The sequence below is a fragment of the Aquarana catesbeiana genome, linkage group LG12 (assembly GCF_042186555.1).
Source record: "Aquarana catesbeiana isolate 2022-GZ linkage group LG12, ASM4218655v1, whole genome shotgun sequence".
In the NCBI taxonomy this organism is placed as follows: domain Eukaryota; kingdom Metazoa; phylum Chordata; class Amphibia; order Anura; family Ranidae; genus Aquarana; species Aquarana catesbeiana.
In genome coordinates this window covers 188,197,235-188,485,592 of record NC_133335.1, presented here as the reverse complement: position 1 = coordinate 188,485,592, position 288,358 = coordinate 188,197,235, and the positions used below count along the sequence as shown (strand labels likewise).

At 43.8% G+C, this 288,358-nt stretch overlaps 1 protein-coding gene and 1 pseudogene across 4 annotated transcripts; one reads left to right on the top strand and one right to left on the bottom strand.

The window, feature by feature from the left end:
- The first annotated feature begins 58,920 nt into the window (after positions 1-58,920).
- Positions 58,921-277,520, top strand: CHD6 (chromodomain helicase DNA binding protein 6). Of its 4 annotated transcripts, XM_073606327.1 has the most exons (40): positions 58,937-59,066; positions 64,870-64,984; positions 67,901-68,028; positions 117,432-117,482; positions 119,846-120,327; positions 131,128-131,275; positions 142,442-142,591; positions 145,912-145,977; positions 150,829-150,887; positions 152,132-152,249; positions 154,002-154,088; positions 156,549-156,683; positions 165,188-165,309; positions 166,978-167,221; positions 169,966-170,142; positions 170,640-170,783; positions 175,822-176,077; positions 185,657-185,867; positions 186,122-186,317; positions 196,105-196,269; positions 196,699-196,878; positions 209,600-209,710; positions 209,794-209,996; positions 210,898-211,100; positions 212,669-212,828; positions 213,013-213,102; positions 215,047-215,150; positions 218,938-219,064; positions 219,223-219,277; positions 227,143-227,200; positions 227,355-227,568; positions 236,902-237,110; positions 237,357-238,814; positions 241,734-241,784; positions 247,358-247,509; positions 247,839-248,036; positions 250,472-250,915; positions 256,600-256,776; positions 261,031-261,150; positions 268,875-277,520. In XM_073606327.1, exons 4-40 carry the CDS (start codon positions 117,450-117,452, stop codon positions 269,757-269,759), a joined length of 7,992 nt encoding a protein of 2,663 aa, XP_073462428.1. In that variant the 5' UTR covers positions 58,937-59,066; positions 64,870-64,984; positions 67,901-68,028; positions 117,432-117,449; the 3' UTR covers positions 269,760-277,520. The 4 variants fall into 4 exon arrangements, with proteins under 4 accessions (XP_073462425.1, XP_073462429.1, XP_073462428.1 ...); XM_073606325.1 differs by lacking the exon at positions 67,901-68,028; XM_073606324.1 differs by lacking the exons at positions 64,870-64,984; positions 67,901-68,028 and having other exon boundaries at positions 58,921-59,066.
- LOC141114621 (5S ribosomal RNA) lies at positions 138,093-138,208 on the bottom strand (annotated as a pseudogene).
- Positions 277,521-288,358: the final 10,838 nt, after the last annotated feature.

Below are 288,358 nucleotides of genomic sequence, written 5' to 3'. Positions count from 1 at the left end.
GGGTGGCACAGGGCAAGTTGGGGTGGCACATGGCAGGCTGGCATGGCACAGGGCAGGTTGGGGTGGCACAGGGCAGGCTGGCATGGCACAGGGCAAGTTGGGGTGGTACATAGCAGGCTGGGGTGGCACAGGGCAGGTTGAGGTGGCACATGGCAGGCTGGCATGGCACAGGGCAGGCTGGGGTGGCACATGGCCAGGAGGGGAGGGGGTGCTGCTGGACACAGCTATATTATATTAGATATAGGCACAGTAGCTGAGTGAGCTGGTCTGGTGGGGGGGGGCGGCTGGACACAGCTATTATATATATATATATATTATAAAGCTGTGTCTAGCAGAACACCTTGCACCCCCCCCCCCCCATATCAGACCTAGCACAGCACAGAGGGCGCCAGACACTGAATCCTCCCACTGTTCCACACCAGCTCTCAGGTGGTGTGAAGGTACCATGGCAAGGGCAACCCTCACCTATCACACCTTACCTCTGGCTCGGGGCGGCGGTGGACACCCCCCTCGCATGCGATCAGGAACACCAGGCGCGGCCGCGGCGCTGGAAGTGTTGTTCCAGCAGGGTTAGCTGCAAAAAAAAATGCCAGGGATTTCCTCACCCTTGGGAGAGTCGGGATGGTGTCACCCCTCTAGCGGGTGTCACCTGGGTGCAGACCCCCCGCAACCCCCCTAGCAACGCCACTGGAAGATGGAGATCTTGTGTTTCTGCTAACCAGGAAAACAGATCGCTGTCTTCCCCCAGTCAATGCCATACAGTTAGAAAGGACTCCCAAGGAACACATTTAACCCTTTGATCGCCCCTGATGTTAACCCCTTCCCTGCCAATGTCATTAGTACAGTGACAGTGCATTTTTTTGGCAGTGATCACTGTAATGTTGTCACTGGTCCCCAAAAAGTGTCACTTAGTGTAAGATTTGTCCGCCACAATGTCACAGTCCTGCTAAAAATCGCTGATCACCACTATTACTAGTAAAAACAATAAAATAAAAAAAATTCCATAAATACTGTATATCCCATAGTTTTTTAGGCGTGTATAACTTTTGCGCAAACCAATTAATATACGCTTTTTGGGATTTTTTTTACCAAAAACATGGCAAAATACATATTGGCCTAAATTGATGAATACATTCGATTTTTTACATTTTTTTATTGGGAATGTTTTATAGCATAACGTAAAAATGTTTTTTTTCAAAATTGTCTTTTTTTTTGTTTATAGTGCAAAACATAAAAAACGCAGAGGTGATCATATACCACCAAAAGAAAGCTCTATTTTTGGACGCAATTGTCAGTTAAAGTAACACAGTGCCATATTGCAAAAAAATGGCCTGGTCATGAAGGGGGGTAAACCTTCCGGGGATGAAGAAAATAGAAGAGCACAGAGACTGAAAGACGTGTAACGTGTACAGTGCCTTGAAAAAGTATTCATACCCCTTGACATTTTCCACATTTTGTCATGTTGCAACCCAAAACATAAATGTAGTTTATTGGGATTTTATGTGATAGACCAACACAAAGTGGCACATACTTGTTAAGTGGAAGGAAAATGATAAATGATTTTTAATTTTTTTTACAAATAAATATGTGACGAGTGTGCCATGCATTTGTATTGAGCCCCCTTTACTCTGATAACCCTAACTAAAATCTAGTGGAACCAATTGCCTCCAGAAGTCACTTAATTAGTAAATAGAGTCCACCCGTGTGTAATTTATTCTCACCAAGGAACACACCAGACAGATCAGGGAAGTTGTGGAGAATTTTAAAGCAGGGTTGGTTATAAAACCTACCAAGACATGGCCGTCCACCTAAACTGACAGGACGGGCAAGGAGAGCATTAATCAGAGAAGCAACCAAGAGGCCCATGGTAACTGTGTAGGAGCTGCAGAGATCCACAGCTCAGGTGGGAGAATCTGTCCAAAGGACAACTATTAGTTATGCACCCCACAAATCTGGCGTTTACATAGTTGCCAACATTGTAAAAAAAATTTTCGGGACACTTTTTTGTCTGTAGGTGGAGTCAGCCTATAATTGGGGGCGGGGTATACATTAGTGGGCATGGCATAGGGAAACGGAATAATGTGGTGCACAAAAGGGGCGTGGTTTGCGTGACATAATGGGCGTGGCTTACATGGGGTGTGGTTAGAGTCTGAGATGAATGAGGGATGCAGAGGGTAAGGGGGAAAGGGGGGTAGAGGGAGAGGGATGGAGGGACAGCAGACCCAGATCCTACACCACAATAGCAATGTGTATTCCAGAGTTTAACCATCAGCAGATAAAGATACTCCAAACACCTGGTGTTGGCGCTTCAATCACCCCGGCACCATGGTTGTTATGGTGTCAGGATGATTGAAGCACATTATTTCTATTATTACATTGTAATATAAAATGATATCATTCAATTCACCATAATGCAGAATCAGTGGGACCACTGAGCGTGTCACCTGCTACGTCGCCTGCCACCAGATGCCATCAGGTGCCCCCAGCAGAGTCTGTCCTTACATCAGGTGCCCCCAGCAGAGTTCATCCTTACATCAGGTGCCCCCAGCAGAGTCCGTCCTTGCATCAGGTGCCCCAGCAGAGTGCCTCCTTCCATCAGGCATTCCCAGCGGAGTGCCTCCTTACATCATGTGTCCCCAGTGGAGTGCCTTTTACATCAGGTGTCCCCAGTACAGTACCTCTTAAATCAGGTGTCCCCAGCGGAGTGCCTCTTACATCAGGTGTCCTCAGCGTAGTGCCTCAAATCAGTGCCCCCAGCGGAGTGCTGGCTGCAGATGGAGTGTTGGCTACAGTCTAGCTACATCTCCTCAAGAGTGGTGACAAGGGGAGAGAGGTGTGTGGGTGGAGGCATGGTGACTTGGGGTGTTACAGGCTGACTTGGGGAAGGGTGGAGACAGGGTGGTGATTTGGGGGTGCAGGCATGATGGTAACCTGGGGGGGTGCAGGCATGGTGGTGACTAGGCCGGAGGGGGTGCAGGCATGGTGGTGACTTGGGGGAGGGGGTGCAGGCATGGGGGAGGGGGATGTAGGCATGGTGTTGTCATGGGGGGGAGACGGGTGCAGGCGTGGTGTTGACATAGGGGAGGGGGTACAGGTATGGTGGTGACATGAGGGGGAACAGGTATGGTGATGACATGGGGGAGGGAGGCAGGTATAGTGGTGACATGGGGGGAGGGGGCTGCAGGTATGGTGGTGATATGGGGGGAGGGGGTGCAGGTATAGTGGTGACTTAGGGGGGAACAGGTATGTTGATGACATGGGGGAGGGGGGGCAGGTATGGTGGTGATATGGGGGGAGGGGGTGCAGGTATAGTGGCGACATGAGGGGAACAGGTATGGTGATGACATGGGGGAGGGGGGGCAGGTATGGTGGTGATATGGGGGGAGGGGGCTGCAGGTATGGTGGTGATATGGGGGGGAGGGGGTTGTAGGTTATGGTGGTGACACGGAGGGAGGGGGAAGCAGGTATGATGGTGAAACGGGGGGAGGGGGGAAGCAGGTATGGTGGTGAAACGGGGGGGGGGGGAGCAGGTATGTGGTGACACGGGGGGAGGGGGAAGCAGGTATGGTGGTGACATGGGGGGAGGGGGGAAGCAGGTATGGTGGTGACATGGGGGAGGGGGGAAGCAGGTATGGTGGTGATATGGGGGGAGGGGGGTGCAGGTATAGTGGCGACATGAGGGGAACAGGTATGGTGATGACATGGGGGAGGGGGGGCAGGTATGGTGGTGATATGGGGTGAGGGGGCTGCAGGTATGGTGGTGATATGGGGGGAGGGGGTTGTAGGTTATGGTGGTGACACGGAGGGAGGGGGAAGCAGGTATGATGGTGAAACGGGGGGAGGGGGGAAGCAAGTATGGTGGTGAAACGGGGTGGGGGGAGCAGGTATGGTGGTGTCACGGGGGAGGGCAAGCAGGTATGGTGGTGACACGGGGGGAAGCAGGTATGGTGGTGACCCGGGGGAGGGGGGAAGCAGGTATGGTGGTGACAAGGGGGAAACAGGTATGGTGGTGACACGGGGGGTGAGGGGGGTGCAGGTATGGTGGGTGACATGGGGGGAGGGGGAAGCAGGTATGGTGGTGACACAGGGGGAGGGGGAATCAGGTATGGTGGTAACATGGGGGGAGGGGGTGCAGGTATGGTGGTGACACAGGGGGAGGGGAGGAATCAGGTATGGTGGTAACATGGGGGGAGGGGGGTGCAGGTATGGTGGTGACAAGAGGGGAGGGGGTGCAGGTATGGTGGTGACATGGGGTGCAAGAGGGGAGCCAGGACCATCAATGTCCCCAGTCAGTGGAGCCCCGGTCCTTCCATGCTGGGCCTCAGCCTATGAGAAGAGTATTGCAGGGAAAGCTCCAAGCCTCCCATGTAAGGAGAACAATATCAGTGCCCCTGCCCATACACTGAGTACACCCCCTCCCCTTATTACTCCTCTCCCCCATTACACTGACAGGCCACAACTACGTCACGGTCAGTCAGAGAACTCCTGAACAGCCAGGTGAAGCCTCCCTTCTTCCCTCCCGTCACTCCCACCATTCCCCAAGCCCCGTCACTCCCACGTTGTCCCCGCTCGGACACACGGGGGCAGAGGGTGACGGCCGGTGGTGGGTGGAGGCAGATCACGTCTTCCTTGTGTTCAGTGGAGAGCGGGAGGGGTTGCCAATCCCTGCAGCCAATAGGCTTCAGTGTACAAAAGAATTTTCTATTTGTACACTGAAGAGAGAAGCCGATTGGCTGCCCCTTTCCCCTGCACTGAACACAAGGGGAAACAACACTGTGACTGACTCGTGGAGGCGACGGCGGCCATTTTTGTGGAGCCGTTGCCGTTTTTTGCCAAAAACATTCACGATTTTCTCGGGACGATCCCAAGATTAGACAAGATTAGACAAGATTAAATCGGACGAGGGTCCCAAAATCGGGATTGTCCCGGGAAAATCGGGACTGTTGGCAACTATGCCTTTATGGAAGAGTGGTGAGAAGAAATCCATCGTTGAAAGAAAGCCATAAGAAGTCCCGTTTGCAGTTTGTGAGAAGCCATGTGGGGGACACGGAAAACATGTGGATGAAGGTGCTCTGGTCAGATGAGACAAAATGTAACTTTTTGCCTAAAAGCAAAACACTATGTATGGCGGAAAACAAAAACTGCACATCACCCTGAACACACCATCATGAAAACATGGTGAAACATGGTGGTGGCAGTATCATGTTGTGGGGATGTTTTTCTTCAGCAGGGACAGAGAAGCTGGTCAGAGTTGATGGGAAGATGGATGGAGCCAAATACAGGGCAATCTTAGAAAAAAACCTGTTATGCACACGATGGGACATTGATCGGACATCCCGACAACAAAATCCATGGATTTTTTCCAACAGATGTTGGCTCAAACTTGTCTTGCATTCACATGGTCACACAAATCTTGTCGGAAATTCCGAACGTGGAGAACGCGGTGACGTACAACACGTACGACAAGCTGAGAAAAATGAAGTTCAATAGCCAGTGCAGCTCTTCTGCTAGATTCCGAGCATGCATGGAACTTTGTGCGTCGGAATTGTGTACACATGATCAGAATTTACGACAACGGATTTTGTTGTGGATCCAGATCTCAAATTTTGTGTGACGGAAATTCCAGTGGAGCCTACACACGGTCAGAATTTCCGACAACAAGCTCCCATCGAACATTTTTCACCGGAAAATCTGACCACGTGTACGGGGCATAAGTCTGCAAAAGACTTGAGACTGGGGTGGAGGTTCACCTTCCAGCAGGACAACGACCCTAAACATAAAGCCAGAGCTACAATAGAATGGTTTAGATCAAAGAATATTAATGTGTAGGGATCGGCCGAACACAGTTCGGTTCGCACCAGAACATGTGAACAGGCAAAAAATTTGTCCAAACATGCAAACCCTACCAAAGTCAATGGGACACGAAAATGAAAGATCAAAAGTTCCCATTTTAAATGCTTATATACAATCAAATACAATCCCTGCATACAATCTGGTGCACTCTAAGGGTTGGGGAGCAGTCTTGCAATTAGCACACGCTTCTAGGGTTCCTCCAGCTATCCTGCAAGCTTGAACCCCGGTGTTAATCACTCTTCCCACTGTACCCACTCCACTAACTAACCTGCCTCTAGCTAAAGTTCTCTCAATCATAAGCATAACACTATATACGGCCGCTGTGTAAGCAGCCTTATATAGTGTGGGGCGTGGACTTAGCCCCCTGAGCCATGATTGGCTAAAGCATGCAGGTTAGGTGCAGACGTCAATGCACTGCGATTTCGCAGTGCATTATAGGCGTTCTGCGGCGGTCGAATTTGCCGCTAACGTCCCATAATGTTTGGTATTTGGTGAACGGCCGAACACCCGATGTTCGAGTCGAACTCACGTTCGACTCGAACATCGGGCCCATCCCTTTTCATGTGTTAGAATGGTCCAGTCAAAGTCCAGACCTAAATCCAATTGAGAATCTGTGGCAAGACTTGAAAATTGCTGTTCACGGACACTCTTCATCAATCTGACAGAGCTTGAGCTATTTTGCAAAGAAGAATGGGCAAAAATGTCACTCTCTAGATGTGCAAAGCTGGTAGAGACATCCCCAAAAAGGCTTTCAGCTGTAATTGCAGTGAAAGGCGGTTCTACAAAGAATTGACTCAGGGGGGCTGAATACAAATGCACCCAACACTTTTCACATATTTATTTGTAAAAAAACTAAAAAAAAAACATTTATCATTTTCCTTCCACTTCACAATTATGTGCCACTTTTTGTTCTATCACATAAAATCCCAATAAAATACATTTACGTTTTTGGTTGTAACATGACAAAATGTGAAAAATTTCAAGGGGTATGAATACTTTTTCAAGGCACTGTATATGAGGGGAAAGAATGAATTAGAGAATGGAAGATATAAGCAGGTTAAACTTCAGCTTTAAGAAAATGTAAACCCTATCTGAAACATTATTAGTTTAATCTAGCTGTAAACAGCTTAAATTTTATTTTAATAAAATATTTTTCACCTTTTTTTTATAATCATTTGTTGCTACTGATCTCCTGCAGCCTTTTCCCACTCTTTGCCTGTCTACATACAATATATTACCAAAAGTATTGGGACTAGTGGAGGCCCGTGCATTGAGGGCGCAAAGGCATCGCCCCCACTTTCCCTGCCGCCGCCTCCCTATCCATGCGCCCGGTCCCTTTCAGGACACCGGACACATGGATTCCTATGGCGGGGGTGGGAGGGGGTGTTTTTTTTTAATGCACGTGATTAGAGTCAGAGGCTCTAATCGGCTTCAAAAAAGGGTGGACTCGTGGCGCAGAGAGTGCGTCCTGATCCCACCCAATTGTGTGACCATAGCAAATTAATTTTTGCTATCTTCACACTACAGTGCCTCCCCACCAATCAGGAGGCAGGTCGGTGAGACCTGTTTCCCGATTGATCAAAGCGCCACACAAACCTATTGGATGCCTAGTGGCGCATTGGCATGCTGAGGAAGCATGAGAGGAGCGGACAGCTCCGACACTTACTGCTGCCCGAGTGTGGAGGAGAGGAGACACAGAGGATGCTCTTCAGGTAAGTGCCGGACCTCCCGTGGGGGAGGGGGGTCTAGAGCTGCGAGCCCCGTGCGGGGGGTGCAAGTGCCAGCAGCTGCGAGCCCCGAGCGTGGGGGGAGGTGTGTGCAAGACATTTAGTGCTTTTTCTCTCAAATTTTTTTATTGCCAGGGTAAGTGGCTGCATTTGACAGGCACAAGTAGCTGCATTTGACGGGCACAAGTGGCTACATATGATGGGAACAAGTGGCTGCATATGATGGGCACAAGTGGCTGCATATGATGGGCACAAGTGGCTGCATATGATGGGCACAAGTGGCTGCATATGATGGGCACAAGTGGCTGCATTTGATAGGCACAAGTGGCTGCATTTGATAGGCACAAGTGGTTGCATTTGATGGGCACAAGTGGTTGCATATGATGGGCACAAGTGGCTGCATATGATGGGCACAAGTGGCTGCATATGATGGGCACAAGTGGCTGCATTTGATGGGCACAAATGGCTGCATATGACGGGCACTCTGAGGTCCTCATGGCAGGAAGGAAACTGTGTCCTGTACAGTTTGAGAAAATGCAGCTCTTTCCCCTACTCCTCTTCCCCTACAATCTCCTTCTGTGAAATGCAGTTCAAAAGCTCTTGATTACAGTAGAATCTCTCTCCTTTAGACTACAGTTCCCACAGTGCAGTGCTGCCTAAGTCAGTAGGTTAAACTCTTATGCCGCATACACACGATCGGACTTTCTGGCATACTTGGTCCGGCACACTTTCTGACGGACTTTGTCCGCCAGGTGTGCCGGACTTTAAAACAGGCGGACTTTCCCACACACGACCAGACTTTCCGGGGGGCTAGGTCCGCCCGTCTTTCCGACGGACTTTCGCCAGAGTTACGGCGGACTTTCAGAATGAACGGACTTGCTCACACATGGACAAGTCCGTTCATTTTGAACGTGACTCAGGTACGACGGGACTAGAAAAGGAAGTCAATCTAGCCACTTTTATCGGCGAGATTGACACCTTGCGAGCCCCGTCGCGGGTCATACCAGGCCCTTAGGTCTGGCATGGGTTATAAAGGGAACCCCCTACACCGAAAAAAACGGCGTGGGGTCCCCCCCAAAATCCATACCAGACCCCGATCCGAGCACGCAGCCCGGCCGGTCAGGAAAGGGGGTGGGGACGAGCGAGCGCCCCCCCACCCTCCTGAACCGTACCAGGCCGCATGCCCTCAACATGGGGGGTGGGTGCTTTGGGGGAGTGGGACCCTGCAGGCGCGAGTCACCCTGCGCCTCTGAACTGGTCCCGTTGTGTTCTGGGAACTGTGTGTTTCCCAGAACACAACGGGGGGCGGGCATCTGCGGATATTCTGCGGCTATCTAAGCCCAGAAGTGGCTGCAGATACCTGTATTAGACAGGTATCTGCACCCCCTCCCCCCTGAAAGGTGCCAATTGTGGTACAGGAGGGGGGGAGAAATCCGATGAGCGGAAGTTCCACTTTAGGGTGGAACTCCACTTTATGCAAGCTAACTAAAGTAACAATTCAAGATATGTATTAGTGCAAACTTCTAGATTGTTAAATTTTCACTTTAGAAATGACCAAAGACAAAGCAGATCAGATACATGTAAAAAATCTTACCATCTAAGAATTTTGTTTTTATGTGCATAATTGAATACATACATTAGGCAGCCATATTTGCTTATTACATAAGCATGCATTGCAGTCCTTTTTTACTCATTACATCAGAATGAAAGCAATAGATTTTGCAATTCTGCATGCTAAATATCTACAATGCATGTGGTATCCATGGCATGATGCATTTGATAGCTTTGAAAATATGCCATTGTGTTGGTTTTAGCACTAGGAAACATAATTTGGTAATGCTGATGTCACTTATTGATTCATGTAAGATATAGTCTTAATGATAAGTTAACTTTAACTAGTTTTACATTTTTTATATATCCTATTAGTAATAGGATTGGAGAGATGAGATCCATCTTTGGGTTGAAGCCACAGCATATTGGCCACAGATATTGGGTCGCTGTCAATGTATTCGACAGCTACCCATAAAGGGATTTCCCTGGTAGCATGATACTTCGGGAGCTGTGATAATTGAGCCGTGTAATAGTAGGAAGAAAAGTTTGGTACGCCCAACCCACCTTTATTTTTAGGAAGGTAGAGTGTTGAAAATGGTATACGGGGTTTGGTAGGTCCCCATATAAATGACATAACCCTTATATATTTTTTTTAAATAAAATACTTGTTCTTACCCTTTTTTGTGCACTTCAGTGATGGCTGTATGCCCTGTTAGTGACCACAGTGCACTATAACTGCATCAAATTCAAGTGGCTTATTCACAATACTGGAGCACAACTGGGAGACAGGAATTATTATTACATACTTTTTTATATATAATTTACAGAGCGTTTTTACATACTGAATAGGGATGAGCCGAACACCCCCCTGTTCGGTTCGCACCAGAACATGCGAACAGTAAAAAAGTTCGTTCAAACACGCGAACACCGTTAAAGTTATTGTCATAAAAAGCGTTTGGGGACCTGGGTCCTGCCCCAGGGGACATGGATCAATGCAAAAAAAAGTTTTAAAAACGGCCGTTTTTTCAGGAGCAGTGATTTTAATAATGCTTAAAGTCAAACAATAAAAGTGTAATATCCCTTTAAATTTCGTAGCTGGGGGGTGTCTATAGTATGCCTCTAAAGGGGCGCATGTTTCCCGTGTTTAGAACAGTCTGACAGCAAAATGACATTTCAAAGGAAAAAAGTCATTTAAAACTACTCGCGGCTATTGCATTGCCGGTCCGACAATACACATAAAAGTTCATTGATAAAATCGGCATGGGAATTCCCCACAGGGGAACCCCGAACCAAAATTAAAAAAAAAAAAATGACATGGGGGTCCCCCTAAATTCCATACCAGGCCCTTCAGGTCTGGTATGTATATTAAGGGGAACCCCAGACAAAATTTAAAAAAAAAAAACGGCGTGGGGTCCCCCCAAAAATCCATACCAGAGCCTTATCCGAGCACGCAACCTGGCAGGCCGCAGGAAAAGAGGGGGGGACGAGAGAGTGCCCCCCCTCCTGAACCGTACCAGGCCACATGCCCTCAACATTGGGAGGGTGCTTTGGGGTAGCCCCCCAAAACACCTTGTCCCCATGTTGATGAGGACAAGGGCCTCATCCCCACAACCCTGGCCGGTGGTTGTGGGGGTCTGCCGGCGGGGGGCTTATCGGAATCTGGAAGCCCCCTTTAACAAGGGGACCCCCAGATCCCGGCCCCCCCCCCGTGTGAAATGGTACCATTTCACTAAAAAACTGTCAAAAATGGTAAAAATGACAAGAGACAGTTTTTGACAATTCCTTTATTTAAATGCTTCTTCTTTCTTCTTTCTTCTATCTTCCTTCATCTTCTTCTTCTGGCTCTTCCTCCGGCGTTCTCATCCAGCATCTCCTCCGCGGCGTCTTCTATCTTCTTCTCCTCGGGCTGCTCCGCACCCATGGCATGGGGGGAGGCTCCCGCTCTTCTCTTCATCTTCTTCTCTTCTTCATCTTCTTCTTCCACCCGATCGGACCCCCCCCCAGTGCCTGCGGCAGTCAGATTAGCTCCAGGAGCGATCCGTGCTGGGGGGGAGGCCACTGATTCATGGCCACCCCCTCACGATCGCTCCTGGCAAATGAGGAGCTTCCTCTGCTTCTGAACTGTAAACTGAAGCGGAGGAAGTGATGTCATCACTCCTCGTGAAGCCTTTTCGTTCTGGCTTCCGAGGAGAGAAGACATCAAGTAAGTTTGCACCAACACTACACATTACAGTAGAACACGCAGGCACACTATTCACCCCCTGATCACCCCCCGATCACACCCCTGTCACAGTGACACCAACAGCAGTTATTTTTTTTTTTTTTACTGATTACTGCATTGGTGTCATTTGTGACCATTATAAGTGGTAGGGCAGTTAGTGGTAGGCCCCTTTAAGTCTAGGGTACCCCCCTACCCCCCCCTAATAAAGGTTTAACCCCTTGATCACCGCCCAGTTAACCCCTGTCGCCAGTGTCGCTAAGCGATCTTTTTTCTGATCGCCGTATTAGTGTCACAGGTGATGCTAGTTAGCCAGGTAAGTATTTAGGTTCAGCGTCAGGTTTTTATAGCGTCAGGTACCCCCATATACTACCTAATAAAGGTTTTAACCCCCTGATTGCCCCCTAGTTAACCCTTTCACCAGTGATCACTGTATAACTGTTACGGGTGACGCTGGTTAGTTTGTTTTTTATAGTGTCAGGGCACCCGCCGCTTATTGCCTAATAAAGGTTTAATCCCCTGATCGCCCGGCGGGTGATATAAGTTAGGTTTTAGGGTCAGATAGGGTCTGCGTTGCCCCAGGCAGCGTCAGGTTAGTGCCAGTACCGCTAACACCCACGCACGTAGCATACACCTCCCTTAGTGGTATAGTATCTGAACGGATCAATATCTGATCTGATCAGATCTATACTAGCGTTCCCAGCAGTTTAGGGTTCCCAAAAATGCAGTGTTAGCGGGATCAGCCCAGATACCCGCTAGCACCTGCGTTTTGCCCCTCCGCCCAGCCCAGCCCACCCAAGTGCAGTATTGATCGATCGCTGTCACTTACAAAACACTAAACACATAACTGCAGCGTTCACAGAGTCAGGCCTGATCCCTGCGATCGCTAACAGTTTTTTTGGTAGCGTTTTGATACAGTCGCTGACAGTCAGGAGCTTTTTTACTTGTGAGTCTCACTACTGCACCACTAAATTTAGAGCCCAAAATGGCAAATTGAAGGTACAGTAGTGAAGAGGTCTACACGTTTCTGAGCATGAGAGATAGTGAAGAGGAAGTCACTCATCTGTCAGATTCAGGCTCAGAATACGAACCTGTAGACAACAGCGGCTCCATGACAGATAGCTCTGACGATGGAGTTGTGGTCCCTGCCAAGGTCAGGCGTACCAGACCCCAATCTTCTTCTGCTGTTGAGGTGCAAGAACTGCAGGGCTCTCGTATGGAGCAGAGAAGTACTAGCGCCGCTTTTCCTTCTGGTGAACTGGCAAGCACCAGCGGCCTAGTACACCCTGGTCGTACATCCAGCACTGCAGTAACACTTGGTGACGTCGCGAGTCCCATAAGTGCAGTTCAAGCTGGTGAGGTGGCAAGCACAAGTAGTGTCCCGGTGCCACCAAGAAGACGAACACAGGCCCGTCGTGCCTATAGTGCCCTTCCTTCTGCATTCGCCAATCCTAATTGGGAACCCACCACTTCTGCAGCACCCGTACTTCCCCCATTCACTGGCCAACCCGGCATTCAGGTGGAAACAGTTGATTTTATGTCACTTGATTTTTATTCGCTGTTTTTCACCAAAGATCCTTATAGATCTATTGTGGACCAAAGCAATTTGTACGCTGGTCAACACATCGCCACTATTCCCCAGTCCTCCCTTGCCAGAGATTGGAAACCAATTACGGTTTCTGAATTTAAGATCTTTCTGGGCCTATCCCTCCTCATGGGCATAACCAAAAAGAGTGCGTTGCGGTCATATTGGTCCACTGCCCCAATTCACCATATGCCCGTGTTCTCTGCTTCCATGGCCAGGGCACGATACGAGCAGATTTTGCGGTTCATGCACTTCAACAACAATGAACTCTGTCGTCCTCGTGAAGACCCTGGATACGATCGGCCTCGTAAACCACTTCAACCAACGTTTTGCAGACTTGTTTACTCCCCATCAAGTTGTCTGCGTTGATGAGTCTTCTGGCCGCTTGTCATTCAAACAGTATCTTCCCAGCAAGCGTGCCAGATACGGGGTCAAGATGTATAAGCTGTGTGACAGGGCCACAGGCTATACATGTAGTTTTATGGTTTACGAGGGAAGAGATAGTCACGTAGAGCCAACAAACTGCCCTGACTACATAGTAAGTGCTGGCAAGATTGTGTGGGACTTGGTGTCACCCTTATTCGGAAAGGGGTACCACTTGTACGTGGACAATTATTACACGAGCGTGCCACTTTTTAGTCACTTGTTTGATCATCAGATTGGAGCATGTGGCACTGTGCAATCTAATCGCCGGGGCTTTCCCCAGCGGCTTGTAGATTCCCTTCTTAGGCTGGGGGGAGAGAGCCTGCTTGCAGTGTAATAATTTGCTCGCTATGAAGTGGAGGGATAATAAGAATGTTTTCGTTCTTACCTCCCTTCATGCAGACACGCGTCCAAATTACTACGGCGACTGGTGTTGTGGAGAAACCTCTCTGTGTCCAAGAATTTAACCAAAATATGGGAGGGGTGGACCTCAATGACCAGTTGTTGGCGCCGTACCTAGTTGCCCGTAAGGCCAGACGCTGGTATAAAAAAAGTGTCTGTATACTTATTTCAATTGGCTTTGCTGAACGCTCATGTGCTATACAGAGCTTCAGGACGGACTGGATCCTTCCTTAAATTCCAGGAAGAGATCGTCAGAGCCCTTCTGTTTCCAGACGGTGCTCCACCTCACCTTCCCAATCCAAATGCAGTAAGCTGGTATTTTGCAGACCTCGCTTTTTGTCACAAAGTTTTGAAAATTGAAAAAAAGAAAAACAAAATACATTTTTCTTTTCTTTCTTCATTTTCAAAAACAAATGAGAGCTGCAAAATACTCACCATGCCTCTCAGCAAATAGCTTGGGGTGTTTACTTTCCAAAATGGGGTCATTGGGGGGGGGGGGGGGGTTGTGCCATCTTGGCATTTTATGGCCTTCAAAACTGTGATAGGTAGTGAGGATGAAATCAAAAATTTACGACCTTAGAAATCCTGAAGGCGGTGCTATGTTTTCGGGGGCCCCGTACACGGCTGGGCTCCCAAAAAGTCCAACACATGTGGTATCCCCATACTCAAGAGAAGCAGCTAAATGTATTTTGGGGTGCAACTCCACATATGCCCATGGCCTGTGTGAGCAATATATCATTTAGTGACAACTTTGTGCAAGAAAAAAAAAATTTTTCCCGCAACTTGTGGCGAAATATAAAATATTCCATGGACTCAACATGCCTCTCAGCAAATAGCTTGGGGTGTCTACTTTCCAAAATGGGGTCATTTGGGGGGGTTGTGCCATCTTGGCATTTTATAGCTTTCAAAACGGTGATAGGTAGTGAGGAGTGAAATTAAAGACTTAAGCTCTTAGAAATCCTGAAGGCGGTGATTGGTTTTCGGGGCCCCATACGCGGCTAGGCTCCCAAAAAGTCCCACACACGTGGTATCCCCGTATTCAAGAGAAGCAAAAATGTATTTTGGGGTACAATTCCACATATAACCATGGCATGTGTGAGCAATATATCATTTACTGACAACTTTTTGTAAAATATTTTTTTTTCTTTTTTTGTCATTATTCAGTCACTTGGGACAAAAAAAATTAAATTTTAATGGGCTCAACATGTCTCTCAGCAATTTCCTTGGGGTGTCTACTTTCAAAAATGGGGTGATTGGGGGAGGGGGGTTTGTACTGCCCTGCCATTTTAGCACCCCAAGAAATGAGATAGGCAGTCATAAACTAAAAGCTGTGTAAATTTCAGAAAATGTACCCTAGTTTGTAGACGCTATAACTTTTGCGCAAACCAATAAATATACACTTATTGACTTTTTTTTTTACCAAAGACATGTGGCTGAATACATTTTGGCCTAAACGTATCACTAAAATTGAGTTTATTGGATTATTTTTTAAAACAAAATGTAGAAAATATAATTTTTTTTAGCAGTTAAACCAACGCAGTGCCAAATTGTAAAAAGTGCTCTGATCAGGAAGGGGGTAAAACCTTCCGGGGCTGAAGTGGTTAAATAGTAATGGCAGCGATTAGCGTTTTTTAGCGGGACTGCGACATTGCGGTGGACAAATTGTACACTAAGTGACACTTTTTGTGGAGCAGCGACACCAATACAGTGATCAGTACTAAAAAAAAATTCACTGATCGCTGTATAAATTACACTGGCAGGGAAGGGGTTAACATTAGGGTCAATCAAAGGGTTAAACGTGTTCCCTGGGTGTGTTTACTAACTGTGTGGGGGATGCAGACACTAGACAAAGAGAGATCTGTGTTCTTGATTACTAGGAATCACAGCTCTCTGTTTGTCTGTGACAGAACGACAGTCTGCCTTGTTTACATAGGCAGACCGCCGTTCTGTCATTCCCGAGAATGATCATGGGTGGCTGGGCGCCCCAGACCAGGGAGCACAGACAACGTACAGGTAGGGGTATTGCTAGGTGGTAAAAAGACCAGGGGCTTCAGCCCGCAGTCCAAGCCCAGCACCGGGGGGGACTCACTTGCTGCCTGGCTCACCAGTGCCCATCAATGCTGACCACTAAACTGACCTACTGGACACATACACTAACCCCCGAACACATGCACTTATCTGCCTGACACATGCACTGACCTACCTGACACATGCACTGACCTACCTGACACATGCACTAAATTACCTGACACCTGCACTGACCTTCCTGACACTTGCACTGACCTTCCTGACACCTGCACTGACCTACACTGACCTTCCTGACACCTACACTGACCTACACTGACCTTCCTGACACCTGCACTGACCTACCTAACTTTTCCACGTCAAACTTCAGGTGACCTCTTGACCCTCTGTAGCTCAGCCTTACCTGTAGTGTGCGGCATGCCCATCCCATGCATGACCATTCAGACAGCAGGCTGCATGCACCAGGCAGCCAGGGTCAGGTTAGGAGAGCTGCCCATGGCCCGCCCATATACACAGAGCGAGCGCCGGATTTCATAGTGCTCGGCACGGCCGCAGTGACATTTCCGCCTCTTGGACCCGGCAGCCCTATGATGGATGTCACACATCCCGCGGTCCCGGCATTGGACCGTGGCATATATACTGTATGTTAGCCCCACCCCCCACACACACAACTGTATATATGTCAGCCCCCCACCTGTATCTATGCCAGCCTCCATTACACCTGTATATATGTCAGCCCCACCCCCCACACACAGCTTTATATTTGCCAGTCCTCCACACCTGTATATATGTCAGCCCCCCTTCACACCTGTATATATGTCAGCCCCCCAAACCTGTATATATGTTAGCCCCCCTCACACCTGTATATATGTCAGCCCCCCTTCACACCTGTATATATGTCAGCCCCCCTTCACACCTGTATATATGTCAGCCCCCCTTCACACCTGTATATATGTCAGCCCCCCTCACACCTATATATATGTCAGCCCCCCTCACACCTGTATATATGTCAGCCCCCCTCACACCTGTATATATGTCAGCCCCCCTCACACCTGTATATATGTCAGCCCCACCCCCCACACACACCTGTATATTTGCCAGTCCTCCACACCAGTATATATGTCAGCCCCCCTTCACACCTGTATATATGTCAGCCCCTCTCATACCTGTATATATGCCAGCCCCCCCTCACACCTGTATATATGTCAGCCCCCCACACCTGTATATATGTCAGCCCCCCTCACACCTGTATATATGTCAGCCCCCCCCCCCCCCCCCACACACACCTGTATATTTGCCAGTTCTCCACACCTGTATATATGTCAGCCCCCCTCATACCTGTATATATGCCAGCCCCCCTCACACGGTCACCTGTGTATATACAGTGGGGACGGAAAGTATTCAGACCCCCTTAAATTTTTCACTCTGTGTTATATTGCAGCCATTTGCTAAAATCATTTAAGTTCATTTTATTTCCTCATTAATGTACACACAGCACCCCATATTGACAGAAAAACACAGAATTGTTGACATTTTTGCAGATTTATTAAAAAAGAAAAACTGAAATATCACATGGTCCTAAGTATTCAGACCCTTTGCTCAATATTTAGTAGAAACACACTTTTGATCTAATACAGCCATGAGTCTTTTTGGGAAAGATGCAACAAGTTTTTCACACCTGGATTTGGGGATCCTCTGCCATTCCTCCTTGCAGATCCTCTCCAGTTCTGTCAGGTTGGATGGTAAACGTTGGTGGACAGCCATTTTTAGGTCTCTCCAGAGATGCTCAATTGGGTTTAAGTCAGGGCTCTGGCTGGGCCATTCAAGAACAGTCACAGAGTTGTTGTGAAGCCACTCCTTTGTTATTTTAGCTGTGTGCTTAGGGTCATTGTCTTGTTGGAAGGTAAACCTTCAGCCCAGTCTGAGGTCCTGAGCACTCTGAAGAAGGTTTTCGTCCAGGATATCCCTGCACTTGGCCGCATTCATCTTTCCCTCGATTGCAATCAGTCGTCCTGTCCCTGCAGCTGAAAAACACCCCCACAGCATGATGCTGCCACCACCATGCTTCACTGTTGGGACTGTATTGGACAGGTGATGAGCAGATACCACACATACCATTTAGAATTAAGACCAAAAAGTTCTATCTTGGTCTCATTAGACCAAAGAATCTTATTTCTCACCATCTTGGAGTCCTTCAGGAGTTTTTTTAGCAAAGTCCATGCGGGCTTTCATATGTCTTTGGAAAAAAGGGGGGGGGGGATTTAACTGCGCATAAGTGAAATAGTGTAGTCAATAAAAATCAATGAAAATTAATTAAAAAAAGCTGAAAATTCCTATATGTAACACAAACACGGAAATAAATAATATAAAACGATTGAATAGCGCTATTAGGAAACAGAAGTGCATACAAGTGACAATCAAATCACCATTAGGATAAAATCCAAATGAATATGTGAACATGGAAATCATATATCATATGAATTGACATTAAGTAAATAAATGGCAAATCAATATATCAATCATAAAAAGTGCAATCTTCATGTGCAACAGTGAAAAATAATTAGTGTAAGTCCATATGTGAAAAATAGAACATCCAGGTGTTAAATTAAATTGGAATAAAGGTCATGCTGGATGAGGATAAGGTGCTTGATTCCACCACCACATACAGAGTGACTGACCGCTTACCAGAAACCCATCACCCCCCCCGTTACAGAGGGTCTAAGTAGGTTGTTAGATCTAATTGTTCCGGACCACCAGAAAACCGAGGTTGGCACTGGGATGGAACTTCAGGGACCTTGGTATGGATGGATGGATCAGCGGGAAGTCAGGTTCTCAGCAGAATGATGTAACCATATACAGAAAAAAAGGGGGAGCTCCAATAGTGTAAAATCTTAAGGCTTTTTTTAAGACAAAGTAAAATATACACTCACATGTAAAATCAAAAATGAGCGCCTGTGGAAAGAAGTCTGAAGCACCGGCCTGCTGGTGTAACAACATCGGTGGGAGGTGATGCAAACATGTCGCTCAGCCCTACGCGGCGTTTCATAAACAGATTACGTCTTCCAGCTGCCACCACCATGCTTCACTGTTGGGACTGTATTGGATAGGTGATGAGCAGATACCACACATACCGTTTAGAATTAAGGCCAAAAAGTTCTATCTTGGTCTCATTAGACCAAAGAATCTTATTTCTCACCATCTTGGAGTCCTTCGGGTGTTTTTTAGCAAACTCCATGCGGGCTTTCATGTGTCTTGCACTGAGGAGAGGCTTCCGTTGGGCCACTCTGCCATAAAGCCCCGACTGGTGGAGGGCTGCAGTGATGGTTGACTTTCTACAACTTCCTCCCATCTCCCGACTGCATCTCTGGAGCTCAGCCACAGTGATCTTTGGGTTCTTCTTTACCTCTCTCACCAAGGCTCTTCTCCCCCGATAGCTCAGTTTGGCCGGACAGCCAGCTCTAAGAAGGGTTCTGGTCATCCCAAACGTCTTCCATTTAAGGATTAAGGAGGCCACTGTGCTCTTAGTAACCCTAAGTGCAGCTCCTCCGATGATGTCCGTATGACGAAACGCGTAAGGCGGGACTATCTTGACACGCACAACGTCACATCCGGGTATCGTGGTTCCGGAAAGTCGACCGGTGGAACGCAAACGGCGATCCTAGGCAGCATTGCTTCCCGTGTCGTTTGGAGAGATAGAGAGTCTGCGAGCTCCCTCTCCGATTTTTTTTAACTTTTATTTTACTAAGTCTACTTCCTTGGATACATTAATATATATTTTTTACAATAAATGAATTAAACGGAGTCACGCTATGTGGACTATTTTTATCTTCGTTTTATGAAATATATCATGTGGATGTCCGGCCGGGATCTCCATTGAAATAGGAGCCAGTGAAGTTCCTTTCCTCCCTCCCTCCTTCCTGTGGGTGGATGACCCTAGATCGGGCTACTGTGAACCGGAAGGATATCGACACCCGGGGAATAACATCTTACGCTCGCACCCCTGCAGGGGTAGGGCGCTCCGGTGAGTGTAACCACATAGGGGGATATTGCCATTAATCACTGCACTTCTTCATTTATATACCACTGCAGAGGAGATATTCAGATATATTGGAAGAAACATCACGTCACCTTTATGAACATTTTGTTTTTGCTTTTTCACATTGTATACGTTTCTAACTGATGCACAGCGAGTTGATGAATTGTATTTCTACTTTTTGTTTTTTATTGCATATTGATTTTTATTGCACAGTGTTTCATATACTAAGACATATATTCAGTATATTTTTGCACCTGTCACTTTGGATCTCCAAACCGAAGGACTAATTTATATGAGACGTATAAGCACATGTCACTTTAGTTTTTTATGTTTTTTTCAATTTTTTTCACTTATATGGTATAGTGATTGTGTTGTCATTATTTGCATACTGTTTACAAATTTCTCTTGCACTATTTGGCACTTATCACTTTATATTCACAACTAAAAATTATCACATTGATACACTTGATTAATTTTAACTCTAGCACCTGTCACTTTATAACTTCAAGAAGACTAATCATTACATTGATACACCTGTCACTTTATATTTCTAAGGAGAATAATTATACTCCTTTTTTCCTATAACAGCGCCACTCCCTATCTTTCCAGTTTTTTCACAGAGGAGCACAGTACAGGTAGCTCACATGAGGGGTGCACATGCACATAGTAGCCAGAGGTGGCAGTAAAGAGCTCGATGTCTGAGCTCAATGGCACGGAGAGCAGCAGAAGCTGCGAGATCGTTTCTATAGTGCACAATATGGCTCCCCTTCACCTGCCATACCTTCTTCTGGCACGGGCGGGCCCCTCGGGCCCCTTACAGTTGTATCAGCTGTCCCCCGATGGCGGCCCTAGGCGTGGCTAATAAAGTAGGTGTTGCTTCACGGTTTGTGGACTGCAATGTGGGAGCTGAATAAGCCCCAGCATTCTGCAGACAAATCTTCATGAGAAATGCTTAGTCAGAAAATGAAAAAATGTGATATCTGGTAAGCAACTATGGGGGTGGGTTTGAGAGGAGGAAAGTTTATTTTCAGTATGAAGGACGCTTTAAGTTTCCCTGTGGATTTAAGGTAGGTTTCCTGAGGAGTTGCCCTGGGTATGATGCATTCTCTGTACATGGTAACCCATTACAACCAGATTTCACTTTACTGCAGCAAGCTGCTGAGATTATTTCTGACTGGTTGCTAAGGGATACCACTCCCGGAACAACCATTGCTTCACCCTAGTTACTAAATCTGAATGTTTTGTGATTTCTCATAAATAGGTGTAAATAGTAATAATAATGGTTGAAGTAGAAAGAGGACAGAAGACAGCTATATTATAAGCTGATAGATGCAGGCTCAAACAAAACAAAAATGCAGTAGGTTATTTATTTAAATGTTCTTAGTTACTAAGGCCCCATTCACACTTGTGCAACTTGTCATGCGACTTTGGACCCCAAAAGACACATGACAAGTCGCACCCCATATTTCCTAATGAGTACCGTTCATATAGGTGTAACTTTAACTACTTGCCTACTGGGCACTTTTACCCCCTTCCTGCCCAGGCCAAAATGAAACTTTCAACGTTGTCACACTTTGAATGACAATTACTCAGTCATGCTAAACTGTACTCATATTACATTTTTATCATTTCTTTTCACACAAATAGAGCTTTCTTTTAGTGGTATTAAAGGGGTTGTATGCCCTTTTTTTAACTTTTACCTACAGGTAAGCCTATAATAAGGCTTACCTGTAGGTAAAATTAATATCTCCTAAACCTGTACAGTTTAGGAGATATTTAGTTTGCATGCAGCCACTGACGTCAGCGGCGCATGCACTGTGAAGGCCCGGCTGAAGGTCTGGCAGACGCTGCCGGACCTTGCCGGGAAGAAGACTCCCACGCGCATGCTTCGGCCACTCACAGTGCCTGAGCCGCAATACCCAGAAGAAACGCTGAGGGAACATGTCAGCTCCCTCGGGGTGGACGGGGATCAGATGTCAGGGCCTCGTTCTAAGGTGAGTATTTCTAGCTCATTATCCCTTTGCCTTGCTGTTTTTTTTGTTTAAAAAAAATAAAAAATAAAAATCTGTGCGGGTATACAACCGCTTTAATCACCACTGGGTTTTTTTTTTTTTTTTTTGCTAAATAAACAAATAAAGACCGAGAATTTTGAAAAAAAAACAAAAACTTTTTCATAGTTGAAAATTTCAGTCAGCACTGGTAGGTGACACTGATGAGGAGGCACTGATGGGCACGGATTGGCAGCACTGGTGGGCACTGTTGGGACTGCACTGATAATCAGGACACTAATATTTAGTGTACGTGTCCCTTTTAGAGAAGCCAGTTATCGTCTCTATTCTCCTCTCCTCATGCTGTAACCGGCTTCTGTTTACATCCATGATCAGCTGTGATTGGACATAGCTGATCATGTGGTAAAAAGCCGCTGATTGGCTTTTTACCTCAATCTGTGATCAGCGGTGTCCTCCGGACACTGTGCTCACAGAGCGTGCAACCCATGCCCCATAGCGGTGTGCGATCACGGAATGCCGTCATATGATGCTGAAGCCGTCATTTGGCTATAGCGTAGTCGGCCAGTGGTTAAAGTAATTCCTGCACTACTTTGGTCTAACTTTCATGCAACTTGTATCGAGGGCCACAGACTTCAATGTAAACCTTCAAAAGTTGCACCTACATGATATAGCTGCGACTTGTGTGCGATTTTTGTAGAGCACAAATCATTACATTAGTCTAAGCCAAACTCACACTCATTCACAGCCGTATCAAGGTCGCACTGTAAAGTTGCAATGGAAATCACACGTTCCTGAAGTCACACAAGTGGGAATTGACTCTAAATGCCCCTTGTACTGTCTTATCAGTAGGGCACACATGTAATATTTCTGCCCAAATCCTGGTCAAAGCAAGGTGGCATCCCCTCCATTTCCTCACCTACTGCTCATAAGGCCTCGTTCACACGGGCATACTACAGTGTACACGTGCGAGGGCCCTGTTTGCCTACACAGGTGTTCCATGTATCCCCATTCATATCAATTGGGATGCAGCAGTTGCATGGACACAGGGATAGGTAAAACTCGAAAAAGATAAAGATTTTTGGGCAGTATAGCCATCTTTATTACCTTAATTTTACCTATCCAAGATAATGGTGGAGAGGACCCTTGTGTTAGAAGATTAGATATTTGCCGCAAAATTGGAGGATAATTGGCAGTGAAAATGTCAGAATGATTGGGTGTGGGAGTTATCCCTAGGTAAAGAAGGCGTGAAGTAGACCATGAGACAGGGAGAGATGTTTGCGATTGTTGTAAAAAATGAGGAGGTAACAATATATTTAAGGCTATACATTTTTGAGAGTTAATAATTAGACCAGATACATGGGCAAAGTGATCAAGTTTACTTATAAGTTTAGGAGCTGAAATATGAGGGGACGACATAAAGATTAAGATAGCAACAGCAAATAGGCAAAGTTTATGTAGGTGACCAGCTAAATGTAGACCTTTAATAGATCAGTACGGATTGATTGAGCAAGGGGTTCAGCAAGTAGGGCAAATAAGAGTGGGGAAAGTGGACATCCCTGATGCGTACCCCTACAGATGTCAAATAGGTTTGATTTATATCCAGCACATTTAACATAAGCTTTGGGATTTTTGTATAATGAGGAGACCCAGCTAAGAAAATGAGGACCAAATCCCCAATGCTGCAGGACAAAATGTAGGTAATGCCACGAAACTGTATCAAATGCTTTTTTGATATCTAAAGATAAGAGACAGATGGGTATTTGTCGTGATTTAGCTGCCTGAATTAGTAAACTAGTCCTGCGTACATTATCTGCTGCTTGGCGCTGTGAGATAAAGCCGAACTGGTCTTTATTTATTAAAGGACCTATTACTCTATTTAAGCGGGTCGCTAAGACTTTCGCTAGTAACTTATAATTATAATATAGTAACTGAAATTATAGCCGTTAATATTTCGGGGCAAAAGGATTGATCGTTAAGGAGAGAATTTAATTTGTCTGTTAACGTTGGAGCAAGGATATGAGAAAATTTCTTATAGTATAGAGCAGAGAAGCTATCTGGGCATGGACGTTTATATGGTTTAAGAGAGTTAATTGCTAATTTAGTTTCGATAGCTGTAATGGGGCTTTCAAGACAATCGCATTGGGCTAAAGGAATAGTAGGAAGTTTGATTTGATCAAAAGATCCTTCCTTTTTATATAAAGAGGTAAGATATTTTTGAAAGGTGTGGAGGAGCTTTACTGGATTACTAGTAAATGTATCTTGAGATCATTTCAGTCAAATCGGTTTAAAGGGGCAATTTAGTTTTTTAAATGCTCGAGCTAAAAGAGTGTCTGGTTTATTCACTTTAAGATAAAATTTATGTTTAGACTTAATAACATTTTATCTACAGATTCTGATAAAAAAAAAAGTCAAATTTTAAACGTGCTTTATTAAGCTGTAATTCAATCACAGGGGTAGGGTTTGATTGAAAGATTGTGTGGCATGTATTAAATTCTGCTTCTAATTTTTGTTTTAGTTGTCGTTTTTCTCTTTTAAGAAATGAGGCTTGGCGTATACAAACCCCACGGAGAACAGATCTATGAGCTTCCCATAGGGTCAGTGGGGATATATCAGGGGTCTAATTATTGGCCAGGTAATCTTTTATGGCTATTTCTAGATCAGAGGAGTGTGATGGATGAGATAGGATTGAGTCATTAATATTCCATGTAGAATCTTGTCGTTTGGGTATTAGAGAAGTGAAAGTTGAAAGTACAGCACAGTGGTCAGTCCATTTAAAAGGGATAATAGATGAAGAAAGGAGTTCAGGGGTCATGCCTATTGAGATTAAAATGTGATCAATACGGGAAAATGATTTACGGGGATGAGAGTAAAAAGTAAATTGGTGCCTAGCAGGATTGATTTCACGCCAATAATCTAATAAAGAGTGTTGTTGAAGAAGTTGTTGGAACTTACAAGATTGAGAACTAGATGCAATAGGAGTTGGGGATTTATCTAAAAAAGGATAAAGGACTTGATTAGAATCTCCACAGATTAAAAGTGTGCCTGTTTTATGAGTATCAATTACCTGTAATAAATGGGAGAGGAAAGAGGATGGCATTTTGTTAGGAGCATAGTAGAATACCACTATGATTAGAGAATCGAATAGATATCCCATGAGTATAAGATAGCGACCTTCTGGGTCTTTGATCTCTGTCAGAAGGGAAAAGGGTGTAGTACGAGGAAACTCTATTAGCACCCCTCGTTGTTTCATTTTGGCAGAGGCTGTGAAAACTTGGGTAAGCTGAATAAGCTGAACCAAAATATTTAGGGGATGCCTTATCTGCAAAATGGGTCTCTTGGAAGCATAAAACATGTGCTTTTGAGGAAGCTAAGGAGTGAAAAACTGCAGTTCGCTTTTGCGGGATATTTAGACCTTGTACGTTGAACGTAAGGACATTTAAGAGGGCCATTGGTAAATCTTAAACGGAAATATTTTAGTATACTGCATTCATAGATTGTGAGTCTACAATTATCCCGGGGGGGAGAGGGGTGGGCAAGAACCAAAGAACCAAGAGGGGTGTAGAGACAGAATAAAAAGAGTAAGAAAGAGAGAGTAAGAGTCATATAGTCAAATAATAGTAAGTAAATTGTGCGAATAAGAAAAGTAAAAAGGCAGCGTACTGATTGAGTAAAAAAACGCTAACTCGGAGGCTTAGTATCTATCCGAGGAGGTCCTCCAATAGTAGGTCAGAATGAAGGTTTATCCTAGGACAGAAAGATAGGGGGAGCAGTGACAATCTCTCGAGACCCCAACGGCCTAGATCTATATACAGAAAAAGAGAAATACTTGGACACCCAAGTTCGGTCGTTGAAAAAAAAAATGAGCAAGGGTTAAAAAAATAAAAGGTTAATTAGCTATTGACAACTATACTGTAAAGGTGAGTATAAATACCTACAGGTAACCCTAGGGAAAAATACATTAAAATAAGAAACTGTATAGTTTGCATAGCAATATTAGTTATCACAGGATTGCCAGCAATGAAGAAGGAAAATAGTGATATTGATAAACAGGATAATTAAATATAAAACAATAGAAGTACTTCAATTTGAAAAAATAACTAGATTTTTCTCTAAAGATAAATATAAGTAAATAAAGGTTATAATCAAGACAATAGGTATCTCATTGGCTGGAGGGGGGGGAGAAAGAGGGTAAATAGATAAAATATAAAATATGATTAATTTGAGGTTGTGGGGGTTAAAAGGGGGAAGTTCAAAACTTAATAGAACAGTATTATTTTAAATAAGTTTAGTCAGATTATACTGAAGGTGGTAAATTACTTAGTGACTAAAGAAAGGCAAAGCCTTAGGATTGAATACGCTTCAAGATGAGGAGTGAAAGTCGTCCAGTCCATTATGTCTACAGGATCTATATCAGGAGAATTGAATCGACTTCTCTTAGAGGAATTTTGTCGGCCTCTATCTTTTTCAGATTTGGAAGATTCTTGAGGGGAGCTTGATGTTGTGCGTCGACGAGGGCTAGTTGAAGATCTTTCGATAAGATGTCGTTCTTGTAGAGTGTTTTGTAGTTCATCTGAGGATCTGCAGGAATGTTTAACACCTTGATAGGTAAAGCGCATAGAAAATGGGAATCCACATTGATAAGGGATCTGGCGTTGCTGTAGATTATGAAGTAAGGGTTTCAGTGCACGTCGTTTAGCCACGGTAATTGGGGAAAGATCAGCAAACAGCTGATGAGGATGGTTTTGAAAGACGAGGAAATATTTTCCTCTAGCTGCAGCCATGAGTTGTTCTTTGGTGTGATAGATGTGGAATTAGCAATAATATCAATAGGGGGACCTTCTGGTTTGCGTGGTGTTAAAGCTCTGTGAATCCTATCGATCTCCAAACGATTGACCGGGCTTAACGGTAGTAGTTCTTGGAAAAGTGCGGTCATAGTAGAATGAAGGTCAACAATAGTCTCAGGTATTCCTCGTATACGAAGATTTGATCGACGTGCAGTACATTCGTTTCCATGTCATCCACTCTGATTTCTAGGTGATTTTTGCTGAATACCACTGTGTGTTTGTGTGTGTATGTATATGACCCTTCAAGTGTCCAGGGGGATCTTGTTGCCATCACAACTCACCACTAACTCCTTTTACTGAAACTGTGTTCAGTTATACCAACCCTGATGGGTTAAAACCTTGGCTGTTGCCAAACCTTTGTGCATATAGCTCCATCCTTGGCTAGTGTAGCTACTGTACGAGTCAGGCCTTTAGCATGCTATGGAAGAGATCATAACTTTAAGAGGTTTCAGTGCAGATTAAGCAGACAAAAATAACTTGATTTCAGAATACGGATAAGTGTGATGTCACCAGTTACTTGTGGCTTCAGGAACAATCAAACTAAATTACTCTCAAGTACAATTGTACTATACCCCCTGCTATTTGCCAATTACTATGAGTCTCACAAGACCCAGTAAATCTATATGATATTCAAGCAATGCTCTTTGGTCTTAGTTATGACACAAAAAAGAAAACATATTAGGACTGTAGAGAGGATTGTGTGTCACATATACAAAGAAAATAGTCACATGACTGTTGCTAAACCCTGGTGTTACTGTTACTATTGTCATAGATGTTAATAGCTACAATGACATAAATTTATATAAAACAATTATCCAATGTCGAAAGAGAGAAAAAAAAAAGAAACAGAAATGTTGGAACTTGGCCCAATCCCCAAAATGCTATAGGGAAGCTATAATATTCTATAGCAACATTTTTAACAGTTTGAAATGTTCTCCATATAATGTTCCCCATACTCCCATTTTTTTTTTTCATTTCACCATAGCGAAACAAAACTCAAGATTTACCAAAAAATAAAGGCGATATGGGAAAGATAAAAAAATAGTTAACATTAAAAGAAAACAAAAATTAAACAAAATTAAAAAAGGTACAGATTTAATGCTGCCTCAACCTGAGATTTGTGATACCCCTTTCTCTTTAAATTGTTAAAGAGCATTGAATCTGTATTTTGTTAAACAAAAAAAACAATTGAACCTGTCTTTAAACATTGCAGCTATACAATGCCCTCTCTTGGTAGTGATTAACATATTTATTGATAGACATGTGCATTCGTTTTCGTCCGAATGCATTTTCGTCCGAATTTCAGGTATTTTCGTTATCGTTTTAACAAACGATAACGAAAGTGCAGAGTCTGAAAAACGAAAGATCCGACATAAACAAATGCTTTATTTTCGTTTTCGTTGCTACAACAGTTCGATATAGATAGGAGATTCGACATGATGATGACAATAACAATCTGTCCATCAAACCTGTGGTCGAATGTGCCTAACCTTAGCTCTATTAGTCCAAGATTATTCTACATAGAGAGAAAAGATTCAACGTAGAGAGAAAAGATTCGACGTAGGGGAGGAAAGATTCGACGTAGGGGAGGAAAGATTCGACGTAGGGGAGGAAAGATTCGACGTAGGGGAGGAAAGATAAATAAAAATAATGATGATGATGAATGTTATTGGCTGATTGTAACCAAAGAGGAGGAGCAGTAAAATAGCTAGAACTAAGTACACAGTACTTTGGCTTATGGTGTCTGTTGAAAGTTCTAAGAAGATTCGACGGAGCAGGTAAACTATATGGCGTCGCACAGTTTAGCTGCTCCGTCGAATCTTCTTTGAACATTCGACAGACACCATAAGCATTCAAGGACAGATTCGACCTTAATTAGGATTTTTAGGATTTGCAATTTTTAACGAAAACCGAAATAAATAAAAAACGAATTTCGGGAGTAACTAAATAAATGTATTTTTTGGACGAAAACGAAATTCCGAAACGAAATATTTCAGTGTGCACATGTCTATTTATTGATTCTCAGTGAAGATCAATTTGCAAGTCAAGCAGGCCACAAGAAGTTGTATTAGAGAGGAGGACAGAAACTCTGTTTAACCGCTTGCCACCAAGTTGTACTGCGGCAACATGGCTTGGCTGCCCGAATCGCCGTCATGTTATGTCGCTTCCTTTTTTGGCCACTAGTGCCCCCTACTCGCCCATGGAGCCAATGCGAGTGCCCGGCGGTTGTGATCACCACCGGGCTCCCACGATCGCTCGGGGCACACCGAGAATCGGGATCTGTGTGTGTAAACACACTGTTTCCGGTTCTCTGAGGGGAGAAGAGACAGATCGTCTGTTCATACAAAGTATGAACCGCGATCTGTCATCTCCCCTACACAGTCCCCTCCCCCTTCAGTTAGGATACACACTAGGGAACACAAATAACCCCTTGATTGCCCCCTAGTGTTAATCCCTTCCCTGCCAGTGACATTTTTACAGTAATCAATGCATTATTATAGCACTGATCACTGTATAAATGCCAATGGTCCCAAAAATGTGTCAGATCGCCACCATTACTAGTAGAAAAAAATTAATAATAAAAATGCCATAAAACCATCCCCTATTTTGTAGACTCTATAACTTTTGCGCAAACCAATCAATATATGCAATTTTTTTAACCAAACATATGTAGAAGAATATATATTGTCCTAAAATGAGGAAAAAAGTGTTTCTTTATATATTTTTGGGGGATATTTATTATAGCAAAAAGTTAAAGAATTGTGTTTTTTTCAAAATTGTCGCTATTTATTTGTTTACAGTGCAAAAAATAAAAACCGAACAGGTGATCAAATACCACCAAAAGAAAGCTCTATTTGTGAGGAAAAAAAAGACATCAATTTTGTCTGGGTGCAATGTCGCACGACTGTGCAATTGTCAGTTAAAGCGACGCAGTGCCGAATCGCAAAAAGTGCTTTGGTCAGGAAAGGGGTAAAATCTTCCGGGGCTGAAGCGGTTCATGAAACAGACCACCAAAAAAAAAAGGCTTCTCCTTAAAACAAACATAAAACTATTCTTTAAGGTCCTCTGTATTTCACAGTATTTGCCAAGTCTGGGTCCTCTCTGGATTATTCGGCAATGTTTGTGTATTTGCCTAAAATACAAAACTCCAAAACCATTAATAACACCTCACTCTACCTCAATGACTACACTAGTTGTGGATGCTTGGAACCACCTTCCAGCAGAGATAATGAGTCCATCAACAGTAAGTAGTCAAAAATGTACACACACACCCACATATCTATACTCTGACAGTCAAAAAAAGTTATAGGAAAACTTGGTGGGTTTGTAAGTACTTAAAGTCTAATAAGACAACATGTAGACATATAACCTTCACACATATTAACAGGACATGAGTCAGTTGGGAAGGAAAAACAAAACACAAGACATACTGCATCCATAACATGCCATAAGTTGCAAAATAATGTATTATCATTTACTTTCTCAGTGTCAGAGTGAATGTAACTTCAAGCCAAGCCCCAGGAAAGGAAAAAGAAACAAAACAAAATCCCTACAGTTCCTCAGAGTTATAGGGATTGAGATCTCATATGTGTGCACAGGTTATTTATTTGAGAATAAATTTAAACTTGTAAAAAAGGTATAAATATAAACTGGTACCAGTACTGAGCTCATTATAAACGGAAACAAAATAAAAGCATGCGAGGTTAATGCGATCACATTTCTTATTGATGGCCATCCAACAATGGTGTTTACACACCCCTGAAAAAAAAAAAAATCTTTGTTTACACATAGACAGTTCATACACATCCATTACATCACTCAGACACACACATTCATTTAGATTGAATCCATACATTCTGGGTAGAGAGAGCTTTGGTAATTACAAATTAATTGCTAGGCGTTTCTGGCCACTGGGAGAATACAAAAGAAAGAAAAAAAAACAAAAAAAAACAATGGAATATTATACTTTACCTTCTGTTAGGCGTGTGTATTTATGCATATGTACAGCGATCTACATACAGCTGCTTTATATGTAAATATACTTTCAGGAACTCACTTAACCTGAAAAAGATAACTTGTAGACAAGTTATCACTCTATCCCCCCCTCTTTTTTTCTTTTTTATTATTATTATTATTATAATACAGGATTTATATAGCGCCAACAGTTTGCGCAGCGCTTTACAACGTGAGGGCAGACGGTACACTTACAATACAAATCAATACAGGAGGGATCAGAGGGCCCTGCTTGTTAGAGCTTACAATCTAGAAGGGAGGGTCAAGTGGAAACAAAAGGTAATAACTGTGGGGGATGAGCTGATGGAAAAAATGAAAATACAGTTGTTAAGTGTGGGTAAGATAGGCTTCTCTGAAAAGAAGGGTTTTCAGGGATCGTCTAAAAGCTAAGAGAGTAGGAGATAAGCGGACAGGTTGGGGTAGGGCATTCCAAAGGATTGGAGAGGCTTTCGAAAAGTCCTGGAGGCGAGCATGGGAGGAGGTGACGAGGGAGCTAGAGAGCAGGAGGTCTTGAGAGGAACGAAGAGAACGAGTAGGTTGGTATTTAGAGACTAAGCCAATGAGAAGGGAGTTGCAGTAGTCGAGGCGAGAGATGACCGAGTGAATTAAGAGCTTTGTTGTGTCACTGGTTAGAAAGGGGCATATTTTGGAGATGTTGCGGAGGTTGAGGCGGCAGGATTTGGACAGTGATTGGATGTGTTGCTTGAAGGAGAGTTCAGAGTCTAGGATTACACCTAGAACCTTGGCATGTGGGGACGGGCTTATAGTTGTGCCATCGATTTTGACAGAGAGATCAGGGGAAGGGGCATATGGGGGAGGAAAAATTATAAGTTCGGTTTTGGATAGATTGAGTTTGAGGAAGTGGTGTGACATCCAGACTGATATATCTGATAGTAAATTAGTGATACGTGAGGAGACAGAGGGAGTGAGCGGAGGGGTAGAGAAATAGATTTGGGTGTCGTCAGCGTAGAGGTGGTATTGTATCAGTTGACCCAGGGAGGTGGTGTAGATTCAAAATAGGAGAGGTCCAAGAACAGAACCCTGGGGGACCCAAAAAGAGAAAGGAAGAGAAGAGGAGGAAGTAGAGTTGTAAGAAACACTAAAGGTGCGGTTGGATAAGTAGGAAGAGAACCAGCGAAGTGTACAGTCACGGAGACCAAAGGCGTGTAGTTTTTTGAGGAGAAGGGGGTGGTCAACCGTATCAAAGGCAGCAGAGAGGTCCAGGAGTAGGAGTACAGAATAGTGTCGATTGGTTTTGGCCGTTAGTAGATCATTTGTTAGTTTTAGGAGAGCAGTTTCTGTGGAGTGTTGAGGAGGAAATCCAGACTGAAGGGGGTCAAGAAGGTTATTATCAGCGAGGTGGATGCTCAGTCGGTTGTAGACCAGACGTTCAAGGAGTTTGGATAAGAAGGGGAGCAAGGAGATGGGGCGTAGGTTGTTAAGATTGGATGGGTCCAGTGAGGGCTTTTTAAGTATGGGTCTGACAAGTGCATGTTTTAGAGTGTTGGGGAAGATGCCAGAAGAGAGGGAGAGATTGAAGATGTGGGTTAGAGAGTGTAGCATAGGGCCAGAGGGTGAACGTAGCATTTGTGAGGGAACGGGACCCAGAGGGCAGGTGGTAAGGTGCACATTAGCAAGTAGTTTAGCAACTTCGTCTGTAGTGGTGGAGTTGAAAGAGGGAAGTAATGATTGTGCCTGTGGGCATGAAGTGTAAAGCGTGGAGGGTATCGGAACAGTAGAGATCTCCGCACGAATTGTATCAATCTTCTGTTTGAAGTGATTGGCGATCTCCTGGGCAGTGAGTGAGTTAGCGGGTGGAGGACGAAGTAGAGAGTTGAAGGTGTTGAAGAGTTGATGGGGACGGGATGATAAGTTGCTAATGAGAGTGGTAAAATAGGTCTGCTTGGCAGTAAGGAGGCTGGAATAATATTTTTGGAGGGAAGATTTATATTGGTTGAAATCTCTCTGAGACTTAGTCTTACGCCACAGGCGCTCAAGAGCATGACTACGTTTTTTCAGACTTCTAGTATCATCTGTTTGCCAAGGTTGAAGGGGTCGGGGCTTGATTCTGTGTGTAGTGAGGGGGGGCCAGTAAGTCCAGTGAAGCTAGAAGAGAAGCGTTGTAGACAGAAGTGGCTAGGTTGGTGCAGGATAGGGGTGAGATTTTGTCGTAGAGGTTGTTGATAGCAGAGTAGAGAAGAGAAGTGTTAAGATGACATCGGTTTCTGCGGGTAACTTTAAGGCGGTTGGAGGGAGAGGAGGTGAAGGAAAGGGAGAGAGTGAAACTAATAAGGTGGTGATCAGAGAGAGGCAATAGATTGTTAGAGAGGTTGCATGGAGTGCAATGGTGAGAGAAAATGAGGTCAAGGATATTGCTTTCTGAGTGAGTAAGAGCATGTATCCACTGCTTCAGGTCAAAGGAGGATGTTATGCTGAAAAGTTTGGAAGTGGCAGGAGTGTTAATAGGGATGTTGAAGTCCCCGAGAATGATTGTGGGGATTTCAGAAGAAAGAAAGTAGGGTAGCCAGGCAGAAAAGTCATCAAGAAAGGTTGATACTGGTCCAGGGGGCCTATTTAAAGCAAACAATACAACATTCTTTCGTGTACATTGGTAAATGGTCAATGGCATTCCCACTTTGATCTAGTGAAACTAAAATGCCATAAACCTCTAAAACATAACTTATATCTTGTATTTCATTCCTGGTTTTAGTGTACTGGTTTGGTTCCCGATGGACAAGTTATTCCTTCCATTTTTCCAATTCAAGGATTCAATAACGTTTCTTTTAAAGGATTGGAATTCTTTCACAAACTTATCCCGTTCCTGTTTCATTTGCCTAATCTCATACTGTAAAGCCTCATTTTCGGCCTAATAGTTCAGGAAGGGATGTATGATCTCGTATTTTCATATTTATTACTTCTAGCCCCTTCACCCCAGCGTGGGGAGTACACTTCCATATCATTACAAAATATTTTACAGCGCACACATACAAGAATTACATTTCCTGCAGGGCTAGTTAAAAACACCTGAACATATTCAAAAAATACGGGGGTTTGGTCACACTATATGGTTATATAGTGCTAAGCCCACTTACTGCGACAAAGCTGGAGCACCCCTCCCCCTCTTCATTACCTCCTATTTAGTGGCCACCAGTGTTTAGGATGTATCCCTTTCAGTTCTCCCACATAGAGGAGTTCAGCTCCCATGGTTGAGACAAAGGATCTTCCATTCTATTACTAGTGTAGGACCCACTAATTCGGGGTACTTTGTCGCAGTAAGTGGGCTTAGCACTATATGACCATATAGTGTGACCAAACCCCCGTATTTTTTGAATATGTTCAGGTGTTTTTAACTAGCCCTGCAGGAAATGTCATTCTTGTATGTGTGCGCTGTAAAATATTTTGTACTGTTTGTAGGTCTTATAGCAGCACCATCTTGAATTTAAATGCATTGTATGGTGTGCCCCCCGAATATGTTCTTGCACTTCCATATCATGCCTCTTTGTTGTATATTGATTCTGTTTTAATAACTTTTCACCAGAAGACAAACAAAACCAAGCGATGTGACCAAATAGGTGTAGCATTTTATCTTTTGTAAAGTGTTAAAGCGTCTCCTAACAACCAGTGTGTTTTTAGGCTGAGAATATACAATGGCTAAAACCTCTCTGCATATGAGATATAGGGGCACTTTCAAAAGAGCTCCCACTTTTCAATGAGTTGTTGAAACTAGCACATACTCCACATGGAGATCATTTCCTGTTGCATTTACAAATACTCAAACCAGTTGCCTTACAATCTATGGTGTGTGGAGATTGCACAAGCTGCCCTTGGCTGGAAGATGTAGGCCATTGTTTACATTTACTCTCTGCAGCCTTCAGCCCACGTGCCAGCTGATCAACCTCTCCCTGCTAGTTTTGGTTGTCTATTGTTGGTTGCTGGCAGCTAGCATTCAAATTTGTCATGGAAACTCTTATGCCCTGTACACACGGTCGGATTTTCCGATGGAAAATGTGTGATAGGACCTTGTTGTCGGAAATTCTGACCGTGTGTAGGCTCCATCACACATTTTCCATCGGATTTTCCGACACACAAAGTTTGAGAGCAGGATATAAAATTTTACGACAACAAAATCCGTTGTCGGAAATTCCGATCGTGTGTACACAAATCCGACGGACAAAGTGCCACGCATGCTCAGAATAAATAAAGAGATGAAAGCTATTGGCCACTGCCCCGTTTATAGTCCCGACGTACGTGTTTTACGTCACCGCGTTTAGAACGATCGGATTTTCCAACAACTTTGTGTGACCGTGTGTATGCAAAACAAGTTTGAGCCAATATCCGTCGGAAAAAATCCTAGGATTTCGTTGTCGGAATGTCCGAACAAAGTCCGACCGTGTGTACGGGGCATTAGAGTACTGATATTACTTTTGGCTATTTCTAGATCCTCCTTGAGAGATATGTTTTGCAACAATAACTGTCTGTAATTGTTAGCCAACCAGCAAGCCGCAAAAACTATTGCAGTCTTATCCTCACGTTTGCTGTATTTTTTTTCTGTAAGCTTTATATTTACATACCCTTGTTCCTGGTGCCATGGGCTTTTAGATTCCTCCATTGCTCTTATTGTTTCAGAGCTATTTTTAACTTTAGCAATCCTGGCCATCAATTACTCCATGATGTACAAGTTCAGTGACGATACAACAATACACCACAGAACAGACTTCTGATACAGTAGTCTACCACTTAGAATATGCACAAGAGTGGAGACACAAACATTAAAATAGAACAAAATATTACAGCGTACACATGCAAAAAAGACATTTACCTCCAGCAAGGCTTATTTAAAACACCTAGACATTTTCAAAAAACATTATCAAAAAATATGGGGATTTGGTCACACCATATTGCTATATGGTGCATAAGCCCACTTACTGCGACAAAGTATCCCATGATTAGTGGGTCCTACACTATCCATAGATTGGGAGATCCTGCTTCTCTGAACCATGGGAGCAATACACTTCTCTATATGGGAGAACTTGAGGTCTCCACCCATGACACAGGTGGACACTAATGAGAGGTACTTAACGAGGGAGTGGGGTGCTCCTCACCCAAAAGGATTTGGTCAGAATCCATACAATAGACAAAAAAGATATTTGGGGGGCACACCCTAAAAGATGCATCAAAGATGGTGCAGCCATAAGACCATACAACAGAACAAAATATTACAGCGCACACATGCAAAAAACACCCCCACATTAAGTACCTCTCATTAGTGTCCACCTGTATGGTCTTATGGCTGCACCATCTTTAATGCATCTTTTAGGGTTTGCCCCCAAATATCATCTTTACAAACATTAAAATAACACTAGTATCTTCAGAGAATAGAGTCTACACCCAAGAAACAAAAAGATAGAGGAGACACGCTGAACAAAAGTGCCGAGATCAGCACACAAGGAACAATAGGGTAGCCCTCTAGGTAGACAATAGAAACACAGCCGTGTTTAGACCCATAACTGTTACACCCAATTCAGTTTAACACAAAAAAAAACCAAACAATCTACCACAAACTCAGCTTATCAAATTATTGGTAGGGTTTATCCTTAAAAAAAAATTCAAGGTATAATACAGTATGCTAAATGCACCTTATTTTACACTCTATAATTGCTATCAGATATTAGATTCCATAACCAGACTTCCACAATTTGGTACTTTGTCAACAATGAGAATATTACTGCTTGTAAATTCCCACAGCTAAAAAAAAACAAAAACTAATTAAAACAAACCACTCTCTTGTAGCTGTTTTTGTTTCAATGTCCTACACAAATAACCAAAAATGTATTTTCAAATACTTACCGTAATTTACCATTCCTGATGGACTCCATGGCAGCCTACATGTGGGTTAACCCCGCCTCCTCTCCAATGCTATAGGACCCCATACCCATAAATTTGAACTCACCGCTAGGGACTGCATTCCATAACTAGCCAACTCTTTGACCGAATGGGTGGGAACTCTGTCTGCCATGGAGTCCATCAGGAAAGGAAAATTACGGTAAGTATTTGATAATAAATTTTCAGTTTTCCTGACAGACTCCATGGCAGCCTATGTTTGGGAAATAAGTAGCCAGACCACACGGGGTGGGTATGCTGAACAAAAAATAAAAAGATTTAATTTGCCCCGTCAACCGACAGGATTCTTAAACCAAAATTCACAGAAGATAGAGAAGCAGGCTCTGCAGTAATGCGACATAAAGGTATTAATTGAGGCCCAAGAGGCCACTTTGCAGATGACGTCTGGAGCCACGTGCCAGGCTGCTGCCCATGACGCTGCTATGCCCCTGGTGGAGTGTGCCGTCACCGTCTCCGGAGCAGCTAAGCCCTTAGCTCTATAAGCCTGCTGAATAGACTGGACAATCCAGGCCGCAATCGTTCTGGTTGAAGCTTGCTTCCCTCTGTTACTGCCAGAGTACAGAATGAACAGGTATTCAGAACGTCTAAAGGAGGAAGTAGCTCGCAGGTATGCCTTCAGTATTTCACCAATATCTAGAGGATGAACCTCGGTAGATCCTGAAGACCTGAATGTAGGCTGGACGATTTCCTGGTAATCATGGAACACTGAAGAGACTTTTGGATTTGAGCCGAGCATAGGGATGAGGACCACCCGGTCCAGGAAAAAGGTCAGGAATGGTTCTTCATGACCTAAAGAACCAATCTCAGAGACCCTCTTGGCCGAAGTGATAGCGACCAAAGAGGCGACTTTTGCAGAGAGGTCTTTGATAGAAAGCAGGGTAGACCCCGTGATACTGAGTCCAGACAATGAGTCAAAAACGAGGGGAAGATCCCATTTGGGCAATCTTGGTCTCCTTTGGGGCCTGAGTCTTGATGCCCCACCAAAGAACTGCTGGATTAGTGGGTGAACAGCCCATGATGTTCTGGAGAAGGCCGATAAAGCTGAGACTTGGACTTTAAGAGAGCTAATGGATAGAAACAGATATAGGCCGGATTGAAGAAAACTGAGGATATCTTGGATCTCTGGATCCCTAAATGATCTGCCCGTAGAGGATGAGAATTCGACAAACTTGGCCCATATTCTTTTATATATTTTATTCGTGCTCGCCTTTTTTGAGCTCATGAGGGTAGAAATCACTATTGAAGTGCACCCGAGAGATTCCAGCCTCTCTGTCTCAAGAACCAGATCATCAGTCTCAGTAATGCTGGACACGGGTGCAGGACTGCCCCCTGAGAAAGAAGTTCTGGCCTGAGAGGGAGAGGCACCGGGTCCCGGAAGCTGTGCTGGGTCAGGAGGGGAACCATGGCCTGTTCGGCCAGTAAGGCGCGACTACCACCACCTCGACCGCTTCCACTTGAAGTCTCCGTAAGCACTTGAGGATGATCGGGAGCGGGGGAAAGGCGTATGCCCTGTTGAAATTCCACTGATCTGTCAAGGCATCTATCCCAAAGGCCTGGCTGCAACGGACTAGAGTATAGTACTTCTTGACCTTAAAGTTGCAGGGGGATGTGAACAGATCCTCTTCAGGATCGACTTCCAGGGACAAAATCCACTCAAACATCTGCACATGGAGAGACCACTCATTGTTGTCCAGCTATGTGCGGGATAGGAAGTCCGCCTGGATGTTCTGGGCTCTGGGAATGAAGACTGCCGAAATATTGGTCAGGTTTTTCTGGGCCCAAAACATGATGGGTTTGACTTCTTGAAGAAGGGTGGAGCTCCTAGTGCTCCCTTTTCCCCTCACATAGGAGACCCCTGTAATGTTGTCCATATTTAGAACCAATGACTCCCCTTTCAGGAGATGAGAAAAGGCTTGAAGGGCACACCAGGCTGCCTGAAGTTCCAAGACGTTTGAGCCCAGATTGTGAAGACGAGCATCCCACTTGCCTTGAGCAAGTTCTGACCTGCAGAGGACTCCCCATCGAGCACCATTGGCGTCGGTCGTAACCATGACCAATGAGACGGGGGCGATGGAGTGGCAAGTGAGCAAATTTTTGCTCTGGAGCCACCAGAAGAGGCTGTTCCTCATCGCTAATGTTATACAAATGGACTGATTGATGTCCCTCGAACTCCATTGCTGTCTGAAAGGGGCGTAACATCCACAGACAACTTGACCATGGGGGTTGTAGAGACCATTATGTCGATAATCCGCAGGCACTGTGAGGCCCTCAGGCATGAGGAGCTCAAAGTCCATGAGATGCTCTCTCGAATAACTGGAATTTTCTCCACCGGAAGAGAGATGGTGGTTTCCACCGTGTCGAACTGGGCCCCCAAGTAGATCAGGCGCTGGACTGGTACTAGATGGCTTTAGGAGCCACCCAAAGTCATTCAATGTGGAGATAACCTGCTCCTTGTGGATCAACAATTGCTCCCTGTCCTGAGACAGCAGCAGGTCGTCGAGGTAATGGTACAAGCATAGCCCTCTTGTTCTGATGAGAGCCACCATGGCCAGAAGAACCTTCAAAAAGACCCGGGGTGAAGTTGTCAGCCTGAAAGGGAGGCAGGTAAACTGCAGATGCTCTTGCCCGACTTGGAATCGGAGGTATTTGCAGAATTCTTCTGCCACAGGCACATTGAAGTAAGCATCTTTTCGGTCGAATGAGATCAGCCAATCACCTGGCTACACGGCTTGTTGGATGGTAGACAGGGTCTCCATTTTGAACCTTTCGTAATGTATTAATTTATTGAGGTAAGTTAGATCTATCACTGGACGCCATGAACCGTTTTTCTTCTGGATTAAGAATAGAGGGGAGTACACCCCCTGGAACTTTTCGTCCTGTGGGACTGGCACAACCGCTCCCTGTGTTTTCAGCGAATCCACATAAGAAAGTAACACTTGCTTCTTTTCTTCTGACCGTGGAAGCAGGGTGGAAATTAAATCTGGGGGGTGGAATACTGGTGAAGGACCATGTGTGGCCTGAGGATACCGTCTTGATGACCCAGTAATCCGAGATTGAGGCCACCCAGACGTGCCGGAAAAGAAGCAAACAAGCCCCTACCCAACCTGCCTGGGCGGGCCCAATCTCAAAATGACTTAGCCGACTCACGTCCACTGGACGCCTGGCTTTTAGCGGACTTATGAAAGGGAGCTTGCCCTCTGTTCCAATTACTTCTGAAGTCCCATCCGGGCCTGTAAGAGCGTGCTTTCCTTGAAAGCTCGGTACTGCGTCTTCTAAATTGAGGTCTCGCCTGACTGAACAGATGCCTATCCTGAGGCAGGAAGCCTGACTTCCCACCGGTGGCCCGGGCTATAGCGCTGTCCAGCCTGTTACCAAATAGCGAGGAGCCTTCAAAGGGGATCCTACACCAGGCTTGTTTAGACGCCAGATCTGCGACCCAAGGCTGTAACCACAGGGCCTGCTTAGCCGTGACCGAAGACAGCATAGTCTGGGCCAGCAGGAGGATAAGGTCGATAGAAGCCTCCCCCAGGAAGGCCACTGCCAGCTTCAGTTCCTGGACTGCCGAGCCTGTGGCTAACTCTTCTAAAACCCCTCTGAGTACGGAGTCCACATTCTCTGTCCAGGATTCCATAGCCTTGGACATAGCGGCTAGGGCCAGGGTGGGCTTACAAGCCATACCGGCTAGCCCGCAGATTCTCTTGAGATCTTGGTCTATCCTTCTCTCAAGACCATCCTTAAAGGATACCGCATGCTCCAGGGCAAGAGTGACGTGTTTCGCCAGACGCATTAGTTCTGCATCCACGAGGGGAGCGTTTTCCAGATGTTTCACTTCCTCTGCCTTGAAGGGATATAATCTGGAGGTTTTGCGTGACATAGAAGCTTTCTTGTCTATTTTGCTCCATTTCTCGTCAATGACATCCTTCAATTCTGAAAGGAGCGGAAAGTTAGAACGTTCTTTTCCCAAGTGTTTTAAAGAACTTCCTTTGTTTAGCCAGTGGAGTAGAAGGGTCTTCCCACTTCAGAGTCTCCTTGACCGCTTTGACTAATGGAGAAACAAGAGCAAAGTCGAAACTCCCGGCAAACTCATCTCCTAACTTGCTGTCCGAAGATCCGGAAGAAGCATCGTAAGGCTGGGAGGGGCTTGGATCCTCCTGGGTCTCGTCAGCCAGGGAACCAGATAGTGTGGTAGACTGGGTCCCCATTCTTTTAGGGACTACTGGACCACACACTTGACAAGAGACTCAATCTGCTGGTTTTTCTCCAACTGCCCAGGCAAAACATGGGTCACACAGTGACTTGCCCTGCGGAACTCGTGTTCCACATCTCCAGCAGGCTCTGCGATCAGAGCGGCTGTCCAGGCGGTGGGTGCAGTGACTGGAGGAGGAATGGGAACATCTCCTCTGATGTTGGGTCCTAGACGGATCTCGTCGGGACCTGGATGATGAGTGTTGATGTTGCGGCCTGGCAAGGTCTCTGGACTAGGAATACAGAGATTCGCATCCTGCACACCTGTGGACCCCTGCAAAGGACTCTGGATTCACCACTTTGTCGCTGCAATTGAGGACCTAATATCGTCTAAACAGTGAGTCTCTTTTCAACTGGTATATCCAGCAAGCGATCACAGCCTGAACATTTTTTTTGAGGCTCTGTGTTTTGACTCAGCTGACTATATTTTCCTATCCAACCTATATGCGGTGCTATCTTTAATGTTTCATGGAAACATGGTGGTGAATGACTAACATGCTTGTTGTGGATCTATTGTTTCTCCTTGACTCAAGTCGCATGCTTGCATCACAGCGTGCTGCATTTTTTTTTTTTACTATCTCTATGATTGACAGTGCTACATCCAGAAGTCAAACCTGTCTTGTTCACTAACTAGCAGGGATACTTTCTAGCCAGAATTTCATTTGTCTGTGATGACCAAGGCTTTTTTCAACATTGTAAAGACTTAATGCAGCAGCTCTATAGGCATATAGGGAGTCTGGAGGTCCATGGTTAAGCACAATACGGGTACCGACTTGTGCTACCAAGATTTCCCAGAACTCACCTCGCCTAAACACATGTAAGCATTATTTATTAAGTCACACTTAATAACTTGAGATGATTGACACGTGTGGATGACTGGGATATGGCTGAGCTCATGGGCATGCGTTTTTAAGTGACAACGTTGTCAGTTTTTACCATGTGCAACCTCCTATTGTTTATGCTTTCCTTTCAATGATAAATAATTTTTTCTACTAATTGTTCTAATAAAGTTATATCAGGTTAAACCGCAGTTTGTCCTTTTCCTTCACTGAAGGTAAGGACTAGGGATGAGCCGAACACCCCCCTGTTCGGTTTGCACCAGAACATGCGAACAGGAAAAAAGTTTGTTCGAACACGCGAACACCGTTTAAAGTCTATGGGACACGAACATGAATAATCAAAAGTGCTAATTTTAAAGGCTTATATGCAAGTTATTGTCATAAAAAGTGTTTGGGGACCTGGGTCCTGCCCCAGGGGACATGGATCAATGCAAAAAAAAGTTTTAAAAACGGACGTTTTTTCGGGAGCAGTGATTTTAATAATGCTTAAAGTCAAACAATAAAAGTGTAATATCCCTTTAAATTTCGTAGCTGGGGGGTGTCTATAGTATGCCTGTAAAGGGGCACATGTTTCCCGTGTTTAGAACAGTCTGACAGCAAAATGACATTTCGAAGGAAAAAAGCCATTTAAAACTACTCGCGGCTATTGCATTGCCGGTCCGACAATACACATAGAAGTTCATTGATAAAAACGGCATGGGAATTCCCCACAGGGGAACCCTGAACCAAAATTAAAAAAAAAAAAAAAAAAATGATGTGGGGGTCCCCCTAAATTCCATACCAGGCCCTTCAGGTCTGGTATGGATATTAAGGGGAACCCCGGCCAAAATTTGAAAAAAAAAATGACCTGGGGATCCCCCTAAATTCCATACCAGACCCTTCAGGTCTGGTACGGATTTTAAGGGGAACCCCGCGCCAAAAAAAAAAAAAAAAAACGGCGTGGGGTCCCCCCAAAAATCCATACCAGACCCTTATCCGAGCACGCAACCTGGCAGGCCCCAGGAAAAGAGGGGGGACGAGAGAGCGCCCCCCCCTCCTGAACGTACCAGGCCACATGCCCTCAACATTGGGAGTGTGCTTTGGGGTAGCCCCCCAAAACACCTTGTCCCCATGTGGATGAGGACAAGGGCCTCATCCCCACAACCCTAGCCGGTGGTTGTGGGGGTCTGCGGGCGGGGGGCTTATCGGAATCTGGGAGCCCCCTTTAACAAGTGGACCCCCAGATCCCGGCCCCCCCGTGTGAAATGGTAAGGGGGTACAAAAGTACCCCTACCATTTCACTAAAAAACTGTCAAAAATGTTAAAAATGACAAGAGACAGTTTGACAGTTCCTTTATTTAAATGCTTCTTCTTTCATCTTCTTCTGGCTCTTCTGGTTCTTCCTCCGGCATTCTCGTCCAGCATCTCCTCCATGGCGTCTTCTATCTCCTTCTCCTCAGGCCGCTCCGCACCCATGCCATGGGGGGAGGCTCCCGCTCTTCTCTTCATCTTCTTCACTTCTCCTCTTCTCTTCTTCATTTTCTTCTCCGGGCCTCTCCGCATCCATGCTGGCATGGAGGGAGGCTCCCGCTGTGTGATGGCGTCTCCTCATCTGACGGTTCTTAAATAACGGGGGGCGGGGCCACCCGGTGACCCCGCCCTCCTCTGACGCACGGTGACTTGACGGGACTTCCCTGTGACGTCACGGGGAATGCCACAGGGAAGTCCCGTCATGTCCCGTGCATCAGAGGGGGTGGGGTCACCGGGTGGCCCCGCCCCCATTATTTAAGAACCGTCAGACGAGGAGACGCTGTCACACAGCGGGAGCCTCTCACCATGCCAGCATGGATGCGGAGCGGCCCGGAGAAGAGGATGAAGAAGAGAAGAAAAGAAGATGAAGAAGAAGAAGATGAAGAAGAAGATGAAGAAGAGAAGATGAAGAGAAGAGCGGGAGCCTCCCCCCATGCCATGGGTGCGGAGCGGACCGAGGAGAAGAAGATAGAAGACGCCGCGGAGGAGATGCTGGACGAGAATGCCGGAGGAAGAACCAGAAGAGCCAGAAGAAGAAGAAGAAGATGATGAAGGAAGACAAGAAAGAAGAAGCATTTAAATAAAGGAATTGTCAAAAACTGTCTCGTCATTTTTAACATTTTTGACAGTTTTTTAGTGAAATGGTAGGGGTACTTTTGTACCCCCTTACCATTTCACACGGGGGGGGCGGGATCTGGGGTCCCCTTGTTAAAGGGGGCTTCCAGATTCCGATAAGCCCCCCGCCCGAAGACCCCTACAACCACCGGCCAGGGTTGTGGGGATGAGGCCCTTGTCCTCATCAACATGGGGACAAGGTGTTTTGGGGGGCTACCTCAAAGCACCCTCCCAATGTTGAGGGCATGTGGCCTGGTACGGTTCGGGGGGGCGTTCTCTCGTCCCCCCCTCTTTTCCTGCGGCCTGCCAGGTTGCGTGCTCGGATAAGGGTCTGGTATGTATTCTTGGGGGGACCCCACGCCGTTTTTTTTTTTTTTTGGGGGGGGCGCAGGGTTCCCCTTAAAATCCATACCAGACCTGAAGGGCCTGGTATGGAATTTAGGGGGACCCCCACCTCATTTTTTTTTTCATTTTGGTTCGGGGTTCCCCTGTGGGGAATTCCCATGCCGTTTTTATCAATGAACTTCTATGTGTATTGTCCGACCGGCAATGCAATAGCCGTGAGTACTTTTAAATGGCTTTTTTCCTTCGAAATGTCATTTTGCTGTCAGACTGTTCTAAACATGGGAAACATGTGCCCCTTTACAGGCATACTATAGACACCCCCCAGCTACGAAATTTAAAGGGATATTACACTTTTATTGTTTGACTGTAAGCATTATTAAAATCACTGCTCCTGAAAAAACTGACGTTTTTAAAACTTTTTTTTGCATTGATACATGTCCCCTGGGGCAGGACCCAGGTCCCCAAACACTTTTTATGACAATAACTTGCATATAAGCCTTTAAAATTAGCACTTTTGATTTCTCTCATAGACTTTTAAAGGGTGTTCCGCGGCATTCAAATTTGCCGCGAACACCCCAAATTGTTCGCTGTTTGGCGAACTTGCGACCAGCCAATGTTTGAGTCAAACATGAGTTCGACTCGAACCTCATCCCTAGTAAGGACACCTTGGGTCCTATTCCCACTTCCCTCCTGACGTACTAGAGAGACAGACGAAACATACGTCGGGAGGGTGACACTCCGACGTCAATCGCAACTCAACACGAACGGGCGCTCGCTTGCCGGCCGGCATTTGCTCTTCTTTACAACTGATATTATGTAAGTGTTTTTTACCGTATTTTAAATAAATCTCTTTACCAGATTTACGCTATGGCTGCCCTTCTTCCACTCTTATGTTTATAACTGGGGTTGCTGGTTGGTCGGAGCTACGCTACACGGAGAGTGATCACAGACAGCATACCAGGATCTAGCTCACCCACTCACCATCCACAGGGGTATCCAGAGGATTGTCTCCACTGTCTTGCAGCCCTGTTGTTCTGAGATGTGCTTATTTGCGCTTCCCATCTGGTAAGCGAATATGTTTGGCGGTGGAGGTTCACTGTGCAGGGTGTACTTGTTTTCTATCTTTTCATTGGAATCTCACGGAGAACTACCAGGGGACTCTTCCTGTTTTCTTTCACACTAATGAACTTTGCTATTAATTTACAATACTGATTTGATATCATTGTCTTATATGTGTGTGTTTATTGCATATATCATCTCTTCACATTTTTATATATAGCGCAGTTTTTTTTGTCTTTCTTGTCTGTTGTGATTTTTTTCTATGATAGCGCGGTGATTTTTTTGCTTGTTTTAAATGTTCTTTGACCATGAGTGAAAGCTTTAACACAATAATAAAAAATTATTGGCATATAGTAAAGAGGCCTAGACTAATACACACAATCTATCAATTGTACAGGGAAAGGGTAAAAATCATGGATTACATGAAGGAATACACAGTATATTCCTTAAAACATTAATCTACAAACAGCAGGACATAAAATACATAAGACAAACATATTTAATTACAAGTACAAGGCAGACATTTTCCATTATTACCAGACTGTGACCCACAGAGGTTCCATTCGGGTAACCGCTCTACCAGAGAGTGTGTGTTTCCCTCCATCTAGTCCGTGTATATAATTACAGGCTGATGCCTCATTGGTTGGCACGGCGTGACTCTGATTGGTGTGCTTCCCTATTCCTGGTTCAGGATTGGCTACATCTCCACTCCCTATACTTTGCATAAGTCAGCCCCCTTTAATGCAAAGCTTTGGCAACCGACTATTTTGAGTGGGAGACTTAACTTGTATGCACATGACCTTCAGGAAAGTTAAGTATTGATGACAGTTGACCCTCATTGCATATCCAAACCTTTGAAGTGAGTATGTGTAGAACAATGAGGTTTGGGTCCCATTGTTTGTATACACAAGCTTAGGCACCGAATTATCTGTCTAACAGACACTTCTGTGAAGCTATGTTGCACACCCTCCATAGATACAAGCTAAATATATTCATAATTACAATATTTTACAGCTATTAATGGAAATTTCACATAAACTCATAAAGGCAACAAATCCTTGCTACCCCATCTAGATCAAGTGGACTTCATCCCTACCCGCGAAGCAAGAGACAACGCCATCAAAGTGCTTAATTTGGTTCGCTTCGCCAATCAAAAGGGCTCTCCCTGCATCTTCCTCAGCACCGATGTGGAGAAAGCCTTCAATAAGGTGCACTGGACCTTTATGTTTGCGGTTCTGAGGCACATGGGTTTTGGAGAGCAGATGCTCCGCTGGCTATCTAGCGTATACTCTTCGCCTAGCACTGCGGTCAAGGCGAATGGGGCGTTTTCCTATCTTTAACAGCACCCGTCAGGGATGCCCACTCTCACCCCTCCTATTCGCCCTCTCATTAGAGCCCTTTCTTAACAGGATTAGATTGAATCCAGATGTCTCTGGCATTCAGGTGGGCGACCTTTCCCATAAAGTCTCCGCCTATGCGGACAACCTATTTTCTCTAACCAATCCTCAAACGTCAAAAATCTACTGAAAGAATTTGATCATTACGGAGCACTATCAAATATGAAAATTAATTATTCCAAATCGGAGGCAATGGGAGTCGCCTTGCCCTTCCCTTTGCAACACACCCTCATACTTAACTTTTAACTCAACCATAAATGGACCTCCTCGGCGTTGAAGTATCTGGGCACCCACATCTCACCAAACTTAGCGGACACGTTTAAAGTGAACTTTCCACCCCTGCTCAGTGAAGTCCGCTCCCTTCTAGACAAATGGAATCGAGGAATGCATTCATGGTTTGGATGCTGTAACATCATCAAAATGAACATCCTGCCAAAATTCCTGTTCCTTTTTCAGACTCTACCCATCTCCATCCCTTCATCCTTCTTTCGCCAAATCAATTCCCTCTTTAGTCCACCTGGGCACACAAACGGCATATGGTGTGATAAAGCCGTAATAATGGTCACATAGTAATTGACCTCTTTGGTTCGGCTGCAGGCTGAGCAAAAGAAATCTAACAAAGTCCTCTATCCATGCTATAAAGCACGGATGGATGAAACTCCTCTGCTGGGCTCCTGTATTCTGACAGTCAGCAATAATACAGTACAGGCAGAAAAACATAGTATTAAACAATTTCATGAAAAATAGTTTATAGGGTTATTAAGAAGAGGATGTGCGCAGATTATTTTTGGAGAATAAGGATATCCATTAGTGTCAGTTTAAGTTTTTGGTCTTCAAATCACACAGTCATTCCCTATTTCTTCCACTAATGTAAAAAGAAAAAAAAAAATTCTGTCATGGTTATATTTTCCACCTTACATACAGTGAGGGAAAAAAGTATTTGGTCCCCTGCTGATTTTGTAAGTTTGGCCACTGACAAAAAAATGATCAGTCTATGATTTTATTGGTAGGTTTATTTTAACAGTGAGAGACAGAAGAACAACAAAAATATCCAAAAAAACACATTTCAAAAAAGTTATAAATTGATTTGAAATAAGTATTTGACCCCTTTGCAAAACATGACTTGGTACTTGGTGGTAAAACCCTTGCTGGCAATTACAGAGGACAGATGTTTCTTGTAGTTGGCTACCAGGTTTGCACACATCTCAGGAGAGATTTTGTCCCACTGCTTTTGCAGATCCTTTCCAAGTTATTAATGTTTTGAGGCTGACGTTTGGTAACACGTACCTTCAGCCCCCTTCACATATTTTCTATGGGATGAAGGTCTGGAGACTGGCTAGGCCACTCCAGAACCTTAAGGTGCTTCTTCTTGAGCCACTCCTTTGTTGCCTTGGCCGTGTGTTTTGGGTCCTTGTCATGCTGGAATACCCATCCATGACCTATTTTCAATGCCCTGGCTGAGGGAAGGAGGTTCTCATCTAAGATTTGACGGTACATGGCCCTGTCCATCGTCCCTTTGATGCGCTGAAGTTGACCTGTCCCCTAAGCAGAAAAACATCCCCAAAGCATAATGTTTCCACCATATACAACAGGGAGGGTGTTCTTGGGGTCATAGGCAGCATCCCTTCTCCTCCAAACACGGTGAGTTGAGTTGATGCTAAAGAGCTCGATTTTGGTCTCATCTGACTACAACACTTTCACCCAGTTCTCCTCTGAATCATTCAGATGTTCATTAGCAAACATTAAAGAGGGGTGTACATGTGCTTTCTTGAGTAGGGGGACCTTACAGGCTCTGCAGTATTTCAGTCCTTCACGTCGTAATGCGGTACCAATTGTTTTCTTGGTAAAAGGGAGAACACCAGAAGCGCCACCTAAGTGCAGTATTAAAAACTACTTTAATGAAAAGGTATCAAAACACACTTACAAAAGGTAAGAACATAATAGGCTTATCTGTATTGGTGGGGTCCCTGGGAAGGTCCTTGTGTCCTGATACAGTCTCTGTGCGAGGCTGTATGGTAGTTCTGTCAGTCTGCAGCATGTCCCGTGGCCACCAGGAAGAGGTGGAACCTGCATGGAACGCACAGAAGTGACATCACGGGCTGCAGGAACACATCTGGGGGAGCTTCCACAGAGGGAGAGAAGAGGCTGGCAGGCTACGCGCTCGGAGCTGCAGCTCCTCCTATTGGCATGGGGTGGGAATGTCCAGGTGGTCCTATTTATATGTTGGCGCTGTGGGACAACAGGTCCCAGCTTGGAGAGATATGTAAAAAATTATTTTTGGGGGGGCAGATATATTGGTACTCGCTGGTAGGGTTAAAGGACAAGTAATGCAACATAAATATAGAGCAATAAAAACAATGAATGACATGAAATAAACAAAGCGGCCAAAAATAAAAGAAACAAAAAAATAAAAATACAATTAAAAATAAAAGAGTTTTTCTTTCAGGCATATTCCCAAGGCTCACCAACAAAAGTGAACATAACGATAACACCCATGATTACAACTGCTAAAAATATACACATATATTACATGTAAAAGAACAAACACATATATGCTTAAAAAAGCATTCAAAAATATATTCCTCTAAAATTCATTTAAAAAAAACACGTGTTAATGTTAAAACCAGAAAATATAATCATGCATAGTCTGGCCATACTTGCCCATGCATATACCTCGTGGGTGTGCACACCCATGCATGTAAGTGCATACGAGCACACCCAGCGCATGGACAGGGGGGTGCGAAGCTTATAAATACAACTATAATGATAAGCCATATGGGCCTTGATAGTATTGTATTTACTATGGCTGTGAGTCATAGCTGTAATATGAATTGGATGGATACGCTATAAGAAAAAAAAAGGGGGGGGGGGGGGCATTTGGGTGTTAGTTTAATGTATTGATAAGATTTAAAGCTACAAATAGTAGAATAAATAGTATCTATTCAGAGGGTCTTTGAGGAAAACGGTGCTCACAACACTGTGTGTACCTCAATATCCTTCTTTAACCCTCCTGGTGTTAAAATACCCAAGGAGTAGATCCAGAACGTTTCCTGCTAGCACAAATGTTTATATCGTTCAGCCGCAGGAAACATTGCCAGGATAGACTCAGTGACCCACACCCTGAGACCAACTGTAGATTGGTTGTGATGTGTTAAAAATGCTTTGGGATGCTGTGGTGATCACGGCCTTTCAATAAAGCGCCTGTGTTCACCAAAGCATGCCCTGAGGGCTCTGATGGCTCTTCTGACATAAAACAATCCACACAGACATGTGAGACGATATATGACATAGTTTGTAGAACAGTTATAGAATTCTTTTAGGGTATAACTTTTTCCTTTAACTGAAAAGGTTTTTTGACCGTGGTGAATGAACTGACAAGTCAAACTGAGGGTTTTTTTGCACTGATACATCCCTATTAGTGGGATCAGGACCAGTGATGCTGAGGTTGGTTGAGTAGACTTGATTTTACGAGGGGCAATTTTGCTTTTTAGATTTCTAGATTTCCTGTATGCTATATTAGGTTTTGTATCAACTATGGTCTTTAAATGGGGATCTTCCAGGAGTATGGACCAGTGTCCAGCTAGAATTTTTTCCATTTTTTTGTATTTGGTGTGAAATTGTGTGATGAATCTCGTGGGTTGTTTAGTGGCAGGTGGTGGTCGTGTGCGAGAACCCGTAGGTAAACTACGATAATTCTCAAAGGCCTCATCTACAAGTGAAGTGGGATAGCCTTTATCAAGGAATTTCTGTGAAGTTGGCCATGGAAATCATACTCGGAGTCCCTGGTGCAATTTCCGCAAAGCCAACGAAATTGGCTACGCAGAATATTGCTAACCCATCTAGGAATTGTTTTCTTGGTGACTATGGTCCCAGCTGCCTTGAGATCATTGACAAGATTCTCCCGTGTAGTTCTGGGCGAATTCCTCACGTTTCTCATGATCATTGAAACTCTACAAGGTGAGAGCTAGCATGGAGCCCCAGACTGAGGGAGATTGACAGTTATTTTGTGTTTCTTCCATTTGGGCCAATCGCACCAACTGTTGTCACCCTCTCACCAAGCTGCTTGGTGATGGTCTTGTAGCCCATTCCAGCCTTGTGTAGATCTACAATCTTGTCCCTGGCATCCTTGGACAGCTTTTTGGTCTTGGCTATGATGGAGAGACTGGAATCTGATTGCTTCTGTGGACAGGTGTCTTTTATACAGGTAACAAGTTGAGATTAGGAGCAGACATACCCCTTGTGCCCATTGCCAACCTGGATCAGACATACTCCTTGAGCCCATTGCCACCCAGGAGCAGTCATACTCCTTGTGCCTTCTGCCAACCTGGATCACACATACCCCATGTACCCCAACAAAAAGGGGGACACTCAAAGGAGCAAAGACACAGGAGGCTGCACACCCCAAAATATGTATATGGAAAACGGAAGACCCCCTAACGGGGCTTTACTGCAGCCAATGTTGTAGTATAATCCAATTCCAAATAAAGTAGATAGACAAAGGGTTAAGTTGATATAGAGCGGGTTTTACTTAATACATTCTGACATATACAAGTCAGGACATGAACTAGAATGTAACATGGGTCAAGAGGCAATGTACAGTACAATCAACCATGGGCAACAGAAATATAACAGCATAAATTGTTAAGTCGTGAGATCCTGACGCGTTTCGACCCCAGTGGGTCATCTTCAGAGGATAGGTGGTTTAACAACTGTAGGGATGTAAACATACATCAAAAAATATTTCAAAACAAAACGGAACCAAACAATATATCTGTATTTGCATAAGCAAGTCTATATATTATTAATACATTACCAGTCAAAAATGCTCGTAAATGATTGTAGACGGCCAAAATGTAAGGGAGTTGCCCTCTCACGTGTCTCCAATCTCCCAGGCGGTGGGTCGGTCCCCCCAGAGGGCAGAAATCGCGCACACATACCTTACGAGGGATCACACAATCAATAACCCCCAAAAGGTGGAGGAGAGGAGGGGCATGCACTGCACCTGTACAGGGTAATAAAGTACTAAATATAAATAAGACTTTTGGGTCAGGAAGTTTTAACCCCTCGGGCAATGAGGGGGAGTAGCGTATTACCGTAATTTTATACCATAATTATAATTAATTATAAAGATATTGACAGATACAGGTTGGGGGTAGGCCCATAGATACAGCATGCAACGAACAGGAAAATGGAATAAAAGTGATGTAAGAAAAGAGAGGGGGGGGGGGGGGGGGGAGGGGAAAAGGGCAAGGAGGGGGGGGGGAAAGGAGGAAAAGCCGTGGGGTATGAAGTGTGAATAGGAAAGAAAAAGAAAAAAAAAGGGAGAAGTCCAAGAGGGGACCGTGCAACAAGGGTGACGTTGAGCAGAAACATAGAAAGTGGCAGAAATGCATGCATGTATGTATGGACCAGTACCCGACAACCACGAATAAAGAGACATGAGAAATCGTGGGAAACGTGATGTATGCATGAATGGGGAAAGCCAGGGGATCAAGAAGTGTGAGGAAGACCCGGCCAGCAGGCCGGGAGGGGGGGGGGGGGGGGGAGGGAAAAAGGGAGGGAAAAACAGGTGAAGTGAATGGAAAACGCCAGTCGTGAAGTGCTGGAGTGAGTGCAAAGAAAAACCAAACAACCAACCAAAAAAGTAAATGACAAAGAATGAAAAATCTGTGATGGGTAAAGAGGAGGTGACCACGTGTTGGAAAATGAATAGGTGAATAAGTGAATGAATGGATGAAATAGCCTTACGTGTAGAGCACGATTAATCAAGACAACTTGCAGAGTTCTGAAGAGTTGGAAGTATAAAAGAAATTAATTGTTGATTGATACAGATGTGGCAAAAAAAAAAAAAAAAAAAATTTTTTTAGTGTGAAAGGAGAAGCAGTAAGAAATACATAAGTTCTTACCAGTTGATGTGTAAGGCTGCAGCACGGGGGCATAGGATGGGACCAATGAGTCCCACTAAGCTACCCTTGTAGCCTAGGTATTTTATAAGAATGCTGATTAGGCAAAAATGTTTCAGGTGCGGGCGATTGTCCCCTCCCATGTCCGGTCCTCCAATGGGGGAAATGAGCGCAGCGTCAGCGGCGCTCACTGTGTGGTCCCCCCGGCGTTCCGGAGGAGTGGTCCTCCTGGGTCCACCATCGCCTCCGCCGCAAATGCGCAGGCGCCGTGACATCACGCGCACGCGCTGCAGGTCGCACGCGCGCGAGCACGGCGCCCGGAAGGGATCCGGGATGCCGCTGGCAGGGAAAAAGACAGCGCCCAATACAGGTGCCGCCACCTGGTGGGCGCTTGGGGAGACGCCGGGCCATTGCGTCTCCCCACCCTGCCAGGAAGGCATATGTGACACGGCCCCACCCCCTCAGAAAAAGGGACACGACCGACCAAAGGCGATAACCATCGGGTATCTCAGCCCGGGAAAAAGGAGCAGGAGGAGGGAGGAAAAGTCCGTAATCAGTTAATAAAGGGCCGTAGTTAAAGCTTCTAAAATACAGAGCATCATCAATTGGCCAAGGGATGTATAACCTACACAAAGCCACTGCCACAATACAGTTAGTAGAATTGCTAGTACAACATAACATGGTGAATCTTAATTCAAAGGAAACTGTGAACTGTCTTTCCTGTGGGATGGTGTTTCCATAGGGTCTACATAATTTAAACTGCAAGGGAATGCAAGTTCCTATATGACGTGCTGTTGAGACCAGAAGGTGCAAAGTTGACTGGTTGGAAATGAGGTAATCACAAATAAATAAATTTTATGTTCAAAAAGTTTCCATGTTAGAACTTCAAATTGGCCCAATCTGCACCTATAGGTACACTCATCCTGGGTAGAAGAAAAATCACAGTCTCAATACGATAAAGTGAGTTCAACAGAAGAAAACATACCAAAGTTGTATACAACAGGAGACAGTTCATAGTTCGTGTCGTGGCTCGAGTGTCGAGAACAGCGGGGGAGGGGTGTTTAACCACCCAATAGATACAACAACAAAAAGGGGGACACTCAAAGGAGCAAAGACACAGGAGGCTGCACACCCCAAAATATGTATATGGAAAACGGAAGACCCCCTAACGGGGCTTTACTGCAGCCAATGTTGTAGTATAATCCAATTCCAAATAAAGTAGATAGACAAAGGGTTAAGTTGATATAGAGCGGGTTTTACTTAATACATTCTGACATATACAAGTCAGGACATGAACTAGAATGTAACATGGGTCAAGAGGCAATGTACAGTACAATCAACCATGGGCAACAGAAATATAACAGCATAAATTGTTAAGTCGTGAGATCCTGACGCGTTTCGACCCCAGTGGGTCATCTTCAGAGGATAGGTGGTTTAACAACTGTAGGGATGTAAACATACATCAAAAAATATTTCAAAACAAAACGGAACCAAACAATATATCTGTATTTGCATAAGCAAGTCTATATATTATTAATACATTACCAGTCAAAAATGCTCGTAAATGATTGTAGACGGCCAAAATGTAAGGGAGTTGCCCTCTCACGTGTCTCCAATCTCCCAGGCGGTGGGTCGGTCCCCCCAGAGGGCAGAAATCGCGCACACATACCTTACGAGGGATCACACAATCAATAACCCCCAAAAGGTGGAGGAGAGGAGGGGCATGCACTGCACCTGTACAGGGTAATAAAGTACTAAATATAAATAAGACTTTTGGGTCAGGAAGTTTTAACCCCTCGGGCAATGAGGGGGAGTAGCGTATTACCGTAATTTTATACCATAATTATAATTAATTATAAAGATATTGACAGATACAGGTTGGGGGTAGGCCCATAGATACAGCATGCAACGAACAGGAAAATGGAATAAAAGTGATGTAAGAAAAGAGAGGGGGGGGGGGGGGGGAGGGGAAAAGGGCAAGGAGGGGGGGGGGGAAGGGGGGGGGGAAAGGAGGAAAAGCCGTGGGGTATGAAGTGTGAATAGGAAAGAAAAAGAAAAAAAAAAAAGGGAGAAGTCCAAGAGGGGACCGTGCAACAAGGGTGACGTTGAGCAGAAACATAGAAAGTGGCAGAAATGCATGCATGTATGTATGGACCAGTACCCGACAACCACGAATAAAGAGACATGAGAAATCGTGGGAAACGTGATGTGTGCATGAATGGGGAAAGCCAGGGGATCAAGAAGTGTGAGGAAGACCCGGCCAGCAGGCCGGGAGGGGCGGGGGGAGGGGGGGGGGGGGGAGAGGGAAAAAGGGAGGGAAAAACAGGTGAAGTGAATGGAAAACGCCAGTCGTGAAGTGCTGGAGTGAGTGCAAAGAAAAACCAAACAACCAACCAAAAAAGTAAATGACAAAGAATGAAAAATCTGTGATGGGTAAAGAGGAGGTGACCACGTGTTGGAAAATGAATAGGTGAATAAGTGAATGAATGGATGAAATAGCCTTACGTGTAGAGCACGATTAATCAAGACAACTTGCAGAGTTCTGAAGAGTTGGAAGTATAAAAGAAATTAATTGTTGATTGATACAGATGTGGCAAAAAAAAAAAAAAAAAAAAATTTTTTTAGTGTGAAAGGAGAAGCAGTAAGAAATACATAAGTTCTTACCAGTTGATGTGTAAGGCTGCAGCACGGGGGCATAGGATGGGACCAATGAGTCCCACTAAGCTACCCTTGTAGCCTAGGTATTTTATAAGAATGCTGATTAGGCAAAAATGTTTCAGGTGCGGGCGATTGTCCCCTCCCATGTCCGGTCCTCCAATGGGGGAAATGAGCGCAGCGTCAGCGGCGCTCACTGTGTGGTCCCCCCGGCGTTCCGGAGGAGTGGTCCTCCTGGGTCCACCATCGCCTCCGCCGCAAATGCGCAGGCGCCGTGACATCACGCGCACGCGCTGCAGGTCGCACGCGCGCGAGCACGGCGCCCGGAAGGGATCCGGGATGCCGCTGGCAGGGAAAAAGACAGCGCCCAATACAGGTGCCGCCACCTGGTGGGCGCTTGGGGAGACGCCGGGCCATTGCGTCTCCCCACCCTGCCAGGAAGGCATATGTGACACGGCCCCACCCCCTCAGAAAAAGGGACACGACCGACCAAAGGCGATAACCATCGGGTATCTCAGCCCGGGAAAAAGGAGCAGGAGGAGGGAGGAAAAGTCCGTAATCAGTTAATAAAGGGCCGTAGTTAAAGCCCCATGTACCCATTGCCAATCTTGAACTTGCAAAACCCTTGGCCCAATGCCAACCTGGAGCAGACATGTCCCTTGTGCCCACTGTCAACCTGCAGCAGACTTACCCCTTTTGCCCACTGCTAACCTGCAGCAGACTTACCCCTTGTGCCCATTGCCAACCTGGATCAGACATACTTTTTGAGCCCATTGCCAACCAAAAAGCAGACATATTCCTTGTGCATACTGCCAACCAGGATCACACATACCCCTTGCCGATCAAATTTAAACATACAAATCAAAAAATAAAAACTGCCCTACTTAAATAAATAAAAATATTATTGATGAGTGAAGAAAGTCTATATGCATAGAAACAAGCAAATCCAAATAGTGACGTGAAATCCGAAAGTCTCTTAATCGTGTATACTTTTACAGAAGAATCGTGACAGATCAAAGAGACACCTCCACCTTATAAAATGGCCACTTACCAGCTCCTGAGACCTCCTGTAATGGTAGGTCTGAGACACCTGTGGCTTACACCCAGCCAGGGCCTTTCATCTTCCAGGGAGATCGTGCTGTTAAGCCTCCACTGCCCGAACGGACTCAATCATAGAGGGCCTCCATAGTGTAAAATATTAAGGTTTATTAAGTAAAAAAAAGGGTAATGCACTTACATCAATAAAGTGTGATATACACAGATAAAAAACAAGCCGGCCAGCTCACAATGCATCTTTGATTTATTGTTTATGGTGTGTATATCTCACATGAAAACTGCGGCTTATATGGTCACATTCATTTTTTTATACTAGTCACTTATTGATATTTCGTTTTCTGACAGCGCTGCATATTTTTATTTGATTTCAAATTGAAACACACACCTTTTGTCCTTTCCCAAACTAGACAAGACACAACCCTTGTGCCCATTGCCAACCTGCAGCAGACACAACTTTTGTGTCCAGTGCCAACCTGCAGCAGACACACCCCTTGTGCCCACTTACAACCTACAGCAGACATACCCCTTATGCTCATTGTCAAACTGGAATTACACATACCCCTTGTGCCCGTTGCCAACTTAAATTAGACATACCTCTTGCGCCTCTTTCCAACCTTCAGCAGACATACCTCTTGTGCCTATTACCAGAGTGGAAAAGACATGACCCTTGTGTTCACTTCCAGCCTGGATCAGACATACCCCTTCTGCCCACTGCCAATCTGCAGCAGACAAACCCCTTGTGCCCACTGCTAACCTTAAGCAGACATACCCTTGTTACTATTGGAAACCTGGATTAGACATACCTTTTGTGCCTATTGACAAACCTGGAACAGACATGCCTCTTGTCAACCAGGAACAGACATACCTTTTATGCCTACTGCCAACCACACATACCTCTCACCAACCTTAATTAGGCATACCCCTTGTGTCCATTCCCAAACTGGACAAGACACAACCTTTATGCCCATTGCCAACCTGCAGCAGAAATACCCCTGGTGCCCACTGCCAACCTAAAGCAAATAAATCCCTTGTGCCTACTACCAACCTGTAGCAGACATACCCCTTGTGCCCATGGCCAACCTTGATCAGACATACCCCTTGTGCCCACTGCCAACCTGCAGTAGACATACCCCTTGTGCTCATTGTCAGATTGGATCAGACATACAATCTCATGTGCCTATTGCAAACGGGAATTAGAAACTCCCCTTGTGCCCACTGCCAGGCTGAATTAGATGTATTCCATGCGTCCATTGCCACACTGAATTAGACATACCCCTAAAGCCCACCTGAATTAGGCATACTTCATTTGCCCATTGCCATCCAGTAAGAGACATACCCCTTGTGCCCAATGCCAACCTGGATCAGACAGACCCTTTGTGTACACTGCCAAACTGTGGCAGACATACCCCTTGTGCTCATTGTCAAGTTGGTTCAGACATATCTCATGTGCCCATTGCAAACCTGAATTAGACATACCCCTTGTGCCCACTGCCATCCAGTAAGAGACATGCCCCTTGTGCCCACCAGAATTAGATATACCCCCTTGTTCCCACTGCTATTCCAGTAAGAGACATACCCCTTGTGCCCACTGCCAACCTGCAACAGACATACCCCTTGTGCCCAATACAAACCTGCAGCAGAATTACCCCTTGTGCTCATTGTCAAGTAGGATCAGACATATATCATGTGCCTATTGCCAACCTGAATTAGACACCCACCTTGTGCCCACTGCCAGCCTGCAGCAGACATACCCCTATTGCCAACCTCAATTAGACATACTCCATGTGCCCATTGCCAGCCTGGGCCAGACATACCCCCTGTGCCAATTGCCAGCCTAGTTTAGACATACCCCTTTTCCAGCCTGAATTAGAAACCCCTCTTTCGCCCACTGCCAGCCTGAAGTAGACATACCCCTGTGCCCACTGCCAGTCTGAATTAAACATACCCCATTGCCATCCATTAAGAGACATACCCCTTGTGCCCAATGCCAACCTAGATCAAACATACCCCTTGTGCTCACTGTCAAACTGGATTAGACATATCTCATGTGCCTATTGCCAACCTGAATTAGACCCCTTGTGACCACTGCCAACCTGGGTGAGGCATATCCCATGAGCTCATTGCAAACCTTAAATTAGCTGTATCCCTTGTGCCCATTGGCAGCCTGGAGCAGACAAACCCCTTGTGTCCATTGGCAGCCTGGGGCAGACATACCCCTTGTGCCCATTGGCAGCCTGGGGCAGACATACCCCTTGTGCCCATTGGCACCCTGGGGCAGACATACCCCTTGTGCCCATTGGCAGCCTGGGGCAGACACACTCCTTGTGCCCATAAATTGGGAGGTGTGTTTCCCAGCACATGCCATCTCTATGCAGCACCAGTCTACCCAGCAGCCCTCAGTTCTTCCCCCAGTATACCTGGGGGCTGCATGCTATGAAATGCATGATAGAGATTAGTATGAAGCCAGCAGGAAAAAGCAGCTCAAATATCCAGCAGGACCCCCCCCTGAGTCCCCCCTCCTCCTCCTCCCCCTTGTCTCACACACTGCACCCCCTCCAGTACCCCCCTTTCCCTCCGCTCAGCCAATCACAGAGCACATCTCATCCATGCAAATAGCAGCACAATGGAGCAAAGCAATAACCACGCCGCAACCAGCCTTGAAACGACCACCACTTGTTTGACAAGCCGCCGTCCAATCAGCGGCGAGCCTCGGTGCGGCCTGCCAGACAGGCGACCAATGAGCGCGGAGGGGAGGCGTTCCGCCGTCAGGTTAGGGTGTCCTTGCAGGGTGTCTTGTGCTAAACTTCACCAAATAATAGCTGTTTGTATTTTGGCTGCAGCAGTGGCCATTTTAGGTAAGTTCTCCTCTTAACTTTTAATTTGCGGCGTCTCCGCTAGTTTGTAGGCCGCGGTGGAGCCGTGTCAGCCCTCCGTCCCCTTCCTGGGCATCTCTTATGAATGAAACTGAGATTTTTTTCCCCCTTTGCTTTTTGTGTGTGCTTCCCAGAGAGGGAAGGGGGGTGCCTGTAAACGTGTCCACCTCGGGAGGGGTGCCGGTCCTTATATTCTATCCGGGCTATATGGTATTTAACCCCTCCTCCTCCGTCTCCCTTCCTCTACTTCCCTCGCAGGCTTTTGTATTTGGGGTTTCCAGGATTCGGCCCACCCACCCCCCCTTCATGCCCCTTATGGTTCTGCCCACTGCACTGAAGCGTATGGTGTGGGCAGTACCAAGTGGGGGGGGAGTAGGGGGGGCGAGAGCTGAAAGGGCATGAAAATGCTCAAATAGGAATGGCTTCATAGAGGAAGGCATGCAGCTGCGTGAAGGTGTTGCAGCCGGGGGATTGATCTGTGTATGGGGGGGAGGGGGGTGCAGAATGCAAATGATTATAATCACACGTGTGCTATCCTGCATGTGTACTGCAGATTGTTGTGTGCCACAGACTGTTGTCATCTGCACATACCTGTTCAGGCCTACAGATCCTGCCTCAGGTAGAAACCCAAGCAGCTGCAAGCCTGTGGCTGGATTCATGCTGTGCGCGCCGCGTCTAGCGTGCGTTGAAGTGCGCTTGCATGCTGCATTTTTTGCCCCCCCATACACAGAAGAAGCTAAAATACTTTTCCTTTCCCTTAAATTGTGTTGTACCTCAGCCGCTGGCGTGTGTTGTAAAAGATAAATTGCGCAAGCCTGGGTTCACGCTGTGCGCACTGCGTCTAGCGTGCGTTGACGTGCACTTGCATGTTGTGTTTTTTTTTTTTTTTTTTTTTCCTGCATAGAAGAAGCCGAAATACCTTTCCATTAATGTGCGTTGTACCACTGGCGTGCGTTGTAAACAATAAATGGTGCAAGCCTGTGGCTGGGTTCACGCTGTGCGCTGCGTCTAGCTTGCGTTGATGTGTGCTTGCATGCTGCATTTTTTTCCCGCTGCGCAGAAGTAGCCAAAGTTCCTTTCCCTTAAGGTGTGTTGTACCCTAGCTGCTGGAGTGCGGTGTAAGAGATAAATGCCGCAAGCCAATGGTTGGGTTTACGCTGTGTGCACCGCATCTAGTGTATGTTGATGCGTGCTTGCATGCTGAATCCCCCCCCCCCCCAGTGCAGAACAAGCCAAAATACCTTTCCTTTCCCTTAACGTGCATTGTACCGCTGCAGCCGCTTGCGTGTGTCGAAAAAGATAAATAGCGCAAATCTGTGACTGGGTTCACGTTGACATGCGCTTGCATGTTGTGTTTTTTTTTTTCCCCTGCTCAAAAGAAGCCAAAAAACTTTTTCCTTTCCCTTTAAAGTGCGTTGTAAAAGATCTAAATGGCGTAAGCCTGTGCCTGGGTTCACGCAGTGCGCGCCGCGTCTAGTGTGTGTTGACGTGTGCTTGCATGCTACGTGTTTTTTTTTTTTTTTTTTTCCCCCTTGCGCAGAAGAAGCAAAAAAAATACTTTTCCTTTCCCTTAAAGTGTGTTGTACCACAGCCACTGGCATGTCTTGTAAATGATAAATGGTGCAAGCCTGTGGCTGGATTCACACTGCACTGCGTCTAGCTTGCGTTGACGTGCGCTTGCATGCTGTATTTTTTCCCCCGTGCGCAGAAGAAGCCCAAATTCCTTTCCTTTAAGTTGCGTTGTACTCTAGCTGCTGGAGTGTGTTTTACTTGTAAGGGATAAATGGTAGTGGTTGGGTTCATGCTGTGTGCGCCGCATCTAGTGTACATTGATGCACACTTGCATGCTGCATTCTCCCCACTCCCCCCAATGCAGAACAAGCCAAAATGCCTTTCCTTTCCCTTAACGTCCATTGTACCGCTGCAGCCACTGGCGTGCGTTTGAAAAGGATAAATGGCGTAAGCCTGTGCCTGGGTTCACGCTGTGCACGCCGCGTCTAGTGTGTGTTGATGTGTGCTTGCATGCTGCACTTTTTTTTTTTCTTTTTTTTTTCCCCTGCACAGAAGAAGCAAATACTTTTCCTTTCCCTTTTAAAGTGTGTTGTACCACAGCCACTGGTGTGCATTGTAAAAGATAAACGGCGCAAGCCTGTGGCTGGATTCACGCTGTTGGCACTGTGTCTAGCGAGCGTTGATGTGCACTTGTGTGCTGCATTTTTTTTCCCTGCACAGAAGAAGCCAAAATACCTTTCCTTTCCCTTAAAGTGTGTTGTATCGCAGCCACTGGCGTGTTTTGTAAAAGATAAATGGCGCAAGCCTGTGGCTGGGTTCACGCTGTGTGCACTGCGTCTAGTGTGTGTTGACGTGCGCTTGCATGTTGCGTTATATTTTTTTTTTTTTTTCCCCTGCACGTAAGAAGCCGAAAAACCTTATTCTTCCCCTTCCCTTAAAGTGTGTTGTACCGCATCCGCTGGTGTAGGGCTGAGGAAAAAATCGATTTGAATCGAGTTGAGAGGTCAAATCGATTCAAATTTTCAGCAAATCGTTTTTTTTTTCTCTAGATGGGGGTTTTTTTTTTCCTTTTTTTTTTTTTTTCACCAGGATCAGCGCTGACACCGCGCCAGTCCTGAGGAGTTTTTAGGCGAGGCCGCGGCTTCAGCCTAGTCCGCGAGGCCGGACGCCGCGGACTAGGCTGAAGCCGCGGTCTTGCCTAAAAACTCCTGCACGCAGCTCCACAGGACCGGCACAGTGTCCATCAAAAAAAAAAAAAAAACTGATTCAAATCGTGAATCAAGTAATTTTTTTTTTTTTTTTTTTTTGAGAAAATCGCCCAGCTCTACGCTGGTGTGTGTTGTAAAGGATAAATGGCGCAAGCCTGTGTCTGGGTTCACACTGTGTGCACTACATCTTGCATGTGTTCCCATGAGCTTGCATTTTTTTCCCTTCACAGAAGAAGCCGACATACCTTTCTTTTCCCTTAAGGTGCATTGTAAATGATAAATGGCACAAGCCTATGGCTGGGTTCACGTTCTGTGCGCTGCCTCTAGAGCGCGTTGACGGGAGCTTGCATGTTGCGTTTGTCTTACCTGTGCAGAAGAAGCCGAAATACTTTTTTCCTTTCCCTTAAAGTGGATGTAAATCCTCACATATACCCAGTGAGGTGAACAGCCTCAGATGATACACAGGGATGAAACAAATCTCCCTACATACGTTTTACATGTATATCTGCTGTCTTCAGCTTTATATATTCTTTAGAAAGTGCACATTGTTTTAGAAAATCCTCTTCCTATTTCATCAGTGGGAGGGGAGTTTGGGCATACACTGTGTTTGAGCTGATTGAAGGAGAGGTACCCCCCCTCTACAGAGGAATGAAGGAACTTGCAGAGCTGTGCTGTGATTAGACCAGCTCTCTGCTTATCTCCCTCTAATCACCCTTCAGGACGCAAATTTCCAGCTGCTTATATCTCCTGTGTCAGAACTTGTCAGAAGTTATGCTGATAACAGAGGAATGGAGCAGCAGAAAAACACTATACTTAGAGCTTTGGAGAGAGATAAGTAAACACTACAGATATATGTGCCCAGGTCAGATTTCATGAAAGGAGTTTACATCCACTTTAAAGTGCCTTGTAAAAGATAAATGGCTCAAGCCTGTGGCTGGGTTCACGTGTCTAGCGTGCGTTGAAATGCACTTGCATGCTGCGTTTTTCTTTTCCCTTGAAGTGCGTTGTACTGCTGGCGCATGTTGTAAAAGATAAATGGCGCAAGCCTGTGACTGGGTTAATACTGTGTGTGCTGCGTCTAGCGTGCGTTGATGTGCGCTTGCATGCTGCGTCTGCCGCGCAGAAGAAGCCAAAATACCTTCCCTTTTTAAATTGCGTTGTTCCGCAGTTGCTGGCGTGCCTTGTAAAAGATAAATAGCGCAAGCCTGTGACTGGGTTCATGCTGTGTGTGCTGTCTAGTGTGCGGTGACGTGAGCTTGCATGCTGTGTTTATTTTCCCTGTGCAGAAGAAGCCAAAATTATTTTTTCTTTCCCTTAAAGTGCGTTGTGCCACTGGTGTGCGTTGTAAAAGATAAATGGCGCAAGCCTGTTGTTGGGTTCACGCTGTGTGCGCCATGTCTAGAATGCGTTGATGTGTGCTTGCGTTCTTTTCCCCAGTGCAGAAGAAGCCAAAATACCTTTCCCTTAAAGTATGTTGTACTGCAGCCGCTGACGTGCGTTGTAAAAGATAAATGGTGCAAACCTGTGGTTGGGTTCGCACTGTGTCTAGCATGTGTTGACGCGCGCTTGCATGCTGTTTTTTTTTTTTTTTTTTTTTTCCCCTGCGGAGAAGAAGCCACAATACTTTTCCTTTCCTATAAATTGCATTGTAATGCGTTGGCGTGCATTGTAAAAGTTGTTTACTTTTGCAACATTGCAAAAAAGTTAAAAAATGACATTTGTCTTTATTCAACAACATGGGTTGTGATGTGGTGTAGTGAGTCGCAGCACTGCGCTAAAGTATTGGATGGTAATATGATGTCGCACTGCTGTTTGTGCTCAATAAAGAATTAAGAAGAAACAGTCGAGTTGCCGGCATTCTTTTTGCAATTTTAAAGTATTGCATGCCCTACAATTATTGTATACAATGAACTATGCGTCGCACTGTTTACCTATTTTTCAACTTTGTTGCAAAAGTGACATTCGTCTTTATTCAACAGCATGGGTTGCAATATATTGTAGTGAGTTGCAGCGCTGGGTTTGAAAACAGTAGTGCATGCCCTACATTTATTGTGTATAATCAATGAACTACCGCATCAAACGGTTTACTTTTTTTTAACTTTATTGCAAAGTTGCAAAAATGACATTCAACATCATGGGTTGTGATGCAGTGTAGTGCGTCACAGCACTGCATTGGAAAAAAATTGTGCAAGTAGTAGTGTAGTGCAGTGTAGTGCGGCAGCAGTAAACACTTGGAGACCAGATGCATTAAGAGAACCATATTGTAGGTAAAGTCCGAACACCGTCAACTATCCGGCGGGAGGACAACCCGACCGGGAGCACTCACAGGATGGTGCAGAGAACAGGGTAGCAGCAGGTTTCGGATGCTCTAACAGCGTCTGTCTTGAGGGATAGAATGTGGTCTGGTTGATCTGCATCCAAACTGGGAGGCTTCCAGGAAGAATAGCATGTCCTGCCATTTCCCATCACTAACCTCTCCCTACTGCTACTACTGTCCCCGTCAGACGAGTGGCCTGTCCCTACACTGCCCACACATGAAAAGCCTGGGATCCAGAACCATGTTCCTCTTGACTTCCCCTTCAACTACAATGCCGCTGAGGTTCAGCACCACCTGCAGTGGAGAAAATAGATTGCACCCCCTACACATTGGGACTGCGATGGGCAAGGTTGCGTATAGTTTGAACAGGGCTCCAAGGAGGAGATTTACTGAAACTGGAGCACTCAGAATCTGGGGCAGATGTGCATGGTAGCCAATCGGCTTCTAACTTCAGCTTGTTCAATTTTAAGCTTTGACAATAAAACCTGGAAGCTGATTGGTTTCTATGCTGAACGGCACTAGATTTTGCACTCTCCAGTTTTAGTAAATCTCCCAAACAATGTTGGTTCACCATTTATAGAAAAAAAAAAGTAATGGTGAATTTATTAACACCGGGTAACAACCCCCCCCCCCCCCTCCGCACCCGGTTTGTTCTGTACCTACCACCAGTGATCCTGAGCTGTCAGGGCTCCCGCTGTCTCCAGCAGGCCAGGGTTTAATTCCCACTGTTTTCCCTCTTCTCCATCAGCACTCCCAGGACAATGGATTGATTGGTCAGCGCCATGACGGTATGAAAGAGAACAGTAGGGCGTTCAAAATTGTGGATTGCTTGTGAGAGCCCTGACAGCTCAGGATTGCCGGAGGTAAGTACAGAGGAGAACGGGGGGTGGGGAGGGGGTTCAGCATTGGTTCACCTTTTTTACAATTTTTTTTTTTTTTTTCACCCCCTCTAAAGGTGAACTAATGCTTTAAAGCAGATCTTCTCTCTAAACCTTCCTATTGCCCTGCAACCTTCCCACCTCCCTCTCACAAGTGTGTATGTGTGTGTGTATAATATATATATATATATATATATATATATATATATATATATATATATATATATATATATTGTATGTATGTATGTATGTGCCTTGCAAAAGTATTCACCCCCCCTTGGTACTTTTCGTGTTTTGTTGCCTCACAACCTGGAATTAACATGGATTGTTTGAGGATTTGCATCATTTAATTTACAGAACATGCCCACAACTTTTGAAGATTTTTTTTTATTTTTTTTTTTTTTGTGAAGCAAACAACAAATAGGACAAAATAACAGAAAAAGTCAATGTGCATAACTATTCACCCCCTAAAGTCAATACTTTGTAGAACCACCTTTTGCGGCTATCACAGCTCCAAGTCGCTTTGGATAAGTCTCTACGAGCTTGCCACATCTTGCCACTGAGATTTTTGCCCATTCCTCCTTGCAAAACTGCTCCAGCTTCTTCAAGTTGGATGGTTTGTGCTCATGAACAGCAATCTTTAAGTCTGACCACAGATTTTCTGTTGGATTGAGGTCTGGACTTTGACTAGGCCATTCCAACACATTTACATGTTTCCCCTTAAACCACTCAAGTGTTGCTTTAGCAGTGTGTTTGGGGTCATTGTACTGCTGGAAGGTGAACCTCCGTCCTAGCCTCAAATTACACACAGAGTGGTACAGTGGTACAGGTTTTGCTCAAGAATATCCCTGTATTTAGCACCATCCATCTTTCCCTCAACTCTGACCAGTTTCCCAGTCCTGACTGCTGAAAAACATCCCCACAGCATGATGTTGCCACCATCATGTTTCACTGTGTGGATGGTGTTCTTTGGGTGATGTGTTGGGTTTGCGCCAGACATAACCTTTTCTTTGATGGCCAAAAAGTTAAATTTTAGTCATCAGACCAGAGCACCTTCCTCCATACGTTTTGGGAGACTCCCACATGCCAACTCAAAATGTGTCATTTTGTTTTTTGCTGAAAGTAATGGCTTTCTTCTGGCCACTCTGCCATAAAGCCCAACTCTATGGAGCGTACGGCTTATTGTCGTCCTATCTACAGATACTCCAGTCTCTGCTGTGGAACTCTGCAGCTCCTCCAGGGTTATCTTAGGTCTCTGTGCTGCCTCTCTGATGCCCTCCTTGCCCGGTCTGTGAGTTTTGGTGTGCGGCCGTCTCTTGGCAGGTTTGCTGTTGTGCCATGTTCTTTCCATGTGGTTATGATAGATTTGATGGTGCTCCTAGGGATCATCAAAGACTTGGATATTTTTTATAACCTAACCCTGACTTGTACTTCTCAACAACATTGTCCCTTACTTGTTTGGAGAGTTCCTTGGTCTTCATGGCAGTGTTTGGTTAGTGGTGCCTCTTGCTTAGGTGTTAGGCAGCCTCTGGGGCCTTTCAAAAAGGTGTGTCTATGTAATGACAGATCATGTGACACTTAGACTGAACACAGGTGGACATCATTTCACTAATTATGTGACTTCTGAAGGTAATTGTTTGCACCAGAGCTTTTTATGGGCTTCATAACAAAGGGGGTGAATACATACGCACATGCCAATTATCAGTTTTTTTAATTTCTGAAAATTAGTTATATATAATTTCCAATTTTACTTCACCAGCTTAGACTATTGTGTTCTGATCCATCACATATAATTCAGATTAAAAAAAAAACATTGAACTAAAGGCTGTAATGTAACAAAATAGGTTTAAAGCCAAGGGGGGGGGGGGGCGAATACTTGTGCAAAATATTTATAATTTTATTTTTTTGCACTTCTGCCTTACTCACCTAGGTAAGAATGACTTTTGTGTTCCCTGCCAGCCCTCTTGGATTCTATGTTTTGTGCAGAAGGGCTTCTGACCCAAGTAAGCCCTGTGGCACATATGTGCACTCATAGAATTTCCCCCACGCATGCACAAATAGAGCTATTATGATATTAAGTCCCAAACATTTGCCGTCTTTTTACATGCGCGGGAAATCTTTTTATCGTTTGATCACTTTTATTCCTATCACAAGAAATGTAAACATTCCTTGTGATAGAAATAAGGCATGACAGGTCCTCTTTATGAAAAGACCCCAGATATCTCTTTTACCCTGGAAAGCATAAGATTAAAAAAAAAAATACATTGATCTCTGCTTTCCAAGAAAAAGGCGGCGTTTACATCTGCCAGAGCCGGAAATTGCATCATGACGTCGCTTCTGGCCTCCCAGGATCATAGAGATGGCTGGGGACCATCTGGTCTTCGGCCAGCTTTGTGGTGACTCGGATCCCGGGCTCTCTGATCACACAAGAGGGCCCGAAGAGGCCCTGATGGGTGGCGGGAAAGGGGGGACGTCCCCTTCTACTGCCTATAAAAGCAATCCAGCAGCTAGGATGACTTTTACATTAGAGGGAATCGCCAGCTGAATAAGATATTTGGATGATGCCTGTAGCTGCTGGCATCATTCATAAATCTCTACTTTAAGTCCAGGACGTCATATGACGTCCTATGGGCGACAAGTGGTTAAAGCTAAACTCTGGGAAAAGTAAGTCTTCCCTTGCCAGAACCCAGTCAGCCCTTTCTATATGCAGCTAATGCTATTACAGTATATTAGAGCAGCAGACACATCGTTTAGAAATGGATCTTGGCTTGGCCCAAACAAACTTTTTAAAGTGCTTTTGAAACCTGTAACTTCACTTTAACTGCTCGTTCATGTCTAGGGGGGTGAGGTAACGCAGTTTTACTTACCTGAACCTCCACACTGCTAGACTGTTTTCCGCAGCCTCTTCTCCCCTGCAGTCTGGCAGTCGGATGTCTGTGACGTTATCAAGACCGATGAAGGGACCATAGCACCCTACCTTAGATTTGAGGATACTGAGGCGCAATCCGCTGTTCGTAGCAGACGATTGGGTAAGTAAAACTGCTTTTACCTTTCCCTAGGCTAAATGAGCATTTAACCCCTTCAGTGCAGGAGCAGGCCCACCGCAGGGTACTTTTACTTTCTCACATCTGGGTTTGACATTTTTGGAAAAGAAAAGATGAACTCTGCCTTTAAGGTAAATGCTGTAATGACTTAAACTATGCGTTCACTGAAAATCGACTCTACTTTTCCTTTTAATAAGTTTCTAGTACTTTGCATACGCGGGTAATGTCTGGGTTTCCCCGCAGCTTGCTTCTGTTGTGATTTAGATCTTTTAACTATGCAACAGCAGGGATAGCCAGTCCTTGTGTCAATGCCAAAAGCTTTCACTTTTGTGCATATTGCAGTCATTCATAAAACATTCTTTCTTTTTTTTTAAATTTTTTTATTATTATTGTTATTATTCTGAGGTCTTGGCCAGGGACTGTTCACTTTTGGTACCTATTTCCCATTATTGCAACCCCAACGTTGCGCGATTTTTGCCGCGATTTGAAGCAATGCCTGTGTATTTTTGAGGTCTATGGACCTCAAGTTGCATCAAAGTGGGACCAAAGTAGTGCAGGGACTAAATCACACAGATATGAGCGGTACTCATTGGAAATCATGGGGTACGACTTGTCATGCGACTTTTCAGTGCCAAGTCACATGAAAAGCCACACTAGTGGAAACCGAGCATAAAGAGGTTTAGGGGGGGGGAGGGTTTTTTAATGTCATAATGTCACCAGATACTTTTGGCGTTTTAAGTGTTTGGGTTGGATTGACAACACAATTTCAACGAGGTAAAAAACTAAAGCAAACTACTGACAGGTGTAAAGTGCAAGCGCCTAGGGGTCCCTACACATACTGTACCTGCAAGAACTTTTAGTGCCCATGAAAGCCAAGGAGCAGAGAACAGACAAACTTAAACACTGGTAGTGTCAGAACTTGGTTTTCCCTCCCTCCCATCTATCTATCTATCTATCTTAGCCCTCTACTATAATGGGGTGCCCCACTGGCCAAAAGGAATGCATGGGAGGAGGAATAAACCAGCTATGACATATCCAGGAAATGGTGAGGCCTTGGCCAATCAGAACAGTCCACTATTTGGGACTGCTACAGGTACGTGCAGACATCTTTAGGTTTCCGTGCGCTATACCTGTAAGCAGCTCTTATTTTTCTTAAATTTACAGTCACCCTACTTTTAGTATGTCCCTGTGGAGTACAAACACTCCATAGTAATGAATGGAGATTGTGGTGCACATGTGTGGGAGGAGAAGCATCCCATTGCAAAATTTTTGAAAAGGAGAATGTATTGCCCCAAGCAGGCCGCACAAGTAGGGGGATGAAGGAGATTCTGCAGCTACTGTAGCTGCTGACTTTTATTATTAGGGCAATTGCCTGTCCAGGCATCCAACCGTGTCCTCACCCGAGCCGATTCTTCAATCGGCCCTCAAGTGTTGGCTCCACCATCTTGGATAGGGAACACCAGCAGTGAAGCTTTACGGCTTCACAGCCGGTTGCACTCTGAAAGGCCATCTGCGGATGGAAGGAGGGGGTGCCAAACTTCCAGCTCACTTCGCCACGGTGAACTGAGCCTGAAGTGGGAGTGGGTACCTGTCAAAATTGGGTACCCACTCCCCCCCCCCCCCCACTAAAACATGCCAAATGTGACAGCGGAGGGGGGTGGAGAGGAGGCAGACAAGTAGAGCTTTCGCTTTTGGGTGGAGCTCTGCTTTAAGAGAAACTAAAGACAGGGATACTTACCTCAAATCCAACAGGTTGAGGCCCTACAGCAGCTGCATGTGTGGCTCAGTCAGTGTACATTCAGCAGAGGATTGCAGACGGGCAGGTAACTTTATTTTATTGTATGTCTCTTGAATCACTTCTATAGTAAATAGCCTGCCTGTTTAATTTTTTTTTTTTTTTTTTTTTTTAACTTTTTGCAGCTTCAGTGTAAGGCTGCATTCACACCTGAGCGTTTCGTTTTCAGGCAGAAAGTTGCGCGTTTTACCGCGTCTTTTGCCATGATTTTGTACAGGTCAGCAGGTCGCCAATGTAAAAAACAGAAAAGCGCCTGTAATCTGCCTAGAAAGAAGCTCATGTACTTTTTTGAGCTTCAGGTGTTTTGCTTCAGGTGACAAAACGCTCAGATGTGAACAGGTGCCCTTGAAATGAATGGGATTTTGCTTGTTGGGTGTTTTTTGGGCTGAAACCGCTCGGGTGTGAATGCAGCCTTAGGGTAATTGGCTGCTAAAGCAGAGGGGAAATAAGTAAAGTAACCTCCTTCCCCTATAGAACACTTTAAGACTTTAAGATAAATATATCTTATAATATATATATATATATATATATATATAATTTATATTTTTCTTACATGGTCGAATTTCGAACGAATTTTCTTTTCAAAATCAGAATGTTCGTTTTTTGTTTTTTTTTTTTTTGTTTCTTTTTGTGATCCGATGATGCTACCATTGATTTTCGAAATTCGGCCGACCAAGCCTTCAATTTCACCTCATGTTGCTACAGAATAGAATTTTCGTGGCTGGGAATCTTCTTTTCTCTCCGTAAATTTTCTTTTCTTATTACATTTCTCGCTCGGTTCTCCCATCATTGATTAGAAAATCGTTTGTTTTTCTAAAAAATTTCCAACATGTCCGATTCCTCAAATTTTGATTGCCGCACGAAAATCGGCTGTTGTTGCAGCCCACTAATGGTGCGAAATTCATATGAAAATTCTTTTATACGATTTTCGAAAGAAAATTCTTACGAAATTCAAACCGTGTATGGCCCGCATAAGCCTCAGCAATAAGAGCGCTGTAAATGACCACAGAAGCATTCCTACTGTACATAGGAATGTGCAGTTTTTATCGTTTGCATTATAAACAAAAAAAAAAAAGCGACAATTTTGAAAAAAACATTATTTTTTACTTTTTGCTATAATAAATATCCTCCAAAAATATATAAAATTTAAACCGATACGTATTCTTCTACATATTTTTGGTAAAAAAAATTGCAATAACCGTTTATTGATTGGCTTGTGCAAAAGTTATAGCGTCTACAAAATAGGGGATAGTTTATGGCATTTTTATTGATAATTTTTTTTTTTTTTACTAGTAATGGCGGCGATCAGCGATTTATTTATTTTTTTTATCAGTGCGATTAAAAATGCATTGATTGCTGTGTAAATGTGACTGGCAGTGAAGGGGTTAACCACTAGGTGGCGCTGTAGGGAAGTGTGTCCTAGGGAGTGATTCTAACTGTGGGGGGGAGGGGCTGTGTGTGACACTACACTGATCACCGCTCCCAATTTACAGGAAACTGTGATCAGTGTCATTAGGCAGATCGGGGAGATGCTTGTTTACTTTAGCATCTCCCCTCGTTCTTCCTCACCGTGAGACGATCACGGGTATCCCCACGGACATCGAGTTTGCGGGACTTACGGTCACGGAGCTCCTGGCGCGCGCGCGCCCGCAAGCCACCTCCTTAAAGGGCAATGTACGGGTACGTTAATCTGCCTGTATGTGCCCTTCTGCCGCAGTATATGTGCGTGAGGCGGTCGGGAAGCGGTTAATGATCCTGCAAGTACAGAGTATTTCTTGTTGATCTGCCAGAAATTCAGCTCCTCTTGTGGGCTGACAACATACATTCATTTTATTAATGATTGGTGTCAGCCCTGCTTAATTATCTTTGCTAAACTACTCGACCACTTCCGTTCTCAGATCTCTACAACAGCCAATCATTTTGCAGCCCAACATGAGAATTAGGAGGGCTCTTTGAGCTAACGCAGGAAGTGTATAGATCAGTGGTCCCCAACACCAGTCCTTGCTATGGGGCGCTCGCAACCCGGGCTGTGCGCATCCATAGACGCACACAGCGTGGCTCGGCCCCGACCCCTCCTCACAAGTTTTGACTGACAGCAGCCAAAAACCTTTTGAGGTTTAGTTCCACTTCAAGTGCTTAATGTTTTGTTTTTAAATGGAGTTTCAATTTTAGTCTGACAGTTGCTCCCCACAGCTGCCTGACCTCACATAAGGAGAGTACAGTGTGTCAGGGTGTTGAAAGATTTGCAACTGTCAAGTTTACACAAATTAAATAAAGCAATATTAGAATTTGGGATGAATATACAGTTGTGCTCTTAAGTTTACATACCCTGGCAGAATTTGATTTCTTGGTCATTTTTCAGAGAATATGAATGGTAACACAAAAACATTTTTCACTCATGGTTGGTGTTTGACCGAAGCCTTTTATTATCAGTCAAATGTGTTTACTCTTTTTAAATCATAATGGCAAAAGAAACTACCCAAATGACCCTAATCAAAAGTTTACATACCCTGGTGATTTTGGCTTGATAACATGCACACAAGTTTACGCAAAGGGGGTTGAATGGCAATTAAAGGTAACCATCCTCACCTGTGATCTGTTTGCTTGTAATTTAGTGTGTGTGAGTGTATAAAAGGTCAGTGCATTTCTGGACTCCCGACAGACCCTTGCATCTTTCATCCAGTGCTGCACTGACGTTTCTGGATTCTGAGTCATGGGGAAAGCAAAAGAATTGTCAAAGGATCTGTGGGATAAGATAGTTGAACTGTATAAAACAGAAAAGGGATATAAAAAGATATCCAAGGAATTGAGAACGCTAAACTCTAATCAAGAAGTGGATAGTGAGGGGTTCTGTTGAAAACAATCCACGGTCAGGTAGACCAACTAAAATTTCAGCCACAACTGCCAGGAAAATTGTTCAGGATGCAAAGAAAAGCCCACAAATAACTTCAGACGAAATACAGGACTCTCTGAAAACATGTGGTGTGGCTGTTTCAAGATGCACAATAAGAAGGCACTTGAAGAAAGATGGGCTGCATGGTCGAGTCGCCAGAAGAAATCCATTACTACGCAAATGCCACAAAGTATCCCGCTTACAATATGCCAAACAGCACAGAGACAAGCCTCAAACCTTCTGGCACAAAGGCATTTGGAGCGATGAGACCAAAATTTAGCTTTTTGGCCACAACCATAAACTCTACGTTTGGAGAGGAGTCAACAAGGCCTATGATGAAAGGTACGGAGGTCAATTGCTTATGTTTTGGGGATGTGTGAGCTAAAAAGGCACAGGAAATTTGGCAAGATTATTAGCAAGATGAATGCAGTATGTTATCAAAGAATACTGGAGGAATATTTGTATTCATCAGCCAGGAAGCTGCGCATGGGACGTACTTGGACATTCCAACATGACAATGATCCAAAACACAAGGCCTAGTCGACCTGTCATTGGCTACAGCAGAATAAATTGAAGGTTCTGGAGTGGCCATCTCAGTCTCCTGACCTCAATATCATTGAGCCACTCTGGGAAGATCTCAAACGTGCAGTTCATGCAAGACAGCCCAAGAATTTACAGGAACTGGAGGCTTTTTGCCAAGAGGAATGGGCAGCTTTACCATCTGAGAAGATAAAGAGCCTCATCCAAAAATACCACAAATGACTTCAAGCTGTCATTGATGTTAAAGGGGGCAATACAAGGTATTAAGAACTGGGGTATGTAAACTTTTGATCATGGTAATTTGGGTAGTTTCTGTTGCCATTATGATTTAAAAAGAGTAAATACAGTTGATCATAATTGGCTTCAGCCAAAAACTTACGAGTGAAAAATGTTTTTGTGTTTATCATTCATATTCTCTAAAAAATGTCCAAGAAATCGTAAATTCTGCCAGGGTATGTAAACTTATGAGCACAACTGTAGTCTTTTCCTATGTTGTCTGTTATAATTTGAAAAAAAATATTCAGACCCTTATGCTTCGTACACACTATGAGAAAATTGGAGGAAAAATACCGCTTTTGGAGCGATCGTCCGATAATCTGATCATTCGTACACAGCTTTTGAGAGCTGATCATGACAGTTCATGCAAAATTATCTGAAGGGACAGGCTCGGAAATTTTTTCATACAATAACCGAGCGAACGATTTTCGTTTTAACCAGGCTGGGCGGGAACTGGTTAAACGAAAATCAGGGTAGGTATTTCTTTGTTCTGAGTGGAGTCATATGACCTCCTCCAGAATGGCTGCTTGTGCGTGCAGCGTGACGATCCGTGTTTAGCAAAACATAAAAACCCAGTGGTAATTAAAGTGGAGTTCCACCCAAAAGTGGAACTTCCGCTGATTGTACTCCTTTCCCCCTCTGGTGCTACATTTGACTCTCACCATTTGCAGCTATAACAGCTTCAGCTCTTCTGGGAAGGCTGTCCACAAGGTTTAGGAGTGTGTCTATGGGAGTGTTTTGACCATTCTTCCAGAAGTCCTTTTGTGAGGTCAGGCACTGATGTTGGATGAGAGAGCCTGGCTCGCAGACTCCGCTCTAATTCATCCCAAAGGTGTTCTATCAGGTTGAGGTCAGGACTCAACCCCAGACTCGCTCATCCATCTCTTTATGGACTTTGCTTTGTGTACTGGTGCTCAGTCATGTTGAAACGGGAAGATCCCCAAACTGTTCCCACAAAGTTGGGAGCATGAAATCCTCCAAAAAATGTCTTGGAATTCTGATGCCTTAAGAGTTCCCTTTTTTTTTTTTTTTTGGAGCTACGGGGCCCAGCCCCTGAAAAACAACCCCCACACCTTAATCCCCCCTCCACCAAATGATTTGGGCCAGTGCACAAAACAAGGTCCATAAAGACACGGATGAGCGAGTTTGGGGTGGAGGGACATGGCTGGCCTGCACAGAGACCTGACCTTAACCTGATTAGAACACCTTTGGGATGAATTACAATGGAGACTGCGAGCCAGGCCTTCTTGTCCAACATCAGTGCCTGACCCCACAAATGTACTTCTGGGAGAATGGTCAAACATTCCCATAGACACACTCCTAAACCTTGTGGACAGCCTTCCCAGGAGAGTTGAAGCTGTTATAGCTGCAAAGGGTGGGCCAACTCAATATTGAACCCTACAGGCTAATGCCCTGTACACACGGTCGGATTTTCCGACGGAAAATGTGTGATAGGACCTTGTTGTCGGAAATTCCGACTGTGTGTAGGCTGCATCACACATTTTCCATCGGATTTTCCGACACACAAAGTTTGAGAGCAGGATATAAAATTTTCCGACAACAAAATCCGTTGTCGGAAATTCCGATCGTGTGTACACAAATCTGACGGACAAAGTGCCACACATGCTCAGAATAAATAGAGATGAAAGCTATTGGCCACTGCCCCGTTTATAGTCCCGACGTACGTGTTTTACTTCACCGCATTTAGAACGATCGGACAACTTTGTGTGACCGTGCGTATGCAAGACAAGTTTGAGCCAACATCCGTCTGAAAAAATCCATGGAGTTTGTTGTCGGATTGGCCGAACAAAGTCCGACCGTGTGTACGGGGCATTAGACTGGCATGCCATTAAATTTTATCAGCATGTAAATGCAGGCGTCCCAATACTTTTATAAATATAGTGTATACCTGTAGTGTTTACTTATCTCTCTCCAAAACTCTAAGTGCTATTTCTCTCTGGTGCAGCCACAAGATAAATTTGTGTCGAGAGGGGGAGGGAGAGCTCAGCGCACAACTTGTCTAATATTGAACCCTACGGACTAAGACTGGGATGCCATTAAAGTTTACGTATGTGTAAAGGCAGGCGTCCCGATATTTTTGGCAATATAGTGTCGCTTTAAGATATTTACTTGTGTTGTGTGGTGTGTTTTTTTTTTTTTTTTTTTTATTTTGGAATAGTTTACATAGTTGGTGAGGTTGAAAAAAAGACACAAATCCATCGAGGATGAATGGGGAAAATTGCTTTGCATATTAAAAATTAATTACAGTAAGCTTTTTTTGGTTAGTGGTGTTCAGATGCAGTGTAGTTCCGCTTTAACTGGATATGATTAGAAGTTCACTGAGTGGTTTAGATTGCTCTTTGAAAAGATTAAACCGCTTGACTTGAAATTTCTAACTCTTTTATTTTGAGGTAATAAGAAAGAAACCTGGAATATTTCAAGGACAAATCATGAAAAGATTGGAGTGTCCCTGACAATAGAGCACAGTTGGTAGTTGCATCTGTCTGTACCAGGCTGATAAGACCCTTTTTGCAAGTCATGCTTTTTGGAGTTTAGGAATGTTAAAGTTTTACTCCAGCCAAAACGGAAAGTTAAAGCCCAACTCCAACATTGCTATAACTTTAACCACTTGCCATCCGGGCCAATTTTTAAATTTCGCTCATATATGTAAAAATCTTTTTTTTTTTTTTTATTTGCTAGAAAATTACTTGGAACCCCCAAACATATTATATATATATATATATATATATATATATATATATATATATATATATATATATATATATATATATATATATATATATATATATATATATATAGTATAGTGTGAAAAATGTTACGCCGAGGAAATCTACACCTAACATGTCAAACTTTAAAATTGCGAACACCTGTGGAATGGCACCAAACTGCAGTATTTAAAAATCTCTATAGGCTACACTTTGGGGCCCCGTATCTCAGGGCCACTTGGTGCTAGGAACTCCAAATTTGGTGTGCAAACCCAGTGGAGCTAGTACCACAACATATCCAAAGCTGTGGCCCCCAGATACGGGGCCCCAAAATCTGTTCGGAAAATGTCATTCTCTGCTGCAGAAGTGCTTGACATTTTCTGAACCGACTTTGGGGCCCCATATCTTGGGGCCACCTGGTGCTAGGAACCCCAGCTTTGGATATATTGTAGTGCTAGTTCCATTGGCTTTGTACACCACATTTGGGGTTCCTAGCACTAAATGGCCCCAAGATAGGAGGCCCCTAAGTCGGTCAACTGGGTCCAGCTGCAGCAATGTCATTTTGGGACCCTTTGGGTCCAGAGACCCCAAATTTTGGCTGCAGCTAGGGGGCATCTAGGAACCCTTAACTACCGAGTTTGAAGTTCGGGGGACCTATAGCTGCAAATGGGCATTGTTGACCCTCTTTTCCACTTACAGTAGCTGCACATTTCTCACCCTAGGCTTATACTCGAGTCAATAGGTTTTCCCAGTTTTTTGTGGTAAAATTAGGTGCCTCGGCTTATACTCGAGTATATACGGTACCTGTTTAGAGTTAGAGGAGGTCTTCATCTAAAATTATTACTCTTGTCCTAACATTCACGGCGATACCTCATGTGTGGTTTGAACGCTCTTTACACATGTGGGCACGGCCTACGTATACGTTTGCTTCTGCGTACGTGCACAAGGGGATGGAAGCGCTTTAAATGTGTGGTGTTGTGTGTGTTTTTTTTTTTTTTTTTTTTTTTTAATCTTTTGTTCCTATTACAAGGAATGTAAACATCCCTTGTAATAGGAATAGTGCATGACAGGTCCTCTTTACAGAGCGATCTGGATTCTATAAGTCCCCACATCTCTCCTGTATAATGGAAAGCCTTAGATAAAGAAAAAAACGCGGTGTTTACACCTGCCGGCACAGGAAGTGACGTCATGATGTTGCTTCCGGCCTCTGAGGATCATAGAGATGTATGACCCTCGGTCATGTATGGTAAACTGCCACCATCTGCGGTTTCATTCTCTGGCCCGCCGATTGCACGGGCGGGACTGGAAAAGCGTGGGGGGGGGGGGGGGGAATGTCCCCTCCCGCCCCCGCCTGTAATCAATCAAGCGACTAAACAGCCGCTATGAGGGCTTTTACTTTGCTGAAAGTCGCCTGCTGGCAAAAAAAAAAAAAAAGATATCTGATGCCTGTAGCTGCAGACATCATTCAGATAAATCCACTTAAATTGGTTGTAAACCCTCGTGTCTTTTTTTTTTTTTTTTTTTTTTTTTTTTTTCTGTCTTTTTCTGTCTTTTTTTTTACTCTGTCTTTTTTTACTCACCTGACCCCATTCATTCCCACGCCAGGGACGCGCTCACACTCTTTACCTGTTGTCTCGGCTCTTGATTAGATAGATTTAAAGCAGTGCAGCCATTGGCTCCCACTGCTGTCAATCAAATCTAATGACCCGGGGGGTGGGGCAGAGTCCAGCATTCTGTGTCTATGGACGAAAATACTGCACTTGGGAGCGCGCCCACAAGGCGACCCGACCCGACCCCGGGAGAGCGCTTCTCCTAGGGGGTTTCCAGATGCCAAGAGGAGCCGTGAGCGCCACTGGGGGACCCCAGAAGATGATGATCGGGGCCTCTCTGTGCAAAACAAACTGCACAGTGGAGGTAAGTATGATGGGGATTTTTTTTTTTTTTTTGGTTTAAATGACAGGGTTTAGTAACCCTTTAAAAGCCCAGGACATCATATGACGGCCTCCCGGCAGGAAGTGGTTTAATAGTCTTTAAGGTCCAAGCTGGCAAAACAATAACAATTTCCTTCACTAAGAAATGCAGCTGCTGTCAGGTCTGTATAAGGCCTAGTTCACACCTATGCATTTTTTAGTGTGTTTTGCAGAAGCACACTACAGTCCATTTAACATGGTTTCCTATGAATGTAGTTCACATCAATGCATTTTATGGAAAGGGCCAGGGACTTTTTTCAGTTTTTTATTTATTTTTTGGTTCCATAAACTTCAGTGGACAATGGCGGTACGTCCATTAAGGGCACACGGGCGCCGCCCCCTTTCTCCAGCCACTCCCCTCTATGCATTGTATGAATCTATCCATGGCTCCTGCCGCCACCTCCTATTCAGGTGTCCGTCCCCTTTCCGGATGCCAGGCGCCTGAATTGCAGTGGCGGGGGTGTTTTTGAAGCACCTGATTAGAGCCATAGGCTCTAATAGGCTTCTAAAAAGGTAAACACATAGCGCAAAGCATTGCGCTCGGAGTCCAACACTAAACCTCCTCTCTGCCAATCAGGTGCGTGGGTCTGTTACCCGTCACCTGATTCACTGAAAGGACAGGCGCTGCGATTGGACGACTATCGGGAAGAGGGGAGGAGCTGGATTGAGGACACAGGAGCCGCTGTCTGACCTGCTGCAAAGTCCCACCGCTCGCCCCCATCACCCGCAGGCCTGACCCGCCACTGAGACAGGGTAAGTGTGGGGCAGACAGCGCGCGCGGGGCGTTACGGTGGCAGCGTTTGATGGGACACAGTGGCTGTGTTTGGGCACGGTGGGGCTGCAATTGATGTTTCTTTTTCAGTTTGTTTGCGTCCCCCCATAAATTTTGAGCACCAGCCGCCACTGTCAATGGATCAAAAATGTATATTGAAAAACGCAAAATGCACCTGGAATATGCAAACTGCAACCTGCATAGGTGTGAATTAAGCCTAAAGCCTCGGCTACATACAGTGTACAGAGGTATGTTCTGGCAGGAGTACGGGTGCTTTGCATTTCATTACCGGAACAAAATTGTGTGGGGGTGAGCACTGCTCAGCTATTCACAGGAAGCCTTGTATTTTTATGAATGAATACAAGGCTTCTTCTGATTGGCTGAAGTAGAAATTATGACATCATCCACCCACCTCTCCATTTCAGCTAATCACGAGAAGCCTTGTATTATTGTGACTGGCTGAGCAGCACTCAGCCCAACTCGATTTTATTGCAGGAACATCTTGTGAAGTCCCTGTACCACTGCCGGAACACAGCGATGTCTTCTGTATCTATCTGATGCCACATACAGTTTATACATCGCTGACAGTAGCCGCATTTCTTAGGGAAGGGCCAGCTTGGCTCAAAGAAACTATTTTTAAAGTGATAGCAAAGCTGGAGTTGGGCTTTATGTATTCTTTATTCATTGTATCTTGCACTTACATTAGGGATGCACCAGTATCGGTGCCAATACTGAGTCATTTCCTGAGTACTTGTGAAAATGCTCCCGATACCGAAACAGATACTTTGCAGTGCGATTTGCATCCAAACAAAATGAATGAGCACAAATTGCACTGCAAAAAAATTGCATGCAATTTGAACAGGAATATGGTGCGATTCCTGTGCGGGAAACCTTCCTGCATGACTGGTTCCTCCAGCTCCCATCCGACTGGACATCTTTGGCTGCGGCTCCTCTACCTCTCCCATGGTTTCTCCCCCAAGTCCTCAGCACCCCTCTCCCCCCCCCCCCCCCATTCATTTTGTATGGACGCAAATCGCACCATCAAAGTATCTCGTACTTGCCGATAATTTTTAAAAAATGGTATCGGTTCATCCCTAATTTACATACATCCAGAATGCGAAGACAAGACCAAACCTAGTTCCTGATATTAGCATCTGAACCAACATACAGTAACACAGGTATAGAATAAAAATACCAGAATACAATGAATGGAGTCTGGAGTTGGGCTTTAAACCTAGAGGTGCATAAGGGAACCACTTACCTGCTCAGTATACCGGTTTTTCATCCAGATTACTGTAGTGTCAGTCTGTTTTAGGTACTTTTATCTAATTGTGATTCTGGATAGCTATTCCCAAACGCACCCACTGTAGTCTCCTTGCTGTGTGTCACGTATGGAACAAAGAAAGATGATATTCCCAGCCACCAATCAGATTTAGTCCCACCGTTTTTATATAATTGGTGATACCTGCATGGGGGATGCACAGATGTTCCGTACATCAGATGGCGTGCGCTCGGGGCGTGTACTTACACCCACATCATATCTGGAGTAGTGTCTGTGTGCATGCAGCCGCTGCATTCCATTTGTCATCAGTGGGACTGTCTACATGGGGATTCATGTAACACCTGTGTATCCCCATGCAGGTAAATACAGCTCTTGCACAGGTGTAAGTTTTGTGTGAATGAGGCCTAAAACGTGTTAATACGTGATGTGATGCACAAAACCAAGTGTTTCTCAGTGCAATTTTTAAGGACACCACAACAAGCGTGCAAAACTGCCTATGGGTTGCGGTAAAAAAACACCGTAGGTGGGTAAAACCTGTATTATCGTGAGTTTCCTTATTGCATACAAAATAATGTAAGCTGTAAAGTTCTGCGTTGACCCCCAAAAGCTTGCATGGGAGCATGATTTTTACCCTTTTTTTTTTTTTTCGGTTTGTCATTTTTTGTTTTGCGTGTCAAGCTGGGTATACATACATTATCCTTACACCTTCCAAATATCAGGAAGTATATGAATGTCAATATGTCAGCAAAAAGTGGCAAGTATTTATAGGCTCATAAGCTATAATTAACTTTTTCCTTTTAAGTATTTGTCAGAGTTGACATTCATTGTATCTCCTGGCATGTAACAATTGATAACATGTCATCCATTTGTCGGTTCCTGTTGCCACATGGTTAACCGTGGAATCTGGCATACCAGTTAACGCATCACTGAATACTTGTAGGAAGCTCATTAATGCCACATGGCAGACTTTGGTGCTGAGTTTGCAAACTCATGCTGTTGAGAATTTGGGTCTTTGAATCAAGGAAGAGCTCCAATCGGGATACAAATTGTCATCTGATTTACCATCTCATTTTTTTTTCTTTGACTATGGACTGTAGTAGTAGTACTGAGTGTTCTAGTTTAAAAAGTAACTCCACTTTTTTTGAGAAAAAACATTCCCCTCTGGGAGATCAATGTACATTAAAAGGATTTTGACAAACTTTTATTGCAGATTCCCACCTTTTAAAATACTCCCAATTCTTCTCTTCCCAAGCATACACTATAGCCTCAATGGTTTTTAATTCTAATTATTTCATTGGCCATGTTGCGGCCACACTCATTGTCAGCTGCATTTACGTATTGAAGAAAAAAAACTAAATCCAATCAGGCTTAAGAAAATTTTACAAGCCTGTGAAGTCTCTAGTAGTGGCCAAAATCCCTTGCAATGCAGGGAGCAGGGACTCCTGTGTGTTATGCCAGATGGTAAAGCAAATGAGTGGTGTCACTGCCCCTATATGCCAATGTTACCGGCAGGACTGGACTGTCTGATTTGTACAAACTGCCCATCAAATTAGATGGGCATTAATGGGCAGGAAAAGTCAGCGAGGGATCCGCACAAAGGTTCCACCCACACTGCTCTGTAGTACACACGGGCTGTTATACAACTGGTTGCCCTGTGTAAGGGAGGTGCAGATGGGGGGGGGGGGGGGGGTTGGGTTATGAAATGGAAGGGCCATTTTCTGTGATTATCTGGTCACAAGAGCCACTTTTGTGACTCTTGTCTGAAATCAGACCGCCACCCCCCTATGCACTAGCGTCCTGAAATCCTCAAGACCAGGGCAAGGTCCATAATCTTCCACTGGATGTGATGACAGAGAGGAACAGTCCACTGCTGGAGCATGGAGGAGCACAGTCTGCTGGAGGAGAGCAGGATCTGGAAATTAAAGCGGTTGTATACCCGCACAGATTTTTATTTTTTTTTTTTTTAAACAAAAAAACCTGCAAGGCAAAGGCATAATGAGCTAGTATGCAGCGCATACTAGCTCATTATTAAATACTTACCTTAGAACGAGGCCTCGACATCTGATCCCGGTCCACGCCGAAGGAGCTGACATGTTCCTTCGGTGTTTCTTCCGGGTATCGCAGCTCCGGCGGCTTTGAGTGGCCGAAGCCACGATTACGTTTTCCTGGCAAGGTCCGGCAGCGTCTGCCGGACCTTCACAGTGCATGCGCCGCTGATGTCAGCGGCCGCATGCAAAGTAAATGTCTTCTAAACCATACAGGTTTAGGAGATATTAATTTTACTTACAGGGTAAGCCTTATAGGCCTGTAGGTAAAAGTTAAAAAAAGGGTATACAACCGTTTTAAATGTATGTGTTTAATGTATTCTTCTACATATTTTTGGTAAAAATAAATCACAATAAGCATATATTGATTGGTTTGCGCAAAAGTTATAGCGTCTACAAAATAGGGGATATATTTTTGGCATTTTTATTATTATTATTATTATTATTATTATTTTTTTTACTAGTAATGGTGGTGACATTTATACAGCGATCAGAGCTAAAAATAGCCACTGATTACTGTATAAATGTCATTGGCAATGTCCTGCGTCCCCCCACCCCAAAGCACCTTGTCCCCATGTTGATGAGGACAAGGGCCTCTTCCCCGGCCATTGGTTGTCGGAATCTGCGGGCGAGGGGCTTATCGGAATCCGGGAGCCCCCTTTAATAAGGTGGCCCCCAGATCCCGGCCCCCCACCCTTTGTGAATGAGTATGGGGTACATTGTACCCCTACCCATTCACCTAGGGAAAAAAATGTCAAAAAAACACTACACAGGTTTTTAAAGTAATTTTATTAGGCAGTTCTGGGGGTCTCTCCGGAGTCTTCTGCCGGCTCCTCCGCTATCTTCTGCCGCTCTTTTGCTAGCGGTGGCCCGGACTTCTGGATCGTCTTCTTCCCTCTTCTCTTCTTCCGATGTTGACACGACGCTCTCTCCAGCTGGAATGCTCTCTGAGCGCTCCGAAAAGGATGACCACGCCCCCTTATGAGATCACAGTCCCAGCATGCCCTGGGACTGTGACCTCATAGGGGCGGCGTCACCGCCTATAGAAGTCCATTGCGGAGTGCTCAGAAAGCATTCCAGCTGGAGAGAGCGTTGTGTCAACATCGGAAGAAGACGATCCAGAAGTCCGGGCCACCGCTAGCAAAAGAGCGGCAGAAGATAGACGAGGAGCCAGCAGAAGATCCGGACACCAGGAGAAGACGCCGGAGAGACCCCCGGAGTCGGAAGAAGACCCCCGGAGCTGCCTAATAAATTACTTTAAAAACCTGTGTAGTATGTTTTGACACTTTTTTCCCTATGTGAATGGGTAAGGGTACGATGTACCCCATACTCATTCACAAAGGGTGGGGGGCCGGGATCTGGGGGCCACCTTATTAAAGGGGGCTCCCGGATTCCGATAAGCCCCTCGCCCGCAGAGCCCGACAACCAACGGCCAGGGTTGTCGGTCGGGAAGAGGCCCTTGTCCTCATCAACATGGGGACAAGGTGCTTTGGGGTGGGGGAGCCGCAGGGTTGAGGTTGAGGGCATGCGGCCTGGTATGGCTCAGGAGAGGGGGGGCTAGCTCGTCCCCACCCCCTTTCCTGACCGGCCGGGCTGCGTGCTCGGATAACAGTCTGGTATGGATTTTGGGGGGGACCCCCACACCGTTTTTCGGCGTAGGGGGTTCCCCTTACAATCCATACCAGACCGAAGGGCCTGGTATTCCCCCAGAGGGGAATTCCCTCTCGTGCCCGCCGCAGTAGGAAAATGTGCTTTTCCTATTGCAGCCAGCACGACATCTACAGTTCGCCGAGAACATTCTCGCGGCTGGGTATTGTAGTTTGTACAAAAGTCCGATGCTTTTGTGTACACACGATCGGACTTTGCTCCATCGGACTTTTGTTGCCGGAAGGTTTGTGCATTCGCACAGCCAACAAAAGTCCGATGGAAACAGAAAAAGTTTGTCCGATGGAGCGTACACACGGTCGGTCGGATGTTGCTCCAAAACAGCTAATTTGCATGTTTGTCAAAAAGTCTGATCATGTGTACGGGCCTTTAGACATGCCCTTCAGTGCTGAGCTGTCACTGCTCCTGGTGCTTCCATCTTTACGTGGTCTTCCTACTGTGTTCATGCTCTGCAGCCATTTGAATAGCTGGACGTCACTTACATGCATGGGAATTGCCATCGTGGTACTGCACTCTCTGAATTTGCGGCACACTCTGTGTTCTGTGAACGCAGCAAGTGCAGCACATGCACCTGTGACATCATCAGCTGGAGCCAATGACCATATCTACTAAACGGTGTAAGTTCAGGTTAATTCGAAGTCAACTACAGGTAGGACTTTCAATAAGATTACCTGTAAGGCAGTGTTTAAAAATGTGTCTTAAATACCATTTTAGGGTAAGCCAGAGGATGGCTATTATAAACAAACCTTTTACTACTGTGTGTTGCCTGGAGTCCAACTTCAGAATCCGCTTTTTGCAGTAAGTAACTAACGTTCAATTGCTCCGGAGGAGTTCACTGCTGAGCGGAGCTGCATTATGTGTAATAGCAGTTCAGTTCTTAAAGGGTAACAAAATGTTTGGATCAAACAGGTTTGGTTACAGGCTCAAAAAGATTCAGGATGTTAATTTTTTTTTTTTCCGCTGTCGTCATGGCAGAGGCACTCCTAGATCGCACTGGAGAAAAAAAGACGACAATTTTGAGGAAAATATTTATTACTTTCTGCTATAAAACAAATCCAAAAAAAAAAAAAAATTTTTCTTTATAAATTTAGGCCAATATGTATTCTGCTACATGTTTTTGGTAAAAGAAAATCCCAATAACTGTATATTGATTGGTTTATGCGAACGTTATAGCATCTACAAACTGGAATTTTTATTTTGTTTTTTATACTAGTAATGGCGGTCAGTGACTTATAGCGGGACTGCGATATTGTGGTGGACAGTTGAACACTAACCGACACTTTGTGGGAACCAGTGACACAAATACAGTGATTGGTGCTAAAAATATACACTACAAGTAACTGTACTAATGACACTGGCTTTGGAAGGGGTTAACATCTAGGGGGATCAAGGGGTTAACTGTGTGCCTAGCAAGTGTTTGTGTTTACTATGTGTACTGCTTTTACTAGGGGAAGTAATGGGTTCTAGTCCTTGCAGGAACACAGAATCCATCACCCCCCCCCCCCCTTCAGATTCAGCAGGGATCTGCTTTGTTTACATATCCCCGGTCTGTGTAGTTTCCCAATTATCGGCAGGTGCTGGAGGACATGGAGTGCCCAGCGTCTGCTGTGAATTTTCACAGCAGAAGTGGCCTGCCAGTGGGACATTCACGCCACCTGAAGGGGGAAGTGCAGGATCGCATATATATGTGATCCTGCGCACAGCTGCCTGCCCTGTAGCAGTACCTGGGGCAGACGGCAAGCGCTTAAAGGATAGGTTTACCTTTTGTAACATGTTACAGATAACCCTTGCGCCTGTTTTCACAGCAAGTAGGGAATATACTCTCTACATACCCCCCCCCCCCTCCCCTCGGTGTCGCATTTAAAAAAAAAAAAAAAAAAAAGTAGCTGCACCTGCCCAGCCGTGTCCATTGATTCAGTGTTCTGTAAAGCACTTTGCAGCTGTTAGTTTGTAGTTCTGAAACTACCAGGGCAATGTTGAGTGCTCTAGGTAGTTCATTGAGTCTTCCTGTCAGAGTGCAACTGCCTGCTCATACAAGGTACGAGCAGACCGCTTACACAGACTGCCTGCAAGAACCCTGCATTGCACCTGTGATCAGCTGTTCACAGGTGCAATGTTTTGCAGGCTCATAGTAAAAAAAAAAAAAAAAATATATAATAAAGGCACATCTTTTTTTTCAAATTAAAAAAAAAAAAAAAAGTGCATTTATTATTTAATTTAATTTTTTTTACAAAGGTAAACTCTATCCTTTAGGCCCATTTCAAACAGTGTGGAATCCCTCAAGCCTATCCGCCTGCTCGGCAGAGGATCTCTCCACTGTTCCCCGCTGAGCAGAGGGATGCCAGGTCTGTGTCCACTCGGCAATGCAGATGGATGGGGATACATTCGCCATCCGTCCATTGGATCACATGGCAGTGGACACAGCCCTCTGTTCACTATGGGGCAGTTGGCTGGAAAGGGACTGCCTGTCCGTTTCCATCCGACTGTCATCCGATCCACTGGACGGATGACAGTCGAACGTATCTCCATCTGCCTGTTTTGATTGGATTGATATGATTGACTGACGGGTGTCAGTGGACGCATGTCATCTGTCGCTCCATAGAGAACAATGGGTGGTCCAATCGGGTCTGCCTGAAAAATGGACAGGCAGACCCGATCGGTCCACTGGTGTGAAAGGGGACCCACCTCGGAGCACTGGGAGTATAGTGATAGATATATTCCCGGCACTCAGTAAAGATGTAAATAGTAAATAAAAGAAGTCCATGAGGTAGCGTAAACCTCATCCGTTTACACCTTTGCTGATGTGACAGTTCATGCACGTTTAGCCAATTCGATGCAACGGAATACCGTTCAAGTGAAAATCCCTTACAAGCACTTAATTTTTCCAAAAAAAAAAATATTTTTTTTTTTTTTTTTTTTTATTGCATCGCACGAAAATGCATCACACTTTTGATGCACAATTTCCCATGCATGTTTTAGCAAGGTGTGTTGGGGTGCAATTAATAATTAATGGCATTGCAACACAGATGCACATGTTTGCACACTATGGGAACACGTGTAGTTTTGCTTGCATTCTTGCATCACACAAATGTGAACAGATCCTTGGCTCCATACGAACCAGCGCATATTCTTTATTGAATTTTTTCACAAATGATAGCCAGCACATTTTTAAAAGTGCTGCAATTCCTGGAGTTCTCCTTTTATTTCAGTGTATTCTACTTCACCCAGTTTTTTTTTTTTTTTTCCCACGTTATCTGGTTGGATGTTAACAATCAGAACCTTGGACAAGAATCTATTCACATAACATGCAAACCAGTCGTTTTTTTTAAATTTGAAGTGCCTGTGTAACAAATAAGATAAATAGAATATTGGACTGAAAAATTTCGACATGCCTGATCATTTCCATTTAAAAACACCAGCTGGCTGTCGGTAAAGGATATATAGATAGAAAAAAAAATAAAAATGTGTGTGTGTGTATATGTATGTATGTGTGTGTGTGTGTGTGTATGTATGTGTGTATATATATATATATATATATATATATATATATATATATATATATATATATATATATATATATATATATATATATATATATATATATATATAATTTTATATACTTTTTTTTTTTTTTGCTTATTTTACCAGTAATAGTATGTTCTGATAAATGTACATACTCTTTTTATTAAACATTCAATTAAAGCAGCCAATTTAATATTGGCTTTCTTGTTTCTCAATTTGTGCGGCATAATAGTACACAATAGGAGAACTTTAGCTTACAGTCAGCATAGCTTGCATTTGGGAGTTTTTATAATGTACAGTGAGGGTGCAATCATTTTACAAAGCGCCATTATTGTATCTTACCATCCCTCTGTCTCTGTTATGGGATAAACTGCTAAAAGGTTAATCATAATTTGAAATCCTTTTGTATCTAATGCCAAATATTTTTTATTTATTTATTTTTCATTTTGTAAAGCGCGGCAAAGGGATAGACCAGCGTTTGCGCACCAAAAAGATGTAAAAATGTTTTGTGGCACACCTGAAAAGGTTTACCAATTTTTGTGGCCAACATTAAATATAATATATACAAAAGCAGTAGTCTTATGTGATCCCCAATATTATGTATCACTAATATATAATATTGGGGATCACACAAGACTGCTGCTTTTGTACTGTATATATTATGTTTTCCTGCTGGTATAATATTGGGGAATGGGGATCACACAAGACTGCTGCTTATATTTACTGCTGATATAATCGCACACTGGTCCATCCATCCCCATCTCTTCTCTTGTCTTACCTTCTCAGCTCCACACTGTGTGGGACTGCCAGGGCTCCTCTCCTCTGTTGTGGGTGGCACTGGAGGAGGGACTGACGTCACGTTGCAGCACGCCGTTTTCGGCACCTCGTTGGCTGGAAGCGCCTGGCACGGCACCTGTCCTGGCACACTGTTGGCAGCCAGGCCTCAGCCTATTCGTATTCGCGTTTTGGATTGGCGGGGTCTGGTAGCGGCAAACATCAACCAAATCCCATTCACACACAGGCCAGGCAGCACAGATGTCCGTGTGAGGCCTGCACACTTGCTCAGTGAGTGACAATCAGCACTATGCTGGTGGAGCTGTGGAGTCTCATGGTGTGGTGTCGGTGAAGCCACCGTCGGGCCCGGCGAACAACATGAATGATCCCACAGCACACCTGCAATTCTCCCACCGCACACAGTTTGAGACACACTGGGTTAGACCCACTGTCCCTCACGGGAGTTTCACCTGTAGTCCTGGTGACCACTGTTCCCAGGACAACAAGTAATGGGGCATCCAAAACTTGGAGGGGTAATAATCTGTTTGGGTGACAACTGTCTACATGGATGTTTCCTATTTAGCTTTGGAGAAAATTCCTCTCACTTCCCTTTTGTGTCTTTGGGACAGGGAGGTAAGGGGATATCCATAGGATACAGACAAAAAAAATAAATTACAGAAATTTTAACTATTTCTTACTCTATCCAAAATTTAAAAAATAATCGCTTTGAATACGATTGACTATGTGGAGCCAAGCAACACGCTGTCTTTGCTGATTGTGTTGCAACGCAGTGATATCTAAACCAGTGGAACACATCTCCACACCGGATTGAGAACGTGGAATGTTCCTGGATGAGCTTTCTGCTTTCCACAATAAGAAGTCTAGAATTGAACATAAGTTGCCATCAGTTTGTGATCTCCGTTGATGACATAGGTGCAGTGCAGCATAGTAATCCTTCATTATAAAACCTGCTAGTAAAGCTGAGAATCAGACCGGTATGTAGAACATAAATGGTCCTTGTTGCAGTGCAGACAACCCTGATGTAAACTCATTTTTTATATTATATTATATGCTTGGGCCGTTGATCGTGTTCAAAACACAGGGAAGGGGAGACGTAATAGGTGTATTTTTAATGTAGCTGGTGATCCTGAATTAAAAAAAAAAAAAAAGCTAGAGTCTGGTTCCTTTTTAAAGTGGAGAACAGGAAATGAGCACGGAATTGCGGCCTACAAATGGCAATCTGTTTTAAGCACTTTTTAACCCTAGAACAAAAATGTAATACATTGCATTAAAGTGATATTAAAGGCAAGGTTTAAAAAAAATAAATAAAATAACAAACGTCATACTTACCAGCTCTGTGCAATGCTTTTGCACAGAGCAGCCCTGATCCTCCTCCGCACCTGCAACACGTTGTGCATTGTCACTTGCCTGCTACAATTGTCACTTTCCTGCTAAGGTGGGGATTGTCACTTCCTGTGTCCCAAAGTGAAGTCAGGCAGCAGAGAGATGATGTAACTGGCCCGCCGCTCACCCACAACGGGGGGGGGGGGGGCAGCAATTGCTCCTTGCCCCATTGCCCCCCTTGATCCGCCCCTGGCTCCAACGCTAGCTGGAAGTGCAGTTAACCACCTAAGTTGCATCAAACTGCTTTTGCATAATAAAAAAAAAATTATGCTATAGATGCTTCTCAAAGATCATATTTTATTGTAGAATCTCTTCTGTTTAGCACTTGCTTTTGTCCACACAGAATATTGATGGATTTGTCTGACCCTACATTTAAAGAATTTCATTGAGAAATACTTGGCAATCAATTAGCTTTTAAAGGATGAGTTCACCTTTTTGGAACAGGTTACATATTCCACCTGCATCTTTTCTGGGCGCCCGCTATCGCTGTTTGAAAATAATGTGGCCTTATCTTTTTAAGACCGTGAAGACTTTTTGGTCATTCGTATGTAACATACAGTACAATATAGTATGTGCAGTGTAGCAGTCATGCTGCTGGGAGTGTGTGCAGAACATAGGGCTATCTAACGTCAAGAGTGCAGCAGTTAACACTCTGATGCTTAACATTATGCACACAGTTCTGGGGTCAGAAATACATAATGCACAGCTTGCGTTGTTCAGTGGTTGGGAATAATTGCCCCCTTAACGTGGTGATTAGTGGAGAGCTCCCCTTTAATAGCAATCAATGATGCATGCCCCCTTTTAAGTGTGTGTGTGTGTGTGTGTGTGTGTTTTCAATGGTTTTTCACAATTATGTGTCAATCGTGAGTGCCACATGACTGTTGGTGGTCAGTGCCCAATAACTGTAGGTGGTCATTAGTGTTTTTGAAACTAGGACATTGGTAGCCATTTTTCCCCCTTGGTTTTTCAGTTTCCTGGTCCTTGTTAATGATCAGTGGGGAGCATTGGTACTTACCTGTAAAGTACTGCAGAAGTTCCACGTTGCTGACTCCTGGTCTTCACTCCTACATCGGATCAGAGTTATGTGTCGTGATCGATTTCCCTCTGCCCCGTACTGCCTGCATATGAGCAAGTCACTCTGACAGCCAGAACGACTTGCTTTGTTGGGTATTGCTAGACCCAGAGCACTGAGCAAAACACCCAGGGTACATGCCCCTGCTTTCAGGGTCAAATAAAGCCTATGGTTTTGCTTTAATGGTGTGAGGCTTCTGGATATGGGGGGAGCATATGACATCCCCTATGTGACAGAAGTTGGGCTGCGGCGGCCAGTAGCCAGGCCTGAACACTTCTACTTGGGTGGGAAGACGACATTCTCCTGGGTAAGGTCGACCATATCCAAGGCTGGAAGTTACTTAATTACGGTGAGGCAGCAAGGTATGGGGAGTTTGCTTTTTTTGGGAGGTCAACTATTAGGACTTTGGGGGAGATTTACTAAAACTGGAGCACTCAGAATCTGGTGAAGCTGTGCACGGTAGACAATCAACTTCTAACTTCAGCTTGTTCAATTAAAGCGGTTGTAAACCGCTGCACTTTTATTTTCTGTGTTGCTTACAAGGCAAAGGCATAATGTGCTAATATGCATCACATACTAGCACTTTATGTGAAACTTCCCCCAAAACAAAGCCTTCCAGCGATGCGTTGTCATCGCTGGAGACGGCTTCCATCTATACCCGGTCTTCCTTCCGGATTCTGTGCGCAGGAGCCCACCGGTTACGGCACACCACTCTGAAGAAGCGGCACGGGCGGCTGTTCCTTCAGAGCGCATGCGCCAGTGACATAACTGGCTGCTAGGATTGTAAATATCTTCTAAACTGTGCATGTTTAGGAGATATTTACACTACCTCTAGGTAAGCCTTATAGGCTTACCTAGAGGTAAAACTTAACCACTTCCGGATTGCCGAACGCCGAAATACATCCTCACTTTGAGGACGGATATCGTTGTTATGGCAGCAGCTAGCTGCCATAACCCCGGTACCCTTGTGTTCGGCCGGCAGTCCGCTACAATATAAAAGTGGTCTCTGTGGCGGATTCACCGCGAGATCACTTTTATAGGCGGAAGGGAGAGGGGGACCTCCCCTGTACCCTGTAGTGCACCTGATTAGTGCACTTTTTAAGGGAGTGAGGTTATTTTTAATTCAAAGCAGAGTTCCAGTCAATTTTTTGTTAAATGTCAGCAGCTACAAAAAGTGTATCTTCTGACTTTTTAATAAAGACACTCACCTGTCCCACAATCCAAAACGCCACTTCCGCCCATAGCTCTTAAAGGGCCATTTTTTTTTTTTTTAAATCATTTTTTTAAATGACACTTTTTTTTTTTTTTTTATTGCATTTTAGTGTAAATATGAGATGAGGTCTTTTTGACCCCAGATCTTATATTTAAGAGGTCCTGTCATGCTTTTTTCTATTACAAGGTATGTTTACATTCCTTGTAATAGGAATAGAAGTGACATCATTTTTTTTTTTTTTTAAACCGTGTAAAATAAAAGGTGAATAAGAAAAAAAAAAAAAATTTTAAACGCGCCCGTCCTGCCAAGCTCGCGTGCAGAAGTGAACGCATATGTGAGTAGCGCCCGTATATGTAAATGGTGTTCAAACCACACATGTGCGGTATCACCACAATAAGTAGAGCGAGAGCAATAATTCTAGCCCTAGACCTCCTCTTTAGCTCAAAACCTGCAACCTGTAGAATTTTTTAAACGTTGCCTATGGAGATGTTTAAGGGTAAAAGTTTGTTGCCATTCCACGAGCGGGCGAAATTTAGAAGCGTGACATGTTGGGTATCAATTTACTCAGCATAACATTATCTTTCACAATATAAAAAAAATTGGGCTAACTTTACTGTTGCCTTATTTTTTAATTCAAAAGTGTATTTTTTCCCAAAAAAGTGTGCTTGTAAGACCGCTCCGCAAATACGGTGTTATAAAGTATTGCAACGACCGCCATTTTATTCTCTAGGGTGTTAGAAAAAAAATGTATAATGTTTGGGGGTTCTAAGTAATTTTCTAGCAAAAAAAACTGCTTTTAACTTGTAAACACATCTAAAAAAGAGGCTCAGTCCTTAAGTAAAGATAGAAGTTTACTTCCTCTTTTAGCTTTAACAATATCAGCTGGAAGCTGATTGGTTTTCATGCAGAGCTGCACCAGATTTTGCACACTCCAGTTTTAGTAAATCTCCCCCACGTCACTTCCCTGAAGCGACAAAGTGGTTGCATCTCTTTAAATGTGTATACAGTTAAAAAAAACAAAAGCATATTCTGAGTCTAAAAGCTCATTGCAAAGTAGTATCTATGGATAGTCATGCAAGCTGGCACTTCTGAATCTGGCTGTATACCTTGGTTGTCATATAGGTAGCACAGAAGTGAATTGGCTGAGGTCGTTTTCCCTGTTCATGCACCTTTCCAGATTCAGGTTGGACTGTGAGTACCTGTCTTACCTCGGACACAAGGGAGCAGGGAGCATCCTGCTGGTTGGAAAATGTGTAGCCAGGCTCATAGGTTTCTCTTTCATCAGATGTCCCCTGAGGTCATCCACTGTGCTTCATAGATAATGTTGGTGTCATCTCAACTTATCATGTCTATATTACCATTGCACACTTTATTGGATCACAAGGCTCATCAGTTATTGGTGCTGTAGCAACTACCAGGTGAATACATCACGGATCAATGCATACATTCGCCAGCACACCATAGATCTTCAAACATAGTCCAAAGCTTTTGTTGCAGAAAAATCACATCACTAAAGAACAAATGCAATGTTTGAGCCACACAGGTCACCTTTGTTAGGCATGTGATAAAAAGATCATGTGCTTGATGAAGGGGGTCCTGTGCGGCTCTGAAACGTTGCACTTGTTCTTTCGTTATGTGATCTTTCTGCAGCAAAAGCTTTGGACTATGTTTTGAAGATCCATGGTGTGCTTGTGAATATGTGCATTGATCTCAACGTGTCAGTCTTACAATTATCAGAAAACTGATGTCTGTTGGCACTTTAAAGTACCATCATATCAATTATGGAGAAACTGCGGAATTCGTAATCCTGATCCATATGGCTGTGTGGCATTTCTATGGGTGGATTTCCTTAGGTTGACAACAGTGGACCATGACTGCATCAGCTGTTAAAATGGCCACTTGTAGTCTTCATCAGAGGCTTCTTTGACAGGGTGACAATATAGGTGCACAATTGGGAGCTAAGGACAGTGCTGTCACCCCTTAGCAGGACATATCTGAACTAAGGGTGCTGAAATTAATAGCTGCATCGCAATTCGGGTGTCCCCTGATGCGGTATCGATACATACAACCGGAAAATCGATTGCCGGGTGACGTCATCCCGACTTGCCCCGCCCCTCCCGGGAGAGGGCTCCGAGCGTATTGTTAAAATGACTGCATTTTAATAAATCCCGTGTTACAATCAATGAAGTGCCCCACTGTATGCGCTTTTTAAAAAATATGGAACTTCATACCGAATTTCTCAGTACAATGCATGCCGCTCATGTGACTGCCCGGCCCGCCTCTCTCCTCTCATGTCCCATGTCTCTTCTGATGTCAACGAGGAATTCTCAGCCCCGCCCGCCTCTCTTCTGATCTGATAGCTACAGTCAGCGGGCGGGGCTGAGAATTCCCCGCTGATGTCAGGAGATACCTGAGACGTCAGAGGAGAGAGGCGGGCCGGGCAGTCACATGAGCGGCATGCATTGTACTGAGAAATTCGGTATGAAGTTCCATATTTTTTAAAAAGCGCATACAGTGGGGCACTTCATTGATTGTAACACGGGATTTATTAAAGCACAGTCATTTTAACAACCGTAAGAGTACCAAGGTGTTTGTACTCTACTTACACCTTGTACACGCTTTGCTGACAGTTCCCCGGCTTCCCCTTTGCACATTCCACTGTTAACTCCTAGTGTACTGGAAGGTGCAAACAGGAATGCCAGGGAACTGTCAGCACCAGTGGTGACCCGTGCATTGTGGGGGGGTTAGTGAAGTGATGGCTGCATTTGATGGGCACAGTGAGGCTGCAATTGATGGGGGAGGTTCTGTATTTTTGTTTGTTTGCGCCCCCCCCCCCCAAAAAATTTTGAGCACCATCCACCACTGGTCAGCACAGAGACATTACAGGGCTGTTTGTCAGCTGTGGATTGTAATCCCTCCTGACCTCCCAGCAGTCTGTACCCTGTAGTGCACCGGATTAGTGCTACTTTTTAAGGAAGTGAGGTTATTTTTAATTCAGAGCAGAGTTCCAGTCAATTTTTTTGTTTATTAAAAGTCAGCAGCTACAAAAAAAGTGTGTCTTCTGACTTTTAATAGACACTCACTTGTCCCACAATCCAACGATGTCGGCCACCTAAACCCTCCCTTCTCTCCCCCGCCTGTCCACAGCGCTGGCATTACTAGTGTGGGCATCTGGCTGTGACAGCTTGCAGCTTCACAGCCGGGTGCGCATGTCTCACTGCGCTGTCCTGCATAGCCGGGCAATCTTTTTGGGACCTGTGATGTGTCCCAGAAGATTGCAGGGAGGAAGGGACACCTAGGCGGCCCAAGCGGAAGTGGGAGCTCATCAGTAATCGTGATGCATCATCAAATCGTTGACCAGATAATCGTAATCGAATCGTGAGACCAGTGAAGATGCCCGCTTCTAATCTGAACAAGGACTTTCATGGCAGGATCACTTTTGAAGTTACATTACAATGTTAAAGCTAATATGAGATTTTAGCGATTGGGTTTGGCTACCTTATTTAAGATTTCTCAATTATGAGCACAAAAATTGTATGACTTTTCCAGGAGGAGGATGTTTGACTTTTCCAGGAGGAGGATGTTTGATGATACCAAACAGGAAGATAGGCTCTTGACTCGGAGTTGGCATGTGCCAGCTTAGCAGATGGAGCTCAGTACGTTTTTATAAGTGGGCACTCAAGTATTAGTATGTTAGGATTGAGGCCTTTGAAAAGTCTGGCTGTTGATCCTGCATGCCTTTTATCTGAAGGAGCGTTCCACCTTGCTCGACTACCTCTTCTTTTTTGTAGTCATTTTCCCTCCCTTTGTGATGTCAGACATAATAGGGCAACTTGTAGGTTAAGATGTGCTCCCACCTGCATGTAATGGCACATGTGTTGTACATGTTTCATCAGTCCTTTTTGGGGATATATTACAGTATTGCAAGGTTGTATCCCTGGAGAAAAGCCCTAATGATTTTCTCAGAATAGAAAGACAGGCAGCAGAGTTAATTTACGGAGATTTAATCTTTGTGTAGAAGCTGATTAGCTTGTAATGTAAGGAGATGCTGACCCTTCAGAGATCAGACTATCACAGTGCAAAATAATCTGCGGGATAAGTTAATGTCTTGCCATGACAACATGACCACAAGACAAAGTGGAATTGCAATAAGTGGGTGAAAGCCAGCGGCCACTCAGTTGTTGCACTTCCATTGTGCTACAGGAAATTCCCCATTGACACGGTCTACAAGGAGTTATATTTTTATTGCGACTGACTGCTGGGTTTTCTCCAACTATTCAGACCGATACGTTGATTGGGTCACCACTAAACTTGACCATACAATGTGTGTATATAGGGAATAATAAATTGTAAACTCCATGAAGGGTAGGGTTCTGTGTACTCTGAAGTGCTACCTAATAAGCTGGCATAATATATATCCACAGAATGTAAACAAAAAGAAATACAGTAAAACCTTGGTTTGAGAGCGTTTGAAAGCAGCATTTTTTAATAAATTGTGACTTGATATACAAGTAGTGTCATGTCACAATTGAGTATAAAAGAGAAGAAAGACTCCTCTAAGTGTAGCAACATGGTTACATTTAATGAAGGTATAACATTTGGCAACTCACATGGTTGGTGATTAAGAGGCACATCTAAGTATGCAGGCATCTGGGATAAAGCTGTCCACATAGACCATCCCCCGCACCGCCATCAGTGTCATCCCTTCCGCGCTGCGCTCCACGAGCGTTTTAAGCCTTGCTTTCAGATCGCTCTACTGCAGGGTAGTCTTCCTGGTCACTATTGCAGACTGACAGCGGTGAGACCCGGCAGTGCGATGGTCAACCATGGGAGTTGCTAAATGTTGTACCTTCAATAAATGTAACCATATTGCTACACTTAGAGGAGTCTTTCTTTTCTTTTATACTCAATTGTGACATGACACTGCTTGTATATCAAGTCACAAGTTTATTAAAAAATGCTGCTTTCAAACGCTCTCAAACCAAGTTACTCTCAAACCAAGGTTTTGCTGGATTTTGCTTCTAATCCCCTTGTGGAGGCTTCCATTTGTGGATGGACATTTTATGGTTCCACAACCTATCACATTGCTATAATCTTTTTATATGGACTGTAAAGTGAAGGACTTTGAATAAATGGTTGTGGAACTAATCATCTGAGTTTCCATTATTTCTTTGATATACAAGTGCTTTGGATTGCAAGCATGCTTCTGGAACGAATTATGCTCTCGATCCAAGGTTTTACTGTATGTTGCAATCCATTGGAGAAGTGGCAGATAGAGGAGGAAAAGGGGACTCTGTGATATGTGCTTTTCCTTGTTTCTCAAAATTCTCATCTCTATAGAGTTTGTAGTCATGTCCGCAAACTGGAGCACCAGTAGAAAATGTGAACATGCACTGAGGGGCCAAGTAGTGTAAAGGGGTTGATTGCACTGCATTGAAGGTCTGGTATTTGGAATAATCACTAAGTGGGGAGGGGACCCGTATGGGATTTTCAGAAACAAAGTACACCTGTACTATTGTGGTGTGTGTACGGGGTGTTTTTTTTTTTTTTTTTATTATTTATTTTTTTATATATTAAACTGTATGTATTGCCTGATTTAGATTTTTTTTTTTTTTTTTTTTTTTAAGGCACATTTGCAAACTTTTTTTTTCATCTGCCCAATACCAGTCACCTGGGCTAGATTTAAGAAATAATCTCCCTCAAGGCTACCAAGACTGAATAACTTATTAATATTGGTTATAAACCTTTCTCAGTGTTTTAGAATATGTAGCTTTTACTGTTGCCTGTTGGGTGTATTTCGCTCCTGTGTTTGATACCTGTCCAACAGATTTTGAGATTTTCTATTGGAGACATGGATCATATATCATTTCCTTTGCTCCACAATAAACAGGAGCAGTGAGACACTTTATAAAAGAGATTTACTATGGGTTCAGCTTCGTTCAGAAAGTTCCCCTCTGATACTGTAAAATTGCACTGCAACAAAATAAAACCTGAAAGTGCAAAATCCCCTCCAAAAAAAGAAAATTAAAGTCCAAAATATAATTTATTGAAAGTAGTGCTCAACACGTGTGCATTCTCATTCCTTAGTGCTGCAGGTGATCACCAACAAGTGCTCCACTCTGAGATGAATAAAAAAAAAAAAAATCCTCTTGCCTAATAATGAGACCTTTTTTAGGGTCTAATATCGCTTTAGTGAGCTCACTCCTCACTGTGTGGGTATAAAGTAAATCTGCCTTCAAAAAGGCCCTATACGATATTAATGACTTGGAAACTATCTCCGGGTCACTATTTTCTCCACCCGACGTATGTTTCGTTGTATTAGACGTCAATGGGGGTACAGCTCAGCAGGAACCGGGCAAATTACGACCCATCTATGAGCAGGCTGGTTGTACTGAAGTCGAAGTTGTAGTGAAGTTGATCACTGCTGGTGGGTATAGCCAACAGCAGTGATCATTGTATTCTGACAGCTGAGAAAGCTCTCACTGTCGGAATGTAATAGCGCAGTGGGAAGGATTCCCCCATCAACACTGACTGTGTTGATGAGGGAATCAAGCAATTTTCTTTCCTTCAACCCATAGTTGAAGGAAAGAAAATTGCATAAAGTATGGCATGACTGAAACTCAGCGTTTACCATACAGGCTAGTGCAGTGCTGGCTTCAGCAAGGAGCAGTATGATGCTGATGCTCATTTCAGTGTATTGCACTGCTTGTTTGTTTTTTTTTTTTCCCTCAAATTTATTTGAAATGTCGTCATGTATTGACACTTCATTTGTGTCACTGCACAGCGGCACAATGTGTTCTGCTGCTGTGTGGTCATATGCAGTGTCGTCTAGTGCCGGGGCGGAAAAATGCACACATGCTGCATTTTTTTTTCTGCACTGCAACGCACCATGCACACACCACCCACATTGTGATATGAATGGGGCACATAGAAATGAATTGTTTTCTGTGTGTCCTAGTGGTAACCTGCATTTATCCAATGCTGGAAAAACACAGGTCTCCACACATAGTATGAACAAGCCCTTAAGATGTTTGTAAAGCCTTAAGGTTTTCCACCTTAATGCATTAAGGTGAAAAACCTGTGCTGCAGCACCCCCCCCCCCCCCCTTTCCCTACCTGAGCCTGATCTGATCCAGCGGTGTGCACAAGCGCGGCAGCTCCAGCCGTTGCTGCTCTCCTCATTGGACAGATTGATGGCTCCCGCTGCTGTCAATCAAAAGCTGTGACACAGAAGAGGGGGCGGGGCAGAGTCCCACTGTCTGTGTCAATAGATGCAGCAGCATGACTCTGAAGTGAGCCCGCATGGGGTGCCCCCATAGAAAGCGGCTTTCTGTGGGGGCACCCGATGAAGAGGAGGGGTCAGGGGGGAACCCAGAAGAAAAGGATCAGGGTTGCTCTGTGCAATAGTTTTGTATAACATGTTTGTTATTTAAAAAAAAAAAGGTTTAAATCTTTTGTAGACCTTTTACAGATCTGTCCATTTGCTTCCCAAATTCTATATGCAGAGCCGCAAATGCACAGAAAGACTGTTGCTAAATGGGTAGCAGTCCACTTTGCACAAAAGAGTGCACCAAAAATTGACTGACCTTTCATACTCTTGTTTATTTATAAAAAAAAAATTTAAAATTTAGTTGGGGTGGGTGGACCTAGATGAAAGGTGTAAAAAAACAAACAATTATTATAAATTATCTTAGTATTGTTTGGCATTTTCCCTCCTAATGTATAGCCAGCATCAAGGATCTCATAATAATAATAATTGAACGTCTGCAGGTTTTGAGTTTCCGTTGGGCTTCAGGATGCAGCTATGTTTAGTTATGTTTTGTTGATGGAAAGGAAAGTGAATCATGTTTTATCTCTTTAACCTGTGCAAAAATGAATGTACAGAAGTATACAAAATGTCAATGTCCTGTATTGTCCAACCAGCTATTAATAGGTTCCATTTGTAAAAGAGAAATCAAAATCTTTTTATGTTGCAGAAGAAATGAAAATGCTTATTTAGGGTAATATTACACCACTGGCATTCCTTGGTGTACACAAGCAGCATTCTTTGGTTAGATGCCAACAGGGTGAATTCTACACTATTCTGGACTCCAGCAGAGAGGTATCTACACCTGAGGTACCTGATGTGGCTCTCATGAGGGTTTTGCACTTTGCTGTTGAAGTTTACATTTGTTTTACATTATGCAGAATGCAGCAGCAAGGTTGAGACCCACAAGTACAGAAGGGAGCCAGGTAATCTTGCAAGCTAGAATATATCTTAACCACTTGTCTACTGGACACTTTCACCCCCTTCCTGCCCAACCAATTTTCAGCGTTCAGTGCTGTTGCACTTTGAATGACAATTGCCCGGTCATCCAACACTGTCCCCAAAAGGAAATATTTATAATTTTTTTTGAGACAGATAGAGCTTTCTTTTGGTGGTAGTTAATCACCACTGGGGTTTTTATTTTTTGATAAACAAGCAAAAAATACCAACAATTTTTTGAAAAATAGCTTTTCTTCTTTTCTGTTTTATACAATTTTGTACCTAATTTTTCTCCCTCAGTGATGGGCACTATTGGGGCTGCACTGATAATCAGGACAGTGATGATCAGTGCCCTGATTATCAGTGTAGACGTCCCCTGCGTGGTTATCCACTTACCGACTCTCCAAGCGCTGTCAGCGTGAGGAGAGGAATGCAGATAGCCAGCAAATCCTGTTTACACTGCGATCAGCTGTGATTGGTCACATGATAAAAGAGCTGCTGTGATTGGCTCCTTACCTTGATCAGTGATCAGCTGTGTCCGAAGGACGTGTGCCACAGGGGCACGTGTGAAGCGGATCACGGGTGGATGTCAACAGACATCGTCCTGGAAATGTGTGACCGCGCTGTAGCAGTCATTCGACTATAGCGTGGTTGGGAAGAGATTAAAGTGTATGTAAACCCCAACAATGAATCACTCTTTATTGCTCCCTTTCAGTCTGTTAAATATATTGTTTATAATAAAAACTCATGAAATAGTATTTTAAATAAATAAAATAGTGGCGCTGTAAATCACATGAATAATTTATATGTAGTGATAGCTAGTGAAATGGAATACATCAACATTTGGTGCTATTGCTATACCAATATAATGTCCGTGATGCTTCCAAATGACTCTACCTTTCCATTAGTGACCAGGAGAGTATAAAAACAGTGACAAATAATAAATATGAATAAGCAGTCCATGCAATATTATATAGGTAAACTGATGAGGAAAAGTCCATGCAAAGTACTGTGCAAAAAGTGAATCTGAAAAGCAATCTTCCTATGCCATAAAGGTCTCTTCCACCACACCGGTTGTGATTGTGATCCACTCATATGGAGACGCGCTCACCAGAAAATATTGCTTTGCACTCTCATGCTCGGCGTGTAGGCAGTATTAAAGCCCCCCCGGGGGACTACTCAAGATAAATGAAGTTGCGATCACAGCAGATGGAACTCTTCAATTAACAGCAATCCTCATCGTGAAGAGGTATACCGACATGAAAAGAAACAGTGCCTCCAATAGTGTGATAGGATCCTGTAAAGAAGTCGGAATGACGAAACATGTCGGGGGCGTGGCTCTATGGCAACCCAGCATCTGTTTTGTAACGTGTGATGTATTGCGCTCTGCACAATACCTTGTATTGCTGAGGATCCAACGATCTCCTCTTACTTTTTATGCCTTTTAAAATTGCAAGAATGTGAGTACAATGATAGAAGATCTTGTGTGTATTTCAATAAATGCTCTCAACTGTATCACACTATTGGAGGCACTGTTTCTTTTCATGTCAGTGTACCTCTTCACGATGATGATTGCTGTTAATTGAAGAGTTCCATATGCTGTGATCGCAACTTCATTTACCTTTAAGTAGTCCCCCGGGGGGGGGCTTTAATATTGCCTACACGCCGAGCATGAGAGTGCAAAGCAATATTTTCTGGTGAGCGCGTCTCCATATGAGTGGATCACAATCACAACCGGTGTGGTGGAGGAGACCTTTATGGCATAGGAAGATTGCTTTTCAGATTCACTTTTTGCACAGTACTTTGCATGGACTTTTCCTCATCAGTTTACCTATATAATATTGCATGGACTGCTTATTCATATTTATTATTTGTCACTGTTTTTATACTCTCCTGGTCACTAATGGAAAGATAGTCATTTGGAAGTATCACGGACTTTATATTGGTATAGCAATAGCACCAAATGTTGTTGTATTCTATTTCACTAGCTATCAGTACATATAAATTATTCATGTGATTTACAGTGCCACTATTTTATTCATTTAAAATACTATTTCACATCACCTCTTATAAGTTGGCAGCTATAGTTATTGTTTGGTTTTGCACTAGAGCGCAGTGGTGGTCTATCAAGTTTTTTTTGCGCGGCACTTGATCACCGATTTTTCAATATAATAAAAACTTGTTGATCCTGCCAGTAATCCAGTGCTATGTCCTGTGCACTCTGTAGTGTTATTAGTCTTGCTCAGTTCAACTATGTAAACCACAGAACACCTCCTCCATCATGTGCACATGGGGAGAGAGGGACATGTTCTGAAGTACTTGCACACTTTTGTCTTGCATGCAAAGCTGCTCCTCCATAGACACAGTACAGTAAGTGAGTGCTGTCAGCCTAGGACACAAACTGGCAGGATCACCCTGTGAAATAAAGGGATGAGAGAGCCTGAAAAAACCAAACTAATACAGCCACTGTATCCAAGAACTGGTATGCTGCAAACTATTACCGGTTTGTTATTGTATTTCGATAGATGCATCTGTGCATGGCATACCAGTATAACATGGCATTTATCAAGCCTTTTTGTGCACCTCCTGCACACAGATTTCACAAAGGCAAATACACTATCTTACCAAAAGTATTGGGACACCTGCCTTTCCACGCATATTAACTTTAATGGCACCCCAGTCTTAGTCTGTAGGGTTCAATATGGAGTTGGCCCAACAGCTCAACTCTTCTGGGAAGGCTGTCCAAAGGTTTAGGAGTGTGTTTATGGGAACGTTTGACCATTCTTCCAGAAGCGCGTTTGTGAGGTCAGGCCCTGATGTTGGACAAGAAGGCCTGGCTCGCAGTCTCCGCTCTAATTCATCCTCAAAGATGTTCTATCAGGTTGTGGTCAGGACTCTGTGCAGGCCAGCCAAGTTCTTCCACCTCAAACCCACTCATCCATGTCTTTGTGGACCTTGCTTTGTGCACTGATCCAAATCATTTGGTGGAGGGCGGGATTATGGTGTAGGATTTTTTCAGGGGTTGGGCTTGGCCCTAAAGCAAGGTAAATAAAGATATGGATGAGCGTGTTTGGGGTGGAGGAACTTGGCTGGCCTGCACAGAGTCCTGACCTCAATCTGATAGAACACCTTTGCGATTAATTAGAGTGGAGACTGCAAGCCAGGCCTTCTCGTCCACATCAGTGCCTGACCTCACAAATACTCTTCTGGAAGAATGGTCAAACATTCCCATAGTTACTCTCTTAAACCTTGTGGACAGCCTTCCCAGAAGAGTTGAAACTGTTATAGCTGCAAAGGGAGGGCCAACTCAATATTGAACCCTACGGACTAAGACTGGGATGCCATTAAAGTTCATGTGTGTAAAGTCAGGCGTCCCAATACTTTTGGTAATAAAGTGTATAAGGTCATCAGACTCCTTCAAGAGAGCCTCCGCCCGTGTCTAGTCTAATGCTTACCACAAGGTTCTTTATATAGTAATATTCCGTCATACTCTGGTTCATTAAGCTTGTTTTTGCAAGCTTATCTTTGCTGGCTCACAAAAAAAGGCAGAGAGAACACATTTATGTAACTCCCTGCTCCCAGCCAGATGATTTGATGATCGCGCCTTAGTGCAATGATAAGCTCATCACTCTGCTCTCACCTACTGTAACCAAGCTCTTAGTTTTTTGAAAAAAACATTGTGCAGTGCATTAGAGCCTGATTGGCTTGCACTCTCCCTCTGTGTGATGCTCCCTCACTGCTTGTTCTAATCCTGTAATTGTCGCACCAGCCTGCTGCAACTGTATACATAGCACAGTTGTGGGGCATTTACTGCCAGCCAAACGCGACCGGAGTGATCATTTTTAACTTGGGTGCGATGCTGCTGCCTTTGTAGCTTAAGTGAGGAGGGGGGTGCTAAAAACACAGCTCAAACATTTTTTACCCTCCCCCACACCTAACAGCAAGTCTTAACCTCTTAAAGCGGAGTTTCACCCAAAAGTGCAACTTCCGCTCATTTGTCTCCTCTCCCCCTCCAGTGCCACAATTGGCACCTTTTGGGGGGGGGCGGGAGATACCTGTCTTTAACTGGTATCCTGTTCCCACTTCCGGGAGTCCGGGCCGCGACCCGTGACATCACCGCGGGGCTCCCTCCTCCTCCCCTCCCTGTCGCCGCGCCAGTAGGACAGAGGAGTGGGACCTTGCGCATGCGCAGTAGGGTTCCTGGCATGAAGCCGTAAGGCTACGCTGCCGGATTCCACTAGTGCACTGGCGGCGGCAGCAGCACCCGACAGTTGATGGAAACATCAGCTGCGGTGCCGACATCGCTGGACTCCAGGACAGGTAAGTGTCCTATTGTTAAAAGCCAGAAGCTGCAGTATGTGTAGCTGCTGGCTTTTAAATTTTTTTTTTTTTTTTTGGGCAGAACACCACTTTAAATACACAATAATAGAGATGAGGAGAGGGGAATGTGTTGGTAGTTTGAATCCAGCAAACAGTCTAGGGTGACCATGCTGCTCTTCCGCAGATACAGTACAGCAAAGCTGGCCATACACCATAACTTTGTTTCAAAATTTCTGTTTCCAGAATGTGTTCTGTTTTCTACCAGTCCATGGGGTCAAATTTGATGGTTGTGGTTTTTTTTTTTCTTTTAATATCTTTATTTTTGACACATGGTATACAACATAGCCAACAATAGCTCATTGATGAGGGTTTGCAAATTAGCAGAAATAAACGCATCACCATGTCTGGACTGCAAAAACATAAAATTGGGGATTGGGTAGGGAAACTTGGGAAGGAGGGAAGCATATAAAGAAACATTTCTAAGGGGGGTATCCCCTAAGTAAGTATGTAATCTGTGCTAATGATCAACTTCATGAACTCCAGGGTGCCCCCCCCCCGTGAGGCAGCCACAGAGGACCCGACCAGTTTCACCTCCTGGAGGAAGGGGGCAACAAGGCCACCCATCAAACCTCCATCCAGCCGCCCAGGCCCGGCTTTAGGGCCACCCAGGGCAGGAGCCCTGCTAATACAATTTGGATTATTGGTCAAGTACTTCGTCCAGTGCAACATACAATATATTACAAGAACAGGAACTTAAAAAAAAACAAAAAAACATATAGTATAAAAAAAAGGGGGGGGGGATAAATGAAAAATAAATAAAATAATATCATTTAGTCTAGTTGCCCCATGGACCGTAAAGCGGAAAGAAAAACACCAACAGCGGAGAGGCCTGTAAAAATTGGGTTCAGGTATGGGCATCAGTTGGTAGGCACTCTCAGCGAGGGTTCTGCCAGCTCCAACAATGCAACCTCCAGGCTGGGTGGCACTGGGTCTGCGTCAGCGGGGTACTTCTGCCAAGGTGCCCAGATACTGGTATACCACTCGCATCTATCTTTACATGTCGCCATCCACTCTCCTGCCTCCTTAAGCTCATCTACCTTCTTGGGCCACTCGGGTAAAGTGGGCACCCACTAAGTACATTTTCTGCTGGTTCCACAAGAACAGTCTTAAAGGATAAGTTCATGTTTGGAACATGTTAGACTTTACACCCGTATCTGGGACAAAACATGCTCCAGGATTCCCGTCCTTGCCCCCCATCCCCCCCAACAGCAGGGGGGGTTCCTATCACACCCCCCCCCCAGCTGTTGAGCTGTTGTCACATTTAAAGTTGGTGTGGCTGTGCGGGGCCCGCATAGTCGCCTCTTTCATTCGCAGGGATTTGTGAATTGAGCAAAGTACAAGTTCCATCTGCCACCGGCAAAAATATTTTTTATAGTATTTATTATATATATTATTTTTTCCTTAACCACTTGACCTCCAAAAGATTTACCCCCCTTCATGACCAAGCCATTTTTGCTTTAACTGACAATTGCATGTTCATGCAACGCTGTACCAAAATAAAATGTATGTAATTTCTTTTGGTGGTATTTGAGCACCTCCTGCGTGGTGGTTTTTTTTTTTTTTTTTTTTTTTTTTTTTTTTTTTTTAGCTATTAAAAAAAAAAAAGACAGACAATTTATGAAAAGAAAACCATTTACTATAAAACACACATATATCCAATATATTTTTTTTTTTTTTTACAAAAATCGAATTTCGTCATACATTTAGGTCAATATGTATTCTGCTACATATTTTTGGTGAAACAGAATCCTATAAAAACTGTAGGTGGACAAAAACACCGCCAGACCCCGTCCTACCACCACTGCGCCTCTGTATGCTATACAATGACCCAATAAAAGCTGCCACTCTAAAAAAAATATGTATGGAAAATCAGAATGACCCCTAAAGAAAGGAACCAAGGAGATGAAAAGTGGCACTACCCCCCTAATGTGGGCATGAAGTGAGTGGTAGCACCCACTCTAATGATGTGGAGTGAACTACATATACCCTAAATCACAATGTAAAAAGTGATGAATGAAAAAAATAATATATTAAATGAATATATACAAATAAAAATAATGGTGAAATTCTAAAAGGACAAGTGCGTATTGATACCCACACATATAAGCACCAGCTACTGATGCAATAAACAAAGATGACACATTATTGCATATCAAACATAGTCTAGCATGACACTATAACCAAATGAATGACATGTATGTGACTAACAGTGACTGCTATTAACACCCCGTGACAAGTGAATACAACCCAGTATCTTAATACCAGAAAAAAACACACTAAAACAATATAATGTACTACATAAATACACTGAAAAAATACATACATTGTGGAAAAATATATATATATACATATGTATGTAAATATATATCTATATGTATATGAAAGAATTGAGAAGTTGGAGAAACCGTGAAAAAATAGTCCACATATATGGTGAGATGTTGTAGAGAAAGTTCCAAAAGTGCAGGTGTCTCCACTCCAAAAGATGCTATTGCTCCATGTCCACACCTTAGTGACGTGATTCCACTCCCAAGTGAATTACAAACTCACCAGCTGATAAGGCCTCCCACTCTCGTGTTTGGCCGGCAAAAAACCTCAACCCACTCTCCTGGGGGTTATCATGCGACCAATCATATCCACCGCTGAGTGCACCGAGTACTGTCCTTGAAATAGTGATTCCACATATAAAATAGGAAAAGAATGCTCCAATGGCGTAATATCGTTTAAAAAATTTAATTCAAAACTAAAATCCACACACATGCACTCACATAGTAGATAAAATCAAATGGGCAATTAACTCCACAGCAATAGAACCGTATCACAGCAGAACACAGCAGCACATGCAGCAACAATAGCAAAGCACAGGACGGCCACGGCGGACCCAGGGAGTATGAATGCCGGCGATCTTCTCACCCAGTCGCAGCAGACGTTCCTCAGCTGATCCCTGCTCCGTTACCCGTCTCTCCTTCCTCTAACAGACGTACAGGATTGCCGTGTTTTTTAGAATTTCACCATTATTTTTATTTGTATATTTTCATTTAATATATATTTTTTTCATTCATCACTTTTTACATTGTGATTTAGGGTATATGTAGTTCACTCCACATCATTAGAGTGGGTGCTACCACTCACTTCATGCCCACATTAGGGGGGGTAGCACCACTTTTCATCGCCTTGGTTCCTTTCTTTAGGAGTGATTCTGATTTTCAAAACAAAATCCTAATAAGTGTATATATTGATTGGTTCGTTCAAAAGTTATAGCATCTACAATCGATTGTGTGTGTGTGTGTGTATATGTGTGTGTGTGTGTGTGTGTGTATATATATATATATATATATATATACACTGGAATTTGGATTTATATTGTTTTATACTAGCAATTGCGGTGATCATTGACTTATAGTGGGAGTGCGATATTGCGGTGGACAATCGGGTACTAACTTTTTTTTTTTTTTTTTCCAAAACTCGCTCTTTTTTCGTTTTATAGAGCAAAAAATAAAAACCGCAGAGGTGATCAAATGCCACCAAAAGAAAGCTCTATTTGTGTGGAAAAAATTATCAAAATTTCATATGGGTACAATGTTACATGACTGCGCAATTGTCATTCAAAATGTTACAGCGCTGAAAATTGGCCTGGGCAGGAAGGGGGTGAAAGTGCCTGGTATTGAAGTGGTTAAATCCTAATCGCAACAAACTACCCAAGTGACCTTGATCAAAAGTTTACATACCCTGGTGATTTTGGCCTGATAACATGTACACAAGTTGACACAAAGGGGTTTGAATGGCTATTAAAGGTAACCATCCTCACCTGTGATCTGTTTGCATCTTTCATCCAGTGCTGCACTGACATTTCTGGATTCTGAGTCATGGGGAAAGCAAAAGAATTGTCAAAGATCTGCGGGGAAAAGGGTAGTAGGAACTGTATAAAACAGGAAAGGGATATAAAAAAGGATATCCAAGGAATTGAGAATGCCAATCAGCAGTGTTCAAACTCTAATCATGAAGTGGAAATGAAGGGTTCTGTTGAAACCAAACCACGGTCAGGTAGACCAACTAAAATTTCAGCCACAACTGCCAGGAAAATTGTTCGGGATGCAAAGAAAAACCCACAAATAATTTCAGGTGAAATACAGGACTCTCTGAAAACACGTGGTGTGGCTGTTTCAAGATGCACAATAAGGAGGCACTTGAAGAAAGATGAGCTGCATGGTCGAGCCTCAAACGTTCTGGCACAAAGTTATTTGGAGTGATGAGACCAAAATTTTGCTTTTTGGCCACATCCATAAAGGCTACATTTGGAGAGGAGTCAACAAGGCCTATGATGAAAGGTACACCATTCCTATTGTGAAACACGGAGGTGGATCGCTGATGTTTTGGGGATGTGTGAGCTACAAATGCACAGGAAATTTGGTCAAAATTGATGGCAAGATGAATGCAGTATGTTATCAAAAAATACTGGAGGAACATTTGCATTCATCAGCCAGGAAGCTGTACATAGGGTGTACTTGGACATTCCAACATGACAACATCAAAAACACAAGGTCAAGTCGACCTGTCATTGGCTACAGCAGAATAAAGTGAAGGTTCTGGAGTGGTCATCTCAGTCTCCTGACCTCCATATCATTGAGCCTCTCGGGGGAGATCTCAAACGTGCAGTTCATGCAAGACAGCCTAAGAATTTACAGGGACTGGAGGCTTTTTGCCAAGAAGAATGGGCAGCTTTACCATCTGAGAAGATAAAAAGCCTCCTCCACAAATACCACAAAAGACTTCAAGCTTTCATTGATGCTAAAGGAGGCAATACACGGTCTTAAAGCGGGGGTCCACCTATCTATCGTTTTTTTTTTTTTTTTGGAGTTCATTCACAAACTTTTCTTCTCATGATTATCTACTCACATGTTCTGTGTAATAAGTCCGCCTGTGTCTGATTTCGTTGTAAAGAATAACTTATAAAATTCACTGAAGGCAGTTTCCATCTTCATTGTGGGCATTTGAAGCCCACAAGCATGTATTTCCTGGATGCGGTGAATGCTGTGCTCCCAGCATTCACCGAGATGTTGTGATGACGCTGTTGCACAATGCATGCTGGGAAGCCTGAGACTAGCTCCCAGGGGACTGTGGGAGGTCTGGGAGAGGCTAGAAACACGCCTACTCCCATGGGAGGAAAACCAGGAAGTGCTAAGAAGATTAGAAAAAAAAAAGGTAATTACGGCGATTTAAATTTTTTTACACAGCATGTCAGCATCTAGGCAAGGAAGAGAATGCATAGAGATAATGTTCAAAATTTGGGTGGAACACCGCTTTAAGAACTGGGGTATGTAAACTTTTGATCAGGGTCATTTGGGTAGTTTCTGTTGTGATTATGATTTAAAAAGAGTAAACAGTTGATAATAAATGGCTTCAGCCAAACACTAACCATGAGTGAAAGAAAAGTTTTTGTTTATCATTCATATTCTCTGAAAAATGGGCAAGAAATCATAAATTTTGCCAGGGTATGTAAACTTATGAGCACAACTGTGTGTGTGTGTGTGTGTGTGTGTGTGTGTATGTATATAGTGTGTGTGTAATATGTATGTGTATATACACATGCGCACAATTTATGAATTCTTGGGCATTGGTCAGAGAATATGAATGATGTGTATACACACACACACTGCTCAGCATATTGAAAAGTAAGATTTTAATCAATATTGCAATGAGCACAAGAACATTTTCCAAAATTTTGACAAACTGAGTTTTACAGAGATTTTTGTTTAGCTCATTACAAAATCTTCAGTTCTACTCAAATTTAGTTGATGCGAAAATGAGTACACCCCACAACAAAAAATACTACTTTTGGCATTTTGTATGACCTCCATGACTTGTAAGGACAGCACCAAGTCTTCTAGGCATGGAATGAACAAGTTGGCGACATATTGCAACATCTATTTTTTTTTTTTTTTTCCATTCTTCAAGAACGACATCTTTTAGAGCCTGGAGGATGGATGGAGAGTGATTCCCAACTTGTCTCTTCAGAATTCACCATAGGTGTTCGATTGGGTTCAGATCAGGAGACCATACAGTACATGGCTACTGAATCACTTTTCCCCCTGTTCTTCAGAAATGCAAAAGTGGCCTTAGATGTGTGTTTTGGATCATTGTCATTTTGGAAAAGTGCACGACGACCAAGGGCACGGAGTGATGGTATCATCTTCTCTTTCAATATAGAGCACTACATCTGTGAATTCATGATACCATCAATGAAATGCAGCTCCCGACACCAACAGCACTATTGCAGCCCCACAGAAGGATACTGCCACCACCATGTTTCACTGTAGGCACCATGCATTTTTCTTTGTACTCCTCACCTTTGTGACGCCAAACAGTTTTGAAGCCACCACTTCCAAAAACGCTCATCTTGGTCTCCTCACTCCAGAGTCCCAGTATTCTTTTTCAGCATGGGCTATGGCAAATTCTAGGTGGGCTTATTTGTGCATGGACTTTAGGAGAGGTTTTATTTTTGGACGACACCCATGCATGCCATTTCTCTGCAGTGTACGCTGTATTGTGTCACGGGAAACAATCATCCCAGTTTGGCTTTCTACTTTTGCTAACTGCAGTGAACTTGCATGGAGATTTTCTTCAACCCTCTCATCAGAAGAGATGCTCCTGTCGAGGTGTTAACTTCCGTTAATGGCCTTGGACGTCTCTGTAAATTGGTTGCAGTTCCATCTTTGTTACATTTTTTTTTTTTTTTGTATCAGTTTTTCTTCAGTATTCTGACTGATAAGTAAAGCTTTGCTGATCTTCTTGTAGCCTTCACTTTTCTTGTGTAAAGAAATTATTTTCTTTCTTGGGCCTTGAGACATGTGGTGCCATTGCTGCCAGCATGAAATGGGAACAAAGAAAACCCCTTAAGTAATGCCCTTTTATAATCATATGTTTAATGAATAATTAGACTCACCTTTAGCTTTGCTCCTAAGACTTTTTAATTGGGGTGTGTTCATTTTTGCAACATGGTCTTGATTGAATCAATGGCCCGAATTTGTGGGAGTATTTTGTAGTATAGTGTCCCATAGAAAATGTTGATTCTGAAAGGAAAGGAAAGGTTTTCTGACAAATCTGATTTGTGATTCTGCATAGAACGGCCGCCCTGAAGCAGTATATCTGCTATGGGGTGGTCGGGAAAAGGTGAAATTGGCCTTTAAAGACAGCGTAGGGCAGGGGTCTTCAAACTATGGCCCTCCAATTGTTCAGGAAATACAATTCCCATCATGTCTAGTTATGTCTGTGAATGTCAATTTTACAATGCCTCATGCGAAGTGTAGTTCCACAACAGCTGGAAGGCCGTAGTTTGAAGATCCCTGGTGTTAAGCCATCTTTATTCCTCTACCCCTAGACTTAATGAGCTTTTAACCCTTGCAGTGCAGTGCTTATTATTATTATTATTATTATTATTATTATTATTATTATTATTATAATATATTTTTTTAATTCCTGAATTCTTGGGCACATCCACTGTTCAGTGCTCTCATGTGTGCCGGGTAATCTACATTTATCTCGGCACTATTGGCAGAGGTGAACTGAAAGTCAGATGGAACTTTCGAGTCTGTCATTTTCCTTGCCCTCCCGAAGCCGTTCTGTCTGTGTTCTATGCTACGATTGTTCATGTTTCAAACGCCCATAGACGTCTCTCAATAGCCCCAAAAATGTATTGTGGCGCCATCTCCTCATTTATGGACCACCTTTTCCAGGAGGTTGCGGCAAAGGGGGCTGTAAACTTGTATGGATATTTGGTCGCAGTTTTGCATTAATCGTTCATGTTTTGATGCGTTTTCCAGCTGTTTCTTTTAACTCTGTCCAGTGCTGGAAAAATAAATGATGATATCTGATGTGATGTTATATATCTGATGAGGAAATCTGATGTTGGCTTTATTATGAAGCTCTGGACATTGAGGAGAAAAGCAGGTGTCTAGTGCTGAGTGATTTTCTGCAGATAGGTTTCAATTTGATGCTTGATGCCCCTCGCTTGATGTACAGCGGCAGCAAGTAACAACACGTCCCCTGTTCTCTGTGTTCATTTTTTTTTTTCCTCTATCCCAAGCTCCCGCGAGATTCTCCTACAGCAGCATCGCCTCTCTCTACATGGCTGGCAGCACTTCCTCAGCACATTGCAGCAGAGAAGTCTGTCTGTCGATGTGGCCGTGCCAAGAAGAGATTAATGTTCAGACCTGTAAGGGATGTGCTGTGTGAAGGACAGAGATTCCCCCTCCCTCTGTCTCTGTCTGCACATCGCTGCTTTTCTCATGAGGCCTGCAGTGCTTAAAGTGGACATGTCACCTCCACACATCCGCTAATAGAAGCGAGGCCTGAGAATATGTCGTATGTAACTAAACATACTGGGCCTTGTGTCTACAAGAAAGACAGTCTGTGGTGCCAAAACAAACAATTGCAATCTCTCTTTAATAGACTTTAAAGAGGCTCTCTCACCAAAATTGTGTCTCAAAACACAAAAAAGCAAGCATTTTAAATGTTTGCTGAATTTTTGTGCTTCTGGACTTGCTAACCAATTTTGACAAATTCACAAAAATCTGCTTCCCAGCACAGCGCTCTCCCTCCTTGCTTTTAATAGCTATCTCCTCATCTATGAGTGTCTAATTTACTCTGTGCTGGCCCAGCTTCTCAGCCCTTCCCTTCACCTCTCCACATAATCTAATATGTTGCTGCTGGGGATTGAGGGAGGAGATGAGGGGAATAAATATAAAGTAGTGGTGTCCTTTCACTGACCCCAACAGTGGGGTGCGATTCCCTCCCGTAACAAAGTGGCACACTATTTCTTCCACTGACATTGGGGCACTATTCCTCCTTCTCCTCCTCCTAACCATAAACACTATGTACTTTTTTCCATTAGCAGCAGCAGTGGGGCACGGTTGCTTCCCGCTGGCAGCAGCAGTGGGGCACGGTTGCTTCCCGCTGGCAGCAGCAGTGGGGCACGGTTGCTTTCCGCTGGCAGCAGCAGTGGGGCGCGGTTGCTTTCCGCTGGCAGCAGCAGTGGGGCGCGGTTGCTTTCCGCTGGCAGCAGCAGTGGGGCGCGGTTGCTTTCCGCTGGCAGCAGCAGTGGGGCGCGGTTGCTTTCCGCTGGCAGCAGCAGTGGGGCGCGGTTGCTTTCCGCTGGCAGCAGCAGTGGGGAGCTTTGACAAAAAAAACAGAAGCTGATTGGTTTCTGTGCAGGGCTGCACCAGATTTTGCACTCTCTGGTTTTAGTAAATCAACCCAAGGTTTATTCAGTTGTCCATTTCTCTAGGATAGCTTGATGTAACACTAATTTTAAGACCCCTTTCACAGGAGGCGGACTCCGCTTCAACAGAGTCCGCCTCGGCCCGCCGGCTCAGCGGGAGATCTCTCCATTGATCTCCGCTGAGCCGGGGGATGACAGGTCCCTCTCTGCTCACTGAGCAGGGAGGGGCTTGTCAGGCGCCGCTGCCGCCTATGGAGGGATCGAATGAAAACGGACAGCATGTCCGTTTTCATCAGATCTCACCCGATCCGATCGGCCAGCGACGGACCTGGACGTAGGGCCATCCGTCTGCTTTTAGCGGATCGGACCGGGTCGGATGTCAGCGGACATGTCTCTGCTGACATCCGTCGCTCCATAGACTAAAGTGGAGCGCCTGTTCAGGTCCGCCGTCAAAACTGAATGGTCCGATCATGTGAAAAAGGGGCCTTATACGTTTAAAGTGATTGTAAATGGTTTTTTTTTTTTTTGTTTGTTTTTTAAAATAATAAACATGTTATACTTCCCTGCTCTATGCAATCGTTTTCCCTCGAGCAGCCCCGATCTTTGTCTTCTGGGGTCTCCCGCCAGCCCTTGTTGCTCATCTCCCCTGCTGAATGCCCCCACAGCAAGCCGCTTACTACAGGGGCACTTGTCCAGGCTTGATCCTAAGCTGCGCTGTGTGTGCCTATAGACACACACAGCGTGGCTTGACACCGTTCCTCGCTTTCTCCTCACAGGCTGTGATTGACAGCAGAAGGAGTCAATGGTTTCCGCTGCTGCCTCCATGTCCAGTGAGGAGGGAGAGAGCAGAGTGAATGGCTGCTCTTGTGCACATCACTGAATAGAGATGGGCTCAGGTAAGTATTTAGGGGGGCTGGGTAAAATCCTGCTCAGAGAAGGTTTTTTTTTTACCTTTTAATGCAGAGAATACATTAAGATAGAAAACCTTCTGCCTTCACATCCACTTTAATAAATGTATTTGTAAGTAAATAAAACCTAAAACATGATGCATTTCTGGGACAGGTTATATTCATCTCATTTAGAGCTCTAGGTCACTGTAGTAAGGCTACTTACTGCAGTTAAATCAAAGAAGTAGGGAAAAAAAAAGATTTTGTATTAATGATACACTCTTTGACAAATGGTCTAGTTTTTTTCTGATTGATCTTTTCCGATAGGAGTTATTGATCCATAGTTGACAATTCATTAGATCGAAAAGGCCACACATGGGAGGATGGATTTCGATCAACAATAAGGCCTCGTGCACACAGGGCTTAGAAAAAACGAACTGCAAAGCCACTACCAACACCAGGAAAAAGCAGCTGTAAAAACATGCTTTTAGTAGCTTTTTGCATTAGTGTTAATGCACCTTTAGCCGCACTAGCTTTCAGCAGCGTTTCTCTGCCTCTATTCAAAATCATTGGTTCCCTATGAGAACCCATTGATTTCAATTGAAGTGCACTACAAGTCTGATTATGATGATCCGACTTGCGATGGTGCTTGTGCGCTGAGGATCTTGAAGGGGAACCTTTGCCAAAATGGAAAAAAAATTGGCATGGGGTCCCCCCCCCCAAGTGCATACCATACTCTTCGGTCTGGTATGGATTTTAAGGGGAACCCCCACGGCAAAAAAATTGTGTCCCCCCCCCCCCCCCCAAAAGCCATACCAGACCCTTATCCGAGCATGCAGCCCTGCAGGCCAGGAAAGGGGGGAAAGGGGGGAGCGAGCAAGGGCCTCTCCCTGACAACCCCGGTCGGTGGTGGTCAGGGTCTGCAGGTGGGGGGCTTATCGAAATATGGAAGTCCCCTTTAACAAAGGGGCCCCCAGATGCCGGCCCCCCACCCTATGTGAATGGGTAGGGGTACAATGTGCCCCATACTCATTTACCCCAAAAAAAGTGTCAAAACTAAAAACAGTACACAGGTTTTTGGTAAAGTAATTAAAGCAGCTCCGGCGTCTTTTCTCCTTATGATTTCTTCTCCCTCCGGCAATGTCTTCATCCTTTTGGTTCTTCTCCCTCTGCTGATGTCTTCTTCCGCCGCCTTTGCATTTCTTCTCTCCGCTGTCTTCTCCCGCTGCCGATTCTCCCCTCTCCGCTGTGTTCTTCCTCTGTTCTTGCAACGTTGTCTTGACGCTCTCTCCCGCTGTAATGCTAGGTCCGCTGTGTGCCATTACTTATGTAGCCATAGGGCGGGGCCACCGGTGACGACTTTCGGAGGCCCCACCCCCTTGTGCCGCCACCACCCCATCATGCCCCAGTCAATGACGTCACAAGGGGCGGGGCCCCCGGATGACATCGGGGACAGCATTTGTGCTAGGAGGGGGAATTTGTATTAGGAGGGAGGATTTAGGGGAAAGGATTTGTACTAGGAGGGGGAAATGGGGGGGATTTGTACTTGGAAGGGGGTTGGGGGGGAGGATTTGTACTAGGAGGGGGGATTTGTAATAGTAGGGAGATTCGGGGGGGGGGATTTTGGGGAAAGAGGAATTTTGCTGTGATTGGGGATGGGGGGGGGGGGATTTGTACTAGGTGGGAATTGGGAGGATTTATACTAGGAGGGGGGATTTGGGGTGGGGGGCAGATTTGTGCTAGAAGGGGGAGATTTGGGGGGGGATTTGTACTAGGAGGTGGGAATTAGGGGGGATTTGTACTAAGTGGGGGGGTGTGGGAGGGGGAGTTTTACTAGGAGGGGGGGTTGTGGGGGTGGGGAATTTGTACTAGGAGGGGGCATTTGGGGGGAGGATTTGTACTAGGAAGGGGGAATCGGGGAAAAGCATTTGTGCTAGGAGGGGGATTGGAAAGGGGGGTTGTATTGGGGGGGGGGAGATTTATACTAGGAGGGGGGATTTCGGGGAGAGCATTTGTACTGGGAGGGAGGATTTGTATTGGGAAATTGGGGGGGGGGGATTTACACTAGGAGGGGGAAATTTGGGGAACTACCTCCTAACTTTTTTTTTTTTTTTTTTTTTTTTTTTTTTTTTTTAGCTGGCTCCTAGAGTCAAAGCAAATTTGTCAAGCCCTGTGGTAGCCAATCGGCTTCTAATTTCAGCTTGTACTGTTAAGCTTTGACAAAAAAAATGGAATCTGATTGGTTTCAATGCAGAGCTGCACCAGATTTTGCACTCTCAAATTTTAGTAAATCATCCCCATAATGTTCCTTTACCTGCACAGCTGATCCTGTGTGCCCTGTATTCTATCACCTGAATAGCACATTGCTTGATTGCCAAAGGCATGCATGGAGACCAAGTTTTGCCCGCCTTTGTTTTGTCACATTTATTCTAGCAAACCTTATAGCACATTTTCCTATTCTATATATTTGAAGCTTGAAAAAATATTTTCCGAACAGGTGCTCCTCATAAATTCCCAGGCAGCCCGTGCAATGAAAAGGTCTAAGAATGCTTTGCTGTGGTGTCCCAATCTAACAGGCTTGTTTTATGAAGTTGGTCCTCCTGCAACGTTTAATTTTTGAAGAATGAAAATAATTTGGTTTGCTGAAACTTTTTGTTTCTATTGCAGTTATTAGATTTGACAGTAAAAATGTTTTTCTTTATTTGTCATCGTAGGTGCAAAACATTTAATTTATGATAATGAAAATACAGAAACAAGAACAGCAGGTGAGTTGTTTACATTTCCTCTAATTGGAAGCAGCGATGTTCATTTATTACAGGCATTTATAGTGTGCTGACAGTTTACACCGTGCTTTACATTCACATGAATTTAAGGAAAACATGCTTGAATGAGTTCACTTTGAAGATGAAAAAGGTGTTGATTAAAAAAAATGTTATAATCAATTTACAATATGTGAATATTACATAGGCCAGGTACATTTATTGTGTGCTTTATACTTTTCTTAATATGTGAAGCTGTTTCTTTTTTTTTTTTTTTTTTTGGGGGGGGGGAGGGTATAATCCAGTGGAACCTTGGTTTACGAGTAACGCGGTTAACGAGCGTTTTAAAAGACTAGCAACTTTTTTTTTTTTTTTAATTCTCACTCGGTTTACGAGTGTTGTATCACAAAACGAGCAGAATTCAAGCTAATGGGGTGTGCAGTACCGCATTTGGCCAGAGGTGCGGAGGCGCCGTGGACACTCAGAACAGTTCGGAGCCACTCGGAAATACTCAGAAACACTCGGAAATACTCCGTTCCCAAGTGTTTCTGAGCCTTTCTGAGTTCAGCCGAGCTGTCCCCGAGTATTTCCAAGGCTCTCTGGCGCCCCCCAACTCTGACCACATGCGGTATTACATGTAATAGAAGTCAATGCAGAACTAATTATGTTCTTTTCCATTGACTTCTATGGGGAAACTCGCTTTGATATGCAAGTGCTTTGTATTACAAGCATTCTCCTGGAACAGATTAGGCTCATAATCCAAGGTTCCGCTGTATATATTTTTCTTTATATCGCCTCTAACTTCTCTACCTTCTGAATGTTAAAGCCCAACTCCTAGCCAGTAAGGTTTTTTTAAATTTTGTTTTTGGAAGTGTGGGGAAGAGTCAGTTCAAACTTCTGTCTGGAATTTCATCTTCTGGTGGGTGCTTTAGGCTGGCCATAGACTGATCAAAATTCGGATGGTTGCCCTGCTATGCCTTTTTTCTCTTTCTTTTCTGTTTTCTGCCCCCCGTCCTGGAAGTTGGAGCTCTTCCCCTCCCTGCCCCCCATTTTTTTTTTTTCCTTTTTCTTCTTCGCTCGGGGTGTACAACCTTAGGCTGGACCGATTTTTATTTCCTGCAACTATAGGAAAGAAAACCCCTGTGGAACCATTGTGTTCTCCTGGCGTGGGTAGAACACAGTGATTATTAATTTTTGCATGTAAAATCTGGCAGGCTGGATGTACCCAAGTTGATTGATCAATCAACTTTGGTACATTCAGTCTGCCCATACATGGTTCGAATCTCGTTCGTTTCCTGCTGAACCAGCCAAGATTCGAACCGTCTGTGGCCGGCTTAACAGGCAATACATTCCCTACCGATCTGCATTATGTGACATAATGTTATTGCATTTGCATACTCTCTGCACCTGCCCTTGGGCTAGTGAAGAATTTCTAGTTGTAATCGGTGCCAAATGATGTACCCTAGTTTTTCTATGATATATTTTTTTTTTCTTTTAATTGCACTTCTTTGGCCCCTTTCACACGGGTGGACCAATCGCGTCTGCCTGTAAATTTTTTAGGCGGACCCAATTGGACCATCCACTGCCCTCTATGGAGTGGCCGGTGTCCGTTAACACCCAACATCCAATCTGATCCTATCCACTGAAAACAGATGGATGGGGATCCTATCCGTATATCAGATCGGATGGCTGTTGGGTGTAAACAGACAGGCGATCCGTTTTCCATCCAACCACCCATAGAGCAGAGCGGGCTCTGTTGGTGTCCGCTCCGCATAGGCGGAGCAGAGCGGGCACGGACAAGCCAATCCGCCTGCTCAGTGGGGATCAGCGGACAGATTCCCAGCTGAGCAGGCGGACTGGTGGCGTCCACTACATGTGAAAGGGGGCCTTTGTGTATTACCTTTTGCACCTTTTTGTTATCTAAATTTTAAAAAACCCAATAAAATCTTTGTTTTAACAAAATTTGGCTGGTACAGCAGAAACCATCTGAATTTCGATTCATGTATGGGCAGAGTGGATTTGATTTAAATCATAATTTAAATCACTAGTAAAAAGGCTTGATTTAAATCAACCCGATTTTAAATCAAACAAATCTGATTTTATTTTTTTTTAATCATTGATTTTTATCCACCTGTATGGGCACACTGGTTGTACTGAAGTCTATCTATTGACCAGATTGTTGGTGTCAGTAGGTGGAATAGTGCCTAAGAGTCGGATAAAGGCAAGCAAAGGGCCACAGTTGGGAAGACCCCTGTTATCGAGCCAGGGAAAAGGTGTTTACCATTTTGATTCTCTGTAGTCGACACACCAACTATAGTGGACTTTTGTAGTGATTTATAGTAATTTTTTTTTCTGTTTTGTTCTACCAGCTGCCCAACCTGAAAGCACTTAGCTATTCACCAATGTCCAGTGCCTCTATATCCTGCGAACGCCAAGTACTTGCCCCGTTCTCCGAATCAAGTCTTGAAGATTTCCACCCTGTAACACTTTTGGACACTCCTTCTCGACTCTTGGCTGAGGATGAACTCTTTCCAGAGCAGGAAACTTGTGAACTTGGCTCACCAAACAATCTTAACGGGATGGAGGACAGCGGAGGGGGTGGGACTGGTGTAAAGAAAAAACGGAAAAAAAAGGAACAGGGGGAGGAAAAGGAGACTAAACCAAAGAAAAAGAAGGAGCCCAAGAAAGTTAAAGAGCCTAAAAAAGCAAAAGAGCCCAAAGAGGCCAAGGAACCCAAACAGCCCAAGAGCCCTAAGGAACCCAAGAAGCCAAGAAAACCCAAGGAGCCAAAACCTCCTAAAGAAAAGAAAAATTCAGAAACGGTTGTTAAAACCAAATCTAAGAAAACAAGGTGAGCATATGCTTAATGTAAACCTTTTGTAGAGTTGCCACTATGAAATTAATTAAATAACATTTTTCTTCCTGATTGGAGCAGGTGCAAGGTTCTCATTGTTTAGCCAATGAAGAGCTGTATTGCTGCCTCTGAAAACTGTCCCTGCCAGTCCCTCACTTCTACTGTGCATGTATGGAACAATTTCATTCTTTCCCTTTCCACAATTTACAATGGCAGCTGTGTGACTCCCCATGGGCCTATAGAATATATCTAACAGAAGCGTGGGCAAGTGGATATAAGATCTTGGAAATTTGGTGAGGGTTAACTTAAAGTGGTTGTAACCCTAAAAAAGAAAAAAAAATGCTCCTGTTCCTTTAACCACTCGACCTCTGGAAGATTTACCCCCTCATCATTTTTTTCCCCGATATGGCACTGCGTTACTTTAACAATTGCACGGTCATGCAACGCTGTACACAAAATGTATGTCCTCCTTTCCCACAAGCAGAGCTTTCTTTTGGTGGTATTTTATCACCACTGTATTTTTTATTTTTTGCACTATAAACAAAGAAAGACGGTCAAATTTTGAAATAAAAAAAAAAAAAAATATATATATATATATATATATATATATATATATATATATATATATATATATATATATATATATATATATATATATATATATATATATATATATATATATATATATATATATATTTAATATAAATAAAACATTTTACTTTCTACTATAAAACCTATCCAATAAAAAAAAAAAAATCTAATTTCTTTATAAACGTAGGCCAATATGTATTCTGCTACATATTTTTGGTAAAAAAAATCCCAATAATATATTGATTGATTTACGCAAGTTATAGCGTCTACAAACTATTTTTTCTTAAAATGTATTTATTACTAGCAATGGCGGCGAGTGGTGGCGATCAGCGCCTTATAGCGGAACTGAGATATTGCGGCAGACATTCTGACACTGACACTTTTTGGGGAACCGTGCTAAAAAAAATATCCACCGTCACTGTACTAATGACACTGGCTGGGAAGGTGTTCACATCAGGGGCGATCAAATGTTAACGGTGTGCCTGGCCAGTGTTTTTCTATACTGTGTAAGGTGCTTTTACTAGGGGAAGACACAGATCCTTCCCTCCTGCCAGAACAGTGATCTCCCTTGTTTACATAGGTAGACCGCCATTCTGCCTCTCTGCCCGATGATCGGTGGGTGTCAGCGGATATCGGGTCCACGTTACCCGCCGTTGGGCTCTCGCTTTGTGCAATCACAGCAGGAGCAAGCCACCTTACCCGGAAGAGCCGAATCACGTGTGTGTGTGTATATATACAGATGTGGAACTGCTATGGGGCGGACCTTAAGTGGTTAAAGCATGAATAACCGCACAAGGCTGTTGCAGTGTAATTTGTCCCTTTCTATGTTCTAAAATACCTTCTTGCACAGCTCCACTCTCTCGTCCCACCGGGAGGCCCGAACAACCAGCCGGCACGTCCGCCGGCTGGCCAAAGACCCGAAACAAAGCCGATGCTTTGTTTGGGTCTCGGATCTAGTAACCCGAAAGCAATGTCATGACATCACTTGCATCACTGATTACTGGCATCTTAAAGGCACCAGTTTAACCACTTGACAACTGGGCACTTAAACCCCCTTCCTAACCAGACCAATTTTCAGCTTTCGGTGCTCTCACATTTTGAATGACAATTACTCAGTCATGCAACACTGTACCCATATGAAATTTTTGTCCTTTTTTTCATACAAATAGAGCTTTCTTTTGGTGGTATTTAATCACCGCTGGGTTTTTTATTTTTTGCGCTATAAATCAAAAAAAGACTGAAAATTCAGTAAAAAAAAAAATCTTTGTTTCTGTTAAAATTTATGGCAGAGTATTGCACATTATTGCAGAGTATTGCACATTATTGCAGAGTATTGCACAGTATTGGCACAGAGCAGCGCTGTAGGCACTACAGATCCAGCCCACAGCGCTGCTAAAACTATCTCTCCCCCTCTCCCCTCGCACTGTACAGATCGGTACAGAGAGGGGAGGGAGGAACCATTGACGGAGCGATTATGTTGTAAACGGCTGCTACATGCAGCCATTTACCGCGATCCGTGATGCGCCGGGACTTCTGGACCCGGCAGTCACGGATGTTTGCGGTAGCGCGCCCCAGGGGGCGCGTGCAAGAGCAACTTTCTGGGGGGATGTCCATAGACGCCCTCCGAGAATAAGCCGACCCCGCTGTAGCCGTCTTTCGGCTATGGCCTGGTCGGCAAGTGGTTAAAAAAAGAGAAAGTATACAGAGGAGGGGTTTGGGGTCTTATAGATCCCCGATCCCTCCATAAAGAGTACCTGTCACTGCCTATTACTGTCACAAGGGATGTTTACATTCCTTGTGACAGCAAATAACAGTGATAAAAAAAAGTGTAAAAATTTTAAATATACAGAATATCGTCACATAATATCGGTTATCTGCCTGAGAGGTGGCCGAAATATTAGTAATGTATCGGCACTAAAAAACGATATTGGTTTATCCCTAGTGATATGCAGTTTGCTTTTGATCCGTCTCTGCAGTGCTTTTTGCGGTGCATTTTGCCCTTATGCAGACACATTTGGTGTGTTTTTTGATGCATTTTGCATTTTCTATGCTTTTTTTTTTTTTTTTTGTTAGGCAGATTAAAAAACACAAATCAATGTAAAATCACGGCACTGGAAAAAGAAAGGTTTGGGACTTTAAATAAGGCATTGAGTGTGAGTACCCAAGTGCCGCCATCCCTATATAACATAAGGAGAAAAAGTTGGGACTTTAACATAAGTACCAGCTGCCTCGGCAGGTTTGCTCTCCTGGGCAAATCGCCGTTCCTGTATGTCGGCCGCTTTAAGAGCTGTAGCGGGCCTGCACGCCACAACGCGACACCGGAGCCGATGCGCGTGGCCAACGGTTGCTCCTGACAGAGACAGAATGGAGATCTGTCAATATAAATGGACAGATCTCCATTCTGTCAGGCGAGGAGAGACAGATCTGCTGCTCCTAAAGATTAGGAACAGCAATCGATCTCCTCCTCCTCCAGGCAGTCGCATTCCTCCACAGTTAGAACACGCATGAGGGAACACAGTTAACCCCTTGATTGCCCCCTAGTGTTAACCCCTTCCTTGCTAGTGACATCTATACAGTAATCAGTGGCTTTTTTTTTTTTTAGCTCTGATCGCTGTATCAATGTCAATGTTCCCAAAAAAGTGTTTGATCTGCCCACCACAATGTCGCAGTCCTGCTAAAAATCGCAGATCGCCGCCATTACTAGTAAAAAAAACAATTTATAATAAAAATGCCATAAATCTATCCCCTATTTTGTAAACGCTATAACTTTTGCGCAAACCAATATATGCTTATTGCGATATTTTTTGTAAAAAAAAAGTAGAAGAATGTATGTCGGCCTAAACTGATGAAGAAATATTTTGTTTTTTAACATTTTTTTTTTTTTTTTTATTATAGCAAAAAGTAAAATATTATTTATTTTTCAAAATTGTCGCTTTTTTTTTTTTTGTTTTTTGTTCATAGCGCAAAAAAATTCAAAAACGCAGAGGTGATCAAATACCACCAAAAGAAAGCTCTTTTTGTGGGGGTAAAAAAAGGATGTCAATTTTGTTTGGGTACAGGGCAATTGTCAGTTAAAGCGACGTAGTGCCAACAAGGGGACCCCCAGATCCCGGCCTTATCCCTGTGTGAAATGGTAACTGGGTACAAATGTACCCCTACCATTTCACAAAAAAAGTGTCAAAATGTTAAAAACGACAAGACACAGTTTGGGGACAAGTCTTTTATAAAAAAATAAAAATGTCCCACGATGTCCATTCATCATCTTCTATCTTGCCGCGACGGACTGAAAAAGAAAAAAAAAAATCAGCTACCGACCCGCCTCCATGGGAGGCTCTGGCCGTCTGATGCTCCTTCGGCTTTGACAGTTCTTATATAACTGAGGGTGGGGCCACCCGATGACGTACCTGGTGACCCCGCCGCCATGGGGAAGCATGCTCCTTTTTTTTTCAATGATTTTCATCTATATTGCTGAGACCCGACAATTCATTACAGCCGCGATCAGTTTTGAATGACAATTTTTCCTTTTAGAAATGTCATTTTGTGCCGGTACTGTTCTAAACACGGGAAAAATGTGCCACTTTACAGGCATACTATAGACACCCCCAGGCACGATATTTAAAGGAATATTTCATTTTTATTGTTTCACTTTAAGCATGAAAAAAATCACTGCTCCCGAACAAACTGCCGTTTTAAAAAAAAAAGTTTTGCATTGATCCATGTCCCCTGGGGCAGGACCCAGGTCCCCAAACATTTTTATGACAATAACTTGCATATAAGCCTTTTTTAAAATGAACACTTTTTTGATTTTTCATGTTAGTGTCCCATAGACTTTTTAACAGTGTTCAGGCGGCTTTCGAATTTGCCCCAAACGCCGCATATTGTTCGGTGTTCGCAAACATCCGAACAACCAAAGTTCGACCCGAACCGTTCGCCCATCCTTAATAATTACATACTGAAATTTGTGGGTATTGAATGGGGAACTGATGGTGTATAAAATCTACAGATTTGACATTGATCACTGATGGGTAGAAGATAAATATAGATAATCAAACAGTAAAATACATGATTGTATACAGAGAATTGCATCCATATAGCTCTACGCGTTTTGTGGAGTATGCTCCACTTCCTCAGGACAAGATACAAATCTAGAAAAAATATAAAAAATAGTAATAATAGTTTGATAATTTGCCCAGATATGGGAAAAAGAGAGGGCACTAAACCCACCAAAAAGGTGGGATCCCTACCTTGGCATGCTCACAAATCAGTTTGAGGTTCAATATGTGGCAATGTGAAATGAGAATCGTCAGGTGGCCTCTGCATCGGGAGCTGTGGGGGTACTGCCCATGACTGTCGGGACATTGAGAAGTGCCTGAAGAAAATTGCAGATCTCCATTGGGTAATGGGTGGTAGACGAGACTAGCACTCCACGAAGGGTTCTGCAAAAATGGTTTATATGTATATCTCAACATAGGGGTAAGTATAATAATGGTCAACAAGTAAAAAAACTGTGACTGCCAGTGGAAACCAGGAGTTAGGCAAGAAAAGAGTGAAAAAATATATCAAGTGAATAACTGGAATAAAAAATTGAAAAAAAGCCCAGCTATGAAAAATATACTACAGTGCCTGTTACCGATATATAATGTGAAGGTGCTTGGGCAAATATAAATTTGCCCAAAAGTGACAAGAAAGGAATACACCAATTAGTATCCTTCCCAAGTAAGGAGAGATACAAGAAGTAGACACGTAGGGTGACCTAATATGAGCAGCTGGAAAGGCAAAAGACAAACCATACCTGAAAATGCATGTGATGGCCAGAGTGCAGTTGTTAAAATCACGACACAAACGCACTACATACTTTTCTGCAGCATCTCCTAGAAGTCTATTAAACCAAAAACACACTGTTTTGCTTTTAAAAAAAAATGTCCCTGGCCCTTTCCAAAAACACAGCGGCAGAAAAAAAAAAGCATAGATGTGACTGTGTCCCATAGAAACCATGTTATATGGACTGTAGTGCGTTTCTGCAAAAAAGCGCCAAAAAAACAAAAAATGTACACAGATCACCCAGAGGGGAATGTTGTTGTTTTTTTTTTTTTTTTTTTGAGGGGAAAAAAAAAGTGGAGATTTTCTTTAAAAAGTTTATGGTTTATATATAGGAAAACTTGTGGTAATAGTATTGCAGAACCTTTGTAGGAAAGGTGTTCGATTGTATGAATTTTGCATGTTTTGTTGTGATGTGACCAAAAAAGAAATCTACATGAACAACAAAGATTTATTCATGTTTTATTTAACTACTTCAATAATGGGCACTTTCACCCCCTTCCTGCCCAGGCCAATTTTCATCGCTCTCACGGTTTGAATGACAGTTGCGCGGTCATGCAACACTGTACCCAAATGACATTTTTATCATTTTCTTCCTACAAATGATTTTTTTTTTGGTTGTATTTAATCACCTCTGGGTTTTTTATTTTGCTAAAAAAAAAAAAAAAAAAAAAAAAAGACAAACTAAGACTTTACTTTTTGAAAAAAAAAAAAAAAAAAAAAAAATTAAATCAGTAAACTTTGTAAACAAGTAATTTTTCTCTTTCACTGATAAGCTGCTCTGATGGGCGGCACTGATTAGGTGGCACTGATGAGGAGGCACTAATGTCGCACTGATGGGCAGTGATAGGCGGCACTGATGAGGAGTCACTATATATGTCGCACTGATAGGTGGCACTGATTAGGTGGCAGTGACGAGGAGGCAATATGTTGCACTGATTAGGTGGCACTGGTGAGGCACTAATATGTCGCACTGGTGGGCAATGATAGGTGGCACTGATGGACACTGCTGTGGCTACATTGATAATCGGGGCACTGATGTCAGTCAAGGAGAGCCGAAAAATGGCACTTCATTGTTTACATGTGACCCGCTGTGATTGGACACAGCTGATCACATGGTTAAAGAGCCACATCGTCGCGAGGGCGGTGGCACTGGGGCGGCGACATATGATGTAGCCCCAGAACGAGAGGGGATCCCGCCTGCTGTCATTTTAGTATACAGAGGGAGGTAGTTAAAGGATGATTACATTTAGTAAACTAGTTCTCGGCACACTCGCCCAGCACCCCTCCTTTGATAATTTGGAAGAGGAGGCTGTGCGATGTCATATGGGCCACATGGTAAAGATCTTGGTGAATCTGTGACAGGTAAGTGTGACACCTGGATAGCATGCTGGGGGGGGTGTCAAGGTGAGATGAAAAAGGATAACTGACCTTTCGTATGCATTGCGGTGAATTATCACATGCATGTTGCGTTAAGACAAACTATATCTTTTTGAATGGGCTGCCAATGCATCCCAGGACACCAAAAACAAGTCCAGACATTTTTGCGTTTTCCCGTTTCCAGTGGTCAAAACGTTCTTATCCTGAACGTGATTTTTCCACGTTCAGGAGAGGGAGGTTGAAACTCGCCTAAACGCGGCAGCTCCTAATTTCTGCTAAAAGCCTATTTGTACATTGACACATAGGCTTTTATGGAGCTGAGTTTAGGAGCTTTGGCAAAAAAAGCGCTGCCAGTGTAGGCTGGTGTACGTGAGGCCTTCGGCAAACTTTTCCAGGAAAGAGACTGCTGTGAAAGTTTCTGTGATGGTTCCAAGTCTGTTTATATAGGACAGTGCTGTGTAAATCTAAGATGGAAAGCACATGACAAGACAAATGTCTATTTCCTGTCTTATTGTCCCTGCAAGTTTTCTGTACGTGTCATGGCTCCCAGTCCTTGTGTGCAGGATGACATAGTTGCTGGCAGTCTGCCTAGCCATCCTGGCATCAGTAACTGCAATATTAAATATCTTCAGACTGTCCTACATGTATTTAATGGACTTTGTGATCTACTTTTAAATGTTAGGCATGTCCTCTCAAAGGTGTAAGCTCTAAATTGTTTGGGCCTTTTTTTTTTTCTATCAACTGCTTCTCGCCCACCGTATAGTAAAATGACAGGAGCACTCTCGTTCTGGGAGAATGTCATATAATGTCCTCCCATTCTCGTCGTGCATGCACTCCCACGGGGTCACTTAGCGTGGCGATCGGTAGTGTGCCATGTCCCTGGGACACAGGGCATCATCGATCACGGTAAAGAGCCTATGATGTAAGCTCTTTACCATATTATCAGTTGTGTCCAGTCACAGTGTAAACAGGAAATGCAGGTTATCGGCATTCCTTTCTCATCACACTGACAGCGCAAGGAGAGGAGAACCGGTAAGCTGCATTCCTCAGTGGGAACATCTGCACTATCACAGCACTGATCATCATTGTCCTGATTATCAGTGCTGCCTATCCATGCTGCATATTGGTGCCTCCTCATCAGTGACAGTCAGTGCAGCCACATCAGTGAAGGAGAAAAATTACTTATTTACAGCATTTTATAACGGAAACAAAAAAACTTTTTTCTTTTTCAAAATTGTTGGTCTTTTTTCATTTGTTTAGCAAAAAACCCAGTGGTGATTAAATACCACCAAAAGAAAGCTCTGTCTGTCTCAAAAAAATGATAAACGTTTTGTTGGGGTACAACGTTGCATGACTGGGCAATTCTCATTCAAAATGCGACAGCACTGAAAGCTGAAAATTGGCCGGGGCAGGAAGGGGGTGAAATTGCCCAGTAGGCAAGTGGTTAAAGCAGAACTGCGCTGCATCTGAGCACCAAACAAAAATGCTTTTTAATTAATTTTTAACATTACCCATCCATATCTCCATGTTTTATTTTAATGAGAAATCCTTTTGAAGAACACCCCCGAGCATTTCTGGCCGTAGTCATCTTGAGTAAGGGCAGATGATTCATGCAGCAATTACTTCCTGGAATCCATCTACACTTAGCTAAGGCATGCAGGGAGAAGGGTGAACTTAGCTGAGAAACCCCCTCATCCCCTCCTGGAGACTGTTGGGGTTTAGGACATCATTTGCCTAGGACTGAAAACCAGGAAGTAACTGAATGAAAGCAATGTAAAGCATAAAAAATTTAAACTAGTAAATATATATACTTATCTATTTACTAAAGCTAGTGGCATAAGGATTGTAGATGGTCAATGTTAAGAGAGTGAAGTTCCTCTTTTTTAAAGTCGGTTATTTTAAACACTTTTAAATTTACAAGCTGATAAATTGATCATTTTATATTTGTTTCATCATTTTGTATCAAATGGTTTTAAGATTATGGCCCGTTCACACCAGCAGGCACTTGTTATGGTCTGTATAACGCACAAGCACTGGGCGCATTGTGTAGAGGCAGTGTGATGTGTTACAATACATAGTACTTTTTTTTTAGAAGTGTTTTTGTTTTTTTTGTTTTTTTTATTAACCACTTCAGCTACAGAATATTTTACCCCCCCCCCCCCCCTTCATGACCAGACCATTTTTTTCCTATTGGGCACTATGCTTAGTTAACTGGTGATTGCGTGGTCATGCAGCACTGTACCCAAACGAAATTTAGATTTTTTTTTTTTTCATACAAATAGAGCTTTCTTTTGGCGGTGTTTGATCACCACTAGTGTTTTTTTTTTTTTTTTTTTTTTTTTATTATACAAGCGAAAAAAGACCGAAAATTTTGAAAAAAGAAAAAACCCATTATTATTTACTGTCTGCTATTACAACATCTCCAATAAAAAAAATTGAATTTCTTCATAAATTTAGGAGAAAATTTATTCTGCTTACATATTTTTGGTAAAAAAAATTCCAGTAAGCGTATATTGATTGGTTGGCATGAAAGTTATAGCGTCTACAAACTATGGGATAAAAACTGTAATAGTAATGGCGTTGAGCAACCTTATAGCTGTACTGTGATAGTATGGCGGGCAATTTGACACTTTGTTGAGAACCAGTGACACTAGTACATCAGTGATCAGTGCTTATAATATACACTGACACTGTACTAAAGACACTGGCTGGGAAGGGGTTAACATCTAGCAGCAATCAAAGTGTTAACTGTGTGCCTAACAATGCTTAGTGCATTTACTTTGTGCTGTTTTTACAAAGGTATGTGCTGGTTTTTATTCTCTGATTTGCAGGAAAACAAAAACTGGCACATCCCCACTGTCAGGACAGAGCTCTGCATTGTTTACCTTCACAGCACTCTATCCGGTCATCCTCTTTGCCAATCAGTAGATTCCGCTCGACAATCCTTGGTCGCTGATCGACTTGTGCTGTGACTGATCACAGCGCAGCTGGGTCGGTGAGCATGAGTCCCCTACCCAGAAGAGCTGGATCATGCAATTGGGTACGTGATCCTGCACAGGAGAGCTGTTCTGCCGCCATACTCCTACGTGAGGTTGTTGGCAAGGAGTTAAAATGTCACAAAATGATACTTCATGCAACTCTATGCACAACAGTGCATTGTGACTACACGCGGCGTTGTGTGTTTCATAAACAGCAGTCTTGGTGAATTTTGTGTGCAATGCACCTCTATGATGTGACCCGGGCACACAGAACTGCTTTGAGTGTTTGATCAATACAAGGACTTAATGCACCTGAATAGGCCCTTAAATGTTTAATACAGGATGCATCTGTAACTAATAAGAAATCCCAAGGCTACAGTAGCTGCATGTTGGCTGCCTCTGTCTAAATGACTTATCAAAATGTTGTGCCTGCTAGGAGAGAGCTTATCACAACATAGCAGTAAATTCAAAGCGGTGTTCTGCCCCCCCCCCCCAAAAAAAATAATAAAAGCCATTAGCTACACATACTGCAGCTGCTGACTTTTAACAATGGGACACTTACTGTCCTGAAGTCTAGCGATGTCAATTTCAACACTGTCTTAACAAAAAGGGTTAAAGATCTTTGGTTTGGATACCGCATTGTATGTTAATGAGGGGAAACAGACTCTGTCCCCGCTTTGTTCCCCTGAAATTGTTTAGAATAGTTTGCAGCCGATGGTTTAGAAAGGTAAGAAATACTTTTAAATAATTTTTGCTTATGCTGTTTGAAAAGGAACACATAACAAAGATAGTAGGGTTTCTCAAATTCTACTGCAAAGGTGGAAGTACACTTGAAACTGCATATTTTGAGGAAAGGAGGGCTACATCGGAGACATCTGATTGAGCAGATCATGAAGGTACCACTTTGGTTTATTTGCTTGGGAATGGAAAAGTTTGCTTTAAAATGTAATGGCCCTGCCTTACTGTATAACATTTTATATTCTTAGATTTTGATGTTAAAAGGCCACTTACCTTGCATGTTGCTTTTCAGCAAAGAACAGGGACCAACACCAGTAGAGAAGAAGAAGAAAGGGAAGAGGAAAGCAGAATCCTATGAAGAAGGCATGGAGAGTGACCTGTCTATGCTGAACTCAGCATGTCCGAGCACAGAGGAGTCTACAGAGTCACTTGACAGCCAGGTACCATAACAAATCCAGGTTATGTATAACAGATGGTGCCAAATATTACCATTAGTAAAAACGTTTTTTGTACAACACAGAGTAAAACATTTATCATATAAAATAAATGCAATCTAATTTTGAAATTCACTGCAACACATTAAAGTGAAACGCCAGGCAAACCGCTAGATATGTAAGGGGGAAAAAAAAAAACGCGCTTTCAACAGTTAAATAAAATCAGTCAAGAAAGAGCAGCAACTCTCATGTGTGATATCACAAAAAAAATATATAAACCTTAAAACAGAGTCGCACGTAACATTTAGAACAACATACTATTCATAAACATATCAACATATGTATTAGTGCAATGTTATAAGTCCTTCTTCAGAAAAGAGAGGTTAAAAAATAGCATGGACATCCAATGCTACACAGTCTTGTAGACAGGTGTAGAACCAAGGTAGTGAGAAAAATAGAAGCGTCACACTCCTGAATTTTCAATCAGAGTTCATAGGTACACTCCAGACATTCCAGATCTCCTCCTGTGCGGTTAACACTGCATGTGACCACCACCAAAGAAAAATGCCTGCTTATCAGATATGTTTGACCTATAAAAAGGTCAAAAACACCTATCACTGATTGCCCTGCCAGAGCCTTTGGACTGCAGTCTGCTCAGCACACGATGGTCCTGTTGACATTCTCTCCTGTCCTCTTGCTTTCAGTTGTCCACGGGTATCTGCTCCCTCCAGCATTGGGCACCTCTTCATCACAGATACCCCTCATAACAAATTCCCCTCATCACAGAACATCACTGTGATCAGTGGCAATGCTTGGGGATTGATGGGATCAGTGACAGGCTTCAGGGGGGGGGTGGGGGCATGGCATCAGTGGCAGCTGTGGTGGTGGTAATTGGGTTCAGTGGCAGTGCTGGGTGCCAGGATCAGTGACACTTACTTTCTGTCAGATTCCACTCCTTTTCCCCTACAAATGTTTCTCGGGTCCCTCCGCTCCACAGACACCTATTAGGAGATGGGGTCTTCTCAGACAGCCTCTGTGACCTTCTCCAGCTCCTCCCTCTTTACTGTATCGGGTCAACTGACTTGCATTCCATCCCATGCGGCTCCCCTGGATAGGCCCACGACTTCCCAGGCAGGGAGACGCACTTGCCCGCCCTCCAGGCTGAGCCCTAGCCCTTCCCAGGCTCCTGACAGGCAAAAGAGGGCTGCAGGTTCTCTGCAAGTCACTGGCACTGATGGTGCTGACTCCTGGCCCTCCTCAGCTCACCGATCCTCTGCTCGCAGCCCCTGGGGTTCGAACCAGTGGGTTCCTTCATCTAGTGAGACTAGACTGTCCCCTGTGGATTCCTGCTCTAGGAGTCCCAGGGTCTCTCAGCCTCCCGTGTCCCTCACTGCTGCCAATCCCCGGTACCTGGACATTTGACAGGAAGGAGCGGTCCCCTGGGCTTGTTCTGGGCTTTTGTTTTGGGTGGCCTGGGCCAGTTCTCTCCCCTGTCCTTCCCACAGTAGATAGAGCTGTTAGCGGCATTTCCCAGCTCTCTGCGCCCTGCAAGGCTCCTCCTCCAGCTTCTCCCCCTTTATTCAGGTGAAAAATTTAAATAGGCGGACCCGGTGGAGAGGTTGTGTGAACGGTCTGCTATGCGGTGCAGTGAGTGTTTTCCCTGATCCAACCCGAGCCAACTAGAGAGGACGGTGGGTCCCCTGCACTTGGGGCCATGTGCACCGCGCACATGAATGATACGCTATTGCTTCTTGGGCGTCATTTTGCCGCCCCTCTTAAAGTGTCGCATGGGTCCGATGGTATTACGGGCCCTGCTAGTGTGTATCAGGCTTAAGGGGTAAATTTACTAAAACTGGTGCACTCAGAATCTGGTGCAGCTGTGCATGGTAACAATTGGCTTCTTTCTTAATTCAGCTTGTTCAATTCGGCAGTACAGCCTGGAAACGAATTGGTTTCTATGCAGAGATGCACCAGATTTTGCACTCTGTTTTTGTAAATCACCCCCTGTACATGTACTCAAGCTGTGTATTTAGTGTTTGCCTGGAGTGCATTTGAGTTAAGTATACCCAAGGGATTTTTTTTCTTTTTTGGTCAGAAACTAAGGAAATGAGCAACTCCATAAGCAGAAATTACAGAACATCTGTGGGAAAAGTCCTTACACAGACTACAAGTGAAACAGCTAAATAACATTTTTTTAACTGACTTTTATTGATTTTTCAACAAGGATCCAGAACAATAGAAAATGTCAAGCATACAAGCTGTAAATCTTGGGTTACAACATTTGCAATGGATTTTGATTCGAATGAAGACACATTCTGGGAAAATATAAAGATCAATAAAGAGTGACTTAGCAGTTCATTGTAGATCTATAAGAAATGTATGTTACCTGTTGAAAACACAATTTGTCTTCTGTTGATAGACTATTTTCTACTACATCAATCATGATAGTATATAGTAGTCTAGTCTTAGTGGCTTAAAATGGCTAGGGTAATCAATGGAAGCGGATATAGCTTTGTCTACACTTGACATAATTGTAGGGAAAGAGCTAGAGTGAAATGAAGGGGAGATAGCGAGGAGTAATAGTGCTGGAAGGGGAAAAGAACATTCTAACCTTTCCATGGAGCCAGAGCCACCTCCCGATGCCGATATGAATCAAAGTAAGACCTAGGCAAGGTATCTTTTATCTAAGTTGCCATAACTCCAAACTTTACTAGGTGTGCGTCATCAGACCACCCTGGGCTCATCTGAGAATGCAGAAAACAGCACCATGCCATTACATGGCAGTGTTCTCTGCAACAATTTGTAGCCGCCCACTACTGGAGGTAGATGCCCCTTGGCACATGACCAGGCAGAAAAATGTGTTGCATGTAAAAAATAAATACTCACACCGTGCATCCAGAAAGTATTCACAGCACTTAACATTTTCCACATTTTATTATGTTACAGCCTCATTCCAAAATGGATTAAATTCATTAGTAATTCTACAAACAATACCCCATAATGACAACGTGAAAAAAGTTTGTCCCATTCTTCTTTGCAGGACCTCTCAAGCTCCATCAGGTTGGATGGGGAGCGTCGATGCACAGCCATTTTCAGATCTGTCCAGAGATGTTCAATTGGGTTCAAATCTGGGCTCTGGCTGGGCCACTAAAGGACATTCACACAGTTGTATAGCCACTTCTTTGTTATCTTGGCTGTGTGCTTAGGGTCGTTGTCCTGTTGGAAGATGAACAATCGCCCCAGTCTGAGGTCCAGAGTGCTCTGGAGCAGGTTTTCATCAAGGATGTCTCTGTACATTGCAGCATTTCCCTCGATCCTGACTAGTCTCTCAGTTCCTGACACTGAAAAACATCCCCACAGCATGACGCTGCCACTACCATGCTTCACTTTAGGGATGGTATTGGCCAGGTGAAGAGCAGTGCCTGGTTTCCTTCAGACATGAAGCTTGCCATTACGGCCAAAGAGTTCAAACTTTGTTTCATCAGACCAGAGAATTTTGTTTCTCATGGTCTGAGAGTCCTTCAGGTGCCCTTTTGGCAAACTCCAGGTGTGCTGTCATGGGCCTACTACTAAGGAGTGGCTTCCATCTGGCCACTCTACCATAAAGCCCTGATTGGTGGCGTGCTGCAGAGATGGTTGTTGTTCTGGAAGGTTCTCCTCTCTCCACAGAAATGCTGGAGCTCTTTCAGAGTGACCATCGGATTCTTGGTCACCTCCCTGACTAAGGCCCTTCTTTCCCAATCGCTCAGTTTGGCCAGGCAGCACGCTCTAGGGAGAGTCCTGATGGTTCCAAACGTATTCTATTTACAGATGATGGAGGCCACTGTGCTCATTGGGACCTTCAATGCTGCAGAAATGTTTCTTCACCCTTCTGCAGACCTGTGCCTTGGTACAATCCTGTCTCTGAGGTCTGTAGACAATTCTTTGGACTTCATGGCTTGATTTCTGTTCTGACATGCACTGTTAACTGTGGGACCTTATATAGACAGGTGTGTGCCTTTCCATATCATATCCAATAAACTGAATTTACCACAGATGGACTCCAAGTTGTAGAAACATCTCAAGGATGATCGGTGGAAACGGGATGCCCCTGAGCTCAATTTTGAGTGTCATGGCAAAGGCTGTTAATACTTATGTACGTGTGATTTTTTTTTTTTTTTCGTGTTTTTTATTTTTAATAAATTTGCAAAGATTTCAAACAAGAATTTTTAGGAAAATCATGAATTTTATTCATTTCGGAATAAGGCTGCAACATAGCAAAATGTGGAAAACGTTAAGCGTTGTGAATACTTTCCGGATGCACTGTGTGTGTGTGTGTGTGTGTGTGTGTGTGTGTGTGTGTGTGTATATGTGTATGTGTATATATATATATATATATATATATATATATATATATATATATATATATATATATAATATACACACACACATACACCCCCCCCCCATAAAAGGGCCAGCTGAGGTGAGGGTAGAGCATAAAGCTAAATTGGTGCTTTTTGCAAGCCCTCAAGAAAGCTTCAATCCTGTCACCTAACAGGTTTGATACTAAGAGACCTAGCTGTTGGCCTGTCTTGAAAACTTTTGTTCTTCATTTCTGGCCAATAAAAAGGTGTTTTATTTTCTGTTTTACAAATATTGAGTCTTTAGGTAATACCCCAAAGGAAAATTGTACAGGATGTTTAGTTCTGAATAAATGTAATCTATTACCCAAAAAGGGATGACGACCACAGTTCAGCACTTTTCCCCTGCTCACCTCCGCCACCTTTTCATTGCTTTCTCACTGCTCTGCTCAGCCACTGGGATCAAGCATCAACAGCCTTGTGTAGTCATTGTATTTGGAGCTTACACAGGGCTGAGGACTCTCCCCACCCACATGTGGCAGTGAATCATCGAGTACTAGCGCTGTCACACGGAGTGAGTTGCCTTCACCTCCATACATTAAAGTACTGGGTATTTTCTTTGCTTTTTGCAGCTAAATGGCTTTACCTTAAAGTTTAAAAAGGGTAATTTTTGTATTTTTTTTTTTTTTTTTTTCAATGTCAAAGGCCAGTTTTCCATAGGTTGGCAACAAAATGTCTGTGGGGGAAAAAAAAACAAAAATGTACACACACACACACACACACACACACACACACACACACACACACACACACATATATATATATACACACACAGTGGTGCAAAAAAGTATTTAGTCAGCCACCAATTGTGCAAGTTCTCCTACTTAAAAAGATGAGAGAGGCCTGTAATTGTCATCATAGGTATACCTCAACTATGAGAGACAAAATGTGGAAACAAATCCAGACAATCACATTGTCTGATTTTTGAAAGAATTTATTTGCAAATTATGGTGGAAAATAAGTATTTGGTCAATATCAAAAGTTCATCCCAATACTTTGTTATATATCCTTTGTTGGCAATGACAGAGGTTAAACGTTTTCTGTAAGTCTTCACAAGGTTGTCACACACTGTTGCTGGTATGTTGGCCCATTCCTCCATGCAGATCTCCTCTAAAGCAGTGATGTTTTGGGGCTGTCACTGGGCAACACGGACTTTCAACTCCCTCCAAAGGTTTTCTATGGGGTTGAGATCTGGAGACTTGCTAGGCCACTCCAGGACCTTGAAATGCTTCTTACGAAGCCACTCCTTCATTGCCCGGGCGGTGTGTTTGGGATCATTGTCATGCTGAAAGACCCAGCCGCGTTTCATCTTCAATGCCTTGCTGATGGGAGGAGGTTTGCACTCAAAATCTCACGATACATGGCCCCATTCATTCTTTCATGTACATATATATATATTTTCAAAGCGCCAAAAGGATTACTACCAATATAAGTCACCTCATGTATGTATTAATATCCTGGATAAAAATGACCACATGATTTGAGCAGCTGCAGTGTGAAATTGGTGTAAACAATTGATGATAAAAGATAAATAATAAATATACTGCGCTAAATGCTATATGCATTATATTGCTACATACAGAAAAATAAATGTAAAATACTGAAAATAATCAATAAATAGTCCCCAGTGAAAAGTGCTGGTGCTTGTGGAACAATGATGAAAAACTCATATACAGTGCTGTGACTTGATAAGTAGTTCCATGCTCCTTTATGTGCTTAAATAGGGTGCCCCCCTAGTAGATGTGCACTCACCCTTGGGATTGGAGCAACTATTGCTAGTTAGGTCAAATGCGTGTGTGGGGCAACCCCTGTAGATATCCTCTGGACCGTTGTTAACTATGATGAATGTTCCTCATATAGATGGATAAAATAGAGAAAACCTCATTGCGCAGTACCGTTTAAAAAGAACTTTTATTCCAAAGAATTAAAAGATATTCAACTCACATGTATGAGTGCCTGATATCCTGGCACCTGGAGTGAACAGCAGGTAAAAATATCATCCGTGAAATCTGCCTGATCAGTTCATGCAGTGAAGGGCTCGATTTCCGGGTATGGGCTGAAGTTATCACGATCACGTGACTCAACCTCTATGCATTTCGGCCTACCAGACAGCCGCCCTTAGGAAGTTACAATTCCACCATTTTGGTTGAGGGCATAAATACCTTCAACATAGATCACGTGTTATAACATAGCAAATAGCATTAATTTACCTGCTATTAACTTGGGACTGCTCACAATCTAACTACAAATGCATTTAGGCAGTGTAGAACATATTTTAAAAATATGATTGATAAAATACAATAAGAACAGATCAAGAAAATACAGTAAAATAATTGCAAATTATAAAACATTAATAAAACAGACACCCAATGTGGACAATATATAACTCTGCTAGTGTACCAATGTAGTGACTCCTAGTGGTGAGCTTGCACCTGGTATTCCCAGGCGGTCTCCCATCCAGGTACTAACCAGGCCCAACCCTGCTTACCCTCCGAGATCAGATGAGATCGGGTGCTTTCAGGGTGATGTGGCCATAGGCTTGTACTGCTAATCTGTACACATTAACCTAATAGACAGCTCGAAAGCCATCCTGGATGTCAATTGTTCACTCATGTGCTACAGCCCACTAGGTGGCCACAGGTATTAACTGTCCAAAATTAGGTGGTCTGGGATAAATGCAATAAAATTAAAAATTGCAAATTACTTTCTTCTGAAGAACTCCAAGAAGACCGAAAAAACCATAAGCGAGGGGAAAACCAAGGAACAGAAAGAGGGATCTAATAATTGGTGATGAAGCAATTGAGGTCCAGCTCAATATTTAACCCCTGAGGGGTTGGATTCATTTTGGGAAATATGTTTTATCATGTCTGATCCCCTCCAATGCCTGTTCACGTGATCAGTAGCGTAAAAAGACAAAAAGGGGTCACGACCATGAACTAGAAGAAAATGGTTCGATAAACACTGTTTTGGGAAACCATTGCGTATCTTAGCAATGTGTTCCCCAACGCGGATAACCAAAGTCCCGGAAGTGCTTCCCACATATTGAAACCCACACTTGCGTTCCAGCACATAGGTGACGTGCCTGGTGTTGCATGTGATAAAACTTTTTATGGGATATTCTTTGTGGTTCTGGTTTGATTTAAAATGTGGTTTGATTTAAAATGTGTGCGTTTCCTAGGTGCAGTCAAAGTGTTCCTACAAGGTAGACACTTGCCATATCTGTTGGTATATTTGGTAAAATTTCTCTGTGTAGGGGCTTTTTGTAAAATCGGCCAATACTTCTTAAAAGTTTTCTCAAGATGTTTATACTGTTTATTGAAACCTGTTATGAGAAAGGAAGGGGTTTGGGACTTTAAATGAGGCACCCATATGTATATATAGTGTGCCTCCATCCCTAATGCGAAAAATAACAATGGAGATTTGGGACTTTGAATGAGGCCATAGACAGTGTGGAGGTAGGTAAAATTGAAAAACATATACTTTATTCATGAAATAGCGTACAAACATGATCAATACCAGAAACCACGTAAATGAAAAGCATTGTAATAAATAACAATTCATCAATATTTACACTCACATATGTATGTGCATGTGCAATACAAGCATCTAGGGTACATAATGTATAGTAGCCACGTGCCCCGTGGAGATCTGATTAGATAGGTGAGCACATATTCCAAGTAAATTCATATATGTACATGTAACATAAAACACCACTAACCGGGATACATGTCACAAAAAACAATGAAATCATAATAAGTTGAAAGATAGTATTCAAAGTAAATGGTAGGAGCAAGGTGTATGACAATTCCCAAAGACCCAAGATAGGTGGTTAGATGGGGGCATGTGTCAACATCCCCAAAAGTGCCCGACGCGTTTCGTGTGATGACACACTCATCAGGGGCGGAAGCTTTGGGACATCTGCAAGGGGTAACGAGATGTAATTAATGGGAATGTAATAGAACATGACAGGGAAGGACATAATAAGCCTGCCCTGAATACTTACAATAGGTCATTTATGCTGGGATGTGATGAGTGTGGAGCCAGGGCCACATGGTCTCTGCCGGGAGCTGAGGTACAAGTAAGCAGCGCACTAACAAGGTGCAGAGTGGAAAGACCTCCCCAGGACTTGGCAAACAAGTAGTTGGTAAATGTGATGAGACTGGATGGTATATCAAGGGTGGCTGCCAAAGTGAGTCTAGGACGATATATAAAATCGTATGTCACATTAATTGTTCACCCAGGAGTAACAGGTGAGCAGTGGTACATAACCAATAAAGTTAACAAACTTAATAATGGCTTACTTGTATAGCTATGCTGAGGATGAGCTGTGCGGTGGTGAACTAGACATCTCGGGTAAGTGATAGCAAGAGAGTTGCGTCATGGGGGGCTAGATATAGCCGCCTCATGCACGTGCACGCTGACTCATACCAGCGTCACGCCGGCACGGCATAAGCGGGGAGGAGGTCCGACGTCGACGGTAAACACCGCCCACGTGTGACACTCGTAATCCCCAACTACGCCGGCCGAAACCTGTTATAAACGCGGGGTGGTTTCTTGTTTTACTTTGGTTTCTAGGAATGGCCTCTCTGTCTATTCGATCTGCTGACTCTCTAACACTCATTAATTGGTCACGGGCATAGCCTTTATCCAAAAACCGTTGGATTAACACATCAGTCTGGTCTATATAATCCTTAAATATTGAACAATTTCTGCGTATACGGATGAACTGTCCCTTTGGGATCGCAGACTTCCATTGTGGGTGGTGACAACTTTGAATGGGGATGTACCCATTCCTGTCAGTGTTCTTAAAATGAGTTTTAGTAAAGTTTGTCACCATCCTTGAAAATATGCAAGTCCAGGAAGACAGCCTGTTGTTCATGCACATTGACCGTAAACTTCATTTCATACGTGTTCAGATTGATATGTTCAGTGAACTTGTTAAGAGATGTAATTGGTCCTTCCCACGCAATCAGTATATCATCTATATACCTGTAGTAGGCCTAGCCAAAGTTCACCATTATTTTGCTTTATCTTCCCACTTATTGAGGAAAATATTGGCAACGCTCAGGGCATATTTGGCTCCCATAGAGACCCTGGTTGTAGTGTTGTAGTGTTGCCCTCCATACCGGAAGAAATGTATTCATCATGGCTAATTTGAGACCCCTGAGAATAAACTGTTTTTGCTTGTATTTTAAATTTGTAAATGTATCCATAGCCCACCTGACTGCTTTAATAGCATCTTTTTGTTGGATGTTGGTATACAAAGATTCTACATCTATGGTGACCAGTCTATTAGCACCAACTGAAATCTGCTGTAGATGGTTAATGACATCCTTACTGTCCTTGCGATAACTTGGACTCTTACTCACCAAAGGTTGGAGGTACACATCAATGTACTCACCCAATCTCGTGAATAATGAGTTTATCCCACTCAGTATTGGTCTACCTGGTGGTTTCTCAGCATTTTTATGCACCTTAGGGACTTGGTATAGTACTGACATAATTGGAGCATCGGGGGCCAAGTACCTGGATTACTTTTTGCTCAGGATATCACCAGCTTCATTCACCATATTTTGTAATGCTATTTTTAGCTCTTTTGTTGGACTTTTGGTAAGTTTCTTGTATGTACTCTCATCACTAAGGATGTGCTGCATTTCTGCATCAGAGTCACCCTTATCAAGGACAACCACCCCAAACCCCCCCCCCCCCCCCCACCTCCACCACCCCACCCCACCCCACCCCAACACCCTCTTTATCGGCCGGACGTATTACAACAAAATGTCTATACATAACTTTAGTTGCCAGGATAATAAGTTAGTTTAAGGAACCGTGAATCTAGGCAAGTTTTTGATATGCACTCCTTAACTTGAGATCCAAGTCTGGCCTTTGGCACAACACATTGTTATTCAGGAACTACCTTACTGACGCTGGGATGGGGAGCTTTATGTTCGATCTCGTCAAGAAGTACCTAACCACTTGCTGTCCACCCGTTATACATAAATGGACGGATGGTGCACTGCTGGGGCAGGTTGTTGTTTTAAAACATGATTTCTAAGCATTCTTCTGTGCTCCCTAATGTGTGCACGAATATTGTACTAAGAATGCAACTGTCCAATGGACAGTGCAGTTCACAAATAGAAGGCACAGAACCACTTGATTGCTGTGACCAATCACAGCGTCACACAGTGGCTGTGGTTAGCCAGCATTCACTTTCACAAATTATTTGAACTTAATTTGGGTACAGTGTTGAATGAATCAATTCACATGTCAACACAGGGTGGTTTTGTGGCACAAACTGATAAACTGTGCCCCGACCTAAAATCAGTAATTTGGTTTGGCAAAAAGAGAATGGACTTTAATGGCACGACAAACCTCGTATCTGTTAAAATGTCAAAATTTTATTTTCCATATCAAAAAAAGTTAAAATTCATATTCAATTTACATCACATACAAATATCAGCCCTGGTGAAACATGGTGGGAAGGGACAGTGCCCTGAACCAACTAATACATGGGGGTAACCACTTTCAGGGGTGATGAGGTCCAGCTTGCAGTACAGAGTTGAATGGTGAGGTAGTTGTCGCTCAAACTATCACAGCACTGAAAAAAATGGCTTGGTCAGAAAATGTGGGCTTAACGTGCTGGTCCTTAATTGGCTAAAGAATGGATCCAGATTTGTATGCTTCCCACATGCACACAAAAAAAACATGGAGATGCAGTTTTTCCGTGTATTATGTCAGTTTTTAGTAATAACATATTCTTCTCCCTTTACAGAAACGGAGGTCTGGGCGGCAGGTGAAAAGACGAAAATACAATGAAGATCTTGATTTTAAAGTGGTAGATGATGATGGGGAAACTATTGCTGTGTTGGGAGCCGGGAGAGCCTCTGCATTGTCTGCTTCCACACTGGCATGGCAGGCTGAGGTGAGAACTTTAGATTGTATATTTACTCATTACTGGGAGTCCAAATTGCCACCAATGTACACTATACATTATAGTTTGTCAGAGTTAAATTGGCACTGAACTCTAGTGTAAAAAAAAAATCATTCAAGCATGTGTTCATAACTCAAAAATACTTAAAGGGTACCTCCACTTAAGTGGGGGGAAAAAAATAGCAAATGAACAAAAAATATAGCGTAAACAATTTTGACACAAGTCATATTGTAGTTGAATATTATTAAAAATACCTTTCCTTTTAAATCTGCAGTTGCTGTAATTTTCTGAAAATGCAATACAATATGGCTACCTGGAGGTGTTCCGTAAACAGAATGTGTACAGAACGTCCCCCAGAAACATAATTTCCTGCTTGCGTGATAGGCTCACTGATTTTTCAAGAAGTCTACACTAAGATACAAGTCAGATTTCAGGCATCCCCTGCAACAAAAATTTCATTTTTGGTGTGATACTTCCAATAGGAAATCACGTCTAAAGGGATGCAGACCCTACAGATTTCCTCATTAGTGCTCTGCAGCTGGTTGATAATTGTGAAACCACTCCCACTAGACTCAACAAATGGGGTTTTCTTCAGAATAGCAAAGTTAGGAATCTGCAACTAAGTTTGTTACAATCCTTGCAATGTACATAGATCACACAAAGGGGAATGTTTTTTTTCCAACAAAAGAGGAGTTACGCTTTTAAAGTATCCTTTCTCAGTCTGATTGCTAAACAGGAGGGTCTGCTTTCTTCATGCTACAGTTTCTGTCTCCGTTTAAGTGACATCAAGCCTTTGAGTATTTTTCAAAAAATGAAACTTCTTTTTTCAGGGAATGCCAGAAATGTGATCAGTGCAGCCAATCAAACAGCCAGAAAATATATTTGCAAAATTGTGTGGACACCTGTCTGTCAGATTTACAATCTATAACACAAGTACATGGTTATTCTTCCAGGTTATCCAGTTCAGATGTTTCTAGTGTAGGGAACGGTTTTAGACTTTTCTGAGCTCCCAACCTTGTGGCAACAATTGGGGGAAAGCCATTTTCTCAGCATGATTGTGCCGCTGTGCACAAAGCCAATTCCATATCGGCATAGTTTGGTGTTAAAGAGGAGTTCCAGTCTGTTAAAGAAAAAAAAAAAAGTACTTGTAGCTGCTGACTTTTAATATAAGGACACTTACCTGTGCCCAGGGAGCCCGTGATGGCCGATGCGTCAGTCGGCTTCAGGGGTAGGCGCCGGCATCTGTAGTAGTAAGCAATCTTAGTACGAAGTGGGTGCGGGGACCTGCTGAAATCAGGTTTCATCCACCCCCCCAAAAAAAAGTGCCATATGTAGCAGCGGAGGGGGCGAACAAGCGGAGCTTCCCTTTTTGGGTGGAGCTCTGCTTTAAGAAACTCAAATGGCTCGCGCAGAGCCCCTACCTCCACCCTATTGGGTGAATTGGAATGCCAGTTGCGAGCCAGATCCTCCAACATCAGCACCTGACCTCACAAATGATCATTTGGCTAAACTGGTGATGATTCCTACAGACACAATCCAAAATGTTGTGAAGAGACTTCCCAGAAAAGTGAAAGCCAATTCTGTATTAGGCCTCATGTACACTGCTGCTGGTTAAACGGACGTTCAGAGGCAGTTGGATGCTTTTTTTTTCAGCTGGCACTGAACTCATCCAATGTTATCTTATGTGTACATGTACACAGGTTCGTTTTAAGTGGTGTTCCGGCTGAAATTATACTTTTTAAATAAAAATACCCCTATAATACACAAGCCTAATGTATTCTAGTAAAGTTAGTCTGTAAACTAAGGTCTGTTTTGTTAGTTTATGGCAGTATTTTGTTATTTTATAAACTTACAGCAGGCCGTGGCCATCTTAAGTGCGGGCATCTGAAGCCAGACTGTATTTCTTCCTGGATCTCATCCTTGCAGATCTCGCACATGCTCAGTGCAGCACAAGCAGTGTAATAGGTTTCAGGTCAGGTTTCCATAGCAACGGCAGTTTCAGAGGAAGTTGCCGCCCCTTCCCAGAAGGCATTGCAAACAGGAAATGATGCGATGGGCCGTGGAAATGAAAAATGAATATAGCAGATATACAGTAGGTGCTGAGAAAAAAAATGTTTTAAAAAATATCCAATTTGTTTACAGTGCACAGTTTAGTGAGGGATGCTGAAGAGTTGTAAAAGTGGGTGGAACTCCACTTTAATGTCGTTTTTAGGCAGTTGAGTTTAGAGGCCTTTTTTGGAAAGCAAAAAAATTAGTTCAGGTGCTGAGTTTTTAGAGGCATTTCAAGCACTAAACGCTTCCAAGCGCAGTAACTCGCGTTTAGCCGCTTTTTGTTTACAGGCGTTTTTAATTTTTGGCTATTTTGGGGAAAAATTTTTTTTTTTTTTTTTTCAAATGCTTCTAAACGCAAACGCGGTATGTAAACACAGCAAAACGGACATTTTAAACATGGGTTACTATCTGTCAAGTTAAATCGTTCAGGAGAGGTTGTAAAAAAAGTCCCATGTACATTAAGCCTTACGGCGCAGGGTTTTAGAACGTAATGTCCAACAAGCTCGTCTAGGCGGTGATGGTTAGTTCTCCTCATGTTTGATGCTCTAGTTCAATATTCTACTGGAGTTCTATACACAATGAAAAGAATTGCTTCAGGATACTGTAATAAAAGGAAGAAGCATCTGAATCTAATAACCGATTGAGAAAATTACACCATCTGCAGATAGAAATGCAAAGACTGGTTTTCAGTGGTTTGTGTAGAAATTGTTATATTAGGTTTTTTAGCAAAAGTAGAGTATTCAAATAAAAATTGGGAGAATGAAATCAGAACTATTTTTGGTAAACTCTGCCGTATTATATCAAACTGAAAGTGTACTGGAATTGCATAATTTCCATTAAAGAAAATAGCAGAGGTATTATGTCAAAGCAGGAATGCAAGCAAACAAAGAATTGAGAACAGGCAGGCTTTTTATTGCAGAAGAGAAATACTAGGTCTCTTCTGCATTAAAATAAATCTACCTGTCTGTCCGCAATCCTCTTTCTGCAAAATGTACACAGAGCTGCGCTCCATTTACAATTCCGGCACAGTGCCAGTCTGCTGGGATGAATGATTCCCATGCAAGTACAGGAGTGATATCATCCCGCAGTGACTAATCTAGATGGCCAAAACCAGCACCTGGAAAAAACCCTCTGAGAAGATTCCTGCAAGGAACCTTCGCAGGCGTCTGACTGTTGGAGCATAGATGAGTATTTCTTGCCTTTTTAGATCCATTTTAAGAATTCTTTTTTTTTTTCTCTGGCATTTTGCATTATTGTAGGAGCCTCCTGAAGACGATGCCAATATAATAGAAAAGATATTATCTTCAAGGATTGTTCAAAAAGAGGTGAGTTCCATCGGTGTTCAGTTGCTCGCTTGTTTTTTTGTTCTTGTGTAGTCTTGTCTTTTCTGCTTCAAAGAGGTGTTGATATACCAAACGGCCATATGAAGTGATAACTTGGCTCTAAATTTAGGCGTTTAAAGCGGGATTCCGGCCAGGAAATTTTTTTTAAGTCAGCGGCTACAAACACTGTAGCTGCTGACTTTAAATAAGTACTCTTACCTGTCCTGGTTGGCCTCCCGAGGCCGACCCGTCCCTCGGGTCTCGGGTCCCGGCACCGCCATCCTAACTAAGGGAAACAGGCAGTGGAGCATTGCGGCTTCACTGCCAGTTTCCTACTGCGCACGCGCGAGTGGCGCGGCGCTCTGTGAATGGCTGCGTGGTTTTCTGGGAACGCACACAGTTCCCAGAAGGCAACGGGGTCGCTCACCGAGGAGCAGGACTCGCCGCGGAATAGGAAGAGGCAGATTAGGAAGACTGACTAGCAACAAGGGTTCAGGTAAGTTTAAAAATTTTTTTTTACGATTTTTCATGCTATTTTTTTAGTTTAGGGTGGCCCTCCACTTTAAAGTGGCCAGTTCCATTCCTCTTGCTACCCACAGTACATGTGCATAGAGGCTATTGCAAGCTCTTTATGTGCTCCCGCTTGCAATCCCTAGATAACATTGTGAAATTCAGGTAAAAATTTTGACTTTTGAATGTAAAATTGATCATCTCAGTCATTCTAGATACAATGACATAATCTTTCCTTTCCTTTACTGCCCATAACGTTATTGCTATTGGCTGAGGTCAGCCAGTAGGAGAATGAACTATAGAGAAATGAAAATGAAGGAAGTTTTTTTTTTTTTACAGCTGCTGACTTGGGAATGAATACAGCATCCACAGCTTTTTTAGTTTTGTATAGAGTGGGGAGGGTTAGAGGGTTTGTCAGGTGTTCATTTCACATAGAAAAACACATTTCCAGTATAATGAAGAGAGGCTAGAACTACTTGAAAGGATTTTTCATGCCCTTGTCTTCCTGTCCATGTGTCGACTGTACCCTCCATTTTTTAATTTTTCTAATATAGGTATTATGGGCATAGGAAATGAGGACAGATCTTTCCCATGGGATCAGACAATTAACTGCTTAAGGACCGCCCCACGTACATATACTTGATTGATGTACCTGTGCATGATTTAGTTCTTTGGCTCTGGGGCATGCATGCGCGCCACTGGAGCCACCCTCCCGCTATGATTGGACACAGCGGGAGCAGCAGGCATGATGTCCACCAGAACCGCCAATCGTTTTGAGGAGAGGCAGATCGCCGTTCTGCCAGAGGGGAGAATGGAGATCTTGTGTTTCTGCTAACAGAAACGTGGATCTCTGTTTTACCCCCAGCCAAAGCACCCCCCCAGTTAGAAGGCACCCCCTAGGGACACACTTAACCCTTTGATTGCCCCTGATGTTAACCCCTTCCCTGCTAGTGTCATTAGTACAGTGACAGTGCATTTTTTATTGGATATGTTTCATAGCAACAGAAAAAAAGAAAAAAAAATCTTTTTTACTTTCTGTTCTTATGAAACATCCAATAACCAAATGTAAAAAATCTAATTTCTTCTTCAATGTAGGCCAATATGCATTTTGCTGCTTTGGTAAAAAAAATCCCAATAAGTATATATTGATTGGTTTGCGCAAAATTTATAGCATCTACAAACTATGGAATATTTTAATGGCGTTTTTTTTTTCTTATTTTTTTTTTTTTTTACTAGTAATGGTGGCGATCGCTGATTTTTAGCGGGACTGCGACGTTGCAGCGGACAAATTGGACACCTGATACTTTTGACACCTTTTGGGGACCAGTGACATTATTACAGTGATCAGTGCTAAAAAGATGCACTGTCACTGTACTAATGACACTGGCAGGGAAGGGGTTAACACCAAGGGCAATCAAAGGGTTAAGTGTGTGGTGGGGAGGGGGTGGGATGCTTTGACTTGGGGAAAACACAAGACTTGACTAGCAGAAACACAAGATCTCCATCTCCAAATGGCGATCTGCCTCTCCTCAGAACGATCATCGGGTCCCGGCAGACATCACGTCCGCCGGACGCGCCGATTGGCTACAGCTGTGCCCAGTCATAGCGGGAGGGTGGCTCCAGCGGCACACGCGTGCCCCAGAGCCGAAGAACTTAATCACATACAGGTACATGGATCAATCAAGTATATGTACGTGGGGTGGTCCTTGAGCGGTTAATTGTCTGATCCCATGGGAAAGATCTTTCCTCGTTTACTATGCCCTTAATACCTATATAAAATTAATATAAAAATAAAAAACAATCTTTTTTTTACTAATTGTCTGTTTAAAATTTATGACGACATTACATTTTTTGTTTACAGCGCAAAAAATAAAAACAGCAGAGGTGATCAAATACCACCAAAAGAAAGCTTCATTTGTGGGGGAAAAAAAGGACATCCATTTTATTTGGGTACAGTGTCACACGACTGCGCAATTGTCAGTTAAAGCAACACAGTGTCCTATGGCAAAAAAATTACCTGGTCAGGAAGGGGGTAAAACCTTCCGGAGCTGAAGTGGTTAATAAGGACCTGACAAAAATGTTAACTCTTCCCCAATTCATGTAAACCCTATAAAAAATTGGCTTAAAGTTAGCTTTTAGTACATACTAAGGCTGTGTCTATAGATACAGTTTAACTCCAGGCCTAAAGAATTTGTATTCGCATGAATCAAATTTACCCCAAACCTCCAATGCCCCAGCATTATTTTATTTTCTTAAACTTTTTTTTTTTCTGTAGTAAGAAACACTCCCTGGGATCTCATCAGAAGGCTTGTAAAATTATTGCAGGAGGACTAAATCTTTCAAGAACCCTTTCCCTACACACACTGTGTGGGCAGGCTTTTGGAAGTCAAGTCAGACTCCCCTGCTGAGGACAAAAAAAATAAAAAATCTATGTACATAGAGAGGGGCAAGGATAGGAGTTCTGCAGTCCAGCAAGGGAGAACTCGGACAAAGCTGAAGCCAATTCTTGGAATTTCAGTGCAGCAAAAGCAGAATTGTCTGACATTAACAAAGAGTTAGAAGCTCATTGTTCATCTAGCAGAATGTCCAATTATTTTCTGTATTTGTATTATTTTTAAGGGGATAAAACATGGGGAAGTTTTTTTTAGTTTTTGTTTTGTTTTTTTTGTTTGTTTTTTTGTTTTTTTATTCTTTTTTTATTTTGGGGTTTTTTGTTTTGTTTTTTGTGGTTTTTATTTATTTTTTATTTTTGCCTAGCTGTACAGTTTAACACCACAAAGTGAAAGAAATGGCAAAGCCTAACTCTAAACCTACTCTCAGTCATATTCTAAGCCTAATCTATCTAGCCCTATAAAGAAAAAATTGCTTCACTTGCCTATTCTGCAGCTGCTCTGGTCCGGTCACAGGCTAGGCTGTAATTGGCGGCTTCAGTGTGTAGGAGAGGCAGTCAACAATGCAAGCCGCATAGTAACTTTGTGTGATGTCACTTCCCAGCTGTTTTGGCACATAGGAGGAACCGCTGGAGACCGGACTGAAGTGGCTGCAGAACAGGTGAACATAGCGATTTTTTTTTTTTTTTTTTTTTTCGTTGCAGGGCTAGATAGATTAGGCTTAGAATACCAAAAAAGGTCACTACCCCCACCTATAATTGTTTTTCACATCAAGGAGCACTGGAAGGGCAAACACATGTCAAAGAAAACCAAAGAATTTCCAAACTCAACTTGCCAACCAGCCTGCGACCAGCCGAATTGACCTGTCTAACAATATGCGTTTTAAAAACAGGGTTTAGTTGCACACATTTGCAAATGCATACGCATGCTGCAGGACTTGGCAAGGCACCCAGTATCCTGCAGACCCTACCTCTAACTTTTAAGAGTCTCCACAGTGGGAGCAAATGTATTCTGATGGATAGATAAAGGGCAGGTGACTGGAGGGAGCCCACCCCTCCTTAAAGGCGCAGGAACACACTGAAAACCCAGCACATTGCACTATGGCAGCAAAGGTGTGCATTGCCTGACCAATATGTCAAAATATAAAAGAAGTCACTGCCCCCACCTATAACTGCTCTTCACAGCAAGGCGCATTGGAAGGGCATATTGTTGACACATTGACTTTGAGGGGTGGGCTCCCTCCAGTCACCTGCTTTTCAGGTATCCATCAGAATACATGTGCTCCCACTGTGGAGACTCTTAAAAGTTAGAGGTAGGTTCTGCAGGATACAGGGTGCCTTGCCGGGGCCTGCAGCTTATGCATGCATTTGCAAATATGTGCAAACGAAACCCCTGTTTTTAACGCATACTGTTAGGTCACTTTGGTTGAAGCAGGCTGGTTGGTAAATTGAGCTTGGAAATTCCTTGGTTTTATTTGATAGGCTTAGAATGTGGCTATGCTCACCTGTTCTGCAGCCACTTCAGTCCGGTCTCCAGCGGTGCCTTCTTTGTGCAGGAGAAAGCCCACAACGGCTGGGAATTGATGTCACACATACTATGGGGCTTCCATGGTTGTTTGTTGGTGGACACACAAGGCATTTGAATTGGGTACAACCCATTCCCATAGGAGTTAAAATACAAATAACAAATACAAAAGGACAAATAAAAAGTGTTGTTAATCTAACACACGGAGCATGTTTACAGGAGAGGAGAGCAGAGAGAATACTTTAACTACATCATGGTGTTAATTTCCTTTCATTGTCCAGTCATAGATTGGGTTGGGTCCTGGACCTGGCAATATTAAGATTAATCTTGATGCATAGACGCCATCAAGATAAAAATCCAATTTATAGCTTTACAGGAACAGCAAAGCTGCCCTCATTACTAAACTTGCACTCTTTTCTTTGTCTTCCAGATCACTTCTGCAGGATTGCCAATGGAAGTGGAGGAATTTTATGTCAAGTATAGAAATTTGTAAGTCGGAAATTAAATGTATACTCATGCTCACTTCAGTTGACTCGTGGAATTTTGAATGTATACAGTTATTAATTACTGGGCAGACTGTCGTCCGAACTAAAAAATATGCATAGAGCCTTATGCCCTGTACACGCGACCGTTTTTCCCGTCGGAATAAACTCTGAAGGTTTTGCCGACGGAATTCCGCTCAAGCTGTCTTGCATACACAGGGTCACACCAAATTCCAGAACGCGGTGACGTACAACACGTACGACGGGACTAGAGAAGGGAAGTTCAATAGCCAGTAGCCAATAGCTTCCGTCTCGTACTTGCTTCAGAGCATGTGTTGTTTTTGGTACGTCGGTACAGCATACAGACGAGCGGTTTTCCCGATAGGAATTGGTTCAGTCGGAAAAATTTAGAACATGTTAACATGTTCTCTTTATAGGTCCGTCAGAATTTTCAATGTAAAAAGTCTGATGGGGCATACACATGATCGGAATATCTGATGAAAAGCTCCCGTCTGACTTTTTCTGTCGAACATTCCGCTTGTGTGTACACGGCATTAGGCTGCATTTACATTTTGTCTGTTAACAAAACAGGCGTTGCTAATGAAGTTGAGTAAACTTGCCTGTGTCCATATGCATTTTCATGGTTTTCTATTGATTGTAGTGGAAAGCACTTCCAGTGAAAAACAGACAAGTGTAATTCTGGCCTTTAAAGTGGTTCTAAAAACATAAAATTAAAAGTCAGCAGCTACAAATATTGCAGCTGCTGACTTTTAATATATGGACACTTACCTGTCCAGGGAGCCCACGATGTTGGTATCCCAGCCATCTTCGGATCGGCTGTCGGCTGCAGCCGCCATTCCTGGCAAGGGAACCTGGCAGTTGAGCCTTTCGGCTTCACAACGGGTTCCCTACAGCGCATGCGCAAAGCGTGCTGCGCCTTCTAAGTGGTCCGGCGGCGGTGGAAGGAGGGGGCCATACTTCCAGGAAACTGGGCCGCGGCTTGAAATTGAGCCCGCACAAGTGTCCTCATAGGAAGTGGAAGAGATGAAGCCAGGAGTGCTGGTGGGGACCCTAGAAGAGGAGGATCGGGGCTGCTCTGCAGAATCATTGCATATAGCAGGTAACTATAACATGTTTGTCAAATGTTTTATAGCTGCAAAAGAAAACCTGGGGGTGACCTAAGCAGGAAAAAGCATGAAAACAATTTTCTTGCTGTTGTGTAGTTTTCTAACAGATTTTTGTTTCTCATAGCTCATATCTTCACTGTAAGTGGGCAACTCTTGAAGATCTGGAGAAAGATCCGAGGATCCAGCAGAAAATCAAGCGGTTTCGTACCAAACAAGCTCAGATGAAACACATATTCACTGAGGTCTGCTTAATGTGTTTGTTTTTTCCACTTTATTTTGTGTTTTTCCCTAGATCATAGGCACTATAATGGTTTATCAGTTATATTCTATTTTTTTTGTACATTTTAAAACTTCTCTTTTAAATGGTTTTATTTAAACTCTATACAGAGAGTACACCCATGACACGATATGTTGATAAAGATAGAGCACATCATGAGCTGTTTGTCTTCAGACTCTCTCTTTTTGGATTTTTATATGAACATGACTAACCACTTACGGACCACCCGCCCTTAGTTTTACATCGCTACTTTGAAGAGGAATATCATTGTTATGGCAGCAGCTGTCCGCTTTTTGATAAATATGATCTCTGTGGCGGATTCGCCCCGAGATCACTTTTATCGGCGGCGGGAGAAGGGGGCCCCCTACTGTCGCTCTCCGGTGCCCTCCGCCGCTTACCGGAGCTGTCGGCAGCGGCGGAGGCGATCGGGTCCTTTCTCCTGTTAGGCATAGAGACGAGTGAGGGGAAGATGGCCCCCACCCGTCTCCATATCATTGCAGGGCGGAAGCAATGTCAAAACGTCACTTCCACCCATAGCTCTTAAAGGGCCTTTTTTTTTAATTTTATTTTATGTTTTTTTTTTTTCCAAATAACTTTTTTTTTTTTAATTGCATTTTAGTGTAAATATGAAATCCTGAGGTTTTTTTGACCCCAGATCTCATATTTAAGAGGTCCTGTCATGCTTTTGTTTTCTATTACAAGGGATGTTTACATTCCTTGTAATAGGAATAAAAGTGACACAATTTTTTTTTTTTTTTTTAAAGAACAGTGTACAAATAAAAGGTAAAATAAATAAGAAAAAAAAATTTTTTTTTTAAACTCATCCCTTCCTGCCAAGCTCGCGTACAGAAGCGAACACATACGTGAGTACAGTCAGCATATGAAAACAGTGTTCACACCACACGTGAAGTATCGTCGCGATCGTTGGAGCGAAAGCAATAATTCTAGCCCTAGACCTCCTCTGTAACTCAAAACATGCAACCTTGTACAATTTTTTGAACTTCGCCTTTTAGAGATTTATAAGGGTAAAAGTTTGTCGCCATTCCACTTGCGGGTGCAATTTTAAAGCGTGACATGTTTGATATCAATTTACTTGGCGTAACATTATCCTTTACAACATAAGAAAAAAACTTTACTGTTGTCTTATTTTTTTAATTCAAAAAAGTGTATTTTTTTCCCAAAAAAGTGCGCTTGCAAGACCGCTGGGCAAATAAGGTGTGACAGAAAGTATTGTAACGACCGCCATTTTATTCTCTAGGGTGTTCGAAAATATAATGTTTGGGGGCTCTAACTAACTAATTTTCTAACAGAAAAAAAAACTGTTTTTAACTTGTGAACACCAAATCTCAGAAAGAGGCTCGGTCCTTAAGTGGTTAAACACAAGGGTGGGCTGGGAGGGAGGAGCCATTGCTCTGGCTCAGTCTATTTGTGTACATTTTCAGTTTGCACTAGTGACTTCTGTAGACAGCCTATCCCTTTTTAATAATCTAATATACAGGCATTAAACTAGAGCTTCACATGTTAGCTGGAAAATACAAAGCATTCAAATGCTGCTGTTTCATAATTTGCTAGCAAAGATAAATATTTTAGTCTTAAACATAATGAACAGAGAAAAAAAATATAAAAACAGCTGGATTTGCTTTTAACGTGCTTTTCCCCTCCACCTAACCTTTTTTGGAATTCAGTGATGGCTGATATGTTAATTTTTCTCCCTTAGCCAGATGAAGATATGTTTAATCCAGACTATGTAGAGGTGGACAGAGTACTAGAGGTGGCTCATACAAAGGACTCTGACACAGGAGAGGTAAGTGGTATGCTAGATCTTGAACAGAACATAATGAAAAGGTTTAGGTGGTATCCAAGGTAGCTACAGGTAAGCCTTATTATAGGCTTACCTGTAGTAAAAAAGTGGATTGTAAGGGTTTACAACCACTTTAATAGTGGCCCCACCAGCACCACATGCACAGGGCTAAATCTCTCTGCTCCCAGCAGCTGAACAGAGTGGCATGGGTGAAAAGTAAAGGTGAGTAATGGGCAAGGCACAAGTTAACATTTTATGAAAATATGGAAGCTGTGACTGCTGACTTGTTTTTAATGGTGCAGAAAACAACGATAAAGTGAAAGTGTAGAATATTTTAAGCAAGTGATTAATGTGTAATATGTATAATTTATTTTTTTCTAGATTACTTTTACATTGTGATGCTATTGAATTCAATATTGGGATTTTTAATTCGTTACTAGAGAAAATCCTGTATATCTCTGCTATCACTATGGCTCACTGCTCAAGGAAAACCTGTCACAAGATAAAAATAGAGCTTGCCATCGCTGACCTTTTATTCTGAAAATGCTATTTACCTTGCTTACAAACTATATTCAGAAAAAAATTACTTTAAAACATAAACATGTCTTGATAGGATTAAAGTGGTTGTATAGGTAGAAGTTTTTTTTTTTTTTTTATCTTAATGCATTCTATGCATTAAAACAAAAAAACCTGTGTGCAGCAGCCCCCCTAACACTTACCTGAGCCCATCTCGATCCAGCGATGTTGCAGGGGTGTCTCGACTGCCCAAGACTCTCCCTCCCCATTGACTGAGACCGCAGCGCCATTAAAGTTGGTGAGCCAATGAGGGGAGAGAGAGGGGTGGAGCCCAAACGCTGCTCCATGTCTGAGTGGACACACAGAGCAGTGGATCAGCTCGGGTGCCCCCATAGCAAGCTGCTTGCTGTGGGAGCACTTGGCAGGGGGCAGAGGCCAGAAGCACCGGCGAGGGACCTGAGAAGCAGAGGATCTGGGCTGCTCTGTGCAAAACCACTGCACAGAGCAGATTAGTATAACATGTTTGTTATTAAAGAAAAAATTTGAGACTTTGCAATCACTTTACGTTAAGTTGAACATACATATGTTAAAAAAAAAAAAAAAAGAAGTGGAAAGACTTAAGTTGAGTTTTAAAGAAGTCATATCAAATGTATTTAGTTCCTCCTGTCCCCTAGGGAACAAAGTACACGTCGTCCTATTTTTCTAGGTGGTATGAGATATGTCTATTTAATTAGGAATTTGACGGGGCTTGTTCTGGCACTAGGTGCTTGCCCTAGACCAGTGCAATCATTGAACATGCAAAGGGAGGGTGTGTGTGAGCTAGACTACCACAAAAAACTCCTAAGACAGGTGAAAAGCAAGGTATTCATACATTTAACATATGGACCTATCTTTATTTTTATTTTTTTAATGTTCATGAGAGTTCTTCTTTAATTGGAAAATTATAGGCATAACCCAAATTTAGGCCCAAACCTCCTTTTCTCCTTCTACATCATGTCACTGCATTTTTTTCCCCTTTTTACTATGTTCCTGTAGCATGGGATTATTTATTTTACACCCGCTGATGTCACACCAGATTTGTATAATTTATTGCAGGGACAGCAGACAATGTGGAGCATATATTAGCCCCGGATCTCCACCTGATCTGACCAGGCTCATGTGTGCAGATCAAACTGACTCCCTCTGAAACACATCTGTACAGGTGCTTACCAGAGGGTCACTGAACTGGGAGAAGATACCTCCTCCCTCGCACTGCCTAGCTGAGCAGAGGGGAGAAGGCAGTTGCCAGGTTCCCTCTTAACCACTGAGGCAGGCACTCACCAGAGGGAGCAGGCACTCACCAGAGGGAGCAGGCACATTGATGAAGAAGAAGAAACACAGAAAGCTGCTCTAGCTTGCTGTTTTGCTCCCTGCACACAGTGTGCTGGGTGTGCACTGTTCCTGTGATATATGCGCCTAACAAAAAAGTGGGCAAGTTCGTTGGAGTCCAGGCAACAGCACTGTTTTTGAATCCTTATGGAATAGGCTGAAGAGCCGTGGAAGACCGGTGGAGTTAGATTCCAAGCAGGTATGAATTCAGACAGTGCTGACCACATTGCTTGAGATTTCAGTGAAGCAATGTCAGCCCACAGGGGGAATATAGGTACTTGCTAGATTTCTGGAAGAATCATCCAGGTTTATCAAGCATTTTTAAAGAGAAAACCTAGGGAAATGTGCATGTATTGGAGAGATTTGTTGCTTGCTTTTTTTTTTTTTCTCACACACTTTTCATTGGTAAACTACAAGCAAAGCCACAATAGTTGAATATAAATAAGCCATAAGGACATCTGCAAGCCTGTGTATGTGTTTATTATTTAATGTACTGTTTGCCAGAAAATCTAACAACTTGCTACAGATTCGTTGGTAGAGCAAGAATGCATTTGCATATTTTGATGTGTTTTCTCACAGGAGGTAACACATTACCTGGTGAAGTGGTGCTCGCTGTCCTATGAAGAAAGCACTTGGGAGCTGGAGGAAGATGTTGATCCTGGCAAAGTCAAGGAATTTGAAGTACTTCAAGTTCTGCCTGAGCACATTGTTACAGTAAGTGTACGATCTAAACAAAAAAGACTTAGATTTATGGAGCTCGGAATTTTTAAAGGGTCCCTCACCTTTTTGATATATAAATTCTACTATTAAAAGGATTATCTATGTACCTTCTAATAGGATATTAAAATCAAATCAGTAAGTTATGAATGTTTACTATTGATTTTGATTGTACAGGTTGTTGGAGTTGTCTATTTTGCCTCATAGTTTTGTCCTTTCAGACTGACGTAGGTAGTGCCTAAAATTCTCTCTAACTGTAATCTATGTAATGTGCAGTTCTTGTGATTTCCATGTTGATCAGCTATGCCTTGGTATAAGGTCTCCCTGTCTTATTTCCTTGAACTGTCCTTATTGACTGCAGAGGCAGGCTATGCAGATTTAGAGTCCCTTTGTTTCAGAAGGCCAAATAATATGAGTTCTCTTCCCAGTAAGATATTAATGTGTTAGTCCATCCCAAATGAAGTTTTTTTTTTTTTTGTTTTTCTTGTCCATTGAGGGGCACAGGAATTCAGATACAGTCAGGTTATACTGTTGCATACAAAAGGAGTGGACACTGGCAAAGAAAAAAGCACATGTCAGCCCAGGATAAACACCACCCCTCTCTACTGAGCATACCTCATTTTTTTGCTAGTTTCCTAGGAAAATGCACAATTCTTCTTCAGCTCTCCTGAGAAAAGTCTTGTTTTTTAGCCTTTTTTCTTCACTGCTTGAGCTATGCTATCTGAAACTCATTCCTAAGCTTGACTTTGTAGTCCTTGACCCTTCTGGTGAGTGTTACAAGGTTAGCCTGGAATGTAACTTTTGGGCACTGGGTCCGAATATGGTGCTAAAAGCACCATATTCGGACCCAGTGCCCAAAAGTTACATTCCAGGCTAACCTTGTAACACTCACCAGAAGGGTCAAGGACTACAAAGTCAAGCTTAGGAATGAGTTTCAGATAGCATAGCTCAAGCAGTGAAGAAAAAAGGCTAAAAAACAAGACTTCATGTGCTGGTAAAAGAACTGCAGAGTTCTTTCCAGGTCCAGAGCCATTGCCTCTATGCTTGCCCCAAAGACTCATTCTGTTGAGTGTGCCACTCAGGATGAGCAGCTGGAGCTACCTTGCCATTTGCACTTCTGGGTGCATTTCAAATTTCCAGCTGCTGTGAGTTTTAACACAGAAAAGGTAATGCTGAGGGTATGGTTGCTGATATAATCTGCTGGGTGATTATTATGCTGCTTTTGCTTTGCAAAGCTCCACATAAAACTCTGATCCTTGTTCTGTTCTTACTGACCACCAACGGTAACATTTTTTTTTTTTAACAGGATTTTACTGTCGGAGTTAGAACGCCTCTTTAAATCCCAGTTTGCTCATTCAGGTTCTTCCCTCCACCCCTGTATTTTTTTGATCTAGGTCTTTAGCATCACGTTGATTCTCTGTGTCCTCCCTCTGGTCGTTTTGACATGTTCTCCTAAATAGTAGGGGGGTCAGGCTCCTCTGGTTGCAGATTTGGGCATTGGTTCTTTAGGCAGCTCTTCTGCTGCAGGTACTCTGTACCCTGTTAGGGGTGGGTAAGAGAACAACCGCTAAGTTGAAGTGGTTTTCGATGTCCCAATTCCTCTGTCCCTCAAAGGTAGGAGAAAGTAGGATTAGTGTGCTCACCTTAAAATCATTGTTTTGGAGTCAATTGAGGGAGTATCTCCTCTCTGTGTTCATGGTCTTTGTACTTGCTACAAACTGAGGCATGATGGCAAGTGGAGGGTTTATCTCTAACTTTTTAGATTTTGTTTGACTGTGTACAATCCTCATGTGAGTGGCAGTATAATTTGACTGTATGTGAAATCTTATGTAACTAAATAGACTTCCTGAAAGGGATTTTATGGGGAGTACAAAAATCCTTTTATCTTCACCATATAAAAAGACACCAAATAATGTGTTTCAAAGTTGTCCCTTTCATAGCTTTTGGGCATACCTTTTGGGGTAAATTGCATCTCTTGAAAGAGGTGGACTGCAGCTTCCTAGTTAGAACAGATGAAAACCATGCTAATGAAATGTGCCAAAAATGATTACAGGTTTCAAAGACCTAGATCCTAATATGATATAAGCATATTGCATATTGCATATTTTCGGACCTGCCATGGTGTTGGTTATCTCTACCTTGGGCTGTCATCTGCTCTGGATGAGATACTGGTTCACCGTTGACTTGTGCACTCATATCATGTGCTTGCTGAGATGATAGGCAGCATACTAAGATTTGTTGCTCCCTTGACACCATTGGGTTTTGTGGGCTGCTCCGTCTGACAATACTGCTAAAAGAAGGATTGATGTCTTTGCCGCTTTTCAAGCTTCAAGCGTACTACATAGTTGCTGGGCAATACGTGACGATCGCAACTGGTTCTGTTTACATTATACAGCCAAAATGTTGTGGACACATAACAAATACAACTAATGCCGCGTACACACGATCGGAAATGCTGCCAGCAAAACTCAGATGAGAGCTTTTTGTAGGAAAATGCGACCGCATGTATGCTCCATCGGTCTTTTGCTGGCGGAATTCCAGCCAGCAAAAGATTGAGAGCATGTTCTCTATTTTTTGGTCGGGAAAAGTTCCTATCCGAAAATGCGTTCTTTCTTTTCTCGGACATCACGGGACACAGAGCCACAGTAATTACTGATGGGTTATAGGGTATCACTAGGTATTGGACACTGGTCACACCCTAATCAGGAAGTTCAACCCCCTATATAACCCCTCCCCTTCCAGGGATACCTCAGTTTTTACACCAGTGTCTTAGGTGTTGGACGTGCAAAGATGTCCTGTGCTGAAGCTCCAAAAGGAATATTCTAAGATCCTATACTGGGGCAAGCCAGGCGACCGGATCCTTTCAAAGTGTCTTTTCATGGCCGAATTGGATGGTACCCGGGCCTCGTGTCCGAAGAAACGAGGTTTTACCTGTAACGCTTCTCTTTTTAGAGAGCTGGACCCGCGGATCAGAAAATGGCTTTAAACTTCCTAATTTCTGGCGAGGTGCTTTACAGGCCCAGAACTGAAGGATCCCCCTACTGATGGGGGCCCCAGTCTCTGACGGTTTTTCACAAACGGAGCCCACCGTGAGAGGCGAAGGCTGGGTCTGTGTAAACTGAACCCTGCGGCCTGGATAAGGTAAGAGGAGATTCCACAGAATTTTAATTCTAGTGGCTTTTCTCCTTTAAGGTGAATGCATGCTGTGCCTATTGTGACCACCGGGGGCGGCCAAGAGCACAAACCTTCTCATGTTTGATCTGTCTCAGCGTCCGCTGCACTGGCTCTTCCTCCAGCTCCAAAGGTAGATGGTGGGGGGTTTTCTCTGCTGGGATGGTCCCCCCAGGCTAGGGAAAGGCTCAGGTATGCTGTAAGGCGGGTGAGACCGCACTGTCACAGCCGCTACCGCTGCCGCCACCGAAGCCGCATTGCGATGCAGGGCCCATCACTGCTGGCCTCCTCCTTATTCCCCCAACCCCAGCCTCCCTTCAGGATTGTCAGAAAGGGTCGGCTCGCGCGGGAAGCGCTCGTTTTTCAAAAACGAGGGGGGGGGGGGCGGGGCGTCAGCACAGCGTCAGCGTGCCCAGACACCCACAGTGCCAGAAAGCGTGGCTATTTAAAGCACACTGTACAGGTGCTCTGAGCTTTGGAGAGACACAGAGCTGACAGTCACATGTAAGGTGGGACACAGGCATTCCCCTAGGCTGCATTCACTAAAGAACACCGGATTGGGCATTTGGTAGCAAGGCTTTTAGCCAGACTACATCGCTCAGCAGTCAGTGTTCGTTTTTGATACCTCACACCTTGTTGCTTTGCACTATGGGTAGAAGAGGTTCAAGCACCCCAAGAACCAGAGGCACTAGGGGGTCTCGTTCAGGTTCTGAGGACCCCCTGTCTGCTACACCATCCCCTCCTGAGGGACCAGGGGCAGCTGGACAGGGAGAGCCATTGGGGTTAGGGGCTACATCTGCTGCCGGCACTTCAGCCCCTGTGTATATTACACAAGAAGTTTTTTCCCCAACCATTTCTGGATTAGAGAAAAAACTAATGGCCGCGATTACATCTTCACTCAGTGAAAGAAAACGCACAAGGCCTTCCTCTGCTCCCCAAGACCCTCAGTCAGAGGAGCTCTGGGATAAAGGAGATGAATCCCTTTCAGAGGATCGGGATGGGACAGATGATTCCTCTTCGGAGGATTCAGGTGGAGAGCGACCCTCTGCGACTTCCCAAGAGGAGAAAGTCTTAGTGCAGATCCTCACTGGTTTGGTCCGTTCCACATTTAAGTTGCCCATACCTGAAACTACTACAGAAACCTCTTCTGCTTTGGGGTCACTGAAACCTTTCCAAGCAGCACATGCTTTTCCTGTTCATAATTTACTTGAAAAGCTGCTTTATTCTGAGTGGGATCACCCAGATAAGCGATTTCTTCCGCCGAGAAAGTTTTCTACACTTTATCCTATGGAAGAAAAGTTTATTAAGAGGTGGGGAATACCGGCCATTGATGCGGCCATTTCCTCTGTAAATAGTAATCTGACTTGTCCTGTAGACAAAGCTCAGATGCTCAAAGATCCTGTGGATAAAAAGATGGACTTCTTATTGAAAGATATGTTCTCTTTAGCAGGATCAGTGGCCCAACCTGCAGTAGCAGCGATTGGAGTCTGTCAATACTTAAGAGACCATGTTAAGCAGGTCATCAAAGTATTACCTGAACAGCAGGCCCAGGGGTTTGCTAACCTTCCTGCGGCTTTATGTTATGCTGTTGACGCCATTAGAGATTCTATCGTGCAAACCTCTCGCCTCTTGCTTGGGTTGGTGCATATACGTAGAATCTTATGGTTGAAAAACTGGTCAGCCGAAGCACCATGTAAGAAGCTTCTAGCTGGGTTTCCCTTCCGTGGTGAAAGGTTGTTTGGAGAGGACTTGGATAATTATATCAAGACGATCTCCTGTGGGAAAAGCACTCTCTTACCTGATAAGAAGAAGAGTAAGCGTCCCTCTTTTAAACGGACTCTTTCCCCAGCGCCAGGGGCATCAGCCTCCAGGCAGTCACGACGGTCTCCTCCGTCTGGGGCAAGAAACAAGAGTCAACCCCAGGGACACAAGAAATCCTGGGGGAAAAGGTCTTCTAAGCAAGACACTAAGACCTCTTCATGAAGGGGCGCCCCGCTCGCTCAAGTGGGGGGAAAGACTGCTGCAGCTCTCAGGGCCCTGGCAGAAGGACTTCCAGGACAGATGGGTGATCTCCACGGTAACCTTAGGGTACAGACTGGAGTTCCAAGAATGTCCCTCTCCTCGTTTCCTCAGATCAGGTGTTCCCAGAAAGCCAGAAGAGAAGCAGTCGCTCCTTCTAGCGATAAAGCGACTTTTGTCGCAAGAGGTCATTGTGGTGGTTCCCACAAAGGATCAAGGATTGAGACTCTGTTCCAATCTTTCTATGGTCCGAAAACCAAATGGGGACGACAGACCCATTTTGGATTTGAGAGATCTGAAACGATTCCCAAGGATGCAGTCCTTTCGTTTGGAATCAATTCAGACAGTAATCTCCGTCCTGCAGGGAGGAGAATTTCTGATATCAATAGGCATCAGAGATGCAGGCCTATATGTGCCCAGTTTTCCTGCTTAACTGAAGTGTCTGCAAGCAAAGATCACTGCTCTAAGGGAGCTGATTCTGACAGTCAGGGCCAAGAAGGGTCTTTCTGTCCGCCTTTATATGAGGCTGCAGGGGAAGATGGTGGCTTCATTCGAAGCAGTTCCCTATGCCCAGTTCCAAGCATAACTGTTGCAACACAGTATTCTGTTGACCTGGAACAGGAAGGTGCAGGCATTAAACTTTCCAATGCAGCTATCGCATGCCATGAGTTAGAGCCTCAGTTGACAGCTCATACCCGAAAACCTACAGAAGGGGAAATCCTTCCTACCGGTTGCCTGGGATCCTCTTGCAGGCAGGACGGATGCGTTGGTGATTCCGTGGCATCGGTTCTCACCGATTTATGCATTCCCTCCCATTCTGCTACTGCCACGGCTCCTTCGCAGACTCAGGCAAGAAGGGAAGTCGGCACTTCTGGTGGCCCCCGTTTGGTCCAGAAGAACCTGATAAGCAGAAATAGCAGGGATGATGGTGGGTTCCCGGTGGACCCTACCGATACACCCAGACCTGTTAGCTCAAGGTCCGGTGTTCCAGCATGCCTTACAAATGCTAGATTTGACGGGTGGGCTATTGAATCCCACGTTCTGAAAAATCGTGGGCTTTCAGGTCCTGTCATATCTACCTTGATCAATGCAAGGAAGCCAGCTTCCAGAATGATTTATCATTGAGTCTGGAAAGCTTATGTATCCTGGTGTGAATCCAGGGGTTGGCATCCCAGGAAATATGTCATAGGTAGGATTCTGAATTTTCTACAATTAGGATTAGAGATGAAGCTGGCCTTGAGTACCATCAAGGGCCAGGTGTCGGCCTTATCAGTGTTGTTTCAACGGCTGCTTGCTTCGCATTCTCTGAAACTTTATACAGGGGGTGATGCGTCTTAATCCTCCGGTAAAGGCGCCCCTAAACCCCTGGGACTTGAACTTGGTTCTATCGGTGTTACAAAAACAACCTTTTGAACCAATACGTCAGATTCCTTTGGTCTTACTGACGAGGAAACTAATTTTCCTGGTAGCTATCTCTTCTGCTAGAAGAGTATCAGAAATAGCAGCTCTTTCCTGTAAAGAGCCTTACTTGATTATACACAAGGATAGAGTGGTACTGCGCCCTCATCCTAGTTTTTTACCGAAGGTGGTTTCAGATTTTCATCTAAACCAAGACATTGTGCTACCTTCCTTTTTTCCAGAACCTTGTTCTTCGGAAGAAAGGTCATTACATTCTTTGGATGTAGTAAGAGCAGTCAAGACCTATCTGGAGGCAACTGCTCAGATTCGCAAGACGGATGTCTTGTTCGTGCTGCCGGAGGGTCCCAATAGAGGACAGGCAGCGTCAAAAGCGACCATTTCTAAATGGAATCGACAGTTGATTATTCAAGCTTACGGTTTGAAACGGAAGGTTCCCCCGTTTCAGATCAAGGCACATTCCACAAGGGCTATTGGTGCTTCTTGGGCAGTGCATCACGGGCCTCTATGGCTCAGATCTGCAAGGCTGCAACCTGGTCTTCAGTTCATACATTCACCAGATTCTATCAGGTGGATGTGAGAAGGCATGAGGATATCGCCTTTGGGCGTAGTGTGCTGCAGACAGCGGTACAAGGTCCTCAGGTCTGATAGCACCCTACTTGGTTGTGATTCCCCCCCCTCAGTTGGCATTGCTTTGGGACATCCCATCAGTAATTACTGTGGCTCTGTGTCCCGTGATGTCCGAGAAAAGAAAATAGGATTTTTTATTACAGCTTACCTGTAAAATCCTTTTCTTTCGACGGACATCACGGGACACAGAGGTCCCGCCCCTCTTCTAATACACCTATACTGCTTTGCTACAAAACTGAGGTATCCCTGGAAGGGGAGGGGTTATATAGGGGGTTGAACTTCCTGTTTAGGGTGTGACCAGTGTCCAATACCTAGTGATACCCTATAACCCATCAGTAATTACTGTGGCTCTGTGTCCCGTGATGTCCGTTGAAAGAAAAGGATTTTACAGGTAAGCTGTAATAAAAAAATCCTATTTTTTGTGTGCAATTCGGACGTGCAAAAAATCACGCATGCTCGGAAACAATTTGACACATGCTCGGAAGCATTGAACTTAATTTTCTCGGCTCGTCGTAGTGTTGTATGTCACCACGTTCTTGGCGGTCGAAAGTTCAGAGAACTTTTGTGTGACCGTGTATATGCAAGGCAAGCTTGAGCGGAATTTCGTCGGAAGAACCATCCAAGTTTTTTCTGACGGAAATTCCAATCGTGTGTACGCAGCATAAGAGTTCATGCACATCCCATTCCAAAACTATGGGCATTCATTTAGAGTTGGCCCAACCTTTGTTGTTAACGCAGCATCCATTTTCCTTCAAATGCTGTCCACAAGATCTTGGAGTGTGTCTGTTGAGAATGTGTGTCCTTTCAGGCAAAAGAGAATTTGAGGTCTGGTTACTGGTGCTGGATGAGAAATCCTGGCTCACAGCCACCATTTCAGTTCATCTCAAAAGTTTTCAGTAGAGGTGAAGAGTTGAGGTCAGATCTCTGTGCAGGCAACATGAGTTCTCCACAACAAACTTGTCAAACCATGCCTTAATGGAGCTGGCTTTGTGTACAGGGACACTAATGCCGAAAGAAAAATGGGTCCTTCCTCATCTCTTGTCACAAGGTTGGAAGCCCACTATTGGCTAAAATGTCTTTGCATACTGTACCATTAACAGTGTTCTTCTATAAAAATACTAGAACTCAATAATTTGGAGATAGTTTTGACAATATAGGTAGATGTGATAGTCTGGACTATTGCTCTTTGTTAATTTATTTATTTTAAATTATTAAAATAACTTAGAGATTTTTTTGTAATTTTCAATCACCTTGTGTTTCTCCAGGAGCGGCCACCTTCTGATTTGTGGCAGAAGCTGGAGTGTTCTCGCACGTATAAAAATAACAACCAGCTAAGGGAATACCAGTTAGAGGGAATGAACTGGCTGCTCTTCAATTGGTACAACAGGTGAAATAAGAATTTTTTTAGAATGGTGTAAATATTATGCTTGAATATAAACTGTTAACGGAGCATACAGCTCCTCTCAAGCTGAATGTATTTGCTTGTGTGTAGCATCGAGTATACATTAAGCATACCTAACAATTGCTGAACTTCGTTTTTAAATTCTACTCTCTGAAGTAAGCTGTTATTCTTTTGTACAGTAAGGTCTTGCTCACACTGCTCCGACATAGAAGTCAGAAGACTTCCGATCCGACTTTGCCCTACAACTTCATGCCTGACTGCCATGCGACTTCCATGAGCGGTATCCGACTTTGATCCAACAACACCAGGCCCTTTGAGTCTGGTATGAATCTTGAGTGGGGAACCCCATGCCAAAAAAAAAACAAAAAACGGCGTGCCCAACCCCCCCCCCCCCCCCCCAAGACCATAACAGACCCTTTGGATTTTGAGCGGGGGACCCCACGCCAAAAAAAACAACATGGGGTCCACCCTAAAATCCATACCAGACCCTAATCCGAGCACGCAGGCCAGGATGGGGGGGGGGTGCAAGCGAGGCTCCCCACTTACTCCTGGACCATACCAGGCTACATGCCCTCAACATGTGGGGGGGGGGCTTTTGGGGCAGGGGGGCTATGCCTCTTCAATACCACCCTGAGTGGTTGTGGGGGTCTGTGGGCGGGAGGTTATCGGAATCTGGGGGCTCCCCAGATCCCAGCCCCCCACCCTATGTGAACGAGTAGGGGTACTTTGTACCCCTACTCATTCACCCAAAAAAGTGTCAAAAATAAATAAAACCAGTACACAGGTTTTTGACAAAGTTCTTTTATTAAAGTAACTCCAACGTGTCTTCTTCCTCCGGTTCTTCTCTCTCCGCTGTCTTCTTCTCCCAACGCTAGCTCCGGCTGATGTGTTCACTCCGGCGTGTGCCATTACTTGTATAGCTATGGGGCGTGGCCTACAATTCTTAAGTTTTTTTTTTTTTGTTTTTAATAAGTTTTGGGTAAAGTGGATTGATCTTTTACCCCGTCCTTGATACTAAGGGAAAGATATCTCCTCCCCACCATGGCTCTGCTTTGAGCAGAACCTGTCTATCTCAAGTTTCTATAAATCAAATAGGTGCTTAGGTGGCTCATTAAATATTTTGTGGATTTTTCTCACAAAGACATTTAGTCGAGTTCACACAGGTATTATGAAGCAGACCAGAAACCCTTAAATGAAATGGAAGTTTAAAAAAAAAGGGTCACACTCTTAAAGCACCTCCTAAGAGAAGATATTTAATGCTTACCTTTCCAGCATAAGTTGAAAGCTTTGCTCTCTTGAACTACGGACACTGCAAGTATCTGACACTTCCGGGCGTGTCCGATACCTTGTCCCAGATGGGCATAGTGGTTCCCCAGCAGCCGCTACATAATTTCAGGACACAGTAGAGACATAACAGCCATCAGGAGGAACCACCACATCCAGTGAAGGACCAGGTATCCAGTGCACCTTCAAGTGTTGGAAACCAGCATCAGCCATAGCTATTCAAAAATGTGAAGATCACTCTCGGGCTGCTGGAAAAAAAACAAGCAACCTGTAAAAGAGGAGATGTAATTTTCGATGTTAGGTTACGTTTGCTTTAGTATTTTGAAATTTTAAAGTGTGAATAGTAATGACTGCTTTTTCACCTTGTAGAAAAAACTGTATCCTGGCAGATGAGATGGGCCTTGGTAAAACCATCCAGTCGATCACTTTTCTTTCTGAGATTTTCTTCATGGGAATCCGGGGGCCTTTTCTGATCATTGCTCCACTGTCCACGATCACCAACTGGGAACGGGAGTTTCGAACATGGACAGAGATGAATACTGTGGTTTACCATGGAAGCCAGATCAGTCGGCAGATGATCCACCAGTATGAGATGTGCTACAGGGATGCTCAAGTGAGTCTAATTTCTAATTTGGTTTACTGATGCTGCGGTCATGTAATGGAGTTTATTTCCTGCTGTTGGACTGTTTTGATGAAGTCAAAGATGTACAGTAAAGGAACCTATAGTTATGTCTAGTACATTTTTCCAATCCTCTTCATAATTATGGCCTCCATGTCTTTGATTTTTTTGATCCGCAACTTTCGATATTTTTTTATTATTTATTTTTACTTTTTTGCTTCCCCCTCCACTCTCTGATCCTAACGGGCTAACCTTTACCATCTCCTATATTAATTAAATGATCTTTTTCCTTTAAAAAATAAAAATTTGTTATAGCTTTAATTTGCACCAGTTATTTTAACATCCTCTAGCGGACCATATTTAGCGTTTTGTTTTTTTCTGTGTGCAGCTCATTCAGATCATGTTCTATTCAGCTGCTTATAATAAGGCACGGGGGATATTTAATTCAGCGCCGAAAGATTTACACCCCCCCCCCCATAACCAGGCCATTTTTTATGATAAAGTACTGCGTTAATTTAACTGACAATTGCGCGGTGGTGCGACTCTGTACCCAATCAAAATTGATGTGTCAACCCCCCCACCCCACAAATAGAACTTTCTTTTGGTGGTATTTGGTCACCACTGTAGGTTTTTTATTTTTTTGCGCTATAAACAAAAAAAAAAACGACCATTTTGAAGGAAATTTTTTTTTTTTTTTTTGCTATAAAACCAATCAAATAAAAAAAATGAAAATAAAATTTCTTCATCAATTTAGGCCAATATGTATTCTGCTACACATTTTTGGTAAAAAAAAATCCAAATAAGTGTATATTCATTGGTTTGCGCAATAGTGTCTACAAACTATGGGATACATGTGTTTTTTTTTTTTTGTTGTTTTTTTTACTAGTAATGGCAGGGACCAGCGACTGATGGTGGGACTGCGATATTGCAGCGGACAGTCGGGACACTGATACTTTTTGGGGACCATTGACACTAATACAGTGATCACTGCTAAAAATATTCACTGTCACTGTACTGATGACACTGGCTGGGAAGGGGTTAAACATCAGGGGTGATCAAAGGGTTAACTGTATGCCTAACGTGTTTTCTCACTGCGTGGGAGGTGCCTTTACTAGGAGAGGGCATTGATCCATGTTTCTGCTTTGCAGTAATACAGGATGAATGCTTTTCCTACTAGCAGAACGGCGATCTGCCTTGTTTACACAGGCAGACTGCTGTTCTGGCTCTCTGCTTAATGATCGGAGGATGCCGACAGACAGCGAGTCCTCGGTACCCGCAAATCGGCTCTTGCAGTGTCTAATCACCGCGGGAGGGGGTCGCCAGTGGCGCACATGCGAACCCCAGACCCAGAAGTGTAGTATGTGATCTGGCGCAGAGCGGCTGTCTTGCCCGCAGTATATATGCTTTGGGTGGTCAGGATCTGGTTAAATATTTTTTTTTCTTCTTTCTCATTGTAGGACACAGCAGACTTCTGTCTTATTGGCCTCTTCCAGAGATTTTATCAATAAACATTCTGGATTCTGGCTTATTCACCTGCTCTCTTATTAATGGACCCTTTCAGGGAGCTTTCCTGATAAGTTACCACGCTGGGCTTTTTACTGAGCATCAACTTTTCCTGTTTGTTTGTCATGGCTAAGATTTTGAGAGGGTCATCCCTGCCAGAGTCCCAAAGAAATTGTGGATCTAAGGTCATGATAAACTTTGGGTCTTCCTATGCCGCTATCATTCCATAAAGTGCAATACAGCACTCCAAAAATGTACCTCTGTCCTGGAATGTGATCAGCTGGAGTCTGAGAGGCTTTTAGTTCATTATCTTATCTGTTTTGTGGCTAAAGCTGGCCATATATGGATTGAAATTCAGATGGTTCAGCAGGGATTACCAATCAATTTCTGTACAACCACCCTGTTGGACTTATGTTGTTCAATCAGTGTTACCAGCTATAGCCAGCAGCGCAGATCAGTGTGTTCTGAGGAAGTCTCCCCGCTGTCGGAATACAATAGCTCAGCGGGAGGATTTCCCCCATCAACCTAGTATGTGTGGATGGGGGAATCAAGTCATATTTTTTTTGTTTAAACTTCTGGTTGAACTGTCATTGAGTCATCTATGGCCAACCTTAGAACTAGAAGTTGCAGCATGTCAGTCAGTAACTGAATTTGTATATACAGTACTTAAAGCAGAGTTGCAGCCTGGGGTGGGGGGGGGGGGCAATTAAAAGTCTGCAGCTACAAATACTGTAGTTGCTGACTTTTATAAGGACACTTGCCTGTCCAGGGAACCTGCAATGTTGGCGCCCAAAGCTGATTCGTCCTTCGGCTCCGGGTGCAGGTGCCGGCATCTTCACTAAGGGAAGTGGGGAGTGAAGCTTTTCGACTTCACAGCCTGTTTCCTACTGCGAAAGTGTGAATTGCACTGCACTTTCTGAATGGTACCACTGTCTTCTGGGTCCCGTGTGTCTCCCAGAAGGTGGGCAGGGGGGATTGCCTAGATTGCCGCCAACAATTGCAACGATCTTACCCGGAAGTGGGAGTGGTTTTAACAGGTATTCGCTCCCTGCCAACACCCCCACCCCCACCCCACCCCCCCTCGAAAGGTGTCAAATGTGGCAGCGGAGGGGGGGAGGGAATAAACAAGCGAGCACGTAATAACGCTTAGATACAGTTCAAGCATATTTTTGATTTGTAGTTGCACATATCAATTTTTATTTTATTTTAACTGTACAGTTTTTCTCCATTAATAGGGAGTGCCAGTTCCAGGAATCTTTAAGTTCCATGTGGTCATCACAACTTTTGAAATGATTCTGACTGACTGTCCAGAGCTGAAAAAAATCAGATGGAGTTGTGTTATCATTGACGAGGCCCATCGGCTGAAGAACAGGAACTGCAAGCTCCTTGAAGGTCTGAAACTTATGGCACTGGTGAGTAAAGGCAGCATGGGTGGGGGTTACACCATAGGCCATAACACTGATTTACATTTTAAAGTGGCTTGAAAATAACTTAAATCATGCGGGCGCTGTGGCGTTGGTAAGTGTGCAGGACAAGACGGGGTTTCCCATGTACAAACATCTTGAAAAGATTCATTCAGTTGCCAGTTCTCTGCTCACATTCACTGAATCTGAGCTGTGGCTTAGACCTGTGCTGTCAGGCACAGTACAGTTGCTCACACTGTAATTTCACCAGCAATTTCATTTCTGGTCACAGACTAATCACAGGCTCTGTCATTCTTTTCAGCATTTTGTAAGAAAGGTCATGGCAAACACAATTCTAGCATTTTCTGTTGGAAAGCAATGTTTAAAGGGACACTGTCGCTTTGGTCATTTATAGTTTTTGATTGGTGGTGTGTTGATTTGAATTTCTTTCTAAAATTGTATTGTTGCAGTAAATTCATATGTTTTCTTCCTTTGCCTGAATTTAGGAACACAAGGTACTACTTACTGGAACACCTTTACAGAACTCAGTGGAGGAGTTGTACAGCCTGCTCAACTTCTTAGAACCAAATCAGTTTCCTTCTGAAAGCACTTTTCTGGAGGAGTTTGGAGACCTTAAAACGGAAGAACAAGTAAGAAGTTCTTTCTGTAAGACTGTAGTGTAATCGTCAGAAAAGGGAGTTTGTTCTGTATTGATTGTATCATTCTGACTTTGTACACCATTTTCAGGGTCAATTTTTCTAAACTGGTTGGATATTGGTTGTGGTCACGTTGGTGATTCTGCCACAGGAGAGAATCGCCAACGTGATATGTCTGCCACAGGGGACACCCTCACCAAAGTACTATTTCACTTCACATAATGAATAAAACTCTAAGGGCAGGTTCACTAAGGGCCCTTTCACACTAAGGTGTATTTCAAGCGCTTTTGCGTTGAAAAAAGCACCTGAAAAACGTGATGTGTTTTTGGTGCGGTTTTTGAGTCCCATGTCCTTTTGAAAAACCACATTGCAAACGTGGTAAAATCCGGTATAATAATATTAACTGTGGGAGAGGCTTAAAGGGGCACATTAAAACGAAATCTATTTTATACACATAAAAAATGCTTGGACTGCCACAAGAGTCTCACAGACATGTATAAACCTCAGCACAATCGTTTAAAAAAAATGGAACTCTTCCTGTACTGTACATATGATTTTGTGTATACTGAACATAAACAGATAATGAACACTTTATCTGAGCCTACCTAAAGAAGAACTTAATAAAAATGATCAGGGACTGCTTAGCAACCAGCAAATGTTGAGAAAAGGAGCACTACGGTGAGACTTCAAGTGTCTATAAAGGAATGTGTGTAATGTACTATATAGTGTAGGAGTATGTGATGTACAATATAGTGCAGGAGTGTGCAATGTACAATATCGTGTGTGTAATGCAGGATGACATCACGGCTTCCCAACGCCCCCCAGTGATGCCAGCCCCTTCCTTAGAGCCTACATAAAAATGTTCACCATGGAAATTACTATGAATAAAAAAGATAATTACAAACAAGGATACAAACAACTGCGCTTAAACTGGTTGTAAACCCTTACAGACCACTTTTCACTACAGGTAAGCCTATAATAAGGCTTGCCTGTAGCTACCGTGGATATCGCCTAAACCTGCATGGTTTAGGAGATATCCCCTGTATCAGCATGTGCCAACGTCATTGGCGCATGCGTGGGAGTGACGTCATCGCGGCTCCGGCAAATCACAGCGCTGGAGCCCGCGATACCCAGTAATAACTCCGGGGGACATGTCACTGGGCAGAGCAGTGTGCCGGGACCGCTGTGGGGGCTTCGATCTAAGGTGAGTATTTCATAATGAGCTAGTATACTATGCATGCTAACTCATTATGCCTTTTTCTTGCAGGGTTTTTTTTGTTTTGTTTTTTTTTTTTTCATGGGTTTACAACCACTTTAACCTCAACTGTAAATACAGCAAATAATTTTATTTCTAAATGTATCAAAAAATAAATCCAAATTAAATATATAAATTCAAGCTACAATGAATAAGACCTTCACCCACATAAAAAATTGACAACGATGCCAAACCGCACTCCCTATAATGTTGGGACCTCATTCAGCCACTGTAAATCTCAATGTCTAGACTGTCAATAATGACATATTAAATATCATGAATATAAATCTCCACTGATAAGCTGCACAGAAATATCCTTCTACATTCACCAAGAATCAGTTTAGCAGCAATCCATCAACGTAATGTACATATTAACCCAACACTGGGCATATATAGAGCTGCTCTCATCGAACTGTACATGGTTTGTGGAAAAGGTAATTTGTGAATGCTAATACTGCTTGCTAGCCCTATCAATAGAAGGCAAAGATAGCTTAAAGAGGAAGTAAACTCTACTACTGAACTTTACCTATAGGCAAGCCTATAATGAGGCTTACCTATAGATAGTTTAAATATCTCCTAACCATGCACCATTTAGGAGATATTAACTTTATATTCAGCCAGTTAAATTGCTGGCACATGTGCTCTGATAGAACGGCCACACGTGCCATTTCTTCAGAGCCCTGTGCACACTAGCTCATTATGCCTTTGTCTTGCAGGTTTTTTTTTTTCCAAAAGTTTAATTGCGTATATATATGTATGCATATGTGTGTGTGTGTATATAGATATAGATATATAGCTATAGATATATCTCTATCTCTAGATATATATATCTATATATCTATGTGTGTGTGTGATTCTGCACTCTCGCTTAGGGGGCGCGCTGCTTCTGCTGTGCTTATACTCAGCAGGACATCCATTTGCCAGCACCCGCCAATCGTCGAGGTAAGAGACTGGACAGAGCTCTGCCTATGAAAACAATGCAGAGCTTCGTCCTGTCAGCAGTGATGTGATGGATTTTCTTTGCTTGCAAAGCAGTGAATAAAATCCATCACCTCCCTTAGTGAAAGCAACACACACACCGTACATCTAAACACTGGTTAGGCACACAACCCTTTGATCACCCTAGATGTTTAACCCTTTCCCAGCCAGTGTCATTAATTAGTACAGTGACTGCATATTTTTAGCAGTGATCACTGTATTTAGTGTCACTGGTTCCCACAAAGTGTCAGCGTCCGATTCACCACCGCAATATCTCAGTCCCACTATAAGTCGCTGATCGCTGCCATTACTAGTATAAAAAAATAAATATTCCAATATATAGCCCATAGTTTGTAGACGTTATAACTTTTGTGCAAACCAATTAGTATACGCTTATTAGGATTTTACCAAAATTTTTTTTTTTTTTTTTTTTTTTATTGTTAGCATTTTTTTGTTTATAGCGCAAAAAAATAAAAAACGCAGTGGTGATCAAATACCACCAAAAGAAAGCTCTATTTGTAGGGAAAAAAGGACATACATTTAATTAATGTACATCTCCGTATAACCGCGCATTGTCAGTTGAAGTAAAAGTGCCGTATAGCAAAAAATGGCCTGGTCATAAAGGGGGTAAATCAAATGGTCAATATACCGACACACTTCTAATTATATTTTCAACAAACCAAAGGGGAGCCGATGGGACAGGTTTATTGTTACAATTTACATACACTTTAAGTGGGAAATCTTCAGAAGCATGTGGGTTGCTGACAGCGTGACAGATGTTTGGGCAGTACTGGGACATCTCTTACAGGTGATCAGCCTGTGTAAGGGCATTTTGCAGCAAGTCCCTTTATTGGCATTCTGGTTTAATTTGAGAAGGCTTAAGTTGTCATGTGCTGTTTGTTTTATTGTACCCTTGTGCCTCCCATTTCTACAATTACAGTAAAACCTTTCTATTGCAAAGCTGAGAAATCTTTTAACACTAATCACTACTTCATAAGCAGAGCATTTTACAAGTTAATTAAAACAGTTGGGGGTCCAGAAAATGGATGAATATATGTTGTAGTCATCATTTTCTCAAACTTTAATAGTGAAAATTGCCCATTGCTCTAGATTAATCATTGATTAGGACCAAGAACAATTCTCAGCGCGCTTAAGCCTACGGGATAGTTTTTCTTTCATTATAAATAAAACAAAGATCTTTGTTACTGGGATTTTTAGTGTAACTGAGGTTCTAATTGGGTAATAGCAGCTATTATATTTTAACTGAAGATAATAAGTGTACAGAATGGGTTGTGTGTTCTGCCACTTCATATTATGAAACAATACAATACCCCCACGGTGAATGGGATTTTAAGGGCAACTACTATATCAAATAAGGTTGTATAAAATCATATATTAATAAATGTTAAAATTCCATTGCTGGTATTACAACAGTAAAAGTTTAAAACTATACGGCTAACGTTACATATTGGTTAGGTTTGTATAACAACACTCTGTTTTATAAACCTAACCAATATGTAACCTCAGCCAGCATTTACTGTTGTAATACCAGCAATGGAATTTTAATATGTATTGCTACTTCATATTAGAACTCTGTATTGCTTCTCGGTACACTTTTTTTTTTCTTTTGTATCCTCCATGTTGATTATCAAATACTAGAATTATCTTGGGTGCTAGATGCTCTATATTCCTTCTTCTTCTTCTTTTTTTTTTTTTTTTTTTTTTTTTTTTTTTAAGGGGACCTGTAGTCTGATACCATCCCTCAACCTAAACTCCCTATCCCAGCTTACTCCTTACTGGTAATATAGTCTTTAACCCTTCTGAACAAATTGCCTCTTTGGGATCCCTCTGGTGCTGGTTACACTACCAGATCTTGAGATGTTGGTTATGTGATCTCTGCTGAATAGAAGAATCGGTGTTTAGGAAGAGATGGTGATTGGCTGGCTATGGCTGTATATCGGTTCCCTTGTCCACTTTAGCGTATACTGCCACATGATGCCTTGGCATTTGGTGACAAGACTAGTTCTGGAAGTACCCTGGAGACACTGACATTTTTCCCATTAAGGAAGATAGGACCATGTCTTTGCAAAACACATCATTCCCCAGCCCCCTCTTCTTTCCCCTTAACTCACTAATTCTCATCTTTTCAATGATTCTTGTGTATCTCATTCCTCCTGTTGGACCCAGCACCAAGATACCCGATGTTGGTTGTTGGCGCTTAGTAGGAGCAGTGATGTCACTCAAAGTGTAAGTTCACCTTTACAGAAAATCTGTAAGGTGAACTTACACTGGACCCCTCCCTATCTCCCTGGTCCCGCTGCACCTGAGGTTGGCAATCACCCGCTAGAAGACATCGAGTCATTGCTTCACCGGTCTGAGGATTTGAAATCCCTGCGGCTTAATCTCCTAAACGTACCTCGTAAAGGTATGTATAGGAGGCATTCTAATTGGTTGACATCATCAAGTGGACGACACAAACCAATCAGAACCCACCTAGCCCGTACGAGAAAGCTGCGAGGATTTCAAATCCCCGGACCGGTAAAGCGGCGACCCGATGTCTCCTAGCGGGTGATCGCCGGCCTCAGATACAGCGAGACCCGGGGGGGGGTCCAGTGTAAGTTCACCTTACAGATTTTCTGTAAAGGTGAGCTTACACTTTGAACTGCTCGGACCTAGCAATTTAGGTTATGCTTTAAACTTTTGAGCATGCTATCATTAGACTGCAGGTCTGCTTAAAGACACCTTTTATTAAGAAGGTTTTGTACTATTATAGGGGTTAATTGTACGGTATCTCCTCAGGTAAAGAAGCTACAGTCGATTCTGAAGCCGATGATGTTGAGAAGGTTAAAGGATGACGTGGAAAAGAACCTGGCACCTAAGCAAGAAACCATCATTGAGGTGGAACTGACCAATATTCAGAAGAAATATTACCGAGCAATTCTGGAGAAGAACTTCACATTCCTGGCCAAAGGGGCCAACCAGCATAACATGCCCAATCTAATTAACACCATGATGGAGCTCCGAAAGTGTTGCAATCATCCATACCTCATCAACGGTGAGTGTAGCCTACAGACCACTTGTGTCACTTTTTTTTTTTTTTTTTTTTTTTTAATTCAGCCATCGTGGCCACCTAATAGTTTTGTAGTGTTGACTTCTTCCAGAAAAAAAAGAATGACCCAGGTTACCAAGGGCAAATGTTTGTCAGAGAAATATAATAAAATGAATGTTGTTGCCAGACTAATTTATCTTACCAACCACTCAATGTCTGTCACCTCTTTCTGCCAACATACAAAGCCATTCACAACTCTGCCCCGAGCTACAATATCAATCTTGTCTCCAAATATCACCGAACCCGTCCTCTCCGCTCCTCTCAAGACCTCCTGCTCTTGAACTTCCTTGTTTCCTCCTCCCATGCTCATCTCCAGGACTTCTCCATAGCCTCTCCCATCCTCTGGAACTCTGCCCCAATCTGTCTGGCTATCTCCTAGCCTGGCTGCCTTCAGGGGATCCCTGAAAACTCATCTCTTCAGGGAAGCCTATCATGCCTCCAACTAATCTTTCACTTCTATCAGCTCACCCCCCCACAGTTACGACCTTTTGTACCACTCGCCCCACCCTATTTGATTGTAAGCTTAAAGCTATTATGTGCAGGGCCCTCCTAACCCTCTTGTATTTTATTGTACTGTACCTCTACTGTCTCCCTTTTATATTGTAAAGTGCTGCGTAACCTGTTGACACTATATAAATTCTGTATAATAATAATAATAGGAAAAACATGGCACTCTTACACCCCTTTCACACTGGGGCGGTGCGGGCATTAGTGGTAAAGCGCCGTTAGTTTTAGCGGCGCTTTGCTGCTGTTATTGCGGCGCTTTTAACCCCCGCAAAAGGGGTTAAAAAGGGGTTAAAAGTGCCCGCTTAGTGCTGCTTTCAAATCGCTTTTACGGTGCTTTAAAAGCGGCACCCATTCATTTTTAATGGGCAGGGGCGGTGGAGGAGCAGTTTTTTACACTGCTCCCCCACCGCCCCAAAGATGCTGCTTGCAGGAACTTTTTTTCCTGTCCAAGGCACTTGGCTTTCACACTGGGGTGGCTTGAGAGGCGCTTTACAGGTGCGCTAAAACGCCTGAAAAGCGCCCCAGTGAGAATGGAGTCTTAAGCCTGCCAAAACCTCAGAAAAGTTGTTTTCTGTGTGAAGGTGCACCTATGATTTTCAGAGAGGGGAGGGGGCAATGTGCATTTAAAATGCTAGGATGGAGGAGAGGGCAACCCAGGGCTACAAACGAGTTTTGCTTCCTACTCTCCTTCCAGATTCTTAGAGGCGGGGATGATTCCTATGATGCTAAAAGATAGGAAGCTTACTCTCGCAACGACTGCCATCAGATGTGAAAAGCATACTTGTTTCAATGTTTTCTGCCCGGAGTCTCATACCTGTTTCTCTGAATGATGAACCCTCTTCTCCCTGCAGCTGGGTCTAGATTAGAACCTTGCTCTCATCCACTGCTTCTTTAGGTAGACAGATTTTTTTTTTCTTCTTTTATTACAAATGGATCCCTTAAGAGTGTGTTGGGTTCTCATGTCACTTTTCTAACTCAGACCATGATCCATCCTATGGTTTTAATGTTAATGGTTAGTGTTCTTGCAGCATTAGACTGACGACAACCCTATTCTTGATTATGGAAACCCTCTTTCAAGCAATGTCTCAGGTTGCTCAAAAATATTTCTTGACTACTAAAAACTGCTAGCTCGGCACCTTCTGCTTAGTCTCTCATGTATAGTTCTGTTGGAAATGTTAGGTGATAGAAGCTGCGGCTTGCCAGTTTGTTGTAAAAAAAAAAAAACTACAGGTTTTTTCAAGCAGCTTGCTTTTGGCTCCGAATTAGGCAATGATATTCTATAACAATAAATCGAAAACCCCTGGACTTTGATTATTCTTTAAAAAGTTTCAACATGCATCTAAATGGTTACTGGGTTTTTGGATAGGAGGGAATGTTAACCCCTTTTTTGTTTTTTTGTGATGTTGGTAGTTTTACATTTTACTCTTCCATATTTTTTATGAATTGACTGTAGGGATTTGTAAATTATCCACTAGAGGCAGGGTAGATTGGCCACAAACCTCACTTTACCTACCTTCGTGTCTAATAACTGTAAACTGATAGGAAATTAGCCACCCGGAAAATGCCTTGAGTCTGATGACAAATAGACTTTTATTGGGAGACAGATCAGTAAAACTCAACCACTGTGCAGCACTGCAAAGATGGAGTGCTGACGTGTTTTCAAGAATAATTGCAAGACCAACTGTTTTTGGTGGTGATATGTTTCAATGATGACATTTCTTTGAAAATCTTTGGCAAGAACAATTGCATTTGATTTACTACTACTAGATAATCCTTGGCTAGGATCACAGTAAACCTTCATAGGCAGCTTCACGTGAATTGCCAAGATGAGATTTGCTTTGTTTATAAGCACAGTAATCCTTTAATGATTCACTTATGGTGAGAACAGACAGCCTGATTCAGTGGCCCAGTGTAATGATCCGGTGAGATACCGCTTGGCATCTCTGCAATAGGGCGATCTGCGATTCTTGCCTATTTTTATTTTGTGTGTGTGTATGTATGTATATATTTTTTTTTATTCAAGGTTTATGGAAATTGTAGCACAAAAATAGGACGGTGTAGGCAACATACTTACTCCCACCTTGTTGGCCGCGCAGGGCCGACAATAATTCAGAACTAACATAGTTCAACTACTAAAACATTTCCCCAACTCCCTCCCCCCACCCTTCTAACTCCAACCATCAGCTGGAGTCCATTGTACATCTAGCAGGAGACCTTGAGTTAAGAAAAAATTGCACCGAGGAAAAAGCAACAAAACGCCACAATGTCATTCTTCAGTTAGAACATAAAATTTATCGTGCAAAAACAATTAGGTATATATAAATCTCAGAAAATCGAAACTAACATCCAGTGATTACCCACTCAGTTAACTAAAAGCAAGTGGGCACGCCTTACCATGAGTAAATAGGTAGTTCATCCCATTATAGAGGAGGAATCCACACAGGCCTGCCACACTTTATAAAAAAAATTGTGCATCCCCTGGATATATAGGTTGCTCTGTAAAGATGAATCACAGAGTTAACCAGGTCTTTCCAAAATGACAGAGGGTGTGGTTGTTTTTTTTTCCAATGCAGTAGGATAGCTTTCCTGCCATAGATCAACCCTATGTTGAGTAAAGTGCGGTGAGCTAGAGATGGAACAACCTCCTCCACCAACCCAAGGAGGGCAAACCCTTGGCGACATGGGGATTGGAACACACAGAACCTCAGATACAGAAAGTGATCTCAGTCCAGAAAATCTGAATCTGTGGACACTTCCAAAAAATATGATCAGCATTTGCCAGGGAGAAGGAACATCTCCAACACCCGTCTGTAGAGGAAGGATAAATCTGTGCTAGCCTAGCAGGCGTATAGTAAATCCTATGCAAGGACTTAAACTGTATCAGTCTGTCCCTAGCGGATACTAAATGTTTGAAACGGTGGTCCCATATGTCATTCCAGTCCTCACCCTGAACATCTGGGATTTCAGCCACCCACCGTTCCTGACATCTAGCCACTGCTGGCAGAGTTTCTTTGAACAATGCTTTGTATGTGACAGATAAAGGCTTAGCCAGATCTTCATCTGATAAAAGGCCTTCCAGGGCCGAGGGGAGAACCTCGACACCCTCCCCCCTTACTAACAGAATTGCGCCTGAAACACATGGCGCAGTTGAAGATGGCGAAAGAAATATGAGTTGGGTAAGTCATGCCTTGCCTTCAATTGATCAAATGTTATGAGTTCTCACTCCCTGGTAATGTCTCCCAAAACCTTTAGGCTCTTACTGGCCCAAATCATGGGGTCCGGCAGGGAAAAAAAATTAGAGCGATTGGGATTCATCCATAGGAGGGCAGAAGGCAGAACTCCGATATAAGGAGATGCCATGCTAGTAGTCACCTCCCAGGCTTTAATAGTTGCTTTCATTGACCTAGTTAATGGTAAATTGAACTTTGAGCCCCTATACAATGCTAACCGCAGACTTTCGACCCCAATTGTGCTGCCTCCAGGACTGTGGCAGAGTTCCCATCATCTGCCAGCAGCCACCGTCTAGCAAAAACCATCTGACCAGTCAAGTAGTGTTTTTGCCAATCTGGCAGTGCCAGCCCTCCCTTTCCCCAGGGTTCTTGAAGCACCCTAATCCCTATGCGGGGTGATTGAGGAGACCACAGAAACGACCCAATGATGCTGTCCAGTTTTTGGAAATATGTTTTTGGGATCCACAATAAAGAATGCCGCAGGAAGTATAATATTACTGGCAAAATCTTCATTTTGATGAGGTTAATACACCCAATCAAGGACACGGGTAGCCACTTCCATATTTGTGTTTTTTGGGTAAGCCGGGACACTAACGGGAGTAGGCTTAGAGACATATAGTCCTGGATATTGGCTGTAATTTTAACACCCAGGTAAGTAATAGAGGAAACCCATTGCAATGGAAGATTCATATCTGCCATCCCCTGGCTTCTGCACTTAGTGGTAATATCGATGACTTGCCCCAGTTCTGCCTAAGACCCGAAAAGGAGGCAAAATCGTTGAGTATTGTTAAAGCCGTCTCTAAGGAAAAGAAGCAAGTCATCAGTGTATAATGCAAGGCATTCCTGGATTGATCCCATCTGAACTGCTCCTATCTCCCTAGACTAACGAAGCGCCCTCGCTATAGGCGCAATCCTTAAGGCAAAGGGGAAAGAGGAGAGCGGGCATCCCTGCCTAGTGCCCCTACCAATATTGAAGAAACTTGAAATTGAGATCTCAAGCCTAATCGCCGTCCGTGGGTTACTGTACAGCATAGTAATCCATCTTCGGAAATTGGGACCAAATCCCATACCCTTCAACACTCTATGCATGTATCGCCAGTCGACAGAATCAAAAGCCTTTTCGATATCATAGACACTATGACTTTTGCAGGGGACTCAGGAGTATCTAATTGTAAATGCGTAAACAATCTCCTTAGATTGGTGTCAGTCGACTTCCCGGGCATAAGTCCCATCTGATCAATGTCCAACAAGGAAGGTATGACTTTGGCTAGGCGTGTCACCAGCACTTTAGTAAGGCTCTTCAGATCCATATTCAACAATGCAATAGAATGATGGGAGGAACACTTCTGTGGATCCTTACCCAGTTTCAATAAGCGCATGTAGGCATTTAACATCGAAGTCGGGAGGGCCCCTTGATCTAAACAATGAGTCAAAAGCACACTAAGTCTAGGGGCTAATTGTGTCCATATAAACTTTGTAGAAGTCCACCGGGAAGCCATCGGACCCCGGAGCCTTCTGAGGTGGAAAAGCTAGTATGGCCGCCTCTATCTCCAATGCTGTAACTTTTGCATCAAGAAGATCCACGTCAGAGTCTGACAACCTAGGTTACTGGGAGGCCTATTCCTCCCTATCTAAGCCTGTAGAGTCATATGGAGGGAGAGGGGCATAGAGAGAAGAATAATAACTCACAAATTCCGCCAGAATACTGGTCAGGTCAGTAACCAAGTCTCCCCCTGCACCTCTGATAACTGGAATGTTAACTGGTATTTTTTGATCTGCCACCAGGATGGCTAAAAGCTTGCCATTTTTGTCTCCTTGAGAGAAAACCGACTGGCTGCCTCTCAGCTTCAGTATGAGCCAGTTCAATGAAATGTAGGGATAGATGACGCCGCTCCTCCAACAGAGATGTGTAAGTAGCATCCATTGGGGATTCAGCCACCTGATCCTTCTGTACCCAGCCAGGCGACGCTCTCCAGCCTCCCCTCCTTCCCCCCACGTGGAGAGTCAGAGTAACATATAATGGATTGTGATCAGATGTGCCCTCCAGCTAAATAATCTGACTCCTGAATGTACTTTAACAGAGGAGCATTACCAAATGCCAAATCAATTCTGTCTGAGGACCTATATGTGGCAGATAAATGAGAATATGATTTAAGATCTGGGTGTTTCCACCTCCATAATTCAGAAAGACCAGATATAGAGGCCCAGGAGTGCAGTTCCACGGAGGCTGGCATATTAGGGTTAGAAGAACCAAGGCGGGGTCTAAAATAGCATTAAAATCCCCCATTAAAGTCGTAGGAAGATTTGCATACGGTGCCAATTTAACCAGGAGATCATACAGTAATTGCATATGAAAGGGAGGAGGTAAGTAAATGTTCACAAGCACCATTTTATGATCCTAGATGTCCAGTAACACTGCCACATATCGACCCCCCGGATCAGAGAACACCTGGTACAGTACAGGGGACAGCCTTACCGATTAGGATAGAAACTCCTCTTGCATAGGTGGAGTAGGTAGAATGAAACGCCCTCTGTATCGAAGGTTTGTGCAGGGACAGAATCTTCCCTGCATCTAGGTGAGTCTTTTGCAGGATGACGACATGTGGCTAAAGTTGTTTGAGATACTGAAACGCCACCGCCCTCGTAAACTTGTTATTCATCCCCCTCACATTCCAAGATGCCACGTTAAGTTTGCTATCCATTAATATACCTTAAAGAAAAATAAATATAAATGCATTCTGGTATCATAAAGATAGACAAGAATCAGAAATATGACATTGTCATTAGAGCAATACTTGGTGCAGCACATAAACATGAGTGAGCTGAATTGTAGAACACCCCCCCCCCCCCCCCCCCCCCCCGAACACCCCCCCAGCCGTTATAACTGAAACTTGTAAACTTAAAAAAACAAAAAACTGTCCGGTATGCAGCTTGAGCCCGAAAACCCAAAAAACGGAAAAGGTCCAACCGTGGGTGTCAAAAGTCCGGAAGTTCTAGTTGGTAATCCTGCTTCCCCAACTTGAGACTCCAAGCCATATGACAGAAATCTGTGAACCTATCTAACCTCAGCACAGATAAAAGGTTGCAGAAAAAAAAAATTATATCCCCAGGGCACCTCAACTGGTAGCCTGCAGGGAGACCGTAAAAATGAAGAGCAACTGGACAGCTCCATCAGCAATAGATGATCCAAAACCCTGCAGAACAACCATACATCCTCAAACAAGATCCGAGCACCAATGGGCTCTATGGGTTGGCATCCAACCAATCACAGGCATCTTGCGGGGTATCATAGAACTTGACTGCGCCTTTGTATTGAACCCGAAGTCAGCTAGGATACAGCATACTGTATTGTATTTCCTTTTCTCTGAATCTCCTCCTGATATCTGTAAAGGAGCTACATTTTTCTCTGTGATGAGCAGAAAAATTGGGAAATGGCATGATACGAGCATTTTCAAACTTTAGAGCCTGATGCTTTCTTGCTTCAGCCAGGAGCATGTCACAGTCTCTATAGTACAGAAACCAGGAAAGGCCGCGGTGGGGAGCCTGGGGGTCTTACACCCGTGGGGACATGGGCTCTTTCAACAACATATGTGGGAGGGGGTCCCCCAGGGAGAGCAGGGTTTTGAAGAATTGTTCTGCAGAGAAGACCGGTTTGGCCCCTTCAGCACCCTCTGGCAACCCCACCACCCATACATTATTCCTCCTCTGTCTATCCTTTGTGTTATCAGCTCTATGTTGCAGTGATCTTACCATGTCTCTGAGCTCAGACAACTGGGAGACCTGAGAGTGTGAGGCATCCTCCATGTCAGAAATGCGGACTTCAGCAATGGTAAGTCTGCCCTGGATCTTATCTAGATCATGTCTGAAGAGATTGCATTCAAATGCCAGGTAGTCGATGCGGCCCATTCGCTCTGCCTTGGATGCAGCAATAGCTTCCAGAATCGGTTTGGTGATGGCTGCCGTATCCACATCCAGCTCAGGACTGCGGCAGGGACATCCCTGGTTTCAGGAGCGCAATGTCTGCAGCGTGCGCCATCCCCGTGCCCTGCCGCTTGGTGCTCTGTCAAGACGACACAAGAACCAAGATGGTGGAGGTGGATCCTGTGTCTTTGCCTCGTTGAGAGCAGAGCTGCCGCTGTTCCAACAGAGCTGACCCCTTGTGCTTTTTAGACGCTGATGACTGCATTAAATGGGTCACGGACTTCTCTGCAGGTTATGTGGAGACAGAATTCAGTTAGATTAGTACTGAAAATGGATGATTTTCATGAGGAAAGCCGGAGCTCTGGGAAGACACGTCCTGCCTCGATCACATCTGGTCACGCCCTTTGTGTAATCCTTTTAATTATGCTGATCACATCACAAGCAAGTTTGAGGATGAGCAGCAGTCTCACTGCCATCATTTCTAACTGAGACATCTAATCGTCTTTTTAACGTGAATGTGATGGTAATCAGCTAAGTGTCTTTTGACTTCACTAGTGAAATTACCGCTAGATCTGTATGGTTGAAATGTGTATCATCAATAATGAGTGTCTGCAGACAACAGTAAAGGTTGGTGGAGGTTCCTTGCAAGTTTGGTGCAGCATTTCTGCAAATGGCGATGGATATTTTGGTCAGGATCGGTGGTGTCCTCGGTGCTGGCAGGTGCGGGCGGGTGCATGTCCATTGTGCCGTTTCGTCAGGGATGTATGTGGTTGGCCCCGGATTTTTTCTGCGGTGGGACGTTGACCCCAAAAGGTATGGGGGCCAGGGTAGTCCTGGGAGTGGTGGTTTGGCCCCCCGCAGAGCCCTGGTTTTGGCATTGTTGAGTCTGTATGGGGTTGCATGGAGGGGGGGAGGGATTTGGAGCAGCCTGAATCTGCAGGGGATCTGTTGGTTCTCCGGGATGTGTGGGGCAACCTGCCTGTCAAGTTGCTTCAAAAACTGTGTGTAAGCGTACCTAGAAGAATTGATCCTGTTTTGAAGGCAAAGGGTGATCACACCAAATATTGATTTGATTTGGATTTCTCTTCTGTTCATTTACTTTTTTTACTCATTGTGTTAATTGATAAAATAAACTATTAACACTTCAAAAAATGTGTATCATCATTTTTTGTCAATAGTTGTAATAGAGTTTCAGTATGTATCTAAAGAGATCCTATCGATGTTGGTGATGTCTGCACATAGCCCACCTCCCAGGCATTCATTCTTATCCAGCCACACTCAGGCCCAAACAATGCCACGCTGAGGGGTGCCATGGCAATATGCCCCAACTCCAACAGCGGAGCTTAGGCAAGCCATAGATTAATCGATTTTCTTTCCTTCCACCTCGGGTGAAAGGAAAGAAAATTGCTTGATTCCCCCATCAGCACAGTGTTGATGGGAGAGCGCCTCACGCAGCGCTATTGTATTCTGCCGGGGTGGAGGGCTGGGGCGTGGGGAGCCTTCCCGGCCGGCAGAATGCAATGACTATTGCTACCAGCTGTAGCCACCAGCAGTAATCGCATCCAGAAAAATTGGACAGGTTGGTTGTACCCAAGTCGACTGCTGAATCGACTTTGGTACAATCAGCCTGCCCATACATGGATCGAAATTCGTCCGGTTCAGCAGGGATGAGACTAATTCCGATCTATGTATGGTTGGCATTAGACTGACAGGTATACTGCAGCAGACAGGTGGAAGGGAGTGTGACTGCATAATTATATATTTCTGGGGGCGGGGAGGAGAGTGAGCGATATGCAGACACTGTCACTTTTCATGCCTCTATTAAATATGTTGAAAATTTGTTCTAAAAATGTTAACATTTTCTTAGGTGCTGAGGAAAAGATTTTAGAGGACTTCCGCAAGACGCACAATCCCGATGCCTCAGATTTCCAGCTCCAAGCAATGATACAGGCAGCAGGAAAACTTGTGCTGATTGATAAGCTATTGCCGAAACTCATTGCTGGAGGGCACAAAGTTCTCATCTTTTCCCAAATGGTTCGCTGCTTGGACATTCTGGAGGACTACCTCATCCAGAGAAGGTGGGTCACATCTAGTGATCTGTATAGAATAAAGGGATAAGTATTAATATGAAATGGGCTATAGATGTCTGCTTCTGCTTTGAAGTAGAATTTTTAGTGGCGTTTTGGAATTATTTGAAATGGGAAACGCTGGATTAAGAGTTGGTTTCCTTTTTCCATGTGAAGATAGGTCCATATTGTAGAGTCTAATTATTCTTTTAGATGTGCTATTGCCTGCATTCATAGCTGACATTGCAGCTTCTTGTTTGTTACAGATATACTTATGAGAGAATAGATGGAAGGGTACGAGGTAACCTCCGGCAGGCAGCCATTGACAGATTCTGTAAACCAGACTCTGATCGTTTTGTATTCCTGCTCTGCACTCGGGCTGGAGGATTGGGAATCAACTTGACAGCTGCCGACACTTGTATTATCTTTGATTCTGATTGGAACCCTCAGAATGATCTGCAGGTAATTTGTGAATCCTATATATAGTGGAAATAATTTCCCACAGTAATCAGTCAAGTGTTTGCTTTCAGTGCCAGCTTTCTGGCCTGCAGTGTGAATGACAGCTGGAATTAGACTGCTATGGCCAGCACACTTCCCTCTTCCCAATTATATGTCGCATTGCATTTCCAGATTTCCTTTTTATTTCTTTTTTTCTGTTGACCAACGCTTTTTGTGAAGTACCATTTATTGTTCATGGGGTTCCTATGTCCCCCAACTGTTAGATATGTATCAGAAAAAAAAATTAACGTGTAGAGAAGGGGTGTCCAAACTTTTTTCAAAGAGGGCCAGATTTAACCACTTGAGCCCCGGACCATTATGCTGCCTAAGGACCAGAGGTCTTTTTCCAATTTGGCACTGCGTCGTTTTAACTGCTAATTGCGCGGTCATGCAATGCTGTACCCAAACGAAATTTGCGTCCTTTTCTTCCCACAAATAGAGCTTTCTTTTGATGGTATTTGATCACCTCTGCAGTTTTTATTTTTTGCGCTATAAACGGAAAAAGACCGAAAATTTTGAAAAAAAATGATATTTTCTACTTTTTGTTATAAAAAAAAATCCAATAAACTAAATTTTAGTCATACATTTAGGCCAAAATGTATTCGGCCACATGTCTTTGGTAAAAAAAAATGTCAATAAGCATATATTTATTGGTTTGCGCAAAAGTTATAGCGTCTACAAACTAGGGTACATTTTCTGTAATTTACACAGCTTTTAGTTTATGACTGCCTATGTCATTTCTTGAGGTGCTAAAATGGCAGGGCAGTACAAACCCCCCCCAAATGACCCCATTTTGGAAAAGTAGACACCCCAAGGAAATTGCTGAGAGGCATGTTGAACCCATTGAATATTTATTTTTTTTGTTCCAAGTGATTGAATAATGACAAAAAAAAAAAGAAAAATATTTACAAAAAGTTGTCACTAAATGATATATTGCTCACACAGGCCATGGGCATATGTGGAATTGCACCCCAAAATACATTCTGTTGCTTCTCCTGAGTATGGGGATACCACATGTGTGGGACTTTTTGGGAGCCTAGCCGCGTACGGGGCCCCGAAAACCAAGCACCGCCTTCAGGATTTCTAAGGGTGAAAATTTTTGATTTCACTCTTCACTGCCTATCACAGTTTCGGAGGCCATGGAATGCCCAGGTGGCACAAAACCCCCCCAAATGACCCCATTTTGGAAAGTAGACACCCCAAACTATTTGCTGAGGGGCATGGTGAGTATTTTGCAGCTCTCATTTGTTTTTGAAAATGAAGAAAGACAAGAAGAAACTTTTTTTTTTTTTCTTTTTTCAATTTTCAAAACTTTGTGACAAAAAGTGAGGTCTGCAAAATACTCACTATACCTCTCAGCAAATAGCTTTGGGTGTCTACTTTCCAAAATGGGGTCATTTGGGGGGGTTTTGTGCCACCTGGGCTTTCCATGGCCTCCGAAACTGTGATAGGCAGTAAAGAGTGAAATCAAAAATTCACGCCCTTAGAAAGCCTGAAGGCGGTGCTTGGTTTTCGGGGTCCCGTACGCGGCTAGGCTCCCAAAAAGTCTCACACATGTGGTATCCCCGTACTCAGGAGAAGCAGCAGAATGTATTTTGGGGTGTAATTTCACATATTCCCATGGCATGTTTGAGCAATATATCATTTAGTGACAACTTTGTGCAAAAAAAAAAAAAAAAAAATTTGTCTCTTTCCCGCAACTTGTGTCGCAATATAAAATATTCCATGGACTCGACATGCCTCTCAGCAAATAGCTTGGGGTGTCTACTTTCCAAAATGGGGTCATTTGGGGGGGTTTTGAACTGTCCTGGCATTTTATGCACAACATTTAGAAGCTTATGTCACACATCACCAACTCTTCTAACCACTTGAAGACAAAGCCCTTTCTGACACTTTTTGTTTACATGAAAAAGTTATTTTTTTTTTTGCAAAAAAATTACTTTGAACCCCCAAACATTATATATTTTTTTTAAAGCAAATGCCCTACAGATTAAAATGGTGGGTGTTTCATTTTTTTTTTTCACACAGTATTTGCGCAGCGATTTTTCAAACGCATTTTTTGGGGAAAAAAACACACTTTTTTAAATTTTAATGCACTAAAACACACTATATTGCCCAAATGTTTGATGAAATAAAAAAGATGATCTTAGGCCGAGTACATGGATACCAAACATGACATGCTTTAAAATTGCGCACAAACGTGCAGTGGCAACAAAATAAATACATTTTTAAAAGCCTTTACAGGTTACCACTTTAGATTTACAGAGGAGGTCTACTGCAAAAATTACTGCCCTCGATCTGACCTTCGCGGCGATACCTCACATGCATGGTGCAATTGCTGTTTACGTTTGACGACAGACCGCCGCTTGCGTTCGCCTTAGCGCGAGAGCAGGGGGCGACAGGGGTGCTTTTTTTTTTTTTTTTTTTTTTTCCTTTATTATTTTTTTGCTTTTTTATCTTATTTTTAAACTGTTCCTTTCATTTTTTTTTTTTTTTTTTAATCATTTTTATTGTTATCTCGGGGAATGTAAATATCCCCTATGATAGCAATAGGTAGTGACAGGTACTCTTTTTTGAAAAAATTGGGGTCTATTAGACCCTAGATCTCTCCTCTGCCCTCAAAGCATCTGATGACACCAAGATCGGTGTGATAAAATGCTTCCCCAATTTCCCAATGGCGCTATTTACATCCGGCGAAATCTAAGTCATAAAATGCTCGTAGCTTCCGGTTTCTTAGGCCATAGAGATGTTTGGAGCCACTCTGGTCTCTGATCAGCTCTATGGTCAGCTGGCTGAATCACCGGCTGCATTCTCAGGTTCCCTGTTGAGACAGGAGAGCCAGAGAAAAACACGGAAGACGGTGGGGGGGGGGGGGGCATTCCCTCCCACGGCTTGTAAAAGCAGTCTAGAGGCTAATTAGCCGCTAGGATTGCTTTTACATGAAAGCCGACCGCTGGCTGAAAAGAATGATACCAAGATGATACCTAAACCTGCAGGCATCATTCTGGTATAACCATTCAAAGTCGTGAATGGCGTACCTGAAGACAAAAAAATGGTTAACAATAAAGCACAGTAAACGGTAAAGTATAAAAAATTGCATACCTGAAAAGCAAACATGATAAAACATAATAACAATAAAACATTGCAGAATAGAATACAGTAAAAAAGAGCAGAACAAGAGAGAGAGAATAGAGAGAGAGAGAACAATAAAACGACAACTATTTTTTTTTATTTTATATATTTTTTTTTTTTTTTACACTTTTTTTGTAACTAACTTTTATAAATGCGATGGCATCTTGGGAGACCCTGTGAAAGTGTGCCTAGTCTGTGCAATGCTGTACCCTACGCTAATACTCAACTAATGAATGGTAGCGTTCAAAACATTCACCAATGCAAAGACCAGGATTGTCAGGACAGGAGGGACAATAATAGAGGGTGTCACGCCTATATTCGCGCTTGCTGCAGACACAACATCTTTTTTGGGGGTTCGTTGGGTAGGGGTACTCAGGAGGACATAAAGAAAATGCCTCTCATGCAGCCGACTGCATTTGGTTGGGGATGTGAATGGGGGAAGTACGGGCGCTGCAGAAGCGGTGGGTTCCCAATTAGGATTGGCGAATGCAGCAGGAAGGGCACTATGTGCACGACGGGCCTGTGTTTGTCTTCTTGGTGGCAGCGGGACACTACTTGTGCTTGCCACCTCACCAGCTTGAACTGCACTTATGGGACTCGCCACGTCACCAAGTGTTACTGCAGTGCTGGTTTGACTACGACCGGGGTGTACTAGGCCGCTGGCGCTTGCCAGTTCAATAAAAAGCTACCAAAAAAACTGTTAGCGATCGCAGGGATCAGGCCTGACTCTGCGAATGCTGCAGTTATGCGTTAAGTGTTTTGTAAGTGAGAGTGATCGATCGATACTGCAATTGGGTGGGCTGGGCTGGGCCGGGCGGAGGGGCAAAATGCAGGTGCTAGCAGGTATCTGGGCTGATCCCGCTAACACTGCCTTTTTGGGAACCCTAAACTGCTGGGGACGCCAGTATAGATCTGATCGGATCAGATATTGATCTGTTCAGATACTATACCACTAAGGGAGGTGTACGGTGCGTGCGTGGGTGTTAGCGGTACTGGCGCTAATCTGACGCTGCTTGGGTCTGGTGCTTGCCAGTTCACCAAAATACTACCAAAAAAACTGTTAGCGATCGCAGGGATCAGGCCTGACTCTGCGAACGCTGCAGTTATGCGTTTAGTGTTTTGTAAGTGACAGTGATCGATCGATACTGCACTTGGGCCGGGCGGAGGGGCAAAACGCAGGTGCTAGCAGGTATCTGGGCTGATCCCGCTAACACTGTGTTTTTGGGAACCCTAAACTGCTGGGGACGCTAGTATAGATCTGATCGGATCAGATATTGATGCGTTCAGATACTATACCACTAAGGGAGGTGTACGGTGCGTGCGTGGGTGTTAGCGGTACTGGCGCTAATCTGACGCTGCCTGGGGCGACGCATATCACCGCCGGGCGATCAGGGGGCTAAACCTAATTCGGTAATAAACGGCGGGTGCCCTGACACTATAAAAAATAAACAAACTAACCAGGGTCACCCGTAACAGTTATACGGTGATCAGTGGTGAAAGGGTTAACTAGGGGGCCATCAAGGGGTTAAAACATTTATTCGGTAGTATATGGGGGTCCCTGTCGCTATAAAACGCTGACGGCGAACCTAAATATTTAGGTCCCTAACTAGCGTCACCAGCGACACTAATACAGCGATCAGAAAAATGATCGCTTAGCGACACTGGTGACAGGGGGTGATCAAGGGGTTAAAACTTTATTAGGGGGGGTTAGGGGGGTATCCTAGACCTAAAGGGGGGTAATACTAACTGTCCCAACACTGTAACTGTCACAAACTGACACCAATGCAGTAATCAGAAAAAAAAAAAACTGCTGGTGTCAGTTTGTGACAGGGGGGGGGGTGATTGGGGGGGGATCGGTGGGCGATCGGGGGGGATCGGGGTGTTTTGTGTGCCTGGCATGTTCTACTGTGTGTGTGTAGTGTTGTGCACTCACATACCTGTCTTCTCTCCTCGGGCCGGAACGGAAATTACCGAGCCGAGGAGAGATGACATCATTTCCTTTGCTGCTGAATGATGTGATTGGCCGGCGGCGATCGCGAGGGGGGGGCCACGAACGGATGGCCTCCCCCTCATCTCCGATCGCCGTGGGACAAAAGACGACCGCCTCGGGCACCGGGGGGGGTTCGATCGGACCCCCCACCCGCGGAAGGCAAATCACGTATATGTACGTGATTTTGCCTGTCCGTGCCACCTTGCCGACGTAAATCGGCGTGAGGCGGTCGTCAAGTGGTTAATGCAGTGAACATGCGTGAGGACCATTTTGCCTGACATTCTTTGAACCATTAAAATTCTGTCTAAAAGTGTGTTTGTCCGAGCACTAATACACTGCCCAACAAGAATGATCTTGCCTTTGTGGCTGTGTGGTGAAGAGATGAGCTCGGGCGTGTTATTTGGATATACCATATTTATCGGAGTATAACACGTACCTTCACTTTAAGAAGGAAGTTTCAGGAAAAAAAAAACTTAAATTTTAAATAAAGAACTATGAAGCAAAATAAGGGTCGGTGCCCATCAATGCAGCCCCGCCATTGCCACGATTTGCAGCCCCGCCATTGCCACGATTTGCAGCCCCGCCATTGCCACGATTTGCAGCCCCGCCATTGCCACGATTTGCAGCCCCGCCATTGCCACGATTTGCAGCCCCGCCATTGCCACGATTTGCAGCCCCGCCATTGCCACGATTTGCAGCCCCGCCATTGCCACGATTTGCAGCCCCGCCATTGCCACGATTTGCAGCCCCGCCAGTGCCACGAATGCAGCCTCGCCATTGCCATGAGTGCAGCCCCACCATTGCCATGAGTGCAGCCCCACCATTGCCATGAGTGCAGCCCCACCATTGCCATGAGTGCAGCCCCACCATTGCCATGAGTGCAGCCCCACCATTGCCATGAGTGCAGCCCCACCATTGCCATGAGTGCAGCCCCACCATTGCCATGAGTGCAGCCCCCGCATTGCCATGAGTGCAGCCCCCGCATTGCCATGAGTGCAGCCCCCGCATTGCCATGAGTGCAGCCTCGCCATAGCCCCACCATTGCCATGAATGCAGCACCCCCCTTGCCATGAATGCAGCACCCCCCTTGCCATGAATGCAGCACCCCCATTGCCATGAGTGTAGCCTCGGAAGGGACAGGGAGGAGGGCGGGACAAGCGCCAACAGATTGCATACAGGAGAATCTGTTTTCTCGGCAGCCTCTTTAATATAAAGTCCTGCCTCCTATGATGGACAGAACAGTCGTCCCATGGCAGCGCAGGAGATGGGACTTCCTATTACAGAGGCTGCCGTGTAAACAGGAAATTCTCCTGTGTGTACGGTACTTGTCCTGCCCCCTCCAAGGCAGCCAGCATATATATCTTTTGTGGCCCCCGGCGCTCGGGAATTCGTTGGGGGGCCACAAAAGATTACCAGGTTGGCCGTTCGAAACCGGAATGCGGGCCAGACTTTGGACATGCCTGGTGTAGAGTGTGTCCACATTTCAGCATGCCATAATTGCTCAGATCTAGGTGACAGACAACAAATTTGTTCGTATCTGAATTAGGTGTTGGCTAATTTGAATATTAAAGTGGAAGAAAAGCCTAATGCTAACTATTCTTAAAAACATCCTCTCCCCCTCCTGCTCCCTACCCTGCATATCCTGAGTAAAAAGGATCTGTTTACTTCTTTTTTTTTTTTCCTGGAGCTACAGCTCCCCTCTGTAAAGGAGCGCTGAACGACAACTGAATTCCTGGAGCCGTGACATCACGCGTAGGCTCCCATGGCCCAGGCATTGTGAGTGCTCCCTCCTCTCCCCTGCAGCAGCCACTCGCTGACACAGGAGCTGGAGCTGCAGGATCACATAACTGGATTGGATTTAATGAGTTCCCATCCGGCCTATAGTACAATGACGGCTGGGTGGACATTATATGATGTCCTGCCCAGAGCGCACCACGCGTGCGCCCTACAGGCTGCTCTGCGGGGTTACCTGTCACCTGCTGTGTCCAGCAGACACAGCAGATAACAGATCAGTGTATCGGCCACTGCCGGTACCATGTGATTGCTGTGATTATTCACAGCAGATCACACAACAATTGTACACAATGGATAGCTTCCATTCGTGTCATTCATTGTGTACTATTGTGTTGATCTCTGTGATTGGTCACAGTGATTACATGGGTACAGACAGGGCCAATCACAGCCCATATGTACCATGTGATTAGTTGTGGCCAATCACAGCTAATCACAATGGTAAACAATGAATCGATTTCATTCAGTAAAAATGGTTGCTTATAACAGTAATAACTTATCAATAATCGTAGTGTACAGAAAATAAATCCTGATCACCTCCCCAGAGTAGTATAGTGTTGCTCTTGTCACAGCATGCAAAAAAAAAAAAAAAATGTAAAAGAAAACATTTTTTTACATACTGTAACCAGTCACTGTCCTACATCACTGCCACACCAGTCATCTGATGACGCTGTACTGTACTGGTTGACCGTGTCATAAAAATAAATAAAAGGTGGCAAATTCCTTTTTTAACCACTAGCCGACCAGCTTTCGCAGTTATAGTGCGACAGGTTGGCTCGGCTGGGCAAATCCTTTAGGAGGACGCAGCAGGCGTGTGCGCCGCCGTGTGTCCCCGGAGCCGATGCGCGTGTCCGCCAGGCGCGATGACCGCCGGGCACCCGCAATCACTCGTGACAGAGCGAGAACTGGGATCTGTGTGTGTAAACACACAAATCCCGGTTCTCTCAGGGGAGAGGAGGGAGATTGTGTGTTCATACTAACTATGAACACTGATCTCTCTCCTCCCCTAGTCAGTCCCATCCCCCTACAGTTAGAACACACCCAGGGAACACAGTTAACCCCTTGATCGCCCCCTAGTGTTAACCCCTTCCCTGCCGGTGTCATTTATACAGTAATCAATGGCTATTTTTAGCTCTGATCGCTGTATAAATGTCAGTGGTCCCAAAATAGTGTCAAAAGTGTCCAATCTGTCCGCCACAATGTCGAAGTCCTAATAAAAAATCGCAGATCACCGCCATTACTAGTAAAAAAAAAAAAAAAAAAAAAAAAAAAAAAAAATAATAAAAATTACATAAATCTATCTCCTATTTTGTAGACGCTAGAACTTTTGTGCAAACCTAGCAATATGCGCTTATTGCGATTTTTAATTTTTTTTGTATTTTGTTCCTTCTTACCAAAAATATGTAGAATACATATTGGCTTAAACTGAGGAAAATTTTTGTTTTGTTTTTTTTTTGTTTTTTTTTTTTTTAATTATTATAGCAAAAACTTCAAAATATTGTGTTTTTTGCAAAATTGTCGCTCTTCTTTTGTTTATAGCGCAAAAAATAAAAATCACAGAGGTGATCAAATGCCACCAAAAGAAAGCTCTATTTGTGGGTAAAAAAAACATCAATTTTGTTTGGGTACAATGTCGCATGACCGCGCAAATTGTCAGTTAAAGCGATAAAGTGCTATATCGCAAAAAATGGCCTGGTCAGGAAGGGGGCAAATCCTTCCGGAGCTGAAGTGGTTAAATTTCTTAATTTTTCAAAAAATTGTGAAAAAAATTACAACCTCAAACTCGCCATGCCTCTTACTAAATACCCTGGACTGTCTACTTTACAAAAATTGGTAATTTGGGGGATATTTGTACTGTCTTGGCATTTTCGGGCCTCGAGATATGAGATACATATGTACATACAGTACAGGATTGATTGATTTTCAGATACAGTATATGCTATAGTTTGTGAACTTTTATAACTTTCCTACAGACTAAATAATTTACACTGATTTGCATTATTTTCACCAAAGAAATGTAGCCATATACGTTTTGGCCTAAATGTATGAAAGAACGGTTATTTATTTACAAAATCTTAGAACAGAAAAACGCTTCCCCCCCCCCCCCCCCCCAATTTTCGGATGTTGCAGAACTAGAAAGAATTCAGCAAAGGGCAACAAAATTTATAAGGGCATAGAAACATAGGCCTCTTAAAAAGAAAGATTTGCTGAACTGAACCTATTTGCTCTTTGAAGTGAGACCATAAAGAAGGTAGGGGTGTGAAGGGAACTGGATGTGTTTCTAAAGCTGCCTATATACTGATCGGTCCAGCAGGGATCAACTAAATTTCGATCAGTATGTGGGCTCCCCCATTAAACTGAAGTTAGCTGTTTAATCGACTTCTGCCAAAGGGGCATGTTGGAAAATGTTTATTGGATGGAGGAACCTGTAAGTGGTAGTTTGTTTGTTTGATTTTTTTTTCATTGTTTGCCAGCTGAACATAAAAATAAAATAACAATGCACACATTGTAACTGCTGCCAACATTTGTGAGAAATGCCATTGTGCATTGTTGATCCAGGGAGTATCCAGTTGCCTGTGGAAATCGGGAAGGATTGTTTCCTGTTAGAGATGGGAGCAAAAGTTTTTTGTTTTGTTTTTTGTATTTTATATTCATGGCTCTGAGGTTGTAATTTTTTTTTCTTTGGTTTGAAAACCTCCTGTAGTTACTGGTCCTACAATATTTCAGTGTTTGTAATGCCCTGCTTTCAGACTCTTTGGAGACAAGAATTTGAATCCTAAATTGTTTGTTTTAAATTCTGTTGTTTTGACTATTTTGCCTTGTGTCTGATGTTTCTAGGCCCAAGCACGCTGTCATCGTATTGGTCAGAGCAAGGCGGTGAAAGTGTACCGTCTGATAACAAGGAACTCTTACGAGCGGGAGATGTTTGACAAGGCAAGCTTAAAACTAGGATTGGACAAGGCAGTTCTACAGGACATCAACAGAAAAGGAAACACTAATGGGGTAAGTATCATGCATTATTCGATTACTAAAATAAATTGTTCCTTTCAAAGAATATTTACCTCTCCTATGGCCTGTGCTACAGATCGCTGCAGTTGATCTCCAGACACTGGCATTTAAGTGTGCTGTTCGCTCCCTGCACTAAGTAGTTTAATCTGCCAGTCCTTACGTCACTGCTGTACAGTGGCAGGCCTCTTTGGCCGAGTGGACAGGTTTCCAAACTAAAGATAACAAATGGTTCCATGATTCATGTTATGTCTTCCTTCTTATAGCCTAATCTTCTTAACATATGAGTTCAGATATGTTTGTTTTTTTTTTTTTTTTTTTTGTAGTTTTCAAAAACATTGTTTAAGCTGAAATCCTCTTTAATTTGTGTATTACAATTCTGAGGTTTTGCAGGTCTCCCAAATGTGTTACTTTACTCCTCTCTAGGTGCAACCGTTGTCCAAAATTGAGGTTGAGGATCTTCTCCGGAAGGGAGCATATGGTGCTCTGATGGATGAAGAGGATGAAGGTTCCAAATTCTGTGAAGAAGACATTGATCAGATTCTGCAGCGTAGAACACAAACCATCACTATCCAGTCTGAAGGGAAAGGCTCAACATTTGCCAAGGTAATGCAGGAGCAAGATAAACATTTATTTATAATTTTTCATAATCGGAGTTAACTAGTGTCCTTAGGTGAGGGATGTGCCTACAGATAGCTCTGTGAAGATTTTCCTTGTCAGGGCTTACTCCTGATTACCTGGTCTGTTCCAAACACACCTTATGGGGATGAGAACTTCAAGTCGGCGCTAAATCCTGCGAGCCACAGTCTCCATGGTGCAGTATATCTGGTGACCTTACCAGCAGGGTGCTATTTAGGCCCAAGGCAGTGTTCCCCCTGGAGGGCAGTCAAGTACCTGATGAACCTGCAAGGAACACCTGCTATGGGTAAAGGTTGGGCCTGCTGGCTCTGTAGCTATGGACTGGTGACTGCCTTTGATGTAATAATGAAGCATGCGGTAGTAGTCCCCCCTACCCCCCCCCCCCCCCACCCCCAAAGGGTTGGTGTGGCACTCCCCTGCACATGCATGTGCACAATTTTTTTGCCAGTTTCCAGGTGCAGTACACTTGCATTTTGAGCTCCTGGTCCTGCACTGGTTGCATCACACTGGAATTAATGCTGATTCAGCACCATTCTACCTTCAGTCCTGCACAGCTGCAGTTGTCACTAATTTAACAGCAAGTATTCGGACACTTGTCTCCTGGGGGGTGACTTGCCACATAGGTGTTTTGGCATAGGCCAACACTTCTTTCAGCTGGGTGGCTGGTACCTGGTAACTTGCTTCTCACAAGCAGCTTGTTCAGAAACTGACTTCAAATGCCCAGCAGACTTTACAAGTCCTGGAGAAATTTGGCTGAGTGTCTAACCTTCAGAAGTACACCTTGGTTTCAACACAACATCTAAGTTACTTAGCATTAGTACTCAACATGGCACAGGTGAAAGTACTACTTCCCTTCCACAAGAGAAATGCCAGTCTCCACATTCCCAGGAGCCCCTAAGGTTGTTGCAAAGTACCTTGACCATGCATGATGGTATTAGAGGAAATGGTAGCAGATCCCTGTCAGTCTGGGACAAACATTAGTACTCTTTCTTTCTCGAACATCACGGGACACAGAGCCACAGTAATTACTGATGGGTTATATAGGTATCACTGGTGATTGGACACTGGCACACCCTATCAGGAAGTTCAACCCCCTATATAATCCCTCCCCCTTGCAGGGATACCTCAGTTTTTACGCCAGTGTCTTAGGTGATGGACGTGTAAAGATGTCCTGTGCTGAGCTCCAAAGGGAATATCCTAAGATCCTATACTGGGGCAAGCCAGGCGAACCGGATCCATTCAAAGTGTCTTTTCATGGCCGAATTGAATGGTACCCGGGCCTCGTGTCCGAAGAAACGAGGTTTTACCCGTAATGCTTCTCTTTTTAGAGAGCTGGACCCCGCAGATCAGAAAATGGCTTTAAACTTCCTAATTTCTGGCGAGGTGCTTTACGGTCCCAGAACTGTTGGATCCCCCTACTGATGGGGGCCCCAGTCTCTGACGGTTTTTTCAAACGGAGCCCACCGTGAGAGGTGAAGATTACCCTGCGGCTGGATAAGGTAAGAGGAGATTCCACAGAATTTTTGAGTTCTAGTGGCTTTTCTCCTTTAAGGTAAATGCATGCTATGCCTATTGTGACCACCGGGGGCTGCCAAGAGCACAAACCTGCACATGCTGACTCTGTCTCAGGTGTTGTAATCGCTGTTTATGTCCCAGTGTCTCAAGCAGGCTGCAAACAGGTAAGGTGGAAAGGGGGATTTCTCATGTTTGAATGTTCCCCCCCAGGCTAGAGAGGGGCCACAGGGGTCTAGAAAGTGGTTATACCACCCGGGCTTTGCGGCCTAATGGCCACCATCTCTCAAGATAGCCGTTCAGGCAGATCTTGTACCAGTCCCCCCCCCCCCCCGCTCCCAGCCTTCCTCCAGAAGCATGACAGGAGAGTCGGCCAGCGTGGGAAGCGCTTGTTTTTTTTTTTCAAAACTCGAAGGGGGGGCGGTAGAGGGGGAGGGGCGGGACGTCAGCACTGAGTGCTTAGACTCCCCACTCAGGCCAGCTGCAGGCTATTAGAGGCACTCTGTACAGGTGCACACAGCCTTCTGAGAGACACAGAGCTGACGGTCGCATGTAAGGTGGGACACAGGCATTCTCCTAGGCAGCATTTACTGAAGTAACACCAGACTGAGCATTGGGTAGCAAGGCTTTTAGCCAGACTACATCGCTCAGCTCATTTGTATACCTCACACCTTGTTGCTTTGCACTATGGGCAGAAGAGGTTCAAGCACCCCAGGAACCAGAGACACTAGGGGATCTCGTTCAGGTTCTGAGGGCCCCCTGTCGGCAGCATCCTCCCAGCCTAAAGATGGGCCAGGGACGGCTAGCCAGGGAGAGCCATCGGGGTCAGGGGCTACACCTGCTTCTGGCACTTCAGCCCCTGTATATATTACACAAGAGGTTTTTTCCTCAACCATTAATGGTCTAGAGGAAAGATTAATGGCCGTGATTACGTCTTCACTCAGTGGAAGAAAACGCACTAGGCTTTCCTCTGTTCCCCAAGACCCTCAGACAGAGGAGCTCTGGGATAAAGGAGATGAATCCCTTTCAGAGGATCGGGATGGGATGGATGATTCCTCTTCGGAGGATTCAGGTGGAGAGGGACCCTCTGCGACTTCCCAAGAGGAGAAAGTCTTAGTGCAGATCCTCACTGGATTGGTCCGCTCCACATTTAAGTTGCCCATACCTGAAACTGCTAAAGAATCCTCTTCTGCTTTGGGGTCACTGAAACCTTTCCAAGCAGCACATGCTTTTCCTGTTCATACTTTACTTGAAAAGCTTATTTATTCTGAGTGGGATCACCCAGACAAACGTTTTTTTTCCACCGAGAAAGTTTTCAACACTTTATCCGATGGAAGAAAAGTTTATTAAAATGTGGGGAATACCGGCTATTGATGCCGCCATTTCCTCCGTAAATAATATCCTGTAGACAATGCTCAGATGCTCAGGGATCCTGTAGATAAAAGGATGGAATCCCTATTGAAGGATGTTTTCTCCTTAGCAGGATCAGTGGCCCAACCTGCAGTAGCAGCGATTGGAGTCTGTCAATACTTAAGAGACCATGTTAAAGCGGAGCGCCGCCGAAAAAAAAATTTTTAAAAGTCAGCAGCTACAAATACTGCAGCTGCTGACTTTTAAAACATGGACACTTACCTGTCCAGGGCGCCCGCGATGTCGGCACCCGAGGCCAAAGCGTCTCTCCGTCCTTGGGTGCTGCCGCCTCCATCTTCGTTAAGGGAATCAGGAAGTGAAGCCGTGCGGCTTCACTTCCCGGTTCCCTACTGCGCATGCGCGAGTCGCGCCGCGCAATACGAATGCTCCCTGCTGCCTCTGGGACCCGTGTGTTTCCCAGCAGGCAGCGGGGAGGGAGCAGGAAGTGGCGTAAATAACCGCAGATTCTGCGGCTATCTACGCCAGAAGTGGGTACAGATACCTGTAATATACAGGTATCTGTACCCCCCTCCCCCCTGAAAGGTGCCAACTGTGTCACCGGAGGGGGGGAGGAACCTGATGAGTGGAAGTTCCACTTTTGGGTGGAACTCCACTTTAAGCAGGTCATCAAAGTATTACCTGAACAGCAGGCCCAGGGGTTTGCTAACATTCCAGCGGCCTTATGCTTTGTGGTTGAGGCCATTAGAGATTCTATTGTGCAAACCTCCTGTCTTTCACTGGGGTTGGTGCATATACGTAGAATCCTATGGTTGAAAAATTGGTCAGCCGAAGCACCATGTAAGAAGCTACTGGCTGGGTTTCCATTTCGTGGTGCAAGGTTGTTTGGAGAGGACTTGGATAACTATATCAAGAGAATCTCTTGTGGGAAAAGCACTCTCTTACCTGTCAAGAAGAAGAGTAAGCGTCCCTCTTTCAAACGGACTCTTTCCCCAGCGCCGGGGGCTTCAGCCTCCAGGCAGTCTCGACGGCCGCCTCCATCGGGGTCCAGAGACAAGAGTCAACCCCAGGGACAAAAGAAGTCCTGGGGAAAGAAGCCTACTAGGCAAAACACTAAGACCTCTGAATGAGGGGGCGCCCCCGCTCACTCGAGTGGGGGGAAGACTGCGACAGTTCTCAGAGCTCTGGCAGGAGGACTTCCAGGACAGATGGGTAATCTCCACGGTAAATATAAGTAGATAGATCCGCGCTTAGGACAGAATGAGAGCTGCTGCCAATCTCTAATTAGTACCCCTTAGGGTCTAATTACATAATGAATAAAACAGATGAGAATGGAAACGGCGCTGCCCTTTATAGTATTATTGCGTACCAGGTAAAATTGTCACAGGATTCACACCTAAATCCAGGTGACCATGATACATAAAAGCTCCACCAATATTAAAAAATAATACAGTCTAAAACAGGGTGGATCATATATTTAAAGATGGCCAAAGTTTCAAAAAACACCATTGCTTTAAAAACTACTAAATAAAGTGCATCCCTTCAGCGGGGTGGAGGTGTTGACCAATTTGGATTTTAATAAATAAGTGAAGAAAGTTATTATAGTGAGCTGTGCAAAGAAGCAGTGCAAAATATGGAGTTTAGCCCCAATGTTCAAAAATATTGGGACAAGATGGCGCCCAAAAAATTTTTTTATTAGATAGTAAGGGAGAAAATGTGAAATTTATTACCAGTGTAATATCTGTGTTACCCTTTCATATATATATGTGCAAAAAATAATAAATACAGTAGTGTTTGACTCAAATGTTCAAAAATATTGGGACAGTGTGGCACTTGTGAGACGTGAAGTGTCCTGATGTGTGACGGACTAAAAATTCAGTAGAAACCCTGCCTGTGCATAAATAAAATTAAAAAGGTAAATAAATAAATATTCAATTAATTCCAATTTCCTATCTATGATGCCAAGCAATATGGTTAATTTCATGAAAAGTTTATATATATTCCATGCAGAGAAGAATATTGTAAACCAGGTGGGGAGAGCAGAGTTCGGCTATAAATGCTGTTTATTTCACCCTAGAGGGTACACCGCAGTGACTTCTGTGCGATTTTTCATAAGGTGACTTGAAGCGCTCGCCCCCCAGTGCTGCCCCACTCACCAGAAATAATCACCCCTACAGGGGTACCGAGCGACAAAGTGGGTGCCTTAGGGCGGGTGTTGTTCACTCCAAAAACTGCTTCCAATCCTCTGCTTAGTGCGGTCCTCACGGTTGTTCCAGGGAAAGTGAGTGTTCTAATATCACCATACTACTCCAGCAGTGTACCACCTTTAAACTGTTAGACTCTCCAGATGACCGAAGAAAAGAGAAACACAAGGGGCTGCCTTCGTGAAGTATGTAAAGGTTGTTTATTCCAATTAAGCAAAGAAAAGTCCAAAACGAAAGTCCAAAAAAGAAACAAGCCATAAAATATTGAAATCAAATCATGCTGCGCTGTATGCAAGGAACGGACCAGCATCGAATTACGAGCGTGCGTCCCAACTTGCGTTCCAGCGTCCACTTCCGTGTATGACGTGTGAGCGTGACTCCGAGTGCTGGTCCGTTCCTTGCATACAGCGCAGCCTGATTTGATTTCAATATTTTATGGCTTGTTTCTTTTTTGGACTTTCGTTTTGGACTTTTCTTTGCTTAATTGGAATAAACAACCTTTACATACTTCACGAAGGCAGCCCCTTGTGTTTCTCTTTTCTTCGGTCATCTGGAGAGTCTAACAGTTTAAAGGTGGTACACTGCTGGAGTAGTATGGTGATATTAGAACACTCACTTTCCCTGGAACAACCGTGAGGACCGCACTAAGCAGAGGATTGGAAGCAGTTTTTGGAGTGAACAACACCCGCCCTAAGGCACCCACTTTGTCGCTCGGTACCCCTGTAGGGGTGATTATTTCTGGTGAGTGGGGCAGCACTGGGGGGCGAGCGCTTCAAGTCACCTTATGAAAAATCGCACAGAAGTCACTGCGGTGTACCCTCTAGGGTGAAATAAACAGCATTTATAGCCGAACTCTGCTCTCCCCACCTGGTTTACAATATTCTTCTCTGCATGGATTATATATAAACTTTTCATGAAATTAACCATATTGCTTGGCATCATAGATAGGAAATTGGAATTAATTGAATATTTATTTATTTACCTTTTTAATTTTATTTATGCACAGGCAGGGTTTCTACTGAATTTTTAGTCCGTCACACATCAGGACACTTCACGTCTCACAAGTGCCACACTGTCCCAATATTTTTGAACATTTGAGTCAAACACTACTGTATTTATTATTTTTTGCACATATATATATGAAAGGGTAACACAGATATTACACTGGTAATAAATTTCACATTTTCTCCCTTACTATCTAATAAAAAATTTTTTTGGGCGCCATCTTGTCCCAATATTTTTGAACATTGGGGCTAAATTCCATATTTTGCACAGCTCACTATAATAACTTTCTTCACTTATTTATTAAAATCCAAATTGGTCAACACCTCCACCCCGCTGAAGGGATGCACTTTATTTAGTAGTTTTTAAAGCAATGGTGTTTTTTGAAACTTTGGCCATCTTTAAATATATGATCCACCCTGTTTTAGACTGTATTATTTTTTAATATTGGTGGAGCTTTTATGTATCATGGTCACCTGGATTTAGGTGTGAATCCTGTGACAATTTTACCTGGTACGCAATAATACTATAAAGGGCAGCGCCGTTTCCATTCTCATCTGTTTTATTCATTAATCTCCACGGTAACCTTAGGGTACAAGCTGGAGTTTCAGGAATTCCCCTCTCCTCGGTTCCTCAGATCAAATGTTCCCAGAGACCCAGAGAAGAAGCAGTCGCTCCTTCTAGCGTTAGAGCGACTTTTGTCGCAGGAGGTCATTATGATAGTTCCCGCAAAGGACCAGGGATTGGGCTTCTATTCCAACCTTTTTATGGTCCAAAAGCCAAATGGGAAAGTCAGGCCCATTCTGGACTTAAGGGATCTGAACCGATTCCTAAGGATTCAATCCTTCCGCATGGAATCAATTCGAACAGTAGTTCCCACCCTGCAGGGAGGAGAATTTCTGGCATCAATAGACATCAGAGATGCATATCTGCATGTGCCCATTTTTCCTGCTCATCAGAAGTTTCTGCGCTTCGAGGTAGGAGGGCGCCATTTCCAGTTTGTGTCTCTGCCTTTCGGGATAGCCACTGCACCTCGAGTGTTCACAAAGATCTTGGCTCCTCCTCTGGCCAGATTAAGGGCTCAGGGTATAGCTGTCATAGCATACCTAGACGACCTGCTCTTGATAGACCTGTCGATAGCCTCTTTGAATGGAAACTTGAGGACCACAGTCGGGTATCTAGAACACCTGGGTTGGATCCTCAACTTGGAAAAGTCTTTCCTAAAACCAGTAAGAAGACTGGAGTATTTAGGTCTGATTATAGATACAAGCCAGGAGAAAATATTTCTACCCCAGGCAAAGATCACTGCTTTGAGAGAGCTGATTCTGACAGTAAGGACCAAGAAGGGTCCCTCAGTCCGCCTTTGTATGAGGCTACTAGGGAAGATGGTGTCTTCATTCGAAGCAGTTCCCTATGCTCAGTTTCACTCAAGAATGCTGCAACACAGTATTCTGTCGACCTGGAACAAGAAGGTTCAGGCATTAGACTTTCCGATGCACCTGTCGCATGCGGTGCGTCAGAGCCTCAATTGGTGGCTCATACCCGAAAACCTGCAGAAGGGGAAATCCTTTCTACCGGTTACCTGGACGGTGGTAACAACAGATGCCAGTCTGTCAGGTTGGGGAGCAGTTCTGGAACAGGCTGCGGTCCAAGGGGTATGGTCCAAGACAGAGAGGACCTTACCCATCAACATTCTGGAGATCCAGGCGATACATCTAGCTCTAAAAGCCTGGATTATCAGGCTACAGGGTTGTCCGGTCAGGATCCAGTCCGACAATGCCACAGCAGTGGCTTATGTCAATCATCAGGGAGGCACCTGGAGCCGAGCTGCTCAAAAAGAGGTGAACCAGATCTTAGTCTGGGCAGAGATGCATGTGCCATGCATATCGGCAGTTTTCATCCCGGGAATAGAAAATTGGCAGGCGGACTATCTAAGTCGCCAGCAGTTACTTCCAGGGGAATGGTCTCTGCATCCCGACGTCTTTTGGGCCATATGCCAAAGATGGGGGGTTCCAGATGTAGATCTCTTTGCATCCCGATTCAACAAAAAGATAGACAGATTTGTGGCAAGGACAAAAGATCCTCTTGCATGCGGGACGGATGCGTTGGTGATTCCGTGGCATCGGTTCTCACTGATTTACGCATTCCCGCCTATTCTGCTACTACCACGACTCCTTCGCAGGATCAGGCAGAAAAGGAAGTCGGTACTTCTGGTGGCCCCCGCTTGGCCCAGAAGGACTTGGTATGCAGAAATAGTAAGGATGACGGTGGGTTCCCCGTGTGGACCCTACCGGTACGCCCAGACCTGTTATCTCAAGGTCCAGTGTTCCATCCTGCCTTACAAACGCTAAATTTGACGGTTTGGCTATTGAGACCCACGTTCTGAAGAGTCGTGGGCTCTCAGGTCCTGTCATATCTACCTTGATTAATGCAAGGAAGCCAGCTTCCAGGATGATTTATCATAGAGTCTGGAAGGCTTATATAACCTGGTGTGAATCCAGAGGTTGGCATCCCAGGAAATATGTCATAGGTAGAATCCTTGATTTTCTACAGATGGGATTAGAGATGAAGCTGGCCTTGAGTACCATCAAGGGCCAGGTCTCTGCTTTATCAGTATTATTTCAGCGGCCACTTGCTTCGCATTCTTTGGTCCGAAACTTTATGCAGGGGGTGATGCGTCTTAATCCTCCGGTTAAAGCGCCCCTAAACCCCTGGGACTTGAATTTGGTCCTGGCTGTGTTACAGAAACAGCCTTTTGAACCAATAAGTCAGATTCCTTTGGTCTTGTTGACAAGGAAATTAATTTTTCTGGTGGCCATCTCTTCTGCTAGAAGAGTATCAGAATTAGCAGCTCTTTCCTGTAAGGAGCCTTATTTGATTATACACAAGGATAGAGTGGTACTACGCCCTCATCCTAGTTTTTACCGAAGGTGGTTTCTGATTTTCATTTAAACCAAGACATTGTTCTACCTTCCTTTTTTCCAGATCCCTGTTCTCCGGAAGAGAGATCTCTACATTCGTTGGATGTAGTAAGAGCAGTTAAGGCCTATCTAGGGGCAACTACTCAGATCCGCAAGACGGATGTTTTGTTTGTGCTGCCAGAGGGTCCCAATAGAGGACAGGCAGCGTCAAAAGCTACCATTTCTAAATGGATTCGACAGTTGATCATTCAAGCTTACGGTTTGAAACAGAAGATTCCTCCGTTTCAGATCAGGGCACATTCCACAAGGGCTATTGGTGCTTCTTGGGCAGTGCATCACCGGGCCTCTATGGCTCAAATCTGCAAGGCCGCAACCTGGTCTTCAGTTCATACATTCACCAGATTCTATCAGGTGGATGTGAGAAGGCATGAGGATATCGCCTTTGGGCGTAGTGTGCTGCAGGCAGCGGTACAGGGTCCTCAGGTCTGATTGCACCCTACTTGGTCGTGGTTCCCCCCCCTCAGGTAGCATTGCTCTGGGACATCCCATCAGTAATTACTGTGGCTCTGTGTCCCGTGATATCCTTCGAAAGAAAAGGATTTTACAGGTAAGCTGTTTTAAAAAATCCTATTTTCTCTACAATGCATCTGACTCCCCAGAACAGATTGGCTGTGGAATGCATATCCATGTGGATGCTGGATACCAGGAAATCCTTCCTTCTGATGAATTTAAAGATCTTGACCACTGATGCCAGCCTATTGGGCTGAGGCAGGTGTTCTGGAGAACCTATTGGTTAAGAGAATGGTTGTCAGAGGAGCGAAAGTTGACGAACAGCATCCTAGAACTTTGGGCAATTCAGCTGGCTCTCTTACATTGGTCTGTCTTATCTCCCCATCAGGGTGCAGTGGGTCACTGCCACTGCTTGTACATCTTGTACATCAACCACCAAGTAGGGACATAAATCTGCGCTGCTCAGGAGGAAGCGGACCTGAACTTGTCTTGGGCATTAAGTTCTGGCCTTCTTCGCTATGCACATTCCTGGCATGGAAAATTGGCAGACGGGCTTTCTCAGCCTTCAGCAGCTGAATCCTGGAGAATGTGCCCTTCAAAGGCCCATTCCACCAGGAGTGTCAGTGCTTCCTGAGTAAGGATGAGCTCCGGCGTGTTCGCATGCTGCACGTGCCAAGCCCGCCAGGAAATCAGCACGGCGCAGCGCTAATCACAGGCAGTGAGACCTTTCCCGATATCTGCAGCCGCACATTGGGAAATGTCTCACTGGTTGTGATTAGCGCTGCGCCGTGCCGACTTCCTGGCAGGCTCAGCAAGTGCAGCATGCGAACACGCCGGAGCTCATCCTTATTCCTGGGCTATTCAGAATTAAGCTTCTTCTGTTCAGATTTGTAAGCCTGCACCCTGGTTTTCTCTTCACATGTTTACGAAATTCTGCCAGATGCAGTTCAGTCCAATGCTGACGCCAGTTTTGGGCGGAAGGTCTTGCAGGTGATTTTGTAGTGGAGTCCCCCCCTGTGAATTATAGACATGTTTTGCCTTGCTGCTGTTTTATCCACCTCTCATATTCAGTGCTTTGGGATAAATCAAGTAGTCATGTATGTCAAGTCTTCTGTGTCCTGCACGATTTTATTAACTATGATTTTAGAAACTAGAATTTTTGGTTTACTTGTAAAATCTTTTTCATGGAGGACATCAAATGACATGGAGATTTCTTCCCCTCTTGCCTGTTCATCATTGCTTGCTTTAAAAAAAAAAAAAACTGGGGCTTAACTGGGCTGGTTATCCCTAGGCAGGGGGATTCCTGCTTGAGGATATGATGAAGTCAGCAGAAAAGGATTTATGAACGTTGAAGCTTTTATGATACTCGTATCCACATTTTGTACAATTCAATAAAACTGGTTGCAAAAAAGCTTGGTTGTGCTGGGACATTTCATTTCAATTATAGTTCTATTATAGTATCTAGTTGAAAAATGTTTGGTGGTGTCATTAAATACAGTCATTTAAGTGTTCTTACTAACTTTTTTTCTTGAGTGGAAGAGAACCTCCATTAATAGATGGCAACAGTAAGATTCATAAGCTGTGCATTTATTTATTTTTTAAATCGGAACAAGTCTTTATTGAAATAACATTAGATCATACAATTGCAGAGAGTTCACACTTACCAATAACAGGTACTACAGATCTCAGGCACGAGTTACACATAATATACCATACATGAATGGCAAAGTAAAGAATATAAGCTAGGAACCGTATTTGTGTTTCCATCAGAACAAGATAGTAAGTTGTGCATTATTACGAAGCAGATTCTCCATAGTGGGCAAACCTAGCTGCTTCCCTGTACAAAAACAGTAAGGGCCCTTTCACACTGATCAGGTTTTGATGTGCTTTTGGTGTTTAAAAAGTGCAACAAAAACGCACAAAAAATATATCCCTTTAAACCCTAAAGAGTTCTTTACTCTGCAGGTGCTGTGCGCTTTGAGAAGTCATGTGTGCTGCATCTTTAGTTTTTCAAAAGCACATTCCATTTTAAGTCAATGGGAATGCATCAAAAGCGCATCGGGGCCCTTATGCCGAACAAAAGCGCATCAAAAACTGATCAGTGTGAAAGGGCCCTTATGGCTATACAGAGAAACAAGAATTTTAAAATACTGATGGATATTAAAGCATATTTTAAATTAAGCTGATCACATTCCCATGCATGTCCGGGGAGGAAATCCAAGCGGTGAAATAATTCAGTGGAACAATGGTCCCCATTGAATGATTTCACCTCACCCCCTATTCTTATGGCAGCTGTGAAATTGTTATTCCAAGGCTTTCTTTCCCTGTGATAATGATCACCTGGACAAAGAGGGTGAATCTCCACAGCAGGTACACCAACTGCAGTAAAAACCTGACAGTTTGACTCCTTGCTCTGTCAAACACTAGAATAAAATATTGGCTATAGATAAAATTGAGTATTCCCAAAATTTGAGCAATGTCTTTGGCTACAACTTGAGGAACACCCCATTCCTAAAAATCATATTGGGGCTCAGTTTATGTTAAGCCATTCTTATTTCTACAGTATATCAATTGAATACATAATCTGCTACGTGGTTGGTAGTTCCTTTGTCTTTTTTTGCCAGTGTTGTAAACAATTTAAAGGATAAATTTACCTTTGTAACGTGTTACCATATTCAGGGTGTAAAATGTTACAAATGCATCGGCTCCGCTCACCCAGCTGCGTCATCCTTTCACAGTGTTCTGTGAATGGGAAAACTACAAATCTTGACAGCCTTTGCGGTTGTCAGCTTGTAGTTCTCAATGAACTATCAGAGCGATGTTAAACACGTTAGGTAGTTCTCTGAGCTTCCTGTCAGACTGTAACTGCCTGCCTGTATTGGAGGTACGGGCGGACAGTTGCACAGTCTGCAGGACAGTGGCATTACAGGTCCCCACCAAAAAAAAAATATTAAATGTATATTTACCTGCAAAAAATGTGCATTTATAATTTTTTTTTAATTTTTTTTTTTTTTGTAAAAGTGAACTTCTCCTTTTCATATAAATTACTATTTTATTCATCTTGCAACCAAAGCCACAGGAAGGCAATTGTATGGTGGTGGGCATCTGCACATACTGTTAGATCCCAAAGATAAAGGTACAGACCTCTAAACTGAAAATCTCCTTCCACAGGCCAGTTTTGTGTCATCTGGTAACAGAACAGACATCTCTCTGGATGACCCTAACTTCTGGCAGAAATGGGCCAAGATTGCTGAGCTGGACACAGATGCCAAGAATGAAAAGGTAAGCAGATTTTTTCTTACAAAGCATACCAGGATTTTACCCCTTATCAAATATTAACTGACCCCTTCACTTTGCTCATTTAGGATAGTTTAGTCATTGACCGCCCTCGTGTGAGGAAGCAAACCAAACATTACAACTCCTTTGAGGACGACGAGCTGATGGAATTCTCAGAGCTTGAGAGTGACACGGAGGAGCGACCAACAAGGTCACGGCGACTGAACGAGAAAACACGTCGTTATCTACGGGCAGAATGCTTCAGGGTGGAAAAGAACCTGCTCATATTTGGGTAAGTGGTCTTCTTTATCAAGAATGAAATGCTTAACCTTTTAGTTTGGCAGTTGTTTTGACTAGGGCAGGGATTCTTAACTGGGGGTATCCATACTCCTTGGGAGTATGGGAACTAAATGATGAGGGCATGGGCCTAATTAAAAGAATTAAACCGGATTCTCTGCTTTTTTTTAACTTGATATCAAATTGGAGGGATAGATTTGATTTGCCAAATGTCATGTGAGTAACATCGTCAGTATCTGGCTCTAAATTCAATGTTTTGATTGCATAAAAACAGCAAAAACTCACTAGCTGTAGCTAGCTTTGTGTATTTGTAGTTTTCTGGTTTTTATATAAATAAATCTGATAAAATCCTTATAATATTCTTCAGCTGTTCTGTTAACCCCTTCACGCCAGCATTTTGCATATATGCGACCTCTCACCCGGTGGGTCTTAATGCCGAGCATCCACATATGCGTACCGGAATGTAAACAAAGCTGTGCCAAGAGCATGATGCCGGCAGTTTCAGGCGGCTTACGGAAAGCTCCCGATCATGTGACCACTGTGACAGCCAATCACGGCAGTCACCTGATCAGAAAATCTGCCCCACCTCCCAGCATCAGAAACCTCTTAAAGGGCCGGGAGCTTCCGGCATTAATAGGTTAACTATCTATGTGTAAAGTAAAATCAAGCTGTTGACATATTTTAAAGTCTTACTGGTACTGAATAGGATTGGTGATGATGATTTGGACTTGTAAAGACCCTCTACAATAAGCCATATACTAACAAGGTGGCAGCCCTTTCTGATTGCACTTGTTTACTTATTGTTTAATATATGCTTTGGATGCACAGAAGGTTAATTTGTTAGTTTGCTTTGCACAATGGGGTTCCCTCCTATGACAACGATTCTATTTCTGCAGCTGGGGACGCTGGAAGGACATCCTGACTCTGGGACGCTTCAAATGGCACTTAAATGAGAAAGACATGGAGATGATCTGCAGGGCTTTGCTGGTTTATTGCGTGAAACATTACAAAGGAGATGACAAGATCAAAAGCTTCATTTGGGACCTTATCACTCCCATAAAAGATGGTGGAAGCAACCAGGCTCTGCAGAACCACTCGGGTACGTTGATCTTTTACTTAGCCTGCAACTATGCACACTGTGTGCATTCCTCCCAGAGAATATAGGAAAATTGGCATAAAATTTGATTTTATGCTTTCAAGAGGTTCTCCACTGACAATGCTAAAATTGGCATTGCATACACCTTATGACAATGTGAACTTCAGTAGCGCTTTCACTATTTATCTTGAGAGGGATCTGTGAATGTGGGCTGATTGTCAAGGACTTTAACCACCATTTTCATAGGTTTTAAGGTTTTTGGCCTACAGAGGCAGGGGATCATGCTGGTAACCTACTGCTATTTGTTGGAAACCTTTTAAATATAAAGTTTACCCAGGAGTGACTTTGCAGATGACCCCAGAAATATCTCCTCTCAATCCTACCAGGATCAAGGCATGCGGTATACAAGGTGATCCTCAGTTTATTTTTCGGTCTGCTGCCAGAACCCTGATACCCAGACACAGGAGAACTACCTCTGTTCTATCAGAGACAGTGGGCCCCAGAGCTTAACCGCAGAATGTGTGTAGGGAAATGAACGGCCCATTTATATGATAGACATACATTTAGATTCCTCTCTTCCTGTAGTCCGGTATCACCGTAGAAGCTTAGAAGCTTGGTCACTGAAGTGCAGTATTTGTTACCCTTTGTGCTGGCTGTGTTCTCTGAACTGCAGCTTGACATAGTGAAGTCAGAGGGAGCTGTTCTTTTAAAGATAGCAAGCTCGTAGGTACACAATCCTAGCTAAACCCATTCCTACCCAATAGACCTAACACTAACCAGTGTGGGCATTGCGGGAGATGTAGTTTTGTTGATAAACCGCAATGCAGTCAGATATCACTCTCTAAGCCCTTTCGCCATGCCCCATGTGCTTGGGCTGTGGAGTGCGCACAAATACTTGTATTCCTACACATTCAGTACAACACGTTTAAAATTTTATTTCAATAAATGTCCAGAACCAGTTACCTTTTAGTGCTGTTACATGCTTAGCCTTTACATCACTCTTCTCCTCCCTGTTTCCACAAACTTCCCCAAACCCAGTGAATTCACAGCCATTCCAAGCTGCTTTCAAAAAACTGCAAGAGGTGGGTATATTGTTCTTGGACTGTCTGTACCTGTTGGCACAGGCAGCATCATGACGTAAGTCTATACACATGCATGTAAGGGTGGCTCCGGCAGGGCTTCATAGGACTCTGAAAGCTTAGGAACCCTTACAATGAAAATTGGCACTAGCGGTGAGGGAAAGCATAAAATAATATGGAAGTCATATTCCGAGCATCCAATATAGAAAAAAAAAAGTTGCGTCCAATGTCACTTTAACAGCCACCTTTTACTTAGCAGTCAGATTGCTAGTGCTTGACATTAGTTCCCCTACTACCAATTTACTTACTAGGTTCCAGAGTGGTCAAGTGACAAAAGTGGCATGACAAATGTAGCCTGGCACAGTCATGATGGCAGAAGAACAGACTCGGCCCTGGGTGATCAGGTAGACCTTGAAATGCAGTTTTAGCAGGACACTGAAGTAAGCCTAGCGCTCATAGCTCTGTTTGATGAATAATGTTGGCTATTTGAAGGTTTGTCAGCCCCTGTCCCACGTGGAAGGAAAGGGAAGAAAATGAAGAATCAGATGTTATTGCCAGAGATCAAGAATGCTGATTGGCTGGCAAGCTGTAACCCCGAGATTGTCCTGCATGACGAGAGCTACAAGAAGCACCTCAAACAACACTGTAACAAGTGAGTAGACCTGAACAGATATAGCAGACAATTGCATACGGATGAATATATTTTATTTGTTGAAATGTTGAATTTTACATTTTAAGATGTCTTCCGCTATAAAGTAATGCTTGACGTTGTATATAAATTCTTGTCTAGCAAAAGATAATTGTCACAGTTAAATTATCACTGTACTTTAAATCAGGGTCCTTCTTCGGGTACGAATGCTGTACTACCTGAAGGCAGAAGTGCTTGGGGACGCAGCTACCAAAGCTCTGGAAGGTGTAAATGCAAGGTAAGACAGTCTCTCACAACCTCAAGTTAACAGTAATAGAATATTGATGTTACTATTACATAACTGTTGATCCTTCCAGAAATCGCGTAAGCATATAACTTCCTGTGCTCCACACCTATTCGGTTACATTGTTCCCAGCTATCTTTAAGGACTACAAACTTCCCCCTCTTATCCCCCTATGCTATTTAGAAGAGTGGGTGTTCGGTAAACCTGTCCTAGGATGAAAATGCTCCTCTTGCATACAGTGGATATAAAAAGTCTACACAACTCTGTTAAAATGTCAGGTTTCTGTGATGTAAAAAAATTAGACCAAGATCAATCATTTAGAACTTTTTCCACCTTTTTAATGTGACCTATAAACTGTAGAACTCAATTGAAAAACAAACAAATCTTTTGGGAGGGGGGGGAGTAAAAATAAAATAATGTGGTTGCATAAGTGTGCACACCCTCTTATAACTGGGAATGTAGCTGTGTTCAGAATTAAGCAATCACATTCAAACTCATGTTACATAGGAGTCAGTACACACCTGCCATCATTTAAAGTGACCAGCTCCCAAGCATCCTAAAGTGATTACTGACCACTCTCCTGAATTTAGTGTGGGCTGTGCAAGTCTGTCTCATGGCCACAGCCTCGATTTTACAATCTGATGCTCTGTTTGTGTTACCAAAAGGGCTCCCAAAATGGATAGGCTGCCTTTCAATTCACAATTGCCAGGAGAATTAGGCAGGTCATTATTCAGGCACATGACCTGGAGGGAAAGGTCCCCCCCTCTCTTGCCTGTGAAGGCTTCATCAAAAGTGTTGGTGCATTGTTGGCTTTTTAGCATTAGGCCTTAGCTTCCCAAGTCTTTTATAGCTGCCACCTTTTTCACACACACACACGTTTGTAAATTTTATTGAGTATTTGTTCAGGCCTCAACGGATGCCGGCCTCAGTCCTATAGGACCTTCTCTGTTTACTTCTTGTTTTCTCTTAGTAAGAGGTTGTTTTGGTGGGCCTGTTAGTCTTTTTTTTTTTTTTTTTTTTTTTTTTTGCTGTTGGACATTCCAATGGTTTGAGAATTTAACTCCCCTTTGTCATGTGATGTAAGGTTAATAAAACTCCACTTTTTGTGGAGTTGATATTTGCTTTCAAAATCCCTTTTGTGTAGTACATCATAGGACACCGGTTCCTCCCTTCTTGTTGCACTCCCATATTGCCTGCTGACAAAACTGAGGCAATGCAGTGAATGGGTTATGCGGGGTCAAACTTTTTGCCAGTGTCCAATCATTTGGAGTCAGAGCATAACCCAGTGGTATAATAATTAAATCTACTGCATACATTTTTGCTGATTTACTGGTTAATTAAATAAATATTGTGCACAACATACTATGATAAGACAGAATTGGTTGGGATTGGCACGAAGAGCTTTAGGCCAGCCATACATGGTTCAAATCTCGGACGGTTCAACAGGAACCGGCTGAGATTTGAACTGTTAATGGGCAGGCTGAGTGTTACCAAGTTGATCGATCAATTTTGGTCAACCAGCCTGCCGGATTCTCTTACGATTAGCGATCATCACTGTCTTCTCCCAGCAAGGACGGCTTTCCCTGCCCACCCTGCTCCCCTTGCTGGGAGTAGACAATGACTCAGCAGAAGGGATTCCCCTGGGAATGGGATGGGAGAATCGTGCAGATTTCTTTCCTGCAACCATGGGTTTGCACCGTGTATGGCCTGCCCTACTTTCCTCGTTTTTGGCACATGGATGAAGTAATTTCATCCCCAATCTTGGCGCAGGGTGGCCTTAATTTTGTGAAATGAGCATGCTTGTATTTGAAATGCAATGGTCGGAATGAGGGCAATTCTTGATGGATATAATAAATCCCAGCAGAGTCTCATGTCTAATCATTTTGTTTCTTGTGGTGATAATGGGAAATATTTATATTCAGCTGCTTTTTATTGCAGGGACCTTGATGTAATGTTACCTGATATAGACTACGTAGAAATACCTGTGGACTGGTGGGATGCTGAAGCTGACAAATCACTACTGCTGGGTGTTTTTAAGCATGGTATGTATGTCCCATATTGATTCCTTACTCTTGGACTAGCCCTGCTTGTACACGAGTTGTATTGTAGACATCGCAGATGTATCTGAAAAATACCACTGAGGACATACATTAAGAGCTGCATATTGTATACTGCTTGTTAACTGAGATGCTTTGTTGTATAACAATTATTGATGTTGAAGATGAACTTCTCCTTAAAGGAGAAGTATAGCCCAAGCTCGTTTGACTGTACTTCTCCTGAGGGGCACAGGAGTGCAGTCCGTTTTGCACTCCTGTGATCCGTTTTCAGCAGAGAGCGAGCTGAAGTCTGCTCTCTGCTGACGTCCCAGATGTCAGTTAAGGCACCATGTCATCACGACAAAGTCTGGATCCGTCAGGTGCCTGGACTGACACCCAGCTTAGCCTCTCAGCAAGCCGCTCTGAGCCTGAGCCGGCCGTCCCCCTCCACAGCCCAGCGCTCCAGTGAGCGAGGAGGGGGCAGAGCAGAGAGCTGTGACTTACAGTCTGCAGCTCTCTGCTCGGGGAGCTCTGAAAACCCGAGCCATGGTGTTGGCGGTGTTCGACCGCTCAGTTCTCAATGCAGAGGCACCGAGGGACAGATGGTTTTGCACAGAGCAGCCCAGATCCTCCTCTTCTTAGGTCCCTCTTCGGTGCGCCTGCCCTCTCCCTCCTGTTGAGTGCCCCCACAGCAAGCAGCTTGCTATGGGGGCACCCGAGCCGAGTTACAGCTCCCTTTATCCATTCAGACATGGAGCCTTGGCCCGGGCCTGCCCCCTTTCTTTCCTTATTGGTTTTCTGACTTTGACAGCAGCAGGAGCCAATGGCACCATGTTGCTGTCTCAGCCAATGAGGAGGGGAGTCCCGGACAGCCGAGTCTCCCGTGCAACATTGCTGGATCTTGATGGACCTCAGGTAAGTATTAATGGGGCTGCTGCACACAGAAGGCTTTTTATCTTGACGCACAGAATGCATTAAGATAAAAAACCTTCTGCAACCACTTTAAGAGTGGAAGTTTTGGCATCCGACTAAAATGCACAGTTGATTAGATAAAAGGGACTATATAGGTAAACTGCTAAGAGATTTGCAATTCTGTTCAGTCTGTCTTTTGATTCACACACTAGGCCACAGTTTACAGCTACTGCTGCAAGCTCCATTTTCACCTGCCTGCTCCTTGGAGTGTTAAAGAACATTACCCCACCACATCAACACAACACTAGTGTCTTCCATGTGCTCTGTTCTTGTGAGCTACCTGAACATTTCACCTTGCAGGGCTTCCCAGAGTGTGAAACATGTTAAAATAGAGCCAGATAATTTGGCACTTCATAATAGCTTACTCTAATGCCCTGTACACATGATCGGACATTGATCAGACATTCTGACAACAAAATCCATGGATTTTTTCCGACTGATGCTGGCTCAAACTTGTCTTGCATACACACGGTCGCACAAAGTTGTCGGAAAATGCGATCGTTCTGAACGCGGTGACGTAAAACACGTACGTCGGGACTATAAATGGGGCAGTAGCCAATAGCTTTCGTCTCTTAATTTATTCTGAGCATGCGTGACACTTTGTGCGTCCGGATTTGTGTACACATGATCGGAATTTAACCGATCGGATTTTGTTGTCGGAAAATTTTATAGCCTGCTCTCAAACTTTGTGTGTTGGAAATTCCGACGGAAAAAGTCCAATGGAGCCCACACATGATCGGAATTTCCGACAACACAATCCGATTGCACTTTTTCCATTGGAAAATCCGACCGTGTGTACAGGGCATTAGTTTGATTTTTCAGAGGATTATGAAGAGATATAATATCAGGCAGTTATATCAATGGTAATTTTATAATACTTTTAATGATTTGTGAAATAATACACAAAGAATGTGTTTTTTCGGATTTGATATTAAAATTCGCGAGGAGATCTCTACTGTTCAGATACCCTCCATGCTTTACACTTCATGCCCACAGGTACAATCCTTACTTCCCTCTTTCAACCCCACCACTATAGACGAGGTTGCTAAGCTACTTGCCAACGTCCACCTTACCACCTGCCCTCTGGATCCTGTTCTCTCGCAAATGTTCACCTTACGTTCACCCTATGGCTCTATGCTACACTCTATAACCCACATCTTCAATCTCTCCTTCTCTTCTGGCATCTTCCCCAACTCTCTAAAACATGCACTTGTCAAACCCATACTTAAAAAGCCCTCACTGGACCCATCCAATCTTAACAACCTACGCCCCATCTCCTTGCTCCCCTTCTTATTTAAACTCCTCGAACGTCTCTGGTCTACAACCGACTGAGCATCCACCTCGCTGATAATAGCCTTCTTGACCCCCTTCAGTCTGGATTTCGTCCTCCACAGAAACTGCTCTCCTAAAACAAACAAACAATCTACTAACAGCCAAAACCAATCGACACTATTCTGTACTCTTACTCCTGGACCTCTATGCCGCCTTTGATATGGTTGACCACCCCCTCCTCAAAAAACTCCACACCTTTGGTCTCTGTGACTGTACTCTTTGCTGGTTCTCTTCCTACTTATCTAACTGCACCTTTAGCGTTTTTTACAACTCTACTTCCTCCTCTCCTCTTCCTTTCCCTGTCAGGGTCCCCCGAGGTTCTGTTCTTGGACCTCTCCTATTTTCAATCTACACCTCCTCCCTGAGTCAGCTGATAGCCTCCCATGGCTTCCAATACCACAATACACTGACGACACCCAAATCTATTTCTCTACCCCTCAGCTCACTCCCTCTGTCTCCTCACGTATCACTAATTTACTATCAGATATATCAGTCTTGATGTCACACCACTTCCTCAAACTCAATCTATCCAAAACCCAACTTATAATTTTTCCTCCCCCATATGCCTCTTCCCCCTTTCCCTGATCTCTCTGTCAAAATAGATGGCACAACTATAAGCCCATCCCCACATGCCAAGGTTCTAGGTGTAGTCCTGGACTCTGAACTCTCCTTTAAGCACCATGTCCAATCACTGTCCAAATCTTGCCGCCTCAACCTCCGCAACATCTCCAAAATAGCCCCTTTCTAATAAATGATGCAACAAAGCTCTTAATTCACTTGCTGGTCATCTCTCGCCTCGACTACTGCAACTCCCTTCTCATTGGCTTACCTCTACATAGTCTATCACCTCTTCAATCCATCATGAATGCTGCTGCCAGACTCATCCACCTTACCAATCGCTCTATCTCTGCTACCCCTCTCTGTCAATCCCTCCACTGGCTTCTGCTCACCCAACGAATTAAATTTAAAATACTAACAAATACTTACAAAGCCATCCATAGTTTAGCGCCCAGCTACATCAATAGCCTAGTCTCTAAATACCAACATACTACTTCTCTTTGTTCCTCAAGACCTCCTGCTCTCTAGTTTCCTCCTCACCTCCTCCCATGCTCGCCTCCAGGACTTTTCCAAAGCCTCTCCAATCCTATGGAATGCCTTACCCCAATCTGTCTGCTTATCTCCTACTCTATTAACTTTTAGACGATCCCTGAAAACCCTTCTCTTCAGAGAAGCCTACCCTACTCACACCTAACAACTGTTTTTTCATTTTCTCCATCAGCTCACCCCCCACAGTTATTACCTTTTTGTTTCCACTTGACCCTCCCTTCTAGATTGTAAGCTCTAACGAGCAAGGCCCTCTGATCCCTCCTGTATTGATTTATATTGTAAGTGTAATGTTTGCCCTCATGTTGTAAAGAGCTGCGCAAACTGTTGGCGCTATATAAATCCTGTATAATATTAATAATAATAAAATGATTGTCCTCTATAGGATATGAGCGTTATTGCGCCATGAGAGCAGATCCATCCCTCTGCTTCCTGGAGAAGGTGGGAAAGCCGGATGAGAGCTCCTTGTCTGCTGATGGAGTTCACGATGTCAATCATGACCTGGTAGAAAGGTAGGTGACCAAGTATGTACATGTGACAAGTTTGGGTCAGAACAAATTGATTAGTAGATGTGTGTTTATGACTTGTAAATGCTGCATCTTTGCATATATAAAAGTAAATTGATGCATCCATATAGTCAAATCGTGCAATTTTTGTTTTTTTTGTACAGATCTGGCACAGAGAAAGAAGATAATAATGAGGACAAACAGGAAGTACAGCAGGAGGTGAGAAGGATGCCTCAAGTGTTAAGGCTCATGTCCCCTAATACAAGCTGTAAACCTAAACAATGTCAAATGCCGCAAACTATGCCCTAGGTTGGGATTAAAATCTGAAGCTCAATAATTTTTTCAAACATTCGTAAAGGGCTAAATACAAAGACCCCATCTTTGAGAACACTTTTCAATGTGTGTGTGCATATACATACATACATACATACATACATACATACATACATACACATATTAGGAACACTTGTATACCTGTGTATTCAATCATCTAATCAGCCAAGCATACACTAGCCGCACATTGCGTAAATAATGCAGAAACAGATATGGAACTTCAGATCATGTCACATCACACACCATAATGGGAAAGGATGTGATTTTTGACCATGATTATTAATGCCAGTTGGGATGGTTTCAGTATTTCTGCAGCTGCTGACCTCCCTGGGTTTTCGTGCACAACATTCTCTAAAGTTTTCTTAAGATGGTGGGATACATAACCAGCTAGTGTTAGTTCTGCTGATCGAAATGCATGGCCAAGAGCGGCATGTGAGAGGATACATCTCACGGAGCTCCCACTATTACCCGCCCATTGATCCTATTCCCGGTCTCCTAGACTCAGCACCTGGTGACCCACACACGCACTAATACCTTCTGCAGGCAGCGGTGCTGTCACTCCTTTGTCCAGACATGATGCAGTGCAGGAAGAACAAAGAAGATCCCACGATGCCCAGGATCCAAAATGGCGCTGCAGCAGGCCTCCCACAGAGGAATCCTAAGGGAACTGACAAGCGAGCCACCATGAGTAAACAACTTGAAAGCCCTAAGTCCTCCCCTAAACAGCAGCAGCAGCGCGATATGCGCTTATTTGCGCAAAAGACACCAAAATTCAGCTGAGAAAACAGTAGAGAACTGACTGGCATGTCACCCTAGGTCACCAGGAGCGAAGCTGGAGGGGGCTGAGCTGAGCTATTACAGTGCAGGAGGACATGCAGTCAGAAGACACTGAAGATGGGGAAGAGGGGAGTGAGCAAACCACTCTCGCTGACATACTGTGTGCAGTAAATAAATGCACTGCCTCTGTAGATCACTTAAAAAACAATTTGGAGGGCTGAAGGAGGCAGTCACCCTGGTCAGACAGGACTTGCAGAAAGTCAGGGAGAGAACAGCAGCAGCAGAAGGCAGTATTAGCGACATTGAAGACCAACTGTCTCCCCTTTTGTGAGAGTCCCACATCACTGCTAGGCTGGGCCAAGACAATGGATTTAAGGGCAGAAGATATTGAGAACCGCCTGCAGCGGAATAACGTCCGCATTGTGGGCCTTCCCAAGAAGGTGGAGGGTAGAGATCCCACTGATTTTGTGGAGAGATGGCTGCTGGATATTTTTAGTAAGGAGGCATTCTCCCCTTGTATACGGTGGAGAGGGCTCATGGGGTCCCCCTTCGGCCTTTGCATTTAACTATGCTGGCCTGCCTACTGAACTTTAGAGACAAGGAAGTCATCCTGCTTCTTGCCAGGTAACGCCAGAATATTCAATTTAATGAAGAGTGGGTATCATTTTACCCTGACTTCTCTGCAGAGGTCCAGAAAAGCAGAGCTAAATTCACAGCAGTCAAACAACGTCTACAGAAACTGCAGGTCTCATACCCCATGCTGTAAACAAAAGGAAAGCAAAAGGAGGAGAGAAAAGCTCCAAGCCAATCCTTTAAACAGCTTAGGAATTTATTCAGTATATAGGTATAAAACAACACTAAAAACTTGTGTGAAAAATGTTGGAGCCCTTGCAGAATGCTAGAGCGGGTGGGAGCTTCAACCTGCAGTGTCACAGGAGCACAGGAGGACTGCCAGGAAGCCTCTATAGAGGGATCCACAATTGGCGTGTGTTACCCCATACTGTACCCTGCGAAGCTCCGCATCTCGGCTGGAGGACAGACACACTTCTTTGAAAATGCAGCAGAGGCCTCTGCCTGGCTGGATCTTCATGAAACATGCCCTTCGTCACCACCGCCCACCTTCAGAGGGAGATGATTGAGGCACCCTCACCGTATGATATCACTCTGGTGAATCGCGTTGGGTTCAATACATCTACTTAAGATCCCTGTTTAGGATTATATTCGGGAACGTCCATTTATTTTACTAAAAGCATAAAGAATCTGTCCATTCCGCAGAACTTTAGTTTAATCATCTATATGTACCACTGCTATCACAGCACACCGAGGTTTTGGCGGTGGGGGAAACCAGTTGTCCTCCACAAATGTTTTTCTGGTTATTCAACTGGTTACTGTTATGTATGTGCCTTTGGCAGGGAGGCAGAGCAGAGGAAGCTGGTGTCTACCCTTTCACGAGTTCTACTCTGGATCTTTCCTCGCTGCCCCAAGTACTCCTCTAAGCGCGCTGTTGCGCCTCCTGATTCAACTTGATTTGTGCCACCATTCCAGAGCATTGTGCATCATGAATATCTCTTTCAGGGAAACCCCTGACAAAATTATACCACAACAACTTAAACAGTGGATCGAATACCTTTTTGGATTACAAAAAGCTTCTTCTCAGCATGACTGCAGCAATTACTGTGCTTGCCTGCCATGCTGGATTCCATGCATTTTTTTCAGCACCATGACTACTGTCCCTGTTATCACGTGGAATGTTCGCAGACTCCATGATCCCTCGAAGAGAACAATGGTCTCCACTGCCCTGCATAAATATCTGCCGGTGATCTGTCGAATACTGACCCCCGCTGAAAGAATGCCTCCGATGGGTCTGCACATGCACAGTACCAAACGTCACTCCAGCTGATATGTTGATCAGGTGGCGTGATGTCAACACAGTGCATGCGCACCATGTCAGAGGCAGTATCTGACAATATGCAAACAGCGCAGGGAGAATGTTCTTGTCACATTCTGCCTCGTTGTGGGGAGTGCCTTTTACGAGGTACGTTTAGGAAATTAAGTCGCGGGGAATTCATATTCCTCGACCGGTAAATCGGCTATACGATGTATCACAGCGGAAGACTGCGGCACTCAAGGTCAGTGGGACCAGGGGGGATGGGGAAGAGCGTCCAGTTCTGTAAAGGTGGACTTACACTTTAAGGCTGTTTTCAGAGCAAAGACAGGTCTGAACCAGTCTTGGTATATTGTTCTAATAAATTTCTTAGGGGATGAGAGTGCATGTGCGTATGTAGTTTTGCCTTTGCCCAGAATTCCCTTTTATGATGGATCAAACATTAACAATCTTACTGAAATTGATAAAAAAAAAAAAAGTTCTAGTCAATGTTTCTAACTCTCCAGGATGATCTACGGCTTAAGGCTTCCCCCAGTGTTCCTCACATGTTTGAAGGCTGCTAGGCCCATTGGTCACACAATTTCTCCTAAAAGGGTTGAAAAATCAATCTGAATTCTCAAATGACCCCTCAGTAGAAATTAGAGCTGCACGATTCCGGCTAAAATGAGAATCACAATTTTTTTGCTTAGAAGATAGATCACGATTCTCTCGGCGTAACATCATCTTTCACATTAAAAAAAAAAAAAAAATTGTCTAACTTTTACTGTTTCGTTTTTTTTTTTTTTTTTATTCATTGAAGTGTATTTTTTCCCCCAAAAATTGCATTTGAAAGACCGCTGGGCAAATACAGTGTGACATAAAATATTGCAGCAATTGCCATTTTATTCCCTAGGGTCTCTCCTAAAATATATATGTTTGGGGGTTCCAAGTAATTTTCTAGCAAAAAATATTGAATATAAGAAGTGTCAGAAAAAGATTTAGACTTTTAAGTGGTTAAACTTCCTGCATTTACACTTTGTTGAAAACTTGGCAGATTGCCCTAATTATTTATTTACACAGAAGTTTTCTCCCTTTGATCTAAGAAGGAAGCTTAGTTAAAATGTATCAAGTTAAAGACTTGGCAGAATGCCCAATGCTTTCTTTTGACAGCTGAGTGAGCACACTCAGAGGCGGCTCTAGGCTTTGTGAGGCCTTAGGCAAATCTTAGACATAAGGCCCTACTTACTCCCATAATGGGAAAAATAACTCAAGCGATAGACCCCTAGCAATTTTGCTCTCCACCCCAATATCCCAAAAAACAAACATGCACATAGGCTTTTCTAAAAAAACACTTTAATAATGTACACATAAAAGTCTGGTTCACACTCACTGATTGCTCCAAGCTCAGTGATTGGTTGTTAGAGGTTAGTGCACATCATTACTGCTCACTGATTGGTTGCTAGAGGTTACTGCACAATATTACCACTCAATGATTGGTGCTAGAGGTAACGCACATCATTACTGCCCACCCATTGGTTGCTAGAGGTTATTGCACATCATTACTGCACATTGATTGGTTGATAGAGGTTACTGTGCATTATTACTGCTCACTGATTGGTTGCTATAGGTTACTGCTTATCATTATCACTCACTGATTGGTTGCTAATGATTACTCACTGATTATTTGCCAGAGGTTACAGTACATCATTACCTCTCGCTGGGTGGCAGGGCAGTATTGTGGTGTGTAATGCAACAGTTGGTTGGATGACAGGATGCAGTTTGGGACGATGGTGGCAGCATTGGGGTAAGAGGCTGAGATCATATCTTCCCTATAAGGATAAAGGGTAGGGTGATAGGATGCCAGAGGTGGGGTACAGGAGGGATGAGGATGATAATGACAGGAGGTAGGGTGGTAGGATGCCAGAGGTGTGGTACAGGGGGATGATGGCGATGATAAAGATGGGGGTGGGGTGGTAGGATGCCAGAGGTGGGGTAGAGAGGGAAGATGGGCATGTTGATGAAAAAGGGGAAGGAGGTCAGCAAAGGGGCATAATGATGACAGTGGGTGGGTAGGAAGCTGGCAGTGGGGTACAGGGGGGATGATGATGGGGGTTGGATGCTAGAGGTGGGGTACAGGGGGATGATGAGGATGTTGATGACAGGGGGCAGGGTGGTAGGATATCAGAGGTGGGGTATGAGGATGATGATGATGATGATGACAGTGGGTGGGGTGGTAGGGAGCTGGCAGTAGGGTAAAGGGGGATGAAGATTACAGGGGGTGGGGTGGTAGGAAACTGGCAATGGGATACAGGTGGAATGATGACAGGGGTGGGGTGGTAAGAAGCTGGCAGTGGGGTACAGGGGGATGAAGATTACAGAGGGTGGGGTGGTAGGACACCAGGCACAGGGGGATTATGATAAGGATGGAGATAATGATGACAGGATGTAGGTTGGTAGGTGGCTGACAGTGGGGTAAAGGGGGGAAGATAAGGATGATGATAACGGGTAGGGTGGTGTATGCTAGAGATGGGGTACATGGGGAAGATGGGGATTTTGATGACAGAAGGCAGGACGGTAGGATGTCAGAGGTGGGGTATGGGGGGGGGGGGGTGATGATGATAGGGGGTGGGGTGGTAGGAAGCTGGAAGTGGAGTACCAGAAGGGATTAAGATGATGATGACAGGGGATGGGGTGGTAGGATGCCAGAAGTGGGATACAGAGGAATGATGGGGATGCTGATCACAATGGATGAGGTGGTAGGATGTCAGCAGTAGGGTACAAGGGGATGAAGATGACAGAGGGGTGGGGGGTAGGAAACTGGCAGAGGGGTACAGGGGGGATGAAGATGATGGGGGTGGGCTGGTAGGAAGCTGGCAGTGGGGTACAGGGGGGATAAAGATGATGGGGGTGGGGTGGTAGGAAGCTGGCAGTGGGGATGAAGATGATGGAGGTAAGGTGGTAGGAAGCTGTCAGTGGGGTGCAGGGGGGATGATGGGGGTGGGGAGGTAGAAAGCTGGCAGTGGGGTGCAGGAGGGATGACGGGGGTGAGGTGGTAGGAAGCTGGCAGTGGGGTGCAGGGAGCATGAAGATGACAGGGGCGAGGTGGTAGGAAGCTGGCAGTGAGGATGAAGATGACGGGGGTGGGGTGGTAGGAAGCTGGCAGTGGGGTGCAGGGAGGATGGAGATGATGGGGGTGGGGTGGTAGGAAGCTGGCAGTGGGGTGCAGGGAGGATGGAGATGATGGGGGTGGGGTGGTAGGAAGCTGGCAGTGAGGTGCAGGGAGGATGAAGATGACGGGGGGTGGTAGGAAGCTGGCAGTGGGGTGCAGGGAGGATGAAGATGACGGGGTGGGGTGGTAGGAAGCTGGCAGTGGGGTGCAGGGAGGATGGAGATGATGGGGGTGGTAGGAAGCTGGCAGTGGGGTGCAGGGAGGATGGAGATGATGGGGGTGGGGTGGTAGGAAGCTGGCAGTGAGGTGCAGGGAGGATGAAGATGACGGGGGGTGGTAGGAAGCTGGAAGTGGGGTGCAGGGAGGATGGAGATGATGGGGGTGGGGTGGTAGGAAGCTGGCAGTGGGGTGCAGGGAGGATGGAGATGATGGGGGTGGGGTGGTAGGAAGCTGGCAGTGGGGTGCAGGGAGGATGAGGATGAAGATGACAGGGGTGAGGTGGTAGGAAGCTGGCAGTGGGGTGCAGGGAGGATGAAGATGACACAGGGTGGGGTGGTAGGAAGCTGGCAGTGGGGTGCAGGGAGGATGAAGATGACAGGGGTGAGGTGGTAGGAAGCTGGCAGTGGGGTGCAGGGAGGATGAAGATGACAGGGGTGAGGTGGTAGGAAGCTGGCAGTGGGGTGCAGGGAGGATGAAGATGACAGGGGTGAGGTGGTAGGAAGCTGGCAGTGGGGTGCAGGGAGGATGAAGATGACACAGGGTGGGGTGGTAGGAAGCTGGCACTGGGGTGCAGGGAGGATGAAGATGACAGGGGTGAGGTGGTAGGAAGCTGGCAGTGGGGTGCAGGGAGGATGAAGATGACAGGGGTGAGGTGGTAGGAAGCTGGCAGTGGGGTGCAGGGAGGATGAAGATGACACGGGGTGGGGTAGTAGGATGCCAGGCACAGGGGGACTATGGTGAGGATAGAAATGATGACAGGGGGGATGATAAGAAGTATGATGACAGGAGATAGGGATGTGGGATGCCAGGAACAGGGGGATGATGAGGAGGATTATGATTATGGCAGGGGTCAGTAGGTGGCATCATGGCATACATAACGTCACTCAGGGCTGTGAGGTCACGGGCCGCTGTCAGCCTTGATTTTCGCGGTGCTCTCAGTCAGGACTCAGGAGGTGACATCATGGGATGCTGTCAGCCTGTCAGTGTCGGGTAGTACCTTAAGGCAGTGACAGACTGGCTCCTCGATGACGCGGCAGCTCTGGCAAGTCCTCCATTGCAGGCCGATCCATTCTGGAGAGTAGAGCAGGGAGCTGCTCAGCCGCTGCATGCAGGAGATTCGACGAGCGCAACAGAAGGTGGAGGGGCCGAGGGAGGGAAATACATACAGCCACCCACTGACCCAGGACATTGAGCAGTTCTCAAGTGGTCAGTCCGCCCACCCGCCCTCGGCTGGGAAAGGCAGTTGCGGACACCGCGTTCCCCCGTGTTAAAGACGGTTCCGGGACACTGACCGGGGAACATTCCCTCTCATTTCCACACACAACTTAGGCATAATAGGCGGCGGCCGCGAGGCCCCTGGGAGCGCGGGGCCTTAGGCTGCCGCCTAATTTGCCTAATTAGAGAGCCGCCTCTGAGCACACTCTCCACTTGTTTATATGAAAGAATCCTCAAACTTTGCAGGAGAGATCATCAGAGGGGGTGAATCCAGATCACGATTTTTTTAACAATTAATTGTGCAGCTCTAGTAGAAATCCCGTGACCAGATGAGCAGCACATTCTCCAGGAAGACTAGACTGTCCTGATAGTCTTTATTTATCCATCCCCAGCAAGACTGTTAACATAGCTTTATGTTCACTCCAAACAGACAGTAGCTTATTTCTTGATGGAGTACATTTTTCAGTCATGGATTGTTATATTTTAACTGTTATGTACATTTTGCAGGAAAACACAAAAGTCAAGGAGAACACCGAGGAGCAGGTGGACGAGGAGAGCAGTACAGGTGAGAATATGAGCAGTGACCACATCTGTTATTGCCATTGTTTTTGGCTAGCTGAGTGGTCAATAGTTCTATCACATGATGCATATAATTTGTTTCTTGCTTTTTTTTTTTGTTGCCATGCTCCTTTTGCTCGTGTTTCCTATGATGTCTGAAGCCCAGGATAGCCCTGAATCAGACAAACTCTTGTGGCCCGTTGCCTCAGCCTTGACTGCAAGACTGCGAAGACTAATAACTGTATACCAGCGCTGCAACCGCAAGGAGTTATCTCGGCCAGAGATTTTGGCTCCCACCAACCACAACTATTGGCTGCAAGATGAGATGGTCAGGAGGGTAGAGATGGACCCTATCATGAAAGAAATGCAGAAAAGGTATGGGTTTGTTTTCTTCTACTTGTCAGAGACTAGCGCATATTGAAGCTGTCGTTTTCTACTGTGTACTGTAGAATAAAAGTAGATTGTAAAATGAAAGGTAAAGCCTGATGGGCAACAAGTTTTCCTTCATTTGAGCACTGATAAATCCTAAAGAGGTTGTAAACCACTGCTGGTGATATAAAAGCCAAAAAAAACACCTGTAAGGCAATTCCATAATGTGCTAGTATACATCATATATCAGCACATTATGGAATACTTAACTTAGAACGAAACTGTCCCGCAGTGCGCTGTCACCGCTGAGAGGGCTGACATCTTCCCCCAGTCTTTTTTCTGGGTTCACATGCTCCTGCTGTGTCATTGACCAGAGCCACGATGACGTCACTACCGCGCATGTGTGTACAGGAGCCCTTGATTCCGCAACAAAGCTCTGAAGTTCCGGCAAGTCCCTTGGTGTCACTGGCTGCATGCAGGGTGAATTTCTCCTAAACGGTGCATGTTTAGGAGATATTCATTTTGCCTACAAGTAAGCCTTATTATAGGTTTACCTGTAGACAAAAATAACAAAGCGGCTTTACTATCACTTTAAGAGCAAAAAAATGTAATGCAAAACTAAAATGGTATACAGCACATTTATTTGCATAAATATGGATCCAATGTTCTTGGCCGCTTTCGACCTGCAATGTTCATGCTCATCCATGACTCTTAAAAGTTGTTCATCACGCCATTAGTTAGGTCAGCCCTTTTAAACCAGGGTGCCTTTTGTGTTTTTCGGGGGTGCCATGGCAAAATGCCAAAAAATTGTCAACAAGCCAGTTGGTGGATCAGCCCTGCCTTTTTTTCTTACAGAAAGCCACTGGTTTTTATTGTGCAGCAATACAACCTTGGGCATCATGTGGACCGCTGGCTTCCTAACAACCAATGTCATCTAAGGTTAAGGAGGACATAGGGCACGTCTGAAGATGTCCCTGTTTGCCCCTCTCTGACAGCACTGAGGTCACATTTAGCAGAATGAAGTAGCGAAATTGAGAGAAAAGAAATGCTGCAATACTAGTCAGTACCAGTGTGCAAAAATATTTTACTTTGTAAAAATCCCCTCTTATGTTGGGTATCCTACATGTGTAGAGACTGCTGTATGTGTAAAGCTATAAGTTTACTTTTTCTACATTTTAGAGTGGGGTGCCTTGTGTGCAGAAATTTAAAGGGTGCCTTGACTTAAAAAAGGTTGGAAAACACCAGGATAGATCTGAATGCTGCAGAGAGGGCATATTTTTATTTTTTCATATAGCTTTTTTTATTGCCCTTCTGAAGAAAAAAACATTTGGACAGAAAGGATACATACGTTTTGAATGCTAAAGGAAGAGTCCATCCAAACATGAACTTTCATGCTGGGTTCACATGTGTGGCTGCGGTTTGCAGTCAGGGATCCTGGTGCGTTTCTGTTCATCGGTTCAGGGGCAAATTTTTGCGTGAATTTGCACCTGAACTGGACCGAAAAACGCAGAGGACCCTTATTGAATCCGCACTGTGGCTGCCCCGGACATGTGTGGACCAGCTCCATCATGCGAATTGGATGTGGTTTAAAGCGCATTCAGTTTGCATATATGTGAATCCAAGCCTCAGTGAAAGGTGAAGCCTGCTGGGCTGATTTAAGCTTCTTACATGTTCGGTCATGATTGCTCCAACTGTGAGATCCCCCTGCTATCATTTTTGGTCTGTCCACCTGGGAGTTTTGGGTGTTCCTCCCCAAGACTATAAGAAAGTCAGGTGGTAACTATCCAGCATCTAAGAAAAACTTTAAAGTGAAGTTCCACCCAAAAGTGGAACTTCTGCTCATCTGATTCCCCCCCCCCCCTCCCCTACGGTGCCACAATTGGCACCTTTCAGGGGGGAGGGGAGTGCAGATACCTGTCTACTACAGGTATTTGCACCCACTTCCTGGAATAGACTCCCGCGGGGGTCACTCCAGACCCCCCCCCCCCCGCTGTCTCCTGGGAAACACACAGGTCCCAGGAAATAGGGGGGACCACTTAGGACGCGCAGCGCGACTCGCACATGCGCAGTAGGGAACCGGGAAGTGAAGCCGCAATGCTTCACTTCCTGATTCCCTCACAGAGAATGGCGGCAGCAGCAGCCGAGAGCCGAGCGACTGATCGGCTTCGGCTGCCGACAACGCTGGACTCCAGGACAAGTAAGTGTCCATTTATTAAAAGTCAGCAGCTGCAGTATTTGTAGCTGCTGACTTTTAATAATTTTTTTTTAGGTGGACTCCCTCTTTAAAAACACTTTTGGATAGAATAAACTTAAAATAAATAATTTTGATTAGATGCATAACTAGATATATTTCTTTCTCGAACATCACGGGACACAGAGCCACAGTAATTACTGATGGGTTATATAGGTATCACTGGTGATTGGACACTGGCACACCCTATCAGGAAGTTCAACCCCCTATATAATCCCTCCCCCTTGCAGGGATACCTCAGTTTTTACGCCAGTGTCTTAGGTGATGGACGTGTAAAGATGTCCTGTGCTGAGCTCCAAAGGGAATATCCTGATATCCTATACTGGGGCAAGCCAGGCGAACCGGATCCATTCAAAGTGCCTTTTAATGGCCGAATTGAATGGTACTCGGGCCTCGTGTCCGAAGAAACGAGGTTTTACCCGTAATGCTTCTCTTTTTAGAGAGCTGGACCCCGCAGATCAGAAAATGGCTTTAAACTTCCTAATTTCTGGCGAGGTGCTTTACGGTCCCAGAACTGTTGGATCCCCCTACTGATGGGGGCCCCAGTCTCTGACGGTTTTTTCAAACGGAGCCCACCGTGAGAGGTGAAGATTGGGTCTGTGTAAACAGCACCCTGCGGCTGGATAAGGTAAGAGGAGATTCCACAGAATTTTTGAGTTCTAGTGGCTTTTCTCCTTTAAGGTAAATGCATGCTATGCCTATTGTGACCACCGGGGGCTGCCAAGAGCACAAACCTCCACATGCTGACTGTCTGTCTCAGTGTTCATCGTTGGTGTTTTTTCCTCGCAGCGTCTCAAGCTGGCTGCAAAGAAGGTAAGATGTAGGAGGGATTTCTCATGTTTGAATGTTCCCCCCAGGCTAGAGGGACCACAGGGGTCTAGAAAGTGGTTATACCACCCGGACTCTGCGGCCTAATGGCCACCATCTCTGAAGATAGCCGTTCAGGCAGATCTTGTACCAGTCTCCCCCCCCGCTCCCAGCCTTCCTCCAGAAGCATGACAGGAGAGTCGGCCAGCGTGGGAAGCGCTTGTTTTTTTTTCAAAACTCGAAGGGGGGGCGGTAGAGGGGGAGGGGCGGGACGTCAGCACAGGTGCTTAGACTCCCACTCAGGCCAGCTGCAGGCTATTAAAGGCACTCTATACAGGTGCACACAGCCTTCTGAGAGACACAGAGCTGACGGTCGCATGTAAGGTGGGACACAGGCATTCTCCTAGGCAGCATTTACTGAAGTAACACCAGACTGAGCATTGGGTAGCAAGGCTTTTAGCCAGACTACATCGCTCAGCAGGCAGTGTTCATTTGTATACCTCACACCTTGTTGCTTTGCACTATGGGTAGAAGAGGTTCAAGCACCCCAGGAACCAGAGACACTAGGGGATCTCGTTCAGGTTCTGAGGGCCCCCTGTCAGCAGCATCCTCCCCCCTAAAAGATGGGCCAGGGACGGCTAGCCAGGGAGAGCCATCGAGGTCAGGGGCCACACCTGCTTCTGGCACTTCAGCCCCTGTATATATTACACAAGAGGTTTTTTCCTCAACCATTAATGGTCTAGAGGAAAGATTAATGGCCGTGATTACGTCTTCACTCAGTGGAAGAAAACGCACAAGGCTTTCCTCTGTTCCCCAAGACCCTCAGACAGAGGAGCTCTGGGGTAAAGGAGATGAATCCCTTTCAGAGGATCGGGATGGGACGGATGATTCCTCTTCGGAGGATTCAGGTGGAGAGGGACCCTCTGCGACTTCCCAAGAGGAGAAAGTCTTAGTGCAGATCCTCACTGGATTGGTCCGCTCCACATTTAAGTTGCCCGTACCTGAAACTGCTAAAGAATCCTCTTCTGCTTTGGGGTCACTGAAACCTTTCCAAGCAGCACATGCTTTTCCTGTTCATACTTTACTTGAAAAGCTCATTTATTCTGAGTGGGATCACCCAGACAAACTTTTTTTTTTCCACCGAGAAAGTTTTCAACACTTTATCCGATGGAAGAAAAGTTTATTAAAATGTGGGGAATACCGGTTATTGATGCCGCCATTTCCTCCGTAAATAATAGCCTGACTTGTCCTGTAGACAATGCTCAGATGCTCAGGGATCCTGTAGATAAAAGAATGGAATCCCTATTGAAGGATGTTTTCTCCTTAGCAGGATCAGTGGCCCAACCTGCAGTAGCAGCGATTGGAGTCTGTCAATACTTAAGAGACCATGTTAAGCAGGTCATCAAAGTATTACCTGAACAGCAGGCCCAGGGGTTTGCTAACCTTCCAGCGGCCTTATGCTTTGTGGTTGACGCCATTAGAGATTCTATTGTCCAAACCTCCCGTCTTTCACTGGGGTTGGTGCATATACGTAGAATCCTATGGTTGAAAAATTGGTCAGCCGAAGCACCATGTAAGAAGCTACTGGCTGGGTTTCCATTTTGTGGTGCAAGGTTGTTTGGAGAGGACTTGGATAACTATATCAAGAGAATCTCTTGTGGGAAAAGCACTCTCTTACCTGTCAAGAAGAAGAGTAAGCGTCCCTCTTTCAAACGGACTCTTTCCCCAGCGCCGGGGGCTTCAGCCTCCAGGCAATCTCGACGGCCGCCTCCATCGGGGTCCAGAGACAAGAGTCAACCCCAGGGACAAAGGAGGTCCTGGGGAAAGAAGCCTACTAGGCAAAACACTAAGACCTCTGCATGAGGGGGCGCCCCCGCTCACTCGAGTGGGGGAAGACTGCCACAGTTCTCAGAGCTCTGGCAGGAGGACTTCCAGGACAGATGGGTAATCTCCACGGTAACCTTAGGGTACAAGCTGGAGTTTCAGGAATTCCCCTCTCCTCGGTTCCTCAGATCAGGTGTTCCCAGAGACCCAGAGAAGTACCAGTCGCTCCTTCTAGCGTTAGGGCGACTTTTGTCGCAGGAGGTCATTATGATAGTTCCCGCAAAGGACCAGGGATTGGGCTTCTATTCCAACCCTTTTACGGTCCAAAAGCCAAATGGGGATGTCAGGCCCATTCTGGACTTAAGGGATCTGAACCGATTCCTAAGGATTCAATCCTTCCGCATGGAATCAATTTGAACAGTAGTTCCCACCCTGCAGGGAGGAGAATTTCTGGCATCAATAGACATCAGAGATGCATATCTGCATGTGCCCATTTTTCCTGCTCATCAGAAGTTTCTGCGCTTCGAGGTAGGAGGGCGCCATTTCCAGTTTGTGGCTCTGCCTTTCGGGATAGCCACTGCATCTCGAGTGTTCACAAAAATCTTGGCTCCTCCTCTGGCCAGATTAAGGGCTCAGGGTATAGCTGTCATAGCATACCTAGACGACCTGCTCTTGATAGACTGGTCGGTAGCCTCTTTGAAGGGAAACTTGAGGACCACAGTCGGGTATCTAGAACACCTGGGTTGGATCCTCAACTTAGAAAAGTCTTTCCTAAAACCAGTAAGAAGACTGGAGTATTTAGGTCTGATTATAGATACAAGCCAGGAGAAAATATTTCTACCCCAGGCAAAGATCACTGCTTTGAGAGAGCTGGTTCTGACAGTAAGGACCAAGAAGGGTCCCTCAGTCCGCCTTTGTATGAGGCTACTAGGGAAGATGGTGTCTTCATTCGAAGCAGTTCCCTATGCTTAGTTTCACTCAAGAATGCTGCAACACAGTATTCTGTTGACCTGGAACAAGAACGTTCAGGCATTAGACTTTCCGATGCACCTGTCGCATGCGGTGCGTCAGAGCCTCAATTGGTGACTCATACCCGAGAACCTGCAGAAGGGGAAATCCTTTCTACCGGTTACCTGGACGGTAGTAACAACAGATGCCAGTCTGTCAGGTTGGGGAGCAATTCTGGAACAGGCTGCGGTCCAAGGGATATGGTCCAAGACAGAGAGGACCTTACCCATCAACATTCTGGAGATCTGGGCGATACATTTAGCTCTAAAAGCCTGGACTATCAGGCTACAGGGTTGTCCGGTCAGGATCCAGTCCGACAATGCCACAGCAGTGGCTTATGTCAATCATCATGGAGGCACCCAGAGCCGAGCTGCTCAAAAGGAGGTGAACCAGATCTTAGTCTGGGCAGAGATGCATGTGCCATGCATATCGGCAGTTTTCATCCCGGGAATAGAGAATGGGCAGGCGAACTATCTAAGCCGCCAGCAGTTACTTCCAGGGGAATGGTCTCTGCATCCCGACGTCTTTTGGGCCATATGCCAAAGATGGGGGGTTCCAGATGTAGGTCTCTTTGCATCCCGATTCTACACAAAGAGAGACAGATTTGTGGCAAGGACAAAAGATCCTCTTGCATGCGGGACGGATGCGTTGGTGATTCCGTGGCATCGGTTCTCACTGATTTACGCATTCCCGCCTATTCTGCTACTACCACGACTCCTTCGCAGGATCAGGCAGGAAAGGAAGTCGGTACTTCTGGTGGCCCCCGCTTGGCCCAGAAGGACTTGGTATGCAGAAATAGTAAGGATGACGGTGGGTTCCCCGTGGACCCTACCGGTACGCCCAGACCTGTTATCTCAAGGTCCGGTGTTCCATCCTGCCTTACAAACGCTAAATTTGACGGTTTGGCTATTGAGACCCACGTTCTGAAGAGTCGTGGGCTCTCAGGTCCTGTCATATCTACCTTGATTAATGCAAGGAAGCCAGCTTCCAGGATGATTTATCATAGAGTCTGGAAAGCTTATATAACCTGGTGTGAATCCAGAGGTTGGCATCCCAGGAAATATGTCATAGGTAGAATTCTTGATTTTCTACAATTAGGATTAGAGATGAAGCCGGCCTTGAGTACCATCAAGGGCCAGGTCTCTGCTTTATCAGTATTATTTCAGCGGCCACTTGCTTCGCATTCTTTGGTCCGAAATTTTATGCAGGGGGTGATGCGTCTTAATCCTCCGGTTAAAGCGCCCCTAAACCCCTGGGACTTGAACTTGGTCCTGGCTGTGTTACAAAGACAGCCTTTTGAACCAATAAGTCAGATTCCTTTGGTCTTGTTGACAAGGAAGTTAATTTTTCTGGTGGCCATCTCTTCTGCTAGAAGAGTATCAGAATTAGCAGCTCTTTTCTGTAAGGAGCCTTATTTGATTATACACAAGGATAGAGTGGTACTGCACCCTCATCCTAGTTTTTTACCGAAGGTGGTTTCTGATTTTCATTTAAACCAAGACATTGTTCTGCCTTCCTTTTTTCCAGATCCCTGTTCTCCGGAAGAGAGATCTCTACATTCGTTGGATGTAGTAAGAGCAGTTAAGGCCTATCTAGGGACAACTGCTCAGATCCGCAAAACGGATGTTTTGTTTGTGCTGCCAGAGGGTCCCAATAGAGGACAGGCAGCGTCAAAAGCTACCATTTCTAAATGGATTCGATAGTTGATCATTCAAGCTTACGGTTTGAAACAGAAGATTCCTCCGTTTCAGATCAAGGCACATTCCACAAGGGCTATTGGTGCTTCTTGGGCAGTGCATCACCGGGCCTCTATGGCTCAAATCTGCAAGGCCGCAACCTGGTCTTCAGTTCATACATTCACCAGATTCTATCAGGTGGATGTGAGAAGGCATGAGGATATCGCCTTTGGGCGTAGTGTGCTGCAGGCAGCGGTACAGGGTCCTCAGGTCTGATTGCACCCTACTTGGTCGTGGTTCCCCCCCCTCAGGTAGCATTGCTCTGGGACATCCCATCAGTAATTACTGTGGCTCTGTGTCCCGTGATGTTCGAGAAAGAAAATAGGATTTTTTAAAACCGCTTACCTGTAAAATCCTTTTCTTTCGAAGGACATCACGGGACACAGAGGTCCCGCCCCTCTTCTAATACACTATATTGCTTGGCTACAAAACTGAGGTATCCCTGCAAGGGGGAGGGATTATATAGGGGGTTGAACTTCCTGATAGGGTGTGCAAGTGTCCAATCACCAGTGATACCTATATAACCCATCAGTAATTACTGTGGCTCTGTGTCCCGTGATGTCCTTCGAAAGAAAAGGATTTTACAGGTAAGCTGTTTTAAAAAATCCTATTATTTTAATTCACACGGGGGATCCGTATGTCCGTTTTTCATCCTTCCGTTTTCGGATGAAAAACGGACATACATTCATCCCTATGGAGCGTCGGATGTCAGCGGTGACATGTCCGCTGACATCCGACGCCGCTCCGATCCGAAAAGTGTAACGGAGGAAAAACCTACTTTTCCATCCGTTATCGGATCGGGTGACGACGGACACTACGGTCCGTCATCATCCGATCCCCCATAGGGGAGAGCGGCGCTCTGACAGGTCCGTAGCTGCACAGCGTGCAGCGATGGACCTGTCATCTTTCTGCTCAGCGGGGATCGGCGGAGCGATCCCCGCTGAGCCAGCGGGTGTTCACGGGGCGGATCATCACTGATCCGCCCGTTACTTGTTATATAAATAAGGGTATCTAGTTATTTTGACTGTGGCAACTTGAGATACAGAGCTATACAAAACTTTTCTAGATTACATATTTATTTATGTAGTATTTATCTTGATTAGTATATTCTGTAAAAAAAAAAGGGGGTTATAAATTAAATGAAGCAATTCTCTGCTGTTTTCTCATCTTTGTGTGGTCATGTCTTTCCATGACCTTTGCCATTACAAGGTATTCCTTCCTAATGCTACATGCACTAACTTCTTGTATTGAAGTCCTTCAGCTGATCCTTGTGAGGGTATCACATTAATGTAAGTATCTCCTCCTTATAATCTGAGACTGAACCCCCACATTTTTTTTTCAATGCCTGTCTGCCCTCCAAGAAGCCATCATCTAATTGACGCTTTTTACACATTGACACCTTTATTTAAAGTTCCAACCATTACTGAAAATAGTGGACAATTCTATGTTTCCTTTAGTGCTGAGTCCTTGTCACTAGCATATGCTGTTTTCATTGTAGTGGCACGTTCTAAGCTTTAAAGAGGAAGCCCTAATTTTTTCCAAGAAGCAATTGCATTTTCCTCTCTTGGCTTCAGTTTATTGGTATAGATGTTAGGATTTGGCATATACCACATTTTGGAAAATGCTCTTGAAAGTCCATTGGTATTAAATATCCTGTATAATGTCAAGGTGCCTTTCCTAGATTAAAGGTTACACATCTGTTTAATTTCCCAGGTGGACCAGAAGGGAACAGGCTGACTTCTATCGAACAGTGTCCTCTTTTGGAGTCATCTATGATGCAGATAAAAAGTATTTTGATTGGACACAGTTCCGTGCACTGTCCCGTCTTGATAAAAAGACAGATGAGAGCTTAGAAAAATACTTCCACAGCTTTGTGGCCATGTGCCGAAATGTATGCCGACTCCCCCTCAGAAAAGATGATGGTAAGAGAAATTGGTCAATATTACTTTTGGTGTAATTCAGCTCTGGCCAATATGAAGCATAATGATTAAGGGTAATTAACATGTAACTTATTATTAAATTTATGTGAGACCCAAAAAAAAACTTTGGATTGTGTGATGTGTACTTGGCCTTCAAAAATTATGTTGTGATTTTCAACGTGCTTTCTTCAAAGTGCTTCTATTAAATATTAATAAATAATGACACCTGCTGTGCATTCATTTCTGCAGGCTCTGCTGATCCCTCCATTTACTTAGACCCAATAACAGAAGAACGTGCAGCAAGAACTTTGTATCGAATAGAACTGCTTCGCAAAGTTCGAGAACAGGTTCTGAGGCACCCACAGCTTAATGAACGGCTTAAACTATGTAGGCCTAGCCTTTACCTTCCTGTGTGGTGGGAATGTGGTAAACACGATAGAGACCTTCTAATAGGCACGGCCAAGCATGGGCTAAGCCGTACAGATTACTACATCATGAATGATACTCAGCTGTCTTTTTTGGATGCCTATAGGAATTACTCTCAGCATAAGAGAAGCAGCAGCGAAAATATGTGTTGCCATTACCAGATGGGTTCCAAGATGTATGAACCTGCTACTTGCCACTTGGAGAGGACATTTGATTCTACAAAGGTGGAGACTGAAAATGAGATTAAAATTGAAGCTGTGGAAGAGCCCATCGCAAGGCCTGACTGCAGTCCTAAAAATGGTGGCAATTTCTCCTCCCGAGTTGGCGAGATGATGACCAACAATCACGATGAGTGCTCTTTACCAGATGCGCTCATCTGCATGATGTATGACAAGAAATCTTGCAACACCTCTCTTCTTCAAGCCAGCACTAGTGAACAGAGCTCCCTTGCTCAGGAAAGTTTTCTAGGCTTAGAGGAAAAGTCTGAGCCAAATGACTACTCTCTCAATAAGACCAAGGTGGACAACCTATCACAAAGTGAGGAGCCTGTTTCTAGAGACTGTTTCTTGGGAACCAGTGAACAGGAGGATCCTTTGGAAGTCCAAGAGAGCAGCCTGGGCAAACCATTTAACAGCAGCGAAAACCATATCAGCTTGTCGGTAGAGGAGGATGAACAGCAAAGCATTGGGCAGAGGGGCACAAAGACTTTAAATGATAATCATTTTTGTAGTGATCTCGGCCAAACTGCTGAGCAGTCCCTAGGCCTGGATCTGGAGTTTCTGGACAAAACATTTGCACATTCAACTCTGAGCCCCAGTCTCAATGAGGACAAAGATTGTAGCATATTGAGAGATAGTCCAGACAGTCCAAGCTGCAGTCATCTTCCAGTCGAAGAAAAAGAGGAATGGGGAGCCGAGCTGCAAGAAATTAAAGATGACCCCATTGTAAAATGGCAGAAGGAACTAGATGACATGAAGGATCTTCCTTTGGAAGAAACTTCTGAAGAGCACAAAGTAAAGGACTTGAGTGTTCATAGTGAGGTCTTGGAGCTAGACCATGATTGTGTTGTTCATCCCTTGGATGGCAAAGACTCCTTGGAGTTGGGACACAAAACTGGTCAAATGCTTTCTGGCCTCCTAAAGCAAAGCACTGAGGAGTTGAGAGCTAAAGTCTCAGATGAAAAACTGGCTGAGGGATCCCCATCTACTTCTGATGGAAAATTAAAAATGGAAGACTGTGAAGTTAAGAAGGAGAATTTGGAGGATGAATGCACTTGTAAAGGTAAGTAATCAGCAAAGGCTTAACTTCTTTTACAATATTGTGTGTTATGAATGGCGACATTCTTTAATCACATAACACATTTGTATTTTTGTGTATGTGTTATGTGTTTTATGTTTTGGGCTTAGTCATGACTGCTCTGTAGTATTAAAAAATATGAACATAGTGTGGCACTCAAGGCAGAAATGGGGCACAGATTCGTACAGCTCTAAAGCTTATAATAAGTAATTAAATGATCTTTTGCCCTGCACAGCAAGGATATGCAGTGTGGCAGAGCTGTGTCTATCTCTGGACAGTTATACAAATCCCTTGGCAGGTAAAATAGCTCCCTACTTCATCTGTCTATTTAGCGGTTCAGTTTAAATATTTTTGAAATATGTTTGGTCCCATGCCATAAAAATTTAATTGAGTAAAGGAAATGTTTTAAATATTGTACAAATGCGGACGAAATATTACTGAAAATTTAGTTGGGTACAAATAATAATTCAAAATCCATTGGGTGCCTTGAGTTGCACAGACAGTTCCTCTTTCAGATGCAGTAAATAGGATCATCTGATTTGTAATTTCTGGTTATACTCTGGCCATATGTGTCAGATCCTTCTCTGGGCATTCCCTGCTCTACTTTGCAAAATTCCAAATACTTGCTCATATCATACTTTAACCCTTTCGCTGCCAAGCTCTGCGCTACATTTTTAAACTCTGGTAGTCTGATCATTTTTGTAATTTTTCCATTGCTTTTTTTTTTTTTTTCCACTTACAGCTTTTAGAGTTTATTAACCCCCATACCATACATTTTCTGAAAGCAATGGACCAATAGTATAAAAAAAAAGGTGCCTAATGACTACTAGGCCCCTTGATAATTAGTGGACACAAAACCGCACGATTTACAAAATACATATATAAAATAAATGTACAAAATTGCTGCTAAATTCTGATTAAATATAAAAGCTAAAACTGTATTAAGTTAATAAATAACAAGTATTTGTATTTATTTTGCAAATTAGTGAAAATCGAAGGTATGCAAAATTATATATCGACTTACTCTGAAAATCTGAAGGCTATCATTTTTCACTTACAGCTTTTAGGTTTTTAACTACTTGCCGATCAGCCACAACAGTTTTACTGTGGCAGAATGGCACAGCTGGGCGAAACAATGTTACCTTACGTTGCTTTGCCTTTTGGCCACTAGGGGCGTGCCCGCAGCCGATGCAAGCACCTGCCGGGCGCGATGACCACCGGGCACCCGTGACAGAGTGAGAGCCGGGATCTGTGTGTGTGTAAACACACAAATTCTGGTTCTTTCAGGGGAGTAGAGACGGAGCGTGTGTTCATACTAAGTATGAACACCGATCTCTCTCTCTCCTCCTAGACAGTCCCATCCCCCCTACAGTTAGAACACACCTAGGGAATACAGTTAACCCCTTAATCACCCCTAGTGTTAACACCTTCCCTGCCAGTGACATTTTTATAGCGCTGATCGCTGTATAATTGTCAATGGTCCCAAAAATGTGCCAAAATTGTCCAATTTGTCTGCCGCAATATCACAGATTGCCGCCATTACTACTAAAAAAAAAAAAATAATAATAAAAATGCCATAAATCTGCCCTCTATTTGTAGACGCTATAACTTTTGTGCAAAGCAATTAATATATGCTTATTGCGATTTTTTTTTTTTTTTTTTAATTATTTATTTTTTTTTTTTTAACCAAAAATATGTAGAAGAATTGTCGCTCTTCTTTTGTTTATAGTGCAAAAAATAAAAACCGCAGAGACTGTCAAATACCACCAAAAGAAAGCTCTATTTGTGGGAAAAAAAGGACATCGATTGTCAGTTAAAGCGACGCAGTGCCGTATCGCAAAAAATGGCCTGGTCATTGAGCAGCCAAATCTTCCGGTGCTGAAGTGGTTAAAAAACAACAAACAAAAAAAATTATACATTTTCTAAAAGCTTGTGACCTGTAGATTAAATAAAATGGGCTACTGATTTTTTAACCCCAAAAAGGTTGTGAAAATGATTATCAAATTACAATTTTCACTAACAATAAAATCAATATTGGCACACAAAACGTAAAACAAATGACTGCTAAATTCCTACTAAGGCCTTGTTCACATGGGGTGTACTAAAGTGTATGCCGGTGTGAGGGCCATGTTTACCTGCACACGGATGCACAGGTGTTCCATGCATCCCTGTGCAGGCAGTCCCACTCAGGTCAATATGGATGCAGCAGCTGCAGGGTCACAGACATCGCTCCCAATCTGACATCAGTGCACGTGTGGGTGCATGGCCCTGAAAGCAGACAGTGTGAGTTCAGGGACATACACACAAGCATGTCAAATTGGGAACAGCAGCTGTGTCCCAGTTAACATTAATGGGACTGTCTGCATGTGGATACACTGAACACCTGTGCATCCCCGTGTGGGTAAACATGACCTTGCACGGGCGTATAGTCTAATATTCCTCATTTGAACAAGGCCCTAATATGTTTTGTTTTTAGTGTTTTTTTTTATTTTTGTTTATTACATTTTCTGTGATGAATGAACACGGGAGCGATCAGTACCGATTGCTCAATGTGTTCATTCAGGAGGAGGCTGTAAACGTGGCATTAAGTTAAAGTGAACCTGTCTTCCTTCCCGTGCGTGGGCATAGCACATATTTGCTTTGGCACACCTGTTTTATATCATTTCTGCCATCAACACATTAGTGACCTATATTAAAAAGACTATGTACAGTAAATGTACCTCTTGTGTCCCATCATTGCCTGTTTTATTTACATCATTATGATCGTACTGTTGAATGGCATGGAAACTCATCTTGAGGAAGCGGTTTGTAGCATGTGCATGAATTTACATTGTGCACTTGCTCTGCAATGCGCTTTGACCCTGGGAATTTTTTTTTTTCTTCTCTTTTGTGTGTACGCACCAGAAGACGCCAAGAATTATGGCAGAGCTTGGATGTGGAAGGCAGAACCTGCAGGTTAGAATCCATTCTGCTGGGAATAGGCTAAAGGTTGAATTGAAGTTGTATCTAACATCAAAACATATTTTTTTGCTTTGGATAGTGTGGGAACCTGTCAGGTTTGTGCTGCTGTCTGTATCCCTGCTGGGGAAGATTCACCCTCTGTTTGGACCGGTGGCCATTTTCATTGGTTAAAAAGTGATGGAAAATCCAAAATATTACAGCTGTCATGGAAAATCTTCCAATGGGGAAATTGGTTCCAATGACAACTGTCCAAGAGGGAACACCGTGGGACAGGAAGGAGAGGTCCTTCGTCAGACACTATGGACACAGCCAAGAGCTGCACAAGTATCCGGATTTAGATGATTGTGTCATTTTTGAATCGGTATTTCATTAAAGGAAGTAGATGCTGATCCCGAATGAGCCTGGGCAAAGGGGTCTCCATCCTTCTGGGGAGAAAAGCAACTGATGGTATTTGATGCTTGGTCTACTTTAATTACTATACTCTTGGCTTGTTTTTCTTACCATGTGAGAGTCTACACAAAGTAAGAAAAACTAGCTCTGTGTCTTGTCCGTGTGGTTACACATTTCTTTTTGGTTTTATATAACAGTATTTCTCAAATGGGTTGTCATTTGGGTTCCCTTAGGGTGCCACAAGCATCAGACCTAGCTTGCCCTAGATCAACTTCATGAGTAGCTATGGTGCAGGTGGGGCCAGTAGTACCATAACCACAAATGATGCTCTAGAGCAGGACGCACAGCATCATTCTTTGCTAAGGTGTTAGCGCCCAGCGCACCCCAACAGTGGCAGCGCGTGATGCTAATCCAATGCAAGACAGTATGCAGGGCCATCCTTAGAATCCAGGAGAGGATGGATGTCCACCTCCTCCAGACCAACTCCACTTTCCGCTCTGGAGCCAAGAGGTAGGGCTATGATGTGAAGAAGGGGCCCTGTGATTGGGGTCTTTGAAATCAGGGGACTCTGATGATATGCAAGGACTTTGGGATGAGAATAATTAACATTTTTACATTTTAGACCAGAATGTCTTGGGATTTTTCAAACTTCTAAAGAGTGCTGCAACTGTAAAAAGGTTTGGAAATGTTGTATACTACTGACCCATCTCACCAGCAATCTCCTGTTAAAATGTAATCTATTGTCCCTAAGGTTGGTCGTAGATGGCTACAGGTCTAACAGGAATATATCAGCTGAGAAAGTAGAGCACCCTGGTTTGTTCATGTGGAATAATACATCGGTGGTGCTTGGCCTTCTCAACAACCCCAACAATCTCATTGCTACTTTACTGTGACATGAAATGAGAGGTTTTTTAAAAACTGGTATCCTTGCAGTTCTTTTTTTTTTTTTGGTAAGATCAGCGTTCGTCATTTAGACAAGCTGGAGCTTTAATTGCTGGTTTAAAGCAAACCTGTTGCCTTGCCCTGGGCGGACATAGGAAATATGTTAACGCATAAGAGTTGAATCTTGAACCTCCGTCTTGCAAGGCAACATTGCCAAACACTGTACCACCAGGCTGCTCCAAATATGTAATGAAATCTTGTACCTTCTAAGTCGCACAATTATGGAGTTAAAGAATAACAGTGGGCAAAAATTAGAGACCAAGGGAGGTTTCATTATATATGGGCTCTAAGCCTCGTGCTGCCAGTCCTCCCACTGCTGTTCTTCCAGTATTTCAGAAAATTTCCAATAGATCAATATTAAGTAAGCTTTTGCCTGGCACAACTATTGTAATAGGCTATTAGAATGGGGGATTAAAATGTTATGTAAATTAAATTCTTAAAACATATACAGTGCTGTGAAAAAGTATTTTTCTCCTTCATGATTTTTTATTTTTTGCATATTTGTAATGCTTAAATTATTCAGATTATCAAACGAATTTTAATATTATACAAAGATGACCCGAGTAAATCCAAAATGATGATTTAATTTACTGGTATTAAGGGCAAAAAGCTGTCCAAACCTGCCTATGTGAAAAAAGAATTGCTCCCCTTGCTAAATCATGAATGAACTGTGATTAACCACATTTTTTGGAGTTAAATTTCACTTGCCATACCCAGGCCTAATTACTGCCAGAGCTGCTAAATGAAGAAATCGCTTAAATAGAAGCTGTCTGACAAAGTAAAGCACACTAAAGGATCTCCAAAAAGCAAGACATCATGCTGCGAGCTAAAGAAGTTCAAGAACAGATGAGAAACAAAGCAATTGACATGTATCAGTCTGGAAAGGGTTACAAAGCCGTTTCTAAGGCTTTGTGGCTCCAGCGAACCATGATAAGAGCCATTATTCACAAATGGAGAAGTGGTAAACCTTCCCAGGAGTGGCTGGCTCACCAAAATTATTCCAAGAGCATGACAGCGACTCATCCAGGAGGTCATAAAAGAACCCAGAAAAACATCGAAAGAACTGCAGGCCTCACTTCCCTCAGTTAAGGTCAGTGTTCATGAGTCAACAATAAGAGACTGGGCAAAAATGGCATCCGTGGGAGAGTTCCAAGGCGAAAGCCAATGTTGACCAAATGACCACAAAGGCTCGTCTCACATTTGCCAAAAAACATCTTGATTATCTCCAAGACTTTTTGGGCAAATATTCTGTGGACTGATGAGACAAAAGTTGAACTTTGGAAGGTGTGCATCCCATTACATCTGGTGTAAAACTAACACCGCATTTCATAAAAAGAACATCACACCAACAGTCAAACGTGGTGGTAGTGTGATGGTTTGGGGCTACCTCGCAGCTTCAGAACCTGGATGACTTGCCATAATTGATGGAACCATGAATTCTGCGCTCTGCCAGAAAATCCTGAAAGAGAATGTCCAGTCATCAGTTTTTGACCTTAAACTCAAGCGCACTTGGGTTATGCAGCAGGACAATGATCCAAAACACAACAGCAAATCCACCTCTGAGTGGCTCAAAAAACAAAAAAAAAATTAATTTTTTGGAGTGGCCTAGTTAAAGTCCAGACTTAAATCTGGTTGAGATGCTGTGGCATGACCTTAAACAGGCCGTTCATGCTGGAAAACACTTCAATGTGGCTGAATTAGAACAATTCTGCAAAAGGAGAGTTGGCCAACATTTCCTTCACAAGTGATGTGAAAGACTCATTGCCAGTTATTGCAGACGCTTGATTGCAGTTGTTGCTGCCAGGGGTGGCACAACCATTTTTTAGGTTTAGGGGGTAATTACCTTTTCACATAGGCCCAGGCAGGTTTGAAGTTTTTTTTCCCTTCAAGAAAAACAGAAATGGAAGGCGCGCACACCTAGTGCATTACCAGAGATAATTTAATAATAAGAATTTTTTGTATAAAAGTGGGTACTCCCAAAATGCAACTGACAAAAGGCCATAAACAGTGCATGGACTTGCACAGAACACGGGGTACAGCTAACGCGTTTCGGGGGCGCACCCCCTTTCTCAGAGCTAGGCTTAATAAATAAAACCATCAACTGCATTTTCTTTTTACTCGGGTTATCGTTGTGTAATACTAAAATTTGTTTGATCTGACTCATTTGTGACAAATATGCAAAAACATAAAACAATCAGGAATGGGGCATAATACCTTTTCACAGCACTGTACGTTTTTTTAATTGGGGACTTTACTGGTGCAGTGAGCATATATAGTATAACCGACTACATAAATATAACAAAAGGCATAATTTTCTTTTCAATAATTTTTATTACAAGTTTAAGCAAAATACAAAAAACTTATAGTTGAACATTATCAAGTAATTGTCAAAACGAGGATGCATTAACCAAAGTGATCAGAGGCTCTGGCCGTCTGTACAGAAGAACTGCTACAAAACGTTTCAGGCCTAGCATTCCAGGTCTACTTGTTAGCATGGCCATTTTCCTAAGGCTATAAGAGCCTGTAGGTATGAACCACTAGGCGCCCAAAAATTTCAACAAATAAGAATTATCATGTGACATTACAGCAAGTTGTCGGTCATGCATATTCCCAGAACATAGTGAAATATAACATTCACATCTAAAATGGGTCCTGATACCTCAACCCAGGGGTCCCGATCTTGAGAATATAGTACAATTGGGGAAGCTGTACCTTCCCCCCTCAGCATCCTACCAAAATTTTTATTGATGTTGTATAACCGAACCAAAAACAAAGAAGTGAGCAATGAAGAAAAGAGGGAAAGAAAAAAGTAGAAGAAGATCAGAATAGAGTAGCTCCCCTTAGCCTGGGCCTCTCCTCGCAAGGTGGCCCAGTGTCTAGGGAGCTTGGAGATGTGCACTCCATCCAGGGGCTCCACACACTCAACTTTTCATTAATCATAATCCAGGATATTTTATGTTTCACCGATGTGGCATCAATAACAGGCGATTTCCATGCTCGCGCTATGGTTTTTTAGCTCAAAAGGCATAATTTTATCATTGCAAAAAAGATTTTTTTTTTCTATATTTTGTGACATTTAACTCGTGTTTAAAAAATGGAACGTGAATACTGAGCTAAAACTTGATATTCTAAAACCCCATAATTAGAGCTATAAGTTTTAACCTGTTTATGTAATTTTAAAATCTGCAGCTTTCATAAATTGTTCGTGATCCTGTCATCAAGGTCCTTTTTTAACCACTTAGCGCAAATCGCCATCATTATACATCCATTTTATTCTCTAGGGTGTCTGAAAAAAATGTATAAGGTTTGGGGGTTCTAAGTAATTTTCTAGCAAAAAAAAATTATTTTAACTTGTAAACAACAAGTGTCAAAAAGAGGCTCGGTCCTTAAGTGGTTAAAGCTACTTTCTGTTATAGGGTGACAAAACTCTGCCCCTGACTCCCAGTTGTGTTCCTTCACTGTTACTCTGCCCACCAGTGGTGGAGATTACAAGTGGCCTTAAAAGCACACATTGTGTAGGCATGGTCACTGTGATCACTGTAAGGAAAGTGGTCCAGAGTAGTGCCTAGTACACATGATGAGAATATCAGACGAATGATCTTTTTTGTTTTTTTTGTTTTGTTTTTTTTTTAATGCATGCTAGTCTCATATTGAAAATGAATAGGTTACTAGAGTTACAAAAATTCTCGTAAGGCAGAATGCAACTTTTCTTGATGTTGTATTATAATATATCCTTTTGTTTCTGAGCATGGGTGGTCTTGGTCACTCGATTTTTTGTTTACATACGAATACTGTACTGATTGAACTAAAATCGTTCGTTCTGTTATCGTACAAAAAAATTACCAATGGTTGTCCCTTCAGATAATTTAGCATGAACTGTCATTATCGGCCCTTATCGGCAGATTATCGGACAATCACTCTGAAAGAGGCATTTTTCATCCGATTTTCTCATAGTGTGCATTAGGCATAGAGGGCAGCCGCATCTAGTGCAAGTTTATTTAAACAGGAAGTGGCTGAAGCAGGCTGCAGGAAATTGGCAGAGCTAAGATGCAGCAAAGCATGAAAAATGGTGAAAACTAACCAAAACAAAATAGGGATTGTTTATGGTGCTTTTTCAAATTATATGTCACGTTAGGATGTTCAACTACTTGGAGTTATGGAATAATGTTACATCCCTGTTTCTCCCTCGTCTCTTAAATTTTCTATTTAAAATTTTTCTATCCTGTCTTTTGTAGACCTTCTTGATAAATATCCTGAGGAAGAGGTAAAAAGCTGCTCGATATCCACTGCGAGGGAAGTGACACAGGACTTCCACGATGGCCGAGCACCTACCATTGCTCAGCTTCTGCAGGAAAAAACACTATATTCCTTCTCCGAGTGGCCAAAGGTGTTTAAGCCAAAGTTTACTTTAGTTTTCTCTGTTTATCCTTCAGCAAATTCATATTATAGTGATTTTACTTATGAGACATTATCCTTTTGTATCATTGCTGACATTTGAGTTTATTATTTATTTGAGTTTTAAAAGTAGACATCTCAACTGGTTGCTAAATTATAAACTATTTGAATTTGGTAATTTTAAACGCAAAATTTTATGTTTTTGTTCGGTGTTAGTATTTTACAGTAATTTTATAGTATATGTTTTTACAAGTCATCCAACTTGCTTTAAAACTCAATATAAAATAACTTCATTATTTGCCATGCGCTCTCGCTTTGTAGGATCGAGTGATTATTAACCGAATAGACAACATTTGCCATTCGGTTCTGAAGGGGAAGTGGCCATCCTCGAGCCAGCAGTTTGAAGCACAGTGCATGGTACCGTCAGTGTTACACAGCAATCCACCAATAAGGAGCAGCTATAGCACTTCAGAAGCACAAAGTTACAGCAATGGATCCCCCAGCTCACATGGACACAAGGCAAGTTTACTGTAAAAAGACTAAACACAACTAATAGGGGTGGCATTTAATAGCTAGATGCAGTTTGAAGTGTTATGCAGTTGATGAAATCTGGTTGTGGCAGTTTGGATGGTTTGTTGCTCTGTGGGTGCTATTATATCTTGAGGAGAAGAAAAAGCACCTCTAAGTGCAGAAAGTAATGCTACTTTATTGTCAGATAAAAGACAAGGGGCAACTCACATAGAGTAGGATTCAAAGAGGCTTATTGTGAGATGTCAGTGCTGGATGTTTATCCTTGGGACCGCCAGGGTCCACTGCCACATTGGGAAGACCGTGTAGAAGTCGTCCACAAGGAAGCCAAGATGGGGCTGGAGTGCAGGGTAGTCCGCAGCGCGTACGTGATGACGTTACCAGAGGGTAGGAAATGCATTTCATACCAGCCTGCTGAAAGCGTGCCTTTGCCCAGGACTGGCCATGATCCCTCCCGGTGACGTCATCACGTACACGCTGAGGACCACATTGCACTCCAGCGCCATCTTGGCTTCTTCGTGGATGACTTCCACGCGATCTTCCCAATGTGGCAGTGGACCCTGGTGGTCCTCAGGATAAACATCCAGGGCTGACATCCCGGTTTTCTTCACACACGATGAGCCTTTTTGAATCCTACTGTGTGTTGCACCTTTTTTTTAAATTTGCCAATAAAGTAGTATTACTGTCTGCATTTAGAGGTGCTTTTTCTTCTCCTTCTTGCCTGTTTCTATAGATCCTGCTTCTGCTCCTATGAAAAGCTTGCCCTAGTGCTTGGACACACAGCTCCAGTAAGATCCTCCTAGAGACTTACTGAATGTTATGGTTCATGGACACTTTATTTATTAAGACTATTTATTATATGGACTTTATTTTAGGTTTAAGACACCCAGCGGCACCTATCGTCTCTGCTCTGTTCATTTGCTATTATATCTGAAACACCATATTTTATTAACCCAATGTTTTAAACCATAGTGAGCAAAAAGTCATGTTGCTTACAAGTGGCCTGTGAAGGGTAAACCCTCTTTCATTTTCAAGTGGCTTTTATTTAGCTGGAGGACACTGATTTATGGTATAATTTCCTTTTTATGAATATCTACTAGTGATTTATCTGTATGGATCATATAGTCACCAGACACAGCATTGTGAAATGAGGGGGATGAGATGGGTATAAAAAAATTCCTGATAGCAGCAAATCAGGATTTTTCACAGGGCGCCATTTTAACCTTCTTTTACTAGAACTTTGAAGAATTATCTGGATCATTACAGTATATGATTTTAGCAGCAAATTAACATTTTTACAATACGTTAAAGTCAGCTCCAGTCAAAATGTGTTTTCATTTTAGATAGAGTTGGGGATATGGGTAGAAATTCTATCATAATTTTATATACGATCTATGTTACCATTGACTAGGTTTTCCATCACTTCCTTTTTTGGTATATGAATGCATGGAAAGTCTCGACAGTGGGGACACAGACTGCAACAAAATGCTTTTTTTCCCATTAAAAAACGGAAGGGTTAAGAACCTTTGTCAGATAATTATTACTGTTTGTGTCTTCTTGTCCCAGTGACAACCAACCTCCTTTTAAGTGCAGTTGTAAAAAAAAAAAAAAAAAAGTGTTTACAATAAGGAAGGAGTGGGGGGGATAAGCAGAACTTCCAATTTTAGGTGAAGTTACGCTTTCAAGTAGAACTATAGGCAAAACTTTTTTATTAATATTAGATAGAGTAAGAGAGGGTTATAACCCCTGTAAGGTTTATTTTTTTGCCATCTTTGTCCCATTGGGGAGATTTACCTTCGCTTCCTGGCCAAAAGAGGAAGTGAGAGGAAATCCCTGCAAACAAATGGAATTTCTTGGGAACCCCCAAGTCACCATAACTAGCGTTTTACTACTTTTCTGAGGACAACCCATAATTTGGGACTTCCTTGTACTTTCAGACCGGGTTCACACTGGAACCGGCTGCACGTCCCTGTTCCCAGTTTCAGGGATGAATCAGGGCCGAATCTATGCCTGAATTCAGCCCTGAAACTGAGCCAAAGACGCACTGCTTTTCTGTGTAGTGCGCTCCGCAGCCGCAACGGAGATATGTGAACCAGCTCATAAGGGGGCCAGTCACATTCTCCTGCTATGCGAATTGGGTGCGGGGAAACCCGCATCTAATTCCCATAGGTGTGAACCCGGCCTTAATGATCATGGTAAACAGGACAAATAGAAAGGGGGGGGAAATCTCCCTAATGGGGGCACAGAGAGCAATAAAAAATGACGGGTGTTCTAATCCATCTCACCCAGACTGCAAGCAGACCGCATGGGAATAATAGATGTCAGGTGTATACTTGTGAGTGCTGGAATGACAGCAGCACAGGAGTGTTGAGCAGGTCTTATTAAAGTATTAAAATATCCTTTACCTTAATAATTTACTTTTGCAGGATGCGATAACTGCGCCAGCATTTTGCAACGATGAACGTAAGCCTCGAAAACCGTTTGAGTTTGACAGTGAGCGGTCAGACATTAAGCCCCGGGTTTCCCAGCATCTCGCTCCACTGCATGGGAGGAGCTCAGCAACTATTAATGGCTGGAGAGAGACTGCCATGGAGCTTTGCAGAGAACAATCTACAGCCAGCAGCTCAGCCTACTCCATCAACAGCAGTACGCCCAAGGTGGCAGGAATAGGCGGTCTGCAGAGCTCCCTGGGAATGGACTTGTCAGGAATCCTGCAGGCTGGTCTCATCCACCCTGTGACGGGGCAGATTGTAAATGGAAGCCTGCGCAGAGAGGAATCAGCCCTCCGGAGGAGACGAGGAAGAAGAAAAAATGTTGAAGGGATGGACCTTGTGTTCCTAAAGGACAGGGGAATGCACGCAGGAATTGTGGTAAGACAACAAGTCAGCATTAACACATCCAGCAGGCTGAGAATAGTTTGCCTGTGATTGTCAATTTGGAGTATAAAAGATCTGTGGTAAAAACTGGGACAGATTCTTTTTACAAGGATGCAGGTCTACATCGAATGAATAACTATCTTTAAAAGGATGTAATATTTCTGTTTCAAAATATTTATTGAATTTTCAGAATAAACATAGCAAGCTCACAATTTGCCCACACAGGGGCAGAGCTAAACAGTCACATTGCCCATTTGTTCTTGTTCTTCAATGTATAATATTAACCACTTCAATACTGGGCATTTTCACCCCCATCCTGCCCAGGCCAATTTTCAGTTTTCAACGCTGTCGCATTTTGAATGACAATTGCGCAGTCATGCAACACTGTACCCAAATTAAATTTTTATAACATTTTCCCCCACAAATCGAGCTTTCTTTTGGTGGTATTTGATCATCTCTGCGGTTTTTATTTTTTGCGCTATAAACAAAAGAGCGACAAGTTTGAAAAAAAACACAATATTTTTTACTTTTTGCTATAATAAATATCCCTAATTTTTTCCTCAGTTTAGGCCGATATGTATTCTTCTACATATTTTTGGTAAAAAAAAATCGCAATAAGTGTAAATTGGTTTGCGCAAAAGTTAGCGTCTACAAAATAGTTTTTTTTTTTGTTTTTTTTTTTTTTTTTTTTTTTTATACTTGTAATGGCGGCAATCTGTGATTTTTATCGTGACAGTGACATTGCGGCGGACATATCGGACACTTTTGACACTATTTTGGGACCATTCACATTTATACAGCGATCAGTGCTATAAAAATGCACTGATTACTGTATAAATGTCACTGGCAGGGAAGGGATTAACACTAGGGGGCGATCAAGGGGTTAACTGTGTTACCTAGGGAGTGATTCTAACTGTAGGGGGAGGGGACTCACAAGGGGAGGAGACTGATCGGTGTTCCTCTGTACTGGGAACACACGATCGGTCTCCTCTCCCCTGACAGGACGTGGATCTGTGTGTTTACACACACAGATCCATGTCCCTGCTCTCTTACCGGCAATCGCGGGTGCCCAGCGTACATCACGGCCCCTAGACGGCCAGTAAGCCGAGGACATCATATGACGCCCGCCCAGGATGGGAGATCCCTCCTGCGGATGTCATTTGACTATGGACGGGGAAGGAAGTGGTTAAATCAGCAAAGGACTAGCCAAACCCAAAGAGGGCCAGTAGGAAAGTCAGAGCAAACATTGCCATTTTTGCCAAGCTGTCCCCTAAGCGGTAACAATCCCCAATGACAAGTCTCATCTGGTTAAAGAACAAAGAGTAAGAAAGGAAGAGAGAGGAAAACAAGAGAGGTATCACAGACTCGGGACCGGCACAGACAACACCTATAAATGACCATAACTGGTCGGAGGTAAGGATGGGAAGCAGTAGCTTATCCAGGGTTCCCAGACTTTGAGAAACATTGGGTGTGAATCCTTAAGAATACTGAACATCTGTTCATTGACCATCATAGCGGTCTAAAGGATGTAATAGTTCAATTGAAATTTTAATGGTGTTGGATCAGTTTTATTTAAATTACGTTTTATCTGTTTTGGTTTTTTTTCCCGCCCATTATGTATGCAATCATTGTAACAATTTTAAAGGACCTCTCTCATGTACACCCAGGATGCGTGTGCATATAAAAATAATTGGACCTCACCACAACACATCATTGGTATTGAAGCACAAGCCAAAGAGGAATAATTCTAGGGCCATCATTTACAGTCAATGCTAAATTAATAAAATGGATGCCTAGAGGATTCTAGTAAGTGTAGCAAGTTGGTGTCATAAAAAAACTGTAAGAAATGCACTCACATTTAATAAGATTAAAGCAGGCATATCTGTAAACCCAAGAGAGGTCATCTCAGGGACCCAGGCTGAACTGCAGCAATCCAGGGAGGTGTAGAGGGAAGCTGCCTGCAGCTTATAAACCTAAAACACCAGAGCCAGTTGGACAGTGTGGAAATATTCCAGGATGATGTCAGATGCCGGGGATGTGGCTATGCATTTCAAGGTGGTAACACCTATTTCTCAAGCCTCATGGCTTGACTCCTGAAGGTAGCGGTATAACCCTATTCTAATGGATATCAAGATCCCCTTGATACTTAGATGACCTTCTTCTGAGAGAACAGTCAGTGATGGGCCCTGTTGGACAATGTATCTCTACCTGTCTAGATGTTCCAGAGGTTTGGGTGGACCCTGAACCTTCAGAAATCATTGCTGTTACTGACTCATTGCTTGGAGTTTTGTGGACAAATCAGTCCTGTCTTTGGACAGGCTGATTCCATTTTTACCAAGGGTGAGGATGTCCCTGGCTTGATGGCTCTGGAATCCAGCTCTGCAGTTTGCAAAGTGCTTTCTTCCAGTCTTTTGGAAGATTTTCATGACAGACACTAGTCTGTTGGGCTGTGGAGAAGTCCTGGGCCGCATTGGACCAACCTATTGGAGGGTCGTCCACCATCAACATTTGGCTCTCATTACCATCAAACAGCAAATGTCTGCATTTTTCCATTATGTTATGAAGACCATTGGTTTCTCCCCCTATAATTAAGACCTTTGTAGTGAGTCTCCCATGTAGCTCCTCCTGTCTGTTCCCCTGTGGCTCTCTTGTGGGATCTCAACCTGTTTCTCTCTGTGCTTCAGGAGCTGCTGCTTGAACCCATTAGAGACATTCCTTTCTATATTCTTGCCTACAGGGCTGTGTTCCTTGTACAGTATCTCACAAATGTGAGTACACCCCTCACATTTTTGTAAATATTTTATTATATCTTTTCATGTGACAGCACTGAAGAAATTACACTTTGCTACAATGTAAAGTAGTGAGTGTACAGCTTGTATAACAGTGTAAATTAGCTTTCCCCTCAAAATAACTCAACACACAGCCATTTATGTCTAAACCGCTGGCAACAAAAGTGAGTACACCCCTAAGTGAAAATGTCCAAATAGGGCCCAGTTAGCCATTTTCCCTCTCCGGTGTCACGTGACTCGGTGTTACAAAGTCTCAGGTGTGAATGGGGAGCAGTGTGTTAAATTTGCTGTTATTGCTCTCACTCTCTCATATTGGTCACTGGAGGTTCATCATGGCACTTCATGGCAAATACATTTCTGAGGATCTGAAAAAAAGAATTGTTGCTTTACATAAAGATGGCCTAGGCTATAAGAAGATTGCCAAGACCCTGAAACTGAGCTGCAGCACTGTGGCCAAGACCATACACCGGTTTAACAGGATAGGTTCCACTCAGAACAGGCCTCGCCATGGTCGACCAGAGAAGTTGAGTGCACGTGCTCAGCGTTATATACAGAGGTTGTCTTTGGAAAATAAACGTATGAGTGCTACCAGCATTGCTGCAGAGGTTGAAGGGGTGGGGTGGGGTCAGCCTGTCAGTGCTCAGACCATATGCCGCATGCTGCATCAAATTGGTCTGCATGGCTGTCATCCTAGAAGGAAGTCTCTTCTAAAGATGATGCGCAAGAAAGCCCGCAAACAGTTTGCTGAAGACAAGCAGACTAAGGACAATGGATTACTGGAACCATGTCCTGTGGTCTGATGAGACCAAGATAAACTTATTTGGTTCAGATGGTGTCAAGCGTGTATGGCGGCAACCAGGTGAAGAGTAGAAAGACAAGTGTGTCTTGCCTACAGTCAAGCATGGTGGTAGGAGTGTCATGGTCTGGGGCTGCATGAGTGCTGCCAGCACTGGGGAGCTACAGTTCATTGAGGGAACCCTGAATGCCAACATGTACTGTGACATACTGAAGCCGAGCATGATCCCCTCCCTTCGGAGACTGGGCCGCAGGGCAGTATTCCAACATGATAGCGACCCCAAACACACCTCCAAGATGACCACTGTCTTGCTAAAGAAGCTGAGAGTAAAGGTGATGGACTGGCCAAGCATGTCTCCATACCTAAATCCTAATGAGCATCTACGGGTCATCCTCAAATGGAAGGTGGAGGAGCGCAAGGTCTCGAACATCCACCAGCTCTGTGATGTCGTCATGGAGGAGTGGAAGAGGACTCCAGTGGCAACCTGTGAAGCTCTGGTGAACTCAATGCCCAAGAGGGTTAAGGCAGTGCTGGAAAATAATGGTGGCCACACAAAATATTGACACTTTGGGCCCAATTTGGACATTTTTACTTAGGGGTGTACTCACCTTTGTTGCCAGCGGTTTAGACATTAATGGCTGTGTGTTGAGTTATTTTGAGGGGACAGCAAATTTACACTGTTATACAAGCTGTACACTCACTACTTTACATTGTAGCAAAGTGTCATTTCTTCAGTGTTGTCACATGAAAAGAGATAATAAAATATTTACAAAAATGTGAGGGGTGTACTCTCTTTTGTGAGATACTGTAGCTATCACCTCTGCAAGGTGAGTTTCTGAACTGGCAGCCTTATCTTGCAGACCCTTTTTTGGCATTGCATAGGGACAAGGTAGTGCTGAGGTCTGGGGCTTCCTTCTTACCCAAGGTAGTCTCAGCCTTTCACCTTAACCAGGACATTTTTCTTCTGTACCTTTTGCCGGGCTGTGGTTCATTAAAAGGAAATTCTTCTCCATTGTTTGGATATGGTTCAGGCTATGCTGGTTTACCTCTGACAGGGCTTCTTTCAGGAAGACTGATTTCTCTTTTTGCCATTCTGGAATGACTTCAAAAGGACCTCCTCCCCCACTTCTAGATTTGTGAGTGCCTAAGGCAATCAGGTTTCCAGATTTGTACGGCTGCCACCTGCTTTCAGGCCACATATTCTCGAAGCTCCATCTGGATTCTTGACATTTCTGCATTATCGAATGCCAGCTCCTTCCGCAAGGTCCTTCAGCTCCAGGAGGACATCAGGTTTCCTGTTTATGTTGGGAATGTTAGTGATTGTTTGCTGTGTTTCCCTGCCCCTCAGTAGGCTTGCTTTTGGACATCCCTAAGGCAAAAGACTCCTATATTCCCCAATAAACAAGAAGGGATATAGTATTTTTGTAGTATCCCCTTTTCTTGGAATCTATTAAGAGATACAGGTCCCCGCCTCTGTTTGTGATCATGCTCTCACTGCTTATTTTTTACAAAACTGAGGCATACTGGCAGCAAGTGAGGTTATCTCTAGGTAGACCTACAGTTTGTATGCCAGTGTGCAACCCTCCTGTAGGTGGCAGTTTAACCTGAAGGTTTAGGACTTTTGTGCAACTCCAAGAAAAGTTTTTATGGTGAGTACAAACATGCTGTTATGGGGGTTGTAAGTACATTTTCAAGCCAAAATTGCACACTTTTTAGCATGTGTTAAAAACAAACATTTGTCCAGCATTGAAGGGGGTTATACAAGCTTTTTTTCAGCAACAGGGCTAATGAAAGCCTTTAAATGTAAAAAAAATAGCAGAGGGTTCCAGTGCTGGTAAAAAAAAATTACAAAATTATTTGGCAATATTTCATGTTTGTCTCAGGAATATTCGGATAAGTAAGAAAAACAAAATTGAGGAGAAATACTTAAAAAACCTATACACGTTCCTTTAACATGTTGTTGAAGTTACTTTTATACATAAATCTGGCAGTTTGGTTACCTGAACCAGTTACATTAGAGCATTGTAGTGTTCTATATGCTGTATCAATTCTAATGTTTCTGTTCTTCTTAAACCTGGTTTGCTACCCCACAGGGGATGAGGGAAGATTCCAGCCAGCTCAGCTCTACGCACACAGAAGGCCCATCTCCCATACAGTCTGTTACTACAGCTTCTAAAATGCACTCTGAGAAAGTGATGCCCAACAAGAGCCTCCTGGAATGGCTGCGCCAGCAGTCAGACTGCACAATAGACATACCAACCTATGGAGGTGTAAGTGCATGCTTTCCGTTGTGTTGCTTCTTGAATCATCTGACATTTGAGTAGAACTTTAAGGGCCCTTTTCACACTGAAGGCCGGGATTGGTGAAAACAGGTGGTTAATTCACACTTACACCCCATCTGATTGTCCACATACAAGCAGACATGGCAAACTAATGGGATTTTACACATGCCATGGCAAATTTAACTCAGCATGTTGAGTTTGGCAGCACTCCCCGTCAAATTTGTCCATTGAAGTCAATGGTGACAAAACTACCTCCTGCTCTGCCACCCTGTAAAAAGTGAGTCCACCATTGAGCGCGTCTCAGAGGGCGGTAAAAACTTTGTGATAGAGGCCTTACGGTGCATCCCAGCATGCATTACCAGTGACTAATGGTTTGTAAATGGTGACATGAGGTTGCAAGTAAAAGAGCATGCCAAAGGATTTTGAAAACAAGGGAGGGGTGGAGCAAAATATAAAAATGAGATTTCATATGAACGGAGCATATATGTAACCAAAACATTTTTTTAATCGTACATCACAGGACACAAAAATTGGCCTATCTCAAAACAACTGTTTCCAAGCAAGAGTTTGGACTTGCCAGAGCCCACAGCTTTTTTGTGGTAATTAATGAGCTGAGGACTGTAAATAGCTGGACAGCCCCTTAAAGTAAGAATAAACCTCCAATCTCTGCAGACATGGAGTAGGGGGGTCAATAATATGCCTTACAAAAACAAACGTGAATGAATGATAATGTAAAAATAAAATTTTTTTAGTACAGTTAAAAGTGTAAGAACATTCAAAACATTTCATATCTTTCAGAATGTTTTATGTTTTCATACAGTAGCATCTATACGGGAGAACTTGGTGGAGCAACGTGTTTCGCACATAAGATTGCTTCATCAGAAACCATATGTTCCCGGGCAGCCAAAAGCTCTATTTGTACTTTGTAGGTATTTTACTCATAGAAAGTGCTATTTTTTTGGTACATGACCCCTACGCGCCTACACTCCATATATCCATCGGCCTCGGATCTATCTATATCTATTGGCAATGCCAATCTTTGCAGTCATCTATCTTTTGGGACCACCCCCTCCCCCCCCAAGCTTCCTGGCTTGGCTAAGAAACTGGCCAGTCATATATTAACAGCGGACAGATGTTTGATAGCTCTCCAATGGAAGAGACTAAAACTGCTGATGCCAACTGAGCTCTATGCTAGGATCAAAGATGTGGAGATCATGGAATCCCTAACAGCAAGCCTGGCTGATGAAGTAGATAGTCACCGAGAAGACCCTCCATGAGGCTCTAAAGACCCTTTCCTGTTTGGGATTTTGACTCTTTAAGCCCATGAGTGACGAGCTCGGCCTTTCCACACTCTCTATCTTTCTTTCTTTTGTTTCCTCTTTCTTCTCTCTCACCGATTTTTTTTTTTTTTTTTTTTTTTTTTTTTTTTTTTTTTTATTTCTTCCATATGAAACGAGTAGGCATCTGCTTAACCTTCTTGGGTTAGAAGTTTCTGGAAATGCCCCTCCAGGTGCCTACCACAATGTTTTTACGCAACTAGTTTGTTTGATCCTCCTGTAGTATATGCAATATATGGTAGCTGAACTTGGCTGCAGATGTGTAAGCTTCATTTGGTACTTCAGTGAATTAATGTGCGCACTCTGTCGGATTGCTATTGGAATCTTGCATGATTTCCAGTGTTGTTTAACATTTTTTTATATTGGAGAAATCTAAAACTTGACAAAATAAGAATTGTCAGTTATAAAAATTAAAAAAAAAAAGATTTCTTCATCAGGATTTCCACTTGCCATAATGTCAGATATGAAGTACAGTTGGGACGGAAAGTATTCAGACCCTCTTAAATTTTTCACTCTTTGTTATATTGCAGCCATTTGCTAAAATCATTTAAGTTCATTTTTTTTCCTCATTAATGTACACACAGCACCCCATATTGACAGAAAAACACAGAATTGTTTACATTTTTGCAGATTTATTAAAAAAGAAAAACTGAAATATCACATGGTCCTAAGTATTCAGACCCTTTGCTTAGTACTTAGTAGAAGTACCCTTTTGATCTAATACATCCATGAGTCTTTTTGTGAAAGATGCAACAAGTTTTTCACACCTGGATTTGGGGATCCTCTTCCATTCCTCCTTCCAGATCCTTTCCAGTTCTGTCAGGTTGGATGGTAAACGTTGGTGGACAGCCATTTTTAGATCTCTCCAGAGATGCTCAATTGGGTTTAAGTCAGGGCTCTGGCTGGGCCATGCAAGAACAGTCACGAAGTTGTGAAGACACTCCTTCATTATTTTAGCTGTGTGCTTAGGGTCATTGTCTTGTTGGAAGGTAAACCTTCGGCCCAGTCTGAGGTCCTGAGCACTCTGGAGAAGGTTTTCATCCAGGATATCCCTGTACTTTTCTGCATTCATCCTCGATTGCAACCAGTCGTCCTGTCCCTGCAGCTGAAAAACACCCCCACAGCATGATGCTGCCACCACCATGCTTCACTGTTGGGACTGTATTGGACAGGTGATGAGCAGTGCCTGGTTTTCTCCACACATACCGCTTAGAATTAAGGCCAAAAAGTTCAATCTTGGTCAAGAATCTTATTTCTTACCATCTTGGAGTCCTTCAGTTGTTTTTTAGCAAACTCCATGCAGGTTTTAATGTGTCTTGCACTGAGGAGAGGCTTCCGTCGGGCCACTCTGCTATAAAGTCCCGACTGGTGGAGGGCTGCAGTGATTGACTTTCTACAACTTTCTTCCATCTCCCGACTGCATCTCTGGAGCTCAGCCACAGTGATCTTTGGGTTCTTCTTTACCTATCTCACCAAGGCTCTTCTCCCCCGATAGCTCAGTTTGGCCAGATGGGCAGCTCTAGGAAGGGTTCTGGTCGTCCCAAACGTCTTCCATTTAAGGATTATGGAGGCCACTGTGCTCTTAGGAACCTTAAGTGCAGCAGAAATTTTTTTGTAACCTTGGCCAGATCTGTGCCTTGCCACAATTCTGTCTCTGAGCTCTTCAGGCAGTTCCTTTGACCTCATGATTCTCATTTGCTCTGACATGCACTGTGAGCTGTAAGGTCTTGTATAGACAGGTGTGTGGCTTTCCTAATCAAGTCCAAGTCCAATCAGTATAATCAAACACAGCTGCACTCAAATGAAGGTGTAGAACCATCTCAAGGATGATCAGAAGAAATGGACAGCACCTGAGTTAAATACATGACTGTCACAGGGTCTGAATAATACTTAGGACCATTTAACATTTCAGTTTTTCTTTTTTAATAAATCTGCAAAAATGTCAACAATTCTGTGTTTTTCTGTCAATATGGGGTGCTGTGTGTACATTAATGAGGAAAAAAATTAACTTAAATGATTTTAGCAAATGGCTGCAATATAACAAAGAGTGAAAATTTTAAGGGGGTCTGAATACTTTCCATCGCTACTGTACAGTATCTAGAAGAAAAGATTTTTTTATACAACAGATGACAGATCCATCGTATGTCATATCTTGGGTATATTTCTATACACCCAAAAAACATTTACACGTATCAAAAATTAGTAACTCTAAAAATGTAATATCACAGAAGGGACTGTATGGAAAGGAACGGGGGAAAAAAAACAAACTATATAGGGCAGTTTAATTTATTTTCTTTTGGGGGGGGGGGGGGTTCCCACTCCTCTGCATACAGTCCCTTCTGTGATATATTACATTTTAGAGTTATTTATTTTGATATATGTAAATGTTTTTGGGTATATAAATATATGTGATGGATCTGTCATCTGTTATATAAAAATAATTTTCTCCTAGATATTGTACTGTACATCATATCTTTCTGACATAATGGCAAGTGGATCCTGATGAAGCAATCTTATGTGAAAAACGCGTTGCTCCCCCAAGTTTTTCCTATATGGATGTACTATGCTACTGTATGGAGACATAAAAAACATCAAGAAAGATATAAAATGTTTTTAATGTTCTTACATTTTTAATTGTACTAATAAAATTGTAGTTTTACATTATCATTAATTCATGTTTGTTTTTATAAGGCATATTATTGATCCCCTTCTCCATTTCTGTGATGGAGATTGGAGGGGTATTCTTACTTTATTAAGCGTTTTTCATATGGGGGACATGCCGCTTTGACTATTGTAAAGGTTTTCCACTCATCTCTTTATTTAAATAGCTGGACACTCTCCCCAATAAGCAGAAAGACCGTAACCCTTTCATTTATGCCAATTCATTTTCTGCAACATTTTTCAGAGTTTATCAGACAAACCTAAGCCAAGGCGTCAGCGGTACAAGGAACCGGTGAAACTGGATTTCAGCATGCTAGCTGGTGAAGAGAGGACCTCAGCTGTAAATAAAGATGCAGGACGACGGGTAGGGTTTCTATTGAATATATTTATATGAATATGCACTACATTTTTATTTTTAAAGCAAACCTGTCATAACAAAAAGTTAGGCTGCCATTTGTGAACTTTGTAAAAATGATAGCTGCTTAGTTCCAAATGTCAGTTGCCTGGTTGTAATGCTGACCTTTTGGCTTCACATTTACTGACCTGAAGTAAAAGTGTTATCAGCCAGTCCAAGCAGGCAACTAGCAATTTTTCATTGGAGGTCAACTGTGCATAACCCTTTCATGACTAAACCTATTTTTGAAATTTGGTGTTTACAAGTTAAAATCCATATTTTTTGCTAGAAAATTACTTAGAACCCCCAAACATTATATATATTTTTTTAGCAGAGAATCTAGAGAATAAAATGGAGATTGTTGCAATATTTTATATCACACGGTATTTGTGCAGCGGACTTTTAAACGCAAATTTTTGGAAAAGGGACACTTCCATGAATTTTAAAAAATCCAAACAGTAAAGTTACCCCAATTTTTTTGTATAATGTGAAAGATGATGTTACGCTGAGTAAATAGATACCAAACATGTCACGCTTTATAATTGCACGCACTTTTGGAATGGCGACAAACTATGGTAGCTATGAATTTCCATAGGCGACGCTTTAAATTTTTTTTACGGTTACCAGGTTAGAGTTACAGAGGAGGTCTAGGGCTAGAATTATTGCTCTTGCTCTGACGATCGTGGCGATACCTCACATGTGTGATTTGAACACCATTTACATATGCGGGCGCGACTTCCGTATGCGTTTTCTTCGCTGCGCTCGCGGGGACGGGGGCGCTTTAAAATTATATTTCTTTCTCGAACATCACGGGACACAGAGCCACAGTAATTACTGATGGGTTATATAGGTATCACTGGTGATTGGACACTGGCACACCCTATCAGGAAGTTCAACCCCCTATATAATCCCTCCCCCTTGCAGGGATACCTCAGTTTTTACGCCAGTGTCTTAGGTGATGGACGTGTAAAGATGTCCTGTGCTGAGCTCCAAAGGGAATATCCTAAGATCCTATACTTGGGCAAGCCAGGCGAACCGGATCCATTAAAAGTGTCCGAAGAAACGAGGTTTTACCCGTAATGCTTCTCTTTTTAGAGAGCTGGACCCCGCAGATCAGAAAATGGCTTTAAACTTCCTAATTTCTGGCCAGGTGCTTTACGGTCCCAGAACTGTTGGATCCCCCTACTGATGGGGGCCCCAGTCTCTGACGGTTTTTTCAAACGGAGCCCACCGTGAGAGGTGAAGATTGGGTCTGTGTAAACAGCACCCTGCTGCTGGATAAGGTAAGAGGAGATTTCACAGAATTTTTGAGTTCTAGTGGCTTTTCTCCTTTAAGGTAAATGCATGCTATGCCTATTGTGACCACCGGCGGCTGCCAAGAGCACAAACCTACACATGCTGACTCTGTCTCAGGTGTTGTAATCGCTGTTTATGTCCCAGCGTCTCAAGCAGGCTGCAAACAGGTAAGGTGGAAAGGGGGATTTCTCATGTTTGAATGTTCTCCCCCAGGCTAGAGAGGGGCCACAGGGGTCTAGAAAGTGGTTATACCACCCGGGCTCTGCGGCCTAATGGCCACCATCTCTCAAGATAGCCGTTCAGGCAGATCTTGTTACCAGCCTCCCTCCCTCCCCCCCCTTACCCAGCCTTTCTCCGGAAGCATGACAGGAGAGTCGGCAGCGCGGGAAGCGCTCGTTTTTTTCAAAACTCGAGGTGGGGGGGCGGTAGAGGAGGGGGCGGGACGTCAGCACAGAGTGCTTAGACTCCCACTCAGGCCAGCTGCAGGCTATTAAAGGCACTCTGTACAGGTGCACTTAGCCTTCTGAGAGACACAGAGCTGACGGTCGCATGTAAGGTGGGACACAGGCATTCTCCTAGGCAGCATTTACTGAAGTAACACCAGACTGAGCATTGGGTAGCAAGGCTTTTAGCCAGACTACATCGCTCAGCGGGCAGTGTTCATTTGTATACCTCACACCTTGTTGCTTTGCACTATGGATAGAAGAGGTTCAAGCACCCCAGGAACCAGAGACACTAGGGGATCTCGTTCAGGTTCTGGGGGCCCCCTGTCGGCAGCATCCTCCCCCCCTAAAGATGGGCCAGGGACGGCTAGCCAGGGAGAGCCATCGGGGTCAGGGGCTACACCTGCTTCTGGCACTTCAGCCCCTGTATATATTACACAAGAGGTTTTTTCCTCAACCATTAATGGTCTAGAGGAAAGATTAATGGCCGTGATTACGTCTTCACTCAGTGGAAGAAAACGCACTAGGCTTTCCTCTGTTCCCCAAGACCCTCAGACAGAGGACCTCTGGGATAAAGGAGATGAATCCCTTTCAGAGGATCGGGATGGGATGGATGATTCCTCTTCGGAGGATTCAGGTGGAGAGGGACCCTCTGCGACTTCCCAAGAGGAGAAAGTCTTAGTGCAGATCCTCACTGGATTGGTCCGCTCCACATTTAAGTTGCCCATACCTGAAACTGCTAAAGAATCCTCTTCTGCTTTGGGGTCACTGAAACCTTTCCAAGCAGCACATGCTTTTCCTGTTCATACTTTACTTGAAAAGCTTATTTATTCTGAGTGGGATCACCCAGACAAACGTTTTTTTCCGCCGAGAAAGTTTTCAACACTTTATCCGATGGAAGAAAATTTTATTAAAATGTGGGGAATACCGGCTATTGATGCCGCCATTTCCTCCGTAAATAATAGCCTGACTTGTCCTGTAGACAATGCTCAGATGCTCAGGGATCCTGTAGATAAAAGGATGGAATCCCTATTGAAGGATGTTTTCTCCTTAGCAGGATCAGTGGCCCAACCTGCAGTAGCAGCGATTGGAGTCTGTCAATACTTAAGAGACCATGTTAAGCAGGTCATCAAAGTATTACCTGAACAGCAGGCCCAGGGGTTTGCTAACCTTCCAGCGGCCTTATGCTTTGTGGTTGACGCCATTAGAGATTCAGCCGAAGCACCATGTAAGAAGCTACTGGCTGGGTTTCCATTTCGTGGTGCAAGGTTGTTTGGAGAGGACTTGGATAACTATATCAAGAGAATCTCTTGTGGGAAAAGCACTCTCTTACCTGTCAAGAAGAAGAGTAAGCGTCCCTCTTTCAAACGGACTCTTTCCCCAGCGCCGGGGGCTTCAGCCTCCAGGCAGTCTCGACGGCCGCCTCCATCGGGGTCCAGAGACAAGAATCAACCCCAGGGACAAAAGAAGTCCTGGGGAAAGAAGCCTACTAGGCAAAACACTAAGACCTCTGCATGAGGGGGCGCCCCCGCTCACTCGAGTGGGGGGAAGACTTGCGACAGTTCTCAGAGCTCTGGCAGGAGGACTTCCAGGACAGATGGGTAATCTCCACGGTAACCTTAGGGTACAAGCTGGAGTTTCAGGAATTCCCCACTCCTCGGTTCCTCAGATCAAATGTTCCCAGAGACCCAGAGAAGAAGCAGTCGCTCCTTCTAGCGTTAGAGCGACTTTTGTCGCAGGAGGTCATTATGATAGTTCCCGCAAAGGACCAGGGATTGGGCTTCTGTTCCAACCTTTTTACGGTCCAAAAGCCAAATGGGGATGTCAGGCCCATTCTGGACTTAAGGGATCTGAACCGATTCCTAAGGATTCAATCCTTCCGCATGGAATCAATTCGAACAGTAGTTCCCACCCTGCAGGGAGGAGAATTTCTGGCATCAATAGACATCAGAGATGCATATCTACATGTGCCCATTTTTCCTGCTCATCAGAAGTTTCTGCGCTTCGAGGTAGGAGGGCGCCATTTCCAGTTTGTGGCTCTGCCTTTCCCGATAGCCACTGCACCTCGAGTGTTCACAAAGATCTTGGCTCCTCCTCTGGCCAGATTAAGGGCTCAGGGTATAGCTGTCATAGCATACCTAGACGACCTGCTCTTGATAGACCGGTCGGTAGCCTCTTTGAAGGGAAACTTGAGGACCACGGTCAGGTATCTAGAACACCTGGGTTGGATCCTCAGCTTAGAAAAGTCTTTCCTAAAACCAGTAAGAAGACTGGAGTATTTAGGTCTGATTATAGATACAAGCCAGGAGAAGATATTTCTACCCCAGGCAAAGATCACTGCTTTGAGAGAGCTGATTCTGACAGTAAGGACCAAGAAGGGTCCCTCAGTCCGCCTTTGTATGAGGCTACTAGGGAAGATGGTGTCTTCATTCGAAGCAGTTCCCTATGCTCAGTTTCACTCAAGAATGCTGCAACACAGTATTCTGTCGACCTGGAACAAGAAGGTTCAGGCATTAGACTTTCCGATGCACCTGTTGCATGCGGTGCGTCAGAGCCTCAATTGGTGGCTCATACCCGAAAACCTGCAGAAGGGGAAATCCTTTCTACCGGTTACCTGGACGGTGGTAACAACAGATGCCAGTCTGTCAGGTTGGGGAGCAGTTCTGGAACAGGCTGCGGTCCAAGGGGTATGGTCCAAGACAGAGAGGACCTTACCCATCAACATTCTGGAGATCCGGGCGATACATCTAGCTCTAAAGGCCTGGACTATCAGGCTACAGGGTTGTCCGGTCAGGATCCAGTCCGACAATGCCACAGCAGTGGCTTATGTCAATCATCAGGGAGGCACCCGGAGCCGAGCTGCTCAAAAAGAGGTGAACCAGATCTTAGTCTGGGCAGAAATGCATGTGCCATGCATATTGGCAGTTTTCATCCCGGGAATAGAAAATTGGCAGGCGGACTATCTAAGTCGCCAGCTGTTACTTCCAGGGGAATGGTCTCTGCATCCCGACGTCTTTTGGGCCATATGCCAAAGATGGAGGGTTCCAGATGTAGATCTCTTTGCATCCCGATTCAACAAAAAGATAGACAGATTTGTGGCAAGGACAAAAGATCCTCTTGCATGCGGGACGGATGCGTTGGTGATTCCGTGGCATCGGTTCTCACTGATTTACGCATTCCCGCCTATTCTGCTACTACCACGACTCCTTCGCAGGATCAGGCAGGAAAGGAATTCGGTACTTCTGGTGGCCCCCGCTTGGCCCAGAAGGACTTGGTATGCAGAAATAGTAAGGATGACGGTGGGTTCCCCGTGGACCCTACCGGTACGCCCAGACCTGTTATCTCAAGGTCCAGTGTTCCATCCTGCCTTACAAACGCTAAATTTGACGGTTTGGCTATTGAGACCCACGTTCTGAAGAGTCGTGGGCTCTCAGGTCCTGTCATACTGTATCTACCTTGATTAATGCAAGGAAGCCAGCTTCCAGGATGATTTATCATAGAGTCTGGAAGGCTTATATAACCTGGTGTGAATCCAGAGGTTGGCATCCCAGGAAATATGTCATAGGTAGAATCCTTGATTTTCTACAGATGGGATTAGAGATGAAGCTGACCTTGAGTACCATCAAGGGCCAGGTTTCTGCTTTATCAGTATTATTTCAGCGGCCACTTGCTTTGCATTCTAAACCCCTGGGACTTGAATTTGGTCCTGGCTGTGTTACAGAAACAGCCTTTTGAACCAATAAGTCAGATTCCTTTGGTCTTGTTGACAAGGAAATTAATTTTTCTGGTGGCCATCTCTTCTGCTAGAAGAGTATCAGAATTAGCAGCTCTTTCCTGTAAGGAGCCTTATTTGATTATACACAAGGATAGAGTGGTACTACGCCCTCATCCTAGTTTTTTTTACCGAAGGTGGTTTCTGATTTTCATTTAAACCAAGACATTGTTCTACCTTCCTTTTTTCCAGATCCCTGTTCTCCGGAAGAGAGATCTCTACATTCGTTGAATGTAGTAAGAGCAATTAAGGCCTATCTAGGGGCAACTACTCAGATCCGCAAGACGGATGTTTTGTTTGTGCTGCCAGAGGGTCCCAATAGAGGACAGGCAGCGTCAAAAGCTACCATTTCTAAATGGATTCGACAGTTGATCATTCAAGCTTACGGTTTGAAACAGAAGATTCCTCCGTTTCAGATCAGGGCACATTCCACAAGGGCTATTGGTGCTTCTTGGGCAGTGCATCACCGGGCCTCTATGGCTCAAATCTGCAAGGCCGCAACCTGGTCTTCAGTTCATACATTCACCAGATTCTATCAGGTGGATGTGAGAAGGCATGAGGATATCGCCTTTGGGCGTAGTGTGCTGCAGGCAGCGGTACAGGGTCCTCAGGTCTGATTGCACCCTACTTGGTCGTGGTTCCCCCCCCCTCAGGTAGCATTGCTCTGGGACATCCCATCAGTAATTACTGTGGCTCTGTGTCCCGTGATGTTCGAGAAAGAAAATAGGATTTTTTAAAACAGCTTACCTGTAAAATCCTTTTCTTTCGAAGGACATCACGAGACACAGAGGTCCCGCCCCTCTTCTAATACACTGTATTGCTTGGCTACAAAACTGAGGTATCCCTGAAAGGAGGAGGGATTATATAGGGGGTTGAACTTCCTGATAGGGTGTGCCAGTGTCCAATCACCAGTGATACCTATATAACCCATCAGTAATTACTGTGGCTCTGTGTCCCGTGATGTCCTTCGAAAGAAAAGGATTTTACAGGTAAGCTGTTTTAAAAAATCCTATTTTTTTTTTTATTTATTTTTAGACTTATAAATTGTGTTTTAAAAAAAAAAATGTTTTTTTTTTTTTTTACTTTTATTGCTGTCACAAGGAATGTAAACATCCCTTGTGACAGTAATAACTCCATAACTCTTTATGGAGGGATCGGGGGTCTAAAAGACCCCCGATCCCTCCTCTGCACTTCAACGTATTCAGATCGCCGAAAATGGCGATTCTGAATACTGTGTATTTTTTTAAATTCGGCGCCATTGGCAGCCGAGTAAACGGGACGTGACGTCATGACGTCGCTTCCGCGTTTACATTGAGAAGGCTGGAACGAAGCCGCTCACAGCTTCGTTCCAGCCCGCCCACAGCCACCGGAGGCAGCCGATTGGACACCGGGCCTCCCGATCGCACAGGAGGCCCGGTAAGAGGGGAGGGGGGGGCGTCCCCTCCCGCTCCTCCGGTATAACAGCCGAGCGGCTTTTAGCCGCATCGGTTGTTATATACGGGTAGCCGATCGCCCGCTCGAAACAACGGTACCGGGATGATGCCTGCAGATGCGGGCATCATCCCGGTATAACCCCCGAAAGCCGAGTACGCACATTTGCGTACGGTCGGCGGGAAGGGGCTAAAGGTCAGCTCTAGCCAGTAGTAAAAACAGGTACTGAACTGCTAAAACTGGTCAAACTCCACTGATTTGTGCTGATGGCTGTTGCAGTAGTAAAGAGAATGATCTGCTGAAGTCTCTTAAGAAATAGACACTTCCAAGAATATTGAATGGAATGTCTGGTCCCCGGCTGCACTCAGTGGTTCCTCCTGTCAACCACTACTTTGCTAGGGGGACACAGTAATGACAGAAGTCGGTGGGAGCAACCACTGTTCGCGGTGGGGGCCAGGAATCCTACACTGGAAACCTTGCAGTTCCTTTCTCAAGCCTAACTCTAGTTAAAATTAAATTTGTTTTCTTAGTTTTCCTAGAATGTTTATCCCTGTGACAGTCATATGAGAAATGCAGGGAGGATGAAGGGGGGGGGGTGTGCTAGTGGTTGTCAGTGAAAGGAAACCTCATAAACAGGGATAAAAAAAAAAATGGCTAGGCTTTAATATTTGAGATTATTTACTGTGCATTAATCAAAATTTTTTATTTAATAAAATATGTTTTTTTTCTTTCCGTCCTGTTTCTGAATTCAGGGATTTCTCCCAGAAGCAAAGTTTGGTAGAGTCTTGTCTGAACCCCTACTTCACGACCCTGGCCCCAGGAGAAGAGGAAGGAGGCCTCGAACAGATCTAATAAAACCCCCTGGAACCGATTCTTCTTCATCAGGCTTGAATCCTCTTTTCATGAACGGCCTAATAGCTGGAATGGATATAGTGGGTTTGCAAAACATGAGGAATATGCAGGGTATTCCTTTAACAGGACTCTTAGGCTTTCCTACAGGATTCACAGCTGTGTCTGCCAACGAGGATGTAAAGAACACTTTGAGCATGTTGCCCATGATGCTCCCAGGTATGACTGCCATGCCTCAGATGTTTGGCGTTGGTGGAATTATCAACTCTCCCATCTCTTCTTCTGTGCCAACGTCTTTAGGAAGCACAATAAAAGGTGGCGTCACCTCGACAGAGAATCCTGCCGAGGACAAGGACACATCCCAGGAGAATCCAAACGATGCCACGCCTGTGGAGAAAACAGCAGGTGCTGCTTTTCAAGAGCAGACAGAACCCACAGTGACTACCAGTAGCCCTGTAGCTTTTAACCCATTCCTTATCCCTGGCATGTCCCCAAGTCTGCTTTACCCTTCCATGTTTCTGTCGCCGGGCATCGGCATGGCAATACCAGGGGTTCAGTCTAACCGCACATCAGAGGCAGGTGTCCACGACCCACAGCGGAGGAGGAAGAAGAAGGTTAAGGGAGACCCCCCGACTTCTGAACCTGAGTCGGTGTCCTTAACTGAAGCCACAGACCAGGAGCAACCCTCTCCCAGTGGTCAGAACTTTGTAGATATAAGCGAGACCCCAGCATCTGAGAGAGAAGAGGACGATTCTGGTTTAAGAGAGACTCCGGACAATACCATTTAGAAATTTGGTCCTCTCAAATCTCCCCTCTCCCCAGAAAATTGTGACTTGTGAGTTCATTCTCTCATGACTATTTTTAGCTTTCTGGCGTGTCCATCAGTCAACTCTACCTAAACTGCTCCACATTTTTTTCTCCCCTGGTATGCCTGTAACAGCTCTCTAATTTGAGGTAGACAAAACCACAGCACACAGGTGTCGTGGGAAAGCCGAATACTTTTTTGATGTTTTCTTTTCCCCTCATTCCACTTTTTTGTTTTGGTTTGTTTTTTTATTAATTTGAATCTTTTCCACACCAGACTCTTGGTTTCAAGGCACAGTGTAGCACAATGCCTTAAAGCAGCAAGCCCTTCATCCAAAGACAGGCGTTTTGCTAAAGCAATAGGATTGGTGCTGTCTACAATCAGCTTAAAAAAGAAAGGAGAAATGCATTATATTTACTAAACTCTTGAAGTGGGTTCTGTGGTCGACACCTTTTCAGAGTCATCTCCTGACATAAGTTACAAAAAGTTGAGCAAAAAAAAAAGAAAGGTTTATCCCTTTTTGTTGAGGGATCAGTAGTGTTGTTCCTTCAGCTTAAGAAGGGAAGCAATACCCACAACTGGGTTAAGGACATTTCAGCCAAAAAAAATAATATAGTAGCTTAGAGGCAATTTACATTTCTTTGATTTCCATGTACACGTTAACCACATTTAATTTCCAAGATTTGTAGGCACCCCGTTCACTGTGAAAGAATGGCATGGACTGCTGTGGGTTGGCCATGCCCTAACATTTAGGCACAATGGTGCAGATGTTTGCTATAGAGGGCAGCTGGAAACTATCTGCATAGAGAAATGTTCATTGGCTTTCTGTCATATGAACACACACTCATAGTTTGCCCAAGTGTTGATCGTGTGAATGGAGTTGAGGAGGTTGGGGGTGTCTCCCAGTGCTGGCTTACCCGGACAACTATAATTTCAGATGTGCTTGGTTTTTTAATGCGCCACAATTCTCCCCCAAAGAATGGTTATTTGGGCTGTCTGCTGCTGTCATAAACGTGAGATTGCTGTCTGGTTCATGAAAAAAATTTGCCAACTGGGCAAAGATAATTTCCAGTCTGTAAGCTGCTTTAGAGCTTGTGTAGACAGGCAAGTGCAGCACACTTTGAGGTGCATTCAGCTTGTATTTGGGATCAGTTTGAGGTCCCTCTGAACCTCCTTTTTATAAGGTTTTCTTTTAACCTTTTTGCTGACTTGCAAGTTAATCACCTCCTAAGCTGCTTCAAGCTGCTTTTGCATTCCCAGTGACTTGTATGGGATGAAAAAGCTAACAAACTCGTGTACACAAGCCCTAAGGCGAATTTTTGTTCTCTGGTGGAGGGCAGCCTGTTTAAGCAAGGATCCCAAGACATTTTTGGTTCTGCTCTGGTTAAACCCAAACCTCCAGCAAATGACATACTCTGCAAAACTGAGCATGAACATCGTGTTCCAATTTTTATTTGCATTAACATAAGCATCTACACTCCCGTTTAAAAAAAGGGTTCCTTAAAAAACTGAACATATTAAGTAGAGGCAATTAGGCTGCTAGATCTACAATCATATACTTTTCACTTAAGCATTTGCTGTAAAAGAGTGAATTAGAACATTGCTGGTAGGGCTAATGTCTAGCACGGCAGGGCAGAGCAGCAAGGGAAAGAGATTGGCACAAGACTGTCTTGGCTTCAAGAGCAGCTTTTATACACTCCTTTGGCCGCACAAAGCATGATCACAGCAGCTAATTGGATAAGGAGACTGCTGACTAATTACTGCACATTGTTCCTATTGAAAATGTTGTTTTGGGTGCAGTTTTTTTTCTGCTTAGGCTACAGATTTATTGTTTGAAAGCAGGCCGCTTTACCTAACTTGCTCTACAATTTGTTTTGGACTTATGCCCCGTACACACGATCAGAAAATCGTACGGAAAATACCGCTTTCGAAGCGATCATACGATAATCGGATCGTTAGTACAGAGCTTTCGAGAACCGATCAGGACAGTTCATCCGATAGTATTCTATCGGACATGCAGGATCGTACGATTTTCGTTTAATCAGTACAGCTATCGTTTTGAAAATGCAATACAAATGCATTACAACACATGACATCACTTCCGAATTTTATTTCTGTCGTGCAGGAATTTTCGTGACTTTAGTAAACTCATCAGATTCGATCTGAGATCAGCATGCAATAAAAAACGGACGATCATTCGTCCGATAATCTCATCGTGTGTATGGGGCATTAGGCAAGCCAAAGACGGTGCAAATTTGGTTGCAGGAAAAAAATTTGCATGATTCCCCCATCAACTTTGACAGCGCTGACAGGGGAATCCCTCCTACCGAGACATTTTCTCCCTGCGACAGGAGAGAAGACAGTGATTATTGCTAGTGGCTATAGCAGCCGCTAGAGGTAGTTGCAAGTAAAATCAGGCAGGCTGGTTGTACCCAAGTTGACCAATCGATCAACTTGGTACATTCAGCCTGCCCACACACAGTTCGAATCTCGGCTGGTTCCTGCTGAACCGGCCGAGATTCGAATTGTCTATGGCCGGCTTAAGCATTGTTCATATGGAGAACACCAACAGCCTACATAAAACATCTTTAGCATGCATTGAACAGAAACCCCAATCACAACAGTGATTTTGCTATTTTAATAGAAATAATTACAACAAATAATTGGGTAGAACGGTGATTTTAGCTCAGCAATATCTGTAGTGTTAACCTTTTCTGATTCATGTCAGAGCAATTTAAAAAAGCCTTAATATTAAGCACCCTTACACACATGAGGCACTTTTTACCTGTCCCATTTACCCTCCCACCCAATTACCTGTTCTCCTTAAATTTAAGGAAAGGAGCACTTGATTTGAAATGTCACCTTATTTTTTTTTAAGCTTTTTTAAAGCCTTTTTGCTCAATTATTATGTATAGATTTATATATACATTTTAAAGGTAGAAAGACACTGTAGTGGAGTAGCATACATGACTTTTGTTGTAGGATGGCCACATTTGTGCAAGATTTAAGAAAGGCTGCTGCTTTATTTTAACAACAACAAAAAAACTCCCCATTGGGACAGGAGTTGGTCAGGGCTCGCTCTTGTAACCCTTTTGTTGCTTGCTGAGTTATTCAGTGACGGGATTATAAATTTTGCATTTGACAAAGGGGTCTTCTGTCTTTAGTGCTTCTGGACCCAGTATGCTTGCTCCAGATGCCAGCTATTCTGGTGGAGCTAAATTCCTGCAGGATATATGGATGACCTGGTATAGTGGGGACACTATAGACTCAAGATACAAATCCACTTCCTAGCAGTGCGGATAAGTTCACCTTTGGGAACATGTTGCATGTTCCACCTGTTTTTAGGGTGAAACTTATGTAACATGTTCCCAATGCTGCAGCCACTGCCCACTCCCTGTGACAGCAGTACAGGGAGAAGTTCCCCGTACTAGCTGTCTATTTTTTTTTTAAACCATGCAGGGCTCTGCCCACTAGGCTGCATCATTCATACACAGAGGTCTGTGTATGAATGAACTTCAGGTCCTGACATCCTTTGCGGATGTCGGCTTGCAGTGTTTAGTGAACTTGATTCTTCCTGTGAGTGTGTCTGCTTGCCTCTACAGGATGTATGGGCACACAGATACACTGAGAGATCTGCAGGAGACCTGCATGACGCCAATGATCTGCTGATCATTAGTGCAATGTTTTACAGGCTTCCAAAAAAAAAAACAAATGCATGTTTTCTTACCTGCAAAAAAATGTGCATTTATTTTTATTTTAGTGAACTTATCCTTTAAGTGTGATAAGGCAGAAGCTAGGGCAAATATAGCAAAGAATTGGCCTCTCAGGCTCATAACCCCCCGCCTGTTTGGGCTTGGAGCCTGTACTCAAACATCTTGTATATGTTGATGGGGAATGCAACACAGCATATGAGCAACAGTGGGGCTTAGAAACTAGAAGAAAAAAAAATGGTTCATTCAACCAGCCTTTGCAAAAACGAATGAAGGAAACCTGTTGCCCACAGTTTGTTGACCATGGGAAGTGATTATAGGGATATGTTGCTGTGAATGATTCATATACAGTGCCTTGAAAAAGTATTGATATCCCTTGAAATTTTCCACAGTTTGTCATGTTACAACCAAAAACAACTAAAAATGTAAATATATTTTATTGGGATTTTATGTGATAGACGAACACAAAGTGGCACATAATTGTAAAGTGGAAGGAAAATGATAGAAGGTGCTCTGGTCCGATGAGTCCAAAATTTGAACTTTTTGGCCTAAAAGCAAAATGCTATGTATGGTAGAAAACTAACATTACACATCACCCTGAACACACCATCCCCACCTTGAAACATGGTGGTGGCAACATCATGTTGTGGGGATGCTTTTCTTTAGCAGGGACAGGGAAGCTGGTCAGAGTTGATGGGAAGATGGATGGAGCCAAACATAGGACAATCTTAGATAAAAACTGGTTAGAGCCTGCAAAAGACTTGAGACTGGGGCGGAGGTTCACCTTCCAGCAGGACAACGACCCTAAACATACAACCAGAGCTACAATGGAATGGTTTAGATCAAAGCATATTCATGTGTTAGAATGGCTCAGTCAAAGTCCAGCCCTAAATCCAATTGAGAATCAGTGGCAAGACTTGAAAATTGCTGTTCACAGACGCTCTCCATCCAATCTGACAGAGCTTGAGCTATTTTGCAAAGAAGAATGGGCAAAAAATGTTACGCTCTAGATGTGCAAAGCTGGTAGAGACATCCCTAAAAAGATTTGCAGCTGGAATTGTTGCAAAAGGTGGTTCTACAAAGTATTGACTCAGGGAAGGTGAATACAAATACACCCAACACTTTTCACATTTTTATTTGCAAAAAATGTTGAAAACCATTTATCATTTTCCTTCCACTTCACAATTACACTTTGTGTTGGTCTATCACATAAAATCCCAATAAACACATTTACATTTTTGGCTGTAACATGACAAAATATTGAAAATTTCAAGGGGTATGAATACTTTTTCAAGGCACTGTATATGTAGACTTGACAAAGTGGTCAGTCTGTTGAAGCTCTAGCCCAAGCAGATATTAAGGAAAACACTCAATTAACACAGTTATGTGTTTAATAAAATAATAAAATCTTGTTTTAAATGCAACCAATGTACCTGAATGGTATCGGCCTGCTGTAATCCGCTGCTTAGCAGCACTCAGACTGGGAGAGGGAGTGGCAGCACTAGGAGCCATGTTGGTTTGGGCTGACCAGGAACATGCTGGTAGAAGGAAAGAGCACAGGGTAAACCACTACTGCGGCTTCACTGCCCATTCACAGGTTGGGGGCAGAGAAATAACCAAATGTTATTGTATTAACCGCAGTAGACAAAAGTCAGGTCGCCAACCTGTCTATGTTGTCTGGCCAACATTTTTTTTAAATTGCAAATTTTAATGGACAGAAATACAAATCCCTTTGCATGTAAAACCGCTCCCAATGTTTTAAACTTTGTGGTGCATTGTGGGAAAGCGAAGTGATGAATTATTGTGACCAGCAAGAACTGCACCTCCTTCGGATATGTCTATGCATGAGATCTGTTCAGATTTCTCTAGATGGGTGCTTTCACATGCTGTGACCCAGAAGCACTTAAAGGAGACCTGTCATGAGAGAAGTACAGGAGCTCTGGTTACATCACCTTTTTGAAAATGCTAGTTGCCTGGCTGTTATTGCGTCTCCTCGTTCCAATACTTTGAGTCGATGACACAGAATAAATATGTGGATTTGGAAAGTTGGAGGAAAAGGCCGACTTCCTTATACGCATACATTTTCTGGGTCAACATAAGCAGTTAAGGGCAACCATGAGCCCAAAGAAAACTTTGGAAGTGGCTAATCTAGACGAGAAAATGATTGGGCTTAAAGCGGAACTAAATCCTTCCACCCGTTACATCTGAAGATGTCATCTTGGCTTCTTTTTAGAACTTAAGTTGACATGGTGCTGCACATGTGACCAGCTTTGAGGACTTGTAAGTTCTGCTGAGAGCTGACATAAGCACACTGGCAACTGTTAAAGCTATAAGGCTAGGATCACACATGTCCGGCTGCGATTTGCAGTCCGTAGTCCGGTGCAGTTTTGTTCACCAGTTCAGGTGCAAATTTTTACTTGAATTTGCACCTAAACCGGACCCAAAATCTTACAGAACCCTTTTCAGAAACGGACCACGGCCGCCCCAGACGTGTGTGAACCTGCTCCGTTGAAAGCTGACCCGATTTCAATGTTATGCAAATCGGATGCAGTTTAAAAAATGCATCCGATTCACATATATGTGAACCAAGCCTTAAAAAGAGGCACACCTTCAAATGTGAATCGGTGAGTGGGTTTAATTCCAGTTTAATTTTCTACGCTGGTTTTGAACCTGTTTGTTGTGCCACCTCCTTGTTCTGAAGCTAAATCACTGCAGAATCGAGTGTTTTTTTTTTTTTTTGTTTTTTTTTAAGTATCCCCTATTTTATTATTGTTACTAGTCTGGTAGCATAGATGCAAATATATAAATATATATTAAATAATGACTGAAAAAAGCATATATTCATTTTTTCTAAAGAGAAAAAAAAAAGTATATAGAATGATTTTGTCCTCTAGTAGTTTAATGACAGAGCGGCAGAAGTGCTGTCTTCTATTTTTTTAAGCTGTTGCAGTTGATGTGTAACTTTTGCTGTTTTGTGTCTTTTATCTCCCTTTTGTGCAGGCTGCTTTGTAAACTTTCTGTTTGGAGATGTTTTTATTGTTTCTTTTTGCACATAGTTGCTGTTGGGTTTTCTCTGCACTTGTCTCCGAGGGTTTTCACGTTCACACATTATCGCGGGTGTGAATCTTGCACTGGATTGGTCAAAATAAATCTCCAGCTGCTGTATGGACCTTACTATTTAAAGCGGACCTTCAGTCATTTTTTCAACTTTCCATCTATTAAATCCTCTGCCCTTGTTGCCCTTGTTTTAACTTGGGATAGTAAAACCATTTTTTTTTTTCTGCCAGTAAGTACCTTATACAGCCCACTTCCTGTTTCTTGTCTGGTCATTAGCCTAGGCCAGTGAAGGCGAACCTTGGCACACCATATGTTTTGTAACTACATTTCCCATGATGCTCAGGCACTCAGCAGTTGAGCATCATCGGAAATGTAGTTCCAAAACATATGGGCTGCCAAGGTTTCGCCATCACTGGCCTAGGCTTATTACATCATGCACAGCGCTCTCTCTCTCGTGAGAGTTTGCCAGGAAGTGAGGGGGGGGATGAGTCATAAGAAGGACAATGAGAGCTGCAGAGCTGGAGGTGTGCCTCTATGTGTCTGTGTAAATCCAGGAAGTGAACAGGCAGCAGCTTCAGCTGCCCACAATTAAAATGGATGCAGCCAGACTCAGTGGAGAGAGATTTCTGCAGCATATAGGACAAGTACAGAAAAACAGTACATAGAAATACCGTATTTATCGGCGTATAACACGCACCTCAATTTAGGAGGGAATTTTAAGGAAAAAAAACTTTTAGGAGGGAAGTTGAAGGGAAAAAAAACTTACATTTAAATGCCCATCATTGCAGCCTTCTCAGTGCAGCCATGTCAGTGCAGCCATGTCAGTGCAGCCATGTCAGTGCAGCCATGTCAGTGCAGCCATGTCAGTGCAGCCATGTCAGTGCAGCCATGTCAGTGCAGCCTTGTCAGTGCAGCCTTGTCAGTGCAGCCATGTCAGTGCAGCCTTCCCCAGTGTCCAGTCCAGCCTTGCCCCAGTCCAGCCTTGCCCCAGTGCAGTCTTGCTGAAGCCTCTGAGCTTCAAAATCGCCGACCGCGATTTGAAAATGGCGCCGCCGGCGCCGAAATACACAGAGCCGGTCCTCGGCTCTTCTCGGCGGCTCTCGTTTACTTTCGGTTCCACTCGGACGGTGAGCGGAGCTATCCGAAACTAGCCGAGTATACTCGGCTAGGTTCGGGCGGCGCTCGAGTGAAACCGAAAGCCGCCGAGAAGAGCCGAGGACCGGCACTGTGTATTTCGGCGCCGGCGGCGCCATTTTCAAATCGCGGTCAGCGATTTTTTCATTCTGGATCGCAGGGGATCGGCGTATAACACGCACCCGCGATTTTCCCCTGATTTTAAGGGGAAAAAAGTGCGTGTTATACGCCGATAAATACGGTATATGATGTTTTCATTACAAATTATGTGAGCAGACTGCAGTTCCTTTTTAAGGCTTGGTTCACACCTATGCTTTTGATCGTTTCTGCAGTGTTTTTTGCACATGGGATTTTGCCGCGATTTGCGTTTTTGCATTTTTTATGAGTTTTTTTTTTTTTGGCTAATTTGTTGTAGGGCAGATTAAAAAACACAAATTGCAGCAAAAACACACTACATGCTTTTCTGCAGCTTCTCCATTGAAGTCTATTGCACCAAAAAAAGTTTCCGTTTAAAAAAAAGTCCCTCACCCTTTCCAAAAACGCAAAGGTTAAAAAAAAGCATAGATGTGAACGCATCCCATATGAAATCGTGTTAAATGAACTGTAGTGCGTTTCTGCAAAAGAAACACATAGGTGTGAACCAGGCCTAAAGCAGTAAAATGGAAAGCAAACAATTTTTTATATTGCAGCTTACCAATTATTAGATGAAATGGCTGCATTTGTTTCCTTTTTCAGCTTTCTTCTATTTTTATCCGGTGATCCGGCCAGTACGTCTGTTGTTTTTCACAAGTTCAAGCTCTCCAGCAAAATGTATTAGTCTACATGGATGAGACAAACCACCTAACGCTGGCAGGGGTGATTAAAATGATCAGCTTTTATTCATGTAGTTCTTTTATCCCAAATGAGGAAAAAAAAACAGTTTGCCGTAACTGATTCTAACGTATGAGCTGGAGTTTGGCTTCAATCTGTTAGTGTTTCTAAATCTGCTAATATATTTAACGTGATTGTAAAGATTCGTTTTTTTTCCATAAAAATAACAAACGTTATACTTAGCTGCTCTGTGTAGTGGTTTTGCACAGAGCAGCCCAGATCCTCCTCTTCTCGGGTCCCTCTTCACTGCTCCTGGCCCCTCCCTCCCGTTGAGTGCCCCCACAGCAAGCTTGGTATGGGGCACCCGAGCAGAGTCACAGCTCCGTGTGTCCATTCAGACAGGGAGCCCCGTCCCTTCTCTCCCCTGATTGGCTAGCTGACGTTGATTGACAGCAGTGGGAGCCAATGGCACCCCTGCTGGGTCTCAGCCAATCAGGAAGGAGAATCTCAGGCGACTGACACTCGTGGACATTGCTGGACAGAGAGGAACCTCAGATAAGTGTTCCAAGGTGCTGGGGCAGCTGCTGCACACAGAAGGCTTTTTATCTTAATGCATAGAATGCATTAGGATTAAAAAAAAAACCTTCTGACTTTACGACCACTTTAACACTCCCCTCCTCCCAGACTGACAATGCTGCTGTCTGCTGTACCTCCTGTGCTCATTCCTCCAGAGTTGTCTCTCTAATACAGGAGGTGTGTTACTGGCCAAATCACCAGGTGAAAAAGGCAACGAAAAGAAAACTGATGCAGCCACTACATCTAATGATTGATAAGCTTGCAATACAATACATTTTTGGTTTTGGGTTTAATACTGCTAAAATAGCTTTTTTAGGTACTGGAAACTAATTTAAAGTAAAAAAAAAAAACTTCTGCTTTTCGGATTCCTCCCCCCCCTCCAGTGTCACATTTGGCACCTTTCAGGGGGGAGCAGATACCGGTATAATAAAAGTATTTGCTCCCACTTCCGGGCATAGATTGCCGCAGGCTCTGCGGCGATCTACGCCATGTCCGGCCCCTCCTCCGTCCCCCCCCCCCCCCCCCCCCCGCTGACTTCTGGGAGACACACAGGTCCCAGAAGACAGCAGGGACCAGTGGGATCGTGCGGCGCGACTCGTGCATGTGCAGTAGGGAACCAGGCTGTGAAGATGCAAGGCTCCACTTCCTGATTCCCTTACCAAAGATGGCGGCGCCTCCACCTGAGAGCTGAGTGACAGATCGGCTTCGGATGAGGACATCGCGGGCGCCCTGGACAGGTGAATGTCAAGTCAGCAGCTGCAGTATTTGGAGCTGCTGAGTTTAAAAAAAAAAAAAAAAAATCAGCAGAACTCCACTTTAAAGCACAGCAATAATTAAAAACCCCCGGCTCCTCTTTAAAGACCCCCTTAATTTAGTTATACTCGCCTTTACAGCGTTCCATCGCTGCTGTCACTACAAAATACCAGGTGTTTGAGCTTACAGGGCACAGCACTGCATCATTGGAGATGTTTACATGCAAAAATAGACACTTATAAAACTGTGGAAGTTGGGGCCCAAGCTGGCCATAGATGTTGTTTCTGCCATTTGAGCTGAGTAGAAAAAAAAAAAAGAATGCATCCCTCCCTCCACACAAACAAGGTGGTTAGAGGAATGCCCTTTGCTAGGTCAGTGTATTCTAATATTGAAACTCTCTCAGCGGCTACAACTGCTGATCCACAAAAGTTTTACCACTTGTTTGTCAGTTCGACTTCTGATGAACATCTATCTAACCATCGACTTCTGTCAAACAGGAGCAGTCACACACGGATCACAATTCTTCCAGACCCTGCTAAACTGGCTGAATCTCTATTCGTCTATGGCCAGCATTATGCAGACTATACATGGGTCAAATTCCGAACTAAATTTATTTATAAAATTAGAAACTTTGTGTGTTTTATGATCCGATGGTGTCACCATTATTGATTGATTTATAAATTCGACCAACCAAGCCTTCAGTTTCACCTCGTGTTGCTACAGAAAATAATTTTCATGGCCGGAAATCTTCTTTTCCGGAATTTCCTTTTTTTTGTGCTCATGCACATTTCTTTTTCGATTTTTATATTTCTCACACGATTCTCCCATCATTGATTAGAAAATCGTTTGTTTGTTTTTTTAAATTTCCAACATGCCGATCACTTAAATTCGATGGCCACACAAAAATCATCTGTTGCTGCGCTCCACTAATGGTGCGAATTCTTACGAAATTCGACCTATGTATGGACTGGCCTTATGCTGGCCGTACACTAGCCGAAAAATCATTCGAAAATCTGTTATTTGGCGTTAGCTCGTTTTTCATCCAGTTAATGGGCACAAATAGTAAATCGGTTGCAAAATTCTGCCGAATGAACATTAAATTTAAAGGTTAATGTGTTTCTCGCCCAAACAGTTTACACTAGGTATATGTGACAAAACGAACAAAAAACAGATTTGTTTATGTCTGTTAAACGATTTATTGATCAAAATTCAGTCATTACATGATATCAAAATCGTTTGTTCTTATGGCCAAGTGTTCGTTATTGGAAAACAAGTTCAAACTATTTTTCGTATAGTGTATGGCCAGTATTAGTGTCACTCAGAAATACCCTAAACTCGGATGCACTGACAGGAAGAATCGATGAACTACCACAGTGCTCCACAGCGCCGTGGTAGTTCATTGAGAACTACAAGCTTGTAGTTCATTTACACACACAGCTGTGTGAATGAATGACGCGGCTGTGTGGGCGGAGCCACCCACGGGTGCGCAGATTCCAAAAAGTGACAGCTAGTACGGGGAACTTTTCCCCGGGGGGGGGGGGATCGGACAGCGACCTATCAACGGGTGGAACATGTTCCCAAAGGTGAACGTATCTTTTAAGAGTTGGCATTGCATAGAAACTTAAGTGTCAGTTGCATATCAAAAAAGTGTCAGTTGCACATCAAAAAAGTGTCAGTTTTCACATCAGTGAAAAAGGTGACTCTGTATAGGATAGGCATGGCATCTTTAGAGTGGCCTTTTAGGTGATTGGTGAGATCTACGGTGACATTTTAGCACTTTGGGGTTAAAATTAAAGAGTTCTGCACCTTAAGTTTTCTCCTGATGGTAAAACAAACCACTATTCAAATGAAAAAGCAGCAATTATGTAAAAGAGCTACTGACCACATTCATGGCTTTGTTGTAGGGTATTCCTACTTGTACAGAAATGGGCCCGTTTGATATTGATTTCAGGCAAATGAAGTCTGCAAAAAAAGAATTGGTATTTGTTCTTTCAGTGTGCCAAACTGAAAGCCCAACTGCATAAAAGAAACGTTTGTTCCCATTGTAATGCTCCCTTATTTTAATATGCGCTCTGTTGGTATCTTAGAAACATAGAAAAGTGACAGCAGAAAAAGACTGAGTAGTCCATTGAGTCTGCCCTTTTTTTGTATTTTTCTATTTTTAATCAACTAAAACCAGTTCATGTTCACCCATGAACGGTATTCAAACACTCCTCTACAGCTTGGAAAAGTGTGTAATTTGGCTATGGTCCTAATTTTAGAGGTAAGGTTTTTTTTTTTTTTTGTTGTGTTTTTTTTTGTTTTTTCTGAACACTATTGCTTAGATACTTTATAAAAAAAAATGACAAAACACAACTAATACAGAAGCCTCATCTCTTAGCAGTTAAAGAACCCTCTGACATGGCCCTAGATATTCGCATTTCATCTCATGAAATCTTTGAACTTCATCAGGTTGTGAGAATAGACTGCTTATTTCTGTGTTATGTTACCTGGTTTATGCTAAAGATCGATTCACTCCTATATCCTAATTGTGGTTTGCAAGGGATGTATTCCTATGTTGCCGTGACTTGAAATGATGCGGATTGTATCCCAAATAACATTTTTGGACATTTTTCTTTTTTTTTTTCTTTTTTTGTGTAATAAATACATTTTTTTGAAGTGTCCTTTAGGTGGAATACTTCAGTAAGTACTGCCAACTAGAATTTGCAGCTGTGCCTTGCTGTTAGCCGGTTACTTTTTAAAGGCCAAGTCCATGCAAAGCTGATATTTCAGTTATGTGTAGACAGTAGAGAGTTGAATTCTTCCACAGGCTACAGGCAGTTTTTGCCTCTGCCCCGCAGGAGGTGTCTAATGCTGCACGGCAGGTGCACACCCCTACTCCCAGTTGCAATCTAAAGAGAATTGGACTGCCTTTGATGGCTGTTGCGCATGGCGGGAGCCAAGAACCTGTGTAGAGATCTCCAGAGTTCCTGAGAGCTATAGGAAGCTATGGAGTCCAGCATCCTTTCTGTTCATTTTTGTGGACTCCAGTAGAATTTTGGCCACTCCCATTGTGTATATGTGTGTGTATATATGTATATTTTATATATAAAATATTTAAACTCTTCAATGCAATATTTTAATATAAGTGTGTGTGTATCAATTCAAATGTATAATGCGTAGTGTACAAAGTAGATTAGAATGAGAAAGTTTGCGTCGTTTAATATATTGTATATTTGACGAAGTATTTGGAATTTGTAGAAGAGTAGCGAGCCAAGTTTTTGTAGATAAAATAGAAATGTTAACCAAAAAAAAGAAAAAAGTATTCTTTTGATAACGAATTCGTTTTTTCAATATTTTAAAACGAACATTGTGTACAATTTCCAGAACAGATTTCTGATATAACACACAGCAGTCATACCCGTTGCTGGACCTGAATTATTCAGAAGGTGCTTCAGAGATGGCACTTGCTCTGGCCAGGTCAGCATTCTTCAGCAGAGGCAATAGACACCCCCTGCCAAATGCCCCAGGGTTTGGTGGGGAATGTAGTGGTTTTTTTCCCCCTGAGGAAGGCAGACACCAGAGGTATCTAGTTGTGCTTTCCTTTCATGCTCCATAGTATATATGTGCGTGCCCTTGCATTTCAAGCATTAATTTTTTATGTTCAGGACTGTAAAATAAATTCCAGTAACCATTAATATCGCCAGATGTTGGTGGAAATACAAGGGGCATTTCTGTCAAGCAGCATCTTCTCCAAAAATGTTACCTGTTCTCCATTTTTACAAATTCACGATAGTCAACAAGGTATGGATATGTGTGTGTATATATATATATATATATATATATATATATATATATATATATATATATATATATATATATATATACATATCATTTTTGTGTAGCGATGGCAATGGCCAAAAAATATGGCTATTGAGTTAGCTGCAGAGTAAAGTGCGTGAATGTTCATATAGACACCATTCTAGGCCCATGACAAATGCTTGCATATATCCATGTTACAAAACAAACAAAGAGCGCCACTCTAAGTGCAGCATGCCACATTAAGAAAAAGTTTATTTAGACAAATGGCAACTCACATTAAGGAAATGGAAAAGTGACCCGCACAAGGGTTGGGATGGCCCTTCTGTGCTTTCACGCACTCTGATTGTCAATTACAAATAAAGGTTGATCGCTGGTGCCCAATCAAGCTTTGAGAAAGGAGCTGGGCAGCTCCAAAACACGTTGACCATGCCCCCTGCCCTTTTCCCAGGCGCTGGTGTCACTTCTAGCTGCCGGTGCCCAGTTTTCCTTGGCTCCGGGAAACGCAGCGATCCTTGGCGGTCCCTTACCCGAGTAGAGCAGCAGATCCTCAGGACTCCTTAAGTCCTCACTTGTGCGAGTCTGACAATTGCTGTTCCATTTCCTTAATGTGAGTTGCCATTTGTATAAAGAAACTTGTTGATGTGAAATGCTGCACTTAGAGTAGTGCTCTTTGTTTTAATATTCCAGAGATTCCTTTACATATCCCAGGAACTGCCTTCCAAGTGCTGCTTTTATCTCCATGATCTAATTGCTGGTCCAATTGTATTTGATTTGACTCCTAGACTCAGTGATTACCCATTGTTTGTACACTACACTATGGTATGTCCCATCTTATGCATGTCTGAAAAGGTTCTCATTTACCTAGGTTATGGCTTGTTGTAGTAATATCACATTTAACTGGACTTGTTCTTTAATGTTGAATATGTTTCACAGCCTGGTCAAGTGGCTTTCTTAGGGCTCTTTCACACTGGTGGCTGGGAAGGGCAGCAAAAACAGGCAGCTTAGCCAAAGTATTACAGGGCTGTGCACATGCTGTGGCTGCGATGCTTTGCATCGTGGCCACAGCATTTTTAATTTGGGCTGCAAGGTTTGCTAGGCCCCACTCCTGTCAAACTTTCCAATTGAGTTTAATGGTAGCGCACCGCAACCACGAGCCAAACACTTAGCTTGCGGTTTTGGTGCATTTTTTTTCTTTTTCCTTCTAAGGATTGAAAAAAAGAAAAAGCAGACATTCAGCAGGTGGCACGATTCACCTCCTGAACGCCTGTCAATGCCTCTGAAAATCGATTCACAATGGATCACTTTTCAGGGGGTGGTAAGCACTGCCGCCAATGTGAAAGAAGCCAAGTCCAACAGTAAAACAGAGATAGCCACCTGGATGAGTGGTAAAATGTCTTCAGAATTACAGAACAAGTCCAGTTGAGTGTGACCTGTACTAGTGTACAAATAAGAGGATCGTCTAGTAGTATTGCATATATATACAATTTTACACACACAGAACAAAATTAATCACAGCAGTAACTCATCCCTTCCCACTTCTGTTCAGAGGGCATAAAAGCTAACTTCACCTTTATAGATAAAAAAATAAATAATAATGCATATGATTTTGCAGGTAAAAATTGTGCATTTATTTATTTTTTTCTTGCACTGGAGCCTGCGAAGCATTGCACCCAGGAGAAGTGGATCTTTATTTTTTGTGTAATTTCTTTTTACTAGTAGTTTTCAAAATTTACAAACCTACATTGCAGTAAACAAAAAGTACAAAATAGTCATGCAACAGCAGTTGAGACTTGTAGTTTATTTTCCCCGCATCCAATTCGCATGACAGGCGAGTGTGACCGGCTCTCAATGGAGCCGGTGTTCTGCCGAGAAAGTTCCCCTCGGCGGATAAGGACCCCCCTGTACTGCGCAGGCGCAGCGCTTGCGCAGTACGAGCCGGCGGAAATAGCCGAATAGTTGTAAATCAGCTGTACATGGTGCCTGTAAGAGGGCCCCTCGCAGGCTCGCTTCGCTCGCCACACTTCGGGCACGGCCTCGCTTCGCTCGGCACTTTTCTATTCTACCTCTAGGTCCACTTGGATGGTGGGGCTTGAACCTGGACTCAGGGCACAGGCGCCGTGTACAGCTGACTGAAGGTTTTCAGCTTCGGCTATTTTCGGCGGTTCCTTAGTCGTTCGTACTGGGCAAGCGCTGCGCCTGCGCAGTACAGGGGGGTCCTTATCCGCTGGGGGAACTTTCTCGGCAAGACACCGGTTCACACATGTCCGGGGCGGCTGCAGTCCGCATTCAAAAAGTGTCCTGTGGGTCTTTCAGGCCAATTCAGGTGTGAGGTCAGGCAAATATTCGGACCTGATTTGCACCTGAACCGGTGACCAGGAACGCATCGGACCCCAGGCACAAACCCGTGGCCTCACATATGTGAACACAGCCTTACTGAAGGTTAATCTACCTTTTTAATAAGTTTAAATTGGAGAAAGGAAGCCTAAAGGCAAACAGCTTCTCTTGTGCTCTGTTTAGAAAACCCCTAACATTGTAAATTCTGTGTGATGGGTAGACCCCATATTAAATCTTTTTTTTAAAAACAGTTGATCTTAATGGTATGTAAATTATTTTAAACATGAAAGTCTAAACCTTAAAAGGATTATAGTTCCCCTTTTAAAAGTCTGTAAAGATTTAATTGAACTAGATTTGGAATAAATACTTGGTGATTATTTCACGACGGTTGTTTGTCAAAATGCAAGGTGTGGATTTAGACTCGGAGTCCCTTGCCATACTTCTCCACATTGTATTTGTGTGTTTAGCCAATTGTGCACATTGGGAGAGAGGGGTGGTAGGAGGGCCCTACCAGGGTTATCTTGGAGGGGCTTCAATACATCAGATAAATACACAAAATAAAATTTAAAAAAAAAGCAAAGGTTTGCAGAAGACACTTGGGGATTGCTGTGGGTTTGAATGCCCATGTTGGTGTATTATACTTTTAAGATCTTTTATTTCGTGCTGAAGTTGCTGAGGAGTAAAATATCATTCTGTGCAAGCCCCAAAGCAGTGCCCTTATAGAAGTAATAGTAAAGAAAACAGGTAAACTTAGTCATGTCACTGTGAACTATAGTATTACCTACAACGTTTATGCCAGTATTGTTAAGATAACCTTATTCAACAAAACGAGTGCTAATTCTCAAGTGCAACGAATCGCAACTCTTTACTAAAGCCAGATCAACATACCATGATTCCTGACTGGTTGCTTTAACTTATGGCTCTTAAATTAGCATTCTTTATTGAATGAGGCCTAAAGTCCACTAAGCTTTTGCACACATAATTTGCAATACATAGATTTGTAGAATGTGTTAATGAAAACTAATTTCAGGGTTTGAGCTGATTATAAGACAGCCCGAAAGCTGCACCTTGATAAAATATCAGGGACATAAAAAAAAAAAACATTTTGTGAGACAAAAAAGGCTAATGTATTTTGTCAAACCAAGCCATGAAATAAGGTATTGATAATTAAATTTTACCTTTTTTTTTTTTTTTTTTTCCAGCCTTTATTTTTTTAAGAACCATCTAGCCTGTATAAGTCTTGGTCCTGTGTTTTAGGCTCGGTTCAGACTAGCCCTCATGCATCTCTAAATGGCACCCCACTCATCTCCGCCCACAGTGTGATTGCAGGTGCGGGAACTGCAGGAAAATTACGTGGTTAAAAAGATGGATGGCCCCAAATGTGGGCCGTGCGGCCTGCACTAATGTGAACCGAGCCTTGCACACGGATTGATATACTATAACTGGAGAGTGCAAAATCTGGTGCAGCTATGCGTGGGTAGCCCATCAGCTTCTAACTTCAGCTTGTTCAATTAAGCATTGACAAAAAAAATGGAAGCGGATTGGTTTCTATGCAGAACGGCACCAGTTTTTGCACTCTCCAGGTTTAGTAAATCAACCCCACAGTGACGTCTTACCCTGTCAATTGCACTCTTCACTGCTCTTAAATAATTAGCAGCACAACCCAGATTGTCTCTTAGCAGGGGACTGAGGCTGGCCATACATTATTCTTTTTTTTTTTTTTTTTTTTCGTTCAGCCAGCAGGTTGAACGACAAAAAATGATTAGATTTCCCCCATCAACACATTCAAGGTTGATGGGGGAATCGCTCCCGCTGTGCTATTGTATTCTGACAGTGGGGGAGACTTCCTTGCTGTCAGAGTATAATGATCAGTGCTGCCAGCTTTAGCCAGCAGCACTGATCATTGGGGAAAAACTCAACAGGCTGATTGTAAGTCGATCAATAGGTTGACTTGTGTAAAGCCAGCCTGCCCATATATAAATCGAAATTCGGCCAGTCCCTGCTCAAATTTCTTAAAGTGGATGTAAACCCTCACTTATACCTGGTGAAGTGAACAGCCTCTGATGATGCACAGAGATGAAACAAATCTCCCTACAAAAGTTTTACATGCATATCTGCAGTCTTCTCTTGCCTACACCCCTTCAAATAGACAGATCATTTTAAAAATCTTTCTTCATCTGTCAGCAGCACATAGGAGGGGTCGAAGAGGCTGCAGTTACAGCGTATGAGAGCCGATTGGAGGAAGGGTGCGCACACAGCAGAACTATGTTCTGAATAGACAAGTTGTGCGCTGAGCTCTCCCTCCCCCTCCCTCTCGACACAAATTTATCTCGTGGCTGCACCAGAGAGAAATAGCACTTAGAGTTTTGGAGAGAGAGAAGTAAACACTACAGGTATACACTATATT

Excerpts from the sequence above, each read along its gene's own strand:
- CHD6 (XM_073606324.1), top strand. The coding sequence starts at position 117,450 with ATGATAATGAAAATACAGAAACAAGAACAGCAG. Across the intron at positions 186,318-196,104 it reads ACCCTCAGAATGATCTGCAG|GCCCAAGCACGCTGTCATCG; the intron begins GTAATTTGTGAA and ends TGATGTTTCTAG. Across the intron at positions 238,815-241,733 it reads GGATGAATGCACTTGTAAAG|AAGACGCCAAGAATTATGGC; the intron begins GTAAGTAATCAG and ends TGTACGCACCAG.